At 33.2% G+C, this 233,951-nt stretch overlaps 2 protein-coding genes across 6 annotated transcripts; both read left to right on the forward strand.

Annotated features, from left to right (window-relative positions):
• The first annotated feature begins 18,913 nt into the window (after positions 1 to 18,913).
• On the forward strand, positions 18,914 to 215,840 carry Grip (Glutamate receptor interacting protein). Of its 5 annotated transcripts, none has more exons than XR_008404778.1 (19): positions 18,914 to 19,037; positions 79,030 to 79,244; positions 98,653 to 98,772; positions 198,390 to 198,599; positions 199,549 to 199,793; positions 200,187 to 200,479; positions 201,780 to 201,955; positions 204,885 to 204,986; positions 206,764 to 206,917; positions 207,595 to 207,821; positions 208,339 to 208,484; positions 208,926 to 209,286; positions 209,562 to 209,717; positions 210,285 to 210,413; positions 210,475 to 211,002; positions 211,147 to 211,346; positions 211,799 to 211,906; positions 213,228 to 213,364; positions 214,325 to 215,840. XR_008404778.1 is itself a non-coding variant. In XM_053746407.1 (18 exons), exons 2-18 carry the CDS (start codon positions 79,139 to 79,141, stop codon positions 213,294 to 213,296), a joined length of 3,330 nt encoding a protein of 1,109 aa, XP_053602382.1. In that variant the 5' UTR covers positions 18,914 to 19,037; positions 79,030 to 79,138; the 3' UTR covers positions 213,297 to 215,840. The 5 variants fall into 5 exon arrangements, 3 of the variants coding, with proteins under 3 accessions (XP_053602382.1, XP_053602383.1, XP_053602384.1); XR_008404779.1 differs by having other exon boundaries at positions 210,487 to 211,002; XM_053746407.1 differs by having other exon boundaries at positions 213,228 to 215,840.
• A 2,354-nt stretch (positions 215,841 to 218,194) lies between these two features.
• On the forward strand, positions 218,195 to 218,761 carry LOC128670919 (protein GVQW3-like). The gene has a single exon (XM_053746939.1). The coding sequence runs from the start codon at positions 218,195 to 218,197 to the stop codon at positions 218,759 to 218,761; it is 567 nt and encodes a 188-aa protein (XP_053602914.1).
• Positions 218,762 to 233,951: the final 15,190 nt, after the last annotated feature.

The following is a 233,951-nucleotide window of genomic DNA, read 5'->3' on the forward strand; positions in this document are numbered from 1 at the left end:
ACAGCCTTATCACGATAAACACTGACAGTTTAGCTGGTTGCCAACCAAAAGTGACTAGTTTTGTTATTTGCATCACTCCCTCCATATTTATGTATTTCAATAAAAATATTTTACTCGATAATTCTTAATAAAGTTTTCCTCGATAGATTCTGAAATATTATTTTTTTTGTTTTCTGAAAATCCTTGTAAAATATTACCGAAATCTATCCTAGAATATTATCATTTGAAGTTAGTAATTTTCCCGCGGCCGAAAAGGGCTATAAACTTGGTATTTTTCTAACATCAACAGTGTCTCAATTAAACTGATAAATCAGCTTAGTCTACAATTAAATATGGCCTACATATCTCGTAACTAAGTTTCGTCTACCCCGTAAGGAATAAGACGTGATACAGTATTAGTTTATTGATAATATTCACGCCAAGATCTGTTCAAAAATGGTGCAACAAATAGTATTAGTCGATGTTATAAAAAGAAAATCATTTTTGGAAAGATAAGTTTTGGTTACGTTACCTTATAAATATTGAACATCTTCGACACAAATTGATCCTAAACTATTATTGACGTTTACAAGTAACATTGTGTTATGGTATATACATCTTGAAATTTATGGATGTAATAGATATCACGGGAATAAAAACACAATGGAATAGACAAAGATTATTTGATAATATATTAGATAATTAGGTCAAAAATTGCCTTGAAAGTCAAACCGATGAGAGAATGTAGAAAAACTTTATATTAATGTGACTATTATTTGTTTTACATTCAAAAGAATTTCACAAAACCCAAAAACATCTTGATTTAAAGAGGGTATCTGCTTACCAGATTTTACAAGGTATAACTAACATAGAATACATTGAGTACATTAAATTGCATTATAATAATTGATGGACTGTTCTCGCCGGTACCTATCTGTCTAGGTATTTACAAACCAAGACTATGAATTTATTGTGATTGTTAGACACACGAAGAAAATAGATTCCACCATAGGTATAGACCATAAGTCTGCCGTTGCTAGGGTTTTTTTTTATATTTCTTATGTACCTGTGTTTACTTATTATGTAATAAAGTTATTTCAAACAAACAAACATTATACTTATTACAATTACTAAAACTACTAGGATGAAAACTAATACGGGTTTGCGATTGTTCTTGATATCTAGTATTTTAAAAAATGCAATGTTACGGTGAGCTCAATGCCCTGACTTTCAGCCGTCGCTTTACAGATAATTTGCATACAGACTTGATAAAGGCACTAAAACAAATAATCGGGCGGAACGTAAATATTATCAATACACTCTTTATGTCCTTTCCAGTATTGTTATTTTACATTCGCGTATAATATCTGTATGCATTGGCAGACCCGCCCATTTGTACGGGACCCTCCTTGATGGCCATAACTCGCGTCGACATACGATTGATCAAATTCTTGCGATATATTACAGCTTGACCGTTAACTTAGAAACAATATCCAGTTTGCCTCGTCAAGTCACAAGAGATTAATATTGAGGGTATTGTGATATATATATAATATCCAGTTTCTTGTTATTTATTATTTATTTGTTTTATTTACTATGTTTGGGTAAACAAACGCTTTCTGTCTACCTTTAGAATATCTGGGTTCTGATTTTTCAGTGCATCTATGGCTGTCCAAAAAAGAGATATGCATATTTGTACTACTACTATACTTACGTCTTCTTTCACGTCAAAATGTAGCAATGGATTGATATGATTTTTTATGTGGAGATAGTTGGAGAGTTTTTTTTAACGTTAGATTTTTTTGATATTTATGGAATATGGCTGAATAAAATCTACCATAATTTCTAAATGACTATTTGCATTTAGTAGTTAGATGACAAGTTCAGATTTTCCCCCCAATTGTTCAACTTTGACAGTTTCCAACTAGAGTATAACCTAAACCGAAACAATTGTTTGCGAATGCTCTGTCTGACGAATATTCAAACGAATTTTTCAAGTAATATTGCTGACACTGAAAGGAGCTTAAACTTAGAATTTACTTGAAAACCAGTTTATTTTAGTCTGCTTACTTTGATCAGCTTTAATATTGTCTGGGTAATAAGAAAATGAGTTTTAGATATCTTTTTGCTCGTGGTATGTCGTTATTTAAAAAACCATTTTATCCTCATTCGATGATATTAGATTAAAGCCTTAGGAGAGACTTTAAAAGTGATGATTTTCTATTTTAGCCTAACCGAGTTATAAACAGGGACGTTTTGTTACACAAGTAAACAAGGTTTATTTAATTTCTTACGTAAAACTGTACATTTTATTACCAGACATTTATCATAGGTCTACAAACGTGTAGACCATAGGTATATTTTCTTTTTCTCATTTGAGCGTTTTCCCGCCTTTTCCATCAGCCGATGATGAACCGACTTTCACTTAGTTATTTTTTTGTCATAGATAATTTTATCCCGATTGTTCTTAGTCATGTTTCATGAAAATCAGTTCAGCCGTTCAAAAGTTATAGCGAAATGAATATTGAAAGTCGGTGGTATTTTAATTTGTCTAACAAATAAACTTGTTTCCTCTCCACTTCGCGCGGTCGCGGCTTTCTTAGTTGTCAGCCCGTTAGCATGTATATCATTCTTGACAACATCAAGCCAGCATTTCTGTATTTTACCACCACATATTTTTCTGTCCACATAAAACATATTTTGTTTTCCTTTGCTTGATATTCAATATCGCACCAAGCTATAAACTATCTCGGTGCGAGCGACAACATGGCCAATGCATATGAAATGCATACACTGGACGAAAAGTTATTGAAAGCCTAGACATTCCCAAGTTTGCCTGTAAATCTGATTCACGCTTAGTTACAGTATTTCTATTGTTTTTGTACAACCGATTGAAAAGTTGAAATTATGAGAAATTCCCTTCTAGAAGTGTAACGATTTTTATAATAGTAAGAGATTATTACATTCTATTTACATCAAAAGTAAATACCAAGGAAAATAATACAAAGGAAAATGGTTGAAAGTTTAAATTCACTATTATGTGTATGCAATTACTTGTCATGTACGGTCCGTCAGATGACTTTAGGCTAATTGAATGAAATCATACTCGAACACCAGTTTTACCAATTAACACCATCGAAAGGAAGAACAAAGAGGTTGTTTATTCAATTCATTTAAAAGTTGCATGGCAGGACATCGTTAGACTAGCCTTTCACTGTCCACTCGACAGCTATTTGGTATGCATTACCTACGTCCACACACGACTGTGTGACAGCGATACGATAGTTTATGGTGGCGTCTATTGCTCGATGCCAAGCTGAATCGGTTGGGAATCGAGAACATTTAGCCAACGATTTTTGTAGAGAAACTGAGTTATTGTAACATGCAATTTTTATTGGAGATTGGTGAAAGCCTATGAAAATTTACGTTAAATTTACGTTACATTTTGTGGGTTACATTACGTGAGTTTTTGCGAAAACGTGATCGTTTCATCATCAACAAAAAAAAATGTTGATGGTACATGAGCAGCGTCTTTCGACATTGTATACGATTAATATACGATTACTTTATTATATGACTACATTATGGCAAAAATATAGCAATGATAGACATAAGTATGTAATGTTTTTATGCGAAGTTTGGCCGCTCGAGGACGTATTTACTAGACCTCTGATTTTCAAATGGGAGTAACGGAATTCATTATTCAAAATACTACTCTGTAGTAGTACCAGATTTTGTGATGTATTCAGACTACTGATCCATTCATACATATCGTGAATGCGGACCATTAACTAGACTGTAGACAAACAGGCATAAAGCACGATAATATAACATATTGATAAACTTACGCTGGCACCGATTCTGTCTCCTTACCGACTGTTCCCTTTGTTCCCAAGACTATATGTCCCAATGTGAAACATCATTAAAATGTTGCCAATTTTACTAGTAAAGAAAAACTATAAAAAATTGTCTTGTATTATTCACTAAGCCACTTCCTATAATCTACTCGTATGTGGAGGATATATGTATGAGGTGTCCCGATGTCTGTATGTCTGTAATCAAATCTTGCAACTTCAATTTCACCTACTTCCGCTTGTTCTTTGAAGTTGAAATTTTCTACGTGTAGTCGCTGCACTTTCCATGATAATGCATAGGTAATTATTACGATAATCATGATCTTATGGTGTACTCTCAGGATCATCTTCCATAGAGGGAGCTCCTCAACGGTTTACTGCACGAACATGGTTTCACACATTTACGTCAATGTCTCTATCGACAATAAAAGCTGGTGGTAAAAATGTAATTTTTATAACTAACTTGTTTTAACTAGTTTTACGATGTATCCCATAGGGGACAAAGACTGGCGTGCAAAGCGGAACAAAACTTACGTTGAACTAAGATAGTGCGCTATAAATTGCGCATTCCAACTACAATAATAGTTAATTTAATATTATCCTATTTATTGTTATCAGACGCAGTAGTTCGAATGCACTTTCTGCATCGGGGAATTTTATACGATAACTTGTTGTTGGGAAGTTTCCAGTGCTTCAGTTCGTAGTGTGTGGTGTAGGCTTTGATATTTAAGTTTCATCTCAACTAATATTACAATTCCGAAAGTATGTTTGTTTCCTATTCACGCGTTATCTACTCAACCAATCTTCTTGAAATTTCGCATATAATTAAAAGTATGGAGCCTAATCCATACTGTGATATACAGACGGATGGACAGACAGACAGATAGACGGGCGGACAGACAGACAGACATGACGAATCTACAAGGATTCCGTTTTTGCCATTTGGCTACGGAACCCTAAAATGGGCACATAAGTTACACTGACTTAGTTTTTTAACCACTTTAGCCCGAAAATACGTTACGTATTCACTGGAAATAATGGCAAAAACATCGTTCGTTTCAGTCCTTGGACTTATACAAATGTATGGAAGACTTACCCAGAATATCGGAACAAAAACGTCGACCCTAATATACATATTATAGTGACCTCTCTCTCTGATTACTCGGGACTCTTAACCATTCGGCCATGCCTCATAAATCGTACAGTCACCAGCGTATTATCCTTTCATTCATCGCAAAATCTCCGCTATCACAATCACATAGAGGTCCATGTAAAGCGACTTGATAAGCAGTTTTATGTACTCCTAAGTATGCGATATTTTTACAGTAAATATAAAAATTACGAGCATGTTCTGAGTGCTTGTCGGTGTTATGGGTCATGGGATAAATATTCATAAAAGTTACGCAAACATTTTTTGTATTAAATTTTCATTTTTTATGAATATAAAATTCATAGTTTATAATTTTCAAAAATAATTTTTACTCTCTGCATCACCTATTGTTGACTGGTAGAAAAAGCCTAAGGTTTTAAGTCTTATGTTTTTGTAATAAAAAAAAAAGTGGGTTAAAATGTAATTAGATGGGCTACGACTGTGGTCGTAGTATGTAGTGGCGTAGCAAGCGCGTCCACATTATTACTATCTAAATTACAGCTGACGGATAAGTACTAAAAAACAGGTATACCAGAGACTATAGGTCTGTTGACCTTAGGTCATGCGTACGTATATAACGACGTAGGTGGAAAAGACCACGACAGGTATTCTTGGAACGAGAAAGGAGAGACTTGCCCATCAGTGGAACTTTTAACAGCTATTTACTATTGGAGATTTCTAAATGGAAAATCAAAGAAAATTTAAGCATATTCTCTATTCAAATCTAAAGGAATAAACACCTATAAAGCGAGGTGCAAACCAGAGGCATATGCACACAGTCACATATGTTACACTATCGATCATTCCATTCACTGTCATTCGCTGAGTGACGTGCGTTCACTCATCAATCAAAGCTCGCTTCTAATCATCGCGCGGGAAAATCTACTGTATGTGATTAACTTGGTTAGTGATAATGACCTTTGATTCGTTGGATGATGGCGGGTGATTGAAAAAAATTGTAAATTTTTGTGGTTAAGCCGAGTTTGATTTACTCTAGTTAGGCTCTGTTTCGCCGCTTCCCGATAAAGCATATGTGTGACATATCGAACAGATAGCGTTAAATATGTGTTTCACAAGTGTTGATTATATATACCCATTTCTCATATCTACGATTGATAGACTATTCTTTGCTCATCCATTTATTTACAGTCATGGCGCTTCATGAATGAGAATAATGTTTCAGTTGGTGTGTTTACAAACTAACTCAAACTTTATCAAAAATTTTAAAACTCGTATATTGTGTTGCGATATGCATTTTGTTTGTACTGCATATGTTTACATACAAACAAAATTGTTATATAAAATTCGCTGTAACGAGAACTTAATTACAATTTTGTTTCAATGAATGAAAGAGAAGTTTTCAGTAGCCAATTTGTACCATTATATATATATTTTATAAGTAATTTTATACTTACTAAAATAAATCAAGAACTGAATTCTTACTACACAAATATCTGCGACATGGTTGACATTGTACATAATTAAACGGTTGCGTGTGTAAAATTGTAAATAAAACAAAATTATTATTTCCGCCATAAAAATAAGTATGGTGAGTTGCGCCAGTCAACATTGACTTGCGCGCCGATATTGTTTAGACAAAATGACGTACTTTGCGTTTTCCTGCGCAGTTAAAATTAACGTCAACGTTGACTGTTCATACAACTCACCTTTAAACACCAGTCAACTTTGAACTGCGCACGATAGAAACGCTATAAACTGATATGGAATAAAATATTAGTTATTGTGGTATACAAATTGTTCAGTAATTTTGTTCTTACTCCAAGTGTCCCAAAACACCCCAGCCGCAATCGGAATCCCACACTTGACATAAAAGCATGGCTTCCCCTCTCGAAAATAGTGGATGGAATGAAATACATTTTTGATGTGACGATTCACTTCTCCACCCCTCAGAGACAACCCTCTATGTCATCGCCCCTGTTCGGTGATCAATCATAAAATTAAACTAATGAGCTATTTGTATATAAGAAATTGGTTGTAAGATCGCTAGGGAAATTGTAATAAAAGAGGCAGGAAATTATTTATTTTAAAATGAGATAAAAAATACAGTATTTTAATTATATCGTAAAAATATTTGAATTTGTGCCTAATGGCACTACATATGACTGATACCTGTCTATTCCAAAGTTTTTAATCAATTTCGTAATGATAAAGACGCTGTTACATTTCGTGAAAATAGTCTTGCCAGCGAATCACATCAGATTTTATAAATATTTTGCTATGCCGCTTTCACCTGATCGTGACAGAAGAAGCAACCGCAAATAGAATTAAACCCAAGTTGAAACAGAATAAAACCCAAATAGGCTCGATATCGTCAAAGATGATATACTTGCCACTGCTCTGACAACTAAGGATACATAACATCTTGCACCTCTATAGCGGTGGAAGCAACCAAGACAAAGATAGATGGGATTGCAGAAAATAAATTAAATCCAGATATAGAGCAATTTGAAGGAAATGCCATAAATATATAAGATGCAGTCGATATTGCTCGAGAAGAGTCTTTCAGAGCACTTTATTAAAGCTGAGAGTTTCAGAACAGAAATGAAACGTGGCAGATATAACTCCAGTGAGTTGGATACCGAGACGCTAGAAGTTATGGAACAGTCATAAATATTTTTAAAAAACAAAAAAAAAATTAATTACACAAATAAAAACTAATAGTAACTTTCAGCAAGTTTCACATCATCTCCCGATACTTCTATATATTTTAATGCATTAAGTTATGATATATATATTTTTTTATGATTATACTTTAATTAATGTAGCTATTAATGTGGAGTAATGTTGAATACGCTGAATGAACCGAAAGGTCCCAGGTTGTAATCCTAATCCTACTACGTGAGATTATATACCAATCTGACTCATGTCCTGAAGTTTTCATATTTATAAATATAAAAAAATGCAAAAGCTACATCGTAATCCAATAAAAATGAAACTATCAGTCTCCGTATACATACAAAAATATCAAAGAAAAACATACAAATTAACCCATAAGATAACCCCTCGGAATTTGGTTGAAAACAACTTTTGACGGGTGTTGATCTGTCACGCGTGACATTCAACTTGAGACTTGTGTATGTAATACAATATTATTATGCATTAGCTCGTATCAGTTTGGATCAAAAAGTTGCCGCTTCCAATTCCCATTATTCCCGGCCGCTGTCCGGACACTGGTTTATGTTTATAAATTGACAGCAATATACGGGAAACCTGCAAACGCTATTTGGTATTATGTACGGATAGAAAATAAGAAAGATAGTATTTGTTATTATTTATTTAATGTGTTATTCACCCGGTGACCACGAGTCGTTATAACATGACTCGAAATGTCCGTAATATAAGAGGTATGTGCGCGTTAAATATAGTTAAAAATTAGTTAATATATTGTGTCGGGTACGATCTGCTAGCCGTGGTCGGAAGAAATTAATCACTAACGCACTTTACAATATTACATGATAACGACAAAAAGTGACACAACATACTTAAAGTGTGCTTTAACTTTTTATTAATAATTTTTTCAATTAACAAAATAAAAAAATATATACCCAAAAATTCTCATCAGTGGCATGATGTGGGTTGAAAATGATTCGGATGAAAAATAAGACCGTATTAATTAAGTTTATAGTCTGACTGTATATATTTAAGCTGATAGTGTGTTTTTATTTTTTATGAATAAAAATGTAAAATGACGGCACAATATCATATTTATTTATCATCACCTATGTACCTTTTCTCAATTATAAGAGAAAAGGTATACAGATAATATAACAACAGAAACAGATACAGATAATCCTTTAGAGTCATGCCACATTCATGGATCGTGGTTTTCTTTAGGTTTTCTTTAGTCGAAACTCCATACAATGTCTACGTTGTTTTGCGTTAATCCGTCAACGTTACGGAGAACAGAACATAGCGCAATAGGGCACGACTCTTATTTGTATGTATTTTATCGCCATCTTATTAACTTGGTCAAAAATGTCTATGCCCTTTCTCTCTTTCATCTCCGCATATATTTCAGGCGATCGAGTCGATTCGCAGTGAGACGCAGCTAACCAATCACAATGCGCCACTGACGCAGCGACAACCACACCATAGTGTGATTGGTTGGCTTTGTCCCACTTCGAAACGATTCGAACATTCGCTCTCAGGGCTGTAACGCCGCGAAGCTTGGGTGTTCGCCTGCTTTACGTCAACCCTCCTCGGGAATGTTATTGTTGCCAATCAGCTGCCTAAGTCGCTTCGTACCAAAAATATCGATGGCCAAATCGTATTAACAATAAACTAAATTCTGCCGACGTTACCGCTCAAATTTAATGATTGCCTTCACTACGTTGGCCGAAATGTCGACCATAGTCGAAAACCGTCTCTCCTAATACGAGTATATAGGAAATATTGTACTCATTTCTTGACCATTCGTCTGGTAGAAATTCGTATTGACGGATCTGTTACATTTTACAGATTGCACACAGTACATCATGAATATAACTCTGTAAATATAATGATATTTACAGAGTTATATTCATGATGTACTGTGTTATTTATTGTTTAAGTATATAGTATAGCAATCCATTTCACATCCTGTCAAAGTGTACGCTATATATTTTTTAACCTATTGCATCCCACACTAGGTGAGTCTCTAAATTGGACGAATCCAAGCACGGAAAGTATATTTATATGTTATAATTTTTAGATTAGGTATATTTTATTCAACATAATGGGGTAATATAGGGGGTATAACCTAAAAAATAATCCATATGTGATATTTTTTGAAACGACCATATTACAATTTGCGTATATTGAAAACTAAAATAAAAATCAAATCCGTAATACAGAATAAGGCGAATCAATAAAATGTTTTTGAATACTACAAAGTTTTGAAAAATACCAAATAGGCATTTCAGGCATTTTAAGAAATATACCGCTCTGGCCATTTTTTCGATTAACGCCCAAGGCCGAGCTTCGTTCCCAACTGGGAGCACTTTGAAATGTTACTGTTGTGAGGTCGGGCTGTATGGTCCTTGTGATTGTAGTGCAGTAAAGGTCGACGTAGCGACCAACTGCAAACTGCAAGTCGGCATCGATTAACACCCATACAATATAATTGCGCTTGAAATCATCGCGAAATTGCTCTGAATTCAATCTAAGAAATACGTTATGAAAGAAAATTTACTGGCGGAAAATAATAAAAACAAAACAAAAGCTGGGAAATCTCCAATCGCATTAGAAAAGGATTACCGTCGCTATAAAAACGGAGTGCATTTGTATCGTACTGCAAAAGCCATTAATCTTCAAATGCATTTTGCCCTCCCGTATTATCGAATTAGTTGAGAACTGTAAATGGAGCCGGGAGAGAGGCGGAAGCGAAATTTAAGAGTAGGATAGAAAAACTTACGAATGTTACTTACACATCCATGTTTGTCAACTTTAATCGAAATGTTAAACTCGTACGCCATCTACCATAAATTACAAAATTTTCAGTTTAACCAGTTGAATATTATATCTACTTCAAAATCGAGTTAAATAAAAACTTGTAAAAAGTAACAAAAGTCATGGAGTCAGTTTTATACTTAGTAATAAATTTTATTTAGGATATATAAAATAGTACAAATCAATAAATTCGTTATAAGTATATGGTACAGTCAACGGCACATCAACCTATCCAAAATTATTGCAAACTCGGCGCTATTACCGCGACATAGTGGTTCATGCAGGGTAACTTGATGTGCAGCTGACTGTACCTATATAGCCTACAATAAAACAGTTCTTGGACTGATATTATTCGAACTCTAGAATAGGTTAATTCTGGGGTTTGAATAATCTCAGCATGGTTAAGTCAGACAGAAATTTAAATACCTACGTGTATATGAACTTTTCCATTTTATACACAGCGTGTTTGTGCGATAGCACATAACTAATGGACCACTGTGCGGCGCTGCCTGCTCCCGACACCGGCCAAGTCTAGTGGCCTCGATTACTCGATTATGACGGGCTAATTTAAACTTCGATTACAGTAAACTCTCGATTCCTCCAGATACGGTTTTAACGACTTTTATTATGTAGACTGCTTGACAGAAAGTTAGACTATGTCTTTAAATGAGACTGATTTTTTTCGCTCCGGTGGGAATTTTGAGATAAAATGTAGCCTATAGCAATCTTGAATAAAGTAACTTTCTAATGGTGAAATAATTTATAAATTCAGTTTGGTAGATTGGGAGATTACCCGCCTCAAACATACAAACTCACCAAATCACAAACGCTTACCTCTTTATAATTAGTTAAGTATCGATTGAAAATGGATAAGTTTAGAAGTAATAAAATCTACAGTTTTATTTATAATATAATTATATAAATTTTTATTATATTTTCAGGTATCATCTTACATATTCTTAATTAGTTTTTTAGTAGTCTGATAATAATAAAAAATATATAAACTAAACTTTTTTATGAGACACGACTTTGAAAAATATCTACTCAGTGGCTTTAGACTCAAACAGATGGTAACTCACGGTCTGATGATTGGTATACAAACTCATGTGACATGAGTAGGGTTCGAACCTGGGGCAATTCGATCATAAGGTTCTTAACCACTAGATCAACGCCGATTGAGCACCCATAAGTCGTAGCGCAATTAAAAATAATATGTATCATATTATTATTATCATATATCATATTAGCCTAAGATAATGAATTATTAATAAAACATATTTGCCAACAAAACTACACAATAACAAATCACGGAAGCCATCACGTCGAAATATGGCTAATTTGTGCCCTGTCATCAATGCATGCACGATTATGTCTGAGTTTGAAACAGTTGGTTGATTTGATCAATGTTGTCTGCAGCTAAAATGTGCTGTGTATTTGAACTTTTTGCAAATGGCAGATTATTTTTAATTACCAGCTCGACATCAGTCATAATTGATGACAATAATTTAGGACGGATTTTGTTTTTCTGCGCAGGTTAAAGTTAACGTCAAAGTTGACTAGTGCAACGCACTTTATGTATAATAGTTAAATCATATTTAACGTTATCGTGTGAAACCTGATACTGATAATTTTACATTATATTTGCTACTATCATTTTAAACCCATCAACGTTTACCATTACCAGACCGAGGATCGAACACATACAATTCGGACAAAAAATTAAAAAAATATATATATTTCCCAATCTATCAATATACACAGGATGCTGCAAAATGCAGTTTAGTGTAAATAGGAAATTCATAAATTAGAAACTCATAAAATAAAAGGAAATAAAATTGAATTTATTAAACTTGAAAATGTTCGCTCGTAAAAGTTTTAGTGATTTCAATTCTGGTTTTGGCAAGTCGTCAACAAGCAACCAGCTTTCTCATTCCGATAAGCTTTTATATTTTTGAAATTGACCAGTTCTGCATATTGCTTAATATTAAACTCCGTAAACATATTTCAGTTTAAATTTTTCATTTCGTTTTGATAAAATGTGTTCTAGTAAACGATTACATACACATAACTTTGATATAGTTGAATCTTTTATAACATCAGTTGTTACAAACGATTTATACTGAAAAATACTTATTTTCAGGGTTTTCTGTTTAATAATGAATATACGGGTCACTCACGACGGTTCGACGGTGAAGTGACTATAGTTTCAATCTAATAGTATCTTATTTATCTTTACCTTACCTTATTTATCATTTATGATATTAGTTTGAATTTTTTACATAAGATAAGGTATTATCTTATGTAAAATATTAGTACCTACTATTAGTAAAGTAGGCTCTTATTTTGAGAATTCGAAATATACTACTATTACCTACGTATGTATTTGTTTATTGAGTTAGTGGAAATGACAGTCTAAAATGACATAAATATCTTGTAAATCAATTCTACTACAGAGGAAATTACAAACACTAACTATAACTCAAGAAATTCTCGGTATTTTGTTATATTTTGAGAGAAAGGGGTTTGCTAAGAAAATAAATTATAAAAAATTTGACTAAAAGCTCAAGTCGTGCGGTTTCCTTGAGCTTCTCTCGACGACAAATGTCTTGTGTGGTCCAAGTTGCAAACATTTTGTTGCTGATATGAAATAATGTTGCACTTTTGTTTTAATTTAATAAACTTATATTTATCACTATTAAATTCTTTTTATTTTATTATATGGGAGAGAAGATTTATAAATGTTGTAAATTGGCATATATATATATATATATACACATTAATGCAGTGGTTGGTTATATACAATACCCATTACTTGCCAATTTACGACATTAATTATATATATAGTATAAATACTGTAAACTTAACTGTAAATCAGAATATCTATACATGTGATAATAGAGCTATAGTTTTGAGCAAATTGTAGTCTGAACAAAATGTCAGAAGAGAGGCAGTTAGTAATTTTTGTGTGGCTCATAATCATAATAATCATAATGTAAGTCTGTGAATTATTTCTCAATTTTAATGGATTGCAAAGTTTGAAATAAAGATTATTTATTTATAATTATTATTATATCTATGCGTCAAGAAACCCGCTCTTATCATAATCCTTGCACCACCGGCTAACCTCTGAAGATATTTCTCACACGCGCCACGTTCTAATTGCATTTATTTGCACATCCGTCGACTGCGATGCATTTCAGTGTGCACTTGTGTATCCAATTGATGATTTGCATATGTGTCCATTGAATCATGCATTAGTTGAACTTGCACAAGTTCAACTCCTTTGTGATTGAAATATATGAAATTTCAACGCGATGATAGTTACTTCTCAGCACTTTTTGAAAAATATTGTATCATTTAAAATTTGACGTGACGAAATTGCCTGTGAGAACATAATGCCGCCGGCGCGATTGCAGAAGTACCTAGATGCGCCTGATTTTTGTTCTGAAGAAAAAAAATGGAGGGTTTTTGTAGTTAGTAAATAACAGCATAATAATTTGTAGCATAACTCTACTGGATATTTCACAGAGTTTGATTAGATTGAGTTTCAGCAGTTTCAGTGAAGTTGGAATTTCAGAATTATTAGTAGATAGCTTACCTTTCTCAGAATCATAGCTATCATACACAGGAATCAAGTTTCAAGTTCACCCTGTACTTCAAGATACTAATCCTATCAAATGATCTCGTCCGTCATTTATATGTCGGAGAGAGGTATCGAAAACAGCACGCAGGGGAACCACAAACTAGATGGCGCTAGTAGTTACGTTCAATCTAACAATCCGACATATACTTATAGATAAATGATTTCTAAGATTGAGTTTGTAGAAAATGTATTACAAGAATTACAAGTTCCAAGTCAATCTCCACCCAAAAGCTAAGACTGCAATAAAAGAGATGACCTGTAATAAAAATAAACGCGTATCGGTCTCAGGAAGTGTTATCGACGTACGTGCCCACCTTACTAATCAAATTCATGTACTTTTGTAAGGAAGAACAGGAAAATCGTCTTTTGATTTCTATTGAATCTGAAAACCATCGTTTATCTCATTGTATATAGATATAAGCAGCATTGTGTGAAGTTATATATAAATCGTATATATAATCTTATCTTTACCTAAGCATGTTTTGTCTCTTTCTGTCTATTTTTAATATTATAACGTGCGGTAGTGACAAAACACGTTTTAGTTTAAAGCCTAAAGCCTAAACATGCCTTAACCTTTTTATTAATAAAACGGGTAGTTCTTAGAGAAAACAAACACCATTTATAACACAATCAGGTAGATACCTCTTTTAACAAATGAAATCTTTTTTTTTTTTCATAAATAGTAAAAAACCAAAAATATTCTTGTAAGAAATTTCTTTCATATAGAATTTAGAACAATTTCATTGAATATTTGAGTCAATAACAATATTTGCTCTTTTTTAACATTCTCGACAGATGTTAGAGGTTAGTGGGTAAAGATTAGTGAGGCCGCCACCTACGTTCAAAACAAAAAATAATGATAGCCTAGACATTAGTTCGCTTTTCTACCACGCGCCGAAGACTTTTGTCAGACTAAAAGGAATTTGCACAGCGACGTTTATCCATGGCAAGTTCAATACAAGTAAAAGACACGTAAATAAAAACAACTTTGGTAATAAAAGAGAATCCGTCACTGACACGCTAAAGTCAATACCCGAGAGTCTTGTGTACTTTAGTAGTATACTTGATGGCATAAAAACTGGTACAAAATATGCAAATAAATATATTTATTTATTTCGTTTTAACAGCAAATTAAGGCAAGTACTTAATCACTATTACTCTTTTTTTCGATAATCCTATCTCTTAGCTATATAGTATAAAATAAAGTTATTTCCGCCTCTGTCTGTTTCTGAGCCTCCTTCTTTTAAACCACGCAACGTATTTCGATGCAGTCTTTAGTTAGAGATAGTCAATTGTAGGCCACTTTCATGTACGGGAGATTAATCTAGGTATTTAATTTTATTTATAAACAAATTGACAATTTTGTCTAGTTGTATTTAGTCTAGGTTTTTTTGTATTGCTAAGCAATTACGTACATAGGTTTGTGGCCCATCCGAAGGGAAGTGTTCACCGTAGCCTAGGGACATGTACAACACCAAGACAATCACACGCGGGTGTCGACTCTTCACGCCTTTTTGAAGCACTCCATGGTGTTTTAAACATTTTTTCTACCGATTTCCTTTAAGTACTTTATTTTCCATGTATTTATGATCTTCCAACTACATTTGTAATGCCTTCAAGTGTACTACACGAACACGGACTTGTAAGGCTGACAAATTGTCGGCGGTTTGCGCCGCGTGCTATGATTCATGATTATTGGCGAGCTGCCAACCCTAGCCTTTGGTCAAATGTTTGTGAGACGTTTACCTTGGTTGTAGCCATGTTTGTAAAACTATTCAGCCATTGGTCAAATATTGGTGAAGAAGCATATTTGTAAAACTGACCAAACATTGGTCCAAATTTTGCTAGAAAATAGATGTAGCGGAAGGTGCTGGACGAAGATATTTTTTTATCTGCACTTGTTCATTAACATATAACTCTCTATAATAATAACAACTGTAAATTATTTTAAAGAATTGCTGTTGCTTATAATAAATAAATAAATAAGTAAAAGTATATATACATTTAAAAAAACTAAGAGAAAAAATAAAAGTGTAATTCTTTGGATAATTAACAAAAAATGCATATTGATTTGTATTTAATTTAATTCCAAACCACATTGTAACGATACAAATTATTTAAAAATAATAAATTACAAAATAAGGCGATTGAATTATACATTAATTTCCAGTATAATATTATTACATTCTTCATGTTGTAATTTAACGAAACCAAAGTAATAAATTGAACTACATTTTTCAATTAACGCGAAATTCGTTGTAAGAAATTCAATAATTGATAATTAATTTCATTCCAATTCAACTGAGATAGAGACCAACATTTCAGAATCAATGAATTATTAACAATTACAACAATGTGCATTTTAGTAAGATATTCTTTTCAAAATGGCTACTAATCTTAGGAAACTGAGCAAGGAATAAGTAGCACACATCCAAATATCCAATCTTCTTAATAATAAGATATTTATTTAAAAAAAAATGTACCTTTTTAAAAAAATAATATTATATTTAAAATTTTACAAAAATTTATATTACAAGTATCTACAAATCAAATTATTGATTTTTAGTTAAAAGATTATTACTAAATATCGATTCGACGCCATTGAATAGTCTCTATTGTGAATATAATACCAAATGAAAGATCCCTATAATGTTTTATTTTTTGTTTATTACAATTTTATAAGCCGTTATATTATGTTTGAATTTTCTCACGAGAATATAATAAATTGGAATAAGCGTTTTCCCCAACCAATATAGTACTGCCGGTATGTAACCATTGATCTCCCCGAATATTTGGAAACGTTTACAAAATGACACGTTTTACATCTATCGTGAATATTTCCCAGGGGTTTGTCAACGCGTAAAAAAATGGAAATATGAGTTAGGCTGGGAGTTCACAACAAATTATCTCGCCTCACACGATCCATACATCATAGTGTAAAAAAAAATTAAGACCGCTGATTAATTAATTAATCAAAATATATGAGCAACTTGAACTTTAAACTGAATAACGGATTTATGGATAATAACCAAAAAAATCTATGTCGTTAGATTTTCGTAATCTGCAATAAGGTAGATGACAGGTCAGAAAATTAAAAAAATATAGATTTATCTATATACCTATATAGATATATCTAATTTATTTAGATAGATCATAATGATCATTCATAGACTGTAACAATGCCGCTAGATCATTATATTATGATACTCAACCATAAAAAAAACGAAAATTTTGAAGCGTTATGAATGAGTCCAAAAATGTGTGATTTTATTATTGTCTTATCATTAAAAGCATTGTCATTATCACAGTATTTTTTCTCTAGTGTTTCTAATAATATAAGGGACTTCCAATAGTCACCAAAATGAAAATTAATCATCTAATCTACTCAAAATAGTTTTGCTGCAGAGACTCACTCAGGCAATACCACTGTAATTTTTTTATGAATACACATAGTAAACACACGGCATAGGTATTAAATAATTCTAAATTGATCTTAATTTGGTAGTTTCTCATCATCATCTTTCTTACCTTATCCTATTATTTGAGGACGAGGCTAATACCTATGTCTGTTCTTTTCATAATTCCCCATTAAGATGTACTTAATTCCACCCCCGACGTCCTCTTATCTCCCCTGACACAATGCATCCATCTAATTGTTATTTTCGTGGTTTCTCATTTTTGTTTGTATAAAAAATCTTACAATAATTATTTTCTTAGAAATTATCGACTTACCGATTGTACTATATTGACTAAGAACATTATCCGTAAGTCGCTTACATACTTGCATGCCAGCTATCGGCTTGTGTCACTGTATACGCATGCAACGCATGACATGCCATGCCAAAGTTATAAATCGTTGCATATGCCAGCTACTTGCCCGTTTTACTTGCCTGTGTATAGGCCATGCCCATAAATGCGCAAAAACACATGCAAAACTTACCTAGACATTATAAAAAATAAAATAAAAATACGCGGCAAGCCACCAGTTTTTTCAAGGAAATATGAAATATATCAAAGGTGACTTCAAAGTACTATACTCTTTTGACCTCAGAATTACGACATTATCCTGTTTATGCTTCAATGGGTTTGATGCTTGAGCGACGACGACATGTCTTTGTAATCATTCAGACAACGTCGACATGCTACCCCGGCATCCTAGGTGAGTGACGGAATGCCGTAAAACGCGGCGCGACGCTAGGCCAGATGGAGTGATTACAGTGATAACTTATAATAATAATGATAGAGAAGTTACGCCTTGCAGTTGCCGCCCGTGCCTGGTGGAAGGGGCAAACCCAATAAGTGCTGACATGGCGTTGTCAAGGAAGTTATGCATGCCTATAGTCTGACTACTAAGGATACAGAAGACCGTGTGAAGAAAAATGTAAAAAGCAGACCCTGAGCTTCGACTTATTGCGGCTGTGAAGGCCATTGTCCATTATATATAGTATATAACGATTACAACATACGTTTTTAAAACCTTGGAGTTATTCGTAGAGTTAATCATAGTGTGCTACGATGCCTACGAGTGTTACACGCGAGGCTACGGATTATAAGCTGAAAACAAAAAAGTTTTAATAACCAATATGAATCTATGGTATGAATCCTTATTTTTTATTTTTAATCTGTTATAGAAATAACTATATTCGAAAATACAAATGGGAGAATTAATGATTTGTTTAATTTTTTTACTGGTTCATTTTAATAAAGCGTGTCCATTGAAATGTTTCCTAGCCGGCTGTCCACTGTATCGCAAAATATTTTTTAACTGAAAAACGGAACGTGATTTCCACTTATTAACGAGACGAGGTTGAACACCCCTTGTCGCCCAATTCAGTATCTCTTCGCTCGCGGAGGCGTGCGGACGTGCCTCGTGGCCCGCTGTCGATTGCGTCTACGATTTTCGAAGTTCGAAGTGTCAGTGACGATAGTGTAGTGAGTGTCACAGCTGGATTTTTATTCAAAGGTGAGTGCTATGGATCGTTTTGAATATGTATGGATTCTCGAAAGTTTTAGTTGCTTGGTGATTAGAGTAGACAAAAATGTTTGGACATTTATAATTTTATGATACAAGTATTATTAGTTATTTTTATATTGTACTTACGTGAAAATACAAAAGCGGGATAAATTATTTATTTTTAGTGTTTTATTTGTTACTAACTTTTGCCCGCGGCTTCGCCGGCGTGAATTTCTCAGTAGTATCTTCATTTTTCCGGGATGATAGGTATATGTCCTTCTCCGTTCTTACTACATTGTATGCAAGAAGTTTTTGAAGGTCTAGTGTCTATAGACAGACAATTATTTGTATTAACATATCTTACTAACACGTTTAACCATGTTCACTGACCAAACCTTTGCTCAAAAAGAGAAAAAAATATTGATTTTATTGTAATCGATATGATGATAGCAAAACACAAGATGTACGAAAATGTAGTAACGGCGTCAAAGTCAGCAAAACAAAAAAATACTTGACGTAAAAAAATGTGAAAACGGTGAAAAGTCACGATCAAAAGAACGGGACCGTATAAAAGATCAAAAAAACCCTAGTCATCTTGTTTTACCTCGAAACTCGAGGTGACATATAAATAAAAATAATAAGGTCTGCCCTTAAAGTCAAGGATTGGACATAAATCGGATTCTAAAAAGTATATACTCATGCAGGTAATAAAAGTAAATGCGTATGTATATATTTTTTATAGTCTATTTTTGGTTTTTATTAAATAAACCATTTTTTATTTTATTTAAAATTTATTGTACATTATTAAATTTTAGCGTGCCGTAATAAGGTTTTCTCTAGTTTTGAGTAAATTTTATTCATGATGGATTATCATCCATCATGAATAAAATTGAAAACACGTGCCTCCGATGAATGACGAATAAATACATAATATCATATAGTTGATTACAAATATATAACAATAAAAATACAACTGAAAGAAGGGATAAATAAGAAAACAAGAAAATAATTAAAAATGCCGATAGTGATAAAGGTATCTACTTTTAAAATACAATCACATTTACGTGCAGTTGCTTACTATATCTGTATGCACAGTTTTCTGATAGAAAGAAAGAAAGAAAGAAGAAAGAAAGAAACTCATATATTCAGCAGCAAATATGTATATGTTTACATATTTAGCAAATAAACCATTTAATTCAATCAATCATACATTCATTCACAAAGACTAATTATTTAGTTTGACACAAGCCAGAAACATTCAATCAAAGCATTAGAAGCACAGTTAAATTGAATTGGTTCTGTAAGATGAGCTCTTCAATGAAGAAGTAATATAATACATGCATCTTATATCTGCATGCGTCACTTGACCTCTTTCATCTATTTCAAACATGACAATAAATTGATTGAATTAGTTTTAAACATTAGCAATCGCTACATTATTTTTAATGATTTTGTAAAATTCGTTATGATATATTCAATAGAAAACAATTAAACGCGATGAAAAATCTTATACTCAAACGTATAACATTTGTAATAACCAATTTTTTTGCTCAAATGAGCAAAAAAATTGTTATAACACGGAACAATTAAAATGACCCACCGAAGCAACCTTTTTTAATTACCCGGGCAATCAAGGCTCGATTGAAATTGTTGCTTTTTATTTCATCATTAAAAAATTGTTAAGTTGTTAAATGTTGTCTTGCTATTTTTTATTTGTCAATTAGCCTCAGAGCATTCACGGGTTTTAATAATTCTGATTTCGCTCATATGTTCTCGTAATCATTTTGGTGTTTATAATTAGGAATTTATTGTAAAAGGAATTATTAGGAATTTATTGTGTCTGTGTGTATGTATGTGTATGTAACTATTAATTAGTACTACACAAAATTCCTTTTGTAAAGTAGACAGATTTATTTACACATATTCACATATTCGAATTTAATTAAACAATAAGTTAATTCAGTACCTAATACATATTCATGCAATTTATCACATCAATCGCAGTACCTTTTTCAAGGTTATGCTTTTCAAAGATATAAACTTAAATTTTCATGCATTTCAGAACGCTGAAAAGTAACACTGAACTGATTTAATAGTGGTTCAGTTTCTCGCTTAATATCGTTATTTAAAATATTTTTAAAAGCGATTATTATTTTTATATTATTGTAATAATTATAAAAGCACGTTATAAAACGACGTCGACCGCGTATTATACGTTAACCCATCCCACATTGCTTGCCATGCCATTTCCGGCAGGTACTTCTAAAAATAGGTCTCTCTCGACTGTATTGACACCATTACTAAATTATGGAGAACACAGAACTAACCTTTTTAAATAATGTCATTGTCATATTTATACTTATTTTATTATTTTTATCTTATTGTATTCGGTAAGCATTTTTTTACAAATAAAATTAACGTTGAATTATTTCAGAATATAATTATAACAGCTGATATAATGATCACAAAATATTTAATTACTTAAAGCCATGTTTGGCCTTTACGTGATTTGGAAGAAATGTTACACTATTTTCGTGTGTCTATATCGTGGTAATACTATAGTAGTAATAAAATATTTAAAAACTAGTCGCTTCTTTTCGTACATAGATTGCAAAAGGCAATCAAGGGAAGAAGCCACAAAGAAAAAATCTTCTTGTAGGCGATGAATTAGAAATCTGACAATATTTACTTTCAATTCCACCATTAAACCTGCTATCCAGTGCCATGAAGCTAGCTAAACGTGGCATTTGAGCTTTGGAACCCCACGGGACATCTCGGGCCAATGTCCCGTGGGGAATAAAGACGTGATACTCTATTTGTATTATCTGTATATAATAGACACACATTTGCTTCAAATAAAAATTTACTATATTAGTAATTTTATGTACACTGTATTTAGCAGCGTTTACACGGTCGCGGAAAATGTATTTTTATTTCAGTATTGAGTTCTATGATTTTTATATTTTGTGACATTGACACCGCTACTCAACCCAGACTCAGACACTTGAATGGCAAAGCAAAAACAAACTGAAAAAGTTTTTATATGAAAAATAACGCCCTATGTAATGGTTGGCTATTAGTTACGTAAGTGCAGTGCAAACATTTTTTTTCTGATAAATGTCTGTCTGAAAAAGAAAAGCTTATTTATTTGCGAGTAATCCACTCAGTTGGTTTACGGTTTTAATATTAATATTCATCTTTTCAAATGGATGTACTCTCTTTGGATTTTTTATAAATAATGACATAAATATGAATTGCACCAGTCAACTTTGACGGTAATATTAACCCGCGCAAAAAACCGCAAAGTAGGTACGCTGTTTTGTTCAAACGTCAGCGGCACGCATGTCCAAGTCAACGTCAAAGTTGACTGGTGTAAGTCATCCTTAATGTCGATACTCGAAACAATTAATCATAAAAATAAAACTGACATAGAAATATTGTGTTGGAAATATCTCTGCTTTAATACTGAAGAGCAATTTGAAGCATCGTAAAACCCGTCACAAACGTGAAATAAAAACAAAGCGACAGGCGCGGCGAATTTTTGTAGCCTAAGCAGAATTTATGCTGTATGACTTTTCCAGTTCATGAGAACTGGGAAATAACGAAGTTACATCACTCTTGTTGGCAATATCGTTCATGTTATTGGATTTTCGGCCCGTCAACCTTTCTTGGAATCCTATTTTTGGAATTTCTTCAAGTTTAAAGGGATCTAGATCGATATAGATCGATAGTAGCTGACGCATTTTTAGTTTCGGATATAAGAAGTAAAAAGTGTTTGAAACTCAACATGAAGATCATGAATTTTCGATCGATATCGTTTCTAATCTCTTAACTCTTATTTATAGAAATGATAAATTCATGATAATCCGTTGCGCTCAAATGAGAGATGTAGAGAGGGAAGAGTCTACATGTCTCATTTCAGCGTATTGCTGGTTTCTTCCTCAGCCGTTGAGCGTCAGAGCCCAGAGTTCGCTTAATATTTTTTATTAATTATCGGGTCTAAACTATACTTAACGGATTATCATAAATTTATCATTTCTATAAATAAGAATTGAGTAATAGAAACGCCTGTCGCTTTGTTTTTATTTCACGTTTGTGACGGGTTTTACGATGCTTCAAATTGCCCTTCAGTTTAATACTGAAGAGCAGAGATATTTCCAACACAATATTTCTATGTCAGTTTTATTTTTATGATTAATTGTTTCGAGTATAGACATTAAGGATGACTTACACCAGTCAACTTTGACGTTGACTTGGACATGCGTGTCGCTGACGTTTGAACAAAACAGCGTACCTACTTTGCGTTTTTTGCGCGGGTTAATATTACCGTCAAAGTTGACTAGTGAAATTCACCTTAATGTCATTATTTATAAAAAATCCAAAAAGAGTACATCCAATTGAAAAGATGAATATTAATTTTAAAACCGTAAACCAACTGAGTAGGTTACTCGCTAATAAATAAGTTTTTCTTTTTCAGACAGACATTTATCAGAAAAAAAAAAAACAAAAATATATTATATAATGAAGGAAAACTGAAAGAGATAATCACTAACAAAACCGTGCTGACGCCGTGATAATATCAGAAAAAGTATGAACGATATTATAAAGGTCAAACAGAATCAAACCTCAAACGAATATGGTTAAAAATAGCATACGAAAATTTCCCAATTACACAACCGAGTTTTTCCGCCAACTCTGTGTACCGTGCTTACGTGAGCACCTTAAAATTCCAATACGCATTTACCTAAAGACATTTTAAAGATATTTTGTCTTCCATATAAGGTACATCCATATGTATATAAATGTAACGTAGGTATACACGGCAGTAACAAATAAAGAAAGGCTACAAGTTTACGACAGCACTCCTGGCGCACTATTGTCACAATGGTTAAGTGATTAAGACCGTCCGCCTGTGATCAAAAGGTCCCAGGTTAGAATCCTGCTCATGCCACGTAAGTTTGTATAGCAATCTGACTTTATGTATAAAATATTTTTCATAGATCACCGTTTGCATCATGAGGAAACCAAGTTTGGTTAATACTTTAAACTGTATACGATTACGTAGGTACTTGCCACTAGACGCGGTAGGTAGTCAGGCGGTAGATGCCTTTAGACATCTACATAGGACATTGATCATAGGATTTACTACTATAAAATCTGACAGCAGTACTGATTACAGTTACAGATTACTCGAAAAGAAAGTGCCACCATCATATTTTTATCAATTTCTCTCATTTACAATCGGAAGCTAAAGAAGTGGTATTCGTAAGGATCGTAGTTTTCTCTTCGATTAGAAAACTACACGGTCGTCGGGCGATTAGTTCCCGCATCCCTCTGTGAACGCTGAGCCATGGGCAACTCCGTGCGAGTTGCCAACTTCGTGCGCCGCCGAACACCATGTGTCGTCTCCGTGCAGACTACACATTTTCGGGACATTCCATTACGTCCAGTCTAGTCCATAAATTGAGCTATCAGCGTTTTTTTTTAATCACTGTATTCTGTTACATAATGATTTTAAAGTTAAGAATTTTAAAATCGACATGGTTAAGAACGCAATCGATGTCACCTTTCAAACTGAAAATACCTAATATTAATAAAGAAACCGAATTTATTCAATATTAGATGTTGCCCGGGGCTTTGCTCTCATGGGAATTTTGAGATAAAATATAGCCTATAGCTATCTTGGATAATGTACCTTTCTAATGGTGTAAAAATTTTTAAAATCGGTTCCATAGTTTCGGAGATTACGCCTCATACATACAACCTCACAAACGCTATAAAGAGGTATCTACCTCTTTATAATAATAGTATAGATTAAGTCACGATACAATGTTTAAAAATGTCATACATAAGTTTCATAAAAGCAAAATTACACATCACACAAACACAAAAACACAGAATAAAGAAAATATACCGACTTATCAAGTTTATGACTATTGATATCAAGTTTAGAATATTTTCATCTCGGGTTGGAAACTACTGCTCTTCATGTTTAATTAGCCGAGTAAGCCTGCGCAATAGAACGAATTCACGCGTGTCTTTCATTATTCCAAGGGCTGACAATTAAAGGAATCTCCTTTGCATTAGTCAGTTGGAATATTTAAACGCTGGGTAAGACTAGTGTTGTATGTGTATTGTCAACCCTTGTCGATGGTATGTGGTCTAAGTTAGAAGATGATTCAGGAAACGAAACTACAAATGTTAATTTTTTTTTCTCCATCTCCTACACTATCCGCTATAACATCTTCACGTGTTCCCGTTTACATTCGAGGCTGTGACCATAAATGTAGATTTTGCTGAGATTTTACGACCGGCTTGACTTCAATCCTCCTTGAGAATGCTATTTTTGCATATCATGCTAAAACTGCGTCTCTTAGTTATATCACACGACATCCACGACAGGATATGGAGTGGTCCTATTCTAAGGCGGAACCACACGTCAATCTATATCCATCCATAAGAAAGGCCAGTGACTGTATTGGAAATATTAGAAGAGAATATAAAGTAGTTTCTTGTATCGCTGCCGTAACATGTAAATGTGTTGATTGTACTTGTTAATGATTACGATCATCCATTTTTATATCAATAAATAGTATTTCAGATTTTGAAAGAAATTTTTTTGACAGACTCGCCAATTCTTTATCATTGAGTCAGTAAAAACATTATCCACTAGACCCTTATAAAGTGCGCCCGGACAAAAGCTTGCAAATGTTAGAGGCTCGAATAACATCACGGGCGAGGTCTGCGTGCTTAATAATTGAATGGACACTTGTCTTTCTGTCCCTCAGAAAGGTTTTTGTATCTGACCCTTAAACATTCGCATGTAGGACAAAACTTAACAATAAACAAATGAATCTGTTAGTTTATTTAACTGTCGTGTAATTATTAGTGATGAGCGCAAACACCCGTACGGTCCGCGTTTGTTACGTGTATAAATTTCTGAGATGATTTGAATTTGAAATTTTTATCGGTTAGTTGATGATACTTTTTGGGTACCCGAGGGATGAAGAGGTAGAGGCAGACCAAGCAGTGGAATTAAAAATATATAAGTGGAGTGGAATTAAATTTTAAAAATGTGTTGAGGTGGAACGACCTCAACATATTTTTAAAAGTATGTCCAGACTGCTTTGGATCGAGATGAGTGGAAAAATAAGGGGCCTACCAGTGGCTAAGACAACACAACAACAAGACAAGTACAAGTTATAAAAAGTTCATGTTAATTGTTATGTTGCGACTAAACTCCGTAGATTTAGGTTCAGCCGGCTAGACATAGGTACAGCCGATTTCAGTTGGTTACATTTAGGTGTAGTCTACCCGGATAATAACGGGTAAACTTAGGTCTAGCCAAAGAAAAGCATGCTATACATACCTAGGTGAAACCAACTGCGACCGACTGAAGCCAAATTGATTATGGCTAAAACGAGGTCTAGCCCACAATAATTAGGCTATACCTAGATATAACCTACGGTGACAGACTGCACCCAAGTCTAGTCGGCTAAACCTAGGTCTAGCCGCACTACGATATTTAGCCGTAACCGATGTATACTTTGGATCATATATGTATTTGTTTGAAAATATTTTTCAGATTTTTTTTTTATAAAATAAAATACCAAAAATAAGTAAAAAAATATAATCACTCGTATTCGAGTAATTGTTTAATGTAACACTTTGCCTTAAATTTAAATATCATATGTTTAACAAGCATTTCATTCGTTGAACTTTTTTCGAAACAGTTTTAATCATGAAAATGAACAAAACATGTTTTTATAAAATCTTTTTTGACAAGCTGAAATGTTTTCACAGACGAGACGCTTTATTTTAGACAGTATTAAAAATAAAGCCTATGAGAGTAGCGTAATTATTTTGTTTCAATAATTTATTAACATTGGAAAATGTTTGAATTATAATTAATGATATCTATACCTATTTAATCTTGTAATAAATGTGTTCAATAAATCTTCAAATTTGTTATTAGTGAGATAAGATATACAATGTATCTTTCATTGTCGAATATTTGTTCCCTAGAAAATTAACACAATTTTCTAAATATCTCTCGGAAATTTCCGAGGACGTTTCCGGTTTTCGTTTAATCTTAAGAAGAGCTACTTAAAATATAATTATATATATCATATTTACGCCCTTCTTCCACTAACAAATATAAATTTCTACCCCTACGTAAAGGTACAATTAGATTAGCATACAAAAAACATTTACTGTTACATTTAACATCAAGTAAACATCTTATTCAATTACCAAGCGCGTAAGACTGTGCCTCCGTAATAATTAATTTATAATTTAAGAGTTTTCGACACAGCAGGAAACACTCGCCTTTAATTAAGTTTACATACGTGCTAAATTTGCGTGTCAGGATTAATGGGAGCAAGAATGTGTGGTGTCACTGCTGTTGTGTGTGAGACAGTTGAAAAGGGTTAAGATTTTTGAGATTTTCTTTGTGAAAAATATAAAAGTTTTTTCTGTTGTTTATACTGGGGAATGGAATGTTTATAATGATTGATGAGTAGATACATTTTAAAGTTAATTAGTGTAAAATGTATTATTTTTATATGTTGGTGGTGGCGTGTGGTTTCGCACTAAAATAGGACCACTCCTATCCTCCCGTAGATGTCGTACGAGGCGACTAAGGACACACAGCCTTGGCAGCTGATAGGCAACAATAGCATTCCCAAGGAGGGTTGACGTCAGGCAGGCGGCCGGTTGTAAAATCACAGCCGAATATTCAAAATTGTAATGTTTTTTTACGCTTACCTCGGGTCTTGCGGCTTCACAACCGCGAACGCAACCAGAAAGATCCAGAGATGAGAGATAGAGGGTATTACCATTGACCACTGCTCTTGCAGCAGATTGTTTTTCCATACCATAATAAAGCTACATTGTTGTGAAAAATACACAAAACAGTTTAATATAACTGAACCGCGGTGTTGTGCTCGAAATGCAATATTCACCGTCTCTCGAATACAATAGGAAACATGTTATATTGTGAACTATGAATAGTGTGATAGGTATTGCGCTTTTTGCGGGGAGCCATGACAAAGCTGAATGAAAATGCGCCGGTTGAGTACATGTAAGAGGCTACTTGGATCGATTATATTCGTAGCTTTGTGTATTTTACAAGATTTTAATCAATTTGCAATGTCACTAGGCATACCTAGTAGGGACATAGCGAAACACATATGTCTCACTATGTCCCTACACCCATGTCTTGGGTAGAATCTTGCAATTCAAATTTGAAGCACATATCTTAAACTGATTGAGTTGAAATTTTATACACATGTTTAGTTTAGATTTCGATATATTATTATGATAAGTATGACTTGATGGTGCATATAGGAACGGTTTCCGACATGCGAATTCCTTAAATTAATATGTATTTTTCTAGATGAACCCTGTATGTAATAAAAAAGTACCTACTCCATTATAATATCAAAACTGACTAATATTTTCAAAATTAAGTATAAAAAGTTATATATTTATTTTTATTTTATCCATAAAACATTAACAGATTTGCAGAATACAAAATATCTATATGCTAATAAAGTAGAGGGCCGTTCCGGCTTCGTTCGAGTAAAAACTTAATAAATTATACACCTAAGCCTTCCTCTGGCATTACACTATCTTTTGGTAAAATCCGAATCAAAATCCGTGCAGTAGTTTTAGTTTAATTGCTAACAGACGGAAAGACGCGGCAGAGTGCTTTTTTACAATTGGTAAGCATGTACGTAAATACCAATTTACATAACATACAAATATCAGTAAACTCATCACGTTCTCGTCATCCTCAATTAGTTCTACTGGGAATGGAATCTTGACCTACATCGTGAGTTCAAATTAAATAAAATAGAAGTAAAAACTACAAACAAATATTATATTTTTTGCATATAACTTGCGAAGTATGTGTAAAACTAAACCAAAATATACGACTACCTCCCAGATACAACGCATAAAACGCCGGTAAACTGAATTAGTTTATATTTGCCTATATTCAGGTGATAGCAATATAATGAAGATCGATATTATTAGACCAAAATGGAAATCCTTCGAAAACGGAGGAGATGAAAAATCCATCTCATTGGGCAAATTCAAACCATATCTTTACTACAAATAAGGTTCAATATCTTTTCGCAAGTTAGAGAGCGGCTTACCTGGCAAAAACGATAAACGCGTAAAATATTCATAAGGTGAAAACTGATTTCTAGACGAAGTATTAACTTCGGCCTTATAAGAAAACTTTGCGTTCTTTTCATGTATTTCTCCACATGGAAGTGTTTATTGAGCTCTTTATTATATAATAAAGATATTTATATATTTTTTATACCAAACATAAAACCAAGCGTGTTATCCGCATAATAATAGAATATCTTATAATATAGGCATGTTCAATGAACTATATAATGCAACTAGGTATAAGACCTTAACCTGATCTACGAAAAAAGTCCACAGAAGAAGAGATACACTGATTGGCAACAACAACGTTGTCAATCCATCATTGATAACAGGAAAATAATGGATTACTCTACTTTCCTCATATTGTGATTTCTTTCATGGCGCGGACTCGTATTAGAAAAATGTCGATAAATATATTACTTATATTGCAGCGCGCTACAAGGTGGTATTTCACTTGAGCGCGGTTTAATAAAGCGGATGTCTCGAAGGCAGCTCTCGTTGGGGCCTGAGACTATTCACGCTTTATCTCGGAACATTCGCAATTTACCCTGGAATCTTTGTTTTTATATTGTTTTAATAACATAATGTCTAAATTCATTTCAAATAATTTATTAAACTAGTAGCGGTTGCACCTACCGTAGGATCATTTCCAAAATGGAAAATATACCAAAATTGGCTGTCTTGTCCATAGGGGTTATGAGAAGAGATATTCTCATAAAGCTTTTTCAAATCCAAAATGTGTTTACGAACAAAAGTTTGATTAAATACGAATCGACATTGCCACTGGCATACACATACATGAACTAACAAAATCTACATTAATTGTGTCTAGTTTTCTAGTTGAATCACTGAAACTAAATGATAACTGCACAGTTTGTTTTGTTTAGAAACTTTATGTTACTATGCGTGGGCACCGCAGACTGATTAAATTTCATCTAAATTTTATTTTTTTAATTTACACATTATACTTCGTTGAACAGCTTGTCCTTGGATATAGTTCTCCTCTGAAGAATTCCACCGCTCCCTGTCTCTGACCACCCTGATCCATGATGGCTCAGGAGCAATTTGCTTCAAATCTTCCTAATGAGCTAATTAGTAACAGAATGGTATCCAAAAAGCTGTAAAAGAAGCAAAGGAATTATTGTTAATCAACTAGTAAAAATCTCGCACATACCAACAATATGAATTTTTCGCCATAAAAATATTTACCAATATACCCATTTTCAGCGATAGACTTCCAATAACGAAACCTTATTTCTATAACCATATATATAAAAGTAGCCACTGAAACGTACCAGCCGATATTGGTTTAGGACGAGATCTCTCTACATTACTTAGCCTTAGATTCTAACCTTTCAAGTAATACCCTCGGTACAAATTACTTAAGTGAGTTTATACCTCTTATTTCGAAGGTGAATAGATTTATATTTTCTTCAAAATTGATTGATTGATTTCTTTTTTACGCTAACATAAATAACTACATAAGGGGATGTCCATTAATCGTGTGTTAATTTTCGTTTCGTTAATTTTTTTTAGAATTTTAACCCTCCCTTGTGATATTTCGTATTTTTTTCTGAACCCCCTCCCCCCTATCAAGCCTCACGTGATTAATGAACGACCCCTTACGTGATACTCACAGGGTGAGTCTCTTAGAGTTAGTCTTGGTGTTGGTGGCTACTCTCTATCCCATATATTAGCTTGAATAAAACATGTGACGGTTTTATTACATAAAGCTCTCAGACTTCGAGAAATCATATCACAACTCGATATGAAAAGTCACTTTGATGTCTTAAAAATTTCAAATTTTATTCTATGAATCATCTTATTAAAAAATATTTAACACATTAATCACGTTTTTTATAAAAGCGTTTTAATAATTTATAGGAGAGGTTTAACGATAATCACTACATAGTTTAAAACAAATTCGTAGTCTATCTGTATACAAATTGGGATCTATTGTATGTTTAGATTTTTATCACATTATCAGAACTAAAAGTATTAAGTAACATAAACCTGTGCACCCAAAAGAGCAAGTACACTATTTAGCTAATCGTCGACGGCGCGTAGATTAAAGTTAACGTCAAGTTTGACTGGTGGAGCGCAATTTGCAAATCAACTTGGGGTAACAATTAATCATTTTATGTATGTATGTATATTTGTTTGAAACGAGATAACTTTCGAACCGTTGGTCTGATTTTGAAGAAATTTAACAGGTATATTATATGTGTACAGAATGTTTTAAGTTCGTGTGGCAACAAAATCGGTTAAGTAGTTTTTGAAATGTTGACAATTTTGTAAAAAAATATTGTCTTCGCGGCGAACAACTAGTAATAGTGAAAAAGACATTATATAGAAAAACTTGCGTCGCGACCTTGACGCCATCTTCAGGGAAACTTGTGATTTCGTCGGAGAGACACAACTTATGATGAATTACTACTTGTGTTGAGTCATTCTGGAGATATGAAACAAATGACGTGGAACATGGGAATACATAGCGTTTTTGTTTTGTAAATATTGCTTTAGTAGTTGTCGAAAATATAGTGTTGTTATCAAGGTTACAAACACATAAGTTTGTAATACATTTTTGATGTTACAATTTATTTTCATGCTAAATTAAAAGTACACTTTAGCACACATGCAAAATACTAAAGTATTTGATTAAAATAAGTTACATATATAGTTCTTGCAGAAGCTATACCAACAGTAGGCAAAAAAATCCCAACTAATATTATAACGGCGAAAGTAAGTTTGTTTGTTACCTATTTATGCTTTATCTATCCAACCAATTTGCTTGTTTTGCATACATATAGTTTGAAATACGGAGAAGGACGTATGAGACCTTTCATACCAGAAAAATGACTCCGTGGAAAATTCACGCCGGCGGAGCCGAGGGCGAAAGCTAGTGCTAAAATAATAATCATGCTAGTTAAGTAGGTACCAAACCAATATTTTGACAAGTACTTAACATTATCCATTTTTTTTAAATTTATGGTGTGTACATCAGAATTTCCATTTTACATTAAAAAAACTACGGAAAATTAAATAAATAAATAAATATATTAGGACAAATTACACAGATTGAACTAGCCCCAAAGTAAGTTACTATATTTTATAACAAATACGTATATAGATAAACATCCAAGACCCGGGCCAATCAGAAAAGATCATTTTCCATCATGACCCGACCGGGGATCGAACCCGGGACCTCTCGGTTCAGTGGCAAGAACTTTACCACTGCGCCACCGAGGTCGTCATCATTCAAATGTAATATGCCAATAACAGATTATGTACATTTATTTACATGGAAATATGTTAATAAATCTTATATAGATAGATATATATGTATAGAACAAAGTAGGGGTAGAGGATTGAGGAATTTGGGTAAAGGTTTGCGGTCACGAGCAAAATGAGCGATCGAGAACCGATTGACAAAACGATAGGGCAGACTTCGACAAAGATCAACAGTTAGAAGGGATTATAAAGAAAAGGAGATTATGCCTACCCTTTTGCACAAAAATTTGTTTTTAATTTCGTTTTATTAATGTATTTGTGTCTTAAGGGTTTTTCCATTGAAAATATCATTCATTTTTTTTCGTATTTGCAATAGAGAAATAACGAAACTAAATCTTAAAGTCGTTATAATGCAAATAAAGAAGACTTGTCACTTATACTTACGTATTTTTAGGGCCTACTAATTCCATTGCTTATACTGTGTTATGTAAGCTTTGTGAACCATAATTTAAAAAATAAACTGCGGTCTATTAATTAACAGTTTAAAAAAAAGCATTCCATTTTCAAAGGGTTTGGGATATTGAACTCAATACGCGGGCAAACAATTTTGAAATTAGAAATTAAGCTGACAGTTTCCGTTCGCACTGCCAACCGGATAATCTGACAAGGAAAGAATTCGGTGGTGCTATGTTTTAAAAGTATGCAAATTTTGCAGTAAAATGCCAAAGCCCTAAGTTCAAAATAAAAAAAGTTTTTTGAGGAAATGATTACAAAATTGTCTATTTCTTTGATTAATTTACTCTTATCCTACTAATATTATAAATGCGAAAGTTTCTGGAGATGTATGTGTGTATATACGTTACTTTTTCAAGCAAAATCTACTGGACGGATAGTTAAGAAATTTGGTATACGGTATTTTTATCCCCACCGAAATTCCCACACACATAAATATGATTACAGGATTAAAACGGGAATTTTTAATCGCAATAAAAATAAACTCAGATTTAAAAAAAACTCGTGCCACATTAGTTTGTATACCAATCTGACTATAGTATAGTAGTTTTCGTAGACCACAACCTGCTTCCGGTGAAAGAAAACATCATGAGGAAACCTGCACACCGGTTACTTATTAATTTGTGTGTGAAATGGAGAAGGCAAATGACAAATCACTCCATTAATTATAGTGCCAAGAAAGTTGTTGTGTTTGTTTCATACCACGTAATGACCACGCCACCCTAAGCCATGAGGAAATACGACTATGAAGGGGAGGGTCTATTGATGGATAATTTGCGATTGTGGCTTCTACCCAACATCGATGGCTCAACTTCGCGTCTGTCCCGAGTGTCCAAACACCTGTACTCAGGCTGACTTGATGGCAGCTTCCGATGGAGGCATCAAAGTGGCTTATTACTGGCAATAATATATTTAACATCCAGTAGAGCCTTGAACATCGATCACGACACGCAAAGAAGAAAAAGACTTAACATAGGTACTATAGGTACTATATTTTGTGCAATAAAATGTAAATAAACAGATAAATGTTTCTAGATCTTTCCACACAGTGAAGTCTCCCCTAAGTTTATTTTATCGTTTTATACATTTATTTTATTTACGAGGCAGTTTGCGGCGTTCGGGGTCGGCAGGAGACTTGATAAACGAAAATAAAGAAATGTTTCATTTTGGCGCGCGCTAAAATCTGATTTATCGTTATAAAATCAAACGTAACTTTTATGTGTGATGTATGCGCTGAATGAGGCGGTTTTATGACTAAAATATTTATGTCTATTAGTAACTTTATTATTTACATATTTTTGTTTGACATTTGATAAGTCCATACCTAATAGGATTACAAGAAAACCCGCGTATACGCAATTAGATTTGTCGAAGCGACTTAGGCAAATTAATACAATAAAATACCTTATATTGCATTGATAAGACATAAGAGGTCGTATAATAAATAGTAATATTTATTTGCAGTAATATGCTACAAATTATTACATTGATATTGTATAGAAATTTCCAGTTGAATATAAAAGACAAATAAAAAAATAAAAGGACTAAGAAACGAAAAGATTGGGCAATTACAAAATTAGAGTCAAAATGTGCTTAGTAAAAAAAGAAAAAAGAAGACGACATCTGAAATTTAGCCCTGTATTGTCTCGTATTGAGTCAAGGACATAATCAGACTAATTCTCCTTAACTTTTTGTCGCATTAGGACGAAGTACTAACCAGAATGACCAACATCATTAAGTCTAATGTCTAGACTGGGTGTAATTAGATATGGTTGGACTTAAACATCATTTGTCATTACGTTCCGTGAAGCAGACAAAAAAATATCATACTTATTACAAAAGACATTTTGATTAATTGTTTAGTGTTAAAGTTCTCTCCCTTTCAGGCCCTCATTTGTTAAGCATCTAGTACCTACCTAGTAGCACTATATAATATATATAGTCTGTTTTGATGAAGGTTTTATATTTATGGTTTTAGCCACACGAACTAAAAAAATAAACAGAATAGAATAGATTAATTAAACTGTCAATTAATTTTCAATTATTTATTTATAAGCTTAAATCTATCTTTACAGTTCTCACCAATGCGATAGTCCGATAGACAAGTATCCCATTTCAATTATTATTATAACTTATAACATACAAAGCCGTGCTTATGAATTCGCTCAGAGAACATGAAAACAGGTCTATTCTTTCGGCAATCTGGTTAAGGTTACATGAATCCATGTATAATAATTTTTATTTTATATCCTGACAATCTGCGCCTATTATACTGAAAATAATATTTCAAGAAACACAAAGAAAACTTGGCATCTCGGTGTCAGAGAAATAATATTGTGTTGATAATAAAAAAATTCCGTTCCGGTACATAGCGCATTCTTAAGGTGTGCGCACACGGGAAATTCTTAGCATCCGGACAACACAAAGACGGGAAATGTCATTCCCACATTATTATGTTAGTCAATAGGGAGCGTCTCTAAAGAGACATTTTTAATAAAAACAAAAGCAAAATAACATTCTTCTTCACATTGTTCTTCTTCTCAACGCGTTGTTTCGGCGTATCATATTAGTGAAGACGCTACCGATTCATTATTAGTGTAAATTAAGACTTTTTGTACTATTTACTTCATTTTCAGTAAATATAGAATATTTTCTATATATCTTTACATATTATAAAACAAAGTCCTGTATCGCGTCTGTCTGTCTATTCACGATAAACTCAAAGACTACTGCACGGATTTTCGTGCGGTTTTCACCAATAGATAGAGTAATTCGTGAGGAAGATTTAGGGGTATAATTTATTATGTTTTTACCCGAGCGAAGCCCGTCGCGTGCCGCTAGTTATATATAAACTTAAAATATCCCTTGCCCTGTAGATATTTATAAATGTAAGTTTTATTTCCTGTATTTCGTGAAAATTATATTATAGCGTGTAATTAAATTTATTTTAAAATGAACACGAGATTTACCCATTCTTATTTTTATTATTTATGGTCTCTAAAATGGCGAAAGACGCATTGTAAGCAAATTTTAAAAATGGCACAATGAACGTCGAGTTTCTAAAGCATTTAACTTACATTTTAAAATTGTTAGTACTTCCTCTATAACCGCAATGTAAACTATTGTTATATAGTTTTGTATATTTACTATGATATCTGGTTACTTTATTTTCCAAAATATAATTGGTTGTGTGTATAAAAACACTCGGAAATGTTAAAACCGCAAAAAAAAAATGCGTTCATCTGAACAGAGCTGGTAAAAAAATTTACTAGCACCCGAGACCTTTATATCATTCTTGCTAGTACACCGTAGTGAAAAAATAATTGCAGCATAGATCGGTTTACTCTCAGTATTTTCCCCGTATTTTCCAAAAAGTCGTAAACCCATCTCTGCTAGTCAAATATACACATACATTGTATAACATCTGAAGGTCAATTACATTATGTAGTTGGTCAAATATTAGCTCGATCTTCTCCAGCTTCTGGTCATAATCTTCCGTCTCTTTTTGAGCTACTACCGATGGCGGGACGGAAGAAATTATATATAAAAATATACATAAACGAGATTAGCGGAACGAAGCAATCTTGCCAATAGACGGACAAGACAAAGGCTCGTATCTCGGGATAATAAATCAACGCATTGACATCATTCGAAGGCCTTCTAGAGATCTAATCTCGAGAAGTCGTGGTTTGGTATTCTTCAAATGTTTTTGTTATTTATTTCTCCTAATATGTTTTCCTTATTTCCCTGAAAATAATTATAAGTTAAATAACTAATTCAATACTTAAAAAACGTTGATAATTAACAGGCAACTTATATATTGGTGCAGGTTTACATGTAAGGTATATGTCGTTTAAAAATGAAAAGTAGAATTGTAGTTTATACAAAGTCCAGTCAGCAACTTTCTATCCATTCTCTTCTGTTGACACCATGCCTTTAGATTTCCCTATATTTTTTATTAATGTACTATTAAATTCTATTTCAATCGCTTGGTTCTAATTTAAATCTAGAACCTTGGTATTTTCTAAGTTAACACATTTTACACATTTTTCTAGCCGCCGCTATTTCGTTTACATTTTCCGAGGTCGTCTTTAGGCATCTGAGGTGAATTATTAAATTCCTACCCACTTTGTGAGAGCCTGTGGTCTTTTGCACTAAAGTGTTTGGACGTTGTTGTTACGGGCTTTTATTTGTTTTATATTTAGCGTTTTATAATTATTTGCCGTATAATGTATAAACTCTCTGTTTTTTTATTCATTTGTGTTTTATCGACTCAAAGGAAATTTCCTTTGATGCTCTAATTTTACCTTACAACGTAAACGATCCTTAGTGTTTTTCTACTAACCACATTCGACCTAACTTTGAACTCGTCCAGCCAATAAACGATCCTGTTTCTGCGCTCAAAGGCAAGGATGGGATTTTGAAACTTCTACAAAATTAAGTGTTCCGCTTCTGCCAAAATTCACGCGGCCATCTTGCGATTCAGCCGAACAACTTTCCGAAGTTCGGCAACTGTATTCGTAGTTTGAACTTTCCAACACTTGCATTCACTTGAATTATTACATAATACATGCTGGCAATAAAACTATTCGATTCATTGTTCAGCTCCATTGTTTTTATTGGCTCTTGTAAAATGTTCGCAGTTCTGAAAACGGCTTCCAACGAATTTATCATGTTGTTTAGTTTTACGATTCCCCCGCTATTTGCGAAGTTTTGCACGCATTCGTCGATTTTGTTGTATTGAATGATTATTGGCGATTTGGCAATTCAAAGTACCTACGTACGTCAACAAAATTTTATAATTTTGCTGAGAAATGTCTATGGATCTATCAGTTATTTACATATAAATTTAATTAAAAGTTAGAAGTCAATGATACCCAAAATAACACAGAACCAACAAATCTCAGCGCATCTTATCGTGTAAAGTTTAATCTGCCATAAAGATCTTTTCAATCCCATCTCCTTTCATCCTATATAAAAATACAAACGTATGAATAAATCAAATGTTGCCATTTCGGAACGAGTCTCACAAGAGTAGCTCATAATCTATTTCGGATAATTCTCTGAAGGCCTCGACCACTTTACCCGACCAGACATCCTCCCTAAATCAAATTAAATTTATGAATAGAGCCATTTTGTATCATTTTAATATTTTAGTCATAATAACTGGAAAGAAATCACGGTTTCAAATATTAGAATGATTTAGCGAAGATCCAAATTGTATCTTAAATCTAAATCAAGTTTTTTTTTACGTAATTACCCAAATTACTTAACTAATAAATTATAATCTCAATGTCTTGACCTGGACCATAAAGCTGAAAACATTGTACGAAAGGAATCCGGCGACGATATTCATGCAGCATAGTACGTTAGCCTGAGTAACACCGAAAACAAAGTTTTGAGTACCCGGTTGAGCGCGAGGAAAAAAGTTTAAAATCTCCAAGAATTGTGTACTAAATCCGCTCCGACACTCACTATCAAGACTGTAATACCTCTGGAACGTGATCCATTAAAGGAGTAAATAGCAGTTTTAAAACCCAAAAGCCGTGACTTTGTCATTTGTAAATTAAGAGTGAAACTTCAAGAAGAAAATGGAATGTAAGATGACTTGCATATTTTGAACTTTTGATTGTAAACTTATAATTTTATTGTATCTGCATGTTTTAATTTTCATGATTTCTATTTATTGGATAGTATCAGTTCAACTATGATTGGGATTGGAAAGGTTGATTTGATTTTCTGTTATAAAAATATTTACACACTTGCTGATTACAGGCACCTGGTTCGATATTGATTGATCCAGTTAATATAAGGCAATTAATGAATAAAACACGGTGCAAGTTGAAAAATATCAGAGACCATATCACGGGCGATAGCCCAATAAATCCACCAAACGAATAATTGTTTTAATACGAATGAATGAAACTTAATTGACGGATCAAGCGAATTTTTCGGGAAAAAGAGAGAAAAGGTGGGAAATGAATTCATCAGTACGAACGGCCGGTCGATAACCATTTGTAATCCGTTATTGCGAACAAGATTCATCATTGGAAATTATTTAGATTTTTCTAGAGTACTACCGTAGAAACAATTTGACTCGATCATTTTTGTTTTCGTAGACTGACCCTTGGTTGCGATGAAGGAAAACATTTTGAAGAAATCTCTGGTTCTCTTTCTTACTTATCGAGTGTGTTATTGCTAACACTGTTGTCAGATTTTATTCATGTCATCTAAAGCCATCTGACATGACTTTTACGACTACCTACCGCCATCTAGTGGCATGTAATCGCATACATACTAATGAACTAAACTATCCACCAATATGAAAATTTCCTCATGATGATTTCCGCCCTATTCTAGGGCGGAACCACACGCCACATATATTCTTCTATCTATGGATGCTAACAATAACATTCGACAATTTAATCAATACATTACAAATAAACTCTTTTTCTTGTTTCTTTGGGTATAAAAACTGTCAAATATATAGATTTCAATGAACAAAAAAACTTCTTCTACTAATTTGTATGATACCAGAAGAAAATAACTTTTTTTACCATTTATATGTTGGCATAACATGTATGCGAGACACTGGAAATGCATTAGCGTCACTTCTACAAGCAAAGTCGGAGCCAAGTACTATAGCGCCGTACAGTCGACAACAAAAGTTGTACCGAAATATACACTGAGAAAGACATAGATTAATGATAAGATGTTCGTTGGTGTCAGTACAATTCGTTTTAGGTTTCTCATGTTTATGTGGTTGTATAAATGTTCCCACTGACAGTTTGGAAGAAAATGCATTATTGAAAACTAACGCGCCATTCAGATACTGAGGTAGAAATTATGGAAATTAGTCAATTTTGTGGCCTTGATTAAATTGATAAAATATTGATTTAAATTGCGACGGTTAAATAAGTAATATGGTGGCTAGTGGTTCCGCCCTAGAATAGGACCATTCCATATCCTTGCGTAGATGTCGTACGAGGCGACTAAGGGACACACAGAATAGGCAACCGCGAACGAAACCGGGACCATGAACAGATGAGAGTGTAACCATTTGTCGTTCGTGAAAATAAGCACGGTATGTATCATATGTATTATACACTATTCCTATAATAGGGTAAAACAATACAAAATAATAGTTTGTTTTACTTGTAACGGGCCTTCAAGATTCCAAATTTTTTTCATCTCAATATTATTTTCAAAATTCAGTTAAAAGCATGTTTAACAAATCCATTTAAATGATTCAATTCGTTTTAATGAGGAGCTAACTAAAACTAAAAGCTTACTGCGTCGTTCTCGTGAGAAATTGAAATCGACATGCTAGAAACATTTTATTTCAAATACTTTACTTAAATAACATTTATTTTTTAATATTTATTATTTTAATATCACTTTTATACCTGATTATACGAGCAGGTTATGTTCAAACTCCGAGTAGGGTGTGTTTACGAAAGGTGTGGCGGTTAATGGCCCTTGCCGGGAATACGCCGGATTCCCGTCGAATACTTTGAGCACATACATTTTGTCACTTGACCAGAGTGGAGAATACAGCCAACTGGGCGAACAAAATTAATAGTTCATGAAAAACTTTAGATACGTTGGACGTTTTAGTATTTTTTTGATTTGATTATCTTGGGATGATTTTTGTTTGAGATTACTTTTGAAATCCTTATCCTTACATATTATAAAACAAAGTCCTCTAACGCTTCTGTCTGTCTGTTTGCGATGAACTCAAAAACTTTTGCTCGGATTTTCATGCGGTTTTCACCAATAGATAGTGATTCCTGAGGAAGGTTTAAGGGTAGGTATAATTTGTTATGTTTTTACCCGAGCGAAGCCGGGACTGGCCGCTAGTAGACAATAATGTTGTAAGGTGGCATGTTGTTCTGCCTTAGAATAGACCTATCTAAAACCTTCCCCATACGATCTGATAGGAAACAATAGCATTCCCAAAGCGGGTTGACAAGTTGTCAACAAGCAGAAGATTGATTGTAAAATCAGTCGAGTTTTCAAAGGTTTTTTTCGCTGATCCTGGTCTGCACGGCAACATAGCCTCGAATACAAACGAAACAATGAGAGATATGAACTTGAATTTGATTTAAAAAAAAAGTATTTTTTTTAATTTGTGTTTTTAAAAATTGCAAAAATGACATTATTTGAAAGTACATATAATATAATTCAATTAAAATAAAATGGTATACTTTTATCAGTAAAAAAAAATACATATACACACTTATCTAGTAGTCTTGTTCAAATTTGTATTTTGTATTTTGTTTTTGGTGCAATAAAGTGTTTTTACTTACTTATATAAATAGACCAGATTTTGGTGCATTCGATATTGAAAATGTATAAACTCCTAACAATGGAGAAACCTGAGAAACTGTTTTGATAAAATACGCGGGTAATAGAACCCAGGTTCAAAAGTTTAGGGGAATAGTTTAGGGGATACTATCCTATTGGTGCTTTTGTGTCCCAGTGAATAAACTAACATTTTCGTCTTTTATTTATGAAAATACTAGCAGCCCGTCCAGGCTTCGCTCGAGTAAAACCACTGGTAAAACCATAATAAATCTTTCTGATTTTTGAGAAAGATTTATACCCTATATAGATAATCAGATTTAATTCAAACTAATTTAAGTTCAGGATTCGAACCATCAACAGTAACAACGCGAATTCAATGGTTTTTACTGCTGAGCTCATATCTTTAGTTGACGAAATTTTGAATGGGATTATTCGTTATTTCTTTTCACCCTCATTTAACTACCTTAAAGTTCAAATTTGAAGAAATCCTGAAACACGGATTTCATTATGTTTGTTGCATAGCATTTATTCCAAGTTTCAAGTAGATCAGTATAGATTTTCGTTATTTTTCATTTTCATACAAACTTTACCCCCAATGTTTACCCCTTTAGGGGTCGAATTATCTTATCTGAGCACTACATAATGAATTAAAGCTACTGCCCAAATTTCGCGTTTATAGCTTGTATGGTTTAGGCTGGGCGTTGATTAGTAAAAAACACTAAAAGAACAAGCGTTCTTTTATATATATAGATTATATACAAACATACATAACACATGCCTGAAATAATATACTTGAAATATACTAGGCATGAACACATATCTACTTGTATTGTATTCCTTAAATTCCGTAAACAGTCGACCGGGAATAAACCACATAAAATGTCAGTAATAAAATGGTGTTGTTACTCACCCACAGTTATGTTATTGTTTGAGGGTGAGGGTGACGTTTAATTTAGGGGCGAGACGCTTGGGGTGTTTCATATTTCTTAAATCACATCTTGTCATTACCGTATCAATTTCCCAGATAACAATGAGAAATGTTCTCTTTTGTGTTTTTTCACACATTTTAAAAGCTTATTCAATTTTTGAAATTCTTTTTTCGAAATGGAAATTCTGTCGAAGATTGATTTCAAAGCCATGTTTTGTATTGAAATTCAATTTTGTGTAGGTATTTAATTTAATGAAAATTTTGAAAACTCGCAAGCATAAAAGAGATTTAATTACGTTAGAATTGAAGTATGAAAACGTCAATCAGAGATTTAAAAACACGCTTTAAATGAACTTTATTCTCTGAACTCCTTTCTGTTCATAAATTTCTATTTTTTTTTAACAAAGCTACCTGATATTGCTCTTAAAAATAAAAATCAAATATCGAACGACAAAATTGCACCGATACAAGACATAAGTGCACTTAAAAAAAGAATAAAGTTCGGTCAAAAGAACGGCGCCTCGCCTCTTCCTCCGATTTCTTTTAAATTCTTACAAAACGAATCGTTTTATTTTGACGAATAAAACACTCGGCCCTAATTACAATTTAATCACTTTCTTCTTCCTGAAACATCGTTTAAAAGAGTGCTCTCCGTTTGTATAAACGCGAACCGAATGGTAATAAGTTAGGTTTTTGGAAAGGTTTAATTAATGATAAATGACTTGTCTTTTTTCATTAATTGGATTTTGGAAAGATTAGTTTTGATCCTCATTTAAAGAGTGATTATAGAATCGATTTCCGTTTGAAATTCAAATAATAATTGTATTATCTATAAATAGTATATAGTTAAAAGATAAAAAATACTTTATTGTACTCATAGGGAAAGTTAAGTTTTGGAATTAAAACTTACGAGTAGGTAGTGAAACTATCATGTCTTAGTTTTCAATCGTTAAAACCTAACTTTATTCCATCATCCATGTTTATCGTCAAGTGTTTTATGCATCATAAAATAAATTACGAACACATATCTGTTATTTTACGACAGGTCATAATATCACCCAGCCCGGTTACCCTCGCATCCCAATCGTAAGAATTTAACATATCTCAGATTTTTACGCTGATGGGGTCCAAATATATTTGTTTATGGGGTTTGAGGCTGTGTGGAATTTACGAACTAGCTTATGCCCGCGGCTTCGCCCGCGTGTTATACAAATTTCATAGTCATTTAGGGGTTGATTTTTAAGAACGAAGGTCATTAATTACATGCATACCAATTTTCATCAAAATCGGTCTAGCAGTTTAGTAGTGAAATGAAAGCGGAACAGACAGACAGACATTCACATTTATAATATTAGTATGAATGAATGAAATATAAGGGTAACTGACGTATGACTATCGACGGAAAAGTCGATGATATTTTTTTTCTTTTTCTAGTCTCAATTGTCTTGAAAGGTCTTAAAGTAGTTATTATATTCTTGAAACCCGTCCATCACTAGAGATTTACTATTCCTTTTTTGAATTCTAAATTTCAAAGTTCAAATAAATTAGAATATGTTTTTCTGAAATATCTTACACGAAAATTATAATTCTGATTTCTCCAATACTGTTCTGTACTTATGGGATTAATGTATTTATAAAATATTTATTTGCCTTTCTGTTTACGCATTCTATCGGAAAAAATATGAAAGCTAAACAAAAGCGACACGTTGTTAATGTAAACGAAAAGCGGATATTGACTCCTAAGATTAATTCTGGATCAAACATTTGTTACTTCTGTTTTCTATTCAAAGATTTACGGCTCTAAAGGGATTCACGTCTATCGTTTCATTATATCAATACACGTGATGTTACAAAGAAACCAATCAAATTTCAAGACAATGATCTCAAAATAGTCTTTTGTTCTTCTAACAAAATACCTTTAATTACTACAACCAGATCACATAAACGATTCCGCGTACATTCTGGAGGAAACGCAAGAGTTGTACCAAATTAAACTTTAAGTTTTAGATTGTAACGTACACTATTAGTTGATTAAATGAATTTATTGAAAGATCCGTGTAGATTTATTTGTAGCAAACATTTTCGAGTGCAGCAATGAAATGAGCGGATATGTAGTATTTTCCTTTACGGACAAGAAATGTTAAATATTAAAATATTATTTATTTATTTATCGATAGTTTTAATCGAAAAAGGCCATACTATCGATTGTATCGAACCTTGATGATGATTAGACTATCAATATTATGGTTAATATCGTTTTGCAGTATTAAGATTTACAATCGATTCTGTTGAAAGTCTATATGGTATCGATACTATTGCTTTTCTTCAAATAATCGATAGTCAATCGAACGCAATCGATAGTTAACTATCGAGGGGCTAAGACAATGTCTCACCTTCCGTAATGCACACAGACGTGCACGCTTGGAGATCTGATGTAATGCACACGGAATGCATTGTCATTGTACTGGTTAAAACTAAGGTGATTTTCTAACGTTTTTAACCTATTTATGGTTATATAATGACTTTCCATTTATATATTAGTATGAATGTACAATGTGTGTCACAATGTATTGCCATTATTGATATCTTCAGGACGTGACTACGATTACATTTCTTTTTTTTTTGTTCCAGGTAAATTACGTTCTATACAAAGCGATAATTCTTCAGAAGTAAACGACTTCGACGCTTATAATAGCTGCAAAGTAATGCTTAAGTAAGTAAGCTAAGTAGACAACATATTTTTACGGTTTTATGCGAAATTCACATTTAAAACACAAAAAAGGAAATTTAATTCTTAAGAGTCATAGATCAACAAATAGAAGTAGATACATTTAGAGGGTTGGTGTCCTCATTAATTTAACTTTGGAACCAACAAATTACGAGTTCAACCAACTTTGTAAAACCGATTAAGGTACGGGTCATTCAATCGTATAGCCAAACTCCAAAATCCTATTGCGAAAGATTATTATATTCGTATGTAAACACTGGAACAATAAAATCTCATACACGAGTGGTAGCCACATCCAGTGCAATTTCCTAATCCTTATTGTTATTCTTATAAAGTTGCTTTTTCTTTGTTTTTGTTTAATCTTTCGATTGCAAAATAGGGACGTGAGCTTAAGTTTTATCGACAGGAGATACGGTTGAAATTTGTTTGTACTGATTCGATGATTTAAAATTGTCGTTGTCGAGACATGTCACGCGCGGTCGAAGTGCCATGCTTCACTAAGTTTAGTGGCCGCATTGCTTCCTTAGGGAATATTGTTGGGAGCTAAGCTACTATGTGGATACTAACTTATGGTAAAATAACGGGTTTATATCAGACTACCTTATTTGCAAAGTTGCTAGCTGGTATAAAAATAAAGTCCAGTCTTCTTAAGTCGTTAAGGAAACCTGAGTTAGTTTATTATGCCAGAAATTTAATACGGGTGAAAATAACACAATAATTTGGTGACAATATATTTTTTTAATGTAATACACGTATCATCGATCTTATTTTTATATTTTGATAGAAGGTACATGAACTTCAAACTTCAAAACATTTAGGATTGGTTGACCGTCAACATTGACGTATCAACTTTAATAGAAAAACGCAAAGTGCGCCATTTTCTCTAAACGTCAGCAGCGCGCCGTTTGAAATCAACTGACGACTTGACGGTCAAATTTGACAGTGCAACTCACCCTTAATCTAGACTTTACTTACACAATTTGAAAAGAATTAAGATCATATTACCAAGCAAAGTAATCTCCTAATAACAATCAAAACAGTTCCTTTGTTAACTTCAATCGTCATTTTATATCGTACAATAAAACGCTAAATGTCTAAAAACTGCGGTCCGCGTATACCGTAACAAAATTAAACGGACTTGGAATATTTGCAAATAAATTACTTCGCAGTGAATCCGTATCCAATTCGCGGGCTCAATTTTCTAATTCAAATCAGAGAAGCCTCATCTCAGCTTAGACAAAGCTGTTGGAGAACTGAAGAGACTGTCGTCTTGTGAATCGAGACGCGATCGCGATCTGACTTTAATCAAAGTTTAAAAGTGTTTCAAAGTTCAGAGAAGAATTGATTGTATTTGAGCTGGCATTCAATGGTAGTCGCGAAATTTGTACTGGCTTCCTTTGAATTCCGCAAACAACAACGATGCAAATTAAAAATTATTCACGGTATTTTTTCACTCTGTTCTGCGATAGAATGATACCTACCTAGATTATTTTTTTGGAAATTAAAAGTTGCATTAATTAGTTAGGTTTGTGTAACGTTTGTATTTCTAGCGTTACATACGGTTAGAAAGGATTCAAAAACAGAACTCCAGATCTATTATATCATCATCATCATGGGGTGCCATCTTCGAATTGAAGTTTGGAGGTCAGCATACGGAAACCCTCTATTATATGGATCTGATAAACTAAAAGCTACAAAGTTCCATCGAGCAATAATTCCTAGCCAGGCGTGATAACTCCACTTTCTGAGAAGAGCGGCGCCGGCCAAATAAATACTCGCCTCTCTTTGAACGACGTTACATTCTATTTTCACCCCAAACATCCGAGTTACATTAACTTATTTTAGTTACAATCAATCCGTCAGGGATTAGGAGGGATTCTGGGTAAATCAAACTGAACTGCGCCTTTGGGAATCGCCATTGATGGACTCCAGTTTCAAGTCTATTTTTTGTTCGTTGGCTTTGAAAATTTGGCAAGCTATTTGTTAAAATGGAAGTGTGAGATGTAGCAAAAGTTTGATTGGGTGCCTTAATGATAATAATAATAATTTAACAAATGATGGCATAACTATTTAAAACGCGTTTAAAATGTTACATTTTATCCAGATTTCTAACGAAAGAAATTAATTACTAATCTTATTGTAATGTAATAATTACCAGACCTCACTTTTTTATATTAATAAATATTTTTACAATGACATTGAATGAATTAACATATATTAATAAATGTAAAATAGATAAAATAATATATGATAGTAAAAACACAAAAAACATGCACTATGCTCATATAGCATATTTCTGTAGATAAACTCCAAGCATTTCTAATAAAACGTATAATTTTTCTATATTTATCAGAAACTAACCAAAAACGTAATTTAATCATGAAATTAGTTTCGTGTGAAACCATTTTATGGTTAGCAAACTATGTCCGATATTGAAATTCGAAGATGCAAAGTTTTTGAATGCCCATAATTTGCGGGTAACTGGAACCTTGCGAATTTGCTCCTAATGAACCAACCAGTTACTTGCCTAGTTCCAACATCGCAACTTCGATATTAGTTAGAAAATTTTAATTAGAATACACCACAATTTTAAAACATTTATATTGTATTAGACTTTGAACTCTATGATCACTCTGTGGTTTCTCAATCGCGATTTTAAAACTTTTGCGAAAATTCTCGACTCGACGAATACTTATTACTAACAAAAATGGTACAATAAATATCCACTCTAGCGCACATTATGTTAGATATGAACATCAATCTTCAAAATGGCGATGAGTAACCTATTCAGTCGTGTTGTCCTAGCATACTGGTAGCCGAAAACGGACGAATGGGTCCGTTCACTATTCAGAGAAAATACCTCTACTGTATAAAACTCGCTACTGTTTTGTATAAAATATCGCTTTTATGCACAAAATCCAACCATCAAACCGATAGCTAACTTCCATTTGATAGATTCCACGTTTCGGAATTTCTAACAAATTGAAATTTCTACTTCTAAACAAAATGTTTGACTGGGTAGGTTGTTGGACTGGAACTAATAAAGTATTTTGATTGTAGTAAATATATACAACTTCTTGATTGGGTAGAAAGTTGTATTATCCTACAATTCTTATTTTATTTATTTTTCTTATAATATTTTATGTTGTTTATTTAGCTTTACAAATAAATACATACTGTGCCCATCCTTGTGTTATCCTCGCTTACTACCTAAAAGTTGGCCCGATTGCTTAGCAATAAGCCCGCCATTAGTCCACATGTATACTATAATTGTATTATTTTGTTTTACTGTACTGTATTTATGGGCAATAAAAATATTTGAATCTTGTATTTTTTAACAAACTATTCTTAAACGCAACACCATGATGATACGAAGAAAAATAATTTTACCTTATTGCCTAATAATAGTCCTATATAAACATGGTGGTATTGCCATTCGTCGGATAATACTTTTCATGTTCTTAATTTAATCGGATAACGTTCGAGAAAACCCACAAACTTAATACTTAAACTTCCACACTCTTTGATTTAAATCTACACTGCGAAAGTATTAAAAGTTTGATATAAAGACTAAAAATAAACCAGTTAAACGTACCTAGATCAAAGAAAGTTGCTAAGGCCCCATCACTATAAACGGGGCGGGGGGCGCGCGCGGGGAAACACCGGCTGAGACGCGCGCGCCATATTCCCCTCCAAGGAGTCGGTAAAAAGGATTCAGTACGCGCGCGTGAGTGCTTGATTAAAAATCAATTTTTCTATTTGGATGCGCGAAAGCGTGACCAAAAGTGGCGACCGTGAAGACAGGACAGTAAATATCGGATATGTGCACTTAAAACTGCAGTATCGATCGTAAAATCCCATCTTGAGGCCAACAACGCGACACACCCAAGCAGCTCCAACCGACGCCATTATTGCGACGCCGAAAAAATGGAACAAGATGGAAAAATACCATGTTGTGCATAGTGACAGGGGGTTCTTAATATCACTCCTCTAATCCCACGCTTCTCTCTTAATTTGTGTGAAGTGTCTAACTAATCTTTCCGTAAGTGAATTTCATCCATCATTGCTTCTTAACCTGCTACATACAGGTAAGCCTTTATTTATTATGCTCGTTAGGCATACAGAGCGCATTATACTGTATACCTAAGCAAAAATTGGTGTTAGTCTTGAAATTGCTATACCCAATCATCATAAAAGTACACCATACCTATTGTACATAGGTACGCTATAAAATATCGTTTCTTGCGCCTTCCGCCATCTTGTTATGCACGCTCAACGCACGCCAACGTCCACGCCGCATCTTGTGCACCGTGTGTTTATATAATACCTATTACTTCGAAATTGAATGTTTAGCACGGATTGAAATTGCTGATAACCTTTCGTGCACAAATTAATAAAGTGCCGACACTTGCGTTTCCCCTAATTTGGCTTGGCGTGGGTAAACATTTGCTTAGGTCCATACCTGCCTTATTCATTGGTGGCGCTATTTTTCTTTAAAAATGTCAACTTCTACGGATAAATCTGATGCTTCCAATTCTAATAATTCGCAACTCAAGGACTTGATTACCATTAGAGGTACTAAAAAAGGAGCTTTAACTAAATTTAAAACCTACGTCACCCCTCTTCATACCATCCCTGTGGACACGCTTTCAAGTTTACAAATAAAGGAATTAAAAATTAGATTGTCAAAAATAGAACATTTATTTGGTGAGTTTGATGAGATACAAACAAAAATAGAACTCTTGACTGACAATGCGACTCATCACCAGGAAAGAGACTTATTTGAGGCTCAGTACTATCACACTCTTGCTGTGGCTCAGGATATTCTTGAATCACATACTAAGTTGTGTGATGACAAAATCAGTGACTGCAGCCAACCATCAGCTCCTACTGTTGCTTGTGGTAAATTAAACAACATTAAACTGCCAACTATAGCTTTGCCTAAATTTGATGGGAATTACATAAAATGGCTTGAGTTTAAAGATACTTTTGATTCCCTAATTAATTCAAATGATTCCATTTCAAGTATTAATAAATTTCATTATCTGAGAGCGTGTTTGGAGGGAAATGCTGCTGTTGTTATTAAATCTCTTGAGTTCACATCAAATAATTATCAAGTAGCTTGGGATCTCCTTTGTCAACGTTTCGATAACAAAAAGATCTTAATTAATAATCACTTAAAGGCAATTTTTAATATTGAATCTCTTACTCGTGAATCACACAAGTCACTTAGATTTATAATAGATCACATGTCTAAAAACCTAAGAGCCCTTGATAGTTTGGGATTGCCAACTAATCAATGGGATGTATTAATTATTTACATCATGTCAACAAAGATTGATCCCATTACATTAAGAAAATGGGAAGAATCGAGAAACAATGCTTGCAGTGACTTGCCTACTTTATCAGACTTTATTCAATTCTTGCGCAATCAGGCAGACATTCTTGAAACCATGTTTGTTAATAAGAGTGATAAACCATCAACATTTCATAAAGATAAAAAATCTGAGAATGACAAAAGAGACTCATTTCAGTTTAAAGAAAAAAATTTGCTCACTTCTAATAAATCTAGTACTTCAGCGACATGTGCATTCTGTAACAAAGCTCATAGATTGATAGAATGTAGTGATTTCAACACTTTATCTCCTGAGGGCAGGTTAAGTGAAGCCTTAAAACTTAAACTTTGCTTAAACTGCCTTCGTAAAGGCCATACTGTCAATGATTGTAGGTTGACAGGTACTTGTAGAATTTGTAAACAAAAACATAATACACTCATACACACAAATTCTTCACCTGTGACTTTATCTGCACAGTCATCCAATCAGGTTCTATTAGGCACTGTTATACTGAATGTTACTAATCCCAAAACAAAAACTTCCTACCGCGCTAGAGCGATTCTTGATGCTGGCAGCCAATCTTCATTCTTAACTCTTAATTTAAAACATAAATTAGGTCTAACCTGTCAGAATGTCAGTGCAAACATAACTGGAATAAATAATGAACCATTATGCATATCTGAAATTTGCAAATTAACAATAAATTCATTAGTCAGTCCATTCAATGCTAGTCTTTCATGTTTAGTGATGCCTCAAATTACTGGTCACTTACCTAATGCATTAGTGGATCCTTCACTACTTAATTTACCTAAAAATATTTGTTTGGCAGATCCTAAATTTTATCAGCCATCTGAAGTTGACATGCTTTTGGGTGCAGAGATTTTCTTTGACATCATATCTCCTAATCAAATCAAGTTAGGACCTGGCTTGCCTGTCCTTCAGGATTCCAAGCTTGGATGGTTTATTGCAGGTCCACTCAATTATAACTTGAACCTTAATATTTCACATAACTCTAATAAGAAAATACATTGTAACTTCACGAAGGAAATAAGTGATAAATTGTCTCAGTTTTGGAACCTTGAAGAAGTACAACTTTCTAAACCGCCTATGTCTGCTAATGATGAATACTGTGAACAACACTTCCTCAACACCACTAAACGTTTAGAAAATGGAAGATTTTCAGTCATGATACCATTTTCTGAAAACCCTGAAGCCGCTTTAGGCAATTCATTTAATATAGCAAAACGGCAGTTCCTAAACTTAGAAAAAAGATTAAATAAAAATCCCAACCTTAAGGAACAATATATTAACTTCATTGAAGAGTACAAAGATCTTGGTCACTTAACAAAAATTAAAACTCCTCATTTTGGCTACTTTATGCCACACCACCCGGTCATTAGGGACTCTAGTGAAACTACCCGCCTCCGAGTGGTCTTTAATGCTTCTATGAAAACAAGTTCAAATCGATCCTTAAATGACATCCAGCTTGTAGGGCCTGTTGTACAAGATGATCTCTTCAACATTTTAATTCGCTTTCGTCAACATCAATATGTACTTAGTGGTGACATCACTAAACATTATAGACAAATTAACATTGATGAATCACAAAGACATCTACAACTCATCTTATGGCGCAATGATGAAGATTCTTCAGAGGATCTGAAGAGTCCGAGGCCACTCGACACACTACAACTTAACACAGTGACATATGGGACAGCTTCAGCTCCTTTCTTAAGTACTAGATGTTTAATTCAATTGGCTAATGAGTGCCCCGATCAAATGGTCTCAGAAGTAATTAAAAAGGATTTTTATGTTGATGACCTCCTTACTGGGGCATCTAACGAACTTGATTTAAAACATATTTATGAAAATGTTACTAAAACATTAGCTTCTGCATGTTTTCCTATACGCAAATTTCGCACTAATTGTCCTCAAATCTTCTCAGAACAAACTGAAACTCAATCATTAGATTTTAGTAAAGAATCCAGTGTCCTGGGTGTTCTGTGGGCACCCAACACTGATACCCTTAGATTTTCTATCAACTTAGACTTTGAAAAAACGACAATAACAAAACGACTCATGCTATCAAACACTTGCAAAATTTTTGACCCACTAGGCCTTCTGAGCGCTTGCACTATTACTTTAAAAATTTTACTTCAAGACATATGGCAATTAAAGCTTGAATGGGATGACCCGGTTCCTTCCAACATAATAAAAAAATGGGAATCTCTAACAAGACAACTAAACTCTTTACTTTCTTTGTCAATTCCTAGGTTTGCACTGTGCTCTTTACCAGTTTCAACTGAGATACACTGCTTCGTAGATGCTTCTCAAAGCGCGTACGCTGCATGTGTATACCTCCGTTCCACTGATGCTAATAATGTCATAACTATTCATTTATTGTCTTCCAAAACTAGGGTCGCGCCTCTCAAATCTGTCACCATCCCACGGCTTGAACTCTGTGCAGCTCTATTGGGCTCACGTTTAGTTTCAAAAATTTGTAATGCGCTTCGTTGTAAAATAAAAACAAAAATTTATTGGTCTGATTCAACAATCACCTTAGGTTGGATTAGAACACAACCTAAACTTTTGAAAGCCTTTGTCTGTAACCGTATCAATGAAATACATGATTTAACAGAACGCGACTCATGGAGATATGTCCCTACAGACCTCAACCCAGCTGACATGGCGTCAAGGGGTGTCGAACCAACTGTTCTTGTAAATTCATCATTCTGGTGGCATGGTCCCACATTTCTCTTAAAACATAATTCTGAATGGCCACAATTTCCTAACACGATTGTGAATTTGCCAGAGCTTAAAGTTCATCTTGTTCAAGATGAGAATGATTCATCTATTGATTTGATAAAATTTGAAAATTATTCAAATGCTTCAAAATTAAAAAGGATTTTTGCATATGTGTTTCGTTTCATAAATAACTGTATTAAAATAAAACAAAAACTTTATGGTCCTTTAGAAGAACACGAACTTAAAACATCTCTTAATTATCTTATTAAAACATCACAAAGCCAATCCTTTCCATCTGAAATAAAACTATTGAGTCAAGGTAAATCTTTAAATCCAAAATCTCATATTTTACAATTGACTCCATTCATTGATCCCACAGGTGTACTGAGAGTTGGTGGTAGACTAGAAAACACATCTCTCAATTATGACAAAAGACATCCAGCGTTACTGGATAGCAAGCATCATTTTACAAAAATTTTAATGTCAGACGAACACCAAAGACTCTTTCATGCTGGTCCGCAACAACTTCTTAGTTCATTTAGAGAACAATTTTGGCCCATTGGTGGGAGAATTTTATCTAGGAGCACTGTTCGTAAGTGCATTATATGTACCAGACTTAAAGGTAAAACAATGGAACCATTACTTGGGAACTTGCCTGCATGTAGGGTTTCTCGATTCTATCCATTTCAAACATGCGGTGCTGACTTCGCTGGTCCTTTTCTAATTTCTAGTAAAAAGGGCCGTGGTAATAAAATTTCAAAGTGTTATCTTTGTTTGTTTATTTGCTTTTCGACTAAGGCTGTTCATCTTGAAGTAGTGAGCGAACTCAGCACGCAGGCCTTTATATTATGTCTTAAACGCTTCATAGCAAGGAGAAGCAAACCACATGTAATACATTGTGACAATGGAAAAAATTTTGTAGGCGCCAATAATGAATTGGGCCGGGTATTAAGGACAAGTCTCCGATCCATTAAAGAGTACACTGCCAATGAAGGCATAAAATTTTCACATATAGCTCCATACTCCCCAACACTAGGCGGACTATGGGAATCAAACGTTAAATCTTCTAAGTATCTTCTTAAACGCATAGTAGGGAATTCCACTTTTACTTTCGAAGAGTTAAGCACACTTTTCACACAAATAGAGTCCATCCTCAACTCCAGACCTCTTATCCCATTATCCTCTGATCCCTCTGACCTTTCCCCTTTAACACCGGGGCATTTTCTCGTGGGGCGTCCACTGACTTCACTACCAGAGCCACCCTGCGAGAACATCAAGGGCGGACATCACAACCGCTACAAACTAATAGAGACATGTCGCCAACAGTTTTGGAATCGTTGGTCAAAGGAATATTTGGCAGAAATGCAACAAAGGAACAAGAATAAAATTCGTAACAGGGAATTAAAAGTCGGAGACATGGTGGTTTTCAAAGAGCCACTTCCACCCCTCAAGTGGAGGATGGGAAGGGTGTGTCGCTTATATCCCGGCACAGACAAAGTATGTCGTGTAGCAGACTTCATAACTCAACGTGGCATCGAGCGCAGAGCCCTCAATAGGGTCTGTCTGCTTCCAACAGATGGATGGGACTGCTTAAAGGAAGCCTCCAGCTCCTTTAAGGGGGGGCAGGATGCTAAGGCCCCATCACTATAAACGGGGCGGGGGGCGCGCGCGGGGAAACACCGGCTGAGACGCGCGCGCCATATTCCCCTCCAAGGAGTCGGTAAAAAGGATTCAGTACGCGCGCGTGAGTGCTTGATTAAAAATCAATTTTTCTATTTGGATGCGCGAAAGCGTGACCAAAAGTAATAAACTAAAGTCCTCTATCCAATATGTGCGGGCGCTACATATAAAGTTGAGATAAAAGTCGAAAATCACATCAGAGAACGGCGAACTGCTCCCAGGAGGCGCTTCGGGTTCCGTGGAACTTGGGAAATGAATGTTTGAACCCTTCGTTACTTTAATTGAACTTATTTGGCACTTCTTGGCCGCTTAGCCCGTAATTATTTTTGGGTTCACTGGTCGTTGAGTTTTACGCGCTTGAAAATAGAGTTTATTGATTTGGTCAATAAAATTGTAATGTAATTTGAGATACTTTGTATAAAGATTTTAGTCTGGAAGTTAGACAAAAAGTCTTAATTTTAGTCTGGAAGTTAAACAAGAAGTTAGAAAGATAATTAGTTTTTTTGTATCAATCCAACAACTACTTTACCGATTTTGATGAAAATGGTCCAGAGTTAGACGATATGTTTAGGAGTAACGTAACTTAGATTATTTTTGTATGGTTTTATCCGAGAAAAACTGGGACGCGCCTCTTGTATAAGATTGAATAAATTCTTTAAAAACATTTTAAACAAAAAAAAAATGTTTGTTCATCTGACTTATTCTTAAAATATCCGTTAATACAGTTATCCACGAAAACAAATTATATAATAAATATATCACTATTATGTTTTGATAAATAAGTTTTACCAAAGCAATTATGATTGATGTTATTATGACAATTAACTTGGTGTCGTAAAAAGAGTAGTTGTAACTCAAAAGCTTAGTAGACTTAGGCGTAATTATTTTCTTTGTTCTAAAATCAACTTTGCCCTTTTTGGTTTAGTCTCAGTTTCTACATAGGGCCGGACTAATTATTTAAATTGGCCTGAAAAAACTCAGTAAATCTTTTTTCGTGTAATTCAATGCCAAACTTTTAGCTTCTGGCCTTTTTTAATTATATGACGTGATTTAGTTAAAAATGTATTAACAGCATATCTTATTAGTTATCATTCTTATTGGTATATATCATATTTATTTATATATTTTTTATAACCGACTGACAGATGTATAGCACATCAATATTGTTCATAGAAAGTTAAATTTTGGTAGGTGGATTTGATAAGCAGTAATATTTTTCATTTTGAAGTCGCAAAGAAATTTGATTATTACAAAAATATTATAGTGATAGTAGACTACATGACTATTGAGAAATGGAAATTCCATTTTTCGTGCAAAAAGAAATAATATAATTTCGTGAGAGAGATAAAATAGCTATTTTCAGTATTCAATACAATTTCATTAATACTTGATAACGTTATTTTCTCTAGGGAGAAATAATATAATTCGGTGAGGATAACAACAAATAAGTACTCACAAAATTCTATTTGTATATTACCCGATATTATTAGTGTAAAATTTACCCAATATAATACCCAAAATCTGCGAACATTAATTATTCCGGCTAGAATCAATAAAATAGGAATTCGCTAAGTATAAACCGCAAGAGGAGCGTTTGCCGGCCAATTGTTAAAATCTCTGCGGGTTGGCAATCCTCCCGTTTGCTCCACTATTACATTTATATGTCCGCTAACATTCCTCAATAGGAGAAATATGGAATTCCTCTATTTATATTATGTTTTGTTTGGAAATGTTTCAATATGTTGAAAATTATTCACGACTTGCGGTGAGAATATACATATATAAAAATGTACCTTGTTTGATTGTTGAAATCAGTGTGTATTTTTAGGTAAGTTTAACTCAGTTACTGTTTTACTTAATGATAATTAATGGTAATACAGTGTATTTTATATCTTAAAAAGTCCCCTTATGGGATATACCAGGTTATATTCTACCTGCAGATCAATCGTGAATTAGTAAAAAAATAACTGAATGTTTTTTTAATAATATTATAAATGCACATCCGTAAAACCTCAAATTAACCATATCGTCAAAATCACACAATCATATTATAAATAAGGTTTGGTTGTATTGGTCTATTTTGAAGCTTTGCCTTTTTTAAATTTATACACAGAAAAACGAAAAGTACGCCATTTTATCTAAACGACGCCAGACGAAAGGTAACGCAAGTTAACGTCAAAGTTGAATGGTGCACAACCCATCCTAAAATGTTTTGCAAAATTCCCTAAATAGAAAATAATCTGTTATTATATTGTGGTGCAGATCGAATTTCGCAAGAAATCATACAAAATTTATTTCTCCTCTTGAGTATCTTGTTGTCAAATCACTTTGTCGAACAATTTTGGAAACAAAAGCGTCATCGAAGGAAGGAAATTGATCAACATTGTTTGCGATTACAGGAAACGGTAAACGAACAGGTATCGAGCAACTCAAGTTGCTCAACCAACCTTGTAAGTTCCATAGACGTCGAAAATTTTAGAGATACTATATATTTTTCAATCGTTATCATCGATATTACATTTTGAATATTGTAATATGGCTATATAGATACCTAATTAATATACGGCTGTGATTTGCCTGCCTAACGTCCGTCCCTTTTGAAAATGCTGTAGTTGCCTATCCACTGTTCGGGCTTTTCATCCTTCATCCCGCGCCTTAATTAAGATAAAGAACGCAACGCGATGCGATACTACGCTATTACGACAATGGTAGCGTTAGGACACGTCTATTTATTTAATCTATGTGTGTCAGATACGTCTATTTATTTAATAATTTAGTATGTAATAATAATAACTTAATAATATACCAAAAAATTTAGATATATAATTTACGAATTTTCACACCACCAACCAATATATAGTTGCATACTGGTGAAAGCCGTGTGAAAATTCGTGCAGCAGTTTTTGAGTTTATCGCGAACAGACAGACAGCTGCGGCAAAGGACTTTGTTTTATAATGTAAGCATTACAGACAAAAGCAAATTCGAATTTTCTTGCACTAACGTCTATTTGTCTATAGTCTATATTAAATGCAAAGATTGAAAGTTACGATAAAATAAAAGATATGGCTGTAGACCGAACGTGATATTATCGGAAGATAATATTTGTTGAAACGTGGATATCATTCAATTTGTAAGATAGAGAGAGTAACAACTTGGTAAATGTTGGGTTTATATGGTATTTACTTTCAGGAATCCAAAAAAGTTGGACGTTTCGTTCATGTATTATTGAATGATTGGTTTGTTTATTTATACATAGGATTCATACATAAATTCTTCAGTGATCTTACTAGTCATGATTTAGTTTTATTTGTTTATGATAAGTTATTTTCTGTAAGTTTATTCACTAATCTCAGAACGAGTAAGCACTTTTCTTTTCAAATTAAGTAATAAATATGAATAAAAATATTTTGTAGAAATATTACAATGTATTTAGTCTACTGTATTTTTAAATAATGTATTCCCATGGTGAAGGAAAATTATGTTTTATCGTGATTAACACGATGTCAGTTTTAGATATTCACATTGCGATAAATAATTTCATATTGTTCTCTTAATTTATATAATCATATTTATATCTAGATATATCTCACTCTTTCATTTGATCGTTTTCCCTGTTGCTTCCCACAGTCGTAAAGCATCGGAGCTCATGATCCGTTTTCATGCTTATTCATCTCCACCGGTCGTCGGCATCACTAGTTTGTAACTAATGGCACGCTTAATATTCTCCTGTTATACGAGAGACACTTATAGTAATTCGAACATGCGTGTCATTCAAATTTTCATCATAAGCTTAACAGGATTAATAAAATAAATTTCACGCGCAAATCCCCTATCACTGTTTCAATGTGTGGCGCACTTTGCCAATTTGTATAGATTACGGCTTCCAGAATACATCGGGGAATTAAGTGAAAAATGGTTTTTAATTTATCTCTTAAAACAGGATAATGGACTCTATAATCCGGAGAGAAGAAGCGGCGGAAAATTGCTTTTTGTTCCACAGTGTTTTAAGGCTATATTTCTTTAGATATTTAATAGCATTGCATCTATTTGCATACTGTTCGATATGCAAATTCATAGAGTGCATTTGTTTCATTCATGAGTGTATTGCGTTTCAGTGCACTCTCAAATAAACGAGGATAAGTTTTCATCGGGAATTTTTGGAGGAATTTTTTTTTTCAGTTTTTAATTTCTCAAGAGCTTTTGCTCACGGCTCCGCCCGCGTGTATATACTGTGCGAAAGCGTAACGCTTTGACATTATGATTTTCATACAAATTTTTACCCCCCTGTAATTCGGGGGTTGATTTTTGAAAAGTAAAGTAGTAGAGTAGTAGTTTGTTTGAACGGTGGTCTTTTACTGCATGCATACCAAATTTCATCAAATTCAACATTTCATTCGCGCCCGTGAGAATTTGGGGATAAAAACCCTATGTGTTATTAATTCCAGGTTATTTTAAATCGATGTACCAAATTTCATAATAATTTGTCCAGTAGATTTTGCGTAAAAGGGAACATATATACATACAAACATCCTCATAAACTTACGCATTTATAATCTTACTAGGCTAGTAATTATGATTTAATATATTTTTAGTTATTGACAAATGAAACGGAGTGGAACATCTTGTATTTCTAAAAAAAAGGGCTGTCGAAATCAACCGCGCTAGCTGTCTGTCAAACCAATGAAGTGTAAGCCGGACCGGACCACCGATACCGTATCAGAACCGGAACAACGGCCACCGACCGACGACCGTTTTGTAAGGATTACGTATTTACGATATCGGGCTGAATGGGCCCGATTTTAAACCGAGGGTTTTTAGAAAGCTTATATATTATTTGCTTTGTGGCTTTGGAGGGAGAAATTTGATATGTAATAGGTATTTTAAAAGGCAAAGTTTGTATTATATGTGAATGTATTAATTATCCTACTTGCCTATTTCTCATAAGAGTGATTATACTAATAATGAGGTATATGTGGGGCGACTGCACCAGTGAATGACTTACATATGATCAACAAAAAAGAAAAAAATAGCAACAATACATACATCAACCTCATCATATATGTGCCCTTACATAGTTACAAATATACCTAAAGCAAATGCAACAGTTGAAATATGAGCAATTTTTATTTCTTCTGTTAATAAATTTCTAAAAGTAAGTGATACACCGAGCACAAAAGCTAACGCCACAGCAGCGGTGCAATATCAGAGTTTAATAAAACTACGCCATATTGGGACATCGGAATTTGCCCCGGAGCAGTCTAAGACATTGCATGCATAATATACATCTTAAATCTCGCTTAAGCCAGAGATAACAAGTCTTGTTCTGGCTTTCGGAATAAATGCAGGGTCTTGTAATGGACTGAACGAGAAGCCTTCTAAGGTCCCTTCAATCCTGACTTTAAATCGGAAAAATCCGCTTTTGGATCGCGAACTTTTTGCATTTCGAAATATTTGTGCCGCTGTCGCGAAGCTGAATAAATTTGACAAACGACAGCTATTAGCTGTCGTTTGTCAAATTTATTCGTATTATAATGACCTCTGTAACCTTAATGGTCATCATGCTGCACTACTACACTGGAAGTCCCGGGTTCGATTGCCGGGAGATGGAAAATGATGCTTGGTTTTCGACATGGTCATTGGTCATAGACTAGTTGGAATGGCGAATTTGCAATAAATTGATATGATATGATGATTCCGGATTGATATGCTATTAATTGTTGGATTGCCTTGTGCCTATAAATTTGAACCGTAGACAGAGAAAATATGACCTGTATGACCCAATCATATCTTCCATTTCGCTCATAAACGAAAGAGATTTGCGTATTAGAAATAAATGAAAAGAAACGAGACAGAGCGCTGACATCTTTTGTCGCCAATCACCTGCCCGGCCCAATCGGCCACTTTGTATGAGATTAGCCGGATTGGGCTGGGAAATTGTATGGAAATCTTCTATTTCATTTATTTACACTCTTCCATTGAATATATAGTCCAAGCGTACAGCCGATTAAGCCACTTTCTTAATGACATAAAAGTAACTCTGAAGAATTTTCTTCCCTCCGTTGGAACTTGGCTGCCACAATATAACTTCTAATCTCCATGCTGGCCACGTCTGCTCCGCCAAGTATCTGACCAACGTTGAAAATAGATACGTGACTTCAGGCGACAACAATGGCTGCCCTGGTAATACAATTTTCATAAATAAGTTTTTAACTATACTCAAGATTTAACATTAGTATTGACTTAATGATATTTTCACCACATTATAGTTGGAAAACGATAAATGAAATGATGAATGAAGTGAAGAAGATATATGCTTTTTAGCAGTGGGGATAATTAGGAATCGTCACGGGTATTAACCCTGCTACTGCGTTAGTTCCTATGTTATGGCTTGGGATGCGTAACAGGTTGTAATAGCTTAAGATGACGATGAATTAGATTATGCATGCGTCTAAGTATTAATTGAGAAAAATACCGCGGAGGAGACAGACCCGTTGCTCCAATTGATGATTTGTCAATTACTAGCTGCACCCTGTAGCTTCGCCCGCGTGTATTTCTCACTGGTACCTACTGTTCTATATCCGAAAAGATACCAATATAGAAAAAGATAAGTTTGAATTACGGAGAAGGACATACCTTCTCCGTAGTTTGAAGTACGGAGAAGGACAATCTTCTCCGTAGTTTGAAGTAGGGAGAAGGACATATTTTCTCCCTATAGGTATGCAAAAATTCAAGAAGATTTGTTGAGTAAATAAAGCTGAAAGAGGAGGAGTTGTAACTCCTGAACATTACCTATTGCAGCCCACGGATTTGCCCCTGTTTACTGTGTCATTGCGTTTCATTAACATCAACAAGATTGTAAGTAGGTAGGTAGTTCTTCAAAAAAGAAACTATCGTGAAAGATTAAAAAATAAAGTATAACTTTAGGGTTTTGAATGATTCCTATTTAAAAAAATATATCCTGATAATGGAACAATAAAATACAAAAGAACGCATTTCTTAGGAAAATGTTAGAACATACCAGTTTGTCTTCCAAGCGATCCGTCGGACATTGGACATCAAAGTTAAATCTAGAATATAATCACTTTCTCAGATCTTTTTCCAACTGGGTGGAATGTCCCATCTGAATGAATTCCACGAATTCCACAGATGTTTTTTTTTTGAAGTTATAATCTATACACTCCTTAGAGTGTAAAGTTTTTTTACTCTTACAAAAACGTATTTAAATTGTACAATTTATAAACTATTTTACTTACTCAATTTTACTTTATATATATGTAGGTACTATCGCATGAATTTGAACGATGCATCTTGAAAATTATAGTAACTTCATTTTATTGCATCCAAAAACGTAAGCGAAATAGCGATATAAATATTTCGTGTGAGTAAGCGAGAGAGATGTATTTCCTAATGAGCCGTATATTTGTTACACGTGAACGTGATTTATAAAATTTCTATGAATTGGGTTTTTAACCCCAGACGACACAAAGAGGGGTGTTTTAAATGTAACGTGTCCATATGTATCTGTATTTGGCATCATAGCAGTCACACGGCTGAACCGATTTTGATCTATTTTTTTTATTTTAAAGATAATTTAATCGATAGTAAGAACATTGTCGAAATTGTCAGCTCTTTTCTAGCAGATGAAATGTTACCAGAAACCTCGGAGAGAGTTTCTAAAATGTTGTAGAACTTATTATTTTTGAGACCTATTTTGTATTCGTATGTGATAAGTTTTGAACAGATGGCGTTAAAAATTATGTTCCTGAGTTTTGGACGTACTGGCCAATCATATCAGGCAGATTTATTTATCAGTTATTTTTATCTGTCAGATTCTATCCGAAAGTTGTGGAAAAGGCCTTTAATATAACGAATGTTCAAAAAAGCAGTACGTTTATAGTTCATATGGTAGAACGTTCGCAGAGTAAATTTATTTAGGTACCGTACATATCTTAAAAAATAAAAACATTACTAACGCACGTAAGAAAAATAGCTAATGTTTGTCGACTAATTCGTTTAAGTTTTTCTATTATATTCATTTACATTTTCATATTCATTTATTCAGAAATTAGACTTTTACAGGAACATTTTCACGTCAAATTTTATTATTATTTATGTAGATATTTCTCGAAAAGCTACAATCTACTGGCATTTCTGAACGACCACTTCTCAAAAGTGATGCCGAAAGAAACTCCTTTAAACAGTGTTGGATTCCTATCACGCCAGAAGGGCTTACCATTCTTGTTTCCTACATACTTATATATTCTTAATAAAAATGCGGTAACCCATCTATTGTTATCTCCCACATTAAAGTAATTACCATCAATGAGATCAACTATCAGAACCCCACATCTAAGATGACTTGTATGTCTAAATAGGGGCCAATTGTTTGATACCCCTGAAATTTTGTCTACTTTTAATTTCAACCGTAATGCATTGAAATAAGACAGTTTTTAAAAAATATACTATAATTGATAGACATTGTTCAGACATCAATTTCATAGCATTTATTTTTGTTAATATAACTTCATTAGGGATTATGTTATTATTATTTTATTGAAACGAATGGGAATAAAGGGTGTGTTCACAATAAATAAGAAGTTTGAAACTTTTTAAGTAATTAGATACGCTTATAAAGATATTGTTTGCCCATTTGTTTTTTCATATGATATTTATTATTTACTAGCTTTTGCAAGCGGCTTCACCCGCGTTAACTTCTGGTATACTTTGCGTTGTTCTCAGTTAAAGTTAACGTCAAAGTCGACGGTGCCACCCACCCGTAGTTATAAACATAACTATTATGACCTACCTGTATATAAATATATTAGGTATTTAAAATTTATTTTCCCTGAGAAGTTTTTTGTGTTATCACCATAAAAGTCTTCCTTTTTACGCATTCTAATGTCTTCACCAAAAATATGTGGTTCTTTAAACCTTATTATTATGCAATGATTAATTCGAAAGCGTTGGTGCCACGTTACTTAATGCCTCTCATTGGCTGAAGTGAAATTCAATCAATATTGAATTCAAGTACATCGATCTCCTTTATTGAAGCTACTGCCTCATTACGTAAGTAAACTAATGTATTGCATCTACAGAATATATTGTATCTATTGAATGTACCTAATGTACCTATAGCCTATCATGCAGGGTTGATAAACTAAACAAGTTTATTTGTTTGACAATTTTAAATTAAAAACCTCCGTCTTTCAATATTCATTTCGCTAACTTTTGAACGGCTGAACCGATTTTGATGAAACATACCTAAGAACCACCCCATGAAAATTTGCTATAGAATAAAAAAAACGCATCCAAATCAGTTCAACCGTTGATGAGCTACGGTGCCACGTATACAAGCAGACAGACAGACATACTTAGCGGTCAAATTTATAACACTCCTCTTTTTGCGTCGGGGGTTAAAAATATACAAGGAGTGTGATGCTCCGTTCATTTTTGACATTAATTTTAATTTCAAAAATGAATGAATGAATTTTTGCGCAGAAGAAGGCAAAGTTACGTCTACCTCATTTCGTCTAAATGACGACGGTGCACAGGTTAAAGTTAACGTCAAAGTTAACTGGTCCAACCAAAAGCAAATAGAAGAAAAAACTTGGGCTTATTTTTAATGCAATGTTTCAATCAATCAATCAATTAATTAATTTAAGAACTTTGTTCTTGTTGGTGGAGCATATTCCATCTAATTCTGTCCTCAGCCATTGATTTCACCTCTGCCTTCTGCCTTCTCTTTTATTTCAATATTTGCAATGTTTCATGTATATAATATTAATATGTGGAATAAAAAAAATCTGTAACGTACCCATATTATGTAAAATATGATCTTGTATGTTATTTTTTAACTTACGGAACCTCAAAAATCAATACTAGATTAACGTTTTAATATAAGTGTATTTTATAGCAGTACATATATTTTCTATATGTTTACAACATCTTATGCATATCTTGGGATCCAGTAGAAAAAATATATGTATTTTAGCTTTGCTTTTCCCACGATGTAAGGATATGTGTAAAATTTATTTTGGTACTAAAATCAGCTAAAACGTTCCTTCTGTAACTAAATCCTAATCCCACATAAGTAATAAGTAGATATGATCGTGCGAAATCCAATTAGTGGTAAGTACACGTGGAATGATCTATACTTCCACCTCATTAGCTGAGAGCTGCCTTAGATTAGATAACAGGACCCGCAGCCCATTATATAAATAGTATTATGTAAAACATTATGTAAAATTATGATATTGTTAAAGAGGATGTGTTTGCCAATAGCATGACTACTAAGGATGCCAAAGAACGTACGAAGCGGAGAAGAAAAAGTAAACAAGCGGACCCTGGGCTACGACGCTTTGCAGCTGAAGAAAAAACCAAGAAAACGCTCAGATAAGAGAGAGAGAGAGAGAGTGAGATGTAAATAAATAAAGTGAAGAAATAAATTTCTAATAAGTCTATCCTTGATAACAGCTAGCCGCTTTTTGGATGTAAGTCATTTTTGCAATAACGTTGTATTGTATATAACGTCCACATGCTGGGAAAGATCCCATATCGTGTACCCACAATGGTCTGTGTCGAGTACGCATCGTGTAAAAAAAGGGAGAACGTGTGGAAGCAATGACGTGTTACGTGTTTTATGTTTCATGGTAGCCCCAAGAAAATGAGATATTATATAATTATAAGTCATTTTAGGGAACTGAAATGGAAAACTACATGGTATATTGTAAATTGACCTACAAACATTCTGATTGGCTAATACATAATGTAAACCGAATGTATTTATGGGCGCCGTCGATCTGGCTAATTACGTCTAATTGAGAACCACTTCCGTGTCATTAGAGATGGAATCTCAAAGGATTAGATTAAAAGCTTGGAGCTCCTAAATTATGTATGTTTATTGTTGGATTAATTATATCAGATAAACAGGTGGAAGAATGTAATAAGCAACAATTATTTGGTTCGAGTAAATTTATGTCCATAATTTTCTTATGTGTTTTTATAAGTCTCAGATCACCTTTTTTATTTCCTTTTGAGTGGTGTTACCTAGAAATGGACAATCTCCTTGCGAAACGACTGAGTGACACATAGCATAGCTATGGTAGCTGATAGGCAACAATATAATTTCCAAGGATGTTTGATGTCAGGCGAGCGGTCGGTTTTAAAATTACAGACGAATTAAAAAAAAAAGTTTATTTTCACGCTGAACCCGGTCTTGGTAGCGTCACAGCCGCGATTTCAATTAGGAACACGTGAGAGTGAGAGAACTTAAATTATTTAATACCTCACTTTTCTTTTATCTGTCTGTATATTTACACTTATCTGTCTTCGTGTCTGTGTGCGTGTCCTTTGTTATACTACATACACAAAACTGTACAAGGAAATATATAGGGTCGTATATATAGGGGAGATTACACTAATTAACGGAAAACCAATGATTTGATCCAATAGTCAACCGTATTACTGTAACAACGGTTATCGGAGGCGTGATTGATCAGAGCAATAACATTTATTACGACCTACTAAGGTAAGCAATATCTGTGATGGAATAGAACACATTATTTCTATTATGTGTTACTATTATTGATTAATAAACAGGCTTATTTTTATTACACACTAGCTTTTACTCGCTACTTCACCCGCGTCATTATCCCAAAATAACATATTTTCCTAGGATGAAAGGTAACCGATTTACTCCTAACATATATAGTTAAGTGTACATATATAAATTAGGTACTTTGATGATAATGAACTCCTGCAAAATACATCTAAATTCATATCAAATACACACAAACAACATAAATATTCATTAATAAATATTATCAAGCATTTTAAAATGTTATTCTCTTCACTACTATTAAAATAATAGCAGTGTTTAACACTGTAGTCAAAGCCGCGAGGGTTTCCGTATGCTGACCTCCAAACTTCAATTCGAAGTTGGCACCCCATGATGATGATGATTAAAATAATAATATCTCTATAATATATATAATAATATATTATAAAACAAAGTTCTCTACCGCGTTTGTCTATCTGTCTGTTGCGATAAACTCAAAAACTACTGCACGTATTTTCATGCGGTTTACACTTATAGAGAGAGTCATTCTTGAGGAAGGTTTAGGCGTATAATTTATTATGTTTTTACCTGAGCGAAGCCGGAACGGGCCGCTAGTTAATCTATAAAATATATTGACACTGATTCAGTGAGAACTTCATTCTAAAAATATCTTATCTGAAATGTATATTTTTGTTTTGATGTTTCAAAAAAAGTATTATTTTTAAACTCATCTCAACAAAACTGAGCAAAGATCTAATAATATTCGCGAACAAATGACAATGTCTCCTTATCCTCTGGGACGCAGCGTTAATAAGTATAATGCTAATTCCTGCGGATTTCCATATATATGTATTCTAAGGGTGCGCCCACATAGATTTTATTTTATTCGGTTGAACCTCTTTTGCACTAAAAGTACTTGAAGTAGTACAAAACGACTAGAACTACGCGCTAAACTATAACGCTTGAGTTTTGTCATGATTGCTTAGCATTTTGGATTCTGATATTATATTATCTCCGCAACTAATAGCAATATTGTTCCTTACTGACAAGACTCTTTAATTTAATATACATTAAATTTTTTTCTTCTTCTTATCGAGTCCGAATAGATTCAGACGGTGTTCGACCCGTATGTAGCCAAAACATAATAAAACATTTACTACATTAGTTTCCACTATATATAATTTGTTTCACTTAGATGTGTCATGCTCTCACACGGTCGATGTTCGAACAAGATGGCAATATATTTATATTCGTACGAGTGACTGAGACAAATCGATTTGGGTCCCCGTTCATTTTTCTGCGTCGTTCAAAAACCGACTACAGAAAAGAAAAAAACATTTCAGACCTTTTATTTTAAAATGTAGGCAGTTTATTTTTGAAACAATTACATTATCATAAGTACTCTGAATCTAATCATAAATTTAAACACCAATACAATACCAAACAATAATTACGAATATATGTTTCCCCCAAGTCAAAATATTCATGAAAGTAATTATATATCAATCTTAACTCCTACGTCTTTCTTGGGAGTGGTTTTCTTATGCCATAAATAAACTTTATAATATACTAGCTGAAAAATCAACTACTGAAGTACCTATTAAACTTCGTCACGATGATGGTTTTCCAAAAAAAAAACAATGAATATTTTGTGGAAGGACATTGTGATCACAGCTTTATCTCGGAAATTAACGTTCGATATTATCTAGTGTTATGGGATCCCATCCATTATCAGTTATTAGGGTCGAATCGTTGATTATTAGATGACAAGATTGCAACGCTTTTGTCACAGATAACAAGTAATAACAGATTTAACAGTGCTTTGGTAGCTGTTGGTTTATATGTTGTGCCAAACTGTTTCATAGTATCGTAATATTATGGGATAAAATATATTTTATTTGCAAAATACGTGTAAATTGTTACATCGAAAACAAATATTAATTTGTATTTAACTATCGGCCTGTCCAAGCTTCGCGCACGTAAAACGTTTCGTTTAAATCTCTGTGCTATGTATTACCAAAAATGTCATAAAAATCGGCCCAGTCATTTTTGAGTTTATTCACTACAAACAAAAATACAAAATATTTTCTCTTTAAAATTAGTATAATATGGAAGTATGGATACACTTAGAATCAACATGCCTTACTATACCTTAGAATAGTGTGCAAATATAATTACATTCATAAGAATAGTAAAGCATGAATTTGGCAACTGTAGTTTAATAAGAATGGTGACCACGCTCAACGGCTCAGGAAGAAACCAGGAAAACTCTCAAATTACAGAAAGAGAGAAAGGGAATGTGGTGAATTGCAATTTTACCCGTGCCTAGTACGTGTTTTTTTTTTTTTTTGTTTTTCCGGAAAGAATTAACTTCATATTCTAAATCAAATAATATACGTATGTCTATAATGCCACTCCACACTGTCGCCGAACACAGATACATGCCAACGCGAATTCGTGAATATTGCGTAGTTAGTATGAGTGTTTTCATTTACCGTAATGAAAAACCAGCAATGTATACCGAATCTGCCAAAGTTTACCAAACTGTTCGACGACAGTGTGGAGCCGGCAAAATATTATACTTTTCGACACTTCATACCACCCTTGCCGGTAATCACCCTATGGGAAAAATATTTAAAATGAATGATCATAATCTCTTGGTGGGAGACAGATCGTAATTTAGAAATAATTATATCCAGTGACGTAGGGATGACAAAAATAGGGAGCGATGAGTGACGGAGGTAAAGGGTAGACATATGGCTTTAACACGCTTGAGTGATAACGTGTTTGTTACTTTATTAATAAGTTACGGAGAAATGAATTGCGGATGTTAAGGAATATTTTTTTGTTAGATTTTTTTTGTGAGCCTACAGATGTTATGTCCCTACTGCTGCGTTTTGTTTTAAAGAAGTTAAATTATAGTTTGGACAACACGCAATTAATAGCTTGTCAATCACGATTTCAACATGTTTGTATTTGATTATTTAAATTCCGCAAAAAACTATTGATTTAATTATCACTATTACTACGCGTTAAAATTATATCAAAACGCGACTAAGGAATACCAACTACCATCTTAAGTAAATTCAATAAAACCATATAATATTTTACGACATCAAAAATGATTTAACCAAAGCGATTGTTGGTCGGAATCTGTGGACCGCTTTATAACGCGTAATAAAATTGATAATGGTTGACGTTTTCATCGCATTCTCTCAATGTCCTTTGAACTGATCCTTTAAATCTTCTAGAACGTGAACCAAATGTATACCGTCGATCTCGGTGGCGCAGTGGTAAAGTGCTTGCCTCTGAACCGAGAGGTCCCGGGTTCGATCCCCGGTCGGGTCATGATGAAAAAATGATCTTTTTCTGACTGACCCGGGTCTTGGATGTTTATTTATAATGTATTCTAAAATATATAATCGTTGAGTTAGTATCCCATAACACAAGTCTCGAACTTTGGGGCTTGCTCAATCTGTATGATTTGTCCTAATCTATTTATGTTAAACACATATATTTATAGAGAATTTACTCTCTTTTGACCGAGTTTTCTCCTATTAGATTCTTTTTAGATACGTTTTATACATTAGGTATATTTTGATCACATCTGCTATAACTCGAGACTGAGTATGAATATTTTCTGTAGATCATAAATCTCGTTAATGATGCATTAAGTTATATACTGCTTTCATTTATAATTGAAATTTATGAAGACAAGTATATAGACGAGTTTGCTGTGTCATATTTTTCTAAGTACTAAAGTTAACATTATAATATTATCATAGAATTGTTCTCGGAATATTTTCTTATTGGCTGGGAGAGTAAGTAAAAGTTTTGGTGGAAAACGTTATGAAAATATATATTAAAAATCAATGAATGCCACACAATATGTCTAATACAAACATTTCTACTCACGTCGAGCAAATTTAAACATAAAAGGAAAAAAATATTTATGATGGTACAGAACACAACCATTAGACTGAAAGCAAAAAAAAAAAGCAATATTAGGGCGGCACGCCACTAGAGCGGCGATGAGAGATGATAATTATGTGAACAAAGATAAGTTTAGGCCTAACAATTTCTGTTTTTTTTTTTTTTTCAATAAGTCCATCGCAATCTGATTTTTGTATGTGAAGCGATTATGTTTCGTTGCTATACCTTTTTTCAAGAAAGTACAAACGAGGGACGAAGATCGGTCCTGCGCCAGCGCCGCCTAAAACTTTAATTAATTTGTTTGTAATATTAATATTTAAATAATATTTTATTTATCCGTTTTTAATTATAAATTGGTGGTGTTGCATTGTAATTTTCAAAACAACTGTATTGTAATGAATTAAATGAATATACAAATATTGAAATACCTTTTTCGTATCGTCTCTTTCTGATTTTGGTGCAGACCGGTCTTTAGTCAGAAAGCAAAAAAAAATAAGCCGTACACACCATTAAACTCATATGAAATATGTTAAGCATTAGTACACCGCTTGAATTGGCTCACGGCCAAGCAAACATGAATCATGGCTTTTCGATAATGAAATTTAATCCCATCATTAGTCTGAGTATTATTAGGCATTGAATAATGCTTTTCCTTGTGATGAATAGATGAGACAGGATTGTTATTTGTATTTTTGAAGACTTTCGCGAATAATAACTGTGCTGAATGACAACTCAATGAGTCAATTTTTTTTGTAGTTTATTTTTTGCCGAGATGTTTTATATTTTATGTCCCTTTTTTATTATAAATTGAACTTTTACTTTGTCATTATCCCATACATGAAAAATAACAGGGAGACCAACGTTTTATATTGCAATATACATATGTCACACGTGATTTTTTAAACTAAATTTAAGACTAAGTACATAATATCTTTATTAAGTAGGAATGTGAATTGGATTCCCGTTAAATTGTGACGTTTTTCATCTCATTGTTTAAATGAAGAACAAATTTGAAGAAAATTTGAACGGTATTTTTACGCCAATAATAATAATAATAAACAGAATCCATTCCTCAATATAAAATTCTGTACTTTTTAGCTACGAATCGGATACGTGACAATTCTGACGTGAAATGAAGTGAAAAAATGGTTTCTTTGGAAGCCTCTTCTTGGAAAGTAGATAGTTAATTTTAATGAAATAAATTTTTGACGTCAATATTTAATACCAAGTTGAATAAAGAATTTTAAATCGTGATCGTCGAAAAATCGTGATGGATTTATAAGTAGATTTAACATCGTATAATAAGATTAATAGATACGGCTTCATTTAATATTGATGGCTGATAAAATGTCACATACGTTTTTCCTGCTTTTATGTACGATTTTATTTGGAGTACGAGTAATCGGACATATCAATTATTTATTCTACGACTAACTGCGCCCCGGGGCTTCGCTCCCGTGGGAATTTCGGGACAAAGTAGCATACTTGTTATTTCAGATTATATTCAACCCGTGTGCCAAATTTTATAACAATCGGTGCAGTGAATTTTGAGTGAAAGAGTAACAAACATACATACACACAAACTTTTGGATTTATAATATTAGTAAGATTAATAATTAAAAGCTAACACAAGTAAGACTTATAATATGTTTATAAAATAACTTATATTTTATACATGACTTCTTTTTTGCATGTCGATTGTAAATCTACAAAATATTTAGGGCACTAAATATTTTTTGCCAGGACCGAGTAACTTCGATGGCTTCATCAGAAGCTGATATTAAGTCAATCCGATAAAATTAAATCATTTTAGCTATTCTTATAAATCCTAATTATCGCAAACTTGAAATTGCGATGTTACCGAACGAAATTTAGTTAATTTTAAAACGCATTTCAGCTGGCTCCGGTCCAGCGCATGAATCACCCAGTTGGGCGATTCGTTACAATTAATGTATCGTCGGATTTGAACTTTGAAATTACGGCCTTGACTTCTGGATTACTGTAACTGTTATTTTATAGTTCAAAGAATTTGGTTATTTGACTGAGTAAAAAAAAAATACCTACATACATAAAGTTACTTAATAACCAAACACAAAAATTGTCACTTTAATTGGTCTATTTTATTAATTGCTTAATTTATTATTTTTTGTTCTCATTAAAGTAATTTGATTCTGACTCTGATCTCGTGACGTCATAACATTGCAAGGTCCATTTTTTTTTGTTTTTGCCGTTAAAAACTTTTATCTGATCATATGAGATGTATGGAATTAGTAAATGTATGGTGAGGTGGCTTTAGGTGACGTAAACTTTCAATGACAAATTGTCAAACGAAGGCGGCGCGCAGAGTCAACGTCAAAGTTGACTGGTGCAACTCACCCCTAGTGACGACATATTGGACAAAAAATAATAATAAAATAATAATAATATGCAATAAATGAACAGTAATGAAATAAGTTTTAACAATATAGAATATCTGAAGGAAAGTACCACGACGGATGTACTTTATTGGCAAAGTTTATGTTTTGTAAATACATTGAATTATTTATATAACCATTTACAAAATTTCGAACGATCTCGAATTCGATACCTGACGGAAATTGAGTCTGTTTCAAGTTTGTTGTAAACCGACAGTTTTGCTGATAAGTATCCACAGTTTGAATACAAAGTTCTTAGTTTGACACAAATGATCTAGAATACCCGTCGTTCTTTTCTCCATTTAAAAATTAGTCCAAAGCCCAGGGATAAGATAAAAATTTGCCATTAAATTTGGAAATTTTGACGACAACCTTCTTTGGGAATGCTATCGTTGCCTATCAGCTGTTAAGGCTTTGTGTCCCCTAGTCCTGTACTTGAAGATGTGGAGTGGTCCTATTCTAGGACGGAATCACACGCCGCAAAATTCTTATGTCCTTGATTACTTAGTAATAATAGTATCTTATTTTATTTTTTTAATTTCATCACTACTTGGAAAGTTTATTTAAACGATGTATACAAGTTTACTCAGCACGTCAGCTAACAATGATTTTGTAATGGCAACTTGAGTCGTTATTAGCTGCACACGGCACTTTAATACTTTCTGATAAAATTATTTATCTAGTGTAGCGTAATGTGTCAAAATCATTTTTATTTTTTGCCAAGGAACAAAAAGTATTTGATATAAATTTTATGGCGCTATGTCGCTGCACTATTGTGCAGCGACATAGCGCCATGAGACTTAATACGTTTTTCCTATTACATATTTTTCTTTGATCCATGTATTTATTACGCGTGAATGTCCAGTTTTCATAACAATGAAGCCGTTTACCCCCAACCCCAAACAAATGGGGGTTGGTACACCCTGTAAATGACACTGTATAATTATTTTAATTACGGAAGGGTGTAGAGAAATGGCTTGGTCAAATAATTGTCATCTCCCTTTACAGACTGCTTTTATCTTTGACCATTTATATTCGTTTAGACTTGGTTTTTTGTTGATTATTATTTTGCGAAATTTATATTTTCATGTGAACATTCTGTGAATGTTCCGAGTGACCTTTTTAATTTTTTACAGGTTATTGTGATCTTACAGCTTTAAAATTGTGACATATTTTCACATAAATAACGTTTTGAGTAATATTACGGTCGGCCACATTTTTTGTGTGTCAGTCACATCTGACACTCTTGTATTTACGTCAAAAAAATAATACCACGGTGATGTTTGATCAAATAGTTTCCCTCTAGGATCCCGGGGTTACGACACAATTACGCACATATACATATAAACATGTGCTTAAAACATTTTTTGGAGGTTATACGAATTATAATGATTTTTATAAATAACTAGCTATTACCCGCGGCTTCGCCCGCGTAGATTTCCCACGGAAACGGTTATTTTTCCAGGATAAAAAGTACCCTATCTCCTTTTCCATACTTCAGACTACATGTGTACAAAATTTCAAGAAGATTGGTCGAGTAGATATGTCGTGAAGAACAAATAAACGTATTTTGGCATTTATAATTTTAGGATTACAATACAGAAAATAACTACATTATACATAGCTAGAACAAGTTTTGTATGTCAACTAAAGCAAAGATAAAATCTTTCTCATCAATTAAGTGCAGTGTATTTACGTACTCACAAATTAATCTCAATTAATTAATTGAGGACACACCGGGAGTCACCGATAGTGGACTCGATATCAAGTGATCGATTAAATATTATAGATTGAAGCGGTGGTCGTCAATAGTCTTGTGAACTGAAAGGTCCAAGCTTCGATTATTATTCGTGCCACATTAGTTTGTATACCAGTCTAAATTATATCTAGTAGTTATCATAGACCACCATTTGCTTCCGGTGAACAAAAACGTCACGAGGAAACCTGCGTTCTGGTTGATAATATCATCTGCTGTGTAAAATAGAATAGGCAATTGCAAACCACTTCATTAATATTGCCTTCCAAACAAAACAGCTCAAAGAATACGAATAATGAAAATATTGACAATAAAAAAGTTATTGCTTGCGAGTCCTATAACAATTATTCAGCATCAATTAATCTTCCAAGTCGCTAATAAAAATGTATAAGTACAATTTGTCCAAACCATTCTACTAATTGTAGCATCATTATTAATCTCGTTCAAAGACTAAGAAAATTATATAGACGACTAGATGTTGCCCGGGGCTTCGCTCCTGTGGGAATATTGAGATAAAATATAGCATAGAGCAATCTTGGATAATGTACCTTTCTAATGGTGAAAGACTTTTTTAAATCGGTTCGGTAGTTTCGAAGATTACCTGCATCAAACATATAAACTCACAAAGTCACATACTCACAAACGCTTACCTCTTTATAAGATTAGTATAGTTAGATGGACAAGTGTAACCAAATGAGATATAAGATTTCTATACAACTTACCGATCCATTCCAGCTAAACTCACAAAGTGGCAGAATAGACCGCACGTTACGAGACACAAAAATTTCGGCGCTGTCTCGTTTTTTCTCATATAATTATCTTATACGCACATATATATCTTCCATTTCCCTCATACAAGAAAGATCTTGTAGGTATCATGTCATATCTTGTAGACGAGACTCGTCAAAACCATCAGCGTCTCTTATCAGTCTGCCAGTTCGAGTGCAATATCCGCCATTTACGGATCACGGCCCACCATCAATCCATCAGTTCCAACAATAAGTATTTTTACATTTTAATGGAACTTGACATAGTTCTATGAATATAAATCACTCTAAAACGATTGCTTGTTCAAGCGTGCTTGACAAGGGATTAAATAATTCAGAGTTTTTAAAAGATGAATTGTAATATTGTTGTCTTATTTTCAAGCTGACAACACGGTTACCGGAATAATATGTGAAAAAAGTAATCTGTCTCTAGGATAGATGACATAAGAATTTACCGCCATCAAGATAGAACTTGAAAAACTTAGAATAATTATTATATTTTTTGTTGAAAGCTCATATGTTTCCATTATTTGTCTCCTAAAAATGGATCTCGGAATTGAAACGAAGTTTAGAGCCGTTTTGAACAAAAGTGCATAAAATGTGGTGTTGGTGAGATGTCTTTGTGAGATGGCAGCTGTCTGCCTCTTGCATCAGTTGCTAGTAACATCGAAGACGGCTGCATCCTGCTCTTTTCGTTGAGACCACATCAACTCCAAAATATCTTACAATCATTCTATTAAGAGTGCAAAACTGGTCTGGATCAGTTTTCTTAAGTTTTATTGTACCTATCTGTTTCTTAAAATTATTACCTTAAGAAGATAATTCATTAACAATGGTAGCTTGTATGTTACCCATGACGGCATCGAGTCGTGTAAATTACAACAAAGAAGGTAAATGATTTTCGGTGGACAGGTGATGCTGGGCAAAAAAGAACACTCTCATTTATCTTCGAAATTCCAACAGTGGTAGTTACCGTATTACATGTGTATGTTTTGTAGAAGTAAGTCAATGAGCATATATTGAAAAAAAAATATTCGAGTAACCAAGACTTATTTGTTAGTACTCTTGTCTTGTCCTATGTTCATCATCATCAGCCATTGAAACTGCTGGGGCTCAGGCCTCCTTAATGGATAAGCATTAAGGAGTATGGTTTATGACCCACTACGTGGGCCCATTGTGGGTTGGCTGGTTGGTCCTATCATTTATTGTTTGTAGAAAATAATTATTTAATTTAAAAACCAGCTAGCTAGCAACTTCTTCGCCGAGTCGATCGTTCAGCAACGATTTGTCTACGATTGAGTCAAGCGTTTATAAATTAAAAATATAGATTTTTACATAGTTAAATAATTACATCACGTATTTTAATTTACCATCCCGACTTTTCCATATAGACCGCGTTTTCTGCAAAGAGTTTTAATACAATGAAACTTGGTTCACTTGCTTCGTTTAAAACTTAAGACGTACCTTTATGTCATTCCTATTCTGAAACTTCGTTATACTCGAGTGAAGTTTAATTTCGAGACAGAAAGGTGGATAATGTGCAAAGTTTGTCGCAAAAATTTCATCAACGAAGAATAAAGGGAAGTCGAAATAATAATTGTATGATACTCTGTTTTTGAGGCACGTGTATACCTTTTCCTTATGTTTTATAATTTAAATAGATTTATGTATTAAATGTTAAGTGCGATGTGAAAATTAATTGTGTAATGTAATAAAATGAAAAATATTTGAACGTAAACAAGTGAACCTGCCTTTAGCCCAACGTACAAGTACCTATGTTCATAATTGTCATGTTATTGTAATTATTTTATTTTCATTAAGTAAAGAGTGGGTTGCACCATCAATTTGGACGTTAATAAGACCTGCGAAGAAAAAAAACGCTAAGTAGGTACGCCATTTTGTCTAAACATCATCAGCGCGTAGATCAAACTCAACATCAAAGTTGACTGGTGCAACTCACCCTAATTAACTAAAGTAATCGGAGGAAAAATGAGAAAAATCGTAAAACTTAAATCTGGATAAATCAGTTTTCGCTCCGTCGAGATCGGCGGTCGCGATTACTGCTAGGTTACATGCTGTTGGTTGCTATGCAACCGGTGACACACGACGAACTCCGATGCTTACTTTTTAGGGTTTCGTACACAAATGGGACTCCATTGCTAAGACTGTTCGTGTATCTTAGTCTCTGTCCCTATTTCACTACACTGTATCTTATTAACCGTGATAGTTACATACTCTAAATTTTCACATTTGATTTATATTTCGATCCAGAATAGGGACGGTTCTTTTTAATTTAGAAATTAGGTAAGTTTTTAATTTACTATATAACAGCTGAATATGTGTGCTTTAATCACCTTGGATATGGAGTAGTCCTATTCTAGGGCGGCACCACATACGGCACAAAAACATCATTTTACTAGTAGAGCTTCGTTTTGCCTAGTCAACTGAAGCATTCTGCTTATTTGTTCAACTAGATGACTCGGCGATTTGGCCTCGGATTTTGTTGGCCCCCATTCGACTTTGAAAAAATACAGTAAGACTTTCAGTCCCAATTTTAACGAGCCTTGACTTATTAGCTAATAAATCAAGTCTATTGGAAGAACTTATCTATATTCAGATATTTTTATTGAAAATTTTAGAGAGCGGAGTCAGTTCAGTAACATTACATAATTATTCAACATGATTCTGTATAATATTACTAAACTTGCATAAAGACGGATCCGGCCTTAAAACCAATATATAATGAACCCAAGCGGGTATTATATATTTGTGGGCAATTTATATGGGTATGCAGAAAAATGTTATTATATATTCCTTCTTTATAACACACTAGATTTCACCCGCGGCTTCACCTGTATCATTTTTTTCCGGTATGAAAGGACATAGGGTACTATGTCCTTTTACATTTTTTCAAACTACATGTGTACAAAATTTAAAGATGATGGGTTGAGCAGATAAAGCATGAAGAGGTAACAAACAAGAGTTAATTAAGGATTTATAATATTAGTGATTTCCAAGAAAGTGTATGAAAACTACTATTAACTATCTGTATAGTACAGTGAAATAACAGTATTACTCTGTGTAATACTGTTATTTCACTGTTGAAATAAAAATGATGTGCAATTACATACACAAAAATTATATTTTAATTATAAAGCAAGGAAAAATCTCACATTTTACGTAACAAAAATGTAAAAAAAAAAATACGAAAACAACACGCACTAACTAAAATTGTTTTTAATAACAACTCAACCGCAGTGAGTTCCGCAAGAACCTGGAGGCCTTTTTTTCTAATTCCCGGTCCAATATCAGCGAGACGTTTATTAAGTTGCTAAAAACGAAACTTATAATTGCTTGCGGAGACAAATTTGAAAAGTTTTCGAGGAACATCTGTTAACTTGATCCATTAAAGGCAGGTGATAACTCTGGTATTCGTTCTGGTATTACTCCCGAGAGTTTTCACTCAAATGAGCATTTCAAATTTTACTTCGGAATCGAAGGTGTTAATTAATTTTATTATTATTAGATATAACATTGTGCTTTTTTATAGGAATACTCTGTCTGATTTTTTTTGTTCTTATTGAAGAACTAGCGGCTCGTCCCGGCTTCGCATATTCCAAATATGGCATGATGTCAAAATACGGGTCAGTTATATCTATTTGACGCGTTACTTCTGATTAAAAGAATTGATATTATAATGTGTTAATTTTTACGTAGATTATAGATAGAAACTGACAAATGCAAGTCTTTCTGACGTTGATAAGTTTCTTTAGATAAATAGATCTAACAATTTTTATGGCTATGTTATTGTTGATTCTGGAAACCTGCCTGCAAATCCAACTAACACCAACCTTAACCCTAATAAAATAGAAAGTATTTATGTAAGTAAATATGTTTTGAAACCAGTCTTTGTCTTGTTGCAGATTCCATCATCATCCCAAAAAAGTGACAGTGCAGTGAAAAATGTTGGTGTGTAGTGACCTGTGGTAGTGACTAAACCGTTAGTGATAAATTGACAAATATGCAGTCAAGATGAAGTTGTGGAAGAGCCTCAAGATATCTATAGGAAGTAGGAGTGATCCAAAAACATTTTCACAAGACTTGCCGCAGTGGGGTGGACAGGGGTATGAATTGGACGGTGAGATATTATTTACTTATTGTTTACTTTTTAATGAATAATATTTCCAAGAATTTGTAAATTCTTATCTCTGAAGGAAACATCTGGAATGAAGTGAGAGGCTTTCTAAATTTAGTTTTTATTTTATTTGGTAGATGTTGCTGTAACAACCACACTTACTTTCACCTTTATAATATTAGTGGAATGATCAGATGACTTAAGGCGTTTGAGAAGAAATGGATAGAAAAGACCAAAAACCGAAATGCATGAAAGAGATTATAGGCTTTTTCACAGTAGTGGGACTTAAATAGTTAAAAAAAATATTATCACATGTCTTTGCCGACACATTTCTATCCATATCGATAATAAACCATACTAGTCCATACCAATATTGAAATGAGAAAAGTTCTCTATTTTTGTTTGTATCGAACAAACTCAAAAACTATTGAACCGATTTTATTGAAATTTTCAAATTTGGCACACAGACAGACGACACTTTCAGGATTAACAGAGGTTACTTTTTATTGGTAAGATATTAATAAAAGATATTTATCGTAACTAGTGAATATATTATCTATAAAGAGAAAACAGTGAAATATACATGTCCGAATTGTTTTTAACAAATTATTTCAATATACAAAAACAAAAAAAAAGGGGGAAGACGAAAAAAATGTCTTAGCTAAGAAAAACCTTTGTGCAAGATAACACACACAGTCGAGCTGAGTAAAAAAGCTGTGATTTCGTAGCTTTCTACAGCTGCTAGTCTTAATTAAACTTTATAATTTTGTTGGAACCCTGGAAAAACTAGAAAAAACAACAAAGGTGCGCAGTCAGGACTGCAGAATTATTTAAACAAAGCCAGTAATTTTTCTTGGCAAACGATTTTCACAAGTGAAATAGGTATGAAAGAACAACGAAATATTAATTTTAATACTTAGTTCTATGTTTGTAAAACGTTCAAAATTAATTTATATGACGATCTCGGTGGCGCAATGGTAAAGTTCTTGCCACTGATCCGAGAGGTCCTGGGTTCGATCCCCGGTCGGGTCATGATGGAAAATTATCTTTTTCTGATTGATCTGGGTCTTGGATGTTTATCTATATATGTATTTGTTATAAAATATAGTATCGTTGAGTTAGTATCCCATAACACAAGTCTCGAATTTACTTTGGGGCTAGCTCAATCTGTGTGATTTGTCTTAATATATTTATATAATATATTTATTTACTTATTTATTTATTTATATATTTATGTTAACATAAGAATTCACATTGGACTATTCAGTTACAAGTAATAGTACAATCTGCATTAACTGAAAGACAATGTTTTGTAATCACTAAAAGGGAAGAGTGTGCTGTGTGAGATCCTCAAGATTATTCCTAAGACCTTCGTGGCCTAATGGTCACCATGCCGGTCTGTTACACTGGAGTACCGGGTTCGAACCCCGGTCAGGTCAACATGGAAAATAATCTTTTTTAGATTGGCCTGGGTATCGGATGTTCATCTATATATATGTATATGTTATAGAATATAGTATCGTTGAGTTAGTAGCCCACACAAGTTTCGAACTTACTTAGGAGCTAATTCAATCTGTATGATCTGTCTTTATATATATATAAACTTAGAGCTTTAAAAATTCAAATTCAATCATTAGGGTCACGACTTTTTACTATTTGGTTTTTACGATTTTTTTAACACATTAACACCCTATCGGTCAACCAAATTTCATGGAAATCCGTTCAGTAGATTTAGCGTGATTGAAAAATAAACACATCTTCACACGCCACTCATATGATTTTGTTTTTCATTTATAATATTAATAGTTTTCCTAAGATTAAAATAATGTATGTGTTTTATTTATTTTTATAATTATGTTTATCAATTAGCATAATATATTTTTACATAAATAATCAACAGACTCCATCTTGTCAGCGATTAGCATAAAAACAGAAAAGTGAATATTTAAAATTTACATTTACTAAGCGAAAGGAATTTTAAAACTGTGTTTACTTTGAAAATTAGCACTGTCCAGCTTGTCAGTGAAGAATTTGCATTATTTCATTTACTACATTATTTGATATTAAAAATAAACTCAAGATTTTATGATGGAACCAAAGGGACGTTTCTTTCAGGTTCTGCGATCCACAAGTTCACGTCGAAAAAAATTACAAAAAATAACGAGCTAGTGGCTTTTGAGTTCATATAAGGATCCTAAATCCTTACGAGATCCGTAAAATGGTGTAAATGGTTCGGCTGATAATAAAAATGTACGTTTCTCTAAAACACATCTTAATCCCTTTCTCAATATGAAACAGTACATATTGTAACTTTAAATTGTCAACCATGTCTATTTGCTATAGATCAACAAAATAGAAAAATATACCCAATGAAAAATACAGTTTAGCGCAACAATTCAAAAAATATTTATTTAGATCACCTATCAATATTTTTTGGAACGCAATTTTATTTATTCCTCGAATACCACTTGATAAAATAAAAAATACAGTACACTTTTATTTGCTTCAAATAATTTATTATTTTCAACGAAAAGGAACAAAAATATGTCTTTCGATAAATTTATACCTTTATTTTGGGATAAGATTTAAAACGACACAGGTATGCAATTTTAAAGCGAATATTCATTAATTGCACGCTGTATATCCGGGAGTGAAGGCGTTTGTTTTACGTGGCTCATAAATCTTTGGTAGATAATTCCAATTTTCATTTTTAATATCGCCGAACATGTTGTATGAATTTTTGAAGCAATATTTAATGGTATGAAATATTCGCTGTGTGACGTTGTGATGAAAATTTTTCGTAAGTAATGTAGACTCCTCTGCACCTAAAGTGGAATTTTTTCTCCCCCATTGTGTGAGTAATACATATTATGTGTCTATAGAATTTTTTAAAAATATCTATAGACACATTTTCGAAATAAATTTTGTCCAAGTTACCTGTTCCCTTTTAAATCTAGTGATAGGTAAAAATATATCATTGAACCTAATTAAGGTATTTGATATAGGAAAAATATATAATTTTTACTTCACAACGAGCAATTGCCGATAATCTAACAAAAGCAATTTAATTAGGAATAAAAAAAATATTGCAAATTTCATATAATTATTCTCAATATTATAATTAGTCAATTATGTATTAGCAATTTATGTATATCTAGAATTAAGACTTGTCTATATTATACCTGTGCGGGACATATTTTCAAAACCGTACTTTTGTGTTTTATTCTATCATGATTACATTAAAGTCGGCCCAGCGGTTTTGCTGCGAAAGCAAGACAGAATAAAACATGCAAATTTGTGAATAAAATTATTGAGATAGATCAACTTTATATATCTGTTTGTAAACACATATTTTTTTTATTTAAATGGAATCTCATGAAAACTATAAAAGAAACTTTAATGAAAGTTAAACGTCAGAAATTACATGTCAAATTAAATTTAAACTAAACTTTGTTATAAACTTTATAATAGATTTTTGGGAACTTTTGCTACGACAAAACTTTGCGTCTAACTTAGTTATATATGAACAATAGATTCGAAGTCCCTTTCAGAAGAGCAAACAGATTGTGGAGAATTTATGTAAATCAGTACATTAAAGCGTCCAAAAGCAAAATCACATTAAAAGTTTGTGAACAAATTAAAAATTTCCGAGTTGTTAGCTGATAAACTTGCGTTTCAAACAGTGAGGCACTTAAAACGCAAATCAGCGTTACTCGGGCAGTTTTAATTTGGTCGGTTAATATTTCCGAAAAAGTTCACACAGCTCTCGGAAAATTCGCGGTACCTCAAACTTTTGATGCTCCTGTTAAGAAAGTTTTCTTAGCTACTTTTAAGTGATGTTTATTTTGTATATTTAATATATTGAGTATATATTGTTAATTAGCAGCTACAGCATTCAAATGAAAAAGTTCAAATATCAAGTCAATTATGTAGATTTATTTATAAAAGTAACTACTTAAATTATGGGAACCTACATTGTTTATGTTTGTGTAAATCAATTCGACGAAATAAGTAAAATTGGCGTAAATTAAGTAAAAATTATTAAGCCTGGTTTAAAAATATTTTTCAAGCCTGGGTTAAAACCGGTAAAAACCCTGGTCATTTACGAGAAAAACGCACCGTATTTTAAGTGCCTAAATAAATTTCGAAAAATAAATTTCCCCACTTTTCCAGACGCGATAGAATGGAAGTTTGAAATTCAAACTGTCAGATCAATATATTCTGCTGAGTAAATGAGGGTGGTTTCTCCAAGTTTTATATTAGCAAGTTCACTTCCTGGCACTGCTTCAAGACTTTGCAAATCGATTTTTGTATCAGTGTAATTTGCCTGGGTTTTTACACAAAATTAGTTCATAAATAAAGCCTGCGCAGTAGACGATTTATACGCCATTTTGTATTAAAATGTTACATCATTCTCCGGAATTTGTTTCAACCGTTTACTTAAAAACTCTTCACCGAATTCGATTCATCAATTCGAAAGCCACGATTACGTGACTAGTTTAGTTTAAAAAATATATTTTTCGCTAATATGTGACAGAAATTAATAAAAATGGCGCTAGTGTAGTATATTTAAATATGTTCTTTATTCCATTTTAGTTTTTTATTTAATAGTGGAGTTTTTTTTTTATAATTAAATGATTCATATAAGATAAGACAAAATGCATTTTCGCGAAACTTGCGACTGTTTGCAATTTAACACTTGGAAATACTTTTGAAAGAAAAAATCTTGGTGTACTCTTTTAAAAGCTTTTAGTCGTAATCCGCTGGCGAGGGGTTTTCATGCTTAATTAGACTTGAGTAATTAGGTACCTCTTTATCCAGGGAGCGGCGGGAACGTTAGAGAAACTGATTTTTTATATAGGGTGAGTTGCACCAATCAACGTTAACTTTAAAAAGCGTGCCGCGGTCGTTTAGACAAATGTCGGTGTTTGCGTTTTCTGCGCAGGTTAAAATTAACGTCAAAGTTGACTGAAGTTGATTGGTATAACGGACTCTTAAAGGTCTACATTTATTACACTAGCCCGTGACTTTGTTCACGTGGAGTCCGGCAAAAATCCGGTAACAATAAATAAGTCCGGGATAAATACAAATCACTTCAATATAATGCTATAGTTCCATATATTCAGCTGGTCTTTTGGAGTTCCATTTTATACAGATATATCAGACAAACATATAGGTATTGTTTCTTTTTAAATTTTTATTCTATTTCTGTTTATACATCATCATCACCATTATTTTTTTGGAAATATACTAAATGTATAGACATACTATTTTACTACTACAACCTCGACAACCAACAGCGACAACCTTGCAAGTAATACTGCATTGATCTTTAACAGTGGTTGTGGCGAATTTGGATAACTTGTTGTGCTGACTGTACCAAAAAATTCAAACAAATTCAAAACTTTGTAGTATATCGATTCACATCAAAGATGCAACGGTAAACAACCGCGTATAAAAGTGCAGGCACCCCCAACCGCCCGTGACTAGACCAGTATAGATGAGCTATAAATAGATGCAAGCCGCATCAAAATAGATGCAGCTCGGGAGATTGATCGCGAGATGCGTCTTCAAAGCTCCGTGAAATGGGCGAGTAAAGATTTTATGTCCATCTTATTGGTTTTCTTATACTTTGACATGTCTTGTAAATATTTCATTTCAATTTGTTTTGATAAGAGGTTTAAATTTTACTAATAATTAGTGTTAATTATTTGTAAAATTAATTAATTGGTTGTGTGGCCATTGTATTCTATATGGTTTAACAAACAATTTGCTTAAATTTTTGAGATCAAGTTTCAAAACCCTTCATTTTGATATCCCAAAATCAAAATAAAAGGTTTAGAGTTGATCATAAAAAATATAAAAGTCGTATATTTAACAATATCAAATTTCTTGTGGAGTATGTACTATAATCCAAAAAGGCACTGATTTTATATGTGTCGTCGTATGTATGCTAATGACGCATAACATATCGTAATCTGATAAGGCGTTTTAATCTAATAAAGAAACTACAAAAACTTACTTCACTCTGAAAACGTAACTCTGAAGCGTCTAAAAAAGTATTTCGTTTTAAACCATGGTGGGTTTAAACTAAATGAGTGGAATAATAACAAATTACTGTTGTGACAATAATCTCGATAAGTAAATTTGAAGTAATACTCAAGTGTTAATAATATTCCGTTCGACCGTCGGGACTGGAAATCACTGCTATAATTCCCGTTACGAAGGGAAAATATTTCTCGATAATTCAGTTTCGAGACAGTTTATTTTGCTCTTCTATATATATTTCTTGATGTCAAAAGAAATAATATGATCAAACTTTATAAACTTTGCGAGATGAAATACGAGGGCTGCTATTTATGTATCCGGAACTGGCCAATAATTCTAGAATATTTAAAAAGTAATTACAACATTTGAAAATAGAACTCTTCGGCTAGAGAATAAATATTTTTCATGTCCCTGTCATTTGTTTTTTTCAATTGGCGCCAATTTTGAAAATAGCTTGTCTTCATTGCCATGGATTTAACTCGTGAACATTTTCGCGCGATGATTTATTATGATTTTCGGCGTGGATTAACTCAAAAACAGTGCATCGAACAACTGATTTTAACTTTTGGAGATGAAGCACCATCGAAAACCACTGTGTATTATTGGTTTAAGGAATTTCAACGTGGACGGTCTATGCTCACGGATGAAATTAAGGAGGGTCGTCCTAAATCGGTAGTGGTACAACAAAATATTGATGCTGTGCGACAATTAGTAATGCAAGATCGTCATGTTACATACCGCGAGATAGAGGCGTCTCTGGGCATTAGTATGACGAGTATACACGCGATATTACACGAACATTTAATTGTTAAAAAAATTTGTTCGCGTTGGATTCCGCACAACTTGAGCGTAGATCAAAAACAGGCTCGTGTCGACTGGTGTAAGAAAATGATAAAAAAATACAACCGTGGCACGTCAAAAGCTGTTTATAATATCTACACAGGTGACGAAACCTGGATCTATGCTTATGACCCTGAAACTAAACAGCAGTCAACGGTGTGGGTCTTTCAAGATGAACCGAATCCAACAAAAGTTGTTCGTGCGAGAAGCACTTTAAAGCAAATGGTCGCTTGTTTTTTTGGTATCAACGGACATGTAGCTACAGTGCCACTAGAGAATAGTAGGACGGTTAATTCTGAATGGTACACCACCATTTGTTTGCCAGAAGTCTTTGAAAAAATACGAAAGAACAACCCACAACGCAGAATCATACTTCATCACGACAATGCTAGCTGCCACAAGTCGGCTGAAACAAATAATTTTTTGGAGGGTCAAAAGATTGAATTGACGGGTCATCCGCCGTACAGCCCCGACCTGGCACCCAATGATTTTTATTTATTTCCAAACATTAAAAATAAATTACGTGGTCAACGTTTTTCGAGCCGCGAAGAGGCCGTTGATGCGTTCAAAACACACGTTTTGGACATACCTCAATCAGAATGGAAAAAGTGCTTTGAAAATTGGTTTCATCGTATGCAGAAGTGCATAGATCATCGCGGAGAATACTTCGAGAAACAATAAAACCATATGTAATAATATATGTTTGTTTAATTTTGTTATTCCGGATACATAAATAGCAGCCTATGTATAAAAAATGTATTGTTTACGACATTAATACAAACGACGTGTTGTCAGCACAGTTTGCTAGCTGTGACGTATGGTCCTGACCTTAAAAGAGGACCACTCCTCCTATGGATATCGTACCAGGTGACTAAGGGATACACAGCATTGGCAGCTGTACGCAACAATAATGTTTTAAAATCACAACCGAATGTATATGTTCCATGGCTGGCATGTCTCCATACTCCATGGCCTCATAGCTTCGAATGTAAGTAACCTGGGAATATTTGAAAATAAAATAGAGGTAATATAACAATATTCCCAGTCGACGGACTGTATAACCATTTCTACGAATACTAATAAAAGCGCAAAAACACTACTGTCTATCTCTATGTCTGTTGTTTCTAGCATCATCCATTGTAGATGAATAAAGCCCGTGTTTTACTGAGCTGCGAAGAAAATGGAGTTGTCTTTTCAATTCGCTGCACGCAATCTACGCGTCACTTTCTTGTTTCACTGTTTTCTGCTGGCCGACTTTGACGGCTGAGGAAAGGCTTTGTTTTGTGCTCGATACAACATCTAGAGAGCACGGACTACTTGGGGTTTGTCGATTATATTATACTTTAGCTGTGGTGGAAAATCACCTTTGAATCTACTGACGGAATGTCATAATTTGTAGTTGAAAGACACAATCGACAAACTTGGACGAAGTCAAAGTTCATTGCTTACTCGTAGTTTGTATACCTAAGAGCATTTTATTACCGCAAGGAAAAAATGCCTGCATTCGTTGAACTTTTAACCGATATTGTATTAAAATTTACAAACACTAAATAGTTGTAATCATTTTTTAGAAAGTTCTTAAATCATCGTAGTAATATATAGCTATTTACATAATTCATAGCATACATTACGAGTACAACGAGTACAATTACAAATTTTATTTCATGCAACATATTGCTTGATACTTAAAAATAAAATTTATTGAAACATATTAAGAGAGGTGAAACATATTTCACTCCTGTAATTCCAAAAACATATCAAAGGCTACTGATGAGTAAAATTACAGTAACAAGAGCATAATTATGTATAATCCGTGCTCATTATCGTACGATAGTCGTGCATGGAGCAAGCGTCACATAATCCATTACTATGGAGCGCGTGACTCTTTCAGCGAATCCAGTCGGCTGTAATTTTATTTACCTTCTTATTTGTGTTTGCAATTATTGGCGGCTGGCCTCTTAAAATCCAGAAAAAGGTAGATTTTTCTAGATCTATTTTTATACAACGTATAAATTTAAATGTATCGTGTGACTAACAACTTGTAACAGATAATTGTAGCAAATATTATATGTTAATACGTACGTACATTGAGGCGCGTGTAGGCACAAGGTTTGGCATGTAATCTGGCTAAATATATTTAAAACTACTTCAATATTATGATGTGAGCAAATGTAATTGAGTAAAAAGAAGAATAAATCAAACACAAATATTCTTTGTGTAACTTTTCAAGTAACATTTATCATTTCATTTTTCCTCTTTGAAGACCAAAAGTTATATGTAACTGCAAAAAAGTATATATCATTTTTTGCACACAATATCTGTAAACTTTTATATTAGTAAAGAAAGAATTTCATTTTGGAAATAACACATATTTATTAGGTTATTATTAAATGTTTTTTTTAAAATAATGACAGATTTTTTTTTGTGACAAAAAGTTACCTCATCATAAGTATAATAAAATTGAAGAAAGGCCAAATTTGTACATTGAATATATTTTTTTAATTCTTTATGGAATATACTTAGTTACTGATATAGATGACGAAAATATAGTTTTGGAATTTTCTGTCTGTCTGTCTGAACGCGCATCACTCGAAATCTACTGGACCGATTTGCTTGAAATTTTGTATGTAACCTACATGAGGTATGATGAAAATGATGAGGAAAATGAGGAGGGTCCTGTGGGAAAATTAAAATAACAATCCACGGAGCCGATTTACTTTAAAATTTTGTAGAAGGGTGTAAACAGAATATAAACATTTTTTTTATTTCGATGAAAGACTGATATAGTTATAATTAGAAGGTATCAATTTACAATTTAATTTTGTTATTTTAGTTTTGAATATAAAGATGTTGATGGCGCCACCAATACTTAAAATGCGCTATGGTTTCGCTCAGACAAAATGATATATTGTACTTCCGAAATAAATCACTAGATGGCGCCATTAAAACTTTTAAATCTCTAAATCATGCTATGGTTTCTCTCTCACAAATCCATACTAATATTATAAAGAGGTAAGCGTTTGTGAGTTTGTATGTTTGGGGCGGGTAATCTCCGAAGCTACCAAATCGATTTCGAAAGTTATTTCACAATTAGAAAACTACATCCGAGATTGCTATAGGCATTTTTGTTTTGAAATAAATTAATATTCTGCCAGATCAATCAACATTTATAAAGTAATCCGTAAAAAAACGTGACGTAAAACGTCATGGAAAATGGGACGGCACGCGTTGCAGAAAGCGGGAGTGGGATTCGGAGCGGGAAATAGGACGGAGACACGTAGTGGGAAACGGGACGGGACACATTGCGAAAAACATGTAGGAAACGGTATGGGATATTTACATTACATAACAGGAAGCGGGATTGGACAAGTTTGACGAACAGACACGCAGCGGGAAACAGGAAATTGAACTAAAGATGAGAAAAAATGCGAATTTGAATCATATATGTTTACCAGTCTTAGAGAGTACGCGATAAAAAAATTACTGAGATTTTGCTATGAAATTCACGCGGGCGAAGTCGCGGGCATAAGCTAGTTATAAATACAAGTATATTCGGTTGATAGAGTCACGCGGTGCATAGTAATAGATTACGTGACCCTTGCTTCATATTCTGCTATAGAGCTCAATAGTTGAAGACTTAACTACTGTTATTATGATAGTGTGATTAAACTAAATAGAACGATTCCAAGTAGCATGACTATGAACACGATGCATATAGGAAGTAGAAAAAATATTAATTCCAGTTTCTAAAGGGACACTATGTCATGTGATTGTATAAGAAAAACACTTCTAACGCGACCTCCTAACACAAATAAGAAGGTAAATAAAATTACAGCCGACTGGATTCGCTGAAAGAGTCACGCGCTCCATAGTAATGGATTACGTGACGCTTGCTCCATGCACGACTATCGTACGATAATGAGCACGGATCATCCATAAATTCTGGACACTATTGCCGAGTGTTTGCCCATCAGGTAGTACTTGTGATTACTTTTTTCATTTTTGCAGGAAAATATTATTTTTTTCAGTCAAACCATTTCGTGGTTTTATGGAGCTTTTATATAAAGAAAATGCAGGATTTCATGATAAAAATAGAACTGGAAATCAAAGCAAAGCGGAGAACAAAATGTAGGACAGCAGACCCGGGGCTCTTATAGTTGAGGAAGAAATCGGGAAATCGCTCAGTCAATCGCTAAATTTTCCATATGCATTTTTTCGATGACGATAGGTTGATGTTTTCGTAAAAATGCATTAGCATGACTTTTTAGTAGTGCTAGTGCACCACTGCAGATAATCAATAATCACATGAGCACGTGCAAAAATATGACAATCAAAACGAAATAATTTATCGCAATCATATTTCTGCTTTATGAAACACTGAAAATGAACATTAAATTTTAATTAACAGCTGAAGCTACTGGGAAGAATTATGTTTATGCTCCTAAAGTAGACTGAAAATACCTTTACGGCAAATAGCGAGTCGGCACACGCGACGCGCGACGTGCAGGACACTTTTTCTTTTTGCGTTGTGGCTCCATATCTAGCAGTATCAGGAGTAGAGGTTGCTCATTGCGCTATTTCACTATAATATTTCCCCCTCCCACAATTTATGCTGCTGGATGAAAAACCTACACTAATTTCTTCCACACATGTTCGGGTCTTTGATCTTTTCCCTCCATTCCTTGTTATCTCATCATCTTATTGATCTTCCTCTTTTCCAGTAGTCGTCAGTTGGAATTCATACGATCAATATATTATACGTCTATCACTCCGGATGCAAGACATTTTTTTGTGGTTCTTCAGGATTTTAGATGCTTAATCTATACCCAAATCATACCATGAGCGAACCACAATTGGATGAATATGTAAATTTTGTTAGCAATAATTTTCCATTCATGTAAGAAGAGTAGTGAGTAATTCACCATTAGTTACTATATCACAGTTATTATAACTTTCGGTAATGTCATAAATCAATGCACATAGCTCCCATGGCGCTCGTTCTTTCTGTACCTAGCACATCTTAATTATTGCAATGACACATTATTTTATCACAGTACTTCGTACTAACATTATTAAACGGTATTGTATTAAGGTAATATGTATGTGAATATGTTTTTTTATAGTTTTTTTATTGTATTTTTACTAAGGGTTACCAACAAATAACTATCTATAGTTGGACAAGAAATAAATGAATTTATTTTTATTTTTAAATCTTATCAAAAACTATTTTCAAATCTATAATATTATTTTATTCTCACGCTAGCAGTGGAGCCACGCCCAGACTGCAAGTTTAACGAGGGTTCGCAATTTACTCATGTTTATACTTTTTATTTTCTCCCTTGATAAATGATTCGTCGCGGAATCCTGGCTAATTTCTGACTTCGCAGGTCGGAATCTAAATTTTATACATATTTGTCGCGTTAATGAAGATATTTTTTGTCGAACAGCTAATTTATTATTCTGTCCGAGACAAGCTTGTTTGTCATGACGGGGAATTTAGTAAAATTATTTTCTTAAAAAGGTATGTACAGTCAACAGCACATGAAGTTACCCTGTATAAACCTCTATGCCACGGTAGTAGCGGCGAGTATGCAATGAATTTGGGTAGGTTGACGTGCTGTTGACTGTACCTACCTAATTATTTAACGATACACGTGTTACACGTATTTCAAGTTTACACGTGTTCTTGATTAATAAAGAATATTATTAATTCATTACTTATTTAAAACAATTGTTTTAAGTACTAGCTTTTGCCCGCGCCTTGCCCGCGTGAATTTCATAGCAAACACTTAGTATTTTTTTTATCGCGTACACTGTATGTAAACATACGAGTATATGATTCCAATTCGCATTTTTTTCTCATCTTTAGTTCAATTTCCTGTTTTCCGCTGCGTGTCTCGTCCCGCAAACTTGCCCAATCCCGCTTCCTGCTATGTAATGTAAAGTAGATATCCCGTACCGTTTCCTACATATTGTGCCACCATTTTTTTTTGCAATATGTCCCGTCCCGTTTTCCACTACGTATCTCCTTCCCATTTCCCGGTCCGACTCCCACTACCGCTTTCTGTAACGCGTGCCGTCCCATTTTCTATGACGTTTTACGTCCTGGTTTTTTATTAATCACAAACTTAAATTAAACATTTTTTGTATTTATTATTACTGTTATGTACTACAAAAAGTAAGTGTGCCAATTTTCAGATTTTTATCTTGAAAATTGTATTAAGTCCCATACAATCTTTCACCCACCTTTTGAAAGGGTTGAGGGTTAATTTTCAGAAAAATCTGAAACACGTATTCATTACTTTGATGTAAACAACCAAAATCCAAATTTTCAACTATATTTTTCAAGTCAATTTTTCACTTCAACTTTGTAGAACTTTCATATTTACAGTTTTTCACTCCTTGCACCCCCTTCGGAGTTAATTTCCAAAAATCCTCTCTTAGTGTTCACCTACACTCACCTACATGCCAAATTTCAGCTTCCCGTCTAGCAGTTTCGGGTGTACGTTGTATGCCAGTCAGTCAGTAACGGAATGATATTGACGGAACGGATTGATATATAACTACGCCCACCCTTTTCTGTTATCCTCTCTCACTTCCCAAAGGCTGGCTGGAAGAGATTGCTTAGCGATAGGCCCACCATATGTATGCACATTTGTATTATTTTGTACTAATATTGTTTTTATGGCAATAAATATATTTTCTATTGTATATTTAGTTTTACTAAAGAAAGAGAGTAGACAGAGAAAGTCGTTCTGACAACTGATAACAATTTTTATATGAATACAACGAAAATAAATAAAATTACTATGTGCACATAAGTATTCAAGTAAAAATCTTACGATTTCAATGCGGGCTATGACCGCGCTCTGCATTACACCGCGAGCTTACTCAATACTTTTAATGCTTGTGTGATAATAATTGTAAAAATGCACCTTTTAATTTACAATATCTTTTTACATATAAAATGCCTTATAGATACTTAATTATAAAAGATAGTTTTGTGTCGCGGACTTTTTTATGTATCTACTAAAAACCTATATTTTTGTAATACATTAGGTGCATGTATGTATAATCAATGGTAGGGCCCGTGCACGAACGTAAAGATTTTCGTTAGCGCTTTTTTTCAGATTTCTTTATAAATGTTGATTGATCTGACTGAATACTAATTTATTTCAAAACAAAAATGCCTATAGCAATTCCGGATAATGTAGCTTTCTCATGGTGAAATAATTTTTGAAATTGGTTTGGTAGTTTCGGAGATTACCCGCCTCAAACATACAAACTCACAAACGCTTACCTATTTATAATATTAGTATGGATTTGTGAGAGAGACACCATAGCGTGATTTAGAGATTTAAAAGTTTTAGTGGTTTAGTGACCATCTAGTGTTTTATTTCGGAAGTACAAATATATCATTTTGTCTGAGCGAAACCATAGCGCATTTTAAGTATTGGTGGCGCCATCAACATCTTTATATTCAAAACTAAAATAACAAAATTAAATTGTAAATTGATACCTTCCAATTATATCTATATCAGACTTTCATCAATAAAAAAAATATTTTATATTCTGTTTACACCTTTCTACAAAATTTTAAAGTAAATCAGCTCCGTGGATTGTTATTTTAATTTTCCTACAGGACCCTCCTCATTTTCCGGGATGAAATTTCTATAAGATTTTTGGAAGGAATTTTTGATTCATAATTAGTTTTTAAATTATCCTACGGGAACCTGACCATTTACCGGGATGAAATGTATCTAAGATGTTAACCCGGTATGTAAGATTTTGGTATGTAGGTTACATACCAAATTTCAAGCAAATCGGTCCAGTAGATTTCGAGTAATACGTGTTCAGACAGACAGATAGACATACAGACATATAGACAGACAGACAGATAAAAATTTCAAAAACTATATTTTCGTCATCTATATCGGTAACTAAGTATATTCCATGAATAATTAAAAAAATATATCCAATGTACAAATTTGGCCTTTCTTCAATTTTATTTAATGCATGGATAATAACAATTTCATGATGATTTTCTTCAACTTGTAATATTTATAGAAACGAGAATTATAATAATAGATCCATATTTCTTTTATTCAGTCCGAAAACTCACATTAATACTTGTATAAATAAATTTTCAACTTTCAACATTAGTATCGATCTAACTTCAGGGCTAACTTAATATATGTGATTGTACCTATTTTTATATTTTTTACATTATTTATAAGATTCTGATGTATAAATGCAGTAAATACAGTAAATACTTTAAACTGTTAAAATTCATTTCAAAGTAAAAATATATTTAAGTTAATTCGCTGTTGAAACGCCACTAATGATGATTGATGAACGACATCCTGTTTTAAAGGTCCACATTTTTATCATAATGCTTTAGGCCTTGTCAACAAACGAGCAAAATTCATTTATTTTCAAATGCGGCGTATTTTATCTCCTCTCTCGTGCCTAAATATACTTCCGATATAATGGCAACACAGTACCATCTATTATTATATTCCATGTCGCAAAAAACTGAAACAACAAATTTCAGAAGGTTACTTTTAGCTTGTGTACATAAGGATATGACATTCAACGTGCCAATGCTGTCAGCCTTCTGGGCACGCTACTTTTATTACTTTATTTTTTTTAGTTCTATAATGTAAAACATATTATAGTTAGATTGTTAAATAAAAAAAAATACTATCAATATAAATTAAAAAATGGGATATGAATTGTTTTCCATTGTTAAGTTAAATATAATCATATTAACAAGATTGTCGAGGAAATTGGGTATGGTTGTTTACTTCCAAAAGCATAAATACATTCCTTATCATCGACATTTTTACCCGAATTCTTGGTATTTGTTTGTTGATATGGTATTATGGTTATTTTTATCTTTGTATTTCCTCTGTAAGTGAATTATGTGATTATTTTCAGAAAATAAATGGTGATTGTTTTAAATGTATATCTTTTTGTATTTATCTAATCTTAATATGATCCAAAGAAAACCGATTTTGTAATAATATAAGTGGTTTCAGATATCTAAAAATAATGAAAAATATTGGATTAGTATAAAATTCTAATATTGGGAGCAAAATCCAATTTTCGCTCAAAAAACACAATCAGATTTCGCACTGAAGCGGAATCGGATATAAACCTCTTACATTATTTTACGAAATGGAAAATATGTACTTTTATAGATTATTGAAAACTATAACTTTTTTGGTTTATATACATAATAAATTAGTAACTATGACTATAAATACATAGTTCCAATAATAAAATTCCAATAATGTAGAATAATAATATAATTTTTATCGTAAATTAAATTTACATGGATTAATCATGATTAATGCAAATATAAATTTATTCACGATAAAAATAACTTCACTTTAATGAATGAGTTTTAAAAACAAATACGAAATTTAATCGAAGGTAATAAATAAATTCAAAACAGTTTCTAAACAATTTTTGGCTTTCAATTTCCAACACTAACGAAATTTATCAATAAATTTGATGTAGTAAAAAATGTTGTCATTTTTTTTTTTTCATTTTGGTATTTATTCATAATTTCAACATATTTTATAGTTTCTTCCAATTTGTAGCTATCTGTAGTAACAAATAAACGCATATAATTATGTTGACGTCAGAAAATTTATTTCGGCCATTTTTATTCAAAATCGCAGGCCGGAGAGATATCTGAATTCTTATTACCCGTCCAAGTGGTACGGTTGAAGAGACTGCAGTCTATTATACCCGTATTCATGTTAGGATTTTATTTTGAGTACATTACATTTTATAAATAGAAAATTGAAATTGACGTCGTATTCGCCAGGTGATGATACACCTGAAAGTGTAGGGAAAAATAAACTTACTTTGGGCGGACGGAATAGGATTTCTGACTATTAATATTAAATTTTATAAGAAATGAAAATATAGCAAGCGTTAGTTTAAGGTCAGTCAGATTAAAATCAGTCGATATATCATCATCATATGTAATCATAAGCATAATAATTAAGGGTGGGTTGTAAAATTGATTTTAAGGTGTACAGAAAAATGCACCATTTTGTCTCAACGTCGGGGGCACGCCGGGTAAAATCAACGTTAAATTTGACGGTGCAACTCAACAACCTAGGGTAGGGTCAACTTTAACCTGCGCAACCTGAAATTTTTTAAACTCACAAAAGATAATTCCAAATTTTTTTCCTCGTCTTTAAAAATGCTCCAAGCTATACTTCCCTCATTACGCGTGAAGTGACTGAGGGTAAATGTCAAATTACAGCTTTTTTACTGAAAATATATTATGTGGCTTGTTCACTAAGTTTTAGATAGATTACATTTATCATTGATTTAGATTAAATATTGGGTGATTGGTCATGGCATGGTTAATCCTCCATCCATCCATCCATCCATAAGAAAGACCAGTATAATTAGGCACATTTAAAGAGTTGGTGATGCTATACTGTAAAGGAAGGTGGGTAGTAACATTTTTGTGGAATGTTTCACAACAATAAATCAAGTCACGTCAACAAAAGTTTTCATTTGAAATTGAAAAAGATAAAAAAACAATTCTTCTTTTTTTGTAATGAAACGTCAAGTTTTACTAACGATCCACAATCCTGCGAAATTTACAAACAACGCTATGATATTTATCTTTCCAAGGCATGGACGGTGGCGATTACAATTTAATTTAGGGAAATTTTAAATTAAATTATACTTTTCTTTTTGAAAGGGCGTCAAAATATTGATGCGCGTGTGACACATTTGGTATTGCAGACGTACACTGCTGCGATTACCACTTTCCATCTCGTGGGCTTATATATCTGTGTTTGTCTGCTTACTAGTATTATAATCGTAATCACATAATTGTAATAAAAAATCCTGTGATCTTTTAAATGTCGTTCGATAATTTGTAAAAAAAAAATTGTGGAAATTTAGAAGTAGGTATCTAATAGGTTTTGTACTTTGTGCGGGCCGTTATGTGTTTATTTTTGTTATAATATAACAATTTTTAATTTACATAATAGTTTTTTTTTGTGCATATTATTTCAATTTTTCATTTAATTGTGATTATTGCACAACGAGATCATGATGATGATAATGTCACTTTAAGTCTACAACATTATGTATTTTATCTCTTGTGACTTGAACCATCCAACAGTCTACAATATTGCTCCGACTCTCATTCTGCTTTGAAAAAATGCTGACCGCGGCGTTGTGGTTTTGTTCCCTATGTTAATGTGGGCACAATTAGAGGTGAAATATAACTGTTTTCTCGTCGGATTTTCATAAAAGTTATTTTATTACTTTTAACTTAAAAAAGTAACTGGTAACATTTTATGTTTCATTCATAAAATCTTAGAGAAAACCTTGCAGGCATCATCATACCTACAAGATTTTCTCTAAACAACAGGTAGTAACAACATACAACTGCTCATCAGCAGTTGTATGTTGTGACTACGTGATACAACAATTTAATTTATATATGATAATGTCATGGAATTAGTAGGAGTACCTACTAATGGGTAACGTATAATTTTTGAAATCGTTATGCAATTGATATATTATCATCCATTGAATATTCATCATATATCAACATGGGTATGGCGTGACTGCGGATAAATATATAATTAATCATAGAATAATTTGGCAAATTAATGTGACTACGGATTAATAGAGAAAATTTCAGCTGAAGATTATTTGCTTCAAAATTGACTTACGATTCCACGCGACATCTTGCATTCTTACATATTATAAGAAGTCCCCTCACCATCTAAACGTCTGGAAAATTTATTATGTTTTTATCTAAGCAAAGCCAGGACGGGCTATTAGATAATAAAATACAAAATGAAAGCAGGTCTTTATAGTTTCATAGTATACTTATACTGTTTTATAAGCATTATATTTCCAAAAACATCAGACTGTTAGCTCGACTTGTACTTATCCTTTCTTTTTACAGCCACATTAAAAAACCGTGGAGCGCTCGTTATCAACGGTAATAGCAACTGTAAAGGAAACAGCTGACTTAAAATAGAACCGCTCATTCCACCAACAATGTCAAACGGTTATTGTTATACTTTTTATTTATTTGGTCGAAGTCTTACAAATTGTACATGGTTATTACGAAAATAAGTAAAATGGAGACTTTTTTAACATAAGTACCTAATGTTTTATTTTTTTCACAAACTTCCTGAAAATTTGTGAATCAGATTAAATGTATATATTCAGTAAATGCATTATAACGCCTATTAGAAGAGAAGGACGACGTATGTACCCAGTAATGGTACACAACAACTACAGACTAGATATAGAATGACGCCGAACTGAAAATCTATCAAATTGTATATTTGTACTCATGTTTTTGGCAAATAAATGTTTACTTTCTTTCTTTCTTTTTTTCTTTCTTTCAAAAAATATACCCCAATTTACTTACCAGGCCAGTAGCACGCTACTGGCCTGGTAAGGCCCTGCACGTAACGTCAAATGGATCTACAATTCACAAAATTAACTTTTGTTTCAGTATTCAAATCCCAGACCTCGCTGTCGACGGATTCTGGCCTCTGCACCGAGAGGGGATTGCGGCGAACACACATAGAACTTGTTAAACCTCCTGGTAAACGCATAGGACTTAAACTGGCAGGTATGTGTATGTTCTGTCTGCAAATATTTCGTATTCAAAATTACAGCTTCGTTGCTCTATTGCGTCAACAATCTCTCCATTGTTTTTCATAGGTTTTGACATTGACGTGCGTTGACGTATGTCAAATCTCCATTAGATTTCTGCGTTGCCTGTCGACAAACGTCAAAACAACGGAGGACGCCGGAACTATTAAGTCACGACTAACATAACCGTAGATTGCTAAATGTTTAAAAAAATCTTCAAGAAAATATTAGTTACATTATAAAGTCTCTATTATTAGCTTTAGGTATATATAGTATTTGTTCAAGTTAAATTCGTACAAGGCGGCTAAAGGATAAAAACAGTAAAGTCTTGTCTTGACAGTTGAAAACTATGCATTTTGAAATGCGTCTCGTGGTCTTTATATGGACCGCGGGCTCGAGGCGTCTCAGCTGCGAATGTAACCGAGAATACGTTTAGACAAGAAAAATAATCTTAATATAAGTAAAACCGAAAGGGAAAATCTCGCTTGTTTCGCTACTCCCACATAAATCGCAGGTCATAAGTCGGGAGTCACATTCTTTTGGCGCGCCATTGCGAAATTAAAAGCATAATTTTATTCTGTTGTGTTGGTTTGTGTATTTAAGACGATATAAGGTTTTATTTTATATCATTAAATTAAAATATTATTACTAGTAGTATGCGAGGAATGCTATGTTATAATTTTTACAAGCTTTTATTTATGTAATGTCTAGAATATATGTATGATATGAGGGTAACTAACAATAATTCATAGATGATTAATTTATTTTTGCCACATTGATACACATACAAAACAAAATTTAAAACAAACAAGTATTAAAAACACAACAGAAAATAAAATAGCACAAAGTACAGGTAAAAATAAAAATAGTACAGAGTCTATTATGTAGGTATTTCTTCGCTTCGGGTGGATTCTCGCAACTCAATTTTGAAGCAGATCTTCAACCAATTGAGTTGAAATGTTGTATCTATATAATGAGCAAAGTTCTCTATGATTTATTGCACGGACATATTTTTTTGTCACGTTTTGCATTGGAGTAAAATCTCACGGACGAAATAAATTTGTCAAAATAAAAAGTTACCACCGTGTTTTTTTAATATGACATATAGCTCCACCCTTTTAATCTATTAATATAAAATAAGCATAATTTATAGGTATTTAATATTTTCAACAGATCCCTCTGCCACTAATCAAATCGACATGGAAGTTGATTATACAGAATGCTGAAAGTTTGTGCAGCCGAGAATTTCTTTCGGGTTAATCCCGTACAAATTTGCATATTTATTGGTTGTTAGCGGACAAAATGGTTCCACTAATCAATAGCAGGCGCTGGACTACGTGTTCCAAATTTTCTAGGATCGTTCCTTGAGGAATCTTAATTGGTTATGCATTTTGATTTTACGCAAATTAGAGGGCTTTCTACGCAATTACTTTGACAAAAGGTTGTGATTTGTTCATCATGACAATGTTACAATTCTTATTGTCTAGTTGGAAGGACTATTTTAAGGTAAGTATATGGTCAACTAATCACTCTTCGCTTTGGCATTACCGTTACATTTATACTATCAGTTCTTCAGACTGTAACAGTTAAATGTTGGACATTGGCTTCTCCCAATGTGCACCTATATTAGTTTTGGACTTTGGTCAGTCAAGAAATCTTTTGAGGTCATCGCACCGTCTATTTTGTGGGGTATCTATAGTTCGGTCACCAAGACGCGGTCTCCACTCGAGACACGTCACCTTAACGTAGACGTGGACAGCCCAATACCACTTTAGATTTTTTTCGGCTATTTCGGAGACATTAATTCTCTGTCAGAGTATCTTATTTTGGATAAGGTCACTCAGTAAAATCATATAATAGCATAGTGCTCTCACAGCACGACGAGCGTATCGTAACATTAAATTATTTATATATTATTTACAACGCTCAGTTTGATTATGCTTTTTTAAGCTGATTATTAAATTAGTAAAAATGGCTCTAACAGTCTGAACTTCGAATATAATATTTATATTATTTTACTAACTGTGCCCTGGCGCTTCGCTCCCGTGGGAATTTCGTGATAAAAAGTACCTTTGTTATTCCAAATATAAGTGTACCAAATGGTATAGCAATCCGTCCAATAGATTTCGCGTGAAAGAGTAACAAGTTACATCTCACAAACTTGCGCATTTATAATATTAGTAGGATTATTTACTTTTACCTTAAAATAATTTAAATAATAGATATATTTTAGATTACCGGTGACTAATTAACAGGGGGTTCAGTAGGTAATATGAGGGCAGGATCGGGTTAAATTCCAAGTTTAGTGCGAAATTGCACACCTCTGACATTCGTCCAATGGCGGTCACCTCAGAGTGACATCACGATAATTGTCCGTCAGTCGCGTGACCATGACGAAACATTAGGGATGTCCACAGAACGTCCAGGTTTGGATTGACAACGTCCATTTGACAGAAAGTCCTTATTGTAACGACGACTGACGCTGTTTTGATGGCACATAAAACCGACGCTTCGGGGACCAATTCTTTGAAAAATCGTATCTATTATATACATTTCGCGCGAGTTGCACTATTCATCTTTGACGTTAACTTTGACCCGCGCAATAAACGAAAAGTATTCCATTTTATCTCAAGGAAGGCTGTATCCATTCTTATACATGAAAGAAATGCAATAAAGAGGTTACATTTGTTGGTTTTCTGTATAGATAATCTTCGAAACTTAATTTATAAAAATAAAATAATTATTAATAATAAAATTATTTCACCTATATAAAGTTATTCTTGGGTAACAATTTTTTTATTCCAATGTTTTTCGATAATTTCGAATTCGATCGAAAATACTTTCTACATAACCAATTTAACATCTATGTTGAGTGTTAGAGTTAGTTGCACCGTATAATTTTGACCTTATCTTTAACCTGCGTAGAAACACGCAAAGGACGTAATTTTGTCTAAACATCAGCGGCGTGCAGGTTAAAGCCAACGTCAAAGCTGACTGGTGCAACTCACCCTTAGATGGTTTATGTGGTTCGATTAAAATTAATTAATTTTCTGTTTATAAACTTAGCTACGAGTGTTGTCAGTTCTAATAATAGGTTGATCATCAAAGCCGATATCTGATTTCTATCAGGCAAATTTTGTAGACAGCGAAGTACCCTCCTAAATATACAATAATACCCGCATTTACGGCGGATTTGAATTTCCCAGAATTTCCCTAAAATAATAACTAGATTAGGTTTGAAATTATGAGAAATTGACGCCCTAATTTGTGTGAACTCAAACTCAACTAATTCATCTAAAAGTTGATTTTGTACTCGTATAGTACAGTCTATGTGTTTTTATATATATAGGGATCAAATTTTCTTTAAGTGAAGCCCTTGTTATTAAAATGTAAGCAAATAGTGTAAAAGAACATGCAAAATTAAAACCGACTAATATATGGTTACATGAGGCTACCATGCAATAAATTTACTTTATTTAGCTTTTTTGTATTCGTTATAGCAACAACAGATTATACACCATCTGTGAAAATGTCAAGTCTAAATAAAAGGTTCCCATATAAACCTTTAGGTAAGGAATAAAAAAAAAAACTAAATTAAACTGGCCGAAAAAGAGTTCGCAATTCAAATTTGCTCATATTCCCGCTCATAAGAGTACACTGGCGAGCGCCGAATTGACTCCGGTTTTGTTTGACGCCATAATTTCCCTGAAAATCTGCAGCGGAATTCATTTCACATCTGTGCTTATGAAATAGGACGTAAAAGTGATATCATGCAACTTGATTTTTTTATAAGTAAACTAGAAAAGCGACCATAGTAGACTTTGTAGATGACTATATAACTAGTAGATATTGTCATGATAATTTTTACCTAAAACAAAGAAACATTTCAAAGATGAAAATAATTAGATAAACAAACAACTTGGTTTAAAAACATCAAAGTTCATACGATGTCCTATTCATGTCACTCATAACTTGCTTGTAATAAATCGCATTTAAGTACAGTCTACTACACAAATCATAACTCAATTCAAACAAAATGACATCGGTGACTACGAATGCTGCGGACAGATTTAAAGTAGCAATTAGTAGCTTGCGCCCACTAAGAGGGACTAAATTTGTACGCTCGGTGGAACAAAAATAGTTTCATTTTAAAATTATAGACGTAACTGTACTAGAAATGATTGGATTAATGTGATCGAAGACCAATAAAAATTTTGATATTTCTATTGAAAATTACATGAGTGAATAGTGAATAAACTAAAAACATAAACATTCCTTTATTGGCCAGATAAAAATGTAATGAAATTCTTTATGAAATTATACCAATATATCTAATTTATAGCCCAATTTTAATTTTTAAATTAATTAGGTATTAAAATAATTAGCAGCAAAGCGAGTTTATCGACTAAATAAGTATACAAACGTTGCTCACTAGTATTTGACCGTTCAATTCCCTGTCGTCCGCTATATGTCACATCTAGCATTACTAACCACATAACCCGCAGTTAACACCGCACAGCTGTCGAGATGTTTCTACTCGGTTTTAAAATGTAGTTTTACCGAGGGCGAAAAATACAACACTCGTAAACCGGCCGTTCGCTGAGCCCTGTTTTACTGGCAGCTGAAATGCTTTTTGCAAACGACTGTACTGTTTAGAAATTGTCTTATTGCGTGTATTTAGAGCAAGGAACAATCCGTTCAATCCATGTGCCGTAACCGGATTTTGAGATTAATTTAACTTTTGTATGTGATAGTACTACAAGTGTAGTACTGTCACATACAAAAGTTTGTGACGATTTGCCTATTTAGTAATTTGATACAGTAAATCAGAAAATAGTAGCAAAATGAATAATCACTTTCTTGTAATCAACATTTAGTATTTTTTTTAATTTTCTCAAATCTATCAAATTTATTATGTCATATTTATATATTACATGTAAAATTTCCCCCTATTTCAATAAGATCTTCTAATATTGTCCAATGTCTCTTATTCTCAACTCTCAAACTCAAAACTTCAACTCAAGGTTGAAGGCTTGTCAAATTATTCAAACTCAGTCCAATCGCACAAAGGGCTCATACTATATGGAAATCGGAGAGAAATAATTCATTATGACCAATGTCTCCTGGATTTGTGAGGCTTAGGGTTAGTTGCAACAGACAACTTTGACGTTGAACCAGCGCGCCGCCGACGCGGACGTTTAGACAAAATGGCGTAGGTACCTACCCAGATAAAAGTTATATTCGATAAATATGTTAAGCAATGTTAAAAATATTAATTTTGAATTTAACATTTTCGATTGATAGCAATAAGAATTATATAATGTTATTATTTATGTGTGCAAATTGACAATGGTATAAAATCTGTATACATACGTACTTTAATGTATTTACAACTAGCTGCACCTCAGGGCTTCGCTCCCGTGTGAATTTCGAGATAAAAAGTACCCTATTGTTATTCCAGGTTATTATTCTACACATGTAAGGAATTTCATAAGGACATTTTGCGTAAAAGAGTAACAAATCTTCTTTCAAACTTGCGCATTTAAAATATTATTAGGAAGTAGGATATTATAATAACAATAATAACTTTATTCACCAAAAAAAATGTACAATAGTTTGACAGAATCATTTTAGAAGGTAGATTTACAATTTATAAGTTAGTTGGACAGTGGACTCTGCACTAAGCGATTCTTGTATCGATATACTTATAGGGTTTAGGAAAAAACATTCATCTTCACGGAAGAACACATTTTTCGACTCCTGAGTTCAACAAAACTATATTGCCTTGTGAAAAATCTTCTAACTCAAAACTCAAAAGAAATATTTCCAATATTGGATGTAAAAATAAAACACAATGTAGGCTGATTTGCGTGAAATGTATTTGTGCATGAAACAAGTATTTGTTAACGTCGAAATGAAATTGATTTATTCCCGACGAATCAATTGCTGTGTTTTTAACCCTCGTATTCATGAAAATGTCGTAAATAAAATACGTTTTGTCACTGTCTCAATACAAAACAATTAATATTGACAAAACGAGGCGAGACGAGATAGGCTATAATCATTTTGTTTAAAATTATTTGGATAAGTACAATGATTCAAATCAACGACATAGACACTTAAAGACCAGCCGACGATAGTGTAACTTGCAATATATGCCAAGGGACAGAATGAGACAGGTAAAACTAAATAAAAATAGATTCGATAAATTAAATTGTAAAAATAGATTCGGCGAAGCACATAAGTCACAACTTGGATCTGAAATCCACAAATGATGGTCCCTAGTTTACAAATTAATCAATTTTGAAAAGTTGCGTCCAGCGCTTCCAAATTAGTTTCTGTTGTGGGACGAACAATTTAGTAATTAAATAAACGCACCCATTTAACTAATTCATTTGAAGTACAGAAACTGCCCAAATTGACTAAGGAATGCGAAGTACTTAGGTATATTGCGTTATTGAAAACAACAATGTTTGGAAAACAATAGTTATGATATTCTCCTTCTCTCTCTCATTTGAACGTATTCTGATTTCTCCAGCAGCAGTTAAGCATCAAGGTCCAGGGTCGGCTGACTGCTACGTTTGACTGCTACGATGCCACGGAGAGACATACAATAGGTACACAAATACTTTAAACTTATAACTCTCCTCATTCTGTCGTCGGGGGTTAAAAATAAATAATAACATGAAATTTCCATTGATTCACTGTTAAAATGTAATCTTACAAAAATCGGTACATGAAAGTTCACCAGAGCTCACGAAAATAAATTCTACTATCGCAGAGTTTCATAAGCGGTAAAAAACCCGTCTAGCTTTTTGCAGACTGAAATTTAGATTTCATAAAATAAAAAACAATCTCATAAGACAGGAGACCGTTGTAAGACCTCAATTTATTTATTCAAAGCTCCAAGAAACTATTAACCTAAGAACAATAAAGGGCAAAGAAATTACCGATAAACCGTAGCTTAGTGCAGATACAAAATAATGAAAGAACAGAAAAAAATCAAAATATTAAAAATCAGATCAGTCAAAAAATTACTTAAACATTACTTAAACGCGCAGGTGAAGAAAAGCGGCGCAACAAACTTCTTCACTCAAGCAAGCTTTTTCACTCAAACTTAGAGTGAAAAAGCTAAAACACCAGTCAACTTTGGCGTTAACTTTAACCTGCGCAGAACTACGCAAAGTACGCCATTATATCTAATCGGCGGCAACGCGCAGGTCGCAGGCGCAGCAAGGAGCATGTCTATTTCAAGCACACACCTTTCATGTGCAGGAGACAACGGAGTTGCTTATTTATATTGTGCTTAGGGCGACATTCGAATGCGGTTGTTTTTCCTTGCAGCCACTCAACTGTCCACCTATCATTAGTGGAGGAGGGAAGCTCAAGACCGTCTCGACTGACGTATTCCACGTGTCTTTGTGATAAGTTTATTTCAGCATAGAGAAGAAAAAATATTGTGCTGCTATGAATTCAGATTAATGTGCTGTTGACTGTGCGTAGGTATTTCATTGAGACTCGTCTCGCTGATGGTTGATCATTTTAGGTTTAAGGACACGAGAGATGAAAGAGCGGAGTTATTTTTACTCGTTTCTCATTTATTATGCTGTCTTTGTAATACAAGTTACATTAAAGTAATGAGAAAATATTAAAAGAGGCAAAACAAAAATAATGCCGGTTCTCATTTTTTTTTATTATTACTATACAACTAATACAAACAGGCATGTGGAGAAGTTGTTTTTAAGTGGTGACCACAGCCTATGAAATTTTACAACGCCGGGAAGGTCACGCATGTTAGACGCTAGAATAAAACTTCCCTGCTGTAGTCTCATCTGAAAAAACATGGGGAGCGTACGCGTTCACTCCACAAAGTCTGAAATATGTGGTAATGCACCGTACACAAAAGTGCACCGTATGGACACTTAACACAAAATCTTACGTAAATTAAAGACTTATTTAATCTATTAATAAGCTAACTTATTGTAACAATTAATGATATATAGCATGTGTAAGTAATTATTGATATTTATAGCGAAGTAATATTCTAATCGAGAAAACTAATTTAAAGACAAAAAATTATAAGAAATTTATGAATTTTGCTTCCAATCAGTTATCCTCCTGTTTCGATTACTCTAATTTTGTTAGACTAATGAAAAGAAAGTTTAATTTTAAACAACGTTAGGACACCGACTCAATGGAGATATTTTAGAAAATTTTCTTAATTTTAGTATATAACTTTGAAAACTAAGCTTGAATAATTTTACGTCTGAATGCACAGCACTTTAAAAAATCCATCAGTCGTCGCTTTGAAAACCAACAGACTAGAAAACCTTATAATGATCTAAGAAGATATTTGCTACTAGAGTTTTAAATGATAGGAATTTTCATGATAATATATCGGATCTTTTGTAGAGTGGATTTTCCAGGAAAAATATCAGAAATGTCGTAGAAATAAAATAATTGGAAATCTGAAAGTCTCATTATGGATGTGTGTAAATGTAAATGAACTTCGTATAGATGTTCAAATACTTATTTCGTTCAAATAACACTTAAATAATAATACTTTTTGCCCACGACTTCTTTGAAATCTTTTTCCTAAATAGCGAATCTTAACTTGGTTCGCTCAGTAAGTTTGGTCGTGCGTTGTTCGTCTGTCAACTGCAAAAGAATTTTGTATATGTTCATACTGTGCAAATAGGTTGAACTGAACATGATAGTATAAAATCGTAAAACTGCCTTAATTTAATATGATTAATTATGGCAAATTATATTATTATTATCAAATATCGCAAATAAACAATTGTATGTTTGCTAATACTCCAGATCTCGCGCGATCTCATAAATCATTGTTTTGTTCGAATGAATGCTTACAATTTAGCGGATTCCGAATACCATACTGCTTCCTTGTGGGGTTTCTCAATTAATCACTAAATTCGAGCGCAGAAACCACTTGGTTCCATCCATTCGGTTTCTATCCGAGTTAATCAGTAATCGAGTTTAATTGAATTAACCAAATTGTACTCGTAGATGCCACACATTTCAGAGTAGTTTGAAATGTGTGAATTTCATGCTCATAATAATGTCACCTAGGTGTACAAAATGGAATAAACCTTTTTAAATACTATTTTGTACGAAACTAGGGTTCACTGTTAGGTTATTCGGGTTGGGATTTGCCATAACTGTCAATTGGTCATCATAACAATTGGAGGCGTGGCAAATCCACTTTCAATGTACGAAAGTTACAAATATATGGTATAATGCTTTCGGAAAATTGATCTAGTTTTTAAACCCAAAAAGTTTGTCAACTGACATAGTAATCATAATAGAAGTGAAATTTTCCAAATAATTAAATCTCTATTGAAATAAAGCATAAAGTTTGAAATAGTATCTATCTATCACCACGTCGAATTTCCAATCAGTTCATTACTTACTCATAGACAGGGTTGTTAGAACTCTTAGTTCTTAACATAGATTAGACTTGCATCTCAAGATGAAAGCAATCCAATAAGGTCTCCTTTGAGGCTGTAATCAATTTGTCCAGGTGCAACTGGGATGTTAAGCTTCTGCATCTGTTTTGTCGTCGAGCTATCTTGCTGTGCTACTTGTTTTAATTGTATTAAAATCTCTTTACTGAGCTTCAGTAATTTTTGATAGAACTCTGCAAACTCGTATCAACGCTTATTTGATTAAATGATTTTCCGATTCGGAGTGTTATTGTATATTTGTGGGATGTTATGAAACTCGGAGTTAACGTTGAAATAAACCTTAAAGTTAGTTAAAAACAAAATCTGAAAAATCTTAAAATTCGGCTGCGATTTTACAACTGGCCGCATTCTTGACGTCGCTTCTCTTTGTCAATACTATTGTTGCCTATCAAAGTCTGTATCTATTAGTTGCTTCTTACGGCAGTAATGAGAGGAGGAGTGACCCACACTCCTGTGAGATATGCACGTCTTATCTCTCTCTTCTTCATAGTCGTATTTCCTCATGGCTAAGGGTCGTGGTCATTACGTGGAATGAAACACACACAAAAACTTTCATAGTTTGTCATTGCCTTCTCCATTTCACATACAAGTTAATAATCAACCAGTGTGCATAGGTTTCCTCACGATATTTTCCTTCACCGGAAGTAAGTGGTGGTCGATAAAAACTACTATAAATTAGTCAGATTGGTATACAAACTCATGTGACACGAGTTGGATTCGAAGCTGGGTCTTCCGATCCACAGGCGGGCGTCGTTAATCATTACATAACTATCGCTTCAACGCACGTCATAGTAAAAGAGAAAATAACTATAGGTATAAGGAATCACCACAAAACGGTGCAAGTACGAGTAGCTGCCATAATTATAGTTAGGATGGCATTGCAACTAAGTTTAACAGGGATAAATAACAAAGTTGGGTTGTAGCCAATTCGACTGCAAACGCTGAAAACAGACAAACAGACTAGACTTGGTTAATTCATTTAGACAGACCGTGTATACGTGGATTTATTTTCAAAGCGATTTCCTAAATATAATTTTTGTAAACAGCTTAATATTTTGCAATAAATGGAGTTGTTTTGAAATATAATTTTGTTTACCTCCAGCCACGTGGTCCGACTGCCTTTGTCCTAGCAATAGATTTGATTCAGACATCAGATAGCTTTGCCAAGCAATTGAGAATTTTAGTGTAACAAAGAAACTCGTGATACTTATTCAATGAATATAAACATTAAACAAATTTTTGGGCAGTATATTCAAGATACCGATTTTTCAGGTTGTTTGGGCAAAATTTTCAATTTTCTTTTTTCCTAATACTACAGATAGATAGGGTCAACAATATGTGCAATAATGTGTATGTGAAGATTCACGTGACGTGAAACATACATGTGTGAAGTTATCACCAGAAGTAACACAACACTTACTCAGGCCTGATATATGGCGCTCGATATTATGTATGGTCTCCTAACATTACTTGTATGTTCCAGTAACACTATAGCGTGGTCTAAGTTATGATCGTTTTCATAGTTTCCAGTTATCACTTTCATGATATTTACTAGTTGTCCACCGTGAACTTAGGGTAACAAATTGTAAATATTTCAAAAACGACTAAACCGATTTTGTGGCCCCACGAATTTAAAAATTGTATTGACAGATACAACAGGTACAACAGATACAATCTTTTAAATTTCATTAAACTCCCATGTTGATTTGTAGACCTCGCTCACTTCGCTCGCTCGGTCAATTAGGTATATGGGATTAGTTATTTGTACAAATTAAGTATAAGCTTTTTATTTCATAGGTTTACTTCAATAAGAAATTTAAAAAACACCTTTGTGTTGGAACATAAAAAGGGGATCAGACTTAATTTGAAGCACATGTAGCTAATCTAATATTGGCGATAAGATTTTGGGCATTTTAGTTTATAATTTTATTAAAATACTCTAAAATTAAATTTTAAAAAATTTAACTGATGATAAGATTTTATTTATAACAATGTTTAAGCACTAAGATAATATTAATTTATTTATGTACTAAAATTATCCCAGGTCACATACATACATACAATTACTCCTCAAGTTGACCCACAAGTGCCCAAACCAGTACATAGGTACAAAATTACACAGATTCAGTTTGCCCCAAATTTAGTCCGAAACTTATGTGATACAAATTCAATGATACTATATATTTATAACACCATACAATAGATAAACATCCAAGACCCAGATCAATCTGAAAGAGATCATTTTCTGACCGGGGATCGAACCCGGGACCTCTAGAGTAGCAGCCCAGCATGATGACTATTACGCCACAGAGGTCGACCAAATCTTTGCGAGGACAATCACGATATTTGTATATTAGTAACCTACGCCCGCTTTCGCTTGTGCCTTAACTTGCTAAGGTGCGATATTGTCTACGAATAATACGCAATGCCTCTGCCGTGATATATGTGGACACGTTACGTTGATAACGCGTGTAATATGTCTTCCCCTTTTTTCTGAGAAAACGTACTGATGTTTAATTTTGTTCCTATCTCGAATTAGCAAATAAGTACATATTTAGAACGGTAGCATATTTTTTCAAGTAAAAAAGAAAGTAAGTAAGAAAATGAGTAAACAGAGTTGTCACAAATGATACGCTGCGGGTTCATTTCGGCACAGATTACTTAATAGCCCCTTCTGGTATCATAGGGACCAACACTGATCAAATGAGTTTCTTTCGGCATTTCTTCTCAGTAGTGGTCGTTTCGAAATGCCAGTAGTTTGTAGCTTGTGAGAAATAACTATAATAATAATAACTTTATTCACAAAAGTAAAAAGTACAATAATTGACAGAATCATTTTAGTAGTTAGATTTACAATTTATAAGTTGGACTGTGGACTCTGCACTAAGCGATGCTTGTGTCGCACTATACATATAAAAAATTACGAGAAAATAAATGATTTGAATTTGAATGTAATGCCCCAGTAACTTCGATAAATAGATCCATTCAGCCATTACTGAAACATTTTGCAGTCACGTGGGTAACTTCAACGCTGATTTTCAATGGACCTGCTGCGAATAAGTCACGTATACATATGTTAATATACGAAAACATAAAAATGAATCGCCAGCAAAGTTCTGTTACAACTAGTTTCAAAAAGCACGTCTAATTAATTTAAAATATTCACAAAATTGGTAAATTAAATTAATTTTAATGTTTACTTGCTTTTAGAAACCAGTTCAATCGAAAATGTTGCTGTAAACATAATATTGCCACTCAAAAACAGGAACAGTCAAGTTCCGCTATGAAACATTATTCTCACGGGAGCGAGAAAAACTACATCATTGTGAACTGCATTATTAATATTAAAGAGCTTTATTACAAAAGTCGCAGAGTACAGATTCGAATGCACGGTTTTAAGTTTTTTATAGGAAACCTGGAACGGCTCTAGACAATGGTGAATTAACAGTTGTCAGCACTTTAGTCGAACAATGCGCTCGCTGGTTTTGATTTGGTATGGAGTACAATTAGATTTTTGAATGAAGTTTTTTGTTGAGAATAAAGATAGTAGGAATCAGAATTTGAAAAAGTTTTGCTTTTAAAAAGAAAAAATTGGAAATTAATTTGTCAAAACGGAAGTAAAGAAATACAGGTCTTTCTGGTTGGATTCTTACGGTCGAGGCCCAGTTTTTTTCCCGTTTCCTTTTTCGAGTTTATTGCCCTTTCCCAAAATATCCCACGGCTAAAAAATGAGCCTACTCTAAAATCTATCTTTTGTCCTTTTCTTAAAATGTCCCCAGCCTTAAAATCCTTTTAGCCTTAAAGACCTCATGTATGGTTTAATATTGACTCATAGCTCGTAGACCTACGTGCTTACCAATTCATTTATAATTTTTAATCTATCTCTGAATAGAATGCTTAAGCTATTTGAAGAGACGTAAGATGTGGTATCGTTTGATCACCTACATTGTAGGCTTAATTGCTCAGCAAAGCCGTTTACCATGATCATTAGTATCTGGATATTGTCAAACAAACCACGTGACCAGTCGCAAAGATAAAATACAAGGAAAAATAAATTACACTTATCTGTTAATTACGACGGAAACTGAGCTTAACCGAGAGCTGCCCTTATTTTTGAAATCCCGATTTAGAATAGCACCGTTCCATATCCCCCGTGGATATCGTAAAAGGCGACTGAGGGATAAGAAGCCATTTAAATTTTTCACTTTCTTAGCAGACTGTATAAATTTCAAATTATTTGCATGTATATGTAATTCTTCGATCCGGGAGATAGGTAGGTAATAAAAACAACTGAAAAACAATATGATTGCATCGGATCGGGCCGCGCGGGAATTGATGGGTTAGATGTTGATGGACGTTTAAGATTTTCATAATAACTACATTTGCGATTAAAAAGCTAAAAAGGAAAGGGATAAGAAAGACGATGAATCAAATGACGAACTTTGCACAAAAAAAATTGTTTACGACAACTCGTTATATTCTAACGACGTCATTTCCATATGCGGGTTCCGTCAAAAATGACATGAATCATAATAACAAACCTACGTCCTTTGAAGTCTCCGTTTAATATCCCTTTGACGTCTCTTAACTTGACAAACTAAAGATTTTCAAATATATGTTTGATAAATTTCATCCTTGTGGAAATGGCTTTAAAGTTTATGTTACTGTGCTAAATATAATATCTTCTAGTCATTGCTATAATAATATTATCATTTGCATACGACTTTTTACAGTAATGTGTAACCAAACATCGCGATGCATGGATACGAGAAATCTGTGTCATCGATGTGTTGTCGATTTTTTTTACACCTCTGCGATATACCCTAATACTCGTGTATTAGTGTATATCGCAGAGGTACGTTTAGTCGTCAGAAAACTGGTTTATTGGACCTTAAAAACTAGCTTTTTTACAATTAAAATGTATCCACACTTCCGTTAGTTTCCCTCTGTTATGTTTTCAAGTCTAAATTTATGATGGAGTTTCGATGAAATTCAGTAGCTTTTTTTAAGTAAATAGGATGTAAATAGGTAGTAATGGAAGTTTGTATAAAAATGTATAGATATTTTTTTTTGCCACAACAGGAGTCATAAACGATAACTAGTTATGTATTTTGATATTTTCTTTCTTTTACAAACCAATAGAGAGAGCGCTCTTGTAAATTTATACATTTTTACGTACGTATACTACGTAAATGTTATTTTACATTTACAATATACTTATCTCAATAGATAAGTACTAAAATATCAAACTCATGAATTCAAAGAAATTGTTTTTTAAATAAGTAAATGTTATTTATTCTGAATAGTAGTAATCTTTTTTTGAATTATTACAAATACTTTTCAGTTTTTTCTGAAGGTTGACTGGTAGAGATTATTCTTACCATGAATAGTTTGACTTAAAGTTTGAATAAACAAAGAATAAAACCACATGATTGTTAAATCAACCTCAAAACTATAAAAATACGAGTGTAATGAGAAACGTGGGATTAATAGAAGAAAAGGCACCAAAAATTAATTTGCCGTCAGTCACGAGTCTAGATGATGGTAAGCATTTTGAAGCGCTCAGGCGCAAATGCTGATGCGAGGGCTTTGACGCCAACAGTCCTCCAGAGCCAAGGATTGACGTCAGTAAGCTGAAGGGCTTTCAAGCGGACGTGTCTTGCCAACTCAGATTCTTAGGCAGCTCACCCTCCACATGAGAGGTTATTGATCAAAGTGGATATTTTCAAGGAAAAAACGGCCGATCTTAAGGACGTATCGGTGCCGCGATACTGCACGGTGGAGTCAATTTGTATTTTGTATATCTATAGATCAGATCAATAGTTTAATTAATTATTGGGTTTCAGTAATTAAAAAATACCTATATCATTTTATTTCAGACATTCATTTAATTTTTATGAACTATTAGTGTTATTTCCGCTGTTTTTGTGTATCTGCAGTTGTTTAGTGTAATTCGTAGGATTTATAAAAAATGAATTAATTAATTTTATTTGCATCAAATAATTAATTTGGACTATACAATTTGAAATTAGCTTGTATTTATGTAAATGACATTACATACAATACAGAATCTGCAAAGTAAAAATTTGATATATATTTTAAAATCATTCATCTCAGACTTTTTTAGAATTTTCCACGAAAGTTTTAGTCTAGAACAAAGGCTGACACTAAATTAATTTTAATGAAGACAAATTAGCAAGTTAAGTTGTACAACTCAACAGTTTACGCAACAATTTGCATATCAAAAACTCGACACTCGAGTACAAATACCATATTTATTTAGAAGAACAAACAAGAAACAATGAGTGACGCACTTCTCGGGTTCCCGAATGAAATTTGCAGTTTCGTTACAAGGACTAAGTGAAAAGTTCGTACTTCTTAATGATGTTCGCAAATTAGAATTGGAGATACCGAAGTTGGAATTTATTTCATTTTCTGAAGGCCTTTTATTTATACTTTGACGACTTGAGTCTATATTCGTGTAGCTAGATAAAAACTATTTGATTTTACTCTATTTTGTTTTTGAATAAAACATCATAATTATAATGAAGTTCGGCATATTATATGAAAAATCAAAACGATACTTTTAACCTCTATTTTAAATAAAATGTCATTTATTACGGGCATTGATCATATTACTTGAACCTAAATGAAGTTGTATTGTTTTTAGGCAGATCTCGCGAAGACTAGGTATTTTAAATTGCTTTCTCTTTATTATACAATCAAAATGTATCTGTTAATGTACATTATATTAAGACAGATAACTTTGCCATCAAATAGGACGTTTTGTTTTCTTTGCGACAGGTTTATTTGCCCACAACTGGTCGTAGGTACATTACATTAATACGCCGTGTTAACTTTGAGTTAACTTTGCCATAAAATAGCAAACAAGACTCCTTATTTCCTTAGATTGTCTTTAAAGTCAGGACGTCAAGTCGATATGCTACCGACTGTACATTGTATTAAGAGAGATAACTTTGCCATCAATTAGCAAATAAGAGTATTGTTTAATCCAAAATAATCATGGTTTAATACGTGCCTAATGATGAGGTTTACATTAAGATCCGTTTGAAGCGATGACAATTTACCTACGGCGAATTGTTTGAATACTAACGCAGGAAATTGCCAGAGACCTGAAGGGTTTATGCAGAGGTTTATGAATTACACTTCAGTTTGACTCCTTCGGTTTATATAAAGGGCAAAGGTTATTATGCTATTGTATAGGATATTAGCTGTGTTAATGCTAAAACAATTTGCATTTTATTAAAATTCACATTTTGATTAATTGGTTGCATTTCAAGCTTGGCATTGTTTTATCAAAGCGCGTTTACGCAGTTGTTTTCTCTCCTATAGACCATTGGAGAGTACAGGATCCGATTTTCTACTTTTTCTTTTTCACTTTTTCGGTTTTTTTATATTGTATTATTAATCTTATTTCTTTTTTCCCAGGTAAACATTTCCAATAATCTGAATTCCAAATATAATACCCCAATCTCGTGAAAATTTCGGTGAGTCAGCAGATCGAAATTAATTTCAAGACTTTCACCACCTACGCAATTATTGTATCCTTCGGCGGAGAAACAAGAGAATTTAAGATATGTCGGTCAAATTTATACAATTCAAACCAGTAGGAATATAAATCAGGTTATGACTGCGGAGCAGCACAACTAAAAATGAACTCTCCTACAATACAATTAATACTGATTTTATGTGACTTGTATTCTACGGTATAACAAACAGAAATATTATTACCTAGCAAGAAAATATTTTTGCCAAATAAATTTTCTATTTTTTTAAAATGTGTACAACTATATATTACGAAATCTGTTCACTATGAACTTACTTTAGTTATTAGATAGCCATATTTTATAAAATAACTGTCAACATAAAACAATAATAAATAGTCAGTTACATTAATTACTATCTTATTCTTAACGAATACTATTTCAACCATAAAACTCCACAGATGTCATTTCAAAGGAAACTATCGAGGGTCAATCATACAAACGCCAGTCGCTACCATACTGAGTGTTCTATCAACGTATCTAAATTGGGGAGAAGTCCTTCACTTCAAAGGGAATCTCAAGTCTAACAAAATCACACTTGATCTTCAATCAAACTGTCTGTTACTTATTGTGAGTGTTCGATGAACAAACCTCTAAGGCCCTTAAGAATTTCACGTTGGAGCCGTGAAGCGTGCTTCAATAGTCCTATTTTTAATATTGGTATGGCATATTATTTGATTTTCTTTTGACGGATTTCTTGTTGTGTCGCGCGCTTTTGTTTTCATTGGAATTGTTCCTGGTTCTCCAAATGTTTTGAGGGTGTCAGTAGGTATTTATATCTTTAACTTTGTTTTGTTTGGATGACAATGCATTATTATGATAAGCATGATCTGATGTGATAGTGTACCTAGGTGGGAATTCAAGGTTTACTGCACGGATATTATTTTGTTCTATGCATGGAATGCTATATTATAAGATATAATATAAGATCTCGCTGACAATAATAAAAGCTTGTGTAAAAATTACATTTTTGTAAAAAACAATTTCGTGGAACAGGTGAGAGGCCTTTGCTCGACACTGCGATATTAAAATGATATGAAATTAAATTTCTCCCTTTACATTTCAATCGTTTGGCATAATCCAATTTTGGATGCTTATTAAAATTGTGTAATTATTAAAACTACGAACATGACTTGTTTGTTATTTATATGAATTAAATTGAAAGAAACCTCATTTTTGCAAATATTTTTTTTTCTTTCTTAGGTTCCATGATATGGTAAAATTGAAAGTTATATTCACAAAATGAAATCAGATAAGTGCAAAAAGGTACCAGGCGATCAGAAAGAGGTCAGATGCTACGCGCGCCGATCTCATCTCACTGCGGCGGTACGGCTTGAGATTGCCGAGAATCTACCAAATACCTAAAATGCATCATTATTTACCTACTTAGGTGGTATATTTTATATTTGTTATATTTGTCTGTATATGTGTGATAAAAGGAAATCGCAGTCGTAGGTAGTCACCGACAGAGAGCAGTGGATATCTTAGGAGGCCTACGTCGAAGGACAAACTGTTCAACGAATGAATGTGTAAAAAAAAAAGACAGCAATAAAGGCATATTTTATTTTGAGTGTATGCAATATTGTTTTATGGAATGATATGCGACAAAATACTTTAATATTCCTTTCTTAGCCGAAAGCTTTCGTTTTCCCTTACGTAGCCACAAAGCATTGGAATCCAAGCTCCACCACTTTTTCAACTTTATTCTTCACTTTGCACGTTCGTCGGTATGAAACCCAGCACTTTTTGGGTTTACCCTTTCGGTAGATTCCGTAGCGTCATAGCCAGACTTGTTCCTTATATAAATATTTGATGTCAAGATAATTTAAAATAATTTTGAGTTACATTAGAACATCATTCTTCTAAGACACCTATATTAGTCTTAGAAGAATGATGTCTATAGTATCTTAAAATATCGTATCGTTTCTCCGTTTATTTTTTCTAGTCATATTATGACCTAAAATGATGACCAGATTATAACAACCTTCTATTTGCATTAGATTTACCTACTAAGAAACAAATATAAGTAGTCCGTTGTAACATAATAGGATTGAAGATGAAGATAACAAATGGTTTTCCGAGTAAAAGCTAGTTTTAAGATGACAACAAGGCAATACGAAAACATTGGTGCACCCAATTCCTGGAAGGTGAAAATTCTTTCATATTTCGGCTAACTCAGCTTTCCTTATTTCTGCAAAGTCGGCACTGACTAGATTGCGAGTGGAAATATTTTGTTGTCACTTTTCAGATATAAATCTTGTTGACAAAGTTATACAAAATGTCTTTTATTGATATTTCAAATAAAACAGTTTAATCAATATTCGTTCGTTTTTTTAATTTTATTTCAGATAATAACATAAATATTATTGAAAATATATGGTAACTAAAAATAAAACTAGCAAATATACTTAAATATTTACAAAAATTCTAGTCCCGGCTTAGCTTATTGGTAATGAGCCCAGAAGGCTGCCAGTATTACCACGCTGCATTGCCTGCATTTTTTGAGTCACCCCTATAATTATTTTGGGAGATGGCGTCGATGGAAGTAATTTTCAATATTTAAATAATCGCATTTTTCATGTTCCATAATAATTGTCAAAAAAAAAATTCCGCCGTACGAACATTATTATAGGTACAACATTTTCTATGAATCGGATCGGATCATCAAAAGTAATGAGAGACCACAAACATTTTTTCTTCTTTATGTTGATCTATGGCCACAAACAAATTTTGTGCAAAAGTTATGTTTAGGCGTTTTGATTTCCCAACAGACATGAATTTGCATAATAAATCTGGAAATGAAATTCCGTATTTCTCTAACACCAACGTAACGTAGTCGGTTAAAATCTGATTATTTTTTATCAACATTACGTCTGTTTTTTTATGATATTTTTAAAGGGATTTGGGTAATAAAAGTTGATGTCACTTGGAATATTTTCGCAGTCACTAATCAAACTGTTTTTTTTTTTTGAAGAAAAATAAATAAATAAATTAGGACAAATCACACAGATTGAGCTAGCCCCAAAGTAAGTTCGAGACTTGTGTTATGGGATACTAACTCAGCGATACTATATTTTATAACAAATACATATATAGATAAACATCACCCGGGCTAATCAGAAAAATATCATTTTCCATCATGACCATGACCGGGGATCGAACCTGGGACCTCTCGGTATAGTGGCAAGAACCTTTACCACCTGCCCCACCGATGTCATCATCAAAAAACAACATTAATATAAAACAGTAAAAGAAAATGTCTGTACATTCAATGTATTTACCAAAAAATTATGATTCCAGGCAAAGAATAATCAGTAATAGAGTAAGATTTTTTAAAATATATCTCTTCGTTTGCACACGCTATTCAGCTTCTTGAAATAAAATAAAGAACAAAATTAAAGCGTTCAAACTTTATATCGGAGACAAAAAAATCTGGCATTTTATGTTTCAATTTCAAATGAAAGTCAAGCACATCCTTGACTAGACTAAATACCACTGTTTACTATAACGACATAAAAAAACCGAACACAAAAAAATAAGTGCTTGGTATCACCGCTATACTGAACTACTTTCCTAGGATTCTCTTCTCATTAAATACATAATCTTGTTACTAACATCATCAATCTCTCTTTATCTCACCCTACACTGTACCGAGGTAAGTGTCTCTTCATAGGGCGTCCCATTAATCATCCTAATCCAAGATTTCTCTAAAGCAGGTAATTTAATAGGAAATATTATCAACATATTTTTTGATCAACGCTAATTGATGACCAGCATTTCGGAACTCGTTTTAAGAAGAAATATTGAGGACATTTTTTTATTTTTGTGTTTTGGAAAAATATTTTCAAAATAAAGTCAAACATACTACTATAATATTGCAAACCTTTTCGTGTTTGTTAGAAATAAAAAAAATCCTTAACGGGGCTTACTTTATTCTCATAAATTATGGCATGGTGGTGGTTTTTTTTATTATGTCATTTGACATTTAGATCTATAAACTCCCTTTTTATTCATATCATACCCGACACAATTTGTCCACCTCTTTTCAGGTCTTATATTTCTGAAACTCGTTACTTTCATATTTAATTTTTAGTGACTGGTATGTCTGGTTCGGTTGAATCTGTCAATTTTGAAAATTTTAACCTGCGCAGAAAACAAAAAATACACCGTTATATCTAAACGAGAACGGTGCGCTGATTAAGGTTAACGTCAAAGTTGACTGGTGCAACCTACCATAAGTCTATGCTATCTCATTACGCTGAGATTTTCGACATGGATTTTCAAATAATAATAAAAAATTATTAACACCGTAACATTAGGCCCAATCTGTGACTAAATAAAAACAAAAGGCGATCGGGTCTCATGCCGACGAGCGTAACGATCCTATATTTTACAGGTTAGCGTGGATTTGCGAAGAATAAATTTTTATTAAGCTATTCAAACTAAAATATACACAGCTTTGTATCGTACTTTAGCCATTAGATATATTTTTTTACCAAGATCAACAAAGCTTAACCTTTGTCTATAGCAAAGTTAAAATGGTATTATTTTATTTAGATTATACGCATCCATCCTATTTATTCATGATATTTTTGAAGTCATTAATTAGTGAGATGAGATATTTATTAAATAAAAGTGGATTTTGGCTTCCGAAACGGGGGAGTGCCATAGTCTTCATTTTTAGGTCAAAATAATGTAACAGTCTAAAATATTTTACTTTTGTGTACAATTTAATTGTTCTTTTTAAGTAATGTTCTAGTTAGGGATAAAGAAATTTCATATTATCTAATGGACGTGCTCACTTAAATATGCGATATAAGCTGCTTATGCCAACTCCTGATTCTAAGGTTAATCCTTAGAGAGAACGCTGACCCTTACTAGTATCAATTTTAAGTAGTAACTTGAATACTTACTATTTAAAATTGCAGTGTAATATAGAAAGGTCTTTTTCATATACAGTATGATAATGTTCCGATTCGACAAAGCTATTCAAGCAATGATATTGCATTTTTGGAACTCTGCCTCTATCAGTCGACGAAAATATTTCATTTGTAAATATTTATATTATATTATTAATAAGTACTACAATTAATTCCTTTTTTTAAAATTTGGTGTTGTAAGTATATTTTTTAGTTGTTGTGTTTTAAAGATATGGTGTGTGTTTTAGTGATATAATGTAAATAAAATTATCAATATTGCTGTCTTAATATAAATGTTCAATTTGATTAAAAGAAAAAAAGATTAACCTAAAGTAACTTTTCCAAAAATAATTTTGACAAAAGAATTAACATCTCCATGTTTCTGGTGTTTATCGTTGTATCGTTGGGCAAAAATCCCTAAACACAACGTAACAACTTATTTAGGGCTAACTCAATCTGTCCATTTCTAATTATTTATTTATATTTTTTGTTATTATTTATAGATAATAATTATTACCTACAATATAAAATAGACAATTAATCACTTTAGCAATGACTGTTAATTATATTTAAATGTTAATGTTGATTTAAATTAAATTTGCTAATAACAACACAACCACGCGACGGCCGCTCAAGGATGAGAGATGAGAAGACGAAAGAATGACTCAACTTTGTTGTGGACTCGACTAAAATGGAAATATAAGACTTGGTTCAGCAGATTTTTAAAAAGTAATTAAAAAAATATAATTTTAATAAAAAGTATTTTTCAAATACAAAAATTATTCGAAAAATATTTTTTTTACTTTTTAACGTGGTCGTTGCTCTGTAAATCCAAAGCTCTTGGCTATAAAAATCAGTGGTGGCTTTGACACAAGCGTAGTTGCGTAAATAGGCAATGTACACCGGGCTAGCCGCATTGCGCCTCGTACATCCAACTGCATATCATGCTACTCTGTGTGACATCTATGCACCCTGGTAATACCGTCCAATTTGCAATTAATATCAGAGGATAAAGTTCTGTTGATTATACAGCGCTTTGCTACGCCCAACGTCCTAAAATTAAGAAAATTGATATGTTTCTACAGTTAGGTAATAATCGAAAATAGAACAGTAGTTACAGTAATTTTTTTGTTACTTGAATGTGTCATGATTTTTTTTATTGAGAGTTTTAACAAGGCAAATAAAACTGAACCAAAAATGACTTACTGAATTTCGTATGGTTTTGACCTATAGACGGTGGATAATGAGGAAGAATTTGACGTTTAATTTTCGAGGTGAGGGCAACACTGAGTATTTTATGAAGATCTTATGCATGGTATAAATAATGACCAAGCTAATGCCTTCCTAAGACGGAAATTATCTTTCAAACCAAAGAGATATTCCAGCGAGCCGCTTATTTTATTGCAACCGTTAATAGAAACTGTAAATACTTATAATACAGATAGAGTACAATAACACCTCTCTATGTCTTACGGGGTATACAGAGCGAAGAAATACATAACCACATATATAGGTACGGTCGTTTAGGTAAGGTAGGCTAAGACAGAGAAACGAGGTTAAGACTTGAAATTAAATAGTAATAAATTGCTAGACTACCGCCTATGAATTCTCATCAATCTCCAGTTTCGAGCTCTTTCCTTTGATTGACTTTTACAAAGAGTGCGGAAGAAGCGGCAACACGGTATGTTTTTATTAACTGACAGACCAACATGGAGGACAAAACCGATGAACAAATAAACATAATTATATTTAGTATATTAAAAGGCATATTTGCGTGTCATGCCCTTTTCTAAATATCGCTGATCCGGGAAAGACTGAAAATAAATATCAAAATGCCTCCATTTGTTTTGCTTTTAACAATTTACCTGTTATATGTATCTTATCGCATTGTTTACATTCACCCGGGGATTCGCTAAAGGGAAAATTAGTTAGCCCGCGGCGTTTGCGGAAATATGTTTTTTGTGTTCACTGAATTTGTGGACATTTTAAATATTATTGTGTCTCATTTGTTTTTCTCTGTATTTTTCCTGAAACAAAATATATTTTCTGCATATGATATATATTTTTATCAGAATTTTAAAAAATATAATTCGTCTCACAGACCATTTAGCCTTAATTGGTCTGCTTTTCGTGTTTTATTTTGATAGGCAGATTGTTGTATTCAATTTAAAGTGATATGAAATTATAGAAAAATAGGTACGTAAACATTTTTGTAACGGCAGAAAAGTAATTTTTAGAAACGATTTAGAAAATATGGAATCACTTTTTAGTAAACATGTGTTATGTATTACAATAATACTATATGTTAGGTAAAGCAGCTTATAACTTTCACATGTTCGAATTTTAGTATTTATATAATGAGTATAGGACATTAAATTTACCTCGTACCTATGTAGAAAACATGTGTAATATGAGCACCTTTATTAAGTAGCCTTTAGAAAGTAAATTCGGGATGCTTGTCTAAGTCAATATATCCATTGTTACAGAATATTTAAATGGTTGTATTAAACTTGTTTTTATTATTTCAAAAACAGCAGGTATTTGAAGCAATACTATATTAGGTCTGTTTACCTTATAAGTAGGTTTGCTTTGAAATAACCATGCAATTAAGCGCTACGAAACAATAAAATTAATGTTAATATTTTTTTCATTATTACTTTTTGCCATTGGAATTTTTAATTTTTAATTTATAATGAAAATTAATTATTTAATTATAATGAAAATTTTTAATTTATAGTTGACTAAATCATAAGCGATTAAAATAATAGCCAAGATTGCAATACTTTTATCGAACTGAAAGATCAGTAAAGTTCAAATGTACTAAATTATTACTTTATTTTTTCTCAAATTAATATTATTGTTGTGCTTCCCCGGAAAAATATTCATCCCTATTATTTTAAAGATGAAAAAAATCTATGTGTTCACACCATATTGCGTTACAATCTAATAAAAACCGATTCCCACACTGCCCTCATCGCGTTAATATTATAAGTGGGATGTTTCCGCGTTTTTGCCCATGGGTATCCGGCTCGAAGGACCATCTTAAACGTGCAGCGACTAGCTGGCGGAGTGCCAATAATACAATATCATAATGTTTCTGAACTGCCCTCTTTATGTAACGGTTTTTACTTAAGGCTTTTTATGTTGCCATCCTAAATTACCCTTTTTTCTCTTTGCTAGTTTAATAATTAACTATGAAGTAAAATTAGAAACGTGAAAGTCTGTATATATGACACAATATCGACCTTAAAATCTCCTAAGCTATTTATGAGGAGATTTTAAGGGAATTTGGAACAGATATAGTTAAAAACCAGAGGCTTAATATATAGGCAACAGGAAATAGCTATCAAATAATCAATAAAAAAATATATATTCATAAAATATAGATATAAAAATATAAAAACATTTAATAAATAATATTCCTTATACATTTTACCTCTTGTGGAGTACGCAAAATTACAAAAATTCAATTTTTAAATTAATTATTACTTAACAATACATAATACATGTTTTCATCTGGATAAATTATCTAAATTAAAATAATCATATTATTTTCCTTCCTGATGAAAATAATACGGTAAAAGAGTATGGCTCCAAATGCATGACTCCATACAATACTGAGAGTTTTCTCTTTTTTCTTTGGGCCCAAAATATTTTAATTTCGTAATATCATAAGTGCAATTGAGATTCAACATCCGGCCCGAAGGACCATCCGTTGAGGCGTGCAACTAACTTCCGCTGGCCGCCTGCCAATGACACAATATCAAAACATTACCGACCGACCACTTCTATGTGAAAAACTGCAAATTTTCTGCCACTTCCCCAAGTGGCGCCTGAGCGGTAATGACAATTTTTTTACGTTTCGTTAATTTGTTATTTTATGTTGAAAGATATACTGATTTTTTACTTCGTAATAAAAAATTACATTAATACATTCATACAACTAGTAAATCGAATTAAATTATTAAAATAAGACATTTTTAAGAAATCACAGAACGATTCACTTTTTAATAAGTACTTTTACTTCTTAGTAAAAGTACTTATTAAAAAGTGTATGCATTCTTATGCATAATGTTTCTAATCGCATTTAATTGTGAATTTGCGCATGCATAATTATGTTACATAGGCTACCTATATATATTTTTGATTATATTATAAAATTTGATCCATATTTTTGTAAGTTAATACAGGAGTCTTCAGATTGTTATCTTTGGGACGAAATAGGGAGACATTTGTTATTTCAGGGGCTGTGTCAGGGGATGGCAAGTGGCTCCTCAATTTGGAAATAAGTGCGTTATTGGTTATACTGTGGAGGTATACATTTGTGTATTTCTTAATGAAAAGTAATTATTTTTTAAAGCTAAAGTAGTATATTATTTAGTGTTTTAGTTTATTATTAAAAAATACTTTCCTTTTGATAAAATTCAATCCAATGGGTGGTACCGTCAACTCTCGACGTTAATTTTAACGTGCGAAGAAAAACGCAAAGTACGCCGTTTTGTCTAAACTTCAGCTGCGCGCCGGTTGAAATCAACGTCAAATGTGACGGCGCAATTCATCCTAAACATCATGTCGATCATGTCATCAGGTCGGTGCACTCAACATGTGTGTTTTTGTATGGAAATTGGGTATGTGACAATTACCATACAAAAAATGGCGGTGCGATGATTAAAGTTCACCTCAAAGTTGACTGGTGTGACCCACTCTTAATTTCAATTTTAGATACCACATTACCTCAGGTTTTTATTTCGTGTATCAACACTATTTTCCATTACCTCTGTATGGTCCTAACTTGACAGATCTCAAATAAATTTAAAGAGGCTCAAATATGAAATAAATTATGGAGGTTATTTCCTGAAAAGAGAAAAGAAAAACTTCTATAAATCAATTATAAAGTTTTTATAAAACATTACAAACACGATGAAATTGGTTACGCAATTTTCCTCTTTCTTTTTCCTTAATAGCGAAGATATAAAAGCGATTACTCCGGCCCAATCACTTCTACTTGTTTTCGTCTCAAAAATAGATTGGTTTCACTCTTTGGCCTCATCGATATTTACTTTTTTTTTATATGTATTTATTACTCACTGTGACTCTTCCAACAAACTTCAATGAAAGCAGGATAAAGAGACAAACATACTTTTACATTTATAATATTAACTGTATATTATTAGTTCATTAGTGAGCCAGAATCCAGAAGCCAGAAGATTGGCTACTTGTATCCCGACTCATGGGAAAAGATCGCAAAGCAAACCGCAGATGCGATGCTCTGACGAACTGTTGTTCTTAGATAAGGGATGGCTACAATTGGAGATGGATAGAAAAGGTTGGAAACAGAAACAGGCTTTTGCCCAGCAGTGGGACCAGCGGGATAAGTTTTAGTAAAAATACAGAAAAAGCTGAAGTTCCACATTGAGTAACTCATTTTAAATAATCGCTGAAGTAAATATTATTATAAAAAAAATCATTATGTAGTAAATTTCGGGTGGTTCAAATTAATGAATGAACGTACACAAAATGGACAATGCAACAAGTGAAATCGATAACAAAAAACGATTAATATCTATATAAGCAATGTTTGTTCACTTTGATGTCGCATAATTTGAATACACCACGGAGCGATCCGGGAGAGAAAGAGCAAAAACATTTACCAATTTCACAAAGTATAAAGAGTACAGAGTAGCCACGTTGTTCAGTTGCATTTCATAATTTGATGAGGCTTGAATTGTATTAACCTTACCTTAGGGTGAGTTGCTCAAGTCAGCTTTGACATTGAATTTAACCTGTGCTGACGTTTAGACAAATATAAAAGTCCTTGTGTTTTCTGCGCAGGTTAAAGGTAACGTCAAAGTTGACCGGTTCAAACCACTTTTAGTGAGCGTATTCCTATATGTATTCGTGGCTGTGCTATATTTATAATCTAAATAAAAAATGCAAAGTTCTATTAGTTCTATCTGCTTCTCAATTCAGTGCTAGAAGAGATTTATATAAACATGTTTTCTGTTTTCCTTATATCTTCGAAAGCTTTGGTATGACTATTGAGTTCAGTAACTTGATATTATTTCTTCGCTTTGTTCTTTAGATAAATAATATTGAGATCATATCGATAATTTTCTTATGACATATTTTTTGATGTAGAAATATAATTACTATGGTGTTGAAAAATATATTTATGTTCATGTGTGAAACAATCGTCAACAACGTGAGATTTTAATGTGTGAAAGTATTTTTCTGTAATATTCTTAATTTATTCATGAACATGCACCAATAGGAAATTTGAGGATTTTATTCAGTGCCGTAAAACGAAATGTTTGTCTTGCTGCAATAAAGTGGTGCACTGTGATGCACCGCTCCCAATGCAGGATGTGAATTGTTTACAAATAGCTGATACGCAAAATTGTGAAATGGGACGTTTGTCAACATTTTTCAGTTTTACTAATTGGAAATATTGGATTGGATTTTTCTATTTTTTAAGTTCTTTTTTATTGTACTTACCAAGTATACAGGCATGCGATCTTCCTAATAAGAAGTTGCTCTCGCAGCCTATGAACGCCAGGTGTCACACGCACATTGCCGGTATTTAGAAATAATTTATTTTTTTAAGAACTTCACGCTTTAGTCTCTGAAAACCACTGTGTAGATTTCGGATTTGTTGAAAATTTTCTTGTTATATTCTTAAAACTTAATGCTTTTCATGTTTAGCCCTAAGCCGATTTTGAGAGCGTTGGAGGAGGAGAATTCTTAGAATTTCAGAAAAATTTTACTAATATTGCTCCTTATTTTTACCAAAAGACATTTTGTATAATAACATAACTGTATTATAAATTATTAACTTTCATAAAAAATAGTTTCATCAAATCTTCATTTTTAATATAACAAGAGCATACCTAATATACTTAAATATTCCTCCTTTGGCATAACCCGAAACTTCCGGTTACCGGTTTGACCTCTCCCGACTTAGGAAGGGACGATCAGGAAGTCCCACGGGCAAACCCGACCATCGACCATACGAGATTTTGACGTTATTGTGTTATCCTGTGACGTTTTGACGCGTGGACTTGGATTAATATTTAATTTAAATTTCATTTTGAGATTAAATTTTGCTTTGCTGTTTTAGTTGACGATTTTTATTGATATTAAAAAAAAATATGAATTTAATTCTCATCTTAATTAATTTCAATAGGATTTCTTTGTGTGAATTTTAAAAATACTACTTAGTTAATTTTACAATATTTTACTAACTAATATTTTTTAAATTAATACTTAATTATCTTTTACATATCTTTCTGAAAGTTTTCATGGTTTTTTTTCCTGATATATTAAGCATTTGAGCTAAGGCCCCGATTTGTTAAGTTTTTCTGGCACTTCTCCACTTCGCATGGTTTAATAAATCACATTATACCCTAAACGTTTCAAATTATTTCTCTCATGTATATTTCAATCTTCAACACGAATAAGAATTTCAATAACAAGATCATAATATAATAAATATAGATCATAATAATTCCTCCATGCATGTATATTTCAATCTTGCTACTTCCTTTGAGAACATAATCATTTTCAAAGTCTATAAATCTATATTTTAATTATCAAACCCGAAGCCGTGTCCACTGATGACGGATGTGCGTTAACGAGCATGACGTGTGACACGATTCCTTTGGTTAAATCCGTGCCGTAACTGATCGAGACTGTTCCTGGTTTTAGTGGGTGGGTGATTCTGAAAGTGTCGCGATTATGACCGCGCCGACGTAGGCTAGTCTGGTCTTTGTTAAAATTTAAAAAATGGTAAGGACACCATTTTTTAAATTTCAACAAAGAACTAGAATCAATTTCAAACCCCAGTTTTGTAAAAATATTAACCATTAATGTTTACAGATAAAGTACAGGCTTTGTTCTTTATTACAGAGACATGAATTACGAAACTCGAAGGCTAAATTTGTCTATAAGATGTACCCCAAGTAAAATCAACTAATAAAGCTAAAAAGCCTCCCTGAAAAACCCAGATGTTATGGCAGACCATCGACCACATGGCTAAGCAACATGGAAAAAGAGATACACAATATCATAGATCCGAAATATAAGAAAGGAAAAGCTGGTTATACCAAAACAAAAGAACGCAATATAGGTCGTGAAAACCAAACAAAAGATTTCACTATCACAAATTTGTTATTGTTCTTTAATTCTAAATCAACGTGTCTAACAATTGCAAGAAGTCGACAAGTTACAAAATGTTTTGATAGTTGATAATGTCTATGTAATCAAATCTGCAAAAAAAAAAGGTAGTGATTGTTATTTTAGACTTATGGTGTGTTAAATTTGCACACAACAAAAAAACATCGTACTATTATTTTACATATTTTATATATTTGCGTTTAAATATTTGCTATATTTTAACGCAAAAACATCAAGAATTGATTTTGGTGAAATAATCCATTCTAATATTATAGAGAGAAAAGATTTGTATGTTTGTTTGTAATGAATAAACTCAAAAACTACTAGGCCGATATTGATTAAACTTGGCACACAGACTTTCTTGTTGACACTAGGCTATAGTATAATGCGTGTGCGTATGAGTAATGCTTAATATTATAGAGAGTGACATAGGCTATATAGCATATGTCACTCCTAATAGTTTCGTCACTTCTAATACTTTTTAATTATGGTTTTACTTCAGCGAAGTCGGGGCGGGCCGCTAGTACAATAATAAATAAAACATATAGTAGATATAAATAAGCACTTACAAACCAACAGGTGCTCAATTTAGATATTAGTAAAAGTCAGGGCGTGACGTCTTGTGTCAAAGGATCTTTGAAGCTTGCCTAGGCGCGCCCGAGACAAGCGTGACCAAACACAGTTCTGACGTATGGCAAAATATATATACGATTTTGACACGCCAATTTATAATTTTGGCATGATTTCAAGTAGTTCATTCGTAATTTTCAATAAAGCAATTGTATTTTAAATATAAAAAGAATCTGTTGCATCTGTCAACTTTGACGTTAACTTTACACTGTGCGGCGACGCCGATGACAGAAAATGTCATAGTTTGCGTTGTTGTCATCATACTTTAACCTGCGCACACACAGGTTAAAGTTGGCTGGTGCATCCAAACCTAAGTACTTATCACCTATTGCCTAAATCTTTCTTACTGTCAGACCAAAGTAGTTGTTCTTGTCACATAATAATTATATAATTTACTAGGGCACGGGTGCTATGTTATGCATGTTATATAAACCTTTCACTTGAATCTATCGAAATATTTTGAAAATATCCGCATAAAAATCCGTTGCGTACTTCTAAAGATCTAAGGGCCAGACAAACAGCGGGAAGGGACTTTCTTTTATACTATGTAATGATAATGGTGTCAGTATTAAAATTTCCAAATCTTTGAACAAAGAACTACGTACTCGTGTTGAAAGTTACTTACTAAAAATCCATAACATATTCTACTAAGCATAAAGCAATATATTTTAAAGTAAGCCGCACTATTTTAGCTGGGTCGTTAAAGCCGTCACCATCGCTTCCTGAGGAGTCGATCCTCAAAGGAACCGTGCATCATCGGTCACCACGCCTTTGCACCTACCGTTCGCAAATAAACTCCCCACGCAAATGGGTTTTCCGCACACTTGCGATTTTTTCCTTCGACAAGAAAGTGCCTGTATACCTGCAACTTTTGTTCAATACATCTTTTAAGCTATACTATACGACAATACATAATGTAGATTGCACCAGATTTGATACTTCGCGTTTATTTTGCGTAGGTTGAATTTAAAGTCTAAATTAACTGGTGCAATTTATTTAGTTACTTTCATCGCATTACATAAACAGTGTATACCAAACTAAAAAAAATGTAGTAATTTCGATCATATTCTCTCGCATAAAATTTTATACAGCATAACATAACGTGCGTGCGGTTGATTGTTCATTTGTGGAGTACGCGGTTGATCAAAGTGGTTTTTAACCAAATAATTAAACTTTTTAAATAAATACATAGTATTTTGGCATTATATTATAGCGTTTCACTTTTAGTTGTGAGTGCACGCAAAAGCGTTATCAAATGAAATCAATTCATTTTAACAGGTATGTTTAACATTTCCTGAGAGCAAAGTGTGGGTTTGCTATTCACATATTCTCACTATCGAGTCGATTCGCAGTGGGACGCTGCTAACCAATCTCAAGGCACAATGCTTAATTGTGACGCGACATCAACAACACCGCATGGTGACTGGTTAGCTGCGTCTTACTGCGAATCAATTCGATAGTGAGATGTTGAGAAACAAAACCCAAACTTCGCCCTCTGAAGTTCGCAAACTGGCCATGCAAAGTAGTCCGTTTGCAACTTGTTGTGTTTAAACTGCGCTTAATAATAACTTCATACTCACCCTACGGTTCTGTGGTAATTAGTTTTGTATAATTTTAGACTTTAATGTGCGCACTGTCATCTCACTCCTGTGATAATGACTTCCTTTGCTTATTTATTTCGGCTGTTATAAGTAATGATTATTATAGTTACAATAGTAAGGAATGGTGTAGTGGTCATTTCATTATACAAATTTTGTTTCTATACGGAAAACTATTTTTTTAGGAGAACCAATATATCCGTTTAGAAAATCGCCACGTAAAATATTGGTTCTTCGTTTTTTGAGTTTTTTTTTGAGTTATTCAAGCACTATAAATAATTTAATTTATTCGGAAATCAATTATAAAAAAAATCATGCCCGTGCAGCAAACTTTTGATCAAGTCTTCTTTTATAATCGATTTATTTATGCTATGAATATAGTAAAATACTCAAATATACTTAGGTATATTTGAGTATTTTACTATATTCATAGAGAATTTTACTATATTCAAAGAGATTATATAAATAAACTCCCTATATGAGAACTCACAAAATACTTAATGCTGCATATTTAATTTTGTGCGAACCTACGAGCAAGACAGCATTCCGAAAACGAATTTTTTACATGTTCGGTATTGAATTACCTGTTTCATATTATTACGTGGTAAATTTTAAGAGATTTCCACTGAATTCGAATATATTTTCAGACAATTTTAATTACTTGAAACCACATAAAACTGCGATTCATTTATAACAATGATATATTGTGAATCTCCTTGCTCGTAATGAATAATGCAGAAGGATTCCCGTATTTGAATTTCATATTGCTAATGTGGTTTGTGTAGTGACCATATGAACAAGTTTTAATGGGACATATCCGGGATCCGGATATTTGATAAAGTTTTATTCTGTTGCCGATAAAGTTTAATATCCGATTTAGAGAAGCATTAGGTTTGGGAAATATTGCGAATGTTAATATCGTTTAATAGAGAAATTGATAATTTAATTAAGACTAGATAGTCTATGAAAGATAGTCGAAGTCATTCATTCAAATCAAAGCGGAGCATTGTCTTCAGGTGATTTTAAGTGTGAAAAATAGTTGAGATAGTTGAATAGTGACATATTGAATTCAGGTGGTTTTTGGTATGGACATAGTCGAAGATTTGAAGAGTGACGCTACTTTAAGCAGTGAGCAACAGTTACTTGCTTAGTAATTAAAACATCTGATGTTTTAATTACTAAGCAAGTAACTGTTGCTAAAAACAATCAACAAAAATGTTGATAAAACATCTGATGTTTTAATCACTAAGCAAGTAACTGTTGCTCACTGCTTAAAGTAGCGTCACTCTTCAGATCTTTGACTATGTCCATACCAAAAACCACCTGAATTCAATATGTCACTATTCTAAGATTCTTAGAATATTGCATTATGCTTCTATTTTGAGGTCTTATTTGTAATTACGTTATTGAACTATTTAGTAATGCCTATGGTCAAGTAGGTCTAATTTAGTACAATACAAGTTTATTTGTTACACAAATTGGAAAAACCCCGACTTTCAATATTCATTTCGCTACAACTTTTGAACGGCTGAACCGATTTTCATGAAACATGGCTAAGAACACTCGGGATAAAAATATCTATGACACAAATAAAAAATTAAACGAAAATCGGTTCAACCGTTTGGGAGCTACGATGCCATACACAGACAGACACGTTGAAATTAAAACACGTCTCTTTTTATTGGGGTTAATAAATAAAATATGTTAAATAAACCGCTTTCATTATTTTATCTGTCTGCTACATGCATAAATAATTTAACTTCTTCAATCCAATGTATTTGTTTCTCTCATTTACTTTGTGCTTAGAATCACAGGAACATTAAATAAAATACAAACAATTTAGTTCAACCGCAACAGAAACAGATACATATTTGAAAAGCACAATAACGGAACGACGGTTTTCCTCTACTACTCGAAATATGGCAACATTTATCATTATAATAATACGAGCCAGGCACTATGCAAATTGTGAACATCTTTTACAATTTGCATCTCGCATTATATGCATTTAATTCAATTTGAATATCATTTAACGAACGGACATAAATTAACAAACATTCTTCTTTTAAAAATAGCAATTAATAGAGCGTGATAGAAGAAAATAAAAAAAAAACGATCAAGCGGCACTCGGGCAAACTTTTAGTTAAGTTTTATTTTTGGTATGGACAAGGATATTCGGATTTATTCCTTGTAAACTTTGGTCGGTTGATACTAATTTTTAGAAATATTCAATAATAAAATTAGTACTAATTGGCGGTCGTCTAGTAACATCAAACATCTTTAGACAAATACCGGAAGGAAGCACTGAAAATATCACAATTTATAACAGAAAATTAAAAAAAAAAAGGAGATTAAGTCTGTTATCTTATTTTTATTATTTTAACTATAATAAAATACTCTCAAAAATAAAGATTAATAAGTACAGATCCGATGAAACTTCTAAAACACACGCAAAACAAACATCTCCTGAATTTCGTCATATTAAAATTTATGAGGACCCGCTTCCACACCACCAAATTATAGGTACTTCGCGGACCTACAGTAGTTTCTGGTTAAAAGGGTAGCGCAATTGGTGGCGGGATATATCCAATGTTATTTCATTCATGAAGTCTCGAAATGAGATATGGAATTAAAACTTTCACGCTAGTTTTTTTGCTCGTGTGTTTTATTCGCAAAAACCAAATGTTTTCAGTTTATTTCAGAAGCTAATCTTTTTATTTCGTTTTTTTATTTTATTTTTTATTTTGAATGTAACTAATTGAATGTTTTGAATATTCTATTATCACTATTATATCCACCGTTGGACATGTAGCTTTTTGCATTTATATGTATTTATTTGTCGTACAATGAAATTATTCAAAACAAACAAGATAATAATGTAGACCTAAAACATATAACCTTTCTAACTTTCTCATTTCGTAAGATTATGATAAATTTTAAGAAATACATAATGTTACGAACATATCTCGATTGGCACATAATTTGGCGGTTGAGTTAAATGTTCCCCGTCAAAATTTTGAAATGATTCCGTTTCAGAGCGAGCTGTCAACAGCACTCGTCGGTTCATAAAATCGCTACACTCTCTTTCAAAGTGATTTTTTTTATGATTGCTTTATTTTTAATCAACTTTATTTTTTACTTTTTCTCTTTCCTTGAAATTTCATGCTGAACTTCCAAATTTTTTGTTTTAAATAAATTGGCAGCATCAGATTTTTTCTCATTATAGAATCTTAAACATGTTATTAGCTTCTTCTAATCAAAAATTTTAAATGTTGAGTCAATTTTTTTGGTACAGGTGAAATTAAGAACTACCATGGGGGATATCATATATACTACGATTCAAAGAAAATGGCGCGAATAGCAATTGGATTTGTAAACTGACGTATTCACGTACGTACGTACGTACGACACTAATTCCTCGCGCTAACTGACGCGGTCAGGACAATCAAGATGGCAGCTAGATTAATGTTAACAACAAGGAAAATTTGCTAAGATTAGTAGATTTTTTAAAATTTCGGAATATACCCGTTTTCGGATCTTCCCAATGCACTATATATTTTTAATAAAAAATCCGCTGATAGCAAAATATTAAAAGGCTGATGGTATGCAAATCCTCTCAGCAGATATTGCTTATTGCTTGCTCCCGGGCATTGCGAGCTCTTTTGCATAATTAATTGGCACAAGAAGTTTCATAAGCTTCCAAGATTCTGAACAAAAATAACCTATGGAAAAATCCCATATCGAACCAAGATCAATCTCATCAGACTTGACTGAACCTCGGGTTATATTAAACGTGACGTAGGTACATAAATAATGGTGTGTATTTTTTAGTCCGGATATTAGGTATTCAACGCTTTAGGCCAAGAATCCTTTACATCGTTTCCTATAAAAAAGATATTCAATTTAAAGCGAAAAGTCCCATATAGATTTTAAATCGTTTTTGCCAGTGCTATTAATTTGTACACTAAGATATAAATACATGTACAAGTGCATACTCACTTAAAGTTAGGTGTACGGAGAAGGAAAGTGGGAAATTCATGCGAGCAAAGGTGCCGGTAATAGCTAGTATTTTATAAAGACACTACGCTTTTTCCCACAATTTCGTATATGAGTAAAAATCCGTTAACCGTGGGAAAATCCCTTCTTAGTGCTCCTCTACACTCCCCATACGCCCAGTACGCCCAGTAGTTTCGGCTATACGTTGTCTGTAAATCAGTCAGTCAGTAACGGAAGGGTTTTATAAATATTGATTATACAGAATGATGCCGTAACCAACACTGAATTAAGGGTTATCGGTCAATAAATATTTTCAGGATACTGTTGGAACTGTCACGCATCCCCAGCAGTACAGTTTTTTAGAAGGCATATGTGATGAGTAACAAAACAAATTGTCATGAGCCGGCCAACGTGGTTGCACAAACAGTGTGACGATATGGTGCGCTTTGTTCTGTCGCGGCACAGGAAGTAAGTCCCTTCGTTTCGCCACTTGTACAGACAGACTGATAAATTAGTATTTTTTTTTATATTGCAAATAATTTTTATGTGCATGTGTTATGTGTTGTATAAGTTGTAGCTAAACGTCAGTAGCCATCGTGGTGAAAAACAGGGTGTGGCAGTGTTTATTTATGTATATTCTATAATATATGTTTTTCATAGTCGTTTTAATTTCGATTAGAATTAGTATTTGGATGTCAGACATTGCAGCTATTGATAAGTAACATGATCACTATTTTATCTAGCCGAATGAGGGATTTCTTGCTGTCGAATAAATTAAACAAGAAATGTAATTTGAAAATGACTTCTCTTTTCAATGTTGCTCCATGATGATGAATCAGGGCCGTCAACGCACGTCACCACCTGATCCTTGATGTTACAGGCGTCCATATGGACGGCCAAATGCCTATTTGCTTGCTTTGTATAAAAAAATGGTTAAAGCCTTTTTATTCTGCAAAGGTTTTGACATTCAATATCGCGAACTGTGACGTAAATACTGGCTGGTGAAATCGAAATATTTAGATCCTTGCAATCGCTACAAATCACTTGGCATGCCGAGTCAAAAATGCGGAATCCAGGAAATAGAATGGAAAACGCGTCACCATTTTTTTTTATCCACTATTACACGCCTGCTCGCTCCCGTTGCAAAAAATATAACTCCCAAAGCTAACGTTTTTGAAATGCATTGCTACGATTTCATGTACTATACAATTACCATTTATTGAGTAGTGTTTCAGTGGCGAATGTCCTGTTTTATTAACTGTATAGTCAGCAATCAAATTTTTTGTTAGTTAAAAATATTTTTCTAAATATTCATTTCAATAGTTATAAATTTATCATAGCGATTCTACTACATCACGAGTTTCGATATAAATCGATAATATTATTATTATATTTTTCGAATTTTTTAATTTGTTATTTTTGGCATAGTACATTCTTAATTACTGATTCAGTTTAGTAAATATTACGTTGCTTCAAATAAAATAGGTTAATTTTGAGTTAATTTCCAAATTTCCCGCCTAATCGCGTTCGCAATGACGGGCCCTAATGTGTTGCGTCAACGCTTCATGTGATGATCATAGGGTCTTTGAGCAATTAATCATTCACTCTAATTTCATTCACGACGCGCCCCATACCATTAAATAAGGTATAATTTGAACTGATTATAATCTTGTCGATGTACGATGAAAGATCCTTTTGGAAATATATGCATAAATTACAGGATAATGTAGCGAGAAATACGGGTACCTAACTATTCATCAAACTTTTCTGTGTCTTCAATTTATCTTCTACATAATTACGTACAGTCAACAGCACATCAAGTTACCTTACATGAACCTCTATGGCTCGGTAATAGCGGCAAGTTTTCAATGAATTTGGGCAGTTGATGTGCTGTTGACTGTACAGAATGACAGAGCTACTTGACGACGATTAACATTGTAATTTTTTTTCAAGTAATTTTCTTGTCAAATTTATTTAACAGCAGCGACGCCCACACTAAGCACTTTTAAGTTTGTTTTTCTGTACATACCATTAGAATTGGTTTGACTATGTTACAAAGTTATCAAGCAATTTTTTTTATATTTGCATGAGTGTTAATGGCCAATATTGGTTTTCATTTATACTTGATTAAGATTTTTAAGATAATCGACATATAGAGTGAGTCCAGCCCACTTTGGTATTAACTTTACCTTGCGCAGATAAACGCAAAGCACGCCATTTTATCTAAAGGACGGCGGTGCGCGGGTTAAAGTTAACTTCAAAGTTAACTATTGTACTTTACTATTAAAAATCTGAATTCCAAAATTTCCTCGTTAAATTTTTAACAAATATTTGATTGATCGAGTTCATAATACAAACAGTTGTCATAAGCCATATTTCAGTGCATAAATTTGAGCCCTAAATGTGGTCATAGAGGTTACAATGACTCTGCACGGACGACAAAACACACAATCGTAATAACTTCGAGCTGTTAGAGTAATTTTCAGCACAATTTCAACCCGGACTATTTGTGGAGACACATAAACTGACCGAATCCCTGCTAGCTATTACAAATTGTCACCATTGTTGTTAACCACTTGTGCAAAATTACATTTAATGGTTATTGATATAGCATAAACATCTTAAAACGTTATCATTATTAAAAATTATAACGTTGTATTATTATTTTTTATGTAGAACTTTTTGAACGGACGAGTGCACATCAGATTTAAATTAATATATGAAATCCTCTTAAGCGACTATACCTGATGTTATGTTACGTCCTGTAGCTACAATTTACTCCGTTGTTTTCCATCGGTTTTTCATATTGACGTCCGGTGTCGTACGTCAAATCTACATACAATTTCTGCATTATCCGTTGACGAACGTGAAAACAACGGAGCACGATTAAAAAATGAGACCGCGTTTGACATCGTTAATTTTATTCCTCTTTATACATTTTCCAAATAAATTTATAAAGCCGAGTGTACACATAGTTGAATCTACGTCGGTTGCGAGAGGATGTGGTAGCTTTAATTAAGCTGTTCCAAGCTATTATAATGTACACAAGGAATTAATAACGATCCTTGTTCAATTTTCACACTTTGTGTATCAAACTAGACGAGTTAGTTACCTATTAATAATAGTTTGAAGAATAATATGTAAATAAGTATTTGGTTTTGAAAATAGAGAGAACATTTTTTTAAACCAAAATATAGCAAGCAGTATGGAAATCGCGGATTGAGGAAAAATGAAATGTTTGTAAAATACTACCTATTTCGAGACTTGTGACTTACTAGCTGCGCCCCGGGACTACGCTCCAGTGGGAATTCCGGTATAGAAATTACCCTATGAGTTATTCTAGGTTATATTCTATCCGTATACCAAATTTCATAATAATCCGACCAGTAGATTTTGCGTGAACGAGTAATATTAGTAGGATGACTGTCGAGACGACCGTCTCAAGGCTTTAGGCGATACAGGGAAATATAGCGATGACCAATCCGAATGCCCGCCACAAACTGGGGTGCTTAACTTAACTTATTAGCTTACGCCAAGAGAGCTGTACCCCAGTAATCCGGTAACAAGGTTACCTCCCAGTCTCGACTAGAGTCGGGTAAGCGTTAACTCTATTTAAAAACATACGGGCAGCAATTACGTAAAAGAAATTTGTTAAATCCTTTGTTACTTTTTGTTGTTCTTTATACATACATAAATATTATCACGCTTATTTCCCATGGATGGGGTTGTATTTATGTTTGTTACTTATTTATATCATTTTATATTAATCTGATGCACAAGAAGAAATAACCTAGGAATATCGGAGTATTTTTAAAAATATAGATTTCATTATTTAGGTATTCAATAATGAAATCTATTTTAAAAAACTAATAGATTTTTGATGATTGACTGGTAACCATATGTTACCAGTTTTTGTTATTGGAAATTACTGATATCTAATTGCTTTATAATCAGTTTAAAATAAAAATTCTAACAAACACGTAGATGAACTTTTCTTTTTTCAGTGCAAATAATAAATTGACAGACAATGAGCAGATACAAGCACGTTCCGTATTCCGGCGGCATATTCTTATATTTTTAACAATAAAAAAAGAATAATCTAGCATTTATAAATGATTTTGGAATATTTAATTTCGAAATGATTTGTTGAAAGGAATTAGCAAATTTAGCTCGCGTGTTCGCCACAATTTGTGTCCGTATATTCCACTCGCAGGATGTCAGAATTTAGAACAATTCCACAGTCCACGTCCGACTATCACACGTCCTCACAAAGGGTTCCATTTCTCTTATCTTGAATTAAGTTTGGTTACATGAATATTACTTAGTTTTGCAATAAATTTTATGTCACACTTTATTAAATACTAGCAGCCCGTCCCGACTTCGTTCGGGTAAAAATATAACAAATTATACGCCTAAGCCTTCCTCGGGAATCACAATATCCGTAGGTGAAACCGCAAGGAAATCCGTGCAGTAGTTTTTGAGTTTATCGCGAACTGGCAGACAGACGCGGCAGAGGAGGTTGTTTTATTATATATAAGGATAAGTATACATAGTAATTTTTCCATAACTAATGAAAAATGTTTAGACTCAGCAAAAATAACGCATGAACTAAAAGTTCATATTTTCGTAGTGTTTTATACCTATATCCATACATATTAATATATCCATTATATTCCATTATAAGATTACAATAAGCTAGTTCAATTGTTTCACGTTTAACGTAGTTACAAAGAGTGTCTGAAATAAGAAACATTGCGATATGCATATTCCGTCAACTGACGAAAATGCAAAATCAGCATTAAACTTGAGCGTTTAATCAACAGTCGCCCAACTTTTCATTCGTGCCCGACTGTGTACGTACAGCGAAACTAAATTGAATATTTCCATAAAAACACATTTCATTCTAGGGGTGGTTGATGAAATTAGTCCCGGGGACAGGAGTCATACCGATAAACTTGTTTTGTCAAATTGCACCCGCGTCAAAGTTTCACCGGGGACTGTAATCTGAAATTCAGATGCGGTTTACTTGTTTGCGACACTAAGAATTGGCGGGAACCCACTTGCATTTGCTAAGAGTCCTTTATGAAGATTATTTTGTACGCTTCTTCTCAGAACATTGGCTGGATCTTTAAAAGTGAGAACTTAACTCTATATCCTGCAGTGGATGTCGTACGAGGCGACTAAGGGACATACAGCCTTAATAACTGATAGGCAACAATGGCATTCCCAATGAGGGTTGACGTTAGGCAGGCGGCCGGTTGTAATATCGTAGTCAAATCTTTAAAATTTCATGGTTATTTTTTTACACGAACTCGGTCGGCTTTGGGGCGTCACAGCTCCAAATGTAACCGGGACACGCAGAGATAAGACAGAGAGAAATGTAACTCATAAGTTGGCGAAATAAATTATGTAATTTTTTCACTCCTTAGAGAAAATTAGCGTTTATCCTACCTAAGCGATTTCATGCGATTTTCACTTATAGATGTTGGAATTCCTGTGTATATAAATATAATTTATAAATGTTTTTACCCGAGCGAAGCCGGAACGGGCCACTAGTAATTTTATAACTTATTTATAATTAGATTCTTACATATTATTATAAAAAGAAATCTCCCAGTGGCGTCAGTATGTCCTTATAAACGCGATAAACTCGAAAAATAACAGACAGACTTTTGTACGGCTTTCACCAATAGATAGTGTGATTCCTGATGAAGGTTTTGGTGTATAATTTGTTATAGTTTTACTAGATCATTGCCCTAGCATAGTACATAAACTGTCAGTACTTCAACACTCCAGCTGTACCTGGGGCGACCGACCGACAGGTCGATTCCCTCTTCGTCGTTTCTTATACGCTTTTAGTCTAAGTTCAACCCCCGACGCAAAAAGAGGGTTGTTATAAGTTTAATGTATCCGACTGTGTATCTGTCTGTGGCATCGTAGCTCCCAAACGGATGCACCGATTTTCGTTTATTTTTTTTGTATTGTCAGCCGTTCAAAAGTTGTAGCGAAATGAATATTGAATGTTTTTTAATTTGTCTAACAAATAAACTCGTTTAAACTATCGGCCCATATCGGATAAAACCATTATAAATTATACATCTAGTCCCTCGTCAGGAATCACGCTATCTTTTAGGGGAACCGCATGAAAATACTTTACGTAGTTTTAAAGATCTAAGCACACATATAGGGACTGAAGGAAAGCGGGAAGCGTCTTTTTTATACTATAATTTGTTCCACTTCTGGACAAAAGCCTCTCCACTATGTTTCCATGTATCGATGTTTTTAGTACTATTTATTAAACATTATTATAAATCCCAGCCTACAATGACTGTGAGTGATATACACGCAATCCGCTTTGTGGTCGACGATGTGAACGTCCGTCCAATCACGATCCTGATACGATGCGCATTAAAATCGAATTTTGTCTTATAAATGTATAAGCTTTAAATTTTTCATTTTGATTTAATACCATGTTTCAGTATTGACTTTTAAACCGGTAAGTTGTTGGATCAATAACAAGGGCAATGAAATTTGTTATTATTAGTACATGTTTGTATATAAAAAGTTTTGCAATATTTAATATTTTATTTTAAAGTCATTACAATACACATTGAAAACCAGGGTGCGCCATGAGGATAGCTTATCATAAAGCATTGTAACGGAAACTAAAAGCGACGGGAAAAATTTCAACACTGTGCGGAAGTAGAGATTTGATTACAACAAACATAAATTATAAGATATTCAAAACTGCTTGTTAAAGAACGCCATCTTTCTCAGTCTTGTGCGTTACGAAGCCAGTTTTGAATCGCAACCTTTATTATGTCGTCGACCCATCATGCTTTCGGATAGTCTATGCTCCCCTTACCGTCTAAGCCATCATTCTGGCAATACCCTACTCTATTCCCGCCTCGGCTTATCCAAGTTCATCTTTGTGCAAACTGTACGTACCTATTTAAAAAAAAATATAGTATGATTTATTTGTACTGTAATATTTTTCTTTATTTCTTGCAAAGTCAATAAAAGCTTATAAAAAGGTACAGACATCGAAGAGCACACAGTCTGATAATAAACGTCGCGTTGTAAAAATATGTCTTTACTTGAAAGTGGTCGGGACACAGTGTCGGAATTTGAAATTCAAATGCAGCTTGAATGCGGTTGCTTGTTTGCGATCGGATCAGAATGGACGCTTGATTTGTACAATTTTGGTTTTCAGCGAACTACCAATAATTTTGATGAATTGCAGCTACTTTGTTTAAATTATTAAAGTTTATCGAATAGTTATTGGGTGAGTTGCACCAGTCAACTTTGACGTTGACTTTAACTTGTGCGCCGCTGACGTTTAGACAAAATGACATACTATGTCTTTATCTGCGCAGGTAAAGGTAAAGTCAAATGTGTGCCGGTTAAATTCAACGTCAATTGACTCTTAGACTGTGTTTTGCCTGAGCGCTAACTTCATTATTTCCCTGGTTGGGAAGGGTAGGTTTAGATTGTCATTAGTTTATTTTTTAGAATATTGGCAAAGATATACGTACCTAAATATAAGACCTTTCACGACATTTAACCGGTTAGATGTCGTAAATTTTAATAATAAGTTTACAATCTAACAGATCTAGTCCCTTGCTTCTAAAAATATTTTACAAAATCCAGCGAAAGCGCCCTTTCTCTTAAGTCGAACGGTAAAATGTCGCGTTCATTTTTACTTCAAAAAGTGTAGTCAGCTAAAAGTATTAGACTCAAGTGGTGACCGTTTAGAGAACAATAACAGAGGAACGACAAGCAAGAGCCAAATCTGAAATTCTGATGTTGACTCGCGTCCGCTCAGACATCGAATACACTTGTAGTTTGCCAGAGCTGATTTTATTTTCTTCATTTTATATTCCGGCTAATAGAAATAGAATTTCTTGACTTGAAAATTCGCTTCGTTTTTTATTTTATATTAATTTTTAAATAAATAATCCTAAAAATAATTTGTTCTTTTCCATTTCCAACAAGGAAGGAACGGGTTTCTTATTTTAGTGACGCAGACATTCTGTCACGGGTTTATTCGTGCTAATGTACTTATATATCAGCTTATCATAAATAGTTCCATGGAACTAGTGAGAATTTTTTTTTCTCAGTAGTTCCATTGACGCTTCAAAGTCAATGGAACTACTGAGAAAAAAAATTCCATTCCATTCCATTGACGCTTCAAAGTCAATGAAACTACTGAGAAAAAAAACTCACTAGTTCCATGGAACTAGTTTCCGATGGAAATCATCCATGTAGACATATTTCGCTAAAAATAATTCCAAGATCTACTGCGATTATATGGACTCTTATTTACTTTTAAAATATTCTCTACTCTCTCTCTCTCTCTCTACTCTAGCATTTTCTGCCAATGTTAAATAGGATAAGATTTTGATACGATCAAAACCTACCAACAAAAAATAAGCCGATAAAAAGCAAAATATTTCATCAATTCCTTGTTACCCCCAAAATTGTATACCGATTCCTCTACATACGACGAAAATTGTGTACTGTGATTACTCTTCAAACATGGTTTCTCATTACGAAAAAAAGAGAACAATCAAGAAAAAATGACACAAGTTCCGTGAAAGTTCAAAAGCTTAGCTTTGATGTGTCGAAGATAAAATTTCATATGCAAAATAAAATTAGAGGGAAGGAACGTATACGCTAAGCGTAGCGTGTCGTGGGTAATAAGCGTGCAAAAAGAGATGGCACTTTGAAGACGAGTTCTTACTACCAAAACTCGAACGGGAAGCGGTCATGTTTCTTTTATATATTACAATATAAAAGTCGAGATTTATAACACAACAGTGACTCGTGATTTGACTAGAAATTGTGTTCTTTCCATTAGTACAGAGCACTCCCGACTCCATTTATCGAATCCTCGGATGGTAGAAGCAAAGTAAACCTTATGTGAGAGAAGTAATCCCGAAAATGAATGAAATATGTGAATCAATTGTTATTCACATTTTCATTGTTCGAGCTAGTGATAAACTTATGATTTATTAGACATAGGTTTCCAGTTATATCTTACGGCTGGAGAACATATGTTCAATAGCCATAGATTTATCAGCTTTATCCAAAAAATATTATGTTTGAAGAGATATTTTTGATCGTAGTAACCCAAAACGGCGCTCAGTGAAATGGAGAGGATTCTAGCGACAATTTCATTTGAACTTGTGTATTTGGAGGAATGATGCCATTAGTGTTTTTGGTAGTGAGAATTTTTCGTAATTTTTTACTTATGATGGAGCAAAATGAACAAACAATTTACTGTATGTACGTAATAAATTTTGATTTCAAGGATTTCTAACTCAGAAATATTATAAGTTTTGTATTATTACATATTTTTTTGTGTTATTTGTTGGGTTGAGAGTAAATTTTTTATTCTAAGCCAAACTGGCTAAGCAAGTTCGTATAACTACCATTTTTATTCAAAACGCTTAAAAATTTCAGCCGATTGAAAGGTTTAGCTCAAGCGTTACATTTTACACATTAATTACTTTTTCCAATACAAAAGCACATCCAAACAACGATTTAAATACTCAATAAACATCACACGACCCTATAAATTAACTGTACGAGCCAAATTTTGAATTTCAAAGTCATTAGTATGCATAAGCCGTCGAATTTTGATCAGGACGCGCCTTATCCCGTATTTATTTCCCTGAAAATTCATGAAACGCCGCACGTTGTGGAATTATGACATATAAACAGTATTACGGTTGTGTGAGAGTTGATTCACTTCGGATTTTACATAAAAACTCAATTTTGTGAAGCTGTTACCTTAGCGGTTGTGTCCGTAATAAAGTGGCGGCATGAGTCGACTTCTTCATTCATAAACCGCGCGTTTTATCGTGTCTTTAGTTAGTATTGGTAATTTCGTTACCCACATTGAAAAAGTACCTACAGTTGAGATTTAAGAAGTTGAGGTGTTATTGTTCCAAGAGAACTTTAATAATATTACATGGCAGTAAAAAAAAACTCAGACTATTTATATTTTCTTGGTTCGAATTCATGAGAATACGAACCTAGCATAGGTTTGTATTCTCATGAATTTGTTTTAGAAACAAAAAAAAACACATTTCACATGTTTACAGCGGTGCTATAAATTATCTAAACACGGTCGTAAAAGTCGTAAAATATTGTATTCAAATTCGCAGTAGGAACTTAGGCTGTACGATTGAATTCATGCACTTGCAGGATTCTTTTAGAACTAGCTACCCGTGTACACTGAAAATGAAAATGTAGTCCATTCAACCGTTTAGCCAATTACCACCGAAGTTTACACTACAACCATCTCAATTATCATAGCAATAAAGTTTATTTTTCATTATTTCTTTGTCCGTTAAGTTGGCAGAATAAAATTTCAGTAACGTGAATGTTTCGCATCTGAAATTCAGATGGCGCTTTTTTATTTCAGACCAGTTTGGGAAAGCGCCAATGTTGTGGTACACTTTGTTTTCAGTTAATTTCGAGATGGGATTTATCGTTCTTGACTAAATTTACTGGAGGTCGGAGCGAATAAAAAAGTAAAAGGAACTAGATCGATTTCAAGGATTGCCAAACGTAAAAATTTACCGCCTTTTTGGGTCAATGAGTACGCTGGAGTGGCTGATTGGGTAATGGGCAAACAAGAACAAAAATAAGTTTTCCTGTTCTTGTTTTTTTTTTGTATAAGATCGAATCAAATTCGTATAGCTAAATGCATTTTTGAATCTCGAAACTATTGGGAATAAAAATTTGTATACCTTTCCTTCTTTATGAATAAATATTTATGTTAAAATGAATTTTTGTTTCAGGTATGAAAAAATACAAGTACATGTATGCATGGTAATGTATGCAGTTTATTCCAATATACCTATTAATTGTAGTTGAATTAAAAATAAAGTCTGTTGTATTATTACAACCGATTTTTTTTATAACATAACTTTTATAACTTGAAACTCTGACAGTGTCAACTTCCAAAGTTGTCAACTAATTTAGAACGGTAGATTAAATTGCTTAAAAATTCTAATTGGTGTATTAAAAATTAATAGAGTTAAAATAGAAGGCTTACCGAAATTAAAAATTTATAAGTTTTGATTGTTGCCACCGTGAATTTTGCCACAATTTTGATGCAATCTTACTTTGGATTTTATGAAACCTTAATTAACATTTTTGTAGTTAAATTGTGTATTTTTTTCTTTATTCGTTTTCGTGCTTGTAAGTTACAAGCACAAAATTGTAGATTGTTTGTTGTACCTACTCGGTAGTATATGTATTTTATAATTTAAATAAAATAACTAAACATTTCATCCACTGTTAATTTGATAAGGCACTTTACAAATAAATAAATTTGTTTGTTTCGTTTGTAATATAAACAAACGAGACAATCTTTTTTTTCTTTCCTTTTTTGCTTTCCCCTAACACTGTGCTAATGATGTCTCACAGTAAAAGTTTAAAATTCTTAAATCTGTATACAAAAACATTTTCACCGCAACGTTTATCAGTAAACACACGCGCAAAAGCTTCTTTATTTTCAGCCTATATTTTTTATGTGGCCAGATTATATGAACCTTTTTGGCCTAACGAAGTTTTTATCCAATCTTTTTACAAGCCACACCTCTTGCTCGACTCCGGGAGGGATTTTGCCTTAATATTTTGTAGGATGGGAAAAAGCTGTTTTTGTGGTTAGCGGGTAGGAAAACATCAAATTTATAGCGTATTAAGTAACGTGAAAATGGTCTGTCCCATAAAAAAATCGCATTTATCAGGTCTGCATTGCAACGATATTTCTTAAGTCTTTCCTTCTCAATTAAATTGCTTCTTAAAATTATTTATTTAGGAAAACACATACAAATTTACAGACAATACAAAATAACTACTTTTTAGTATTACAATAAAATATTTCAAAAATACCTTTTAAATGTTATAGACCATCAAAATTAAGAAAAAATGTTTATTTATATGATGGTAAGTATAGGAGCGATAAAGAAAAAAAAATATTGAATTTGCCGCGGCTACGCCATCCGCGCATATTGTAAAAATAAAACACAGGAAACGGTTATAAACTCTAAGATTTTTCTCATAGGCGATAGTCTAGCAACTTCTAACTTTCTCTGTCATCTGAGCGTCAAGCAACGTCTATCTTTTTCCCTCATCTCAGCGTTTTCCCGGTAGCTTCCACAACCATATAGGGAGCCCAGGATCCGCTTTCCTACTTTTTCGTCTGTCGTCGACATCCCTACTGTCTGACCATTGACATATCATTCCTGACGACATCAAGCCAGCATTTATTGGGTATGCCCCTTCTGACATAGCCAGGTACGTAATTTTCCAGTTTACGCAAGACTGTATCTAACAACTTCCCACTAATAAACTCGCCATACATGCCTACACAGGTAAACTTGAATGCAATTTAGTCGTGGCTTTCGAGTTTCCCAACACTTGACACTGTCTACCCTGTAAAGGCTAAAAACGTGATACTGTTACTTTAAAAGAAATGTCAAATTAATCAGAACCATATATAAATAATACGTCCGTATTAATAATATATCTAAAAAGTCATGTTCGTACATATAGATTTTATATATATATTAAGTATTATAAAAACGAACAGTTGCCCAACAAATTGCTGTGAGCCAAGGAACATACTTAGACTAACACATACACATACAAAACTATTTAACCTATTACAAAAAAAAACTTTAACGTGAATAAAACGAATTTCACTACACATAATAGCTGAAATCGACTTTCACAATTCAAAAAGCAGTGACCTGCGAAAAAGATACACAAACCAGCGCATTTTGTAATCTACTCTCTGCAGGCGTCGATTCCCCGGAAATATTTATATGATGTCGCGAGCCGATATGGCATTTGGAAAGGAATTGCTTGAAATATACGTCGATATTTCAAGAATTCTTATGGCGTGTGCTCCCGCCCTAATATAGAACCACTCCATGGATAGAGATATGAACAATTTGATATGTTCCGTTAGTATGTAACTTAGGAAACTTTAGGGTGTTTCTGAATAAGCATTACATGATCATGTTAGCCCTAATCAAACGCTGTAAAGTTATTGTTTACATTAAAGATCCCTTTTAGATCTTTATTTAAGATTAAATCTGTTGACAGAAGCACATAATATATTTTCTTATTCCATTTTTATTTTTTATAGGTAACAAATATTTGCTAGGATAGCAATAGGCTGCTCTCGACAGAGATTTGTGGAAATAGGAATAGGAGGCCTTTGTGGGACACATCAACGGGCTAAAAATCGAGTCGAGGAAACTATTGAAAACGCGTGAATATGGTTCCCGCGACACGCCGCTTTTTAGTCCGTCATACAGATATAGCGTGTAGCTGCAAACGTCATGAAAGCTATTAGGCTATGGTTCCGTACCCCTTTGGGTCCCTAAATGGGTACTTTCATGAGTCGCTTTTGAGCTGAAAAACAAGCTGTGATTAATGGAAACAGCCGATGCATACGTTATATTTTAAATAGGCATTTAAATCGTGATAAAGTCAAATGGTGATTTTGATCGCCACTTGACTTTAACTTTAAATAACTGAAATTTTATTCATAGCATTCCGGCAGCTTTTTCGAAAGCAATTTTCGTTTTTACCATAAATTAGTAGTCAATTTACATCGCCTTCTCCAGTAAGTTCGTTAGGGTACTGCCTTTTCACGCCTTTTTTTTATTTTTTCCAGTGCGTGACGAAAATACTCATTCAGGTGCTTGCTGAAGTGATAATGTGGTAACTCGGAAACCTTTTGCTTTTATTAATTTTTTGTCCTGTTTCACGGCACTTGTACGTGACTGTCCTGTTTAGTTTCGAAACGAGCGAATTTTATTTTATTATAGGAATTTTTTCAATTGAGTTTGCTCCATGTTCATTGTTCATTAATTTTGTGTAGCAATGGCAATTCAGTTACTGTCATTCTGTATACACATGTATCTTATATGTATTTTTGTATACAATGTAATATATAGTTAACTATTTAGGTAACTATAGTATGTACTGACTACCAGCCACCAGATCTTTAATCTGCGCGGCGCAGAAGTTTAAATAAAACGTACTTTGCGTTTTTCTGCTCAGGTTAAAGTTAACGACAATGTTGACTGGTGCAACCCAATCTAAGAGATACATTACTACTAAAAAATATATCCGCCTAAGTATAAAATATTTCACTGGTCAGGAGACACCCATTCAAAATTTCCCATTATTTCTCGACAGTTAAACAGCCTTGCAAATTTATGGGCCGAGTATGAACCCAGGACCTCGTAGGGGTCCATTTATTACCTTTTATAGGTTTGTCTAGTCTCTAGTGATCTTGAAAATTTAAGGACCCGATCGATGTAAGGGTCGTAAATCTCTTGTGAATAATGATGTTTATATGGAATGATAAATTGCCCTTTGAATAAATATTTTGTGTTCCAGATTGAGAAGTGAACAGTTTTTTATTGGCATACCTACAACTATAAGGAAAAATGAAGAATATTCTATATGAAGAACCCTAAATTGTGGTTTCTTCCAATGATGGTAGGTTGTTCAATAAATGATTATTTAATAGCTTTTAACGATGATTCATGAAAATAGAAATAGGATTAAAAAAATTTGTCTGCAATAAGATATTTTTGATAATAAACTATATTTGGAATGGAATTAGTACTTGAAAATTTAAGCCATCGGGTTAGTTTCCTTATCTTGTATTTCACATTATGTTCCAAATCAATAATTTAATTAACAATTCGTAATCTTAAAATTAGTTATTTCTTAAATCAAAAATTCAATTCAAATTCAAAATTCTTATGCAATATATGATGATAAGATACATCACTTATTGACGTCAATAACCAGCAATTCACTACCATACTTAGTTTTTAAATTTTTAAACTTAAGTACGTATAGGTCATCATAAAATAAGTTAACAATAGCTTTATTAAAACGTCCGTCAGCTATTTAATTCCGAAATAGCGATTTGTTTAATTAAAGAAATCAAATTAACAAATTCCTAAGTAATTTTATTGGTATACTCAAGCTAGTCTGCCCAGTAATAAATGTCATTTTAAATTGCGTAATTAAATTATTACAATTAAATGGTACATTACATTTGTCATTCGTTTTTAAATTAGAATTTTGTTGACCTTTCATTGAAATGAATAAAAATTATGAAACTAGATTCATTCATTGAAATTTATTTTCACGGCTGAATTGACAAAATTGAAAAATATGTTTTAATTAAATGATGATTCAAACGTGAAATAATATTTTAGTATAATATTCTATTTAAATACATTTTACCATAAACTCCAGTATTTTATAGAAAAAAATAGGTATCTAATATCAGATATGTCCATTAATAGTGGATGACACCTGGGTACCTGTCTATTAACTTCTATCAATAGTGGACGACGAGCTATCCTGACCTGACTGAGTCCTGACAATGAAATGCCCACAGCGTTTCATTGTCAGGACTCAGTCAGGTCAGAAAAGTAAAAAGAACATAACAAATACTTGGCATAAAAATGATGTACAGCCATATTATATCTGTTTGCGGAGTTAATGGCGTAATGCAGACGAACGAATAATTTTAATGCCCACAGCGTTTCATTGTCAGGACACCACACCCTTCTATGCAACATACATGAATAATATTTGTATATTATATACTAGCGACCCGTTGCGGCTTCGCTCGGGTACAAAAAACATTACAAATTATTTGGTGAAAGCCACACGAAAATCTAATCACACAGAATATTTTGAATTTATCGCGACCAGATAGACAGACGCGGCAGAGGAATTTAACCTGGCACATGGGTAGAATATAACCTGGAATAATACATAGGCTACTTTTTATCCCAAAATTTCCACAGGAGCAAAGCCCTGGGATGCAGACATTAGTAAATAAAGTCATATGGAATTGTGGCTGGCGCAAATGCGCTTGCTCCTGTGCGTTCAATTCATATAATTCTTACGCATACGTGTTTCATATTCATTCGACCTGAGTTTCTTTTTATAGAACATGTGGACTTTTATAAATGCACAAATATTATTATACCTGTGCATTCATGAAATTCCACAAATGTTCTCAGAAGAATAGCCGCTCATTCCAAAGACCAAAAGCCTATGTGCTATAAAAACAGAATCTTTTCAAGATCCATCCTGGCGTGGAATCTCTGTGGCCCTATTGACCCCTAATCCCCTATAAAATTTGCGAAAATTCCTAATCGAAGAGGGTTACTCGTAACTTTCTTTGTCGCGTCGCGAGGCTTAAAGAGGCAGCTCTCTGGGGAGTATACTGTGCTTATATTTAAATTTATCTTCATGATAAATTTGAATTTTCCATCATATTTATCTAAAATAAAAAAATAACAGTACCTATGTATTCGTGCCAAAGTTAAAGGCGGTCAAGGCTAAGGATTGTTTTCTGTAGACAATAATTAATTTACAGTGATGACTTTACTATGATAGTAAAAACAAGAAATGATTTAAAAAAATTGTTACCCCTCATAAGAATGAAAATAATACATTTGATATTAATTTCAAATTAAATGTTGATAAAATTGTCGTCGAGTTGATGTTGAAATATATTAATTTTTATCAATAAAATATATTAGTATTTGCTAAATACAATAGATCAAGTTCAGTGTCCGTATTGGTCAAGGATTTGACACATCCAATCAGTTGTCAAATTCGAATGACAGTATGGACAGTAGTCTGGAACTGACCATCCATTCGCAATCTGATAGGGCATAAACCTTTACCACATGAGTAGAAAATCGGAACAGAGGCTAACCTTCTAAAGGGAGTTCGAAATTATTATCTATTTTAGTAGGGGTGGCAAAACAGAGGTGATTTATAATAAACGAAACATTTATTAGATTTACATCTGCGAATCTAAATATCTACACTTTTTAACTGCTTATTTGTACTTTATTCGACTAAAACTAATATTAAATTCTTCTAACTTCACTGAGTTGGAGCGGGAAACATTGTGACAACCGATGGGCGTCCCTCAACTTGTCTACTAGCCGAGCGCGCGTAAACCGGTTTTATCCAGTTGCGGCGCGTGCGCAACAAGCGGCTGGTAGACACGAACACATGTGCTGTATGCTTGCACTAGTATAGCTACGAAAAAGTTTACTCTGTTCAGATTCCCTACTCCTGTGCTTTACTATTTCGTTGGGAAAAAGTCAAAAATTCCGTCATGCGTTTCCCCATTTTCAAACGCTTCCAAAACGATATAGATTAGACAACACTTGAGCACCTCCACACAGAAGTAATAAAAAATGTCGCCTTATTTTAATGCTTCACAAAAACAGCTATAAAAAGTAAAAAGAACATAACAAATACTTGGCATAAAAATGATGTACAACCATATTATATCTGTTTGCGGAGTTAATGGCGTAATGCAGACGAACGAATAATTTTAAATAATGACCGAGTTTATGTTTGTTTGTTTAAATTGTTTGGTGAACAAGTTGGCAAGTATGGGCACGGAAACTTAATGGCTTTTAGTCAAACTTTATACTCGCTGAAAAATAGTATCTATTAAGTTAAACTAAAGATAAACGGGGAGGCCTTTGCCAGCAGTGGGACACAAAATACAGGCTATAAAAAATAAACTATAGTAAATTTATATTTTTAAAGCTCTCATTTTATATATAAGTTTCCTAGAACCTGTTTTAAATAAGCTTGGAACATAATTTGTTCATTTCCTTTGTTTTTGAGTAACAAAGCAATATACACTAGCTGTCGGCGCATAAGCTTCAGGGATATCCACTCGACTTCCTAATAACATTTTAATAATAAACTCTCGCGCCTCGCAGCAAAGTTCATACATGCTGGAAAAATCATAAGAAGAAGCGTTTTCTAAATAATTTTCGTATTATATTTATTTATTTTCGATAACGATAGTAAGAGTCGAAAAAGGAACGGAAATGTGTAACAGGAAGTTGACGAAATGTCGATTTAATTTGCTCAATGCACGCGCGGTTTCCCGTAGTGAAATCAGCCAATTGTATAATTTTATTGAAAAGCTAAGTTGTTGAAATGTTGCCGTGTCCTGCCTACGTTCCTTGGGCAGGGTATATAATTATTATGGACATAATTGGCTTGTTCTCATTTGCACAACTTCTCGTTTCGTAACCTTCACTACAACGTACATACCTACGTACTAAAATAAAAGTGGTGTTTGGTAAACAATTTGCTCAAGATTACATTCGAATACCAAAAATCCATAGTATTAATTTTTTATGACGTTTTCCAATCATTTATAAGAATTAGGTATTTACATAACGAGAAGTTAAGCGAGAATAAGTCCTGTATGATAATGAAAGTAAAAGCCAATAAGTATTTTTGTTTTAATCCGGGACTCGGGAAAGGCAATCTTAATTCTGATTCGGACGCTGGTCACTTACACCACAGGCAAAGTCGGAAAAAAGGCAAAAGGAAAGATTTATAGTGGATTTTCACGGCTACAAATCAAGTGAAGCTGTCAGAATTTGTAAAAATGGCGCGAATTACGACCGTCCCACTACCGCCCTCTGCCGGATCATAATTGTTTTATGTAGCAATGGTGTAATTAACATTGCTTATTCAAAAGACGACTGCAATCCAAGTGAAAATTCGATTATATCATCGCTTGCTTTTGTTTTTCTCTGAGTAATTATAACATTCTTCAATACATTTATTTTATAAGTTTGATTCACTTTAAAATTAACATGAAAAATTTTGATTATTTTCTTAACAAATATTATAAGTTATTCTAGAATAGATAATCGACACAAAAATAAAGAAAATGAAATAATATTGCCGATTGTCAGTTTGTTTATGTGTGAATCATAGTAGGTAAGTAATTCTTGCAAAATATAATTATTTTATAGATTTGGATAACATTAAGTAAACTGAAGCATAGTTTTTTATCCTAAAAATTCCACGGAAGCTAAGCCTCGTGGCGAAGCTAGTGAACATAACTATTGGAATCGAACGAATTGTAATGTTTTTTATTTTTCACTCCTGGAAAACTCCAGGAGTATCTACTATAGAAGAGTGTGCAATATTACGGACATGAAGGCTGCTTTTCAGATTCGGTAAATATGGCTGGTTTTTCATTGCCGTAAATAAAAGATTTCATACAAACTACGTAATGTTTATGAATTCGCGTTGGCGTATATTTGAGTTCGGCGATAGTGTAGCTGGCATAAAACAATGTGGCTACTACTAAGTTTAATCTAAGGCGAAAGTTGAGAAATCCCACCTAAGCATTTGTTAATCACGTACGGACTGAAGTAAAAGGTCAATTCCTGGGGAAACTTATTTGCTGATGGATTAACAGCTGGGAGATAAGGAAGGAGATTATCTTGAAATCCGATATCAGGAGTCTAGGGAAGTTTCGATTCTCCGGATAAATTGGTCAGGAATCGCAATCGTCTTAGTATATCCTCAACACTTGATGAAATCATTTGTGGCAATAGTGAGAGACTAAACAAAAAAACAAAATTAAATTCAACATAAATTAAGTTATATTAGTTTATTTCTTAATTGTTTGTTTTTTATTAGGTACTTAAATGAATATTCATTAAAGCAATATATACCAGCAATATAATTATGGCACATTTCTTTGATTTGAACAGTTTTATTATATATTTTTTGGGCTTGTATTATTGTATATTTATTCTAATTTCTAAAGAGTAAGTTTGGCTAAGTAAATTTCTATAATTTATCATGTATTTTTATATACTTATAATATAAATAACGAAAGCTTTACATTTGCATTAGTCAATTTTAACGTTAACTTTAACCTGAAGTTTAGGTAAAATCTACAAAATGGAATAGTTTTGTGTTCAGGTTGCAGTGCAAAGCACCCTTATTAATTAAAATATTTCCGTGTCATCTCGTTAAACAGTAAAACTTTTAGATAAAATCAGTATTAACTGAAAAAAGCCCTTACGGCAGGATGAAGAACTCTCAAGTGCTAAACAATTAGAGCCTTCAAGATAGTAAGAACACGAGTAATTTACTGTTAAAATTGTCTTCCAAAACTTTTTCTCACAAGAAAAACGGAAGTTTTCCAATTAAATGGACTTGATTGTTTGTCTATTTTACAAGTAAAAACTGCTTCATTTGTTGAACATTATAAGATTTTTCTTTTTTTATTCACTAATTATTTTATTTTTCATTCAATATTTTGCAAATTTAGAGTAATAGGTATTTCTTTTTCTCGTCTAAGAAAAATTTTCACAAATTTCGTAAATTTCATATATTCATCGGTTTGATATTCATAGCACTTTTTGCTTTTGACGTCATATAAATGCCAATAAACCCCAAGTCAGGAATAACGACAGATTGATGAAAAGGGTGAAGGTACTGTCAGTTCATCGAAAATAAGAGCTTCAGAGTACCTACTTATTGCTAAATGTCAAATCGGCGGCTTTGAGGTGCTTATCAATGTTGGAGCTTGTAAAATCTTTCTAAAACCACCATTAATTCGAAAATTACGATTATTTTATGTGGTGACCGTCAGATGCATGTCTATTTGCCTGCTTCAATATAAAAAAAAATATCTTCTCGGTGGCACAATATTATGAATTGGTCATATTCATGGAAGTAGTAATTACTTCGTACAACGTACTTACTAATTCCTTGGTCATATTTGAAACATATTGATAAAATTGTCAAGGGGCCACGAAACCTGTTCACATGTGAAATGTGTTCTTATCTACCACCACAATTGTCTAATTATTAAATTACTAATTACAAAAAATACTTTTTCACATGACCGTGACGATATCGCACAAAATTCGCGCTCGCGCACTCACTCAAAAACGGGATTCTGACAACCTAGTGATTTCTCAACAGAATACCTAATATCTTGTTGAGACCTGCTGAGAGTTTGCTTATTTAAAATTTTTATATTGTGTTATGGCCGCCTCTGTTTTAACATACTGTTTACCGCGCCTATTTTTTTCTGACGTAATATGTATTTAATTAAATTTAATAGATAAATTTCATATTTATTATTAACCGTAAATTTATACCTAGGTTATAATATTAGTCTTGCGCATTTCCTAAAGCTGATTGAACGCCTTTATATATTTTCTTTAGGCGAATTCTCACAACAAACTCTTCATATATTTTCTCTATATCAAAGGCACCAATCGTTGTCATAACAATAAAATATCTGGGATTTTTTTGCATTGGCATGCAATATCGGAAACGAATATATGAGTCAAGGGTTTGGTCGGCATTGATAATGCGGGTTTAAGGAAGCCAGGCCTTCAAAATAGCCCCTTTTCTGTCGGAAAACTTAATTGGCATTTGTAAGGTAAATATTTGAGGATATTTACATTAGTTCCTGCGGGCTTGTTTTTCTCTTTTAATTATATAATTAAACGAAATAAGCCAGCAAAAAAAAATATTTTCACTATGTTAGTTTTTTTACTCTGCACTCATCCTTTCATATTATAAATAAAAGTCTATCTATCTGTATGAACGCGATATACTTGAAAACTAACAAACGGATTGTCGTACGGTTTTCATCAATGATAGTGTGATTTCTTACGAAGGTATAGGTACGTATATGATTTATTATGATTTTAATCGAGTGAAGCCAGGACGGACCGCTAGTAAATTATAAAATCATATTTACTTACATATTTAGTGTAAACTGAATAAAAATCTCACAGCAAATTTTATGCATATATATAAATCTGCTGTTGAAGCATACAAAAATTTTAATTTGTAGAAAGTAGGATTTTATTCCAAACTAAAATTATATTGTAGTATTAAGACTTTAAGACCTCAGTAATTGAGGTACCTACGTGCTTAAATCAGAAGTTGAAACAGCATTTTTTTAATATCCCGAACTCTCGATACCCTTTTCATTGGGTATAGTCGGTTCTTGTTATTTGATCCGAAAATGTACGAATATATTTGTTGTTTTCAATATATAAATATTTTACAAATTAAGGTTCATATTTATGTATAAGGAAAAAAATAATGATTTTCCCAGTTTATACAGTAATCTTGAATTATTATATCCAAAATTATTAAGTCCAGAGTTAAATCAGTTGTTTACAATTACTTTAAAAACTACTTAAATTTATTACATTGAAACATTAGTGACAGAAATATGAAACAAAAATTATAGAAAAGTATTTTTAATTTTTGTTATTTCATCGAAACTCGCCTTAACTCAAACATACCTTCAAGCAAAATTCAAACTTTATCATAAAATCAAAGAGCTTGACTAAAACAATGGAAATCAACGTAAACTCAGGCGGATTTCAAAGTTTCCAAATAAATCTTTTGCAGTTTTTGGCTCGCTCCGTGCATTGACCATATAAACGGTCTTGGCAGTATAGCCATAATTTCACCAAAATAAAATGAATAATATGTAACTAATTCATTAGAAAAAAATAGAAATCATATAAATTATTCCTTTTTAAATATCGAGTATTTTGAATGCTAATCTGGTGCCCGATTTTATTCAAGTAGTATCTAACATATTTTTTTACTGACAACTTAGATTTTAGTTAACTAACTAATAATATCTATACTATGATTATAAAGAGGTAAGCACTTGTGAAGTTGTTTGAGTCGGATAAACTCCGAAACTACCGAACCGATTTCAAAAATTATTTCACCATTAGAAATGTACGTTATCTAAGATTGTTATATTTTATCTCAAAATTCCCACGGGAGCAAAGCCCCGGGCAGCATCTAGTACTGAATATACACATACATGTACTCGTACATATCCTACATTTAATATAATAAACATTAAATCGAAATAAATTCAGAAATCGATCATATATAATCGTTTTAAAAATACCCAATTAGTATTGAGGCATTGACCGATAATGTGAAACTAAAATTAATTATTGCAACATAAATACCCGTGAATTATTAAATATTAGATGATATAAATTCGAAATTAATAATCGACTAGCTCCTCTCTAGAGCACAGCATAAACCTAACTTATTTTTTTTCCATTTCATATCACATTATTTGTCATTCCGACTTTGGGATTAAGAACCTTTGAAGGTAAACCACGAAACGAGAGAAAATCCTCACATGAGTTATTACTTGATCGTATTAACGTCTACATGCAGTCCTGCTGATACATAAAATATGAAATATCCAGTTCATAAGTACTATGTCGGATTTACTCTGAAGATAAAAGATATTTTTGTTTAATAGATGCAAGATATGATGATAAAACATTTAGATTTTCCAAAATTATTTGATTTTGAACTGGCTATCTTTTACTTGCGACATCCTATGCGAAAACAATCGCGCGTTTTGGTAAATCTTTTCTCCCATATTATACGTTCTAAATTTCCTTTTTGGACCCAGTCATTTTGGCTTTAATAAATATATTTTTCATTTATTATATTATAAATGATCTTACAAAACATTTATGTATTAACTTAGCATAGCGATAATACTAAGGTTTGAGTTATACTAAAAATTAATTTTACTATTAGAATTAGTTAATTTTTTTTAATTTTGATGATGCAATATCCACTTCTCCAAATACCCGAACGGTAATCTTGCATACAATATTTTGAATTAAGACACATTGTAACATCAAATTTATTTTTGAGTGCAATAAACTTTAAATATTCTAACCGAGATATTATATGGTTAGATGTAGATAATCGAATCATCTAAATGACGTCACGTTGCGATTTAGCGTTACAAACGTGCATATACCATTGTAACTAAAGAAATTATTTTGATTACACTATGTGTACAATGATCTTTGAAACTTGTACGAAGCACGAATATTCGAGACTTGAATCTAAACGTGAAATGGTTTCCAATTTGGCTCAGAATTTGTAGACTATCACGTATTTTCTACTAACAATCTGATTCCTTTGCTTTGAACGGCACGTACGAAAATATAACACTTCTTTTTGCAGTTGTGTAAAAGAATTGCAATTGAAATAATTCTGCAGAGAAATATTGGTATTGTTATATTAGATATGCCATAAATAATCTGTAATACAGCCAGCAAGCAAAAGTTAAATAAATAATATCTGCCAAAGCGTTGACTGGTATTTCCCAAGAGTACACACATGATCATTGCAATCAGCCTTTCCATTATACCTTTACATAGTTGTGGTGTATGCGAAAATGCATCGCGATGCATCGTAGTTGGCGGTTTACATTCGCGTAACTGTACGCTTGGGAGCGCCGATATTACTAGCGAAACTAGTTAACGGCTTTACGGAAAAATGTGGCGCAAATAAAAATACATATTGCGGTCACGAATTTCGATTTGGCAACGCGTTTTATTTGAGAGCAAAACTCATGATTTGCGATGTAAAATTTTAGTTCTATATATAGGTAAAATATCGTTAGTATGTGTAGAGGTCGTAAACGTCAAGTCCGACTCATTATTTTGTATATTCGATGAATCTACTGGCGAATTTTTTATATAAGCTTTATGACGATGCTGGCTGGATGTTAAAAGAAAAAGTAGAAATGATGGCCAACTGTCAAATTGACATATAAAGTTCGTCGACTTCACCGTATTACGGATGTAATCTGTTTAACACCTGAGTTATGTTATTTTCATGTTATTGTTAATGTGATTCATTGTAATGATATCTAAGATTGAAACCTGACTGACTATTATTTCTGCTTGTAATGGAACTGAATGAAACGCGTATCAAGGAGCCATGTAAGTAGAGAAAATAATTTATGCATAAAAGTGTCTAATTGAAACGAATAATAATGTTGTTACCAGCTGCTTATTCTATTTTTACAAACTGAGATAATGAATATAAAACTCGGAAAGTAATTTACTGTAGGTAAATAAGAAGGAGCAACGAAAATTATTATTTACAAAAGTTTTAGTAGGTACTGTTTATCGTGCCTACAAAATATATAAGAAAAATTTCACGAGTTTCCACGTTAATTGAAGTAGAAAAATCCTTCATGCTCCAATTAACCTGATATTCCAGTAGCTAAGCAACAAATCGAAAAATAATTTGAGTAATCGCTAACAACCTCGGCGTATAATAGAACTCATTTTGAATAAATTACCTAATTTAATAGAAATTCCTTTATCTAGAGTAATAATAACTTCTAGAAACATAACTGATTATAAAATTAGGGTCACCAAAAGAGGTAAAATCAGGGTCACAAAATTAGGCTAAAATGATCTTTTTGTAAGTTTTCTTTTGGGGTTACCTATATAAACCTATGTGGAAGATTGCTTTATATACTGTGTATTTGTCTGTACATTATTGCCCCATATATTTTTTGTTTTTGATACATGGTAAAATGTATCTGATTTGACTTGATGGCAACTCTAATATATTAGGTATCTATCATACATAATTAAACTCTAACATAAAAAAGCACATGTGTAACAAGCCATATTCTGGCAAACAGAAAGACAAGACCAACAACGATCAAACAGCAAAATGGTCGCCACACCGGAAGCGCGCCGGGGCTCACCACGTGACTTACGACCTACTTCCGGCGACGTATATGCTTTACTTATTACCAACATCCGAATCTGGAGTTTGATAAATGTACGATATTTTGGCGGAATCGAAAAAATGAAGGATACAGATAGTTAGGGAATTGATGTAGCGTAGCTTGTTTTATTAAATCTGTACGTTTTGTTTTCTTTAGTTTATGATAATAACTCATTTATATATGTGTTATTGTCATTATATTTTGTGAATTTAAATTTTCTTTAAATGACGTAATTTTTATAGCACCAACCTATTTCCCGTTTTCTGTTTGTTTCGTAAAATTAAGACTTAAGTAACAGGGGTAAAAATGGTAGGTTTGACTAGAAAGTTCACCTATTTTTAGCTTTATAAGTTGTGCAATAAATACAATTTAAATAAACCATATTAAATTATTTTGAATTTATTGTTATAAGCAATTTTTTAATAACCTGTATTATGTGTCCCATTATGCCCAGCAGTGGGTCACGGAGGGCTGCAGATGATGATGATCTGTCCCACTGCTAGGCAAAGGCCTCTATATCTACTGTTATAAGATATAAAACTGTTATAGATAAAACTAGAATTATGTTGGAAAATAGCAATCTTGAAAAAATATTCTATAAATGTCTTCGAATTTTATATATATCTTTTCGTTGCAAGAAAAAATTTCAATTCCTCTCTTAATCAACACGTAAAACATTTTCAACTTGTTATTTTGAGACCGAAGATTTATTTTTCACCCTGCAATTTAACCTCCATTATTTTTCAACAAAGTATCATTACTCATTCTTAATAATAGTATGAAATAGGAAGATTTTACCGGGAGCTATAAATTGCGGACCAAAGGACCCTCTTAATAACTTTTTGATAATGATATAGAGGGCCGTTCCTCCCCTTTTTATGTGTGGAAATTTAAATTTACTATACGCGGTAATACCCGTGTAGTATGCGTTATTTAATGGTGTTATAAATAAATTGTAATGGCGATGAAAGATAAAATTTTGAAAATTTATGACCGGGGTTTTCGCGGTTTAGTTACAAGTGCGTTTGTATGTTAATATGTTACATAGAGAAAAACTTTACCTTTATATCTTTGAAAGAGTGTGGAACTTCAAATTGAGTAATAATGTATGTTCCCGTGGGAAATTTACACGGGCGAAGCCGCGGACAATAGGTAATGGAATAAATGTTATGACTTATGTGTATCAGGTAAAAGTCAGGTGTCGTGTCGGAAAGCAATATATGGAACTCCACCAACACTGTCGCCGAACTCAGGCAAATGCCGACGCGAATGCGTGAACATTGCGTAGAGAGGTTACGAGTATAACTACTGCAATGAAAAACCAGCAATGTATATATACCAAATTCGCCAAAGATTGGCAAATAGTGTGGCAAAACAATTGTACTTCAAGTTGTAAACAATATGTTTTTGTATTTCAGGTACGGAAATATAGAAGTGGTCATGAAAACATTCGTAAGTTACATACTCCATCAAAGTCAAGCCAACGACTTTTCATTGTTATATTATGAGGATCATTTTCAAGATAAATGAGTTATGATTACAACGAAGTAGATATTACTTACTATTTATACAAAAATCTTTTCAAACTTAACTTAATTTTTCAACACTGCACAAATCTCAATATCTCAATGGACAAAAACATTTATTCGACATAAAAATTCTACTTACAAAAATATTTCTATAACAAAAACTTCTAATAAGTTGACACATAATTATGACAACTATATAAAACATACTGCAATAATTCACTCGAGAAATATATGTAAATGTACCACATTGAACTGAGAAACTTGGCCTGTGCTAGTACACATTATACTCATAAATCAGATTTATGTAAACCCCTTTTTGGGGTAAAAGGGAGAACATAACGTAACTCGACTGATGCTATGAAAAACAACATTTTTTGTTTGTATTACGGAAGAATGTTTACTCCTAAACTTGCTAACTTTATTAGTTGTAAGTGATGGATGTTTAAGGTTTCGTAATTTTTTGTCTGTTTTCTCTTTCCGTCAAGGTCAATCAAAGGACAGTCAGATACTTTTGTATTTATTTTTGTTTACTGACCTCAACCTATAAGGTATTAAAACATGAAGATGAAAAAGGAATCTGACCATTGTGTCTTATATATATTCAATACATCTCTTCATAAACATTGTATAATAAGCGGCCGAGGTTTTGGCCAAACATTCAAAGCAATTAATACTATTTATGGCGGTTCTAAAATGTTATTCTGCTATACCTATACATTCTTAGCAACAAAATAAGCGTATAATAATATAAATAAATAATAAATAATAATAAATTCAACAATAATTCAAAACCCTTCCATACTATGAAATGAATAAGATAAATAAAAATAAAACCACGCAAAAATAGAATCACGACAGTTCAGTCTATTCCATAAACGAACGGCTAACAAACAAGCCATTCAATCGACAATATAGCGAAAAACTTGGTTCTTTCATATTAGTTATCACCATAAATGGAACAAGCACTTCATTCATAGCCACTATATCTCTCATCCGATCATAGCAAAATGAACTCTAGTAACTAGAATTTTAAGGCTATGCATGTGGAATTGTAATTTTAGGAGATTTTATCACGCAATGAAAATATCTGTTGCGAGTTGGAAGCGCGTTGTAAATTTTTCCGCCACTCTTAGTTTTTTTAGTTGAATAAACATTCCCGTTATGTGTTTACTACGTTTCATTCTTTTCCTAATCTTTTGTACGTTGATATTCGCATAAAAATGTTTCTTTAAAACATTGTATAAAGATAAAAGCGGTGTGCGGGGTGTACAGTACCTACACATTAATTTGTTTTTAAAGATCCAAGAACCGATTTAAGTACAAGTAGAGACATGCAGCAGATAGACTGAAATGATGGTTTTTCCTGGCCAGATAGGTAGTGCGTTATTTTTATAAAGCTTTTGGAGTTGTAACGTTATTTTTAGGCTGCTGATGCTGTGAGTAACGTTGAAAATGGAAGCCTTTTAGTCGATGCTACTACGAAAGATTACAGGATGTTGCTGGCTGTACGCAGCACGCTCCAACGGTCACTGTGTCTGGTAAATCCTTTGGACCCTTTGTAAATGGGTATTTACTTCCCGTATACATTGGAAAGGATGCTTTCTGATACTGAAGTACTACTTGAATTCAATTTTGTTTAATGTAAACTATTATTACAAAAAAATACATTCTAATTTTGTTCTTAAAATAGGCAGTAATGACGTTGCTTAGTCGTTCATGCAATTGTTTGCAGTTATTTATTGCAAAAATAACCAAGCATTTTTATTTTTTTTTACATTCGCTTTAGAAATTTTATTCTGGGTATGATAGAATGGCATTATTAATGCGAGGATTTTTAAAGTTAATCAAGAGAAAATAAATATTATAACATAAATTCACAATTCTAATGTATTATACAACCAATATATAATCCTACATAAGCTTGCATCTAAAAGCTAAGAACTTTTAATAACGCACATCAAAGTAACCTTTTTACAGGCTCATAACAAAAGATCTTGACCCGCAATATTGCCTGCAACTTTGTATCAGATAATCCTGTATAATTTGCCGTAAAATAGCTCATGTATGAACACACATACAAACTACATTGTAAAACTGTTTATGCGTCGTAAACGAAATTATGTCTTCTACGGCGGCCAAATAGGAACGGCTATGAAATTATGTTTCGAGGATATTAAGACACAAAACATGAATGGCTACTCAACAATCTATCTAGTATATTATATTTCATATCATGAGTAAATTTATTTTTTAGATGCACTTTATGGCACCACCTGATTGACTATCTGTTTGGTCTAATGGTACATAGAAAGCCGCAGACGTTAATTCCACCATTCGGACATAATTTTTATAATTTTGTGCAATGATTTTTTAAAATAAATTTTCTATACAAAATGTTGTTGGATGATTCGATATAGTATTGTGTACCTCTAAATGGTTGAAAATAGCCTCGCGGATTGGATTATATCTTCATTTTATTAATTATCATATTATTTATGACATTTTTTATTAGTTAATTTATAATCTATCAGTTTTGCCCAACTGGGGTAAAACTGGTTAAAATATTTAAGATAAAAAAGTACCAGAATTATGACATTACATTCCTTTTTTTTTGTAATAAAACCAAATTAAAACATCTATTTGTCCTATCTGAGAATTAAACACCACCGATACGCTACCAAGATCATGAATTTATACATTTAATATGGCTCGTTTATACTTATTATATTTCACAGCCCGTAAAATAATTCCCGCTATAAGCCCCAGATTATACTCGGGATCAAAATTCATTTTCCCCAGCTTATTATTCATGAGTGTTAGTGATAACGGTCACGATTACCTGTTAGGCCTCGTACAAATTGTCTAAGGATTTAGTTTCCAAATCAGGATTAAGTACAAAGGCTGACAAAAGTGAGCGCTAGGAAACTTCGGTGATTCTAGCAAGTACGAGTATAAGGTGTTGGCTAAGGGAAAATGGAAACTCGAAAGCATATACAGATTATATGCTACTAGTGGCCCTAGCTTCACTCGGGTAAAAACATAGTTAATTATACCTCAATCTTCTTCAAAAATCCGTAGTTTAAATAACTAAACTAACTAGTGGCGGGAAGCGACATTGTAATAATACTATGTAGTGATTAGCTTTCCTATTATAATTTTTAGTAATTACATTACTGGGAAATAGCTTTCTCTTTTAATAAATCATTATCTGTGACGTAGCCAAGCCACACATATTTTCAAGTGATGGTGCAGATCAGTAAAATATTACATTCAATTTTCGTTTTCAATTTAAAATATTTTATGCCAGCGTATAATAGTTTATGTAGGTACCAAATCTCATAATAATTCGTCCATCCTCTGAAACTTTTGCATTTATAAATATTAGTAGGATTGCACATAACACTGATCCGAGCGACGCGTATCGTGGAAGAAAGAGAGAGATCCTATGCCAATAAAATATAAACATCTTAATAATAATATATAAACGGCTTTAAACAATAATAATAACGTAAGAGTTGAGACACTAATATTTAAGTCTTTGCACACTATCTCGTGTACACTAAATGATCTTGTACGCCCATTCGCAGTGCGGGTTCTGATACGCCTTACGTAATAACTTTCTTAGAGTTAATTAAACTTGTCTCTTGGGCTTTAGTTCAGTGATTTACTAGGCTCTCATGGTCCAAACCGCTGTAGTTTTCAAATTAATTTTACGACTAAGACGGATTATTAAGCACTACGTTGTTTGTCAAAATTTGACGGGCAATGGACAAGGCAATGTGCATCACAACAATAAAACAAATACAAGTGAAACAAAAAAAAATGGTAGTTTGTGTAATAAGTCTAATGTTTCTTATAAAATTAAATCACTGATTCCGAACAGAAGTTACATTTATCTTTGGTATTTGATCACTACAATGAAATATTTTTTTGAATATTATCTCTGTGATATTAAAGTGAGAGTCTTGTCATATTATACTTAACACTACTTTTTTTTAAATTAATGGTTATTGGAATGACAAGCGACAAAAATCTACGCTTACTGTTTTTATTTTAAAGATACTTCTACTACTAACCGTAGGGTAAGGTCTCATTGTTATTAACAAAATGGACTAAGTCTGAATAAATGAATTTGTTATTATTGTTCTCTAAATATGAATAGTAATACAAAAATAACAAAATCTATTTATCTTTTGTTAATCCCATATGCATTCCATCTACCGTGAACCCAAATTTCCCATGAATGAAAATGGACTCTTATAATGTTCACACACGAAAAGTTTGGGAAGCTCCAACTAATACAACACAGGGCACTCTGGCCCATAACGAGTCGACATTAGGTCGTCGTTAAGTGCGTAATTAAACCGTGCCGCACGTATGGGTGAGTCCATTGTCGATCCTAGGGTTGTATACCTGACGGATAGAGACATACGGGAAATTATTACTTGCGTGCACGACTAGGTAGGTTAGATAAACATCTGTCAAACACAATATACATTTTAATTAAAATTTATATCATTATAAATAAAAAGGACAGAGTGTACGTGTACAGTGTGTGTATAAGTTCATTGCCAGATTGATATAAAAGTGTAGTATCTCAGTGCATATTACTTTCAAACCAAGAGCACGTCTGAGGCACTGGTTTTTAGATATCACCCGAGTGTACATTAAATTACGCGAAAAACTATAGTTTACTTATTTTGTATGCTAAACAAATGATACGTGATTTGCCAAAATGTACCTTAAAATTTTGTAGATTCGGTTGTGGTTGGTGGGCGCCTGCCAGACGTCATTCCTCTTTGAAAACTGTAGTAGTAGCCTTTTAACTGTTAAGGCCTGTTATCTTGTAGGTGGTGTTCCTTTTTTAGGACAAGAAACATGCCTGCTCGGTAATCATTATGACGCAAGTCAGTCTGCAATATTCTCCCGTATGTTCCACCAAGACTGCAAGACATTGGCCAGCGCCATTTTAGCCTAACCGCATTATTATACAGGGAATGTTATGTTCCGGTTAATGAAACCTTTACCGTGTTCTGTATAACGGATCGCAGGAATTAACTTTATGGTTTCAGCATAAATGTAGTTGTTGAGAAGTTTTTGATTTACTCGGGTATGCTTCTGTAACAATTGGAAGTTTTAATGCAATTTTATGTGCATGGTGACGACAGCTCAAACAATTGGCTGACTTCTGTCCCGTAATCTGAGACTTTGGCTATTTTGTTCCCTGATTATGTCGTAAAGCACCGGTCATTGATAAATGTAATTAGTAACACTTGTACTATATTTGAAACGACAGTTCTTTAAAAAATAACTAAAACGAATGAAACCCCTACTATCTAAGAACAGAAGTCAGAAAAAACCCTAAACACGCTCCGGTAGAATCCATCGGCAAATCGTGACGTGTATGGCCGGCTTTACAAATAAAGGTTAGCGTTTTAATAAAAAATATCTTCATCTTCGTGGTGTTTTGACAGTTCCAACGATCGAGCAAATCTATCAACAGCGCGCGATGACACAAAATCTTTTATTCACCATCTATTTCAGTTGCGGCTTCCGTTGTCTGAGTGTCTGTCCGTCGGATTATTTTCGGTTTGTTTTTCCACGCTTTAGTTGAGAGACGCCATCGCGGTTCGCGGTAGACGAATACTAAAACACATATTACATCACACTAACTTGTACCCGCTGGTTTTCACGCTGTTTCGAATCCTACTAATATTGTGAAAGTTTGTGAGGATGTATGTATGTACCTATTATCATCATCATGGGGTGCCATCTTCGTATTGGAGGTTAGCGTACGGAAACCCTCGCGGCTTTGGGCCGCTATTTTCAGTTGGTTGTATCTAGTTGTTGTTTATTATAACCAGTGTTCTAAATACATGTTACAATTTAATCTAAATCCCTCTAACGTTTTGGAGTTAATTTGGGTCACGTTATGATATTTACATTAAGGTCGGCGTGCTAGTCTAATAACTTAACATCTGTTTATAAATTTAACTTTTACTAGTTTCCGCTTGTGGTTTGGGCTGTTTAAACTACAACGAGTCTAACTTTAATGGTCTCAGAATAACGTATTAAACCTATTTCATGAAAACAATATTTTGACATAGGGTGGTCTGATGATATTATCAAAGTCGAAAGAGGGTGCTGTACTCTCATGCTAGAATATCATGTGACAGAGAAGACGATTACAATAATTTGAAAATCTTTAAAAATATTTTTTTTATTCATAATTCATAACATCTTTTTCTAATAAAATCAAAACATATACCTACTGGTAACACTAAGCTAAAAGATTAAAGCCCGAAACCATTTATAAACTTTATTACCGGTAATATTTGTATGAGTTTATTTATTAATATAGAAAATCAGAGACGCGGGGCCGCAGACGCCGTTCTAAATTTAAAATACACGCGCGGGCAAAACAAACGTTTAGTATTGAGAAAGCGTTCAGCAGACGTACGCGTGTTATATCGATGTGTTACCGATTCAGTGATCGATATGGTGAAATCGATAGTGCTAGTGATGTGCTCGTGAGATGTTCTCCAATTTCAAATTACCGATCCTGAAGAAAGGCACGAAGGAGGAGCCTGTATATTGCTACAGGAGCGTCAAGAGTAAACCTCCGAAAACGCCTACGCTGTCTCGTGTGAAACGACATCAAAGACGTAAGATGTGTTTGTATTTGCTAAAATAAACTTTCCTTAATGAGCTGAGTTCGTACCGAAGTGTGTGCTTTTGCTAATAGTTGGCAGTAAAGACGAACGTTTGGAAATCGTGAAGCCTTTTCGTTTACGACTCTGGAAAGAACATCACACCTTGTAGAATTCACAGCGTTAACGTTTTAAAAAAGTATCTAGGTTTTGTTTTTCATTCAGTTTCAAATAGTTTTATAAATCGACTGACTAGAACACGAAATGGTACAGTGAATTTAAAACTTTTTTTACTTTTTTTTAAATTTCACTATAATAAATTGTGAAATTGTTTTGGAAAAAACTGAATCATTCACTGTCTTTGGAAATTCTAAATGTTACTGTGGTCCATATTTAATAAATGAGAGTGGAAAAAAATATAGAAAGTCTCTTCCCGCGCAGATTAGATAAAAGTGAATTATGATTCAGAGATCTCCATTAAAAATTCTATACATTGAAGTATAGCAAGGGCTAAAAGGGCTAAAAAGGCTAAAGCTTGAATCACGATTCCACCCAGAAACCTAAACTCAGAAGTAAGCCAGCTATCCTACTAAACATATCCTTCGAGCAGTTACTCATTATTTAGGCTCTATCTACCCCGTAAAGGAAAAAATCATTTCTCACGAATGCGTCACTCTTATCCAGCTTTTTTTGAAGCTTTTAAGCAAATTCGCCATTGAAAGAATCCGATCGATGGATGCGTTTGTTTGAACGTTCTCGATTGGGAGTTATCTGGAAAAGCCGAAACTGTGTTCATGCTTTAAAAGAGTAAAAAAAAAATCGATTATGTGAGATTCCGGTGTCTCATATTAAGACAAGTGTCAGAAGTTTGAACGGAGATGATATGCTCTCTAGACAAATCTTCATGGATTTTGCGTGCATGCATGTTTAACTTTTTTTTAATACTAGCGGAAGCGCAGAAATGTTTTGTTAGCACACGGAAACTTTAATTCGGATCATCTATGTAGAGCACAAACATTCGTCGGTATGCGGCGCAAGCGAAACTGAGCTTAAGATTCGGCTTACTTTTCTCTGTTTGCGCTTCTAGTGTTGTTACAAGTGACTTATGGAGATCATTCCGTAGACTAGCATTTATTATCTATTTTAAAATTAAAACCTTATAGATTATACAGCTAAACCTTCCTCAGGTATCGCACTATTTATTTAAAAAGCCCTCATCAAAATCCGTTGCGTAGTTTTAAAAATCTAAGAATACTTAGGGACAGACAGCGGAAAGCGACTTTGTTTTGTATTATGGTTCTTGTCTGGGTAAAAAAAAGAAGTTTAACTTTTAAATGAAACAAGCCAGAAGTGGGAAAAGGTGGATGAAATTTGGGTTGTTTATGCCGCAGAGGTTCCAAACATTAAAATTTTAGTTATGTAATAAATTAGGTATACTTTAAAGTGTTGTTCACAATTTTGTTACTATAATGTATTATAGTGAAGTGTGAGAGTGGCACAGGCTACTTTTTACAATTAAATAACTGCCAAACAAAGCAAAAACTATAAAAATAAAAGGCATACACGTGATTGATAATTAATTGAATATTTTATTCGATAATTTTTATTTTATTTTCTTACATCATGATATCACCCGTACTCACTGTCATCAAAAGTCTCTTAAAATATATTTGACTGCATTTGAGTACTTCCAAAAAAGGAGTAAGTTTTCTATTATCTACCATGATCGTACAATACATCTTTTCTATAACGTAAAAGATATATTATGAGATTTATAAGATAGCAAAGACAACAAGAAAATAGGTCAATAAGGTCAAGTAGTTCATGAATCGGGGTTTGTTAGTATGACCAAGAGTATCTGCACTATAGATAAAGCTTAGTTCCGAAACATAACGAACAAATAGATGCTTTGTATAGTCAGTACACTTAGTGACTTTATAAAGCTTATACGAAAAAAAAAAATACTACACGGAATAGACTAAACATAACTTATTTCCATTCCAAGTAATTTTAATTTAGGTTAAGATAATATATTAAATTGACAATAATATTTTTTCAATTTAAATAATTATATTTCAATCACCAAAAATAAAAGTGGTTTAATTTGGAATAAATCGTGGCATTGTATGTGATTTATTGACTGACATTGATTTACAAGGAAAGATACAATATATGGTTAAAATAAAATTCATGGGATTGTTTAGCCAATAATAAAATGTTTTCGCAATGGCCACTTGAACGAAAAATCTTGCCAATAAATCTAACTGGTTGTAATGAATCTCAGTCTGTAGTTAAAGCTACAAAATAACATGAGTACAGAAACAGCATCAATCAGTGCTGCATATATTATGGTGATTTTAGTAGAAAAATTTTGTCGGTAATATTGGAAAAATGAAGATGTTGACATTAAGCAAAAGTCAGGAAATAATATTTTTTATATATGTTTAATCATATTATTTTAAGGAATATCGATCCCAATTAGCTATATATTATTTTAGTTTTAAAAAAGAATTATATATATATATATATATATATATATATATATATATATATATATATATATAACTGAGACCTACAATTGGCTCCATTGCTAGCCATCTCCTCATCTTTTTTAAAACTAAAATAATATATAGCTAATTGGGATATATATATATATATATATATATATATATATAACGTATATATATAGATGTATTTCCGTTACTTACGTAACTGTGAGTAACGGAAGGAGTACTTCCATATCCCTTTTTAATTTTTGAAGATGATATAAATAGTGCAATTTGTAAACAAAACAAGTTTTATTAGGGCACCACGTGGCACTGTTTTACAGCGAGGTAGCCCAAACTAACCCATAAACAATCGTTTCCTACCAGAGACAACGCGGCATCTTTTATTTCTTGCCAATAAAGAAAAAGTTGATACTCTAATAATTTTTATGTTTTTGTTTCGATAAGATAAATAGTTACGTTTTGTTAAACCAGATAAATATTGAAGTAAAAAAATAATTCAGATATAAATTAGTCGTATTGTGGAGGATTTTACGTTTCAATTGCCGTATGAAAATATATAAAATTACTTAAAATTACTAATTAGGTACTACATAAAATTATTTTATTTTCAGTCGAGAGCATGTATCCTTTTCGACTATGATAAAAATGTTCATATGAACACACATAACACTCACATGCTTATGTACATTTGCAGCAAAGCGCAATGCATCTACCATTTCGAATGTAATATGAAAATTCCTTATATGCTATTTCTGTCGCGAGTAGAATTACTAATGCTAAAATATTGTATACATTACAATAAATTTATGACACTCGTAGGTTTACGTTTTAGGCTACAAAATTAATAGCGTGCAAACAATATGTTTAGGTATTTTTTGTAAGACTTTCTTAGAGGAACGAAAAAATAGGGCCAAGAGATTCTGTGTTAGCACAATTTGTTCTATTGTTTTTGCACGAGGTCGTTTACTCAAACAAAACTCTTGTTCCCTTTCAAATAGCTACTAATTATATACCAAATTTATAATTTCATTGTTAAATAAGTAGGAGAAAAATTATAAGACCGCAAATTACTTAAGTTATGTATGTAAAAGTCAACAAGTAAAACAAAATCTCACTTTGTTTTCTAAACAATATTCAGCAGTATCAGAAAAAAAAATATTACAGCCGCTTGAAAACGTGCGTCAGAACCTAAATACTTTTCGTCAAAAATTATCGTTTGCTAATCCGGGCCAAATATATTTAACCCAGATGAATTAGCATCGGGTACGATGTTATCAAAAAGGCAAAGGCTACAATTTCAGTCACCTTTTATCAAATTATGATGTTCCATCCAATGCAGGCATTTCATAATTTTTTCTACAAAAATATCATTAATTTACACAAGCTTTTATTGTTGCACGAGAAATCTCATTGCATTCATTGAGTGGTAAAAAAAAAAACTATAAATAAGTCATGTAAACCGTTGAGGAGTTCCCTCATCGGGAGCCGCACTTGGGTGCACTTATCATGTATATATCAAAATAGTGCATTATCAGCCAAACTAAACGTGTTTACAAAGTTTCAGCTTGATCAGTTGAAGATGTCTGTCTCCAAAATCGATTTACAAGATTCCACATACATTACAAGTTAAATAAAAGCTTGTAAAAGTGGTCTGCAAAGGTCCCTAAACTGTTACTTAAACTTAGATATATCTTTAGAACTGTTGCTAATTTTCTGTATTACTTGGCCTGGAAGGGTAATCAATATCTCACAAGTTGCCCTGTGTTAAACCCAGAATATACACGTAACTTCATTATGCATCATCGTAATATCTGTAAGTTTTTAATTATGTAATCAATTGTTTAGTTTTATTAATAGCTAATTTATGTTTCTGTTTTAAATATAGCACTAACTAATGGTAGTTAATCAGTATTCATTTGATTATAATTCATCAAATACGAAACCAAAATAGTTTTCGATACATTGAAAATGACGATTAAATTTTGTTACTATCTAAATAAATCGATAATAGTTAACATTCGATTAACGGCCAGTCAAATCAGATTCTGTCGTAAACGGGCAAACGGATATTTTGTTTTCTAATTACCATTAAGTGTATAATACTTACCCTTTATTTAATTAGCAAAAAATTTTAAATCTGGAACAAAAACAAAAAATATCGATCAAATGTACAAGTGCCTAAAATGTAACAACTTTAATTTAAGTCTAATTTTTGATTATTATTTTAGTTTAAAAAGAAATGTTATTTACACCACACATTTTGCATTTAGTATTAGTACTATACTATATTCAAATCTATGTTAGATTTTTTTGTTATATGTGATTTTAAATCAAAATCTGAATCTGATATATTTGTTTATGTTATATGTAACTGTTTTTTTGTTTATTTATATTACCTTCACTATGCAAATATGTATATCTATTATTTAAATAACATAAAATTGTACGTACATAACGCTGTACTGTTGATGTATACTAGCACGTGGAAATTCTGAGTCGGTTAGCTACCTGGTTATAGCAGAAAACCAGTGCTTTTCTCATCTCAGTCGTGAGTAAAGAAATTCGCTGAGATATGACCTTTTTGCTGCGGCGCACATCTGCTTAGTAGTAGTTTTAAATTTTGTTTTATTTTTGTTACTTATGTGTTAATAAGCTTGTGTACGTTTTGACTTGTTCAAATAAATCGTTCATTCATTTTGAAATGATATAGAAGTTACATTTTCTTTCAAAAATAACATGAAATTTAAATTCCTCGTCACAAATCTATCTCTAGTATAACAGTTAGTCAGCGAGCCGTCGAAGCTCCCTCATTGAGGGCTGGTAGCCGGTTTATTTAGAGATCTTGCGTAAACAGAGTGGCCCTAATTATGACTTGGACTTGGGCCACGGAGGAAGTCTGAGTTATGATGTTTTTTTAAACGCGTAAATCTGCCAGAATTGCCGTCTAGTGTGAAAAGTGTGCCGTTTCGAGAATTACCCGCGCAAGGCGGATGAAAAGTTGCATTTTCCTTCTCAGTTTTCGGGTTTATGTGTGAAATTTCTAAGCTTCTGGAAAATATTTTTCTGATAAAAATCAATGTCTTATTCTATCATTTCAAACGGATGCATGTACATGATAAGATCAAATTCCTCTTGTTCGTAGATCAATGTCACGTCACAATGTCGCAATTTGGTTAGTTGACTGTATTTTATTCTGAAAGCATTCGATAATGAAACGTGAGTTCAAAACCTTCATTAGGCATAAACCTCTCGCTCTCACGCATCTGAGCGTTTTTCCGATTCCTTCCGCAGCTGCTGAGTGTTAGAGCCCAGGATCCCGCATTCCAACTTTTAAATCTCAATTTCTCACGGTCGTCGGCATCTTTAGTTGTCAGATTATTGGTACACATATCATCCTTGGCGACATCAAGCCAGCTTTTCTTGGGTTTGCCCTTTTACTAGGGCTAGATTAGACGATTAGCGGCATTGCTAGACTTTTGTTTAAACATGGTCCTTGTAGCCTAAACCCAAAAAAATCTCCAGTTGGTTAGTCACGCGTCGTATCATTAGGTGTAATTGGACACAAGAAATTTACAGTTTTCCTTTGTCCCTTCCAAAATTCATCTAAAACTATTCAACCCTCCAAAAGGCAAGGCGGGAAAGCGTGAACCTCAAAATTTTCAAGATGAATCTTACCTCGCACCCTCTCGTCACTGGTTACCTCATAGTTGCTTACTTCTTTAAACAAAATGAAATATTATTTATTTGTAATCGTATAAACCTATCACGAAAAATACAAACACGTAGCACGTTACTAAAGTGCATACGCTCACGTCTTTTTTTTTCGATATTGTGTTCCCATAAAAGAAGAGGGACAAGTTCTCTTTTTATTTATAGAACGCAAGACGTGCTACTTGTTTTATGTTTCATGGTAGCACCCCAATTACTTCAGATACTTTCAGTTACGAGTGGGTGCGGGACCTCAAGACGGAACCCTTGACCCGTCACTAACGCGCCATCTTGGACGTGCGCGGCATAGACTTTCGGCCCAGGAGCGCATTTTCCCTAACCGATTTTATAGCTGGCTTACTTTCTTGCATCGACAACCCCAGGTGATACTGGTTATTACTAGTTATTGATAGTTTTTCTGGGGATATTTTCAAAATTTGTATTTGGAAGATATGGAACATAGTGAGAAAGGTATATATTTTTCAATAACATTGTAAAGAAAAAGCTGAAAAAAAGAATTTCATTAGGAATACACTGAATTAATTTTTTTATTGTAATAGACAATAAAAATATAACTTTATGAAATAATTTCATAGTCATCATTCAGGACTTAAGTAAATTAAGTGCGTATCAATAACTAGATGTTCACTCCTGTAGGAATTTTGAGATAAATTAGAGCCTATATAATGTGAAAGAATTTTTGAAATCGGTTCAGTAGTTTCGGAGCTTACCCGCCTCAAACATACAAACTCACAAATTTACAAACGCTTACCTCTTTATAATAATATAATATTCATTTAGTTCAGGTTATTTTAACTATATTATATTAACGTTTTACTAAATGTTTTATTTATTTTTAATCTTTATTCAAGTCGAGGAAATACAAGAAAAGCTTTAATTGTATATTGATGTCTGCAAGCGCGGAGTCCCGTCGACTACAAAGCCACTAAATTGGCGATTTTTTGTGATTTTTATAGCCGTTTTATGGAACCATTCAATTTTACTACTGTTTAAACGAGTTACAAGCCTGATGCTATTGAAAAAATGATAAATTTCCAGCGAGTTTTCACAGCTGAACAACGCTTAATAACAACGTTATGTGGAATGGTAATTTTTGATGTCCGCATATTTATGTCACTTGAAATTGAAATTGTTTCATTAGTTATATTTTTATTAGTTTCGATAATAACGAAAAAAAAAACTGTTTTGGCAAATATTGAAGCTCATATTTTGTTTTATGAATAATTAAAATTTGAACAATTTGAAATGATTGTGTTTATTTCATGATGAAGAGAAACAAAATATTTATTTTTATACTTCTGAGCGAGGAAACACACAAGCAGGCTACCTGAAATGAATATTTAAAATCGGGGTTTTTTTTAATTTGTCTAACAAATACCAATTGACTTCCAATTTATTATAGGGAGTGCTTACTCCCTATTACGCACGCTTGTGCGTAGCACAATAATAATAAAAACTTAAACCTCAGAGTCGTATTAATATTTACTTAGGTCATTATTTACTTTAACATTGGGATGTGTTATTTTAGCCAAAACTGGAATTTCAGCTCGGATAAACAGGAAAAAATTTTAAAATGTTAATTACTTTTCATTACCTTTATAATTATACTACACTAAATATTATACTAACACATATCGATCTATATGTCGACTTACCCAAACACAATAAAAAGAAAAACTCACCGTTGCCATCGCGAATGAAAAAGATATTTTTACGTTTTGAACGCAGCGATTTAAAATGCATGAAGCGAAAAATATAAAATGAAAAAGGCATGACGATAGAAAGATACATTCAAATCGTTTCCAATAAAAAAAATAAAATCTCAAAAGTCTATACAATTGCAGACGCATCCAAAAATGTATGAAACGATATCTAGCCGAAGAAATTGGACAGCACGTGACCGCTACAGACAAATAAAAAAAAAAAACATTTTTATTCACCCCTGTCTCTGCAAATAGATTTGGTTATAGGAAAATTCGTAAATTCAATTATGTTATTCGACGAAATGAAATTTCAGAGACCCTCTTGTATCTTATGTAAATAAATAACTGCTGCAAAATAACTTTTCTCGGTCGAAATTAAACAAGAGTAGAGCGTATCTCATTCGGAAACATTAGTGCTACATTTTTGATTAATGTTTTCCTAGAAATAAATAATTTAGCTAGTAGTACCACTTACAAAAATACACTATATTGAGTTTCTGTAACACGCTTGAAATAAGCAAGACCTTTCTACTTGCTTTCCTATTGACTATATGTCTCTTTTTTATATCGTGTATAGATAAACTGTTATATAATACATTGAGGTTAAATGAGAATACAACACATATTGTTGGCATCTTAAAATCATTACGTTTATGACTAAAACTTCGTTGAAGTTAGCCGTTTTTGTCCTAAAAACCATATTTTTAATAAAATCGATACCTACAAGCATAGTATGGTGAAACGATTGACACCAAAATCAAATAGATTCGCAGTGACCGCAGGAGAGTTATCGCGGCAAAATCCGATGCAGTAGACTTAGTTTTAAGTAATTTTTGGTTTGGCCTAAATATTTGATTAGCTGAAATAAATATCATGAAATAGACGACTAAAGTCTAGAAAGAAAAATGACTAAGTATAATAACGTCAATAATAGAAATATAATAAACCAATAGCCCCGATGCTAATTTTTTATGTCCGCGTCGTTATCGTTTTAACTTCTAGATTTGTGTAATATATATGTAGAATATACGTAAACAACTGGAATGGGTCACAGAGGGCTGCAGCTATAATGATACATAAAAGCACATTTCCCACAATCAAAATCCCAGGCACCGGGCTTCGCGCGGCTTCACAACCCCGAACGCAACCGGGAACATGCAGAGACGACTAGCACACCCTTTTCCAGCTGGATTAGATATGTAGTCGACTGTACAGTGAAATAAAATATTGTCTCAATGTAAATTATTCCAAAAAATTTTGATGTTAAGAAACATTGGCTTAGATTAAAGAATAGTCTATTGGATTGTATATTGAAATATTATAGTAATATTAAGTATAGTTAAAGATGCTGAATAATTTATTTCATTATTACGGTACAAACTGAAATAAAAACAGAATAGAAACCTAAATATAGTAAAACTTTTAGTTACACTAAGCCTGAGTTGCACCGTCAACTTTGACGTTGATTTAAACGCGTTCGCCGCTCATGTTTAGACAAAATGGCGTACCTACTTTGCAATTTTCTGCTCATGTTAACTTTAACCCGCCCTAATATAGTTGCTCGCAAATTTCATTACTTATAAATTTAATTTGGGCATCAATTGTGGTCAATATCCAAATCGCCAAAAGTAATAAATTAAATCATCAACCACCATTACAAGTTGTGGGTTAGGACCGATAAATTGGACAAAATGGTGGTATTTAAATTTAGGTGCCCTCTCGGGGGTTTGAATAAGAATTTAATTACGGATTTAGTTGTTCCCTACTACTGGACTTTTCATATAAATCCGGTCTTCCATAACTGCGCAGGACTTTCATGCAATTTCATATGTTGAGTGACGAGAACAAATCAACCGAAGACACAACTAGTGTCTATCATGCCCAGCTTAGAGTGTGCATCTTTCCGTATACGTTTGTATGGATGCCAAAGGTCATATACATACTAATATTATAAATACGAAAGTCTATGTCTATCTGTAACGCTTATCGATTTATGAAATTTCCTAATAGATACTAAATGACCTGAGGTCAAACAGACTACCGCGGGTGGAGCTGTGAGTAACAGCTGGTAAATGATAAATTCGATTACTACATTACTGTGATATACCTATTTCTGATCAAATTACCCGGCAATATACCTATTTCTGATCAAATTATTCTTGTGTAAGAGCCAATGGATGACAATCCTTGAATATTTTTGAAGCATAATGTTATATGAATCTTACCTATTTCTATCAAACAAGTAAACTTCGCCATAAACTGATAATCTTAAATACAGCTTATAATACATCATACATACATGAAGATAAAGGAAAACATCGTGAGGAAACCCTGTTTGACAGTTACGTTCACCGGTGTGCGAATATTTGTCAACATATTTCGGTAAGTAGTCGTAAAAGTCATGGCAGATGCCATTAGACAGCTTGAATAAAATTACACCGACGTTAAAACAACATACTGAAGAATATGAAGTTAGTTCTTGACCTTTTAACTTAAATTTTATCGCTGTAAATGGAAAATTGCCTTTAGGTCTGAGACCCTCATCACGTGGCCATCACCTTTTTGGCCACAAACAGAAATATTTATAGTCAGAATTGGCGGCCGTCGACAGTTACCAAATTTAATGTGAAATATTGTCTCGTTAAATACTCATTTAATTACTCAATACTCCATTATGAATTACTTTTAAATAAATTGAAATAATTTAAATGCATTAAATTTAAACATTGTACTGAAATATAATTTTAATATTAGTACATAAGTGGAAATACTAACGAGAATCTAATACTAAAGCCAATTAATAAAAAACTTTTATTCACTAAATAAAATTTAACTAATTTATATCTACCTACCAAAAAAATAAACAATTCTTTCAATAAATACATTTGTAACTAATTAAGTAAATAAAATTAAAGAAATGCATTGATTTATGAGTTTATTTTTGCTGCATATACTAAAAAAACTTCAATTCATTGAATCTAATTCGATTCTATTTTTTCAATCAATCAATCAGTCAATCATGGCGGTTAAGTCACTGTCACAATGGTTGGTCATTGGAAGGGTGACCAAATGTGTAATATCTTGAGCTTTTCCGTTTTATGGAAGGCACGTTAAGGCGTTGGCCCGGTTGTATTTGCAAAAACTCGCTAATCATGGGTCATGGCCCATACTGCTTACCCATCCATAAGGAAGGCCTGTGCCCCAGCAGTGGGAACATTTAAATGGCTGTTGATGATAAATATAAGGCAATAGTAGGAAAACATGACGGTATGATACATAAGCATGACAATATAATGTAATATGACGACAATGGCCGTCTTTGATAGCATAATGAAGTCCATTCTGATCGATATCACAATACAGGGCGCCATTGAATAGTCAGACATATGCTAATACTTCCATTTAATCGACTCTGGGAACCGTCATAGCATTATAGTAAATAGGACTTTAGTTGCAAATTATTGGCATACCATGAAAAAATGATTACCTAAATTTGATATTATCATGCCAAAGGGATTCTGCCGTAGGTAAACCGACGGACGGGTTATAAGCATTTATCTAAAATTAGAAGTAAAATCATGTGGGTGAATTGCTCCCAACGTTTCATACTAATTTCAAAATGAAATTTATATGGAACGTTGGGAGCTAGAACACTAATCAGTGACAATTCATGCGTCTGGTTCGTCAATATTACGTAGTAGGTACTCATCTACTAATTCCATGATACCTAGTACTCTTTATTATACTGTGTCGAAAGTCGATAGACAACTGTATGAATTAAACTGTGGTTTGAGTCAAACTGTTTTGAAATAATAGTCTTCTTCATAGCTTCATGGCTGAAGGTCGTTGTCATTACGTGCGACGAAATACACACAACGACTTTCTTGGTACTATTAATAGAGTGGTTTGCCATTGCCTTCTCCATTCACACACAAGGATCACCTTGTATCAACTTACGATGTTTCCTTCACCGGAAACAAGTGGTAGTCGATGAAAACTATTATACATGAGTCGAGATGGTATACAAACTCATGTGGCACGAGTAGGATTCCAACCAGGGACCTTTAGGTTCACAGGCGGGCGAATACCGCATCCGCTTCGAAATACTAATACCTATCCTAAAATTCTATTAACAGTGACCTAGTTTCTTGATACTTGCAGGCCAGCTGTCTCCAAAGCGTTGTTTGAGATAATTATTTGTTTAATAAAGCCTGAGTTTACATGGTTTGGGCTTAAAATAGGGTTGCTCTGCAAATTTTAAGGATTCACTTAGCATATTTTTGTATAAAAACATAAGTTATAATAACTACATATTTATTAATTATAAGATGTTAGACCAACTGCCTCTAATTTCCATTTAAATCATTCAATGACTTACAAGTATCTACGATTTATTATTCTTCTGGCTTGCATAAGTTTCCATAAGCAAATGATAAATTATTATATAATTAAGCAAAACCACAAAACCTACTGTTGTATAAAATGAAGTTTAGTTTTTATTTCTCATAGACCACAATCATGAAATTAGATTAGTAAATTGCAGTATTTTCATCGATATTTTAACTCGCAATGCCCTTAATCAGATTAAAGTTTTTAACGCTCGTCTTCAGCCAGTAACTTCGTAGGCAAATCGTCGCGGAAACGATTAAATCGATTCATCGGTTGGTAACGACATCGGTAATCGTTGACTGGGACTGGACTCGATTTATAATGCGAGTTCGCGATGTGAATTACTCTAAATCGATTGTGGAGAACTTTAAGCCCTGCTGTTAGCATCCGAATGATGTTTGAACAATCGATTTATTGTTGTAACGATATCGGTTATCGAGTCGTTTGGGTGGCACCATTTCGGCAATGGAATTCTATTTTGGATTAAGCGAATAGATTATTGGCTTCGCTTATAGTTAAATTATTTTGTGGACGTAATTTCTTTTTACAAAAATTAAAGATTTTTTGTCAATCAATGTCCCATTGCAGGTCAAAATTATAAAAAAAATTCAACTCAGAATAGGAATCCAGAAGCGAGCGTATTTTTTATTAAGGGCCAGTATTGCTAAAGCTGTAGTATGATTCACAATAAATAAAAAGAGAAGTTTTTAATCACACCTCACATGTTTGACCAAAGTCAGTGACATGAAATCAAGTACCAAAAATTTATGTAATGGCCTCAAACACGCTAAAATTATTATCAAGACTCAACCAGTCGAGTCATTACCATACAGTATTAGGGGAGGTTTAGCATATCCGTCAGTTAATGCAAACAGGGTACTGTGACTCATGAGGTCACGCGACCTATGACTCAGAGTGTTATGACTTGTAAAAAATAATTAAATTGCCTTTTTCATTATTTGTAAATGCACCTAACTTAATTGTAGTCGAAAATCGTCAGCTATTAATTGTTAACCAAGAGTCAGTAACAAAAGTCACTATTAAAAACCCATCAAATTTGTTTGTTTCAATACCGTAATCACCGTTTCTCCTACAAAAAGTTCAGTGTTGGACATAATGCCTCTACTACATGACATAATGACTTCTATACACAATCAACAATTATTAGAAAACAATAATCAGAATAAACAATTATTTAAATTATATAAACAATTATTTAAATTATATTAACATTGCCATTTTAACCAAATATCGGTATCTAATCAGACTTTTATAAATACATAATAATTTAGACTTATAAATGCCAACTGAGACGATTCCACAAAATCAATTTTTATCAATTGAAATCAGATCTTAAGAATTTCGGTATAACATTCAATTGCCATTACTTTACGATAATGTAAGTACATGTAATTACGTTCAACCATTAAGTACATACAAGTTTAGATCATAAAACTAAAATCACAAGATGGAGTCTGACATTTTCTAGAATTATCCAACTTATGTTAGATAGCAAAGTCGACTTAACGAAGACAACATCAGCGCAACAAATTTTATTTTAAAGTTGATAATAATGAAGCTGAACGTGGCTTAAAGGGAATAAATAAAGGAAGTGCAATTTTACGAAGGTGTTTGTGTAATAATCATTTTATATTTATCTATTTTCCCGACCCCAACCATTCTCTAGCGAGCTGAAAACCCTGATTGTGATACAAATTTTATTTTTATATTGCAAGCGCAGCTGCTGCTCTATTGAATCTGACACTCATTGGAAAACAAATCGAGTTTGGTAATTATGAACAGTACGATACGGTTATTATTTTGTTCTTGAATTACATTCCTTGATTGGACTGCGCAGTTTACTAGTGTAGAATTTAATTATTCCTGTGGGAATTTCAGATCGATCTATTAGTTGTAATATTATTGTAATACTTAGGTACATATGGTACTTAATTTTTACACTGCACAAATATGAGTTCATTTGTATGTTGAAATTGAGTCAGTTTCTTTCATAAAAAAATATAAATCCTATTTAATAATTAGCGGATTGAACTCTCAGTCTTCTTCTTTCGCTATACTTATTTTTTCACTACTTGTTATTTTGTATAAGCGAATAGTTATATATAAAATAAAAACTTAATAATACTACTTCAAATATTCATACGGATTTTAAACCTACATACTTGAAAATGTCGAAATTTTACTAACAGTTATCGCGAAATGTGATTGATTGATTTCAATATCGTACTATGAAGTGAAATCTCTTAGGAATTTTGAAAAAGTAATTTTTTTTTTCAACAAAATAAAGGAATATTTGAGCACCAAATAAATCTCAAGCTATTTATGGATTTGTTGCCTAAAGGAAATGAAGAAAGTTAATTAATTTAAGATGAATTTTATTCCTATTTGGTATTAATCAGAGCGGGCTCATTACAATTTTTCAATTTTTTACAAAGATATGAATCAGTTTTACTACATGACTTTTAAATAATTAGTATGTACAGTGGTATTGTAAATTTTATGAATGATTGATTTTGGAAATGATTCCTTCCTCAAGAAATTAACATATCCAATATTAAATAAAGACAAAAACTGTGCCGAGAATTATAATTTATGTTGTAATACATGCCACAATTAATCCATTTCGGTATTCCATGATGTCTGTAAATTAGATGGAAATACAATTTAATTCTAGATATCCCCAGATACTATGTATGGAATTTAGATCGACTATTAATAGACGAAAGCCATGACAGCTGTGACAATCAACGCGCGTGGAATAGTCGTACCGAAGGGAACTTAGCTCCAAATTAGTTAGTAACTATACAAGTTTAGTATATAGAGATTAGCTCTTGCTTCTTCTTCGCTAGCGCGAATTTCCCACGGGATCATTCATGTTTCCAGGATGAAAGGTACCCTATGTCCTTCTCCGTATTTCAAACTAAACTTATGTTAAAATTTAAGAAGATTTGTTAAATAGCTAAAGCGTGAAGAGGTAAGAAAGAAACAAACTTTCAGATTTATAATATTCATTAAGATATACAAGTATAATTTACTGCAATACTTATCTAAATATTCTTTGTCTATTTGGCTTCTAATTTCTACAATAAAGTGTAGGATCTTGTATTCCTCATCTATATCTATACATGTAATAATACTATAATTGGGTCATGTGTATACATAGGAGATATTCAAGTAAAATAAATATGGGGGTCGTTTTGGGACCAATATACAGATAAACCATTTTTGTTCTATCTGTCATTCTCTCTGTCTCTATGATTGTTCGCGCATCACGCAAAAACTGCTGGATGGCAAGTCCATCAAGTTACATTATTAGTTAAACGGTATAAGATCGATAAAAATCCATCTGTAACATATCAAAAAATCACAATAGCTATTACAGATCATAATACTAATTGGATTAGAAATAAGATATTTAAATAAATTTCCTTATATTGCTTAATACAACTTTTTGGACTGACAAACACAATAAAAATCTCTCACCACCACTTCTTCACAGTATTTGTGAAATAGTAATGTTAAAACAATTATATAAAACTAAGTCTATTGAATGTAACCTCCAGGATATCCAACCTCAAAATGTACTAAATTATTTCGACGGTCGTCGAGTGAGTGGGAGCTTGCGATTTTTTATTCAGAAGTTCATTGGGATTGTTTCAGTGATAGTCTATCGGAAAAGCAAAAAAATGTTTACAATATATTTTTTAATAAATAATTAATTCAGAATAGGTTAATATTTAACCAATAAGATGTTACTAACATAATGAGGCTATATGTATTTATTTAACCTATTACACTACACAACAGAGGCGGTGAACGAACGAATGATACATGAAATTCACATAAAATTAAATAGCTGATTACATTATAACACAAGGTTCAAAGACGGACGATTTTTTGCGAAAATAAATAAAAAAATATTCAAAGAAAATAAAATGCGTGTTTTTATCATATTTACTTTTATTTTTTCTCTAAATAAGTTAATGTAAAATAATACAAAAATATTTGAAGATGTTAGGAATTACTTTTCCCCACGAACACTATTAATAGTGGATACAAAAATACATCAGTTTCCATGTCTATCGTTTTGATACTGTTGGGGCATTCAAACACCTATTTCTTTTAAAATCTAGCATAGCAAATTCAACAAAAGACGCGGAGATTGCTAAGACTGAGTCAGACTGCACTGAATCATCGCCAGTCAACTACGTGTGCTATCTTTAATTCAGCAGCTCAGCGTAAGTCGAGTGGTGCGAGAGATAAGCGAAGCGGATTTGGATTTAAATAGATCGGATGTTATGAATTCCTGGTACTAACGGTAAAAGGGTTACTTTCGAAATACGAAATATAGAATATTTTATTTTTCTAGATTTTGCCCTTGCTGATACGTTTTATCTGAGAATCAAATCATCTTTCTAATTTCAAAAGTTAAGTTGGATATTTGTGCCTTTGTGATTATTTGTAACTCAATTATGTCAAATTGAGTAAATGGGTAGAATATATAACCAAAATTTCTTCTTTAGCGAAGCGTCGGTGCAGCTAATCAACTATAATTATAAAATGGCAGCCTATTCTTTCTCTTCCTTACGCAAAATGTATTTCTAGTGATTGGAGGGAGGAATGTAACCGTGGCCTCTACTAGGTATAAAGGAACTGGAAACACAGGGGAAAAACGAAAAAAAACGAACAATAGTACTATAGATAACAAAATGTGCTAACTACTTTTAATATATAAGTCTGTGCTAACCCAAGCAAACGCAAATAAACAATTTTTTTTTCTCTATAACACACCATCTGCCCTCAAGTTTTGTAGTGTGTTGTAATTTGGCACATGGAAAAGATTTTGGCACCATGGTACATAATACCCCTAAATATAACGCTAATTTCTCTGAGCTTGGCACGTATTTATATATTTCGTCTTCGGTTCCTGTATTTCAATATTTTTCACACGAAGCGAATTCGTATGAGTAGAGCTCGAGTACGAATTTCAATTCTTTCCGGGTTTTCAAATTTCACGTTTGTTTATCAATTGATTTTATAAATGTATGCAATATTGACACTATATTTTCATTTAGTATTCAAACGTGACAATAAAATCAAATGGTTGATTGATAATTTGAAAAAATCGGGTCTGAAAGCGACTTCAATAAGAGAAACCAATAAATGCAATATGTTATTCGTTGTGTCTATTTGTTCACAAAAATAATAAATTTATTATTTACTTTATCTACTTTATCTGCGTTGCTACCAAAAACTGACTTATTTATTTAATTCAATTTAATTTTGGGTGTGATATCAGAACAATTAATCTTATTGGGTCATGTTCCTGGACGTCGAAGTCAAGGAAGACCATCATCTGGATGGATATGACACGCAGAAAAATCCATCAAGATAGTATTGCTTCGAAGGCCCTAGTCAAAAGAGACACAGCTGCTGGTGGTCACGACGTCGGCCATAGGAATACAATTATGATGAGGACTAAAACAAAATATAGCCTATATGTTTCTTTGGGCTTATTACTATTCATGACCAAAATTATCAAAATCCGTCCCGCGATTCAACCGTGAAAACGTGACACGTTAATTTGTGCATTTTTAATATTAGTATGGGTATATTATTCATTGTAAATAAAATTTGAATTGGAGTAAGATATAATTTTTTTTCGAAATAGGTATTCATTTTTTATATTGGTATAGATAATTGATTGTAAACTCGCAATACGCAATGGCAGCCATGCCACTGGTGCCAATTATAGACGATAAAAGTTTAATGAGATATATATATTTTAAATACTCAATATTTTCAGCGAAATTTATAAATAAAATACGAAACCCGTAACAACATAAGTAAAAAAATTCAAAGGAATTGTGAGATTGTAGGGCGCTCCCTCGGGTTCGGGTCCGCCGAATTTGATTACGGTCATACTGAATTATTTGCTCAAACAATTTATCAAGGTACATTCGGTTTAGAAATTCTGTTCATTTGACTATGATTTATAACTCGCGATGAACATTAAGGGTCAGTTGCACTGTCTACTTTGACGTTAACTTTAACGTACGCCGAAAACCGCAAACACGCCATTTTGTCATCAGCGACGCTCCAGTTATAACCAACGTCAAATTTGACGGTGCAACTTACCCTTAATTAATTGTAATCGTAAGGATCGTTTTGCGTAAGAATAAAATCTGACAGATTTCTGCCAGAAATAATATTTTATGAGCGTGATATACTTAATATGATACGGCCAATTATACCAAATTTGCGGCTGCTATATTTGTTTACCTAATCCACGGTAATAATCCTTATCGTACCAATATACCTACATAAGACTTAAGTCAGAGACGTTTTCCACTTAGAGCACCTGAGCGTATAGCACCTAGTCTATTCCACGAAGAGCATCTGTCGAAAGTGCTCGACGCCATCCGAGCAACGGAATATAGATAGAACCGAGTGGCGGAACACAGTGCACAGGGTGTCACGTAAGGATCACGACTCTCAAGCATTGAGATGTAATTTGCGAGGAGAAATCCTGTTAATAACAGTTTGTTATAGTTTTTTTTATTTATAATTAATATAAAGTATCATAAATACTACTACTACCAGATAGATGGGCACAGATCACCACAAATTGGATTCCCGAAGGACGCAACCATCGAGGTAGACCACGAACTAGATGGCGGGATGATTTAGACAGGTTTCGCGGCGTGGTCGGCAACAAATTGCTCAGTATGCTCAGTATAGAGACCTTTGGAAGACAGAAGGGGAGAAGAAAAAACTACGAGAGGTTTTTATAAAATTGGGTCACTAAATTGCTACCGGTGCGAAACCCTGGACGGCGCCTGTATACAAATACTTAAGGCGCTATGTACCCGCACGCTATTGCCACCATCATATTTTTATCAATTTCTTATATTTCTTGGCGAAAAATAGAAATATATTTTTTAACACTTTATGCCACACTATAGACTATTATTATTAATTATTTTTTATTTTCGCTAAGAAATGAATGAATTAATAAAAAAATACTTATTCAAGTACCTAACTAAGACTCACAATTTGTTAATACACTTAAGATATGTTGTTAGGTATGTAATTAATAAAATTAAAATTTTAACAAAATTAACAATTATTGTCTAGACCATTGCTGCACCATTCCTGCAGCAAGAAGTTTATAAAAGATGACGGCGCTACTTTACCGATTCGTAGACATACATTGCAAAGCTAGAAAACCAGGTTTATATGTGTATATACGAGTATGTTAGTCCTTTAAGATAAAATAAAATTTAATATAAAATGTACCAAGCACTTGAAGATTCTTACATTATTAACGAAAGTTAGATCTGTAACTACTATTGAGCTCTTTTGAATTCGATTTAGTGACATTGTAGAAGGAATCGTTTTGAAAGTCGCGACTGCAGTTTCGAGTCTACTGAATTAAAGATGGCGGCATTTTACAGTCGTATAGTCTAACATTTTAACCTCTTACTTTGATAGTCTGAACGTCTTTTCAATCTACATATCGACTTTGCATAGAAAATGAATCCTAAGTGGAAATAAAAGGTTTGAGAAGACAAAATGTTTATAAATGACAGGTTTTGCAGATGAGGCATTTTGAAACACTCACCTATTTCAATGATTTGATTTTGATTTTTGACTCGTAGGTTAGGGCGAGTTGCACCATCAAATTCGACGTTGATGACCGGCGCGCCGCTGACGTTTAGATAAAATGAAGTACGTTTTTGTGCGTTACGTCCAAGTTAACGTCAAAGTTATCGGTACAACCCGCCCTTAGAGTGGCAAATTAACTGTCTTTGTTGGAAAAAAAAAATCTAATGACAAATTGCGTGTGGAAAACTGGAATAAACCTTATTTCAATGCAAAGCTCAATATTTACTATTTGAGACATATATTAATGTCTTAAATAGTAAATATTGATCGAATTCAGCTGTAACTGTAAGATACGAGCAACTCTTCATTAGGAACATTAGCCCATACTAGATCAAGCTTCATTCTGCCAACGAAATTCGTGTGTAACTCGACTACGTACAGTCTAGGTCATATAAACCTAACCAGTCACATATCTAACTTGCAACTTACTATCACATTCAGGTTTGTCTGCCTTCGACTTCTTCGAGTCGAAAATAGGAGACAAATATTTAGAGAAGTAAGTAGCCACACAATTACCCTGTCATTGGACTCATTGAGGTCTCCTGTGGAGCGGGAGGAAGGACAGTTTGAGCAAGACGACAGATAAGACATAGATTAAACCGCTCCACAGTCACACAAAGCATTTCGAGAGCATTCGAGAAACCAAATTTGTCTCCTTTTTTGTCGGCAGTATATCTATAGCAGTAGTACCCTATACTATACATTACTAGATACAACAATAGCTGTGCGTGTATCCTAGAATTTAGGTAAATTAAGTTTTGTCTATTACAGATTTATAACACAATGGATTTACGAGTCAGAGTAGGTGTCATTCAAGACTTGTTGATTTTCTGAGTTCGACAATATATAAATCCTTATTTTTTTACCTCCGATGACAGTAATAAGTTTAATGTTTCTGTGTATGTCTGTCCGTGGCAGTTAAACGGTTTAGCCGATTTTGATTTACTTTTTTTTATTTGAAAGAGAATTTAATGTTTACCTAATAAATTTATCAATAAAAGATTCGCACTCCCAAGATTATTTTATGAGATCCCTTTACATAATTTTGCAGCACATTATTAACGTGTCTACGTGAACATGGTAGTTATGCGGTCTATTCAAATATATCAAATAAATGTAAGAATCAATTATTGTTAAATTCTTACTTTAGTCGTGTGTCTGTGACAATTTTCACAGTAAACGGTAAAATCTAACACGTCACGTGACGAGGCAAGCTCCGTATTCAAATTGGGGCAGCATTTACATGTGATTCCCGGGGCGTGTGGGCACATTGATTACTGTGCGAGCACCCTTTCCTCACATTGCGTTTATGTTAGTAATGTATCACTAAATTTAACCTTAGAAGCATTATATTTAAATCAATAACTAAATGATAACATAGTTATTTTTAGTGATACAAGTATTTTCGGCTGTTTATAGGATTATATTTTTAAAATTTGGATGGATGTTACACAACACATAAACATTAGCTAATAAAACTTACCTGAATAAAATGAAAAACAAAAACAATAGGCGGACTCAAAAAGTTAAAGTATTAATTAAACAGTCAAACTTTGACGACCTCGGTGGCGCAGTGGTAAGATTCTTGCCACTGAACCGAGAGGTCCCGGGTTCGATCCCCGGTCGGGTCATGATGGAAAATGATCTTTTTCTGATTGGCCCGGGTCTTGGATGTTTATCTATATATGTATTTGTTATAAAATATAGTATCGTTGAGTTAGTATCCCATAACACAAGTCTCGAACTTACTTTGGGGCTAGCTCAATCTGTGTGATTTGTCCTAATATATTTATATATATTAAAGTTTACGGTTTAACCCACCATGAATGTGTAACTTCTGATCTCATATTTCTTCTTAATAGTGCAGGTTTAAACCCCATCAATACTTTATAACCAAAAGACTGACACACAGCCAAAAGTAGTCTTTGTTACGGAACGATGTTACGATACTATAACGAGTATTGGACGCAGTTCAAACAGCTCAGTTAAGGCGATCGACCAGCTCGTTTACACCGCAAATTGCATGGCGACGTCGCTTTAACACGTCTGACGTGGATTTAAAAGCAGTTTTCAAGATATATGCAAAGCGTTTGTAAAATTGTATCAATAAGTAACTGGACAATATGTTGAATACCTTTGACGAATCAGTCAAAAAGGCTCAGTGAAAGAATGATAAAAATAATATACAAAAACATCGAAACTATCCAAAGTCCTTCTTGGAAAAAAGATTCCCAAACTTATTGGAATGCTAATATTGTCATTACATTTTCATACGCAATAAAGACTCCCAACGACATATAGTAATAATACCTACATTTAGCCAGAGTTCGCAATTTGCTAAAGCAAACAAAAGTTACTGTGACAGCAGTCCACAGTTAACAATACTTAACTAGCGTCCGATTGTTGTGATGATTAATTTACCCAATAGTAACTATAGGCTTACATTCATTTAATTAATAAATATATTTGATGAATCTGAATGAATACGGGCATAGATAATCATTACTTATATAATAAAACTGTAACTGGACATGTCTGTACATAGGAGATATTTACGAAAAAAAAATAGCAGAGGTTTATTTAGGGTCAATAGAAGCTAAAATAATGTTTTTTAGAATTTTTGTCTGCCTGTCTGTCTGTATGTGGCGTGTGGTTCCGCACTAGGACCACTCCATATCCTCCTGTGGATATCGTTCTAACGCGACTAAGGACGCACAGCCTGTGCAACTGATGGGCAACAATAACATTCCCAAAGAGGGTCGACGAGAAATCACAGCCGAATCTTTAAAGTGCGAAGCCCGGGATAAAAAGAAAACGTTAATCTTTTTATCCCGGACTTCGCGGCTTCGCAATCCTGAATGCAACCGATAATATGCAGATATGAGATAAGTTATTTTTTACAGAAAATACATTTTTGACACAAGTTTTTATTGTTGTCTATTTGCAGATATTCTATTTGCTTAGCTTTGTTGTGAGAATTTGGGCAGGCGAAGCTGCGGACAAATGCTAGATTTTTATATATAAGTATTATGTATAAATACAATTGTAACTAATTAAATAAAAATAAATAAAGCTAGCTCTGCATCAAATGCACAGGCCATTCGATGTGTGCATTCAGCAAATGGACGGTGGGTGACTCATTAGCCTGTATTGTTGACAGAATTCAAATTACGTTGTATCGCATATACATAATTGCATTGGTTAGTGGCGCTAACCACCGTTTGGATTTTGAATACATATTCAATAATTTATTCGAATTCGTGAAATGTCCTAAGTCTTAAATATTTTAAGATTGAATTTTACAAAACAGACAGACAACTATTTAGTATTTCATGGGTCAAGTTTCTTTATAATATAGCGATGTTTTTTTAAAGACAGTATTTGTGGGTCTATCCTATAAGACCATATTATATCTTCCCCGGGATGTTATGCGAAGTGACTTAAAGACAGGGCTTTAGCAACTGATAGGGAAAAATAGTATTTCCATTGAGGGTTGCCGTCTGGCTATCGGTTATAAAATTAACGATAAATTACGTTGACCTCGACGCTTCTGGGTATTATTAGCCAAATAATGAGAGAAGAATTCCCGAAAATTTTTATACAAAAGAAAATGTCTTTGGCTAAAAAGCTAAACATGAATAACTAACCAAATGGCAATTTTAACAAGCACTATGGCCACATCAGCCACATATTTAGCCCGCTTTGTGCTCTCTAATACAGGTGCATCATTATCTGATTGGTAAGCGTACTATTATTGTTTTGAATATTCCACTGTAATTAGAAAATGAATTTTGGAGTCAAACTCTAGTAAATTATTAATATTCATAGCAATTGCCTTGCTCGTGTACAATATCAATGTCGAGTATTTAGTATTTCATGGGTCAAGTTTCTTTATAATATAACAATGTTTGTTTTTAATTTAATGTTGATTTTATGTAGGTAATATCTAATAATTGATGATGCTTGCGCTGGGACTACATCAAAGCTATGCAGTACGAAGCGGAGTTTCAAACATCCAATAAAATTTCTTTATTTGTTGTACCAATACTTACAGTGCGTCCTATAAACAATACTGTTACGTAATTTTGAAAGAAAAATGTTTATTTAAAACTCAGCTAGAGTCCGCTCCGCACAACACAGCTTAGGCGGAGTCAGCCAACACAACTCAGCTCATAAATAATAACATTTATGAAAATTAATATCAGTTTAACTTCATTTTGTTTATTTTATACTTCCTGAACTGCAAGTTCTCACTATATTAGTGCAGTTTGCATAATTCATCTAACAAGCATTTGCCTAATGTTCGTTCACGTAGAAATTTCAGAATTTCGTTTTGTAGTAGATTCTAACTTAACAACTTAAATATCAAACTGAGCGTTGGTTGCCACATTATTGTATTATTAAAAATTATATGCCGTATTTCTTTACCTCTCGAAAAATGCCAACTTTTATTTGAAATATTTTTAATTCTTATGAACGTATCATAGAAATTAGGTAATAAGCACAGCGACGGAATCCAAGCAAAAACGGACGTACATTGCTTAAGCTTAAAATTTGTCACAGCGGTCAATTTGTCATCAAAATACGTCAGATTTTCATAAGTCGCCATTTTGAAAATAAATACAGATGCCATCAAAGGACTGTGCGGCGTGTTATTAACGCACTTAAAATCACTGGCAGTAGGATGTGTTGTTTTCGTTTACTTTAACACTAAAATTTTGAATACTCGTCTATGATACAACTGGCCGTCTGCCTGACGTTGACCCTCCTTGGGAATGTTATTATTACCTTTCAGCCGCCCAGATTATGTGTCCCTAAATCGCCTTGTACGACATCTACGGTAGGATATGGAGTGGGCCTATTCTAGAGCGAAACCACACGCAACGTGGAATAAATATATGTAGGTACACAGCGTGAGAGACAACTCTGTTTTCTTGATTTAACTAAAAGCCTTCAATTAATTAGTTGCATAGTGGAAATATATAATATTAGGAACATACTAGCTCTTTGTCCAGTCTGTCAATTCAATTACATTAAGTATGACATCATTGTTGCTAAAATAAACGAGTTTAGCTTTTGTGACAATTTGATGTGTTTCGAGAAATAAAGCGATAACAAGAGTCTAATAAAGTCTAACAAAAGGATTTTATGAGCAGGAGGATGAAACGATATAGGTATCCAAAGTTAGAGCGAGACAGACAAATACAAAACTTCTTTAAAAGTTTCAATTTGGGTATGAGCTTTACGAGAAAACGTTTACTTAAAAGGTAGTGATGTTTTAGGAATTAACTTTCTATTGTATAATATTATATCTATTATATAGTCGCGTCTATCCCACTAGTATCATTGAATAGTCCTGTAAATAATTTCAGTAGAATATTACAATACTAGATAAAGCTTTTTAGGGGTTACAGTTGATTTGCCATAAAAAGGACCCTGGACTCCGACACTTGACGGTTGAGGACGAAACAAGCGCTCAGATGACAGTCTCGTAGCTATAAAATGAGTTCACCATTAAGGTTTTACTAAATCATCTAAATATACACCGAGTACACACAATAGTAACTCTAGTTAGGTAGTTCTTTGTTTTGTCAAATTGATTAATTATAAAATAATTTTGAGTGTTATTTATATACGTATACGATCATATTTTGTTTTTTTTTTTTAGTTATTAAACAAATTGTAGACGATTTTAAAAGCGAGGTAAGAGGGAACACTTTTTTGTTAGAGTTAAATTAAAATTAAAATTTTATTCTTTCACTTGATAAAACTCAAATACTTTTCATAATAAAATTAAACGAATTCCACTGACCTTTAACTGATAAATAAAACTTATTTTAGTTTAAATTTTTACAATGTAAACTAAATTATGTTAGTTAGTACTAAAATAAGTTAGTTAGTTAGTACTAAAATAAGTTATTTTAGTTTAAATTTTTACAATTTAAACTAAAATAAGTTACAATTTTTTTTATTTAAAGTGAAAGCACGCGCCAATATTTTTTTAGAACTACGTTTTTATATGTTTGTCGTTTTGTTTGTAGGTACAGTCAAAAACACATGAACCTACCCAAATTATTCGCAAACTCGTCCCTATTACCACGGTATAAAGATCCATGCAGGGTAACTTGACACGCGGTCGACTGTATACATTTTTGGATCACAGTCTGGCTTATAACATTTGTTGTTTATTTGTTAAAATTGTATTAAATGTTACCTGTTGTGTTGTGTATGCCTCAATAAATAAAATAAAATAGGTACTTCTCGATTTGGCGCTTGGTATCCATTTATTTGTCATCATGTGCAAATGTATCCAACGCAAAATCTATTATGTGTCGATATTTAATCAATAACAGTGTTAATTTGTCTGTTTCAATCAGCTTAATCTGATGCGTTCCGCCATTGTCTGTAATCACCAGTAATAAATTAATGTATTCCTACTCTTTGTACAGAGATAATTTCATTAAACTCAATGACCCCAGGACCGAAATTTGTCAATAATAGATCCGTAACGGATTTTATGGTCCAATGATAGTAACCCTCTTGGCCGATACATATCTACATTAGTTTTATGTTAGTTTAAAGAAAGGATGGAATCCTTCCTTTGTATATTTCACCTTTATATACTTCATAAGTTTTCGTTTACTATCCACGATCACAGTCATGTATAGAAACTTTATTTCATCACTTAATTGATGAAAATCGAAAACGCAATAGGTGTAGGATCTAGACTTGATGCTTTGGAAAACGATATTGTGTCTTCAACGATGTTGGCTAGTCCATTTAATATGCCTCTCTAAAAGTTTTTACTCACTAATACAGATTTTAGGGGTTCATTTGATTCGATTTCTTAAAAAAATGAGGGAATTACATTCCCACTTTCAATAGTCGACATACAAATTGTTCTATAGTACGGGTCTATAATATTATCCTCTTTTAATTGATAATATCGGCCTATCCGAATCGAATGTGGATCCCACAATTACATCGATATCGCATCTCAGGGTTGTTGAAGAGGGTAAGGCAAGTTTTTGTGCAGATTTCCAATCGAATTGTATTTAGAAATGAAATCCGGTATGGGCATTGTTTGGTAGAAGCGAGATAGAAAATGTTATCGTTGCTTGGAATCTCTGTATATTATTTGGTCAAATTTTGCCCTCATGGTGTTTTTACCATTAGATTTAACACTATCAGGTCCTGATGATATAACTACAATATGTTTAATTGACAACCTCTTCGTCATTATAGTTCTTATATAAACTTATAAATGTCTGACACTAATGATGTATTTTTCGCAAGCACTCTACGTTAGAATCAGCTATGATTTGGAGCTATTAGGATAAATCAATTTAAACTCGTAATTTTCCAGGTTCATCCTGAAGATTTAGCGTGAAAGTTTAAGAAACATACCTACTCAAGTCCTCGATTTTATTAAGTCCATCAGTATTAAGTTACGCTAAATCAATAGCTAAGTCTCGTCTAAAAGGCTATAAGTCGATAAAAGGCCATTTTATAGATTCACTCGAACTATGTTTTATGTGCTCCCTTTAGTGCCATTTGACGTGATCGCTGAAAAGCAAATTACAGTTTTACACCCAACACTAATACAGTAAATGACCGAGCTAGTGAAGTGCCATTCCATATTTTACGATCCATTTTGATACTTTTACGAAGGGTTCGTAATACTTCGGATAACGTTCAAATGACGACTAGCGATGAGCGATTGCAGATAGTTTTGTTGATTCAAATCTGACTTCACATAAAATACGATGTTTATATGATCTAGTATATCATTAAAATATTCATTATATTTTAAAGATATAGTACACTTACTGATTATATTGTTTCGTTTCGTTTCGTTTCATACAAATTTATATATATACTAGCTGTCACCCGCAGCTTCGCCCACGTTATTTAGGATAGATATACTAATTGACTATATGGTCATTATGAATATCTATTCCAAATTAATCATATCGTTAGCTATAAAAGCGTGACGGACAAACAGATTTTCGCATTTATATTGCTAGTATGGAAGAAGGAAAATGGATGTAAATTAACTTAATGAAATTCTTGAGACAAAGAAGAAGAATTTCTAACAATGTTATACCTTTATGATTAAATAAAAAGGATTTAGAGATTACGATACTCGTACATTCAATTTAATATTAAATACACTATTTAATCGACAAAACAGCAGTATACTACGGTAGTACAATTGTTTATATAAACAAGAGCTTATGCTCTTGCTTCTTTTATGTATCAATTTACACGTGCTTTTGCAAATAAAATATCTTTGGGTACCTATTCCGGTATCAAAAATCAAAACACATTAGAACGTTAATATAGGTAAGTATCTTGTTTACTTTTCGGTTTGTTATTTATTTTGTAAGCCTGTATGTATACATTTAAGAGAAAAACACGAGTTTCTTTTGTTCTGAAACAAAATGCAGTAAGTACTTACCAAGTGAGCCATGTAATGCTCGAAACTTTCTTGGCAATAAATCCAAGAGCCCAAAAATAGATCGGAACGTATTGTTAAAGAACAAAGGGAGGCAGAATGTTGGAAACAATATATTTCACAAAATAACGTCATGAAAAAATCCAATTATTGCTCATGATTTAAAAAATCCAATTAAAACTGATAGGTATGTACTAAAATGTGTAGAGAGCAATCATGTAAATATATTGTGGAGAAAAAAATAAAGTTTATTAAAAAAGTAAGTGTAGTTTATTAAAGTTTAGTAAAAAAATATTTTTACTTTATTCTCATTCTCGCTTCTGTTGATTTCATTCAAGGCTATGATGTCCGATGTCCAGGGTTCTCTTAATTTTTTTATTCAGTTCTGATTTTATGACAGACTACTAGCCCAACGGCAACAGCCTTTAGGAATGCTATTTCGACTTCTAATCTGTCAAGACTTTGAATCTCTTACTCATACGACATCGAGGGGAGGAGTGGTCAGGAACCACACGCTGACAAATATAGGTATATAACAACGGAATAAATATGAGCTAGGCTTACTGTTCGGTATTTTCATAATAAAAACTGACTTATTAATTAATTTTTAACACAATTTCATCCATAAACATGAATCCCTCGTAGAACAATAGATGGGAATAACAGGGAAAATAAAAAAGGTTATTTTATTTTCGTCTGATGTTGTTGCCATGAATAATAAAGTTCTTGTTTTCCATTACGATGAGAAGAGTATGTAAATCTTCTACTAATTACTATTATACTTTTCAAACATTTTACATCAGTTCACATCGGTTTAAGAGTACATATACACATTACCAAATACCACAAAGATTATATTTAAATACCTACTTATTTCTTAAAAACTACTCCTACTATATCTACCATAAAGTTATCTACCAAAAACCTTTTCGGACAGGATTTCTTCGAATTCTTTCCCTTATTGCTTGACCACCTTTTTCGTACGAACACTACGTGGACGGCCAGATCTTTTTCTATCACAAAAGTATAGTCATAAGTTGACACCAACTAAGTTCAATTTAATTTTGTCTACAGGTCGATCAGAGCCCGGCATAGTTCCGTCCATCGTGGGCTTTACAAAAGACTCCGTGGCCCAGGAGTCAGATCGCCTCGCTCCTGGAGACAGGATCTGCAGCGTCAACGGCATCTCTACCGCAAGACTGACCAACGATGAGGTCCTCAGGCTCCTGGACAATGTGGAAGAAAGAGCTTCATTGGAAGTGGAGTACTACATGCCTAATTATGGTAAGCTCTAATAATAACACAGAAAGAAACAGATCGCCTAACGCATAGAGACAGAATGTGGGCAGAAAAACAAAACCTCTGCTTATCTTTAGATATAATTATTGTAGTTATTACGTTTAATTCAGCAGTAAATCAATATTTCTATAAAATACGTAGTGCCTATGTATATTCCCTACACACACACACACAACATACCTGAAGCAAGAAACTTTGATCCGTAATAAGTAGTCACATTATTTATGTAACGAAAGCCCCAAAATATCATCTTCAGGTGACACGATTATTTACCTCGTCATCCGATAAATGTAGGGTTTTCGCACTTGTAGCCGAGAGGCTGTCAGGATTTTATGAATTGGGTGCCGATAGATAAATCATGTCAGTGATAATACAAACTTGTCCCCCTGCGGTTGAGATGTCCTTTGGAAATGCGGCTGGTGTAAATTGGGTCACCTGGTAATCCTTTATTATATTGTCCGATAAACCGATTTTGGTTTCGGTAATGTATTACAAAATGTTCAAACATAAATTGTAATTTATTGTTTTAGTTTTAATTCTCACGCCAACATTATATAGTACATCCATTCTCTGTAAGTGAAATGTAAATTATTTTAAAGAAAATAAAGTTCTTTAATCATATTTTCAAAAATGTCAAAAAGTTTAAAAAATAAATTTTTCTTTATTCAAAACTAGCTTTTGCCCGCGGCTTCGCCCGCGTTAATTTCCCGGTATGTCCTTCTCCATACTTCAAACTACATGTATGCAAATTTTGAAGATTGGTTGAGTAGATAGAGCGTGAAGAGGTAACAAACTTACTTTTGCATTTATAATATTAGTTAGGATTGGCCATCTCATTTCTGATTTAGATTTTCAATGATCAGTCAGTCAGTCAGTTTCAGATCAACATGACAAAAATATGTAGAAAAAAAAAACATCTTAATTTTGGTTCCAGCGTCCCAAAACTCCCTGTACATCACGACCAAGTTAGCAGAGGTTCCCGTGGAGAAGATCAACGGCTCCCTGGGGATCACCATTCGCGGAGGCCTCCCGGAGAACTCTGCCCCCACAGCAGACCTGGTCCTCAACAGCAGATCCCTGGACGCGCAGCCTTTAGTCGTGACTCACGTGAGGCCGGGTGGCGCGGCCTATAACACCTCTAGAATAAAACCGGGAGATAGGTTGCTGAAAGTTGATCATGTGAGTATCTTTTACTTTATGATTAGGTATTTTATGGCAATGTGGTTCCATTCTAGTATCCTCCCGTGGATGTCGAACGAGGCGACCAAGGGCATAGCCTTGGCGACTGATAGGCAACAATAGCATCCGCAAGGAGGTTTGTCTTCAGAATAGCGGCCGATTATAACAATAAAAAACTACGTTGTCGCCAATACCGTTATTACTATAAATTATATATACCCTTGTATCTACTTGAGATACTCCTACACTACACTTATGTCATAGAAAGTGTTAAAAATTTACCCTTTGAATGTTAGAAAAGGTTAAATGACAAGTTATCTTATTATCTTCCAAATGTCAAACGTCAAAGGTCACAAAATAATAAATTTTATTTTTTTTTACATTTTGTTTCAGATATCCCTCACAAACAAAACGCTATCAGATGTCCATCAAATCCTGCAGAATTGTCCACAAATCACCAGCCTTACTATAGAATACGATGTCTCCATAATGGAGTCAGTGAAGTTAGCCACTGGTCCCTTACTGATAGAGATCGAGAGGCCTTGTAACGAAGACCTGGGGTTGTTTCTGACCAATCAGAGGTATTCTGATGATGTGTACAGTTCTGGATCCGAAACGTACCAGAGAGTGGGGAGCTGTAATGCTATTTACATTGATAGTATTTTGCCGGCTAGTATAAGTGACAGGTAAGTTGAAGGTATATACAATTTTACATTATTGCAACTAGCCCTCCGTACAGCTAAATTTGGCCCTCAAGTTTTGCAACTTTTTGCTCTGTCTACTGCGTAATTTCAAATTCGCAATTCTTCACTCAACTTAGTATAATATACATCACCTAAATGTACCTTTTTTAAGTTAACGCATGAGCTTATTGAATACTTATAATTAGGGTTTCGTAGCCGAATTGCAAAATTGGAACCCTTATTTATTCGCCATTTTGCCCAAGTGATTGACAATAGGCCACTTTTAATAATTTAAAGTAATATGGGAAAATGCAACTAATATATAGTTGCATATTCCCATATTATTTTTAAGATCCGTCCCCATCCCAATTTAATCAGTTTGCGCCTTTCTTTGTAACAATGACATCTCTATTAAAAACGAAAAAAGATTCGTTTTTACCAAAATGTCCATTGCAAATTTCACCGATTCATTGAAAGTCAACGGGCTCTTTTGAATGAAAAACCTTTGTTAATTACGTAGTTTGCACGCTCCAGGGTGTCCAATATGATTCTTCTTACTGCAAAGGGGATGTAATTGGCATTTCAGTTAAAAGGAAACAAACCTCTGTTTGTTTTGTGATACAGTAGAAACTTCTGTGCAGTAGTCGCGATCTGTTTAATCGTTTTCAACGTAATTAATGTTTACTATTCTATAGGGTATGGTAATGAGCTGATTCCAAGTGTATAAGACTGAGTGATGTTTGCTGTTAAATGTGGAATGAAATAAAAGCAAAGCTGGGTTGTTTACTACACTTAAGAGACTTGAATTACATTGAAATTATTCAAAGGTTACTAGAGTTTACGAAAAGCAATGATAATAGCACCTATATGCTATTTATTTTATCACTTGACATAAAATTTCACCTTGGAAAACATTGAAGATTAATAACCGTTTTTTTTTTCTCATTTCCTTGATAGGATTTATCGAGTGATTTTATTATTTTTTCTACAAAAAACCTATGAAGAAACTCCGCTTTTTCCTTGCTAGATTTTTGAAAATATGCTATCAATAATTCTTTTGTATTCCTAAATTGATTAATTCAATGAAAACCATTTCAATCACCGTTCTTGTTTAATGAAAGTATTAGAATAAAATCATTAACCCTTCGAATTTCAGTGAGTCTTACATTGGAACAATGGCATCCTTGATTTAAGTTAGATAACCATAGAATCACGATTAATTCCTGTTTCTTTGATAACTGCTGAGATAAGTAAATCGATTAAATAACTTTGCAAATGACAATCTTTTTAATTTTTTTTTTAGATGTGGAGCGTTACATCCTGGAGATCAGCTTTTGGCGTTCGACGACCACGTGATCGAAGGCAATAGCTATACTGCTGAAGAAGTGATGTGTTATTTGGAGAATAGTGAAGGTGGCTTCACCAGGTTACATGTGGCGCCGAGACACGTCATTGGTCAAGTCGGCAGGTACACAAGAGGTGAGGTATTCTGATTGGTAATGAAGTTGTATGTAGTGTGTACCGACCCTAATGTGAGTTGTCGCCCTCAATGACGTCAACATTCATTCAATTCAAACGAGTGGAAGGGGAACAAATATAAAAATCGCGGCGGCATCGAGACTGTAGGCATTCTCACTTGAACAGTCGGACGGAATGGCGGAATATATTTATATTGTGGTATTTCGTATATATTAAAAATATAATAATAATAAGTTTAATTTGATATGTGACTTTTTAAAAACTTATGCGGGTAGTGTGATTGTTGAGAAATTGTATCTTGCAAATACTGCACTCTACCGCACTACAAAGTCGTTGAAACGTCAGTCTCGTAAATATAATTTATGTAGTTAAGTTGTATGTACCCTTTGTCTGGCTAAGCATCTGCCGGTTGATATGGTGGACGTAAAGAAACTTACAAGAAATATTGAGAAATCAAGCAAGCAAATTCTTTATGTTCTAAAATATAACGAATGTAATTTTTTGAAATTTTAATTTTTTATTATGCTTATTAAACCCACATTTGTTAATCGACCTCTTCATGAATGTGAATATGAATATTAATTTGAGTAGGACGTTAAGATTATATAGAAAAATAATCATAAATTAAAGTAATATTTAACAATTTTGGCAGTATATGAATATCGGTCGTTGTAGTTAATACGATATTTTGTCGTAACTATATCTTGCCAAAAGCGTTACGATCCCTAAAAACATTGGGATTGAAAAGCTATTAAATAACAATGATTTGCGCAATCAAACTCTTGTAAAACATACATCTGGATACTCTTATATCAAACAGTCCTCCAAGATTATTATAATTAACCAGTTAATTCTTCGCTCTCCTGAGGCGAAGTTGTCTGAATAGCCCAACTTGAAGGCAAACTAACGATGCCTATGTGTCAAGTCATGACAGGAAAGCGAGTGATAATTACATTTACTGCAAATGCGCCAGTCAAAAATAATCCTTTATTTATTGTATCTGCGCGATCGTGATGTTATTGACTGAAAAGTCAATAACATTAAATAATAAAAGATTCGTGCTAATAGGTATATAGTTTTATGTTTAAAGAGCGAAAGTTAAAAAAAAACACTTTTTTAATTGTATTCATTGGTTTTCTAAAAAATCATATTTTCACGATTTTTAATTTCTGAGCTCTCTCTTACGTTGAAAATAATGTTGTGTAAAGATTTAGTTAAAAACAAAACAGATCGTAACAAACCTTCCTGAAATAAATATGCAGTTACATACTACAATGCTTATTCCTTTTGTTGAAAATAAATAAATTCACAATTTGCTAATCCGACTGGACTGAAATTTGGCACGTATAACGTGTGAAGTGACCAAACCTATCGAATCGCTCGCAGCTTTATACTTAATCCGCATTCAAGTATATGAACATCAAACTTCTCAAGTATAAATCAAAAGACTTAAGTTTGTAATGTGCTCCTGCAAATATAGGTAGTTTAACTCAAATTTAAACCGCTCCCGCTTTTCATTTGTTCTACATTTTGAATTTCGAACAATCCCTTGGCGGGAACGGATTATTATGTGCCTATAAACTTTGAACTAATCCCAAGTTTTGTTTCAAGTTCTCATCTTTCTTTGTTAACATGAAATGGCAAATGAAATGGTTATAAATTTCAAAGTATGAGTATAAATTAAATGTTTTATTTGCTGATTTTCCTCTTGTTAAAATGGAATAATGTTTTTTTTTTTCAAATTGAAACTTCTGAAGTTTTTATAAATCTCATTGTGCCATTTTTATATGTGATTGTAAAATTTGATTTTTTTTTTCTTTATCATTGAAAAAAGTATGTCTTTTAATTACTGCCAGTAGCAATAAGCCGCCAACGGTATTAATAAAATTGATAGATTTGTCAGATATTATTCAAATTACATTGTACGAGTATATGAAGTAGGAGCTAAAATTAAAGTGATTCAACATCCTTTAAGATTTTTTAAATATTTAAAATATATAATTATGAAAAATATATTATTTTATCTAATCATTTAAATCCAAACCGCGCTCCAATATGAAATACTTAGGTAAGTAGCAAATATAAAAGATCGCAATCTAGAATAGTGGCCGTTTATTCGGTTTGGTATAAAAATATTGTTATCTACAGTTTTACTTTACATTTTAAAGTTCCCAGACGGGTAAACAACGAAATATTTCAGACATTTGCTGGCTTGCTGTTTTGTTAACATTTTGTCTTGTTGGATTATAGCGAGCGATATTTATGTTTTCTCGCAGACGTATTTTATTATATTTGTATTTAAAAATACATAATATTGGATATATATTTTTTATGCTTCTTCTTATTAGTTAGCTAACAACAGTGGTAGATTTCAATGATTAAATTTATTTGTTAATGGTGAAAGCACGAATATTTATTTAGTCTTAAAGTTTCATATTAATATATTACATTTAATATTAAACAAGGTATTTTACGATCTAATAAATAATAAGATAACATTTAGTTGTTATTATTGTGACAATTACAGCTGTCCATTGCTCGGGGTCATTTTAAAATTACCGTATTTTAATGTTAGTAACAATAAATTGGATTGTTTTAAATTGTAATTATTTTAAAAATCAATTGCCTGGAATTCACTGGGTAAAGTATATCAGGAAACATTAAAACACAACATAATGTTGTAAATATATAACGTATCAATAGTAAATAAGTTCAAATTATTTTAATGTAATAATTTACCTCTTACTTGCCTCGAGGACTATTTGCCGCAGTTAGGCTTCTTGTCTGGGCCCAATAATTTATTAATATTCACTCACTCAAATTCAAAATTTGTACATGGACTTTATAAGTACGTTTTAGATCTTAAAAGCTACACACTAAACAATTCAGTTTATAAGAATATAATGTAGCTATTTTTTTTATATTTCAGAGAATTCGATATCAGGTAGTTCGACGTTGAATGCGAAGAAACACCGACAGAGAAACTACAGGCAAAGTTCGATGCCGAAACTAGGCTTACAGGAGGATTATGGTAAGAGTTAGAAAGAAGAAAATATTTTTTTTCTCTCATTAATATAATGATTTCATTCATTGCTTCATTAAATACAAATAAATATGTGATTTCACTATTTACATTTATTTTAGAATCTTAACTCAGAATGCTATTTACGCTCTGTCTAGTTAAAATTATATGAGCACAATCTTCAATACACGAAAAGAATTCATTGAAATTAAAACTTTTCCTAAAGGTTTATACAAGACTAGCTTTTGTCCGCAGCTTCGCCCGCGTTTATTTCGTGCGTCCGCTCATAACTTAACATAATTATCTATATCTCGGGATCTAAGCAACGTATCGCGATGAAACCTATACCAGATTTCTAGGTAGACCTTCCGCTACACAACTGTAAAAATCACAAATTCCATTCAGTCATTTTTACGTGAAAAAACATATAGACAAAAATTGTTTCAGCATAATTATTTTTCTTTAATATCTCCTATGTATAGACATAGCACACTTACAGTTCTACTCTCTGTATAGATAGATATCTCATGCAGTTGATTGTATGTGCTTTATTTTCATCGAGTGTTCATTTAGCGAGCTATCAAGTCAATTCTGATCTTAATGTTATTACATACAATGGATCCTAAGCGTATTGACCAACTGAAGCTAGGATTACAAAGGAAGGTTTTTCAGAAAAACGGCTCGGAAGGGATTTATCCCTTTTCTCCGTGATTCCAAATCGATGAACGATTTGGGTGTTGTTAGGCTTTATATGCCAGAGCCATTGGTATTCAATTATATCATCACTCTTAATTTAACTTTGACAGTGATATAATTTCTCGTATCTACTGAATGGAAATTAAAAATGTAATGGACCAATTTAGATAGAAAATATATTAATAAAATGGCATTAAAACTATAGTAATTATAACAAATATACCTAATTATTTTGTCTTTTATAAAATGCTCTTCAGACCAACGAACTTCAATAGATCTTATCTTCAAAACGGGATCATACTTAGTATAATCTAGTAATGCAATCTATGTAGTTAGATAAAGCACTTTTGATTGTATATTTTAGTTCGTCTTGCTCTGTTGTTCTTCGTTGAAATATGGTACTAGTTATTTGCAATGTGCAATTTTAGAATAAATAAGTTTCTTTCGGCATTTCTTCTCAGCAGCGGTCGTTCCGAAATGCTAGTAGTTTGTAGCTTTGGTAAACATCATTTAATTTAGAATATGACGTGAAAAAGTGCCTGTGAAGGCCTAATTTCTAAATAAATGATTTGATTTTGATTTAGACATAATTATTCCGCTGTAAATGCATATTTAAATATCACACTAGGTATTCCATTGACAGACAAATAATTTGTTTTTATGTTTTATTGTATTGCAACTAAGTTTTAGTACTCCATAAATATGTTTCTGCCTTTAATAAACCAACAACTGAAATATGTAATGAAAAACTGGTAATTACTTTATAAAGTTTAGTTTAATGGTGATTTTCAAGTAGAATATCGGTAGCACGATACAGAGCAGCGCGGGAAGAGAGCCGTCGAAGGCGGGAAAAGCAGGAGTTCATGTTTGACAGTTATCTATTGACAGAATAGGGTGCGTTCTATATTTCAATAAAATTGTTTACTAAATAATCCCTATTAGCTCTTAAATTAGGGCCAAGAGAAAGACCCAAACAAAAGAAATAAATAAACCAAAGGGATAGTGTTGACTTAGGACACCACCCGCAATCCTTGTAGTTTCTAATTTGTGACCATGAGTAAATATGCAATTTGCTAATTAACTTTGTCAGATCAACAAAACTACATGAGTATGGGCGTGTGTAGGACGGAATCCTTGAATATCCAACTGGAAGTACCCCCAGGGCAGAGCAGCGGCCTCGCGGTTCATGAGGAGAATGCTGTGTTGGTCATTTCTCATGTGGCTGCTCAATCGCCTGCTTATAGGTAAGATTTTATTTATTTTCTTGATTTTGTTGACGTTTATATGAAGAAATTATTTAGAGTAATTTACGAATAGTGCTATTAAATTTGCTAAAGTTCACCAAACCTGTAGGAATTTGTAATTACTTTAAGATCATTGTAGCATTTGGATGGCGAAAAAATAATATTAATACGAAATAAAGTTGGTTATGGCAGTAAGTAGAACTTTTCCAATTAGCAGATTATTCGGGTTTACTTTTATGTTATGTAGTATACGGCCTTTTATGCACATACGTTTTATATTTATCACTATTTGCAATACTTCTCTGATACAGTCACGTTTAGTGTAAACTAGTAAATGAAATAGGAAACAAATATCTGGATATTTCGCTTCAATTGGTTCTAACAACGGGAACATACCCAAGAAGCGCTGGCTTTATATTGTCAAGTGTCATACCTAAGCATATGAACGTGACAACTAAGGTTGACAAATTTGATGCGAAAAAGAGATGAAAAACTTATCTATTTGCAATATTTTCGCGATTTTAGTGTAATTTTTATTCTATCTCCAAACATTTTCAAACTTCGACAAAAAGCGGATTCAACAAACTTAGTTGCTTACCCATAAAACTCAATATCCGAACAATTAACCGTATTTTCAACTCATCAATCCTTTATTTAATTTATTATGTTTGTTCCAGATCCGGGTGCCTTCAAACAAGGGACCGGGTCATGTCAATCAATGGCCACGAGAACCTAACAGTAGACGTCGCTAATGAAATCCTGCAAAGGAGAAACGACTCGCATAACCTCAAATATCTGACGTTGAACGTGGAGTTCAGTATGCCGAATACGATAGAAGCGTCGTGTGGAGTTTTTAATGTTAAATTAGCTAAAACCAACGCAGGGCTTGGAGTTACAATCACAGGTAAATTAATTAAAGTATTATTTTTATAAAGGACCTTTCATAAATTGCCATATTGCAATAAAACCATAAATTGCTTGCCCTACTTTTTGAAATTATGTTGTATTTGTTTAAGTAATGTATGCACTTCTGTATTTCTATACTAAAATCGTGGACGCGTATTGATGCGTCTATGACGTCGACTAAACATCGGTTTAGTAATTTCTCTCAAATTTATCTTCTAAGAATATATCTTCAATTTATCTTCAATGAAACTAAAATAATTATAGGTCATTTTATTCAGTACCCAAATTATTCGTTTTTGAAACAATGTGAAACATAAATATCCTCTCCATCAATTTACCTATTATTATGATTTTTCGATACAAGCTTAATAAAAAAAAATATATAATGCGAAATTATCATATTTTTTTGTAAAACAGAACAGAATTTAATATAAAAACACAGCCTTTCAAGGGCGTACTAATCAAGAAAGAATCAATATCACCGAGTAGTACTATTGTTATTTTTTATTTTAAAGGATGCAAGCAGAAACTGCTAAGCAATGAGGAACCCATGGTGATATCAGACATTAAGCCAGGATCGGTTGCACATCGGAGCGGAGCGCTGGCTCCAGGAGACCAACTCCTGGCTATCAACGGACAGCCTTTGCACAATTTGTCTTTGGTAAGTTACTTCTTCTTCAATTTGGAATCTATTACGATAAGAAATATAAAATTAGTCAGAAGTCCACAGGAGTGAAGCGGTAGCATTAGTTTTAAAAATTCTCGTTGGTACTTACAATTTAAGCGGGCGGACTGTAGTAATAAAGAAGGTTCAACAAAAAATTTGGCATGATAACTTATTTACAGATCTTTCTACCTTTGTTGCTTTTATATTTATCAAAAATGTCCTTATTAGATTAGGCATAAACAAGCAGTTACATTATGTACACATTAAGTAATTCAAATTCGAATCATTTTCAGAAATTCAGAAATTAGACCTTCACAGGCACTTATGGTTTATAAATGGTTTAGAAGATATTTAAATATTCCTAAACAATTTCTGAATCAATATCTCGTCATTTAGAGTTAGAACGAACTGATTTAACCTGTTTTTTTTTTACAGGACACAGCTTTCAATATTCTTCAAAACTCGCCCGATGACATAATAACCCTAAAAGTTCGCAAGCGAGACCTAACAGACGACTGGGCGAGTGCTCATAAACACAACGCAAAATTGACCCTGCAAAGTTTTAGCAACATAGAAATAAAGGCCGTGGTACACAGCGGGGAAGATTCGGGCCATCACACAGATAGTCCTAATAACAGTGCTAAGGAAAGCGAAAGGAGTCATGGTAGCAATGAAAATGGTAATACGGCGGTATTTACAGTGGAGTTAATAAAGCAAGAAAATGGGCCCTTGGGCCTGACGATTGCAGGCAGCGAGGATATAACTCAGCCTGTGTTGGTGAGCGGGCTTGTTGAAGGTGCGAATGTTTTTTTGTTTTACAGGTTTTCTCACTTTATTTACGCTTTTTGATAATATTGTCTTCATCCTTGAACTTTTTAATAACTTTTTTATTACACGATCAGATTTATTAAAATTTAACGGAACTTACTGTTGTTTTGGTACAATTAAAAGTTTCTTATTTTTGACGGTATTGTAATTTGTGAAAGAAAAATATTGTTTCGAGATAGAATTTCCCTATTTCCATATTATTTCTTAAACAGGAAATACAAGTATAATAATGATCCGTTTCAGGCGGAGTAGCGGAAAAATGCGGTAAACTGGCGATCGGCGACGAATTGCTAAGTATCAACGGAGAGAGCGTGTTGAGTAAACCCTTGTCAGAAGCAATCAAACTATTACAGCACAGCGGGCAAAGGGTCCAACTTCAACTTTGTCGGAAAGTTACAGGTAGATACCTAATTCAATAAGTTATATAGTTTAAAGAGGATTAGATTTCCTTAGGGTCGTCTAAGACAAGATGGTCAGATTTTGTTTATCACTTTCACTAATTACTTCGAGTTGAAAAAATAGATGCAAAAAAATATGTTATTTTCTTTCACTGTCTCATCTCCGCATGTTTGCGGATCCCGGGCAACCCGGTTAACCCGGTAAAACCCGGGGTTAACATCAAAAACCTCACAATTTTGAAGACTCAGCTGTGATTACAACCTGCCACCGGTCTCGTCAAACCTCCTTCGGAATGCAGTTGTTGCCTGTCAGCTGATGGGCGGCCGCCTAGGCTAAATGTCTAAAGTCAAGCACACATAGCATAGGCGTTCAACATATGTGGGAGAATATGGGGAGGTCCTATACTAGAGCGCAATACACGCCCTGTTCATTTGACAGATTCGAATTTCCATTTGAAACACATGGAACTGTTAGTTTAAGGAAAAATCCTATGGTATCACAGTATCACAGTAATCACTTTTTTCATGATATTATTTTACGAAACTAAAACAATGTTTTTACTAATAGGTTCCATTGAAAGCGCTGAATGTAGTGCAAGGGATTCGAGTCATTCCACATCAAGTCCAGGTCTTTCCAATGACAGTGCCGTTGAGTCCTGGGATCAAAACACACCTGTCCGAACCAGTGCCAATTGTGGTAAGACCTAAACCTACTCGATATTGTATAATACTCTATAATGCTATAATAATTGATGAAGTTTACGTTATAGGTAATCCTGAAGTCATCGAATATGCCGTACCGGATAAAACGAGAATGATGGACAAACAACCATATTCCCCGACAGATGAAGATAAATTGATGGCTTCAAACTTTAATTCGGCTGCTCCGTACAGCGTTAACGACCTCCCCTTGCCAAATTATTCCTTAAACAATTCTCTTAAGACGTTTCATTACGAAAACACGTGTATCATTCCTGAAAATACTTTGAAAAACAAACAGAATATAACGAGGGAGGATGATGTGCAGCAAATTGAAATTTTGACGACAAACATGAAAGATTGTCAGATACACAACATGGAGAGGTCGTCATGTAAATGTGATTACGTTGCTATGGGCCCGTACGGAATGGTGTCACCAAAGATAAGAAGGCCGACATGGGATAATGATTACCTAAATAATGGTATTTACACTGTGACAACACCACAGAAGTCACCCCTTAAATCTAATATGGCAGGGACGAGTTTTCAATTCTCTACGAGTCCTATTTACGAAAACGATGTGCCAGGTATTTGCTTTCTGTCTCATTGAGTAAATTAAAAATAACATGTACTTTCCGTTTAAAAATGTGAGTTTCTCAATAAAATAATAATATCCACTTGGGACACTACCTTGATATTCAATAAAAAATTAAAAAATATTTTCTTGCCAGGACTTTACAACAGCGAAGCAGCGTCTCCAGCTAGGGGGTCAATCCACCACGTGATTTTATACAAAGATGCTATATACGATGACTACGGTTTCTCAGTATCAGATGGTCTTTACGAACGGGGGGTCTACATAAATAGGATCAGGAAAGGGGGCCCCGCAGATATCGTGGGGTTGCTGAGGCCTTACGATAGGATACTACAGGTAATTACACGCTTTTATATAATCTGCAAGCATGCAACTATTATATTCGGGTGGAATGTTGCAGCTGAAGTAGATATCTAAAACTAATTGAACTGAAAATTTGTGGATAAGTTTAAGTTTAGATTACAATGCATGTTTATATGGATGATCATATGGTACACCAGGAATTAATATTAAAAACTCCTCGTTTACTACTCAGAAATGATTTCTCTCGCGAATGCAAGTCATGATTGATGCCTTTAGGCTTTTTGAATAATATCTGACACCGGTAACAAAAAAATACTAAGAATGAAATAGTCGTACACTCATAATATTGAGGATCGAAACCGATAGCAATGCCTCTCTTGAATAGGGCCTTCCAGGCAATACGACCTGTGCCAGTTTTAGGTAATTAGTGAAGTAGTTCTTACAGTTACTTCAGTATCATTAATTCGAGTGGTTTTCTTTCATAGGTGAACGGTACAAGGACTGTGGACTATGACTGCTGCCTGACCGTACCATTAATAGCGTCAGCTGGGGAACGACTGGAAATCATAGTACAAAGGCTTGCAACCTCCAGAGTAAGTTGATAAGAACTTCTAAAACTTTTTTAAAAGTTTATTTAATCAAAGTAATTCCAGTCGTACTTATTTCCAAAATTAAAAGCAAAACAATTATTTGCAAAACCATAACATTGTAACAAGCATGGAATGTATAAATTCCATCACGAAAATAAATGGGGCAGGTAGATCTAAAAGCAAAAAGTTACGAAGCGAAAAGTAAGACAAGGGAAAATTCGTTGAAACGACGTTTCACATAGAAGAAAAATATTACTTATGTAAAATTGAACGTAGACCCAATAAAGAACCTTTTCATGTGCGAGTAACTTCGACGATTTTTCCCTCCAGTTTCACTCATTGTAAATTGATTCCCTTTCGACAAGGAAAATTATGTTACATATTCCAGCTTTGTAACTTAAGAATGTTCAACAAACGTTGCGGATTTTGGAGAACCGTAATTTTTATTTAACTGTAATCTTTTGTTGACTTATGGTTGTGATCACAATCATAACCTGTTTTGATATACTTTTTGACTATGTATATTACTATGTACTTTGATATATTATTAGAAAAAAATGTAGGAAACAATAATGGTAAGCCAAATGTTCAAATTAGTTTTTCGGCATTTCTTCTCAGCACTGGTCGTTCCAAAATGCCAGTAGTTTGTAGCTTGAGAGAAATTACTACTTAATATAAAAATTTACGTGAAAGAGTGCCTGTGAAAGTCTTTAAATGATTTGAGTAATTTCTTACATGATTTGAATTTGAATTTGACTTTTAAAGAAAAAATATAGTTTTAAAGAACCTATAAACTTTTATTAGAAATTTGCCTATCATTAAATAAATATTTTTTTAATTCAGGCCTGTTGCAAACTTCGTTTATTAAGTGCTTTGACTTTGACTTCACACTCTTTCCTGAACTTGTTCTGGGGTTTAATTCTGGATTGTGATGCCTCGAAGCCAGTGGTCCCTTGAAATTGTGAAGTTTCGACTATTTTACGTCTGTTTAAACAGATGGTTTAGTTCCAAGAAGCTTTTAAGTCAAACTTCACGCAAACAAAAGTTGTGGTCACAACTAGTGTTATAATACAATTGAGATTATTAATCGTAGGTATAGTCAACAGGACATGAAGTTACCCTGCATAAACCTGTATGGCGCGGAATTACCGGCGAGCTTACAATGAATTTGGGTAGGTTGATGTGCTGTTGACTGTACAAATCAAAAATATTACGCATGTCACAGACAAAAGTACCCACTATAATATTATGTGCTATAAGCTAATGCTGTTCAAACAGTTTCATAGAAGCATTTGCATTTAAATACATTTTATTTTTGTTTTAGGACCTCAAAAATAGACTAGATGACAGCTCAAGCCCAAATGACAGCAATATTGTGACAAAGACTATTTAGTGTACAACCCGCCTCTAAAGAAAATACGCCAAAGACTTAATAGTTTCATTAAAGTGTTTAACTAAATAGTAAGTACATAATGTTATATGCGAGCTATTGTAAATAGTTAAATGATTATGAATACTTAATACTGATACGACTAATAAATGATATTATAAACTCTTTGCTTATTAATAAATTGTTTTCATTTATATTATAATACAAAAACCAGTTTTTTTTTATATAGTTAAATTTTATAAGTAGTATCAGTATTTACTTCAACAAGAATGGTGCAGAGTTATTTAGAGTAGTAGATTGTTAAAATAATTGGTGGGAAATTAACGATAAGTATGCGAAAAATGTGCATTAATGAAGTAAATTGGTTACAATTTGTTAGGTATACCTAGTATAAGTAATTTTTATTACATGTTTTTTTTTTCCATCAAAAGTTGTTGATAAATTAAAATTATTAGTTAAATTAATTTGAAAACTCATATTATCTCAATAAATTAAATATTTATAAATAATTTGATTGGAAAATTAAAAGAGCTATTCTGTCATCAGTCTCAGTTAAATTGAATGAAAAGTACATATATTTGTAGCAATTAGGCAAAAACAAATTTATTAAAAATGATACATAAATTTCTAATTTTACTAACTAAAATCGTAAAAAGTTATTGGTTAGAAATTACTATTTAAACCAAAGATATTTAAAATATTGTTAAATGTAGAATAAATTTTAAGTGTTTTTTTTTATTACTAATCCCAAAACGTGCCTACATCTTGAGCAAATAATACAGATTAGATTTTGGTTTTGATGCAAACTATTGCATGAATATACTTGACAGTATAGAAATGACTATTATTAGAATTGTACTTATAAAGTTTAACCTAATTAATAAAGACTTTTGTTTTTTTTGTTTTTTGTTTTGATTTTTGTGTAAAGTCTCTTATATACCTTGATATTCAAATATGAAGGTATATAAGTGACTTTACACAAAAAGGTAGGTACTATGGTGTAACAATTTTCTTGCTCATTTGTATTACAGATGAGCATAATACGTCGTAAGCGATTGCCCCTCAAAAGGTACCATAAGGGTGGGTTGCACCGTCAGTTTTGACGTTAACTTTAACGTGCGCAGTTAGATTATAAAATAAAATAATGACAACAGAAATTATTTCAAAATTGTCAAAGCTTTGTATTATTTAACTAACACTTACATGACTGTAGTATTTTATTTGACATACTCTAGCTTAGTATTTTAAGAGAAAATATGAATAATTAAGCTTATTTTCTTTCTATTTTTGAATACACAATACTCATAATATCAAAAGTCACGGGCAAACTACTGCCATATTACTTTTGTAAATTAGAATCAGTTGAACCAGCGACCGCTTTTCGGTTGGACGTCTGCCAGGAACATTTTCTCAAACTACCCACTTTCTTTATTCCGCAGTCTCGCTGTGTTTCGACTTAAATGTGTATTTATGTTGATCACTGTAATAACATCACACCATGTCGAGTGCACAAATTCAGATTTTTTTCGTTTTATTCTTTGAAAACTAGTTTAGTGTCATGGCCTCGTATCCATTCGATAGTATTGCTGCTGAATCGTGTTGTAAAATAACATAACGATTTGAACGATTTTGAAATTCACAATTTCATAATACATACCGTGTATTAAATGTAAATAATAATTGAATAAGCATTATTAAGGAGTTTTACTGTTGTTGAAATCAGACTGATAGCAGATTTAAATAGTCTAGTAATTGTGTAAAATAAATAATATCTAGATGTATGTTTTAATAACTAAATTAAACTTTTGTCAAAACTTACATCCATATTAAACACAGAATCAAATGTAAAAGAAATTAAAAACTTATTTGTGTAAATAATTAAAAAGTAAGTTTATTGAACGATATTTTTTATTTATAATCTTCAATGAATATAAGCATACATTGATTTGGTGGTTTTGATAAGCAAAATAGAAAAAAAGAACTAATATAATGAGTGTAATAAATAGATAATTAGTTTGCTGTAGATAGATGATAAATACAAATAAAAAATTTGCATTTCGATCCAGTTCTGATATATTACATACAATGTTATTAAGAACAATATTTGACGAGATCAGATTTACTTTAAATATGAAGAGCTTATTTTATTCAATATATATTTGTATTTACTTTCGTAGTTTTAAAAAAATCTTTGATTTTACGTGAGTTCAAAAATTTTTACGAAAAATTATACATTTCCATCTGTATGTTCAGAAACAGAAAATAATTGTTTTGCGTACTAAAACCAAATATGTTTTGTACAAGATTTCATTATATAAACCCAATAATAAACAGAACGCTGTATCCATGTATGTTTTAGTAATTATTAATGATATTTGCCCATATTTATATGTAGAAATTAGTTAGTAATTTTTTACATTTTATTTTTGTACCCTTAGTTGTAAGGATAATTTATATTATTGTCAATTAATGTGTATTAATTGAGAGTAGCGGAGAGCATAGCTGCCACAATCGAGTTAATAAAATATGCGTGATTGTAATGACGAATAATTTTATTTATTTTATGCCCCCGCTATAAAAATGTTTAAATTTCGTTGACATTATATTACAAAGTATTTGCTTGTAGCTAATTTATTATCATAAAAAATATTTTTGTATTGAACATGAAAATATGCATCCTAGCCAGCTCGGAGTCTGAAATGAACAAGCTGAATACAGGCCGTAGTCCATACCTATGCAACGCTGCTTCCATCCATCAAAGTCACGTTTGCTAAAATATGCGTCTTCGTCTACATGCTTGACCTTGCCACCAAAACAGTGTCTAGCTCGCTTACTTTTTTGCTGTAAATGCGAGGTATTAGAGGACGTTCCCTAGCTGGCCTCCCAGCGACCGCTACTTTGCCGGGTGGAAGCGGGCGCCACCGCACAAGCCAGACCCATGACCCCACAACACAAAAATACCTTTATGTATTAAATAATTATTCTTTAAAATATATAGTCATATAAATAACAACAATAGCAATTGCAAGATAGATTTGACGTCTTAAACAAATAATCACAAAAATAATGTAAAGCCAGTTAACATCTCATAAAGTTACCCTGCATGAACCTCTATGGCGCGGTAATAGCGGCGAGTTTGCAATGAATTCGGGTAGGTTGATGTGCTGTTGACTATACAAACCGTTGCAATATTCAAAATTATAACTACGGCGGTATTGTAAATTCCGTGATTACGGCTAATCCTGTGCTTTGAACATAAAACCGAATGGCGTGACCGGTGCCCATCGATTGTTTAGTCATCGGCATGACATGACTAAGTCAGACTGAACATTAATTTGCCCAATACTGGTTTGCTAAATTAATTAAATATTGATAATATGGTCTAGTAATAAAGAAATTTTATTGATCAACATTTTACTTGGGTTGTGGCATAGGCTCAACTATTACAAGTGAAAAACAACCTCTTGTTTAATAAATATTTTAAACATGGCTTTAGATTGAATGAAAAAATGAGAAACAGAGATGGAAATAAAGAAGAAGGCGGAAAAGTGTTGGAATTGGTAGGTACTAGGAATGTAGGCTATGATACCGGTATGACAATATAGATATTGATTTCGATGAATTAAGGTAAGGAACGCGCCTTTTAGAATAACTCAATAGTACAAATTCTCCCGGTTCTGTGTGTTATTCTGTAATATTTGATACGTAATATTTGATGTAACTGTACGAATTTTGACGCAGAAGGTAAATATAAATTCCAATTTATGTAAAAAGCATAAATTACCTGGATATTTTTTCCATATCCATGTGGTAGAATTTCCGACATAAAGTATATTAAGAGGCATTTTATTGACAACACGTCTCAGGATATTGGGGCGTTCTAAGGGGATGTCAATTTCACTTGTCTGTTAAAAGCGAACATTGAATAAAATTAATATATCTATTGTGAAACATATTATTTTAGTAAGTATATGTTGGACTTTCACATAATTTAAAATAAAGTCAGCGCTTCACTATCAACATACACAATGCAAGCAAACTTTTATTAGTAATGTGAATCTTTTTAGGATTGAAAAGGTAATAGCGCTTAATTTGAATAAATACACATCATTACTACTATTTCATAAGACAAAACGACAATATAGTTAATTGTCGTTTGTCGTTAATTATATAATAGTTTAACAAGTTAAACTATTTAACTTGTTATACTAAAATATTTTACCAGGTTAAAAAGATAAAATGACCTATAGTAATTCCTGCAATATCTGCTATTTATTGTACTAAAGAAATTAGATACTAAACCAACATGTATAAAAAAACCGCTCATATATATCGTGGTCAGTATACCGTCTAAAATAAATTAGTCGTCTACCAAAACCCTCGTCCATTTTTCCATTCAATTTGCTTCTGGATTAGTGGTAGAAAATTCTAGAGAGATACTTAACCTGCCACGTGTAAATAATTACAATCACCAACCGACCGAGAAAAACTAAACTTTTAAGTTGGTTAGATGCAAATCCATACATAAATTTCGAGGCGGCGACGTATTCGAAGCATTAATTTGTGGGAAATCGCATGGAAAATGGGAATTTTGTGCAGCCCCCGGCATCACTGCTATATACAAATTTAATAATGCGCCTCCAAAAATAGATCGTGCTGATGAAGTTAATCGAAAATAGACTCTGGTGGATCGAAATTAGGACGTCAAAGATATGATAGATACGAGGGGAGGTCAATAAGTTCGCGGAATGGAGGGGTTGGTGGGGGTAGGTTTACTCGTCCAGGTAGTTACTAGTTGAGCACCTCATTAAGAGTATATATATCAAGTTTGAACGTAATCGGGTCATTAACTTTTGTGTTATCGACCTGTAAACAACTGAATCGGGAAGAAATCAGCCAGTATGGAGAAAATTGAACACCGCGCCGTTATTAAGTTCCTTACCAAGCAAGGAAAATCCGCTCAGATTATTTTTCAAGAGCTGTTGGCTGTTTACGGGGACTCTGCCCCTGGAAAAACCATGGTTTACAAGTGGCATGGTCTTTTCAAACAAGGAAGAGAGTCCATTGAAGATGACCCACGCTCCGGACGGCCAATTGAGGCCACCACTTCGGAAATCGTCGAAAAAGTAGAAAAACTTGTATTGGAAGATACCCGGTGGAAGAAGAAGCAGCTTGCAGCAATGATTGGAGTATCCGAAACCAGTATTTTGAATATTCTACATGATCATCTTGGCATGACTAAGGTCAGTGCAAGATGGGTTCCGAGAATGCTCACGCCACTTCAAAAACGTGAACGTGTCGAATGTTCTCGTCAGTTTTTGGAGCTCTGTGGAGAGAGAAAGGAAGAAATTATGGCCCGGATTGTTACTGGTGATGAATCCTGGGTTCACCACTATGAACCTGAGTCAAGCAAGAGTCGATGCAGTGGCATAAAAAAGGCACACCTCCTCCAAAGAAGTACAAAGTGACACAATCGGCTGGCAAGCTCATGGCGACTGTCTTTTGGGATACAGAAGGCATTTTATTGATCGATTACAAAGAACGTGGTGTGACTATAACGGGACAGTACTACGTTTCTTTACTGGAAATATTAAAAGAAGCTATTAAGGAAAAAAGAAGAGGAAAGTTGTCAAAAGGTGTGCTCCTTCTGCACGACAACGCACCCGTTCACACGTGCCATGTTGCGACGGCTGCCATTCACCGATGCGGCTTCGAACAATTGAACCACCCACCCTACAGTCCAGACCTGGCACCCAGTGACTATTATCTATTTCCAAAAATGAAAAAAGAGCTGCGTGGAAAAAAATTTGGCGACGATGAAGAAGTGAAGTCGGCAATTTCGGCCTATTTTGACACCAAAGATAAATCATTTTTTTTCGATGGTATAAATAAGTTATTTGAGAGATCTGAAAAATGTATTAGTGTTAAGGGAGAATATATTGAAAAGGAAAAATAGTTTGGTGTTTAATTTCAACCCGCTTCCCCCTTATTCCGCGAACTTTTTGACCTCCCCTCGTAAGTTTGAGGATGGAAACGATGTTTTGGTGGAAGCACGATAGCGTGAGACGTGTTTGGAATATTCGCTCCCTTTTTAATGAGCACCGCGGATTTTATTGATAAGTTGACAAGTTACAGTATTTTTAACTAATCAGTACTAAAATTACTCCAGGAGCATAACATCTACTGAGATATTTTGTAAGGTACATTTTCACAGACATATTTTTTTTTTGCGAGTGATAACTGACAAATCAAATCAAAAAATTCCATTATCATTGTTTTCCTATTTTTTAATTTGGAAATTGGAATTGTAATTTCAACAAAATCCGTAATGACAAAGCTTCGAGGAAAGTTATCTCAGCTTAGGATCGACTAAAATGGGATTAGAAATGAATTAGCGCTGGATGCGATCGGATTAATCCAGCTGAATCCAGTTAGGTAAGTCAGATTTACCTTGAGTTATAGCGTTAACGCAGTTTCAGTTACCGGTAAATGTGAGAGGTCCCTGATTACAGCAGAGACTAGATGTGACCTCAGGGAACCTAAAACTTATGTATGTTTACGAAGTAACGAAAACTGAACAAAAGTAAGTTTCTTCATTATTTGTTACTAAATGTGACAAATGTGAGTAGTAAAAATATTATACTCGTAGCAAATGATTTTTAAGGCCTATAGAACGGTTTCTATATGCCTTAAAATATATAAATAAAAAGAAAACTCATCGTGGGATGAAATATTAGTTTTCGCCTTGTCAATGACTGCATTAGGTTCAAATTATACTATTCGAGTTAAATGGCAACAGGGGCACACAAGGTTAGCGATAAAAATTGCCATCAAATTTTGAAAACCGGCCTGACGTAACTATTTTTGGGAATGCCATTATTTCTTAGTCGACTCGTACGACCATACAGACACAATACGACACAGAGTGTTTCAATTCTAAAATTACACTGCAAATTCAGAAGGTACACTGAATTTGCAGTGTAATTTTAAACCTACATTATAAAGTTCTATTGTATAAACATTTTTTATTGAGGCCTAAAATATTTCCCATATTGACCTTTTGGTACCGCCACCAAAGACCCTTGTCACACAGTTCGATGCTGGACACATGAAAACAAAAGAAACGAAAAAGATTTATTTAGAGCCCAATTGAAAGGAGATTTATTAATGTTAATTTTCCAGTAAAGGATTAGGTACATTCAGCTGAAATATTCAATTGGAAATGGGTTAAGCTACATCTCTCATCTCGGCATTATGGGTTGTGAAGCCCGGACACAGCGTAAAAATATTTTCTAAAGATTCGGTTGTCAAAACTGGCTGCTTATTGCCTCCCAAACATGGATACGCAAAAATAAGAATTGAAAAAGATGATTTGAATTTATACAGCAGACTCAAATGTTGTGGAAGAAAATTTATGTGCCATTTTAGTTGGTTATTTGTATATTTCTTCAATACGAGTCTAGAGATTGCGTTGTGAAAATTTGAATTCCGAAATGACGATCCGATTAATAGTATCACTATTTGAAAAAATAATTGATTTAACGAATATAAGTATACGCCAATACCTCTTTTTTTTCTCAATTTTTCTTTCGTAAGTCTACTGGAAGAAATTTCTATAGAAATATGTAGTACTTCGTTTCTATTTGTAAATTTTTTATTTACATTGTTAGGTTGTGTACATAAATAAATAAATAATAATAATTTATTTTGGTGTTGTCAACAAAATTAATAAACACCACGGACCGCCCAGTTCAATCGTAATCACACCCAAAATAGACCCGTTAATTTTAATTTAAAATTATGAAGTAAATAATTTTGCCGCAAATTGAGGCTTCCAGTTATGTAGGGCCTGGGAGAGGCTTAAGTTTCGGAGGTGTAAGTTTGTTCAAATAATTAGGAGCAAAAAGGACAGAAAGGGTAAACTTGGTAATTGATGCACGCGAAACCCCTTTATCATGAAGTGACAGATAAGAACAATATATTGTCGTTTTTTACAAATTATAAAGACAATCTAGAACTGTGAAAATTTGTAAGGGAATTTATATTTTCCTAGCAACACCTTATTAGATTACATTTTAATTTTTCATACAAGCAAATTAACAATTAAAATGTATAACAATAGAGAAGATTTGCGTAAAAGAGTGGCCTATACTCAGCATTCGGCAGAATAGGAATGAGATGGTGATGATGAAACAAATTAATATAGGTACATTTAATAAATAGTTAACAGAAATGTTTACAAAATACAATATAATAACTAGCGGCCCGTCCCGGCTTCGCTCGGGTAAAAGCATAGTAAATTATACCCCTAAACCTCCCTCAGGAATCACCCTATCGATTGGTGAAAACCGCATGAAAATCCGTGGAGTAGTTTTTGAGTTTATCGCGAACAGACCGACAGGAGGACTTTTATAATATGTTAGGATAAAAAAAGCTTATAAACTAGAATGGTTTTGTTATTCACATATTAACAATGCATGCGTATATAATGCTTATTGTTAACAAGTCGTTGCCAGTGGGTTAAAAGAGACGGTAATATTGAGTTCGAATTTTTTCTCGATACCATACTCGTATGTAATTACGCCAAGGCCAGTATCCGTACCTCTACAATAGAAACTTGAGTTTATTAACTTTTGTCCTAAATATTACTATATATAGTTATATTCAGCTACACCTGCGAAAATTGATCACACTGATCAAGTTTCATAAACATTTTCGCAAAAAAGAGTTAACGAGAAAACGCGTTTAATTAACAACTTTCGTAACGAACTTTTTGAATTAGAATCGAAAGTACTGGAATCCAGGTAATCTAATTAAAATTCGATTCGATGGAATTGAACCGCCTAATCCGACTCATCTGCAGATTTCTAGCGAAACGAGACGTTCACCGAAACGAGTTAAATTACTAGAAACGACAAAATGTACCTAATTCAAAACTCACTGAAAAGGATTTATCAAAATAATGTAAGTTTGTCTCAACTTTTTTTCTCTCAAATTAGTCGTTATAGTGTTATTAAATAAATATTGAATATTTAAAAGCAACCTAAATGTTACATAAAGCTATAAAACTTTATTTATAGCAGTTAATGTTCATTGGATATATCATACGCTCTGCATCATCTTACACACTATCACTTATATTCGCGATATAATCGCGATATATAAAAATGTTATATATGTGTATAAATAACTATTTATTTTTGTAAGGTTTCAAATGTGACAAGACATTCTATTACATTTTCCCTTTTCAAGTTCAGATAAGTAGTACATAAAAGAGGTTTTATTTTACAACAGATCTTACTGACAACTGAAAACAGTTATTACACACATCAAAAATGAACACAGTCAACTCCATTCTTTCATGTCACTTCAATGGCGCTCTCAGGAGAAATTAATCGCGCATCCATTCCATTCTCCCTCTAATTAATTCTTAATCCTTCCCAAATGAGCTCCACCCTACCGATTGTCGGCCACTTGCCGATTTCATTCGCCCTCTGCAGTGGTATCGATATTTCATAGTTAAACTCAATTTTAGAACCGATTCTGTGGCCGTTATTGGCCTATTTGGTTGTGGGTCCGTAGGAGTTATTACTGCTAATGTTTGGCTAATTTACATTTCGTAATGGATGGTTGTAATTTAGAAGTTTTTTTTAATGTTTTTTTTTTTAAGTACACATAGTGAATTTCTCGAAGTACAACTTTTCTTTGTTTGCTTTTTAGTCAAAACAAATCAGTAAGCCTTACCACAATCTGTAGGATAATGTGACCAGTAAATGTTAAACCTTTCGCCTTTTAATAAAACAGATGATTGTAGCATGAGAACAAAATATGAAATGAGCATTTAAAGAATTTTCTAATGATTTCCTTACATTTTTTTGTTCAAACATAAATTCAGGAACAGGTAGGTAGACTTATTAGTTCACAGCACATATTATTAGTAATTATTTGATCAAAACCAAAGTTGTGTCCTAAATCCAAAGGGACATCTTCATCCAAATTTAAACGAAACTGACTCGTATTTGTAATGTTATAAGTACCAAAAAATCAGGAAATCGCTTAAATAAGTTTCAATTTTTTCAAAAACACTAAAGGAGTAAAAGAAAGAAGCCCTTAATAATTATTTTAAGTTAATTACTACTTTTTTCATTTTGATTTCACACTTAATATTATACTATCCTTAATCTCTTCAACTTAACTCTAACTTCTTATAATTAGGAAATAAGTAAATGAGACATCAGAATCAGTTAATTTAGCAACAATAATATTATTGGAGGGTAGTAAAAATAAAACAAAATAAAAGGCCCGGTCCCGATGGACCGGATAACCGGGTTGTACCCGGGTAATCTCGCGGGAGTCAGGCGTTCAGATAAACCGGTTTCTATGTATTCTAATACGTTACTCTGCCCTGTACATTGAACATTTTGGTTAATTGTAATTACTGTATTGATATTAGATTAAGTATTGTTATTTAGAAAAACGTGAAACTATTATCTGTTCTCTCATTAGGCATTATTAGTAAGATTATTTTTTAAATTGACGGTTCTTATTTCAAAATACCATTAACCTGTCATTTTTTTGATTGATTTTCGAATTTATAACTTTGAATTAGCACTAAAGTAGTGCTTTTTTATATTTTCACGAAGAGGTTTTCTTGATAAGAAGTAGTCTCAAATATTTGTGTATTTGATGAATACACAAGGTTCCAAATTAATTTTCAAAGAAAAATATATTTCGGACACAAGAATCGTTGCTCAAACAATTTAATTCTCTTTAAACGAAATACGGCTTTTAGCGCTCAAGGGCTTCTTCTTTACGAAGAAAACATTTTGGAAACACACGAAAGTTCCTTATACAGCGGGCCATGGCCATACCATACCTTTTATTTTATTTTATATTTATAAAGCTATCTGACGTCATATAATAATGAAATATGGAATAATTAACGTAATTTCATTTAAATAACAATTTTCATAAAATTAATAAATGCGTTTCACGTCAATCTAGCATTTAATGTGTATTCCTAATATAGTTTTATCATTTTCACAAACATTTTCTTCTTCATTCGTTGATAAATGTTCCACAATCCACGGTCAAAAGTACACAAACAACCGAGGCGTGGGTTCGATGCCCGATCAAGTTCATATTTTTCCGTCTCATTAAAATTTTACATAAACTCTCGTTGAAGTGACAATTTTGCCAAAATGTCGGTCTAATTTCGAAAAGTATCACTTCTTCTCTACAAACTACAAATTTTGGCGTAGACAAAACCTTGAAGTTAGACGTGTATTGAACGAAGATTGGACATAATCTTCTTTAATTGGCACAATTATTATCATTACAAATTTGTCGTATCCTAACGCAAAAGACGCCCGTACAATTCAACCTAATTGTGATGGAAAAAATCGTTTGTTTTAACTGTACTAATGTTAGGACGCTTAATTCATTAGCCTCCCCTAAATCACCAATAAATCCCGAGGGGGCTCGTTAGGCCTGATTCCCTGGATTTATCACACTACGTCCAATTCGATTATATTTATTTCATCTTGTATATTGTATTGTATATTTGTATATTTATTGTATTACAAACAAGGATCATTCGATAAATTTATCTCAATTTTTTTTTACTTAATATATTATTTTTATAATTCTAATTTGATTTTTAGGTCAATTCAGGCTATTATGTTCTCCACTTCGCACGATCATCGACATGCCATAGACGAAAAAACGTGTTTGACGTTTGAGATTAAATTAAAAGAACAAAGTGCAGAAAAACGAAAACATACACCAGAATACACCGTTTGACTGTTCTTTTTAGTTCCCTTCAATATAATAAGACATTTTCTAACATACTAAATTGTGGAATAGTGTAAATAAGTATATTAAATCATACCTTCAGAAAGCATTAGCTTTCAAAACAGCGTAACCATAGAGCGCAGGATAGTAAATTACTGTAATTATATGTGTTTGCTGCGCTTGTTAGATGCAAGTTTCTTGTCGGGTAATTAATCGTGTTGTCTTTGTCACAGACTACATTTAATGTCATTTATTAATGAAAATAAAGCAATATCTGGACATATTTAATTCATGATACTTCGTTGACAACTATTTCTGCTACCGAGGAAGGCATATAACATGAGGGGTTGTTAATATTATCTATCGATTGTGGTACAGTCAACAGCACATCAACCTACCCAAATTCATGTAAAACTCGCTGCTATTACCACGCCATAGAGGTTTATGCAGGTTAACTTGAAGTGCTATTGGCTGTACAATCGATTACGTCTCGTTTGATTTCTTCGCTTATCCGAAACCAGTGTTCTGCGCTCATGGCTGCAGGGTTTACTATTAAGTAAAAATGTGAAGTTTCACGAGAAAAAATAATTTAAGGAGAGCTTACGACGCATTATAAGCACCTAGATATAAAAGAAAATTAAAAATTTAAGAAAACCTTGACTCCGAATTTGATGGCATCTTTGTATATGCTAAAAGGATCTGATTTATTTTAAAATAGCTGTACATATATCCAAACATAGCTAAGAACATTTTCTCCCAAGTTTTTTTTTAAACTTGACATCCATTTTGCTGCTACAATACATACATATAGATACACAGTCACGTCCCTTCCCTCTGTGGTCGGGGGTTAAAAATGAGCAAAAGAAACGTTTAAAGCGACTTTCCTCCATAAAGTGCTATTTCTTGTATATCGTCACATATTACAAGAAAAATACCGTAATTTCAGCAAGGAATATTGATAGAAATTTAAAATTTATTTACCTTATAACAGCCAAGGGCAAGAAAATAAAAATCTAAATGAGAAAAAATATAGAATCGAATGAGATGGATGACATCAGATGTGTGCACACATCTGATGTCATCCATCTCATTCACATAAAAGAAATATATTTTAATTTTATCTATGTATGTATATAACTAATTTATTCATATACAATATTTCTACAATACCGCAGTTCTATTCTATGGCCTCAGTAATAACACCAATAAATTCAAAGACGCGCAATTTCCATAACTTTCGGTCCTTAGCCCAATATATTTCAAGTTTTATTGATAAACCCTCTTCAATTTTAATAAAGTACAGGGTGTTTGGTGTAAACGGTCTTTATAGAAAGGATGCCATAATTAAAGATATTTATCGTCTATTTATTAAAGGATTAAAGAGAAGTTTCGCGTAGGTACTTAACTAAGTAAGTTATATGGAAACTTGAGGCGGTCTTGGTCTAGTGTTTTAGGCGCACTGTTAACCATAGGTTCGACAAGTTGTTCATGTACTACATATTCGACATTCGACATCTTCGTCACAATAGCCACAACTCTATGCGAAATAGCTTTATAAGAGGAAGATATGAAAACAAATTAAATTAGTAAGTCACAACGTCTCTTACTCCTGAAATATCCTTATCTACATATAGTAAAACAAAGTCCTTTGCCGCGTCTGTCTGTCTGTCTGTTGGAGATAAACACAAACACTACTGCAAAGATTTTCATGCGATTTTCACCAATAGATAGTGTGATTCCTGGGGAAGGTTTAGGTGTATAATTTATTCTATTTTTACCTGAGCGAGGTCGCCGCTAGTTTTAATATAAAAACTTAAATATATGTTTGTAGGTACTGTATAATGATAATATAAACTGTGTAGACTTTTTAGTAAGAATTGTCTTTAATTCGTTAGCCGAAAATCATCAGGTTTTCTTATCAGTTGCCAATTACGTGTAATCTTTAAAAAAACAAAAGGTCCCCATTTGAAAAAAAAGGGGAATTTCTTTCTTTCCTATTTATCTTTAACGTTGTGATAAAAAGGGACAATTAAACTGTTGCTATCAGACAGTTTCTAAATTAAGATATTTTTTTTTAACCAGTTACCTTATTTTTCTTTTTGTTGTTGAGTTTTCTTTTAAGATCAGTTTAAATTATCTTTTAAGTTGTTAATCCTATGGAAATAATTGCTTTAAACTGAATCTGTCCAATTTCTATTAAAGCTAGGTATTCTTTTTTTTAATGAAGAAACAGTAAATAAAGCCCGGCTAAAATGTTACCTGAAATTTACCAGCGGAATTGTAAGAAAAACTATATACGAAATAAATGGTCTCGGAGTGTTGAATAAACTGGAATCTAGTGGAATAGTTTATAAGGTCGCTAACATTAAGCTAAAGCTGTGTTTGTTCTGCTATTCGTTTTTATTACTTAGAAAACACTACGGAACGCAGAGAAAACAAAGACAAGTCTTTCAGTATCTATGTATACTAAAATATTATAAATACATATATAAAGAAAAATTACATAGATTCTGTTGAGCTTCGAAGTACGTTCGAGACATTTATATTATGCGATACTAACTCAACGATATTATTAATAGGGGATCAAACTCGCGGGACTATACCAGTATAGCAGCCCGACACGACGACCTTTACAAGTTACATTATTTTGCGGTTAATCAATGCTAAATAATTTATAATAAACTAACTGTGACCCGGGGATTTACTCCCGAGGGAATTTTGGGATAAAAAGTACCCTGTGTTATTGCAAGTTATGTTCTACTCGTGTACCAAATTTCATAACAATCGGTCCTGTCCTGTATTTTGGTTCAAATTTATGTAAATTTTAGGACATTCTAGATATTTCATCTTTACAATAACGCTATTAGATCTAGTTTTCAATGTCATTATTTTGTATTCGTAATAAATGCAGTTAACCTAAAGTTCCTTGATCGACGCAATGTACTTGTAGCTCACATGCACTTTGATTGATTTTTAGTATAAACTACGCCTAAACATCTCTAACCTCATGTCTCTCGTGACAGTGTTCCGTTTTCCTCAAAATGGATAAGTATTTGTCGCGTGTCCACTCCGCGATCCGTGTTACGTAACACTAGCGACCACTTCATTACCGCCGCCGTGAGTGTGCATAATGCGCACTGTAAAATGCAGAAAACAGAGGCGACGAGCTTTTATTAAGCGATGGCAGTTGAAAGGAATGCTCAATATTGCACGATACATTGAAAAGTAGTCTCGTTTTCATAGAAACCGTTATACAGCCCTATTAAACATAAGCTAAACGAAAAAATGTTTCAGTGAATATATTGCAAAAAATATTTTTTCCCAGATATAAAGCCCTATTAAACATAAGCTAAACGAAAAAATGTTTCAGTGAATATATTGCAAAAAATATTTTTTCCCAGATATAAAACTTAGCTTTACGGGGGGGGGGGGGGGGGGGGTAAAAAATCTATCTAGCTAAGCCAGTAATACTGCTAGTATGTATTATAATAATATCGTATATAATAAATTGGGTTTCAATAGCTTGTTAGGTTTGTTTTAATATAAACGCGTAAAATACGCTTATTTTTCATCTTTTTATATTTATCCAAATTTAATACAATATCACCCTTAATCACCATCCTATAAAGACTAGTGCATTGTACAGTTGACTGAACTTCCGACCGCATCAATATAACCATGTCTAAAATCAAGCTGCCAAAGACTTCAGCGCTGCTAATAAGACAATTAGATATAGGTAGGTATATCTAATTGTCTTAATAGACAATAATTATTAGATATGTAATTGTCTTATTGACTCTAAGTGGTCTGAAAATCACGCCCATTTCACAATTTCAGATGTATAGAACGATATATCTTGAATAAGTCTCTAAGCCTACTTAGTCTTCTTCTTCTTTTCTTGTCTCTTCGTCGACCTTCCTCGTTCTAATGCGCCAGGTCGATCAATCCTGGATTCTCATTTCGTTACACCCATATAAAAAAATCAATTGTTATAATAACAATAATATAATAAATACATTCATATGAGAGTTTTTATTTTTCTTTCAAATAAAGTTGTCGACAGCCCTTCACAACTCTATTAGTCAGTTTCAAAAGTACCACCGTACCACCAAGATTATTGGCAGAGATGCGGTAAGAGATAATCAATTGTGTACTTACTTGATCGCCGGCATTCAATGCGCTGACTGAGCCTATCGCGCACACGCATACAAAACTTTTTGGTTACACTACTTACACTAAGATAGACTGAAGTAAAGATACAAGTAAGTCCGTTACGAATTTTATTTACTTTCTTTAAGTATTTATAAAGTTATTAATAAAGAAAAATATTCTTAATTAAAAATAACATAATATGAACAAACAATAGATAACTCATGCACAATAGGAATTCACTTTTATTACCTACCATTCTATATAGATGAGCCTAGAACCGAGAACAAGCGAAAATGAGTGAGAAACAGATAAGCCCACCAAACAGCTAATCTTGGCGCTTGGCTCTGTCTACCTCGTAAGGGTTAAAGCCGAGATAGCATATCTGAATCAATGGAAATCAGTGCGTTATGGTCAACTGAACCTGTGTCTGCATCAATAATACATGCAATCAAGCTATAGATGACAATCGGCGCTGTACGAGCTAATTGTGACATTCACAGTAAGTGGTCCGAGAATCAAGACCACGCCTGAGGGACCTTCGTGCTCACATAATTTAAGGTTATAGAGATATAGCCCACTTCCTACGGCCTAATATGATGTCCATTGAAAAGTAAACTTTAAAGTATCCGCCGAAGTCATAGTACGCGTTGACAAGACCAGAGAATTTATTCTATTGACGTAAAAAAATTAAGATTTGAGAAATTTAATGAGAAAATCCAAGAAACCAGTACAATAACAGTACACAATAACAGATGTGTATATTGCGTCTTAGCAAATGTTGTTCAATCTGGTGATAATTTTATTGACGTATAAGTAATAGCCCTAGAGAATATTGACATAACAATTAAATATAGTATATGAAAGACATTTATTACCCCGGGCGGAGCCGAACATAACAACTAGTTTACAATATGTACGCACCAAAATCCTTTCAGCTATCTAATCAACTAAGCTGTGTTTGATATAACACAATGCTACATTTGCTAATTGTCTTACCAGAGGTAAATTCTCGAAATTCGTGATCACAATGCTCCAGGGAAATGTACTACAAACACGATAATGAGAGCAACACTGGGGAAATAAAAGAACTAACAAGGTGGACCTTTCTTGAGTCAGGTTTTTTAGCTAGTTTGAGTCATTTATTTTTGCCAACCATATACAAAAACAATAATTGAAGCGGTGGTGGTGTAATGGTTGAAACGCCCGCCAGTGGATCGAAATATACCAGGTTCGAATCCTACTCGTGCCACATGAGTATGTATATCAATCTGACTCATAAATCATCGTTTGTATATCATCTTCATAGACTACCACCAGCTTGGTGCTGAAGGAAAACATCGCGAGGAAACCTGCACATTGGTTGGTTATTAACTTGTAACTACGTCTCTCAGCCTTGAGGAAATACGACTATAAAGAAAGAGCGCAAATATAATAGAAGTATGATTATTTTGCTTGTTATACTTATTGTACGCAAATAAAATAATAGCACATTTAACTTTCAGTTTCAATGAAATCAAGCAGCCAGTTAATAAGGAAACTAATGTTTTTAAGTTAAGATAATAATGTTTTTTCTACCATCTTCATAATTCATCAACAAAGTACAGTTTTATGTTTTTAATTTGTTTGGCTGTATCTAATTTATTAGGATTACAGTGTGGATTACTACGTAGACCTCTGTGAGTCTAATTCCGAGTAACACTCTCTCAACCTCAAACAATATTTCAGAACTAAGCCACAATTATAAAATGGTGACGAACATCTAAATTGTTCCCTGGTAATCTCTACAAATGGGAACTGTGGCAGAGAGATTTTACTTTGAAGTTTAGGCACCATTGCCTGATTCGCCCTATGAAGAGGGAATGGCAGGAGACCTATCATACTGTGGTTTTTTATTTGAGTCCGTGTGATGCCACGGCGTAATTTTTACTATGCGATGTCGATTCCATTATCATCTTCATCAACAGCCATTTAAATGTCCCCACTGCTGGGGCACAGGACTTCCATATGGATAGCGTATGGGCTATGACCCACCTCGCGAACCTTTATATTTGCAGTTGTTAAAACCTACCAATCTGCAATGGCAGATTGGTAGGTTTTAACGACTGCAAATATAACCGGGACTAATGTCTTAACGTGCCTTCCACAAGCACGGAGGAGCTTAAGGTAATTTTGGTCACCCATCCGACCTTTATGAGAGTAACTAAACAGCCACTATCACAGACCGAGTGCGCTAGCCCGTGCACCAGTGCACTCCTCAGTTCAGTTCAGTTTCAGTTTTACTTTAGTCTTTTGTAGAGCTGTAAACTTACTGTGCTGTCACTTAATCTGTGGTACAGATGGGACGCGGACATGCTCGAGAAAATACCTAATTCACAAATAATTGGAACTGTGTCTGGACCGAGCTTAATTGTCCATTGTTCAGTAATTTGTTCACTATGTTGCGTCGCACTCCACAGGGAACCTTTAGGTGTTAAATTACTACTGCAACCGACTTTAGACTTTGATGGTCAGACTTAAAACTGATTTTAAATGGACGCGTCGAAATCTTCTAAGACCTATATGTCGCTCACAAAGACAGGGGGGACTTTGAGGTTTGGCAGAATTATATGCTTTGAATTCGTAAGATATAGTACTCACTGAATGCACTTCAACATAGTTGCAATACGTTATGTTTCATTGTGCAATTAGGGATTAAACTGTACAATTACATCATGAAATCTATTTTTTTAAACAAAGGTAGTTCTCAGATTGTTCCGACCGCTGTGGCCGTGCTGTCATTTCCAAAGTAAATCATTCATAAAATTAACATTACCACAGTACAGATTAATAATTTTAAAGTCAGATAGTAAAAAAATATTCTTGTTTTTGTTAAAATTTGAAAAATTGTAATGACATCGCGGCCGCAGCGGACGAATTGCTCTAGAACCACCCACAAGAGATTACCAATAATAATTGAAGTAATAAAGAATAATGATGGAGATTATTACCTATGCAATGTTCAGCCATCAATATATCTACACAATGTCGATTTGTGACTAACGAAAGTCATTACTTTCGTTAGTAGAATAGTTAAATGTGATTATCAATTATAATGCCATTGCCACAAAGATAAATAAACTAGAAAAAGAGGCTCAGGCGTGCAGAGAAAACTATGCTACAAACCTTAATTCAACCTGTCATACTTCAGCAGCATTAAAATATTGTCAAATTATTTTTTTTAAGAATTAGGAATATTCGAGAACAATTGGTTTCATTCGAGAACAATTTGGGTCATTCGATTTTGTTACTTTTTACAAAGGAAAATTCAGAACAGCCGAAATACACGGTTTTCGCATTATCCATAATTTGTGATGTTTTGCGGTAAACATGGCCTTTTGTTTGAGTATCAAAAAATATTTGCTTTTGTTATGACAGAATGCTTAACGAAGCTTAAATCGCTATAAAATGCCATATTATGAGCCGTTTGACGCGTAATAAACACCAAAACTCGCAATAGGTATTTTTTTTATCGTCGCATTGTTTTTTTTAAGCATTTTATTTCATATACATACATATTATAAAACAAATTCCTCTGCCGCGTCTGTCTGTTTGTTTGTGATAAACTCAAAAATTACTCTGTACGGGTTTTCATATGGTTTTCACCAATATATAGTGTGATTCCTGAGGAAGGTTCAAGTGTATAATGTATTATGTTTTTTGCCGTAAAAATGTTTTTTTCTTTTTGCGAGATGAAAATACCAGATAAATTTATAGATAGATTGATCAGTTAGCTCTATCAAACACTTACATAATACAGTTTTTAACGCTATCAATTCGATGTGTTACAAATAGACAATCAGATGCTTTATCAGCAAGTACAGTACTCTCCATATTATCCAGTAATAGCTTATAGACAATAACACTCCCAAGGGCAAGACGTTAGGTAAGCGCGGCCGGTTGTAAAGTCACAACCGAATCTTAAAAATTTTAAGTTAATTTTTACGCTGACCTCGTATTGGCAACATCACAGCCCCGATCATATCCGGGAAGATACGGAGATTAAAGAAAAATATATTTAAAATATGGTTTTGATAAAAAGTTGAACGAAATTCTAATATAGTGTATTTGACAAGCTAATTAATGTGTCATTATCATGACTTCTTCAATTTGCGAGAACTTCCCCAGTTACTACAATTCCTCATTATACATTTTATTTATAAAAAATAAAATAAAAAATCATGTTTGGTTTCAATTGTCGTATAAACCAAAACGCTACTTTTTAAGAGATATATACCATTTTTTTTTTAATAATCTCTTCTGATTAAATGCATAAAATTCGATTGATAAAATTTAGCAATGCAAAAAATGATAATAACATCTTTTTGTTACTTATCTATCAAACTACAGTAACAATACTTATCTATCAAACTACAGTAACTAAATATTGAGGTAAACTTCGGCACTACTTACTCAACCGGATTAAAAATTCTTGGAAACCCATTAGATACTTTTTATTCAAATATGAGTGTGAGTTAAACCCGCGACGGTATAAAATATTAAACTTACTCTTAAAGACTTACTCTTTAAACTTCCTCTTAAAGACTTAAACATCTTTGGCTTAAAAAATAACTAGATACACACATAGAACACAGATTTAGAAAATCTACCCGCTCCGATTGATTAATCTATACATTGGATTCATATACAAGCTGCAGTTATCTCGTGTGCACAGAA

The sequence above is a fragment of the Plodia interpunctella genome, chromosome 6 (genome assembly GCF_027563975.2).
Source record: "Plodia interpunctella isolate USDA-ARS_2022_Savannah chromosome 6, ilPloInte3.2, whole genome shotgun sequence".
NCBI classification, from domain to species: domain Eukaryota; kingdom Metazoa; phylum Arthropoda; class Insecta; order Lepidoptera; family Pyralidae; genus Plodia; species Plodia interpunctella.

What these genes read in the sequence shown, in the direction of transcription:
- Grip (XM_053746407.1), top strand. Translation starts at nt 79,139, where the DNA reads ATGAAGTTGTGGAAGAGCCTCAAGATATCTATAGGAAGTAGGAGTGAT. An exon ending in ACAGGGGTATGAATTGGACG is followed by an intron (nt 79,245 to 98,652) that starts GTGAGATATTAT and finishes CTTTTGTTTCAG; the next exon opens with TATTCAAATCCCAGACCTCG. An exon ending in AGTCGGCAGGTACACAAGAG is followed by an intron (nt 201,956 to 204,884) that starts GTGAGGTATTCT and finishes TTTATATTTCAG; the next exon opens with AGAATTCGATATCAGGTAGT.
- LOC128670919 (XM_053746939.1), top strand. Translation starts at nt 218,195, where the DNA reads ATGGAGAAAATTGAACACCGCGCCGTTATTAAGTTCCTTACCAAGCAA.